This window comes from Nothobranchius furzeri, chromosome 17, assembly GCF_043380555.1.
Source record: "Nothobranchius furzeri strain GRZ-AD chromosome 17, NfurGRZ-RIMD1, whole genome shotgun sequence".
NCBI lineage: Eukaryota > Metazoa > Chordata > Actinopteri > Cyprinodontiformes > Nothobranchiidae > Nothobranchius > Nothobranchius furzeri.
In genome coordinates this window covers 26,171,277-26,457,871 of record NC_091757.1, presented here as the reverse complement: position 1 = coordinate 26,457,871, position 286,595 = coordinate 26,171,277, and the positions used below count along the sequence as shown (strand labels likewise).

At 45.0% G+C, this 286,595-nt stretch overlaps 10 protein-coding genes and 1 long non-coding RNA gene across 29 annotated transcripts in view; 6 read left to right on the top strand and 5 right to left on the bottom strand.

Annotated features, from left to right (window-relative positions):
- The window catches only part of pnpla7b (patatin-like phospholipase domain containing 7b), an 82,807-nt gene extending 39,857 nt beyond the window's left edge, over nt 1-42,950 (bottom strand). The window contains exons 1-15 of the mRNA XM_015971837.3: nt 42,906-42,950; nt 42,285-42,382; nt 41,947-42,034; nt 34,209-34,288; nt 33,713-33,804; nt 33,440-33,580; nt 30,431-30,590; nt 26,466-26,546; nt 26,250-26,378; nt 25,740-25,820; nt 25,537-25,657; nt 25,384-25,467; nt 11,477-11,559; nt 3,380-3,529; nt 1,563-1,640 (exon numbers count right to left, since the gene is read on the bottom strand). Of these exons, the coding sequence (XP_015827323.3) occupies nt 1,563-1,640; nt 3,380-3,529; nt 11,477-11,559; nt 25,384-25,467; nt 25,537-25,657; nt 25,740-25,820; nt 26,250-26,378; nt 26,466-26,546; nt 30,431-30,590; nt 33,440-33,580; nt 33,713-33,804; nt 34,209-34,288; nt 41,947-42,034; nt 42,285-42,323 (1,407 nt within the window). The 5' untranslated portion in view covers nt 42,324-42,382; nt 42,906-42,950. The remainder of the gene's footprint in view (nt 1-1,562; nt 1,641-3,379; nt 3,530-11,476; nt 11,560-25,383; nt 25,468-25,536; nt 25,658-25,739; nt 25,821-26,249; nt 26,379-26,465; nt 26,547-30,430; nt 30,591-33,439; nt 33,581-33,712; nt 33,805-34,208; nt 34,289-41,946; nt 42,035-42,284; nt 42,383-42,905) is intronic.
- Nucleotides 42,951-54,854: 11,904 nt separating this feature from the next.
- Nucleotides 54,855-65,232, top strand: mrpl41 (mitochondrial ribosomal protein L41). 6 transcript variants are annotated; one of them, XR_011517069.1, is made up of 4 exons: nt 54,870-55,007; nt 56,721-56,811; nt 56,952-57,132; nt 57,466-57,689. XR_011517069.1 is itself a non-coding variant. In XM_070546338.1 (4 exons), exon 4 carries the CDS (start codon nt 64,517-64,519, stop codon nt 64,922-64,924), a length of 408 nt encoding a protein of 135 aa, XP_070402439.1. In that variant the 5' UTR covers nt 55,656-56,811; nt 56,952-57,132; nt 57,466-57,649; nt 64,499-64,516; the 3' UTR covers nt 64,925-65,232. The 6 variants fall into 6 exon arrangements, 2 of the variants coding, with proteins under 2 accessions (XP_015827321.2, XP_070402439.1); XR_011517068.1 differs by lacking the exon at nt 54,870-55,007 and adding an exon at nt 55,652-56,361; XR_011517070.1 differs by lacking the exon at nt 54,870-55,007 and adding an exon at nt 57,338-57,405 and having other exon boundaries at nt 55,652-56,811; nt 57,509-57,689.
- LOC139063700 (uncharacterized) lies at nt 57,889-63,448 on the bottom strand. Its single transcript, XR_011517072.1, has 2 exons — nt 58,367-63,448; nt 57,889-58,018 (listed from the first exon to the last, which is right to left on the bottom strand). It is a non-coding gene; the product is annotated as an uncharacterized lncRNA (long non-coding RNA).
- Nucleotides 65,233-65,395: 163 nt separating the features above from the next.
- dph7 (diphthamide biosynthesis 7) lies at nt 65,396-75,689 on the bottom strand. 4 transcript variants are annotated; one of them, XM_015971829.3, is made up of 11 exons: nt 75,566-75,689; nt 74,755-74,912; nt 74,347-74,513; nt 72,876-73,003; nt 72,722-72,809; nt 69,031-69,125; nt 68,798-68,958; nt 67,663-67,735; nt 67,527-67,592; nt 67,282-67,454; nt 65,396-66,011 (listed from the first exon to the last, which is right to left on the bottom strand). In XM_015971829.3, exons 3-11 carry the CDS (start codon nt 74,479-74,481, stop codon nt 65,542-65,544), a joined length of 1,389 nt encoding a protein of 462 aa, XP_015827315.3. In that variant the 5' UTR covers nt 74,482-74,513; nt 74,755-74,912; nt 75,566-75,689; the 3' UTR covers nt 65,396-65,541. The 4 variants fall into 4 exon arrangements, with proteins under 4 accessions (XP_015827315.3, XP_054587170.2, XP_054587169.2 ...); XM_054731195.2 differs by having other exon boundaries at nt 74,755-74,891; nt 75,566-75,583; XM_054731194.2 differs by lacking the exon at nt 75,566-75,689 and adding an exon at nt 75,126-75,264.
- Nucleotides 75,230-104,817, top strand: sh3glb2a (SH3-domain GRB2-like endophilin B2a). 4 transcript variants are annotated; one of them, XM_015971831.3, is made up of 13 exons: nt 75,230-75,370; nt 75,633-75,774; nt 76,278-76,289; nt 79,311-79,439; nt 80,736-80,869; nt 84,416-84,508; nt 84,619-84,630; nt 91,101-91,163; nt 93,058-93,081; nt 93,255-93,344; nt 93,430-93,530; nt 99,746-99,947; nt 104,337-104,817. In XM_015971831.3, exons 1-13 carry the CDS (start codon nt 75,308-75,310, stop codon nt 104,442-104,444), a joined length of 1,173 nt encoding a protein of 390 aa, XP_015827317.1. In that variant the 5' UTR covers nt 75,230-75,307; the 3' UTR covers nt 104,445-104,817. The 4 variants fall into 4 exon arrangements, with proteins under 4 accessions (XP_015827317.1, XP_015827319.1, XP_015827318.1 ...); XM_015971833.3 differs by lacking the exon at nt 76,278-76,289; XM_015971832.3 differs by lacking the exon at nt 84,619-84,630.
- Nucleotides 104,818-115,009: 10,192 nt separating this feature from the next.
- LOC107393463 (lymphotoxin-alpha) lies at nt 115,010-126,407 on the bottom strand. Its single transcript, XM_015971828.3, has 4 exons — nt 125,592-126,407; nt 117,816-117,846; nt 117,666-117,731; nt 115,010-117,296 (listed from the first exon to the last, which is right to left on the bottom strand). The coding sequence occupies exons 1-4, from the start codon at nt 125,832-125,834 to the stop codon at nt 116,860-116,862; spliced, it is 777 nt and encodes a 258-aa protein (XP_015827314.3). The 5' UTR covers nt 125,835-126,407; the 3' UTR covers nt 115,010-116,859.
- A 4,314-nt stretch (nt 126,408-130,721) lies between these two features.
- LOC107393461 (multiple epidermal growth factor-like domains protein 9) lies at nt 130,722-167,982 on the bottom strand. 2 transcript variants are annotated; one of them, XM_015971825.3, is made up of 6 exons: nt 167,502-167,982; nt 165,574-165,778; nt 145,922-146,061; nt 142,175-142,324; nt 139,618-139,887; nt 130,722-132,386 (listed from the first exon to the last, which is right to left on the bottom strand). In XM_015971825.3, the coding sequence occupies exons 1-6, from the start codon at nt 167,980-167,982 to the stop codon at nt 131,896-131,898; spliced, it is 1,737 nt and encodes a 578-aa protein (XP_015827311.3). In that variant the 3' UTR covers nt 130,722-131,895. The 2 variants fall into 2 exon arrangements, with proteins under 2 accessions (XP_015827311.3, XP_054587160.2); XM_054731185.2 differs by having other exon boundaries at nt 167,508-167,982.
- Nucleotides 167,983-168,068: 86 nt separating this feature from the next.
- LOC107393462 (serine/threonine-protein phosphatase 6 catalytic subunit) lies at nt 168,069-176,372 on the top strand. Of its 4 annotated transcripts, none has more exons than XM_054731187.2 (7): nt 168,069-168,207; nt 171,116-171,211; nt 171,307-171,372; nt 171,445-171,586; nt 171,663-171,742; nt 173,275-173,484; nt 175,753-176,372. In XM_054731187.2, exons 3-7 carry the CDS (start codon nt 171,370-171,372, stop codon nt 175,999-176,001), a joined length of 684 nt encoding a protein of 227 aa, XP_054587162.1. In that variant the 5' UTR covers nt 168,069-168,207; nt 171,116-171,211; nt 171,307-171,369; the 3' UTR covers nt 176,002-176,372. The 4 variants fall into 4 exon arrangements, with proteins under 4 accessions (XP_054587162.1, XP_015827312.1, XP_070402438.1 ...); XM_015971826.3 differs by lacking the exon at nt 168,069-168,207 and adding an exon at nt 170,192-170,347; XM_070546337.1 differs by lacking the exon at nt 168,069-168,207 and adding an exon at nt 170,221-170,347 and having other exon boundaries at nt 171,018-171,211.
- A 6,391-nt stretch (nt 176,373-182,763) lies between these two features.
- Nucleotides 182,764-214,380, top strand: golga1 (golgin A1). 4 transcript variants are annotated; one of them, XM_054731180.2, is made up of 24 exons: nt 182,764-182,921; nt 183,316-183,601; nt 186,587-186,677; nt 187,194-187,268; nt 189,850-189,947; nt 190,026-190,058; nt 193,535-193,651; nt 193,756-193,925; nt 194,087-194,198; nt 196,635-196,718; nt 196,825-196,950; nt 197,080-197,175; nt 197,391-197,486; nt 203,019-203,114; nt 204,703-204,843; nt 204,983-205,057; nt 205,377-205,466; nt 210,627-210,729; nt 210,912-211,072; nt 212,770-212,928; nt 213,006-213,065; nt 213,143-213,343; nt 213,418-213,504; nt 213,712-214,380. In XM_054731180.2, the coding sequence occupies exons 2-24, from the start codon at nt 183,473-183,475 to the stop codon at nt 213,790-213,792; spliced, it is 2,481 nt and encodes an 826-aa protein (XP_054587155.2). In that variant the 5' UTR covers nt 182,764-182,921; nt 183,316-183,472; the 3' UTR covers nt 213,793-214,380. The 4 variants fall into 4 exon arrangements, with proteins under 4 accessions (XP_054587155.2, XP_015827308.3, XP_015827310.3 ...); XM_015971822.3 differs by having other exon boundaries at nt 193,535-193,663; XM_015971824.3 differs by lacking the exon at nt 187,194-187,268 and having other exon boundaries at nt 193,535-193,663.
- Nucleotides 214,381-215,497: 1,117 nt separating this feature from the next.
- Nucleotides 215,498-219,636, top strand: rpl35 (ribosomal protein L35). Its single transcript, XM_015971821.3, has 4 exons — nt 215,498-215,609; nt 216,091-216,227; nt 219,146-219,227; nt 219,450-219,636. The coding sequence occupies exons 1-4, from the start codon at nt 215,607-215,609 to the stop codon at nt 219,597-219,599; spliced, it is 372 nt and encodes a 123-aa protein (XP_015827307.2). The 5' UTR covers nt 215,498-215,606; the 3' UTR covers nt 219,600-219,636.
- A 1,116-nt stretch (nt 219,637-220,752) lies between these two features.
- On the top strand, nt 220,753-245,719 carry LOC139063697 (uncharacterized). The gene is made up of 4 exons (XM_070546336.1): nt 220,753-221,195; nt 242,572-242,681; nt 242,750-242,968; nt 245,476-245,719. Exons 1-4 carry the CDS (start codon nt 220,903-220,905, stop codon nt 245,610-245,612), a joined length of 759 nt encoding a protein of 252 aa, XP_070402437.1. The 5' UTR covers nt 220,753-220,902; the 3' UTR covers nt 245,613-245,719.
- The last annotated feature ends 40,876 nt before the right edge of the window (nt 245,720-286,595 follow it).

The window sequence follows — 286,595 nt, the reverse complement described above, 5'->3', positions numbered from 1 at the left end:
CCTCTGTTGTTGCTTAACTTCCTGGGGCTGGAGGCTAGGAGGGAGATCTGGCCGTCTGGCTGGGGTCTGGGTGGTAGGTCGCTTTACTCGGCGCTGGGTGGGGGAGCCTGCTCATCAGCACCCCAGCAGAAAGGGTCGAACTCTGGTAACCGGTGATGGGTGTACCCCATGTGCAGCAATACCGGGACCAGAGTGAATAGGGTGTGTATGTGTGAGCATGAGGGAGGGAGTGTGTGACTGTGTTTGTGTATGACTGTATATGTCAGGTGGGGCCTTTGACTCCTCCCCTCTCCTGGGACTTCTTTTGCTGCTACACATATTCGTCTCCCCTCCCCCCGTCACACCTGGTGTGGAGTGCGGTGCCTTGGTCTGCCTGAGTAATCCCGGCTCCCGGGTCAGGGGGTTTAAGATTTTTAGCTTCTGCCTGAGTAATCCCGGTGGCTGCCTGGTGAGGTCTGGGTCCCTGGGATCTGTTGGGTCCCCGGGGGGGCTGGTCGCCCCTGGGTCCTAGGTCGCGTGGGAGGCTGCGGGCGGGCCTGTGGGCTTGTCGCTGATATCCACCGGGACTCTGCCGGCTGCTGGTTGTGGCCGCCTGGGGCAATCCTCTGTGCCTCTCGAGGGGGGCGGGGGCTTTTCTGGTCGCAGTCTCCCTGGGGTCCCTGCGCTCTGGGGCAGCTCCTGGATCTCTGAGACTTGGAGCTCCTTCCATCTCCTATACATCTTTGGGGTGCAGATCTGTGGCCCCTCACACTGTAATGGACGCTCTTGTAGAGAAACCTTAGATATACAAGAAGTATGGACTTGGGCACGTTCAACACATGTCGGCTGTGGTTGGCACTTAATGTGGTTGGCACTGTGATTTATTATCGTGATTGTACAGTAAAACAATGTTTTTATATTTCCTCATCAGGCCGATGCAGTGATAGTTTGCTCCTGTTGTATTGCTGTGTGTCTTTTCTGCAGGTCTATAAGCAGACCCTTGTTCATCATTAATTGTTTGTTTTTGTGGGGACCCCTCCCCCTTTTGTTCACCTCTGACTCCGTGTCTGGTCGGAATTACAAGCATTCAAAAAACAATAACAATAAAGTTTTAAATGTCAGGAATAAGCAGAAGCTTTGATGCTCCACCTGAGAGTAAACCTGTAAGGCTTGTCACCAGCATTCAGACATCAATTCTGTTTGCTTCACAGAAGCTAAGAACAACTAAGAAACAGCTTTGACATGCTGTCAAGGTTGTTGCAAGCTGATACAGCAAAAAGGTTCCTGCAGAACAAGCTGATTTTGTTCCGGCTCTTTAAGGGTCTAGACGCAAACGGTTCCATCCAGCCTGTGTGCCTGGCGACATCTCTGGATGGGAGAAGTCAGCGCTGTGGTCAATCTACTGGACCCGGGTGCTAAGAGGTCATCCGACCTCAATGACCTCCTGATTCGTGAAGAGGGACAAGCTTACTTAAACACAATTACACCCCCCCCCCCCCCCCCCCCACACACACACACACACTTAAAGCATCACTGAAAAGCACCACAGGAAAGGGGGGGGGGGGGGGTGCAGTTGGACTGACCTGGTCTCCCTGGTGACCTACAACAGAACCGGCTTTAATCTGGCGAAGTGTCACCCTTCCTTCCAGCAGACTGGGATCCTGGTGAAGTAAATTCAAACAGAAGAACTCCATTACACCACAATATGGAAACACAATAATTAATATCAATATTTAATTATCATTAAGTCACATGTTTCTGTAGCTGCGCACCGTGTTTAGATTGACTGGATTTCAGTTTTACCTGCAGCTTCCTCCTGCTGGTAACAGCATCAAAAAGCAGGAAACATGTTTTTAAGTTAGATAAAGGAAAACATGTCACCAGTTATTATAATCAGTGTCTAAACAGGAAGTAGGATGCTTTTAGGAGTGTTTAAACATAATCATTAGTAAAAACAGATATTAGCCGACAGCTTGCTGGTTGCATTTAACAGAAACATTATAAAAGTGATGTGGACATCAGAAACAGGACTTTGCTGTGCTGAATCAATAGGTTGTCATCAGAACTGCAGGACTGAGAACTGATCCCAGAGGAGGTCATTTTTGATTACTGAAAGTTCACCACACTGCCTTAAAGGGACATTCCACCCCAAAGTCAAAATGTGTCTATGGCCATATCCCCCATAGTTAGATAAGTGGGAAACAACTATCTGTAAGCAGCTTAGTCCTTCCCCTGATCTGGCAGTACTCTTTGAGCTTTAGCTTAGCATAAAACTACGTAAGAAAATGGTACCAACTAGCTTTGTGAGTGAAAAAGTCACTAAAATGACTCAACTGTGATCCCAATTCTGCTTGGTGACTGACTGCAAGTGAAAATAATAGGAAGAAATAAAAGAAATCACATTTTAGACTCGGGACTACTTCATGACAAAACACAGCTGTAAGCTTCCCCTGAAAGGTGCAATGACCCAAAGACACCTGCTTCCATAAACACTAATGCACTTGTTAGTGAACCGCCACAAAACACACACACAGTGACAACGTGGGGGGGGAGAAAGGCACATGGCATTTACGCTGGAGCGCATGGTGCTCCACTGATTGTGTGTGTGTGTGTGTGTGTGTGTGAGTGTGTGTGTGTGTGTGTGTGTGTGTGTGTGTGTGTGTTGCATGAAGGTTTTTAAGCTGACAGAGACGCTGTCACACACAGGAGATGCTGTTTGAAGCCATTTTTAATTTTATTTATGGTAAAAATCCTGCTTCAGTATCGCTGCGCTGAGCTGCACCCACGAGCAGCCTGCTGCAGGAATGGAAACCTGCTGACTCTGATCATTAAAAACAAAGCTTCGCCTTCACCTATGCACCGAGTGAACAGTCCAAGGCCTGCTCCTCCTCTATTCATGTTTATCATCCAGGCTTTTCTGAATTTGCTTTGAATGACCCGTGTTCCGCTTGCAGCCGTGAAACACGGAAATCGTTCCATCTGCATGCAGACGACAGGAATTAGGCCTAATTAAATGTGTCCTTGCACCCGGAGGCTTACAGCTGCGCTTTGTCTAAAATGGCGTCTACGATTCTTTTGTGTTACTAATTGTTTTCAATATGATTATTGAGGTCACCAAGCAAAATTAAGATCACTAATGAGTGAAATTTAATGACTTTATCACACTCAAGGCTAGCTGGTACCATTCACTTACACTGTTTTATGCTAAGCTAAAGCTAAAGGTGTACTGCTGGACCAGGAGAATGACCAGGCTGGTTACAAAATGCTTTTTCCACCTTATCTAACTATGGGGAATTTGTCAACAGACACATTTTTACTTTGGGGTGGAATATCATGTTCCTGCACTCTGGAGCTACTGGGGCAGAGATGGAGCTGACATCTGATGTTTGCCATGTGCTACCTGCAGCTGGATGACTTGCAGCAAATCTTTTTTAGCAGCTTGAAAAATGGCGTGGACTTTATTATGGTGAATGCTTCCTCCTCCAGCGTCGTCGTAATGGTAAACAGCTGATGGAGCATGCTGCATCGTCACACTCTTCTTTAGAATGGACTGAAGAGAGAGAACACACAGGATCTGTATTAAATACACAAAACGTGTGTGACGACCCTTCAGTCAGTGAGATGTGAAGAGTCTGTTTTTATTACTTTTTTTTAAAAATGCACCATTTTATTATTTATCTCAGGTGACATGAATTAAACTAAAGTTTATACAGACATGGATAAAATTGTTGTTACCCTTCACTCCTTCAGTGCCCTTTAGCACTTCAATTGTTACACTTCAGTCAAAGAGAACCACACAATGGTCACAGAAATAACATGAATCTAACAAAAGTAACAAGAAACAAAAATTATTTGAAATTTCCATCCATTTGCTCATCCCAAGTCAGGTCACTGGGGCAACAGCCTAAGTCGAGAAGCCCAGAATTCCCTCTCCCCAGCCACTTGAGCCAGCTCTTCCGGGGGAATCCCAAGTTGTTCCCTGGCCAGGCGAGAGACCGAGTCCCTCCAGTGTGTCCTGGGTCTACCTTTAGGTCTCCACCCGGATGGACGTGCCCGGAAAACCTCACCAGGAAAGCGTCCAGAAGGCATCCTAATCAGATGCCCGAGTCACCTCAACTGCTCCTCTCGATGTGGAGGAGCAGCAAATCTACTTCGAGCCCCTCCCGGATGACCGAGCTTCTCACCCTATCTCCAAAGGAGAGCCCAGCCACTCAGCGGAGGAAACTCATTTTGATCAGTAAATCAAGAGCTTCGCCTTCTGGCTCAGCTCTTGCTTCACCACAACAGACCGGTACAACGCCCGCATCACAGTACACGCAGCACCAATCCACCTGACAATCTCGTGCTCCATTTTCCCCCTCACTCATGAACAAGACCCTGAGATGCTTAAACTCCTCCACTTGAGGCAGGACCTCATTTCTGACCCGGAGAAGGCATGCTGCCGGCAATGCGGACCAAGCCTTGACACCTGTCATACAGGGATCTACCAGCCCTTATCAGAGGCCCTGGTATCCTGAGGGACGCAGTCGAAAGCTTTCTCCAAATCCACAAAACAAATGTAGATTGGTTGGGTGAACTCCCACGCAACTTACAGGACCCCCCTAAGGGTATAGAGTGTTCCACGACCAGGACGAAAACCACATTACTCCACCTGAATCCGAGGTTCGGCAATCCGACGGACCCTCCTCTCCAGAACCTCTTAACAGACTTTAGCTGGGAGGCTCACAAGTGTGATCCCCATGTAGTTGGAACACACCCTGCAATCCTCCTTACACCCCCAGCTGGTCCCTGAGGTCCAGTGATCAAAGCCTACTGGTTGTGCAGCACCAGGCTAAAGACCAAAGGTGACAGATCATCTGTTGCTGTGGCCCCCAGACTCTGGACCTATCTCCCCCTGAGCCTGAGATCAGAGGACTCCTTTAAAAAGCAGCTGAAGACTCACGTGATCCGGCTGGTTTTGCATGACCTTCATCCCCACCCTCTCCTTATTCTGCTCTTATTCCACCTTTCCCGGGATCCACTGATTTCCCTCGTTCCTACTCATTTTCTCTCTCCCTTTCCTTACATTATTATTGTTTTATCACACTTTCTTTCTCTCATTTTGTGAAGCTCCTCGTGATTTTTACCTTGAGAGGCGCTATATAAAAGATCATTTTATTTCTTTCTTTTTCCTTTTTAAATAGGGGAACCACCACCCCAGACTGCCAGTCCTGTGTAACTGCTCCCGATTTCCATATGATATTGCAGAGCCGCGGCAGCCAACACAGCCCCACAATATCCAGAGCCTTAAGGAACTGCGGGCGGACCTCATCCACCCCCGGAGCCTTGCCACCGAGGGCCTTTTTGATAACCTCAGTGGCCTCAGCCTCAGAGATTGGAGAGTCCAACCTTAAGTCCCCAGGGTCTGCTTCCTCACTGAAAGACGTACCAATGAGATCTTCGAAGTATTCTGCTCACCGATCCACAATGTCCCGAATAGAGGTGAGCAGCACATCATCCCCAGTATAAGCAGTGTTGGTAGCGCACTGCTTTCCCCTCCTGAGGCGACGGATGGTAGACGAGAATCTTCTCAAAGCCGTGTGGAAGGCTTGCTTCATGGTCTCACTGAACTCCTCCCATGCCCGGGTTTTTGCTTCCGCAATTACCCGAGTTGCATTCTGCTTGGATTTCTGATACCCATCAGCTGCCTCTGGAGTCCCACAGGCCATAAAGACCCGATAGGGCTCTTTCTTGCTTGACAGCATCCCTAACTGCCGGTGTCCACCAGGGGGTTCAGGGGTTGTTGCTACGACAGACACCGACGACCCTGTAGCCACAGCTCCGGTCAGCTGCCTCAACAATGGAGGCATGGAACAGGGCCTATTTGGACTCAATGTCCCCCGCCTCCCCCGAAAAATGAAATTGAACCAATAAAAGTCAGACATTGCTTTTTAACCATGCTTCAACAGAATTTTTTTTTTAAAAATTAACTCATGGAACAGGCGTGGACAAATATGATGGTACCCCTAGAAAAGATTGAAAATAATGTGAACAAGGGACATGTTAATTCAAAATGTATCAACTAATTAGCATCACAGGTGCCTACAATCTTAGGCCTATATGTAGGGCTCCAGGTAGTCATTGTGCTGTTTGGTGACATGGTGTGTACCACACTCAACATGGACCACAGGAAGTGAAGGAAAGAGTTGTCTCAAATCAAATCAAATCAAATCAAATCAAATCGCTTTTATTGTCACGTCACATGTGCAGGTACACTGGTACAGTACATGCGAGTGAAATTCTTGTGTGCGAGCTTCACAGCAACAGAGTTGTGCAAAATACAATAACGTAAAAACAAGCAAAATATAAAAATGGCAAATCTAAGTAATAATATGTATAGTATGTAAGGTATATACATTCCTAAATGTGTGTGCTAAGTATTTTATTTTTTATTTTCTACGTGTGTGCATGTGAGTGTGTGTATAATGCGTATATACATATTTCACAAATGAATAAAGTATACAATGAAATAAGAGATATAAATGTACAGAGGTTGGTATGTGCAAAACAGTGGCATTAATGTACAGTATGGAGTGTGTAATGTTGGAGTTTCAGTAGTGAGGGTGAGGTGTCTGCGCCGTGTTCAGCAGTCTGGTGGCCTGATGGAAAAAGCTGTCTCTCAGTCTGCTGGTTCTGGACCGGATGCTGCAGAACCTCCTTCCTGATGGAAGTAGTCTGAACAGTTTATGGCTGGGGTGACTAGAGTCCTTGATGATCCTCCCCGCTTTCCTCAGGCACCGCTTCCTGTAGATGTCCTGGAGGGAGGGAAGCTCACCTCCAATAATCCTTTCAGCACACTGCACTACTCTCTGGAGAGCTTTGCGGTTGTAAGCGGCGCTGTTGCCATACCAGGCGGAGATGCATCCAGTGAGGATGCTCTCAATGGCACAGCGATAGAAGGTCCTGAGGATGCGGCGGCTCATGCCAAATCTTTCCAGTCTCCTGAGAAAGAAGAGGCGCTGCTGTGCCTTCTTCACTGTATTGTTCGTGTGCACTGACCACGTAAGATCCTCAGCTAGATGAACTCCAAGGAAACGGAAGCTGCTCACCCTCTCCACAGCGTCGCCGTTGATGGTGATGGGGGTGTGTATTCCTCTGCTCCTCCGGAATTCCACTATCATCTCCTTTATCTTTGTGATGTTGAGGGTGAGACGGTTGTCCTGACACCAGTGGGTCAGGGCGCTGATCTCCTCCCTGTAGGCCGTCTCATCATCGTTGGTGATGAGACCCACCACTGTGGTGTCGTCCGCATACTTCACAATGATGTTGGAGTTTCTCGTGGCCGTGCAGTCGTAGGTGTAGAGTGAGTACAGGAGAGGGCTCAGCACACACCCCTGCGGAGCACCAGTGTTTAGTGTGACGGGGGATGAGGTGGTGCTGCCCAGTCTGACCAACTGGCGTCTGTCAGACAGAAAGTTCAGGATCCAGCTGCAGAGGGAGCTGCTCAGTCCTAGATCCTGCAGTTTCCTGTCCAGCTTCGAGGGAACAATGGTGTTGAATGCTGAGATGTAATCTACAAACAGCATTCTCACATACGTGTCTCTCTTCTCCAGGTGTGACAGGGCAGCATGGAGTGTCAGGGCTATGGCATCATCAGTAGACCTGTTGAGGCGGTATGCAAACTGTAGAGGGTCCAGTGAATCGGGCAGTGCAGAGCAGATGAAGCCCCTGACCAACTTCTCGAAGCATGTGCTCACGATGGGGGTCAGGGCTACAGGTCGCCAGTCATTCAATGAGGAGATGGTGGAGGATTTGGGTACAGGGACAATGGTGGCCATTTTGAAGCAGGCTGGGACTACAGACAGAGAGAGGGAAAAGTTGAAGATGTGTGTAAACACTCCAGCCAGCTGAGCCGCGTCTGACCTGAGGACGCGGCCGGGAATCCCGTCCGGACCAGTAGCTTTGCGTGCGTTCACCCTCCTGAAGCACCTCCGCACATCCTCTTCAGACACAGTGTGCGCACTGACGTCATCCGCGGTGCGCTCACTGTCCGGTCTCATGGTGTTCGCTGTGTCGAATCTGGTATAGAATGCGTTTAGATCCTCACACAGAGAGGCCGTGGTCTGCGGTGTTCTGGTTCTCCCTCTAAAGTCTGTGATTGTGTTTAGTCCCTGCCACATACTCCGGGGGTTGTCAAACTGTTGCTCCACCCTGTCTCTGTACTCACGTTTGGCTGCTTTGATCGTCTTCCGGAGTTGGTAATGTGCGTGTTTGTAGTCTGATGTGTTCGCGGAGGCAAAGGCGGTGCTCCGCGCCGCCAGCGCCGTTCGCACACCTCCATTAATCCAAGGTTTTTGATTCAGGAAGGATTTAACTGTTCTAGATGGGACAACATCTTCCATGCATTTCCTGATAAATCCGCAGACTGAGTCTGTGTACTCATCAATGTCTCTAGCAGCCACGTTAAACATTTCCCAGTCCGCGTTATCAAAACAATCCTGCAGCGCAGACTCCGATTGGTCTGACCAACGATGCACCGCCCTCAGGGTTAGAGCTTCCCATTTCAGCTTCTGCCTGTAGGCAGGTATAAGCAGGATGAAGCGGTGATCTGATTGGCCGAATGGGGCGCGGGGGAGGGCTTTGTACGCATCTCGGAAAGAGGTGTAGCAGTGGTCGAGTAGCCGGTCTCCGCGTGTATTGAAATGGATGTGTTGGTGTAGTTTTGGTGAGACTTTCTTCAGGTTACCCTTATTAAAGTCCCCGATCGTAATAAACGCCGCCTCGACCTGTCCGCGCGGTGCACGGAGAACCACGGTAGTTGTATTGCGGTGTCCGGTACTTTTTCCGATAGCCAGGTTTCTATGAGACAGATCGCGCAGCAGTCCCGCATCTCTCGCTGGAATGAGATCGGAGCCCGAAGCTCGCACAGCTTGTTCCCCAGGGACTGCACATTAGCCACCAGTAGTAAACTGGGTAATGGTGGTCTGTTAGTGCGCCGTCTCAGTCGAACCAGAACGCCAGATCTTCTCCCTCTGCGTCGGCGCTTGCGGCCTCCACGGGCCCATAACAAAGGCGTCTCAGGTGAGATGAATGGGGGATCTGCAAACGGCGGGTCCGTGATGAAAACCCTGGACTCTGGAAAGTAATGAGAAAATCCATCTTTTATGTCCAGTAAGGTTTGTCGGTCGTACACAAGGATACATGTGCTACTCGTGAAAAAATAAAGAAAAAGAAAAAGTAGTAAACACAAAAAACAGCTGTTGCTGGGTGGAGCTCGCGATGAGGCAGCCATACTCGGCGCCATCTTGTCCCCCTGGTCTCAGGATATTAGAAAGAAAATTATAGACAAGCATAAGACTATAAGACCATCTCCAATAGCTAGAAGTTCCTGTGACTATAGTTGCACATATTATTCTGAAATTTAAGATCCATGGGACTGTAGTCCATGGTAGAAAAATGTCTAACGAGATCCAAGGTGAACTTCTCAAGGAACATCAGTGTCATATCACACCATCTGTTGATTGAGCCAAAGTGGACTACATTGGAGCTGACCAAGGAGGATACCATTGTTGAAAACAAATCATAAAAAAAAGCTTGACTGGAATATGCCAAGCTACATGATGACAAGCCGCAAAGCTTCTGGGAGAATATCCTATAGACAGATAGGCTGTTCCTACTGTGAAACACGGAGGAGGCGCTGTTATGTTCTGGGGCTGTTTTGCTGCATCTGGTACAGGATTTTTTGATCACAGTTCATGGGTCTTCTGCAACATGACAATGACCCAAAACACTCAGCTGAAAACACAAACAAGAACGGCTAAGAGGAAAACATCAGACTATTCTAAAGTGGCCTTCTATGAGTCCTGACATCAATCCTATTGAGCATCTTTGTAAAGAATTGAAACGTGCTGTCTGGACAAGACATCCTTCCAACCCGAGATAACTGGAGAAGTGTGCTCGTGAGGAGCGGGCCAAAATACCTGCTGAGAAGTGCAGAAGTCTCATTGACAGTTACAGGAACCGGTTGATTGCAGTAATTGCCTCAAAAGGTTGTGCAACAAAATATTAAGTTGGGGTATCATCATTTTAGCCCAGGCCTGTTCCATGAGTTTATTTATTTAATTAATTCCATAGAAGCATGGTTGACAAGCCATGTCTGTCTTTCATTGGTTATATTTCATATAATTTTTATTTATTATTACTTTTGTGAGGTTGAAGTTATTTCTGTGAACATTGTGGGTTTTTCTTTCACTGACCGAAGGGTGCCAACAACTTTGTCCACGTCTGTAGCTCAAAAACGTTTTTTATTTGTTTTGTAAGCAAACCCTTCCTGTGTAGTTCTGCATGTTCTCTCTAATCCCTACTCCACACTGGAAGCATCAGCGTTGTGGACCGGCAGCAAAACGGTTTACTCGCTACTTTCGCTGCGTGCCAGTACACACCGGGAGAATCTCAGCCGCAGAGTGCCTTCCATGCCGTGCTCCTCGCTGGATTCGCAAGATCACAAAATCCCTAGAGACTTAAAAGGTTACGGTTTGTTTCTGCCATCTGTCATTAAACCAAAAGGAAGGAAATCATGTTTAATATCACTGTTTGATGTCATATATGATGCTCTTCCCCTCCACTGCCAGGATTAAAGCCATGAAAAACACACCGCAGCACTTCTGGCACAATGCAGAGTAAATATCTACATAGATTTGAAAATTACTGGGGGGTTTTTCACTGAAACTGAATGTGATTTCCTGTCTAGCTCCGTGTTAAGTGCAGAAACTGAAGTGTCCCAAAGACGACTCAGGGCAAAAATATCTTTCATTTTCAGGCTCGTTCCAGAAGCGCTGCGCCGTTTCTGGGACACGCCTGGTTTGAATCTCCTCTATGGACTAGAATGGATTCTAATTTGAAGGAGTGATGTTCCACTGCCGTTTCGCACCGCTGATGCGTTCAGTGTGAACTAGGGGTTAAGTGTAGCTTCTCCACTGAATTCTGCTGCAGGTCAGCTGATCAGAAATATATGCAGGATAAACGTCCCCAGTCAGCCTTTCTGGTCCTTTCATTCCGCAGACCTGATCTTTTATGCCTTTTGGAGCAAAACAAAGCAGATTTTTTTTATCTGACCCAAACCTGAGGTTTTACAAAGTGATCAAAGTCTGAATAGACATGGTTCTTATCGTGATTTTCACATCAGCACTGTGACAGATAGAGCCACTCTGGCCCGGAAGAGGCAAGAAGCAACATGGTCAAGGGTAAACGGGGTTCACTTCTCATCTCGTTTTGAGCAGAATTAACTCGAACTCTGACAAGTGTAGCGTCCAGATGCCCTTCCAACACATCATGTGGGCCACACCGGAGTCTGATGGAGTCAACATTTTAAAACCACACAGAAAAATAACATCTCAGCTAAAAATGCACGCTGAGCCTGCAGAGTGCACATCATGTCAGAGAGTACCTGCTGCTTCATCACACCCATCCATCTGAACATTCTGATTTATGCTAATAGAACCAAAGTTCAAACAGAAACCTTTACTGGACCAGGAGGCCCCGACTCCTCTCTGGAGGGCTGGACCTGCTCAAACACTCTGGTAACATCCAGCACGGCTTCACCTACAAACACACACAGGTCGGTCTGGTTAACACCTGCAGCAACTTTATTACTGTTATTATTAAAATACCAGACAGCACTTAACATTTTTTCTTTTAAATCGCAATTGCTTATTCTTGCTCATTTGAAATATATTTTTAATAATTTTCTAAGTGCTTTTTTTATATTTTTACAATTTTTTATATTTTTTGTTTTTGTGAAGCGTCTCGTGATTTTTATCTTGAGAGGTGGTACAGAAATGATATTTTCTTCTTCTTCTTCTTCGACAACCCGCAGCTCTTCCATCCATCTGATGCGGCTCTCTGTGCTTGTAAAATAATGAATGGATATTTAAATAAAATGCTTTATATTTCACTGAATTAATTTTATATCTGTAAGTCAATTCTAAATGTAAAGATTGTCTGTGTAAACCTGAACAGGTCCAACCCGGTCTTACTGTGAGACCGGGTTGACGGGCCACGCTTGTGCGTAATCATATCGGCGCTTTGTGAGCTGAAGAGGATGTGAGATTCTGGGCTTCTCCTCAGACGGCTCCTGGATGTGTCGCCACATTGGAGACAGGAACAAGCACTATTCAGCCAAAGTTTCATAATCAGGGAACATTTTCTAAGTGACAAGTCTCTCTGAGAGACCGAATTTGGAAAACAATGGCTTCAGTGGGAGGAAGCTTCCCGCATGCGCTCTGGTTCTGCGACGCGCTCCAAGCCCCTCTCCACATCTTCAGCTCGCTGTGCACCGTACGTACGCGCTGACAGCGAGCTGCGCTGAGCAGTGTCCAGCTCAGATGTTCAAATGGGAATCTTTTCTTGAGTGATTTAGCTACCTCTGCGATGTGCGTAACGAATAAAATGTCAGTTCGTCTGCATGCGTCGGGGTAATTCTTTCTATTCTTTCTCCATCAAAATAAACGGTCAAATACAGGAACTATCCGGTCAACACAACACAAGCCCTGCTTTTAACTGTTTTGTTTTCTTGTGAAAATTGTTGCAAAGAGATGAAATTTAACTTGATTACCACCAGAGCTGCACACTGCGCCGTTATCTGTAGGGAAAAACAAATTGATCGGATCCTGCACGTCTTTTAACACATTGGTCAGGATTGACGCACTTTGTTTTCATTTAGTTTTTAACCCTTTAACGCCGATGCGTCACCAGGGTCACCGGTGATGCATAGGCGCATGTGATTTCAAATAACTCCTCGCTACTTCAACTATAAAATTCTTTAAAAAAACATAAAGAAGCTACTGTGTGGTGCTTAAAGGGTTAATGAAATCAAGGCTGCTTCATATTTTATTCTCCTCTGTAATCAGGCCGTGATGGAGGTCGCTTTTCTAAGAGAGACCTGAATGAGAAATATTAACACAATCGGAGAAACTCCTCCAAATGTCTGACTTGCCTTGCTTTGGTTTTTGTGTCATAAAGACCTTGTTTCAGCTTCTTTTCAACATCAGTTGCCGACTCCATCATACTCATCCCGATCCCGCACTGTTTCTTCTGACCATTCCCGCCCGCAGCAAAATTCACACCGCCCGCCCCCGCAAGATTTGTGTTGGGTCCCTCGGGACCCAATCCCGATGCAGCCCTCTAACGCAGATATCTACTGAATTGAAAACGTAGTTTAACTGAATGCAACTGAACTGATCAGTATCAAACAAAACAGAAAAGTTATTGATTAGTTTATTCATCATCCTCCTACTCTCTTCCATCTCCTCCCATCTGGCAGACGCTATCGATCGCTGTACACAAAAACTACCAGACACAAGAACTCCTTCAGCCATTTCTCTCCTGAATCTGTAGATTATTTTACCATCCTTTTACTATAGTTTTTTTTATACTTATTCAGTATGCTTATGGATATGAGTGTGTGTGTGTGTGTGTGTGTGTGTGTGTGTGTGTGTGGGTATACATGTTCTTATGTATTTTCATTCTCATTTATTGTAGTTGTATGTTTTAGAGAGTGAACATCTACCGAAGCTAAATTCTTTGTAAATGTAATTTTACTTGGCCAATAAACCTGAAATCTGAAAAATACAATGTGAAACATCATTACACAACTAAACATGCTGAGGAGTATGCAAAATACCAAGGAGATGAGAGAGCCTAACGGACTGCCAATCTTAAAACATCTGTTCTGGGGCAACAAGATTTCTTCAAGAAAGCAACCAAGGAGAGTAACGCAGCAGTTGAAGCTAGCAACATGGTCAGTGAGATGACTGCTAAAGAAGGAAAGCCATTCAGTGATGGTGAATTTGTCAAAAAGTGCATATTACAGGCTGCAAATATAGTCTGTCCAGAAAAGAAAAATCAATTTAGTAACATCAGCCTTTCTGCCAACACAGTAGCAGATCACATTTCTGATCTGTCAAGTGACATTTATGTCCAACTGTGTGAGAAAGCCAAATCTTTCAGTGTATACTCAGTTGCTCTTGATGAGACCACAGACATCACCAACGCTGCCCAGCTCGCAATGTTTGTCCGCGGTGTTGATGACAATTTTGAAGTGTTGGAGGAGTTGCTCACGGTAACTCCAATGCGTGGCCAGACCACCGCTCAGGAGTTACTTCGGCAGCTCTGTGATGCCATTGAGAATGTGGGTCTGCCATGGAAGACGTTTGATGGAGTAACAACTGATGGAGCCCCATCAATGACGGGGAGGAAAAATGGACTGGCGGCACTTGTTCAAAAAACACTGGAAGACGAGGATGTGGAGGAGGCCATTGCTCTACACTGCATTATCCATCAGCAGGTCCTTTGCAGCAAATGCCTGAAGTTTGAAAACGTGATGTCTGTCGTTGTGAAATGCATCAACCAAGTCAGATCCAGGGGCTCTAAGCACCAACAGTTCTGTGCCTTTTTAGAAGGAACAGAGTCAGAATACGGGGATGTGCTCTACTTTACCGAGGTACGTTGGCTCAGCAGGGGAAACGTACAGAAGAGATTTCTTAGTTGAGAGCAGAGGTGAAAGCCTTCATGGAGAAGGATGGAGTGGCTGTTCCTGTGCTAAGTGATCCCAAAAGGCTCATGGACTTAGCTTTTCTTGTTCATATCACACATGAGCTGAATTTACTGAACAAAACGTTACAAGGCCCGGGGCAACTTGTTAGTTCTGCCCATGACAACGTGAGAGCATTCTCCACAAAACGTGTGTGATGGAAAGCCCAGCTCTCTCAGACAAACCTTTGCCATTTCCCAGCATGCAAGACACTCGTGGATGCGGGCACACCACTCAGTGCCGAGAAGTATGTTGATGTCATTTTGAGGCTGCATGAAGAATTAGAGCACAGATATGCAGACTTCAAGAATCACAGAGCTACTTTCCACATTTTTGTTGATCCCTTCTCATCTGATGTGCAGGATGCTCCTCCTGTGCTTCAAATGGAGCTGACTGAGCTGCAGTGCAACTCTGAACTCAAAGCGAAGTTCAGGGAGGTGAATGGAGAAGCAGACAAGCTTGGGCTCTCAGAGAGTTGACCCCTAGCTTCCCTGAACTTTCCCGAATGTTCAAGCGGACGATGTGCCTTTTTGAGAGCACATACTGGTGCGAAAAGCTCTTCTCCACCTTGAACTTCAACAAGTCCAGGTACAGATCCAGACTTACTGATGATCACCTTCAAGCCATACTGAGGGTCTCAACTGCTTCCTCCCTCAGGCCAAATGTTGCTCAGCTATGTGAGAGGAGGCGCTGCCAGGTCTCGAGCAGCAAGGATGAGGCAAGAGAAACTATGTTCAGAAGAACAGTTCATGTTCCACTAATGTTCAGAAGAACAGTTCATGTTCCACTAATGTTCAGAAGAACAGTTCATGTTCCACTAATGTTCAGAAGAACAGTTCATGTTCCACTAATGTTCAGAAGAACAGTTCATGTTCCACTAATGTTCAGAAGAACAGTTCATGTTCCACTGATGTTCAGAAGAACAGTTCATGTTCCACTGATGTTCAGAAGAACAGTTCATGTTCCACTAATGTTCAGAAGAACAGTTCATGTTCCACTAATGTTCAGAAGAACAGTTCATGTTCCACTAATGTTCAGAAGAACAGTTCATGTTCCACTAATGTTCAGAAGAACAGTTCATGTTCCACCTTTGTTCAGAAGAACAGTTCATGTTCCACTGATGTTCAGAAGAACAGTTCATGTTCCACTAATGTTCAGAAGAACAGTTCATGTTCCACTAATGTTCAGAAGAACAGTTCATGTTCCACTGATGTTCAGAAGAACAGTTCATGTTCCACTAATGTTCAGAAGAACAGTTCATGTTCCACTAATGTTCAGAAGAACAGTTCATGTTCCACTAATGTTCAGAAGAACAGTTCATGTTCCACTGATGTTCAGAAGAACAGTTCATGTTCCACTAATGTTCAGAAGAACAGTTCATGTTCCACTGATGTTCAGAAGAACAGTTGTAAGGTTATGAAGTTCATTGTTTTCAACTCCATACAGCTGCCCCCTGGGCACAATAACACCGTGTAGAAAAACCAAGGTCGGGTGTTCCTCAGACTGTTTACATTCCAGGAGAAGAGTCCGAAGGAGAAGAAGAAGCTTTACTTAATCAAAGTACTTTATTTGTGATTAAAATTATTAAGCAAAACAGATGTTGATCAACAATAATCAAGTGAATGATCTGTGAAATAGATATGTCATGAATTATGTTTAATGAAACCAGGACTACGGCACAGACATACTGATCCTCATCTCCATAGAAACGCATGACACATTGTTCCAACCAATCAGAGCTTTCGGCTGCCGCAGGAGAATCTGGTGTTGACTTCAAGTGTCCAATCCACTTTACTCCAATTTATCAACAATTCAGAGATATAAAACAAGGCAACGCCATTTTAAGCTTAGTTCCATTTTGACTTCAGTTCTATTCAACATCATCCTAAAGAAAAGCACAGCCTGTCCAGATGTGTTTTCTTCTCTAAACTAACAACTGTGAAACGGGAGATTTTCGTCGTTTAACAACCAGACGACGTCCTTTCAAAATAAGAGCACCTGCTGACGCCGACGAACGGTACCGGGGTCGACCCTCCAGACGGGCTTTGAAACGTCGCGACCGCTGCACCGACAGCTCCAGCGTACATCCGAGGTTCTTGGACCTGGCATTTCCTGATCTACCTGGGAGACCCCCACTGGGTACGTACACGGCAAAATAGCGGCTCATGTCATCACTTTATAAGCCTCGTGATATCTAGTCATAACAAAGACGACCAGATTCCTTTACGTCAGCCTAGAGAATCTGAACCAAACACACACACACACACACACACCAACACAACATCCGAATCCATTCTCATCCATCACAGAGTAGTCCTGGTAGATTGTTTAGAATTTATAATTCAGAAATTAAAGATTCTCAAATGATCCCATATCTCTCTCTCTTTTCTTGTCTCAAAGTCAATACAGAGTGTTTAATTAAACTCCCTGATGATAAAAACAGCCTATTCTTCTGTTTATAAAAAGTGAACTACTAACAGTGTATTAAACTACAACTTTAGATAGTTACATCACTTCAATTCCGTTACAATATGGCGAGCCAAGCTTGATATCTGCACAGTTTATTACACTTTGTGCCGACTCTGAGACATTTTATTTGGGATTTTTGGGTTCAGTGTCTGTGTGTTAGTGAAAGAGAAAAAGCGAGCGCTTCCTCATCCAGCTCTCAGAAAGGGGGGTGCACATTCATCACCCTCCAACAGGAGGCGCTGTTTCATCAAAACACCTTAAGTGCTGACGTGTGCTGGTGGCCATTTTGGGGCCTACATCTAAGGGTAAACATTTCTCCTGTTTTATTGCATTGGAACCGTCTGTTAATTGTTTGTCGCTGTGTTTGTGACACTGTGTGCATCCATTTGTGTAATCGGAGTCAGAAGACTCCGTCGGAAATTTATTTCCATTCGATGAGCGCAGGGATCCGCGCTGTTCTTAGTCGGAATTCTCGTTAGCACCTGCCGTAGCTTGACTTGCTCGGTAAACGCTGTCAGCCGAGAACAACCGCAGAGCGATACTGCATCCAGATTGCGTACGCTATTGAGACCCTTTCAATCACGGCGCGAGATGCCCGTTGGTTGATCGAGGCAATTTTGAGACCCTGGTCGCGACAGGGCGTTCGCTAGCATTAGCCGACGAGCTAACTAGCCACTCTTCTCGGTGAGAAGGCTCGGGAACGCGTCCCGCGGAGCTTTCTAGCTGTTCCGACGCAGGGGTACTGCGTCCTTTAATCCGCTAAACCTTCCGGTACGGAGTACTTTAAGGTAACGTTAGCGGCGGTTCAGAAACACGCAGCGGTGTTTAGAATCGTGTGATTGCTACGGGGATCAAAGCCGGGTGTCGGACGACGCATGCGCGGCGGTCCGCCATCTTAGGTGCCCGACACGTAGCTCGACCCGCCATCTTGGGCAGGTCAAATGACAATGATATTTTTGGCATTATTGAACAATTTTGCCCAAAATAATCATTCACCAGCCAAGCTTCCCTGTAACTAATTCTTTTAAAAAAAAAGTCTACAGGTAAGGTTGTTTCTAAATAAACATCTAATTAGAAGGCAAATTCGAAGAGTAAATTAGTAGATAAAACAAGAAAAGACTATTTACTATTTTGGAAAATGGACTCAGAGGTAACAATGCAATTATCATCTCAACTTCAGGCGATGCAAAACACTTTCCTTCCAATGATGACTAACATGATGAACATGATCTGCAATCTTCAGAAAGACGTCAAGGGCATCAAACAATTTGTGCGTGATTCTCAGGAGACCCGGTCAGAGACTCCGTGTTTGCCTGAGAAGCCGCAAAGTGAGACTGAAATGCTGCAGGTTGATGTTTTCTCAGGTTCTGGTTCACAGGAAAACAACAACACCTCAAAGGAATGCGACAACACCTCACCGGTCGTTCCATCCATGGCGATGTTAGGCGATGAACCCGCAGATGCCGACCGCAGTACCACTACTACCACCGCCGTCACTGAGAAAATTTTGCTTGCACCTCTGGTCGGGAGAAAGGGATCTAATAGGCCCGCAGTGGAGGTCACTGTAAATCAGAGACATCGCTGTGTCGCATTATTAGACACAGGAGCGGACATCTCGCTCATCAGCGGAGCTCTTTACAGCAGCATGTGCGAACAAAGGGGGGAGGACATCTCACCCCCCACACTCATTTCGGGCCCAAAGGATTTTTACGAGTTCTATGGCGCTCCCTCGCCCGCGGCTGCGACGGCTGAGGTCAACATCTCGATAGGAGGCATGTCCTTTAAACACCTCGTGTACATCACCGAGGATATGCCGATGCCCATGCTCTTAGGGTTGGACTGTCTCCAACGCCTTGACGCTAGAATCAGCGGTACGTCCGGACAACTGTTTGCACGTGTGCGGAAGCCAAAGCCGTACAAACCGTGGCCTGACACAGGCGGACGCCCTTCGGTGGCATGTCTTTCGCGGGGGGACGCGATTTCGAACTCACCACCACTCTCGAAGCCACCGGGTAGACCCCCGTAACTTCTGTTACAGATTGAGAAGGTCATAGACCAAGCGGATGCTCTCACCAACGATGTCGAGCGCGACCAGCTAAGACAACTTTTGCTAAAGTGCCAGGATTTTCTTTCACTTGACTCCTTGGACTGTGGTCTGACCACTATCCATGAAGTCCGGATTCCTACCAGGCCCGATGCACCGCCGTCCTTTGTGCGGCAATACAAGATTCCCCTGGCGTCCATAGAACCGGTCCAGGAAATCATTGACAGCCTCTTGGCTAACGGGGTCATTCGACCCTGCAACAGCACCTACTCGGCTCCGTTGTGGCCGGTACTGAAGCCTAATGGTAAGTGGCGACTTACCATTGACTACCGGCAACTCAACAAACAGGTCCCCTTGTCTAGGTGGCCTATGGCACGCCTGGAGCAGGAGCTTCCAAAAGTGAAAGATGCTAAGTACTTTTCCACCCTTGACATTGCGTCTGGATTCTGGACGATTCCCGTCCACGAATCGGACCAACACAAACTTGCTTTCTCCTTTGCCAACCGGCAGTACACCTTCACCCGGTGTCCTTTTGGTTATTCCAACTCGCCAGCTGAGTTCAACATCTTCTTGAACAAGGCCTGCCCCGATGCTCGAGAGCGTGGGACACTCATCTATGTCGACGACATTCTTATTCGTCGGCGTACGTTGGATGACCACCTGGCCGAGCTGGACCATGTCATGGGTCAGCTCGCGGCGGCGGGTGCTAAGATCTCTCTCGCCAAGGGACAGTGGTGCAGGTCGCAAGTTCAGTACGTTGGCCTCCTTGTGGGACCACAGGGAGTGCAGCCTCAGCTTGGCAGGATTCAGGGTGTTGCCACCATCACACCTCCGACGAACGTCTCTGAACTTCGCAGCTTCTTGGGGGTCTGCAACTACTCGCGTCAGTTCGTGGAACATTACGCTGAGTTGGCACGACCTCTGACTAATCTGTTGAAAAAGGATGTGGCGTTTGAGTGGGCGGAGCAGCACCAGCAGGCCATGGACGACCTGAAGGCCGCCATGTGCTCGGCTCCGTGCTTGGCGCTCCCCGACTGTGACAAGGAGTTCTATCTTGAGGTTGGTTTCTCAGCTCACTGTTTGAGTGCTGGTCTCTACCAGATTCATGACTGCGACAGGCGTGTCGTGGCCTATGCTAGTAAGCTCTTGACTGGACCTGAGTTGAAATACTCGGACTGTGAAAAGGCTTTGCTTTCCACCATGTGGGCAGTTAAGTACTTTGCGAACTACATTGGCGGACAGAAAATCATCATTGAGACACAGCACCAGCCGGTGACCTTCCTTAACAGTCAGCGCATCAGAGATGGTGTGGTGACCAATTCACGAATCGCTTCGTGGCTGCTGGCTCGTCAAAGTTTCGAAATCGAGGTGCGCTACGCCCAGAACCGACGTAGCCCTCTTGGCATGGGTTTGGCTGCGTGCCAACATTGCTCGGACGACGCCATCGCGTCAGTCCCGCCAGCCAGGCCCCCTCAGGCTCTTCTAAACCGCAACCACCACTACTACGACCAGTCGTACTGTGCGGGTTTACCGACCGTATACGTGGATGGCAGTGCTTTTCGGCATGGTTCTGCGCCTAGTGCGGGCGTGGGTGTCGTCTGGGTAGACGGTGACCGCAGGGAGTCCCGATGTTACTCGCTGGGTGAGAAGACCTCACAGTATGCTGAAGTAGCGGGGATCGTGATAGCGCTACGTAGCGCTAGGGACCATGGCTTCCGTGAACTGGTGGTTTGCACTGACTCGGACTACGCGCGTCTCAGTTTCTTGTGTCACCTACCAACGTGGAAGAGTAGCAGGTTCCAGACCGCTAGCCGGAAGCCCGTCAAAAACCAGGCCCTCTTCAGGGCGTGTGACATTCTGGTGACTGCACTTGACATGCACAATTACTGGCGTAAAGTCAAAGGTCACTCTCGCGCACCCGATCCTGAAAAGGAGTTGAACGATCTTGCAGACTCTTTGGCCAAACAGGGCGCGACCGATGGTCCCTTGTGGGTTTTCGAACCCGGGTGGCTTGATGGACATGTGTGGTCTTTCCCTGATGAAAACCAGGTGTGTGTAGTTACTCGAGCTCGGGCTGCTAAAGCGTCCGACTCGGGACAACCCAAAGGTGCGGTGGCCGTTCAACCTGCCTATTCGGATACCGATCTCGTCAGTCTTCAATCCCGGGACCCTGCTATCAGCAGGATGATCAAGTACATTTCTGATCCTAAAACCCAGCTACCGACTTCCGTCGAGCTTGATTCCGTTCCAGAGCTTCGCTCTCTCTTTCGTGTGCGGTCTACGCTGAGGGTCGTCGAAGGGCTGCTGATGCACGCCGCCAAGCCTCCTTCGCCGCCTGTCCTTGTTACTACAAAACCGCTGAGGAGGGACATGATCTCGCAGGCTCATGACTCTCCATCCGCCGGTCACAAAGGCGTCAAGGCCACGTTCGGTGCCCTGTGCCGGGTTGCTTATTGGCCGGGGATGCGTCGTGATATCTCGGACCACGTCGAGCGTTGCTTGGTTTGTTGTCAGTTTCAGCCGTCCAACCCTACGCACAGAGCTCCCCTACAGGAAAAAGGGCCAACCACTCCGTGGTCGGACTTGCAATTCGATTGGGTGGGGCCTCTGACCAAATCCACCAGAGGGAGTAAGTACACACTGACTGTCACCTGCGCATTCACCAAATGGGTTGAATGTTTGCCAGCTCCTGATGACACGGCTAAGACTACAGCGGTCCTCTTGCTGAATCACGTTTTTGCCCGCTTCGGTTTGCCCACGAGGGTCGACTCGGACAGGGGTACCCATTTCACCTCTGACGTGATGAAACATCTTTGGGAACTGTTGGGTGTCAAGGCTAAGTTCCACATTAGCCACCGGCCCCAGTCCTCTGGACAGGTCGAAAGGGTGAACCGCACGGTTATCGGCATGTTAAAAAAGTACGTGAAAGCTAACCACCGAGATTGGGATGTGAAGCTTCCGTTGGTCCTCATGGCCATACGCGCTACCCCTCACGAGTCTACAGGTGTCTCCCCGTTTGAAATGATGACGGGCAGACAGATGACCCTACCGCTTCACCTACTGTATCAACGACAGGTTCAGTCCGACACAGCCCCGGCGTGTACGAGCAGCCAATACTTGCAGGACCTGAGAAATCACCTGCTTGCAGCATTCTCGTTCGCACAGGCATCTCTGGGAAAGTCAGCTGAAGGCAGAAAAACTTATTACGATAAGAAAGCCTCACATTCCGAACTCGATGTAGGTGACCAGGCCTGGTACTACATTTTCGCTCCCAAAACGGGTAACAACAATGCGACCTCGGGGAAGCTGGCTAAGAAACTTTTGCCCAGATGGTCGGGTCAACAACAATCCACCGACTTCAAAAGGGGGGTGATAAATACGTCCCGTTGGTTCCACAGATTTCTATCTCTGATTACACAAATTTGTTTGTTTGTGAGTGTACATGTTTGTCTTTCCTGTTATACGTCACGTGCAGACTTAAGGTGTGTTGAGATGGACGTGCTGTGGGCTCCTGGAGTCAGGTAACAGTGAGTGGGTTAGGTCACATAGTACTGTTGTCCAAAATTTTGTTTTTTTAATCTTTACTAATCACAATTGCTTAGGGGTACATTGACATGAACATGATTACTAACCACTGATTTACATTTTAGTGCTGATTTACATTTCTGTTTTTTATAGTACCTTTGACCAGTTGATTTTATCATGAGAAAAATTATGTTTGTGATTATCAATTCTTTGATTTATCCTGCGGGGCTACAACCAATTTTGCCTCTGTCCTGACAGCGTGTATTTACAGTGAGGATGCACTGATACCAGTTAGGGTTTCTTTCATTTTTCTGCTTCTCGCATCATCCCTTTTTGCATCTTACACAGTCAGGGCTGCATCCATTTCTTCACTTAATGGGTAATTACACTTAAAACTAACACATAGTACAAAAGGCACTCATAGAGTTAGGTTTTTATTATTTTTATTTCTTTGATGACATGAAATGCACTTTTGTCGTGTCTACATTGAAGTGCCTACACTGTGCTCTCTCTCCTCTGCTGAGCTTGTGAGGATCCTGCGTCCTGGGGGTGGATCCGTGACTCGTCATCTGCATCGACTACTCCTGAGGGTGCTCCGGCTCGTTGGCCTTGGACGACTGTGGTTCCGGCATGGCTGCTGGGACACCTCATTCGTTGGGATTACTGTCACCCGCTCTTCCCTTTTTGTGGATTACGATAAGTACTCTTTCAAAGTTCAATTTTTATTTGGAATATTACCCTGCCTGCGGATACAACAATCGATTTTTAATTGGAATACTACCCTGTTCGTGGATACGTTCAAGATTTGCTCCTGCTTTGCTTTATTGCCCGTGAGGATATGAAGTTGCTGTTGCTTCGTTTATGGCTTCCATGGGGAATAATTAATAACCTGCTGACTTGTGTTCTTCCTGAGGAGTATGCGAGACTGTTCTCCGGCGTGGGGTTCATGCCTCACCACAGATGGCTGTTCCCTTGGGATCGCATCCTGTTCTGTTGTCAAGATTCTTCATAACTTGGGTTTGTTCAATGACCAAGTGGTCTCTTGAAGGACCACATTGACCTTGAAAATGGGGGATATGTAAGGTTATGAAGTTCATTGTTTTCAGCTCCATACAGCTGCCCCCTGGGCACAATAACACCGTGTAGAAAAACCAAGGTCGGGTGTTCCTCAGACTGTTTACATTCCAGGAGAAGAGTCCGAAGGAGAAGAAGAAGCTTTACTTAATCAAAGTACTTTATTTGTGATTAAAATTATTAAGCAAAACAGATGTTGATCAACAATAATCAAGTGAATGATCTGTGAAATAGATATGTCATGAATTATGTTTAATGAAACCAGGACTACGGCACAGACATACTGATCCTCATCTCCATAGAAACGCATGACACATTGTTCCAACCAATCAGAGCTTTCGGCTGCCGCAGGAGAATCTGGTGTTGACTTCAAGTGTCCAATCCACTTTACTCCAATTTATCAACAATTCAGAGATATAAAACAAGGCAACGTCATTTTAAGCTTAGTTCCATTTTGACTTCAGTTCTATTCAACATCATCCTAAAGAAAAGCACAGCCTGTCCAGATGTGTTTTCTTCTCTAAACTAAGAACTGTGAAACGGGAGATTTTCGTCGTTTAACAACCAGACGACGTCCTTTCAAAATAAGAGCACCTGCTGACGCCGACGAACGGTACCGGGGTCGACCCTCCAGACGGGCTTTGAAACGTTGCGACCGCTGCACCGACAGCTCCAGCGTACATCCGAGGTTCTTGTACCTGGCATTTCCTGATCTACCTGGGAGACCCCCACTGGGTACGTACACGGCAAAATAGCGGCTCATGTCATCACTTTATAAGCCTCGTGATATCTAGTCATAACAAAGACGACCAGATTCCTTTACGTCAGCCTAGAGAATCTGAACCAAACACACACACACACACACGCACCAACACAACATCCGAATCCATTCTCATCCATCACAGAGTAGTCCTGGTAGATTGTTTAGAATTTATAATTCAGAAATTAAAGATTCTCAAACGATCCCATATCTCTCTCTCTTTTCTTGTCTCAAAGTCAATACAGAGTGTTTAATTAAACTCCCTGATGATAAAAACAGCCTATTCTTCTGTTTATAAAAAGTGAACTACTAACAGTGTATTAAACTACAACTTTAGATAGTTACATCACTTCAATTCCGTTACACAGTTTATGTTCCACTAATGTTCAGAAGAACAGTTCATGTTCCACTAATGTTCAGAAGAACAGTTCATGTTCCACTAATGTTCAGAAGAAGGTTAAAGAACTGTTAATCCAGACATTTAAATCTGAATACAGCCATTATAGGTTTCTAAAGAAACCAAATAGTCGCTGAGAAATCAAATTACTTTTTTTATTCATTACTGATTTGTTGTATATTTTTCCATCTTATTTCATGTTAAATGAAAACAAAGAGATTTGAGAAGATGGTTTTTTTGACATTGCTTTTCTTGTGGAAAACCTAATGTGGCCCAGCCTCACCTAGAATCTGCCTTCAGCGGCCCTCAGCTGAACTGAGTCTGAGACCCCTGCTGTAAACTACAGTCATCCTGTTTCTCTTTATAGTTTTTTTTTTTACTAAAATCAGGAATATCCTGAGCTGTAAGAGAAGTAAAAGGAGAAAAATATTGGTTGGTCTGTGTGTGTGTGTGTGTGTGTGTGTGTGCGTGCGTGCGTGCGTGCGTGCGTGCGTGCGTGTGTGTGTGTGTGTGTGTGTGTGTGTGTGTTGGAGGGTTCTTGAGGACTGTGTGATGATGTCCCATACCTGCAGCAGCATTGGGGCTGGGCTGGGAGTGGGCTTTCCTGGCTCTAGCTGTGGGTGCATCACACGAGCTGCACCGTTCTGGTCCTGTCACAACAAACGGGTGGATCAGTGCAGAATAAAACAGAAGGTGAGCTGATCGCTGGGAGTCGGTACCTGTATTAGTCTTTTCAGGACCGACGTCGTCAGAGTGAGACAACTGCTTTCGGAAACCTTTGTGCTGATGACTTTCAACCAGAATGTTAGCCACCGACACTAGAGAGATGGCCTGACTCTCCTGTTACACACACATGGATAAAAGAGACATCATCCCCATTCACACATGTTGGCTCAGTCTGTGTGTGTCCTACCAAACTTACTGGGTTAAAGAGCTCAGTGGTCAGACCGAGGTAGTTGTGTAAGGCCAGGAAGGTAACTCTCTGCAGACGCACCATGATTATCTACAGGAAACACAACAGCATGATGGTAGGGGTCGTATATTCATGTAGTTCAGACTAAAATCATTCAGAGCTTCACCAAAACCACTAAGTTAAAACATGACCAAATGACAGACTTTGTAGTCGTGTTGCTAAACCTGTGGTCATGGGTTTTGGAAACCTGGTGGTTCAGATGGCAGGAGATGATGCCACACATAGACTAGTGAGGTTCTGCTGGGAACACCTGGCAGAAGAATCTGTCAAAAAGGTCTTCATGCCACCGCCCAGCAGAGCACTGACCAGGTCCTGAGAGCAGCTGCCCAACAGAAGGTATTTACTAGAGAAGTTCTACCTAAAGGTCCCTGGATGTGAGAGGCAGGCTCGGACGTAATGCTTGGCATCGACCACCGACGTGTGTGGCTGGGGGGATTTTAAACCTCAGCTCAGATTTACCTGAATGACGCGGACCAAGGTCTCAGGATATTTCTCAAAGACAGCCTGAAATGCAACCGCTGGAAGACGGAGGACTGCAGAGGGGACGGCGGCCCGGGCTGAGACGGTCTTGTATGGAGCCGGGTAGCCCTGAAGACACAAGAGTTCACTTAAACCAGAGCAGCTGTTACAAAGCAGTGAGGACGACGGGCGGAACACATAGTAGTTCAAACATACGGTGATGACGTCGAGGATACTGAGCAGACTATGGACACTGTCTCCAGGGAGTACATCCTTCACAACAGCATCGGTACCATCCTGCAGGGACACACAAGCCAGACATCAGGAACACAGCCAACCAGCTGGGGGTCAGGCTGCTACAGAGGGGATTTTAGTTCACCCGCACCACCATCAGAGTTCCTTACCACTCAGGATATTCCTGATGTTAGTCAAAAACAGAGTTTTTATGAATTCAACATATCTTCACTCACATTATTATAAAAAAGTCTGAAAGATGCTCACCACACCACTATATGGTGATACAGCACGCATTACAGAGGCAGATCAAGAAGTCTACACTTTGGGATGGGATGGGCAGCAGCTATTAATTATTCTACCAGGCTACGTTCACACTGCAGAGAGAGGTCACCCACAAAGTTTTTATTTCATTTTTGAGAGTCAGAAAGACACAAAACAGCTTTCCCATCCTGTCCTGGGTCAGAACTGATGGAGAGAGTGGTGGGGTGCAACAGTTCTAGCTCCAAACCCATGGGAGTAGATTAGTACAAGATTAGGAGCTCTCAGAGCACAAGCGAGAGGCGCACCAGTTAGATGGAGAACATTTTAACACTCGAGAGAAAAGGAAAGGGTTCGGAATGACACCTGATGATGGCCCCAGATCCTTAGGCGCTTTGGACGCGATCTCTTCTTGACCGGTTAAGTGGACCAATTTGTCTCGGAGCTTCAACATTTTAGTAATAAAGATCTGCACACGACAACAACACAACACAACGCAACAATGGAGGCCAAGATGAACACTGTGCTTGGCGGGTGGTTTCTGGTCAGACTCTGACTCGCTGAGAACAGTGAGACGAAACGCTCTGGCTCAACCAGTCATTCCACCTCCTAGCCAGTCAGTGACATCACGTTCCCAACCTGGTTTGGTACGCTATGCTATGCCTGGAACTAGGGCAGCAGCTGCTGAATATTCTACCAAATCATGTGTCCATTAATCAGATAATCTATTTGACAAACCTGTAAGTGGAGAAAATTTTCTGATAAGTTTGTATTTTGAATTGAATTTTTTCATTCAGTTTATTTATAAAGCACCAAATCAGGTGAAGGGTCGTCTCAAGGCACATCACACAGTAAACATCCCGGTACAGGTCAGTTCATTAAGTCACTCAGTGAAACGTTTCCTACATAAGGAACGCAGCAGACTGCATTTTAGAATCCACTCATATAATTCCTTTTCAATAAATGCCAATTACTGTCATGTCCCACAGGGAAGTGTGTATCCGGTGTTGAAGGCAAAAATCTTCTTGTGGAAGGCATCATCTTCTACCACTGAAGGAGCGCGCACGTCAGTCAGCTCAGATGAACACAGCTCAGTCTGTCGCTGTCGTTGTGTCCTTGGGCAAGACACTTAACCCACCTTGCCTGCTGGTGGTGGTCGGAGGGACCGGTGGCGCCAGTGCTCGGCAGCCTCGCCTCTGTCAGTGCGCCTCAGGTCAGCTGTGGCTAAAGTGTAGCTCATCACCATCAGGGTGTGAATGTGTGTGTGAATGGGTGAATGACTGTGTTGTAATGCTCCTTGGGGGGTTCCAGGACTCTAGAAGGCGCTATATCAAATACAGGCCATTTACCATTTACCATTTGTTTATTTGAAAACTATTTACAGAGCAGCCTCAGAATTGAGATTAAATATTTTTGATCACAATAGTAAAGGAAGTATTACAGAACAAGTTTTTCACTAAAATCAGAACATTAATATTTAAGTGGATGAATTAATGCATCTGAACTCATGCAGCAGGAACTAGGAATATTATAAATACTAGAACCAGACACAACTTTTTTTAATTTGATTAAACTGATTTTTTCCTAACATTGTTGGCATTTTTCCCCACACACAGTTAAACAAAACAATGTTGATTAAGGTGTGTGTGTGTGTGTGTGTGTGTGTGTGTGTGTGTGTGTGTGTGTGTGCGTGCGTGCGTGCGTGCGTGTGTGTGTGTGCGTGCGTGCGTGCGTGCGTGCGTGTGTGTGTGTGTGTGTGTGCGTGCGTGCGTGCGTATGTGTGTGTGTGTGTGTGTGAGAGAGATAGAGAGGGAGAGAGAGTTAAAATAATTTTTAAAAACCCCGACTGGAGCGGAGGCGGTGACCAACGCATGCACGAGCCGTTTTCAGCTCTGTCTTGTCAAATGCACCACGTATGTTACGAAAAAAGTAACTTTAAATATTCAACCCAAAAAGAGGCGAGCTGAAGAAAACCTAGGGAGTAGTGAAGAAACGTCAGCAACAGTGAAGCAAGCACTGAGAGATGTGTTACTGTGTGTGTGCATGGACGCATGGGACGGACAGAGCTCCCGGCTGCGGAGTTTTGTGTGTAGGGAGGGGCGGCCGCTCTGTGACTGGCCAATCACAGAGCGTGAAGGCAGTCAGTTACCCAATGAGGATTTTTCTTCAGCATGATTACAGATATTTACTCGTTTCATGCTTGTATTCGTCAAAAATGCTTTATCTGTACCAGATACTCGTCTGAAACGAGTACCCGGCTCATCCCTAGCTGTGACCACCCTGCCCTGCCTCCTCCACCTTGCTGCCTGCCGGCTGTGATCACAAGCAACAACAGAGTAGTTCCTGCTGCTTCTTCGGGAAACAGAGCAAAAAAATAGAATAAATCTATAAAACGGGATCTTGAAGGCGTGGCGCAGGGATTTCAGCCGTGGCGGGCTGCCACGGCTACGTCTATGTAAGGGAAACACTGAGCTGAGAGGCTGTGAGGGTAGGGGGAGATGATCAAACTTTAAGCCAAAGTAGCTACGAGCTAACTGAAGCCAACAGAGAACGGTGGGGACTTTAAGGCAGGAGACCACGACTGAGTGACCCTCTGCCTTCTAGGCTGTTAATGTGAGGCCAAGGGCTTCCCTGGAGCAAGTCGCTAGCAATAGCACGTACATTCATGCTGCCTGTCAATCAAAAGGGAGTGCCCCTAAACATTCATAATTTCAAGCTTTAATTACATCTAAATGGATGAGTTACAAAAATACTCACCCCTCAGTTGTCATGACTGTAGACTACTAGACTGTAGACTACTAGACCTATTAAACCTAAACTGGTTTTTGAACCAGGTTGTAAACATGTTTATTTCTGCTGGAAAGTTAGCATTTTTAACACAGGAGTCAATGGGAGTTGCTCCTTTCTGGAGCCAGCCCCAAGTGGAAGAGGGGGGAACTTCTGTGTTGGCTTCACATTGGAAACAGGAGTTTGTCTCCTCGGTCTGCAGCCATCCTGCTGCAGCGATCCACAAACAGGGTGGTGGGGAGTTTTTTTCTACTGTAGTTCATTCATTCTTAGTTTAATAAGATTAACGTGTTTCTGCTGCAGTCCGTTCGTTTTACACAGCCTCCGACCAGTAAGAGAATGACTGCAGGAACGTTATGAACTGAAGCGTTAGTTAGTTAAAATACTGGACCAACCCACATTGATGTCACCTGAAGGTTGTTAGACCCCAATGGGTGGTTCCAATCGACGCCATCTTGGGCCTGTCACACATCTCGTCACTCCCAAACAATAAAAAATGGACAAAGAGGTGGAGCGGAGAGTGGGGATCCACAGGCAGCCAGCTCTACTACAGCCTCACTCAGCAGCAATGGGAGCCAGGCTGCTCCCCCGGGGGACGGGAGCAGCAGCTTCACGGATCTCTGAGCTGCTGCTGCTGAAGGGAGGGAGGTGGTCACACACAGCAAGTGTATAGCCTTCCAGGGCAAATGTAGGTCACTTCAGAGTTACAGACTGTTCCCCCTGCCGTCTGATGGTGGTCACACTTAAACTATAGCGTACACAACCAATTAGAAATATTGGGCTGAGCATTAAGGCCTGTGAACGTATCTTTTTTTGAGTCTGCAGCAAGTAATTTTCCCTTCAAAATAAAAGCTCAACTGCCCTGTTTTACCCTCAGAAGCTGAGTTATTCAGTCTTACACTCTCATGGATGCAAAGCTCCAGACGGCCATCTTGGACCACATAAATGCTGTCATCTGTGTCACCGGGTCGGAACAGTCCCTCCCCCTGGTGCAGCTGGATCAGAACCATGTGACGACACAGCTCGAGGAAGACCGGCTTCTCAAAGTGACCCAGAACCCTGAATGTGATAATGAAAAGTGACAACATCAAAATTCACAAGGATTTAAATGGTTTTCTGTAGGGATGCACGATATATCTAGCCTGGCCTGCCAGACTCCTCCTCTGTTTAATTCTGCACAGAGAAAGGGTCTGGGACCTCTCCTATTTCAATAACCCCACCCCCTGAGAATTCTAACAGAGCCAATCAGCGCTGAGTAGAATAACGTCACATAACGCCGAGTTTGTCATAAACATGGCGACTGAAGTGGAGTTCGCTGCGGCTCTTTCCTTTGTTCTAGATGACTTGAATGTCTTTAAAACAACAAGTAGAAGCACTAAAAGCCGTTCTTCTAAAGAAATATGTTTGCGCTGTCGCAAGACTATTTTTGACTAGAGCTAAAAAACTACGGCGTCGCGCGGTACAGTCGGCATTTCCATCTTTTTTCTGATTGGTTATTTTTGAGCTGCCTAGTCCCGCCCCTCAAGTGCCTCTCTGCCTGTGAGTTACCAGACTCTCTCTCTGTGCAGAATCAAACAGGACGAGTCTGGCAGGCCAGGCTAGATAAATCAGCATCGATATTGGTCTTGGCCGATGTTAGTCATTTTTTTAATATATCGGTATCGGTCTGAGAAGTAAAACTGGGCCATTATTAACAACCTATGTTTTCCACCTTGTTTCTGCTTTGTATCTGTCAGAGGGTGATGATGTGTAATTGTTTGTCATGTGACAGTGACGATAATAATTTCAGAGGTGTAAATGTGTGTGTGTACAGTGCTCAGCATAAATGAGTACACCCCGCTACATTTGTCAGAAATCCTTTAGTTTTCTTTCAGAATCAACATTTTCTTTGAGATACCAAACTACAAATGTGGGCCATTGATTGCAAACTAGATTTGTTAATTTGAACTCAAAAAAGTGATTTCCTAAATATATCCATTAAAGCCCACAATGCAAAACTGAGTACACCCCAATTTTAATCTTAGGAGAAAAGCCACACGTTCAAATGAACAGACTTCAACCACAGGTGAGTCTAGGTTCATTAGGTGTCCAGCAGACAGATGACTATAAAAGGACATTACGTAACAAAGAAAAGCACTTCCTGTTTCATGCTGTCAGCAACGGCTCCACATGGAAGAGAAATCTGAGAAAGGAATTCATTTCTTTACACAAAAAGGTGAGGGCTACAAGAAGATCAGCAGAGCTTACATATCAATCAGAATACTGAAGCTAAAGTGATCCAATCATTTAAGAAAGATGGAAGCGAGACATCCAGGCCGTCCACAGAAGTTAACATCTCTACAGGAGCATCTTCTGATGAGAAGGGCTGAAGAAAATCACCATGCAAGTTCACTGCAGTTAGCTAAAGCAGTAGAAAGCCAAACTGGAGAGACCGTTCCCGTGACACCATACGGAGCACCCTGCAGAGGAATGGCGTGCATGGGTATCGTCCATGAAGGAAGCCTCTCCTAAAGCCCATGCACATAAAAGCACACCTAGGATTAGCCAGGGTCCATGCTGGAAGAGAAGAAGACTACTGGGGCTCTAGACTCTGGAGTGACGAGACAAAGATCACGGTTTCTGGAACTAATGGTTTCAGAACTGTATGGGGTCGTAAAGGTGAGGATCTCAAAGAGAAATGCATGGTGCCTACAGTGAAACACGGTGGTGGCGGTGTCCTTATGTGCGCTGCATGAGTGCTGCTTGTGTTGGGGAGCTGCATTTCATTGATGTTGTCATGAACTCAACAATGTACTGCTCTATACTGGAGGAGAAGATGCTGCCATCACTCCGTGCACGTGGTAGTCGTGCACTTTTCCAACACGACAATGATCCAAAACACACATCTAAAGCTACTGTTGTATTTCTGAAGAAGAACAGGGTGAAGGTGACTGAATGACCAAGTATGTCTCCTGATCGGAACCCAATCCAACACCTGTGGGGAATTCTGAAGCAGCAAGTTGAGCATCAGTCTCCATCCAGCATGCAGGCTCTAAAAGACGTTCTTGAAGAATGGAGGAAGATAGATGTTGCATCATGTCGCCAACTTGTTCGTTCCATGCCTAGAAGACTTGGTGCTGTCCTTGAAAATCACAGTTGTCATACAAAACACTAGATGTAGTAGTTTCTGTTGTGGGGTGTTTTCATTTTTGCTTCAACCAGTTTTAGGATTTTGTGATCTAAGTTCTATTATTAACCTCAATTTCATGTTATTGAGTTAAAATTGGGAGACGGTGGCACAGGAGTTAAGTGCACGCCTCGCAATCGGAAGGTTGCAGGTTCGAGCCCCGCTCAGTCTGTTGCTGTCGTTGTGTCCTTGGGCAAGACACTTAACCCACCTTGCCTGCTGGTGGTGGTCGGAGGGACCGGTGGCGCTGGTGTACAGCAGACTCGCCTGCCCCAGGGCAGCTGTGGCTACAATGTAGCTCATCACCACCAGAGTGTGAATGGGTGAATGACTGTGTTGTAAAGCACCTTGGGGGGTTCCAGGACTCTAGAAGGCGCTATATCAAATACAGGCCATTTAAACAAGTGTTCAATAAAACCCAGCTGTGTGAAAAGTCTGGAAATTGTTCTTTTGTTCATAGAGTCAATGATTAAATTTGTACTTTTTAAAAGGGGTGTACTCATTTATGCTGAGCACTGTATTTATACGCATTAGATAGATGGATGGATGGATGGATGGATGGATGGATGAATGGATGGATGGATGGATGGATAGATGGATAGATGGATATAGATGATATCTGCCATAACAGCGATATGAATTTCTGATATCTGCCCAAATTTCCTATCGGTGTATCCCTAGGTTCCTGTCCTTTAAGTCAGTCACCACACCTGATTTCATCTGGACTGACATTTGTACCAACCTGACGTTTTTTAGCATGTACAGAACCTCGGAGGGCAGGTGGGAGTTCTGCACATCGAACTGGGTCAGGTCAGCCTCCAGCAGGCAGGGTGGAGGCTCTTTGGGCTGCAGGGTGGGTGGCTCCCTTCGGATGCGCAGGATCCTGACACAAAAAGATAAAATACTTCCTTTGCTACTTGGACTCTTGTTATTCTGTGAATTTCCTGTGACAAAGCCAGACTAAGATCCTGAGATCAGGACTCAAGTCGTCTAAAAGCTCCTGAGCCAGTCTCACTTGCGAGCTAAGGACAGGACTTTGGTCCTCTTCCTCCCTCGTTGCCGTGAGGAGTTCAAGTTGGAAGCAGGCGCGGTGGACAACGTCTGGACCTGAGGGACAGGAGACACTCTGAATGTTACTTAGCAGATGAATAACTGCTGTATACATTGGGTCCTAAAACAGCTTTTTTCTCTGAAAAGATGAATACTATCCTGTTTGCTCTAAATTAAGGATGCTAAAGTGTTTTTTATTTGCCACGGCATCATAAAATGTGGAGGACCGCTGTAACTTTTTTCTGATTGGCTTAATGAACTGACCTGTATTGGAATGTTTACTGTGTGAAGTGCCTTGAGACGACTCTTGTCGTGATTTGGCGCTACATAAATAAACTTGAATTGAATAAACAAAATGATGCCTAATTTTGTTGAACTACAGTGAGAGAACATCAGGACTGCTGGGTGTAAACAACATGATGAAATCAATCAGCTGATGAGTGCGTTCGCACCCCACTAACCTTTCTCATGATCTTTCGGCCGTAGAACATCACCTTGTCCCTCTTTCTGAAGCGGTAGTGAGGAACACCAGCCTCTTCCTCTGAGACAAACAAGTTGTCAGTGAGACCACCCAGCTGCTCTTTATGTGTCATAAATATTGTTTGATGTATTAAAATTGTGAAGTGGTCTTTTGATTTGATGGTTTGTGTTGCTGGAAATCATGAATTATTTTATCTGCCAACCTACCCACCCCTGGGAGGGGTTACCATAACGACACCATGGCAGCTCTTGGAATGAAGGTTTCTAACAGGTTGGTGACAGATATTTTAAACCCAAAAGATATAACAGGATCACCGTTTGCTGATCCAGAATCTGTGGTAAAAGGGAGGAATGTATTGAAGAATTCCTCCACTGTTTGATCTAGCTATTGACTGTAAAATAAAGACTTCAGCACTCCATTAGCACAGGGTGTTTGATAGAGATTTGTCACCCTCTAAAAACTGCTGGGTTTTTCTTTAGACTCTGTAGTTTTAGATTTACTGGCTTTTAATGGCTGAAAGACTACATCCTGGTCTTTTTTGTCCACTATACCAGAAGAAGATACTGATGACTCACTTAGTCTCGCCTGTGTTCATTAGGAAAATATCATCAAGCCTCTTCAAAATAAGTACAACTTACTTGTTACTTTTTGGAGTACACATGGAGGTTTTTATATTGTTATTATTATTATTATTATTGGCCTATTATTATTATTTGGCCTGTCATCCAAAAGTGAAGATATACGTAATCAAAAACGATATTTTTTTTCAAAAAACAATGACCCAAGTGTAGACATGCAACTTCTCCGCTGTCAGCATTTGCTTGTGGACGCTGCTCTGTGTTGGCATGATCGATTTTCATGTAGTCTGGCCACGACCCATTGACAAAGCTCAGTAGTCGGGCGGGATCTACGGTTGTGTTCACTGCTGGACTGACCATAGGGCATAGCGGGCAATTGCCCGCTGGGCCGACCCATTCATCTTTTATGGGCCGGTGTCTGTTTTTTTTTTTTTTTTTTTTTTTCCTGGCCTCTAGTTGTTGCGGACAACTTGCCCGCGCCGCCCCACGCGACGCCTCGTAAAAGTTGGTGGATTGGCCAATTGGTAATAATACACTCTGGGCTGGACCAATAGCCAGAGGTCTGATGCACCCGCCAGTTGTTTGTGAATCTCAGTAAACAGACAGACGAGCTTAACAAAATGGAGAACAAAAAACGGAAAGGAGGAGCGGAGAAAATTCGACTAAAAAAGAGACTGGCCCTTCAGGCTGATGCTGGCACATGTTTTAAAATCTCACAGTTGTTTGGTAGTGAAGGTTCAAGTAAAATCAATTTAGGAAGTGATGGAGCCTCAGCCCAGCGACAGGTTGGAGAAGAAAAGAGGGAGGAGGAGGAGAAACCCGAGCCGGTGTTGTGCCATTAATCGACTCGCTGCCAAAAAATGATTAGCCACCGCGGGATCGCGCACGGTGAGGTAATTGCATTTCTAGACAAAATTCCCCAGGATTTCGCCCTAAAACTCGGCATATCTAGCAATATGGACATTCAGAAAGCAAAGATAACCTCTTCCGGTACTTAAACAGATGTTTATCGCGGATATTAGTGTGGCAGTGTTGGTGGCACCCTGCGCGGGAGCACGAGGACGTGCTTGTGGAAAGAGGGAGGAAGATGTGACAGTGTGAGCATCCTGTCACAATGTCCCGATTGATGATGCGCCCTGGCTATTTGGCCAAGGGGATGTCCCTTTGGCTGACTGGTTAGAGCGTATGACTCTCACCCCAAAGGTCTGGGGATCGAATCCCCCTCGGGCATTGTTTCTTCACCTTGCCACATAAGTTTTTCCAGTTCGGAAGTTGTTTTAAGTGTTGCTATTTGTCTTAAACGTTCACAATGAGGATATATTAATCCTTTTTGCAATATTTGCGATTGAAAGATGGTTTGTGGTAAGAACTGGCTTTCTTTATGTTACAGCCTTGATACTAAAAAAATAAATAAACAATGTAAAATGGCACCATGTATTGAATGTAAACGTTGTATAAATGTAAATAAACAATTCTCCAGCGATTTAATTTTTTTCCCCTTCCTTTCTTTAGTCCACTTGACATGGAGCCACGGTTAACTAGTTTGGGGCACATTTTTACTTGGAAAAAAAGTATTTAAACTGATCAAGCTTTGGCTTTAATGACACTGTGTAGGTTACTATCTATACATTATGTTGCTCTATTTAAAAGTAACAAGATAAAAGCACTTCAGCACATAAAATTAAGATTGTCACTTGCCAAATAGACTACACCCTCCCGTTTACCTATAAGAAACGCCTCAAAATGTCTTTAAATTCTTTATTGATGATTTAATTGTAGATAACTAAAATGGCATTTTACTTGCCAAAAAGTGATTGAATCGCTCAGATTTTCATGGAGGCTAAAATTGACCAAATAAGGGTTTTATGTATTATCTGTTGATGTTACTGTACTCATACTGCCTACTGTATCATCAAAAACACCCCAAAAATGGCACAAAAAAAAAAAAAAAAAAAAGATAATTTCCCTTGCCAAAAATTGATTACAGTGTCCTGGTCACCTGTAAAGGGTTACATTTATTATCTCTTGATGTTATTAGTGCCATCACAGGATGCTGGGTGTCTTCCACATTCATAAACACCTCAAAAATGGCAACAAATGATAATTTCCCTTGCCAAAAATTGATCACAGTGTCCTGGTCACCCATAAAGGCTTAAATTGGCATAAATATGACTTCATTTATTATGATGCTGGGTGTGTTCCACAATCATATTCGAATAAACATGAAAATATTCCGTCCGAATATCTGTTTCTTGTTATAAATATAACAGCTAGAAGGATTTACAGTTAAAATAGGAGAAACATTTCAGGAAACTATTGTCAATTAACCACAGAAATAGGGACGAATAACATCAAGAGATAATAAATAAGGAAATATTTAGGTAAATTTAACCCTTTACACGTGACTCCCCAGCAAGGGTCGTAACACCACTTGCCTCATGCACATAAGTGACCAAAACAAAGCAGCATGGAGACACTCCGTCTCCAACCACCTCTCAGGCAGCAGCCTGCATGATCTACACGTCACCAGAATATAAACAACCGCAACACAATAAAAGCAGTGTTATACAAAATGGAAGGCCTGTAGTGTTTATTCTCTTACAGTAACAACTTATCAATTTTTTGGAGGAATTTATTTGAGATTTTTTGGTTTTTATTAATTGTGCAATAGAAAAATAATCGCTAAATTAATGATCTAAATAGTCATTAGAATAGTTGACTATTCGATAAAATAATCGTCAGAATAATCATTTTAAAAATAATAATTTGCCCCCAACCCTACTTTTTTAGAATACCAGGATAGTAAGGATGGTGTAGGTTTACGTTTATTAGATTGATACATAAATACTACCAATAAGAAAGTGTACGTTGGTGTGTGTCAGAAACAGCGTAAGGCTTAATGTCTTTTCCAAAAAAACCAGGTGATGGGCCGGTCTCCAATCAAAATGCCCGGGCTGAATTTTTGTCCCAGTCCAGCCCTGGTTGTTTTTCAAACTGCCTCCACATGCTATTGGACAACAAACAACGTGACGTACTCGCCGCTACAGACGTCAGTCCACGAGGCAGTCCGCCCTACTCCATCGAAGAAAACACGAACATTTCCCTTTTTTAAATAAAACACTTAAAGAGCAAGTCACCCCCTACCAGAGTCTAACCCCACTCTCATTTTCTGTTTGAAAAATGCACCACAAGGAGGCGTTGCCTGGCACACCGAGAGGGCGGGGCCCCTAACAAACACACACAGGCTCACAGCAGCATTGTGACATTATATGGTACCAGCTAACGTCATAGGGTACCTATCAGCCAATAGCGATGGCAGATTTAAATTCAATTATAGTGCAGTTTTTACCTGAAGAGGGTGCAACACTGACAGTTTTAGGAAGAATATTTAAATTTTAACTAAGATGCACTAAAGTACTAAATTATTGACTGTATTTGTCTACAGCATGATTAGACACTCATTTATATAGTTTATCAGCAAAAAAAGTTGATTTGTGGGTGACTTGTTTTTCAAGTACCTATCTGCTCATGACTCAAAGAAAAGCCCAAGTCTATACAGGGAGCACAGAATTATTAGGCAAATGACTATTTTGTCCACATCATCCTCTTCATTCAAGCTGTATAGGCTCGAAAGCCTACTACCAATCAAGCATATTAGGTGATGTGCATCTCTGTAATGAGAAGGGGTGTGGTCTAATGACATCAACACCCTATATCAGGTGTGCATAATTATTAGGCAACTTCCTTTCCTTTGGCAAAATGGGTCAAAAGAAGGACTTGACAGGCTCAGAAAGGTCAAAAATAGTGAGATATCTTGCAGAGGGATGGAGCGGTCTTAAAATTGCAAAGCTTCTGAAGCGTGATCATCGAACAATCAAGCGTTTCATTCAAAATAGTCAACAGGGTCGCAAGAAGCGTGTGGACAAACCAAGGTGCAAAATAACTGCCCATGAACTGAGAAAAGTCAAGCGTGCAGCTGCCAAGATGCCACTTGCCACCAGTTAGGCCATATTTCAGAGCTGCAACATCACTGGAGTGCCCAAAAGCACAAGGTGTGCCATACTCAGAGACATGGCCAAGGTAAGAAAGGCTGAAAGACGACCACCACTGAACAAGACACACAAGCTGAAACGTCAAGACTGGGCCAAGAAATATCTCCAGACTGATTTTTCTAAGGTTTTATGGACTGATGAAATGAGAGTGAGTCTTGATGGGCCCGTGGCTGGATTGGTAAAGGGCAGAGAGCTCCAGTCCGACTCAGACGCCAGCAAGGTGGAGGTGGAGTACTGGTTTGGGTTGGCATCATCAAAGATGAGCTTGTGGGGCCTTTTCGGGTTGAGGATGGAGTCAAGCTCAACTCCCAGTCCTACTGCCAGTTTCTGGAAGACACCTTCTTCAAGCAGTGGTACAGGAAGAAGTCTGCATCCTTCAAGAAAAACATGATTTTCATGCAGGACAATGCTCCATCACACGCGTCCAAGTACTCCACAGCGTGGCTGGCAAGAAAGGGTATAAAAGAAGAAAAACTAATGACATGGCCTCCTTGTTCACCTGATCTGAACCCCATTGAGAACCTGTGGTCCATCATCAAATGTGAGATTTACAAGGAGGGAAAACAGTACACCTCTCTGAACAGTGTCTGGGAGGCTGTGGTTGCTGCTGCACGCAATGTTGAGGGTGAACTGATAAAAACACCGACAGAATCCATGGATGGCAGGCTTTTGAGTGTCCTTGCAAAGAAAGGTGGCTATATTGGTCGCTGATTTGTTTTTGTATTGTTTTTGAATGTCAGAAATGTATATTTGGGAATGTGGAGATGTTATATTTGTTTCACTGGTAAAAATAAATAATTGAAATGGGTATATATTTGTTTTTTGTTAAGTTGCCTAATAATTATGCACAATAATAGTCACCTGCACACACAGGTATCCCCCTAAAATAGCTAAAACTAAAAACTACTTCCAAAAACATTCAGCTTTGATATTAATGAGTTTTTTGGGTTCATTGAGAACATGGTTGTTGTTCAATAATAAAATTATTCCTCAAAAATACAACTTGCCTAATAATTCTGCACACCCTGTATAGTCCAAAGTTGATGCAAACGCTGTTTCAAACGAGTCGTCACCATCTTTGATGTTTCGCTCAGTCGCAGTAACAATCCGCCCACCAAACCAATCAAGTGCTGTGATTGAATATCACATCTTATTGATCACTTAACAAATATGTAGTCAATCCTCGCCGCTACACAAGACAGTAAACACAGCACTGTTCGGGCCTGCTGAGTATGGGGAGAAGAAAAAGTCTAAAAAGATCTGTGTGTGTGTGTGTGTGTGTGTGTGTGTGTGTGTGTGTGTGTGTGTGTGTGTGTGTGTGTATCTAGATTTGTGTGTGCGTAACCAAAGAACTGTGTGTGTGTGTTGATAGATCTATGCATGTATAACTCTTGATTTGTAACTTGTGTTTACATTTTAGTGTGTAACTTCGGCTTCTACACATACGAATCAATCACTGATTACACACACACAAATCACCTGGTACACACGGACAAAACTACAATACACACAGATAAGTTTACAAGTACAAACACATTTTTGAGGCTCTGTCTTTTCTCACCCGACTGATTTGTGTGTACATGGTGCATTTGAATGCTGGGTGGAAGCTGGGAAATTTTAACTTCCTTTGGATTTAGTCTAAACTTGTGTTTAAAGGACAAATGTGTTTTCTGTGGAAAAATTGAGTATCTCGGGATTCTGTAGTTATAAAAGATACACCTAAATTTACTTTTTAATAATCTAAATTTGTTTATTTAGACATATATGTGTTTATGAGCCATGGAAACGTAGTCAAAGAGTTATAAGACATTACCACTAGATGACAGAGTGGTTCTCTGTCCGGAAAAAGCAGGCTTCAAGCAGGGACAAGGCACCAGAATATTGTGCAATGTCCTGGTGATCTTTCCTCTGAAGCAAGTAAAAGTTAAACCTGCTTGCTTTGCAGTCCGGTTATAATGAGACAGCTTTTATTTTAAACCATTTTGGACGTTTATAGGTCTGGTTTGTCCTAAAGTTCAAGCGGTAGCAGCCGGCTGTTTCTCCTTCTCTGGTGTTATTGAGAAGAGAACCTCTCACACCAGTGGTTCTGTTGCTAAATACATGAGTGTGTGATGAGGGGAGGACCCAGGGAAGTGTAGCGGTTCGGTGAGATCGACAACCTGGTCCGATAGTTGCTTTGAGTCCGAAACGTGTTATTGGTGGTTTTTAGACAAATTCGAGAGAACCTCTTTATTAGTTTTGGAAAAATGTGAGACTACTTTGTTTTGAGCATAATGAGAAAGTAGCAAAGCGGTTCTCACGGGATCGTTTTAGACCAATCCCGTGCACGCATTTAATAAACATGAAAGAGCGGGGTACTCGAAGTCAGAAAATAGTAGCAATTATGATTTTAAGGTGCATTGTGTAGAAATTAAGTAAAAATGACATCCTGTGGTAACATTTGGTTACTGCAACCACTTTAAACAACTCTGGAGCTTTTGCCAGCTGTCGTCAAATTACAATTGTTGTCGCTGCGGTATTAGCTCACAGGAGACACGGCAACCCCACACTCATGGATGGTCTACAGTCGTTACGTCCCTTCTTCCTTTGTTTGTGAAGGAGGAAAACTGACAATCCCTGCGCCAGCTGGATGTGAAATATGTTTCAGTATGACCTTCCTTCCAACGGGACTGAAACATTAGACTCTTTTGGGATTTTCTCACTGTAAAAGTCTTACTATATTATTACATACTGCACCTTTAAAATCAGGAGCAGAGAAACTAAAGCATGTTGAATGATGGACCTCCAGGACCAGGATTGCTTATCCCTGACTTAGACATTAGTTTTTATTCATGTTTGGATAAAAACAAACATTATCTTGTCCCACCAAGTCATCAGGAATCAGCTATAGAGAGAGCTGCCATGTTTGAAAATATTTCATTCAGACCAGATTAATCGATGTAATCTGTGGTCCTCCCACTGACTTAGTTAGCGCTGGCTGGATTATGTGAGATTTACACTGATACTAGAAGTGGACTGCTGATTCTGGTGTGACTTTTACACTAAATTGTGTGGCACTGTAGGACATGCAGAATGTGAAGGAACTGACTTGATGTTCTGTATCTTCTGTAAAGAAGAAATACAAAAGCTCCAATAACGGAAACAGCGGTCCCAACTCCAGCCAGCATGAAAATCCACTGGAAGAGAAACAGAACATCGTTCAGCCAGCAGGAGCTCGTTACATAAACCACCTCAGAAGAAACATCTGGATCATCTGATTGGATCAGGATGGATCACATTGAAAAAAACACATTGACTCAAAAGTGAATTACATTATGTTGTAACTCGTTTAAAAGCAACAAATGATAAAAACGTTATGTGAGGATAGTGTGGTAGGGGGTCGGGGATCCAGCAGATCTTCGCAGAACCACAGTGGCTTCAACTCACCAAACTGGGCTCAGTGCTTTCCTCCATAACCGGATCCATCTCTGCTGAGCAGAACCGGGTCCTGATAGGTCCAGCACAAAACCCAGACTTCAGCCGGACTGAGGAGAGAAAGACATTTCAGGAGAACGGGGTGTGTTTTTAACGACACAGACTCAGTAATCTGGTCAACTCATTAGATCCGCTGTCATGATGACTTCAGACTCTGGCGGGCTGAGATTAGACCAGAACACAGAACAACACGTCTGCTTCTGTAAAGCGATCGGCCTGAACTCAGAGGGCTCCCGGCCGACCCACACCACGAATATCTGGGTCAAAGGTCACCCACTCCAATCCCAGTAGGTTTACTGAGCCAGACCCTAACAGAACAAATGTAACTACGACCGAAGAGAATCTAAAGATTCATAGATGTCGAGATTCTGTCCAGTGACGTTTTTTTGGGTCTAAACGCGGGAAAATAAACTTCTTAACTAGCTAAAACAAAGTTGGAACACGGAGCTAAAAGTTTGGCTGCAGAGTGGGTTCCGTCTCCATAGCACGAGTCAGACAACAACAAAGAAACCCTCATTAACCCGCCCTCTGTACACACCTGCACCAAAGACAACGGAGGAAACTATTTCCTACCTGCCTGGAGTCCGTTACTGTTTACCAGCTCACTGTAGGAAGAATAAGAGTGGCTTCCTGTTAGCTTTTCACAATAAATCACTTAGTGCAACAACAACAACAACAAAAAACTTCATCATCACTTCTCTTTAATATTTAAAGAAAAGGTTTCTCCTAAATACTCCTCACTATGTAGTTAACTGGCATTTTCAGTCGTGATAAACACAACTTGTTACCATTTATTTTGAAAAACATCTCGTCTTAATCTTTAAAGGTGCAGTATGTAAAAATATAGTGAGAATTTTACAGTGAAACAAAAAAAAACAAAATAGTTTAATGTTTCAGTCATTTGGAAGGAAGGTTATACTGAAACCAGTGTTTCCCTTACATAGACGTAGCCGTAGCGGCCCGCCACAGCTGAAATCCCAGTGCCACGCCTACAAGATCCCAAGTTTTATTGAATTTTTTTTTTGCGCTGTTTCCCAAAGAAGCATCAGGAACTAGTTTGTTGTTGCTTGTGATCACAGCCGGCAGGCAGCAAGGAGGAGGAGGCAGGGCAGGGTGGTTACAGCTAGGGATGTGTCACGTTGAGGGGATGGTTAGGACCCAATATGCAGATTACCCAGACGACAAGAGGCAGGAGTTGGTAAAAAGTAAAATCCTTTAATTGGCCGGATGAAACAAAATAAATCCACAAGGCAGCGAGCCAAAATCCAAAAGTCCTGGAACACAGGACACCTAAAGCTCACTTAGAGCACCAAAGTCAGGCATCAAAAGTCCTGGAACACAGGACACCAAAAGCTCACTTAGAGCACCAAAGTCAGGAATCAAAAGTCCTGGAACACAGGACACCTAAAGCTCACTTAGAGCACCAAAGTCAGGCATCAAAAGTCCTGGAAAACAGGAAACCGAAAGCTCTCTTAGAGCACCAAAGTCTGGAGACATAAAGCTCACATAGAGCACGAAACAACGCTGACAACAATAACAAACAATGGACCGGCAAGACAATGAGACACAGAGAGGGCTTTATACACTGGGGCATGATGGGAGGCAGATGAGCTGCAGGTGTGAGGGGAGAGAACAGGTGAAAGTAATAACTAATCAGGGAGGAGGAGCAGGAGAGGACACCAGACCTAACCGGGAAAGGACACACACACACACCTAACTGGAGGAGGACATAAACACACACACACACACACACACACACACACACACACACACACACACACACAACTGAAATAATAGACCTATGGAAACTATGGTGGGGAGACTGAAGGAACACAGGTCCTGAGAGGGAATATCTGGAGGGCTGAAGACCAGGGGACACAAGAGGAACACAAAGAGACACAGACACAGACCATGACAAGATGAGCCGGATACTAATTTCAGACGAGTATCCAGTACAGATAAAGCATTTTTGACGAATATGAGCATGAGACGAGTAAAACTCGTAAATATCTGTAATCGTGCTGAAGGAAAATCCTCATTGGGTAACTGACTGTCTTAACACTCTGTGATTGGCCAGTCACATAGAGCACCTGCCCCTCCCTACACACAAAACTCTGCAGCCAGGAGCTCAGTCCGTCCGGCCCATCCACGCACACACACACACAGTAACGGATCTCTCAGTGCTTGCTTCAATGTTGCTGATGTTTCTTCAGTAGTCCCTAGGTTTTCTTCAGCTGGCCTCTTTTTCGGTTTAATATTTAAAGTAACTTTTTCGTAACGTACGTGGTGCATTTGACAAGACAGAGCTGAAAACGGCCCGTGCATGCGTCGTCACTGCCTGCGCTCCGGTCGGGTTTTGTTTTTTTAATTATTTTAACTCTCTCTCCTTCTCTCTCTCACACACACCTCAATCAACATTGTTTTGTTTAACTGTGTGAGAGAAAAATGCCAACAACGTTAGGAAAAAATCAGTCGTCGTCGTCTTCCTCTGCTTATCCGGGTCCGGGTCGCGGGGGCAGCATCCCAACTAGGGAGCTCCAGACCGTCCTATCCCCGGCCACCTCCACCAGCTTCTCCGGCAGGACCCCAAGGCGTTCCCGGACCAGATTGGAGATGTGACCTCTCCAACGTGTCCTGGGTCGACCCGGGGGCCTCCTGCTGGCAGGACATGCCCGAAACACCTCCCCAGGGAGGCGTCCAGGAGGCATCCTGACCAGATGCCCAAACCACCTCAACTGACTCCTTTCGATCCGGAGGAGCAGCGGTTCTACTCTGAGTCCCTCCCGAATGTCCGAGCTCCTCACCCTATCTCTAAGGCTGAGCCCGGCCACCCTACGGAGGAATCTCATTTCGGCCGCTTGTATCCGCAATCTCGTTCTTTCGGTCATTACCCAAAGCTCATGACCATAGGTGAGGACGTAGATCGACCGGTAAATCGAGAGCCTGGCTTTCTGGCTCAGCTCCCTCTTCACCACGACAGATCGGCTCAGCGTCCGCATCACTGCAGACGCCGAACCAATCCGCCTGTTGATCTCCCGATCCCTCCTACCCTTGCTCGTGAACAAGACCCCGAGATACCTAAACTCCTCCACTTGAGGTAGGGCCTCTGTCCTGACCCGGAGTTGGCAAGCCACCCTTTTCCGGTCGAGAACCATGGTCTCAGATTTGGAGGTGCGTTAGGAAAAAATCAGTTTAACCAAATTAAAATAAAATGGTTCTAGTATTTCATATTTCCTAGTTCCTACTGCATGAGTTCAGATGCATTAATTCATGCACTTAAATATTAATGTTCTGATTTTACTAAAAAACTTGTTCTGTAATAGTTCCTTTACTATTGTAATCAAAACAATTTAATCTCAATTCTGAGGCTGCTCTGTAAATAGTTTTCTAATAAACACACATAGCAACTTCTGATCAACCCATATCAATTTCAGATTTAAAATAATGCATTGATGTAAACCACACCCACTAATTTCCAAATAATAAATAATTAGGTGCATTCATCTGTGTATCTCCTTTGATCTGCATTAATGATGTTTTTAGCACCAGAACAATGAAACAAAGAAACAGATTCCTGAGTTTATGTTAGTAATTTTATTTATTAGGTGCATCTGACCTGTTCTATTTTTCTCTGAAATGAGATCAAATCAGTGCTTCTATGGGTGTCACAATGGTCGACTGGGTACGGGAGTTGAGCTTGGTAAGAATGTTTGATGTCTGGATTATTCGGTAGAGAACTCTGATCAGGGGTTTCAATGAAACGATGACTGAGTGAAGAGCCGTTGCGGCGTCTTCCATATATAGGCTTGGGTGTGACTGGGAGAATGCCGGGAGTTCCCGCGAGGAGCATGCTGGGAAATGTGGTCCAAGATGGAGGCCGGTTAGCTGGGAGAGGCCAGTCTGGGGGCTGGGTTCTGACAGGACCCCCTGGTCCAGGGACGGCTCCAGAAGTCCCAGGGTGACCTCGGCGGTCCCAGAAGTCAGAGACAAGGGCAGTGTCCAAGATGGAGTGGGCCGGCTCCCAGGAGCGTTCCTCAGGACCGTAGTCCGCCCAATCGACCAGATACTGCCAGCCCCGTCCCCTGCGGCGAGCGTCCAGGATGCGCCGGACGGTGTAGATGGGATCACCGTCGAGGAAGCGGGCAGGCGGAGGCGCCGGAGCTGGAGGCGGAAGGAGGGAGGATTCCACGTAGGGCTTGAGCCGGGAGATATGGAAGGTGGGATGGATGCGGAGACTCGCAGGCAGCCGCAGCCGGTACGTGACCGGGTTGATGACCCTTTGCACGGGGTAAGGCCCAAGGAACCGGGGAGCGAGCTTCCTGGACCCGGCACGGACACGGAGGTCTGCCGTGGACACCCAGACCTTATCCCCTGGAGCATATGAGGGACCAGGACGGTGTCGGCGGAGGTGTTGGTGAGAGTAACGGGCGTTAGCTCGGGTTATGGAGGCCCGCGCCTTTATCCAGGCGTTCCTGCAGCGCCTCACCAGGGATTGAGCGGCCGGCACTGCAACTTCGGGTTCCTGGTGGGCAAAGACCAGGGGCTGGTAGCCATAGCAGACTTTGAACGGGGACATCAGAGTGGCCGAGGAGGTGTGGAGATTGTGGGATAACTCAGCCCAGAGGAGGTACTTAGGCTACTGCGAGGGTTGGGCCGAGACAAAGCAGCGGAGGTACCGACCCAGTTGTTGGTTTGCCCGCTCCGTTTGGCCGTTGGTCTGCGGGTGATAGCCCGAAGATAGGCTGACTGATGCTCCCAACAGATGACAAAACGCCCTCCAGAACCGGGCCGTGAACTGGGGACCACGGTCCGAGACCACGTGACAGGAAACCCATGGAGACGCACCACATTCTCCAGGAACAACTCAGCTGTGCGTCGGGCCGAGGGGAGGCCCGGAAGGGCGATGAAGTGAACAGCCTTAGAAAACCGGTCAGTGACCGTCATGATGGTATTAAGGTCATTGACTGGTGGGAGCCCTGTGACGAAGTCCAACCCCACATGGGACCAGGGGCGGCTGGGTACCGGAAGAGGTCTGAGGGTACCAACCGAGGCCTGGTTGGATGTCTTGGAGCGGGCGCAGACGTCACAGGCGCTCGTATAGTCCTTTACATCCCTCTCCATACGTGGCCACCAGAGAGCTCGTTTGAGGAACCTAAGAGTCCGTGAGAAGCCCGCGTGGCCAGACAGGCGTGATGAGTGGGCCCAGGACAATGCCTCGCTGCGACAGGCCGTGGGGACGTAGAGCCGACCCGCGGGGGTCTCTGGAGGCGCGGGATCGTCTCGGAGGGCGTTTTGGATAGCCTCCTCCAGTGGCCACCTCAGGTGGGCCAAGAAACGGTGCTCGGGGAGGATAGGTACCGGCTCGGACGTGGGCGTTGGGTGTGTGAACTGGCGGGAAAGGGCATCCGCCTTCTGGTTCTTTGTCCCTGGGCGGTAGGCGAGATGGAATTCATAGGGCTCAAAGAAGAGGGCCCAGCGGGCCTGGCGACGATTGAGCTGCTTGGCTGATCTGATGTGAGTCAGGTTCTGGTGGTCCGTCCAGATGGTGAACGGCTGAGTGGTGCCCAGAAGCCACTGCCTCCATTCCTCCAATGCCCATTTTATGGCCAGCAGCTCGTGATCCCCTACACCGTACTTCTGCTGGGTGGTGGAAAACTTCCTGGAGAAGTAGGCGCAGGGATGAAGCCTGTCGTTGGGCCCGGCTTGGGACAAGACGGCACCGGCGCCAACATCCGAGGCGTCGACCTCGACCACAAAGGGGACTGCATGATCCGGATGGCGGAGGATAGGAGCCGACGTGAAACGGGCGACTAGGTATTGGAAGGCCCGAACGGCGTCTGGAGTCAGCCGGAACGGTTGGCTGGGAGGGCTTGGTCGGGTGAGAGAAGTGAGAGGTGCCACAATGGTGCTAAAGTCCTTAATAAAACGGTGGTAAAAGTTGCAGAAACCCAGAAAACTCTGCAGTTGTTTCAGGCTTGTCGGGAGGGGCCAGTCTCTCACCGCCTGGACTTTCTGAGGGTCCATGGTTAGTCCTTTATCCGAAATCATGTAGCCCAGGAATGATACGGACCGCTGGCGGAAGGAGCACTTCTCGGGCTTACAGAACAGGTTATTGTCCAGGAGCCGGGTTAGAACAGCGCGAACATGGTGGAGGTGTTCGGCCTCGGACTTGGAGTAGATCAGGATGTCATCCAGGTAGGCAAACACCCACCGTCCCAACATGTCGCGGAGGACATCGTTTATGAGGCGTTGAAAAACGGCGGGGCTATTGCACAGCCCGAAGGGCATGACCTGATACTCCCAGTGACTGGTGGATGTGATGAAAGCGGTCTTCCACTCATCTCCAGCTTTAATACTTACCAGATTGTAGGTGCTCCGGAGGTCCAGCTTGGTGAAGATCCGCGCCTGGGAGATGGCGTCCAGGGCAGATGTGAGGAACGGGCAGAGGATGACGGTCTTTGACTGTGATTTTGTTCAGACCTCGGTAATCGATACAGGGGCGGAGATCACCCTCCTTTTTCCTGACAAAGAAGAAGCCTGCGGCACCCGGGGAGGAGGAAGGTCGAATGAAACCCTGCTGGAGGGCCTGGTCAATATATTCCTCCATGGCTCTGGACTCGGCAGGAGAGAGAGAAAAAAGGCGCCCCCGGGGTGGGCTGGTTCCTGGTTGCAGCTTGATTTTCATGTCGTATGGACGGTGAGGCGGCAGTGTGGTGGCGCGCCGCTTGTCGAACACCGCAGCCAGGTCCCGGTAGGGCAGTGGCAGATTGGGCGGTGTTTGGCCAGTGTCACCGTCCGGGCGGTCTGGCATGGATGGAGGAGGAGAGAGGTGGGCCTGGCACTGGGTCCCCCATTCCAAAATGCGGCCCTGGGACCAGGAAATCCGGGGGTCGTGGAGACGGAGCCAGGGAAATCCCAGGATTAGAGGAGAGGAGGGAGCACATATGATCAGGAACTGGAGGGTCTCTCGGTGGCCTTGGACAATCATCTGGAGTGGCTGGGTTCGGTTTTGGATCGGATAGGGTTGGAGTGGCCTACCGTCCACCGAGGTCACAGGCACAACTCTCTCCAAGGGGGTCATGGGGATCCGTAGGCGCTTAGCCAGATCCATGTCCATAAAATTGTCAGCGGCCCCCGAGTCCAACAGCGCGTGCATCTGAAGTGAGGTCTCACCATGAAGGAGGGTAACATGAAGGAGGAGTCGATTTGAAGAGGCGGGGACTGAAGGTGACCCAGGCTGAGCGACCCGATACTCAGTGGGTTCCTTCGTTTCCCAAACGTAATGGACAGTTCAGGCGTCTGTGGTGGGAGGAGCCACAATAGGCACAGAGACCCTCGCGCCACCGTCGCTGTCTCTCCTCTGGAGGAAGGTGGCCTAATTGCACGGGCTCATCAGTAGAAGCGGGTCCGGGAGCAGGCGTGGGGGAACGAGGAAGAGGTCCAGGCGCCCTGGATGGGCGAGTGAAGGGCTTGGTCCGAACCAGAACCCGCTGATCCATGCGCAGCGCCAGATCGACCACTTCATCCAGGGTCTGGGGCAGTTCCTTTCCCGCCATCTCATCACGGATGTAGATCGCCAGTCCCTCCAAGAAGACGGCTCGGAGGGCAGAGTCATCCCACCGCAGCTTGGCGGCGATGGTGCGGAACTCCGGCGCATAAGCACACACCGTGCGCTCCCTTTAGGAGTTGTGTTTCTGCTCCCACTTCGCTGCTGGGTGGAACAAAAGTCTTTCTGAGGGCGGACACAAAAGCAGCATAGTCATTGCAAGCCGGTGATTTGGAATTATAAAGCGCAGCAGCCCACTCAGCCGCGCGTCCGGAGAGCAGGGAGGTGAGATGCGCCACCCGAGAGCGCGCAGTGGGAAAGCGTCCTGGCTTGCACTCAATCTGCATGTCAAGGGTGGCGAGCAGACCGTCTGGGCTCCCCGTCTCTCCGTTCCACCTCTCTGGGAGACTAAAGTGCGGCCCCTCTATTGGTGGAGCGAGGACTTGCTGCTGGAGAGCATGGAGGGCTGTGGATAATTGTAGGATGAGATCGGTCTGGGAGTTTTGTTTGGTGTGGAGCCGATCGATCAGGGCGTGGAGCTGAATGAGTTCATTTTCCATTTGCTCCATCTTTCTTTTCATGCGCTCGAACTCCGCTGGATCTATGGACTCAGTCATCCTGTCACGATGGTCGACTGGGTACGGGAGTTGAGCTTGGTAAGAATGTTTGATGTCTGGATTATTCGGTAGAGAACTCTGATCAGGGGTTTCAATGAAACGATGACTGAGTGAAGAGCCGTTGCGGCGTCTTCCATATATAGGCTTGGGTGTGACTGGGAGAATGCCGGGAGTTCCCGCGAGGAGCATGCTGGGAAATGTGGTCCAAGATGGAGGCCGGTTAGCTGGGAGAGGCCAGTCTGGGGGCTTGGGTTCTGACAATGGGTTGTCTCCTCTCTGCACTAGAAACATGTACTTTATTATAATGTTCACTGTAAGCATCTTGATGTTCTTAACAAATAAATTAAATTTAAGATATTGGTCAATAATGCCAAATATGTAAATTTGTGTTTCGGTCATTTTTATACTGGCTTAAAAATACTTCATTAAGTCTACTAAGCAGGGGTGTAGAACGTGTTTAATAGGGCCAGCCCAGTAATGGTCTTGGACCAAAATAAAGGGGACAGAACGTCAAATAAAGGGGGCAGAAGGAGATGTTTTTCCAGACGCCAAGAAATATTAAATACCAAATCCACCCTGCAAAGTGTGTCACTGAGAGTTTAAAACAAAAATTATTCTTGTGCAAATATTGGTGTATTCACCTTTAATACTAGTCATTAAAATGCAGCAGTTGCTGGACTGGTGCAGTTCAAAGTGGAGTGCATCAAATAAAACAATATTAACATAAAGGTGAGACGTGTCATACCCCCCCCCCACCCCCCACCCACACCCACACACACACCCGCCCACCACCACCACCACAGCTGGAAAAATTCCTAGGGGAAACACTGTGAAACATATTTCATATTCAGCTGGTTGCTGGATTGTCATTTTTTCTTCTTTCAAAACAAAAGGAAGAAAAAGAAGAAGAAAAAAAGAAGAAAAAAAGAAGAAAAAAAGAAAAAGAAGCAGAAGAAGAAGAAGAAAAGATCTTTTCTATAGCGCCTCTCAAGATAAAAATCACGAGTCGCTTCACAAAAACAAAAACATGTAAAAATATAAAACATTTGGAAAATGATTAAAAATGATAATTTAAAATGAGCAAAAAACAGACAATTGTGATTAAAAATGTAAAGAAAGAGAGAGAGTGAATAGATAAGAGGGAAATCAGTGGATCCTGAGGAAGGTGGAATAGGTAGGAGAACAGAACAAGGAGAGGGTGATGAAGGTAACACAAAAGCCAGCTTGAACAAGTGAGTCTTCAGCTGCTTTTTAAAGGAGACCACTGAGTCCACTGATCTCAGGCTCAGGGGGAGAGAGTTCCAGAGTCTGGGGGCCACAGCAGCACATGATCTGTCACCTTTGGTCTTTAGCCTGGTGCTGCACAACCAGTAGGCTTTGGTCACTGGACCTCAGGGACCTGCTGGGGGTGTAGGGACTAAGAAGATTACCAATGTAAGATGGTGCTTGTCCATGTAAGGCCCTTTACAGGAACATTGCATAAAGAGGGACATAAATACTGTTTACCATCAGTGAGTGTGGGGTTGCCGTGTCTCCTGCGAGCTAATACAGCGCAGACAATTGTAATTTGATGACGTCCAGCAAAAAGCTCCAGAGTTGTTTAAAGTTTATCACAGGACATCATTTCACTTAATTTTTACATAATGCACCTATAAATCTGTGGCTGTAAATGGGGCACAAAATGAATGGATTGGATCTTTTCTTACCTTTTCAACATTGTTTATTGTAAAGTTTTGTTGAGTACAAAGTTTAATGCCAGCAATCTAATTAGAAAGAGCCTGAATGTTTTCTGAACCATTTAAACGTGTTCCAAACAGTCACGCGCATCAAAAAGCCACTCATGCTCTTATGAAAAGTAAAACTCTAACAGGGTGAATAATATCAAATTATTCTATGTCATTATCAAGTTGTTGCTTCTTGAGCAAGAGACAAGGACGTAAACTCAACTCGTTTTTTCTTTTTAACTTTGATGGAGACTGAGGACGGAGATGAACTGCAGCGATCACTCAATCAAGCAGACTTGCAGGCCTCAGATCAGTGGCGGCTCCAGAAATTCTTTTCTGCAGGTGCTATGAAGGAGCTAGTCTTGTGTGACCTGCATGGCAGCCCTTCACACAACACGAATGTACCATTTTATGCAGGTTGATAAGCTCACAACACACAAAGGTGACCAATTAAGTTGTTTACACCCAGCTTTCCCATCATGCAACACGCTACAGTACCCAATTGACCCTTTGCACATGACGTCACGCCACTCATGTGACCGCCCCCTTCGCCACGATGGATGGCAAAAAGACTGTTTACACCCGTAGAAACTCCAGTGAAGCTAGTCAAAACAAGCCAGTTTGTAGCATTTTATCGCTTTTATTTAGTTGATTTGACAGTAAAATGGTTTTAGCTTGCTGCGTGGTCGGCTGCACTAAGAGACAAGGACGTAAACTCAACTCGTTTTTTCTTTTTAATAACTTTGATGGAGACTGAGGACGGAGATGAACTGCAGCGATCACTCAATCAAGCGGACTTGCAGGCCTCAGATGAGTGGCGGCTCGCAAAATTTTTTTCTGTAGGTGCTATGAAGGAGCTAGTCTTTTTATTGAGGGTGCTATGAAGGAAGTGGTCAGGCGTACCTATTGTTCTCTAAAACAACTTCAACACTAGCAGATACACATGCGTGCACAAAACCTCAACAACACCTGAAACAATCATTAATATACATCATAAACATGTGAACAATCGCTGACTTTTCCATGAAATCATAAACACATACAGCCACACAGAAAACCATCTATAGTGTTGCAAGGTTAGCTAACATTAGTGTTAGCATTTCCAGCGGCAAATCCCTGGACTGCTGCGGCAGTTGAGGGTTGACTCTCTTCATCCAGATCCGTAGGTTTTTGTGGGTCTGAGATCACTTCCAAACATTCTTTCCTTTCTGACTGAACCCGTGGAAATGTGGGCAACAAAAACCGATCCATTTCACCACTAGCTCTACCTTTCACTCGTTCACAGGTGGAAAATGAGGTCAAAGGTTAACATCAATTTCCTTTTTTGATTTAAGTTTTTACTATCTATATGATAATTTACTGATTATTTTTGTTTTGTATGTTAAATATTATCACATCCACACGTTAGATTAAAATTAAATTGTAAACAAAAAAAATCTAATATTTACTTGGGGGTGCTATGACTAATCCAGGGTAGCTATAGCGCCCCCTAACGCACTCAGTCCAATGTAGTGTAAAGCGAGACAATTATTAACAATATTAAAGCTCCGATGTATGATTACGTGTGTTAAAATTACGTTATTTATTTATATGAGCGTCTGTGTTCAGAGATCTTCTCATTCTGGTGTGAGAGCAGCAGCTGAACCCGGTAACACCACCAGCAACAGAAGCTGGTAGGGATCCAGACTTTTTAAACAATCAGCTTTGGTGTAAAGTGAAACGCTGTTTACAACATAAAGTTATAAATCCAGAGGGGTGAATTTAGGCAAAGTCAGCAACATGTTTACATCGGTGCTCTCTACGAGGCCCCGCTAGATGCGCTACCTCTTCTGATAACTGAACTGGCCATGAACTAGTGGAAGGAATGCTGGAGTATTGTTTTTGTTTTAATCGAAAAAACAATTTCAGGCTCTACTTTTCCCTTTGTTTATTAAATGTATTGCAGGCTGAAAGAGGAAATAAATATAAATTATTATAATAACTTGCCAAAGCAAGTATTTATTAGGTTCATATTACTTGCAAATATTAAAGTCAAAGTAAACAAAATTCTGTATATCTTCATTTGTCTTTTTATAAAATATTTTCTCAGTCATGGAGCTTCTAGAGTTGTTTTGGTTTTTGGACTGGGTGTTTTCACTGTCAATTTTGTTTCATGCTTCTGTGTATTTATTTTTATTTATTTGTTTTACTATTTTCTGTAAATGAAATCAGGTATTTGAGTTTTTATTTATAAGTTGATAAAGTTAGTTAATGGTAAGTTATAAGGTATCTTAAAACTTATATTTATAAGTTGACCTCAGTTTACAAATTACAGCTAGTTAATCAGAAGCAGATCTTGTTGACATTAAAACGGTAAGTCTATGGAAATTGACAGGATAGGGGGAAACAGCTGGAAAGTGGAGTGAAAAAAAGGGGAGTTTCCTGCTAAAACTGATATTTCATAGCCACGTCTCTAATGTTTTTAAAAAATCAAACCTGATGAAAATCGGTTGAAAATTGAGAAAGTTAAGAGGTGTTTAAATAGTGCATGCACCACTAAACACCAGTGTTAGAGGAGGGCAGCTGTCCGAAGTAAGATGGCCGCCGCGTACGAACGTCAGGGTCGAACAGCGCGGGTGAGGGATCTAGCGAATATATATCTATGGTCGCAACTCCTTCTACAGCTCTGGAGGTAACGTCATCGACGGTCATGTTGCGTTTCTATTGGATAAAAGATCTAAGTTTTGGCCAATCACCGTGCTTTTTCTTCGTAAGCGGAACATCATTTTGGACCAGCAGTGTGGTGAAGGTGAGTGGGGATTTCACCTCATATTTGTTTTAATGTAACAGCTTTAAACTCCATCTATGTATGAATTAAACTGTTCCCTTTACCAGTCGGCGCGGATCAACTCTAAACCAGTAAATGAGTCAAACAAGATGGCGGAGTGAGCAGTTGGTCCCCCGCAGGCTGCAAAGGGAAAACAGTTTTTTTTTTCAAGTCCAAACTTTGCTTACAGGTTTAAAAAAATCATAACGTATCAGAAGCGATTTTTATTCGTTTTTGACATACTGAGGAACCTTTTGAAGAGCTAATTACTGTGAGAGCGAGTGAAAGCTGAACAACGTGGCGAAGCTAGCATCGCTGAATTACGGCATTGCTGTGATGGATGCTATGAGTGAGAATGAACCGCAAAATATAGAGCAAGCTGATGATAATCTCGAGGACAGTGAAACTAATGTGAACGGTCCGCAACCCAAAAAGCTGAGGAAGAGGAGTGGTTATGTCTATCCTATTGTGGTGCTTTTTATTGGTTGTTCAGCGCTTTGTTTGTCCATTTTGGCCATGTGAAAGCGCTTTATAAATAACGTTGATTTGATTTGAAGGCAAGAGAGGAGAGTACAAATAGCCGTGTGCAAATGATGGATATGTTAGAAACCGTCAGCAAGGTAAAGAAAAACCTTATGTGTTTAAAGAGCAAGTAACGTCTAAATTAACTTTTTTTTTGCTGATGAACTGTATAAATGAGTGTCTAATAGTGTTTTAAATGTGTGCATTCTTTATTTTAGCATTTTGGTGCATTTTCTTTAAAAATTAAAAATTCTGTCTAAAAACCACAGTAATGCGCCACCTTCAGCTGAAAACATAGAATTTGAGTCATTTTGAATAAATTTTAGCCAATGGCTAAAGAGTAAAGTACTACGTAAACCAGTAGAGTACTACGTAGCAGCTCCGTGCCAAAGTTATAAAAGCAACGAGCGTCTCGGCCACGCCCTGTGGCGAGTGGGAGTTGGATTTGCAAGCGAGTGTAGGAGGTCAGCGGTAGTTCAGCATTAGCGTATAGCATTAGCATATCCTAGTCTTTAGCATATCTTTTAGTGTTATAAATACTTATTTAGTGTTAGCTTGGCTGTTGTATATTATAGTTTAGTTAGTGTTTGGCTGTTAGTGTAATTGGGAAAGTAGTTCGGGTTTAGTGTTCCATATCGTCTTAGTATTGGTGAGTAGGTGTAGTGTAGTATGGTTGCGGTGACTCTGTGGGCATTTTACCCGCGATTCTGCACGCCTCCGTTTGAAGAGGGAGGCTGTGCCCACCGTGGCTCTTCCGCGATTTAGATGCAGCCCACCGACTCTGCTCCCCCACCACGGCGGGCTCCAGTCTGAGGTGAGTCAGCTAAATAAACGTTTTAACATCTTCTAAAGACAATTCCCTACCTAAATGCAAAGTCTGAGAGACGTGGTTCACTTCCTTTAGCTAGTCAGTCGGCAATTCTGCAACAGTGACTAACTGACGCAGCACTTGTTGACAGCATTACAGCGTGAAATCCAGCTTGTGACCCGGTTCTGTGAGGAATTCTGTTCAGGAGGTCGCATTTCAGGCTCTCCACATCATATGTGACTGACTTTTACGTTATAACAACGATCACACACTAGGAATGTTATAAAGCGCCTATATAGGAGATTCTTTTGTATATTATCTGACTATAAACTCCAACAACAATGTGCTTCTATTTTTTTTTTCAGGCTAAATCTACCCAAGACACTGGCTGTCAGACTGATTTAGCTGCATGAATGTACTTGTCCAGGCTGATGTGAAACCTTCCCTGTAGCAAAGGTGAATTATTTTTAATAATCTTCTATGTAAACATTTTATTATCACCTTCTAGTTTTAATTTGTTTTACAGATTATTTTTACACGTGATTTTATGCTCTTTTAAACATTTATAAATGTGCTGCTTCTTTGTTTTTACATAGCCAGCCAGAATGGAGTTCACAGCCGCAGTGTGTCTGGTGACCCACGGGGACCATGATGAAAATTCATCTTCCAGAAGGTCCCAGAGCGTCCAGACCCCCTGAAAAGACCAAGGTGTGAGGTGTCTGCTGTTGATTCCAGCTTCCACCTCAGTGACAGTGCAAGCTCAGTGAACTGTTCAAGGTAAAAAAAAAATTAAAACATTTCAGAATTTTTAAGATATTAACAATTAAATAAGTATGTGATTACATCATGACGGAGGCTACTGATTCTGCCCGTGACACTTGGTGGTGACGTGTAAGCTGATTCTCCTGGAAAATAACTTTTACATTAAATATTTTGTTTTTGCTATCAAAAGTAAATTAACTAATAACCTGCATTATTGCAGGACATTCAGCAAAATATGGACTACACCATGAGGCATGCACACATTAATATTCTATAAGAGCACATAAGGTGAGCAACACCACATATTGTACACTGTCCTGAATTTGTTTTCTTTCTGCATCTCATTAGCCTGGCTGATCACCTGATAACTCCTGTCATCTGGTTATGACAGCATGAGGATGTCCTCACACACCTGTAACCTATCAGCTCATCTGGCAGAATAGAGAGAGAAGAGACAACACCACATCTCCTGTTCCTGGAAAGCCTTCAGCCTTCCTTCGATGACTGAGAACCTCCATCAGCTCTGTCTCCTGTCTGCCTACAATTATTATAATAAATATTGTGTTTGACAAGTTTTTTGTGCTGCCAAATATCTCATTTAGATTCCAGTTTTGATATTTTAATGGATATTTATAAATTACATTGAATATCACATTTTTGTTGCATGTTTAACTAGCTATTGTGATTAATTAAACTAGCACCTCACTGTTAAAAGCTCGTTCTAATTTCAAGCATGTTTAAGTATTTATGGACATGAACAAAAACAGGAAATATATAAATTGAGATTTATTTAATTAATATAACAAATAAGGGGGAAAGAGTCATTGAAAGGCACATTCTTCTGGAAGTTCCTGATCCTGAGGACACCAGCAGAGGAGACCAGCTGCAGACACCAGAGGACCTAGAACCGAGAGAGCAGCTGTTATTAGTAAATAAATAAAGAAATCAGGGCAGTTTTAGTGGGCTGAACACATTACAGAATAATTTTCTCATGGGGTATTTTCATAACTTTATATGCAGCAGACTGTACCTTGAGCCCAGGGCTACCGGAGAGCTATCCAGCATGTTTCAGTGGATTTTCCTGCTTTAACAGGTTAGATTAGCTGTTAAGCAGCTCAGCTATTTGTTGCTGATTAAAACCAGGTGTGCTGAAGCAGATAAACCTCTAAAACATGCTGAATACTAGCTTTTTGGGGCCGTGGAGACAAACCCTGCAGCTAATCCAATGCTATGGCTAACGGCTACTTACCTTTCAGAGGTGATTCTGTTGGGTCGGTTCTGGGAGTTTCAGGCAACTCACAAGCTCAAAACAATAAGACTCAGGTCCGCTTGTCTCCTCCAAATAGACTTGGTCCCTTTCTTCTCGAGTGTCTGTAAGGAGGGGGAGAAACGTCCTCCACTTCTATCAACTGCTCAGAGTGAAGGGAGCTAGCTTCGTCTAGTTAGCCATCGTCTTCGTCACTGCCGCGGCTCCGCCCTCTCGGTCCTCCAGGCAACGCCTACTAATGTTGCATTTTTTAAAATTGATACGTGGGTGGAGAAGGACTCCGAGGCTCAATTGACCCGCTCTTTAAAAAAGAACCAAAAATGGAATTGGCAGACAAACACAGCAAGAAAGTACAAAAGATGGATATTTTGATGAAAATATTTGACGGGCCGGACGGGAAGTTGGAGATCATTGAAGTGAGAATGAACAATGTTCAAGAAGTCCTAAAAAAGTTGTATGCTTTAGAAATCAAACTACAAATCATCGAAAACGGCGCTGAAGACACGAAGAAAGAAACAAATGTAAACAAAGAAAACATCACTAAACTACAAAAACAAGTTGAGTTTCTGGGTGTCGAAAACAAAGCTCTGAAAGAGAAGGTACTGGAAGCTGAGAGGTACAAGAGGATATGAACCTCAGGCTTTTGGGGTTAGCTGAAAAAGACAAAGAGAAAATCAGAGAGGAAGTTATCGGCATAATCACAAGAGTGATCCCCGTGTCTGCCGACGAGCTCCGCAGGAATGTGGACACCGTTCACCGTTTGGGGAAAAAAGATGCAATGAATAATGGGCCAAGACCCATCATCATTCAGTTTGTTTCACGTACGATGAAGGAAGAAGTGTGGAAGATGTCGAAAGAGGCCAGAGTATGCAAGGAGAAGAAGATCATCTTTAAAATGGACTTCTCCAAAGAGGATCAGGAGGCGAGGGAGAAGCTGTGGCCCCAGGTGGAGGAAGCCAGACGACGTGGAAAGAAGGCCATCTTGAAGGAAGGATACGCCATCATCAATGGGAGGAAGGTCTATATATGTTAGAAATATGATACATTTCAATATTCAGGAAAGGACCAACACTCTTTTTTTCTAATATACTGTTCCTCTGTTAAGATGGGCTGCTATTTTGAGGAGGAGATCTCACCTGACCAAACAGCCCAATGTTTTTAATCTTCTGATTGTTAAAGGCGGAGGGTTTGCATGAGATGTAATACAGTTGGACAATATTGCTCGTTCCTGCTGTTTGGATAAATCAAGAGTAGATCAACTAGGTAACATTTCTAGCCATTGTTTTGTTTGGTATGTCAGTTTTGTTTTCTTTGAATGTTAGAGGGTTGAAAAACACCATGAAGTGCAAGGCACTTTATTTTGTAAAGAGCTTAAGGCCAACTTCATTTTGTTACAGGAAACACATTCAGGCATAGAGGAGGAACATTTTTGGGAAACAGTGGGGGGATAATATTTTATACAGCCATGGTACCGGCTATTCGGCAGGGTTATGATACTATTTAACAAATTTACAGGGAAAGTAATTAATCAAGAGGAGACAAAGATGGCCACTTGTTAATAGCAGCTATAGAAATATATGATCGGAAATATATTGTGCTTTATATATATGGCTATAACAACATTAAAAACAGAGAGATGTTAGAGAAATTGGGTAGAATAGTTCACATGACAGAAAAAGTGGTTATGGGAGATTTTAATATCTCACTAAACTCTTGGTTAGATAGGTTACCACCTAGAGGTCAACAACCTGAAAACAATGATATCGGCAGGTGTCTGGTGAGTTAACCATGTTAGCTTAAACTGGTGTGCTAGCATCACAATAGTGTACAGATTACTATCGTGTACCAGACAGTTAAAATAGTATCGGTCAGTTAACATATTAATACTAATGAGCGTCTGTCAGCGGTCTCATACTCGTTAATATCCGTTCACCTAACCTAGTTTAGTGCTTTAGAGAGAGACGCCTGTGATCCGGTTCTGGAGCTCATCCAGGCTTCTGTGAGCTGAATGCGACCCAGACACCAGCGAGCCAGTAGAGCTAATATTTTTAAAAGCTGCATACGATCCTTCCCTGGAGGTCCGCGGCAGTTCTGATCTGGTTCCGACCCAAAAGGCTTGCTCGGCTGGTCCGCTGAGCTGAGAGATAGACACCTGTCGTTCGGTTCTGGAGCTCATGCGGGCTTCTGTGAGCTGGATCCAACCCAAACACTAGAGAGCCAGTCGAGTTGGTATTTTTAAAAGCTGCACATCCTCTCCTGGTGGTCCAGGCAGCGGTTCTGATCCGGTTCCAACCCATGAACCAGCTCGACTGGCCCACTGAGCCACACGTCTCTTCTGGTGGTCGGTTCTGACCTGGTTCTGACCGTGATCTGAGCTCCAGAAGTCCGCATTTAATTTTTTAAACCTCGCCACGGGTCTCCGGAGCCCATCGCGGACCTCCCTGTTCCGGTACCGACCGATGTGGGCTACAGAAGCCCGTCTTTTCAGCTGCACAAAACGCCCTCAGACACGGAGATAGAGGCGTTGTTTCTCTTGTCTTGAAACCCGTGGACTTGATGTCCAGATGGGCTGGAGTCGGTACAACTTTCACACCCTCGTTTATCAACATGAACACAACCCAACACCAGTAAACACACACACTGACTCAATAACACGACCTCTCCACCCTAAAACTAGCCACTCTCCACACTGAGCTGAGGCAGCCTAGCTTCTAACTCCCTTTGGTTACGTCAGAGGTTCAGATATAGAAACAAGCCTTTTTAGAAGCTTTGCTGAGAAAGGCCACTTTTTACTAGAAAGCTGCTATTTTAAAACCAAATATCCACATTAAACATTTCAAATAGTATTTGTGGACAGCATTTTATATGAATTAGAAAAAATCTTTTACCTGCAATTTGCTCTTTAAAGCAGAAAGAACTGCTAAAAAGAATCAGCCTACTCTGTGATAAACTTAAAAACATGGAGGATGAACTAACAGAGCTACACTTGCTCCAAAAACAGCTTGATGAAATTTTATATAGAAAAGTCAAATGGAGCCTTCGTAAGATCCGGGGCTAAAGGGATTGAAGAAGGCGAAAATAACTCAACATATTTTTACGGTTTAGAAAAGTCTAGACAATCCAAAAAGAAAATATGCAAATTAAGAATAAATGACACAGTAACAGTAGACCAAAATCAAATAAAGGAAGAAGTTCAACTCTTACTCAGACCTATATAGGTCAAATTTCTGTGAAGGAGTGTAAATCCTTCTTCACTCAGATAAAGAACAATATTAAAACGATTGAAGAGGGTGACAAAAAATAAATAAAAACTGGTGGATGATTTAAATACTAAAGAAATAGAAAACTCCCTGAAAAAAATGAAAAATGGGAAATCACCCAGAATTGATGGATTGACCTCGGAATTTCTTTTTTTTTTTTGGGAAGATGTTCAGGAATTGTTGGGAAGATGTTCAGGAATTGTTATCAAATACATTTAATGAGTATAAATGAAGGATGTTGGGATTACCCCAACAATGAAAACTGGAATAATAACCCTTCTTCCCAAACCAAAAAAGATACAACACATTTAGACAACTGGAGGCCAGTTACTCTGTTGTGCAGTGATGATAAATTATTGGTGCTATTATATGCAGAAAGACTGAAAACGGTAATTGATATAATAGATGAAAATCAGTCTGCGTTTATAAAAGGAAGAAGCATACATAATAATGTGAGATTAGTACTGGATATGCTGGATTATAGGTCTATTTTAGAAACAGACAGCCTCATTTTATTTATTTACTATTTCAAAGCTTTTGACTCTATAGAACATAATTTATTTTCCACCCTAGAATATTTAGGTTTTAGAAAAAAAATGTGTTCAGTGATAAAAATGTTCTATACTGATATTTACAGTTATGTTTCCTTAAACCCAGGACCAACAAAAAGAATAAATATAACTTGTGGAATAAGACAAGGATGTCCAATCAGCCCCAAGCTGTTTATCTTCTGTACACAACTATTAGCATATCTGGTAATGAATCATCCAGAATTTCAGGGTATTTTTGATTATGAATTTCACTTAAGTCAGTTTGCAGATTATACTGTTTTTTTTTTCCTAAAGGATTAATCTGTGGTTAACAAAGCATCACAAATTATTTCAATTTTTTCCAAAGCATCAGGTCTTAACCAGTGTTTCCCAACCCTGGTCCTCAGGGACCACTGTTCTAAATGTTTTCTATGTCTCTGCTTCAGCACACATGATTTACATTGGCTCCTCAGGAGGACATCAAGTGCTGCACCTGCCTGTTAATCACTCATTCATTTAAGTCAGGTGTGTGGCAGCAGAGACACTGGTGTTTGAAAGGGCAACATGGAAAACATGCATGACAGTGGTCCCTGAGGACCGGGGTTGGGAAACACTGGTCTAAACACAAAAAACTGTGAGTTACTGTCACTGTATGAATGCACAGATAATGAGATGATGTCAATTCCTGTTTAAAAAAGAAATAAAATATCTAGGAGTTAAGATAGTTGCAGATGAAAAACAAAGAGAAGAAATCAATATGAAAGAAAAAAACTGATCAAATACAAAAAACTCTGAACCTAGGTCTCTATTTTTGGGCGAAACTTATTGTCCAAGTCTGAGGGTATTTCCCAACTGATCTATCCATGTCAATCCCTTTATATCGCTCCAAAAACAGTGAAAAATATTAACGCTATTATATTCAAATTTATATGGAGAAATAGAACCCACTATATAAAAAGATCCCAGTTAGTCAAAGAACATAAAAATGGAGGTATGAAATCTGTGGATTTTGAAGCAATGCTGGGAACATTTAAAACAAAGTGGCTGAAAGAGTTTCTAGTAAAGATGGATTCAATTTGGTTTCATATTCCAAAAAATGTCTTCAAGATGTTCGCTGGGCCAAACTTTCTTTTGAAATGTGACTTTGAAATCACTAAATTGCCTTTTAAATTATCTGAATTTCATAAACAAGTATTGCATTATTGGAAGATGGTATTTACCAATAATTTTACCCCACATTGTGGAATAGTCGAGTAATTGTTTCAAACAGAAGGTCTTTGTTTAACCAGCAGTGGTTTGACCAAGGAATTCTCTTTGTACATGATATTATGGATAAAGATGGTGAAATATTACAGCTACAGAATTTTAAATACAAATTTAATAACATTCAATGTTCTCTTCAGAAATATAAGAAAGTATGTAAGGCTCTACCAGTGACTGTGATACAGCTGATAAATAACACAATCCTCTTCTCTAATATTCAAACAAAACTTCCTAATTTATTGAATATTAAACATCACAGACAGAAAATGTGAAAATATTTTTTAAATGGAGCCTTTAAAAGATATATCTATCATGATTATGATAGAAAGATTAAACTAAAAATATTAGGAAATCCAATAATTGAAGGAAAACAATTAAAATTTCTAAAATGGCCAATAATACCCAAGTAAAAGAAATGCAATTTAAAATTGGTAACGAGTACTATCCATCAGCAGAGACGCTGAGGAAGAGATTTGGTTTTGAAGTTGGCCCTTGTGAATTCTGTCAGGGAAGCCCTGAAGGAATAAAACACTTATTTCTCAGCTGTCCTGTCAGTAAGAAGTTTTGGGAAGAAGTTCATTGTTGGTTAAGAAATAAAATAAGAGAACTTGAACATTTTACAAATGAAGATATTCTTATTTACAATTAAATGGGAATAATTCATCGTTAATTAACATTATTATTATTATTATGGGTAAATATCCACAAAAACAAATGAACTGTTTAATAAATGAATCCCGTATGTTCTTATTCACTTTGATTCGTATAAAGATTCCAGTGCAACTGCTGAAGCCATTTGTCAAACTGCTAAAAAGTGATCTTGTAACTCATTTTTTACTTGGTGACATAAATGCCTCTTTTTAAGTTTATTTTTGTTTTATTGTTGCTAAGGATGCCTTGCATGTTGATTGTGTGTTGTCTCCACGAGAAATTGTAATAAGCATATACTGTTAATAAAAAAATTAAAATAAAACTCTAAACCAGTAAGAAACGACACTAAACCAGCCTGGTGTTTGTTTGTGCTGCTAGCATTCTAACGCATTTTTTGTTATTCGTCGTAGAAGAAACCCGGAAGCAGTATGGGAGTGTTATCCACGCTGATGAGGGGGCTGGTTCGAGGCGCCGACAGGATGTCCGAGTTCACCAGCAAACGCGGATCCAGAACCCATAACAAGGGTCGAGGAGCCCGACCCGCAGGACTCCGGCTGTCTAGCAGGAAGTTCGTCTCCATCCGAGCCATGATTCCGGAATTTGTCGTTCCTCACTTGGAGGGATTTAAACTCAAACCCTACGTCTCATACCGCTCACCGAGGGGAACGGAACCTCCGCTCACTGCCCAGAGTCTGTTTGACGAGGTTGTCGCTCCCCAGATTACGAAGGATTTTAATGAAGGTACTTTCAACCGAGAAGCTCTGGAGAAGTATGGACTAGAACCGAGTCAAGACGGGAAACTCTTCCGGCTCTTTCCTAAGAACTTTGTGCGTTAGAAGCGGAGGTATTTGAAGGCCAACCAAGCAGAACAGCTCAGGAAGGTCCTAGCCGAGCCCGAGGCTCAGTCAGCTGGATTGCGATGTCTGGTTACGGGTACCACTTTGGTTACTGCTGTGTATGTCTACGTGGACCGTGATGTAAACGCCGAACATTACAGTTGGGATGATGTAAATTAGCTGGTTTATTTGTTAAATGATGTGACAGAAAATTACATCTTTGGAAAACAAAACAGCTGCTGGAGTTGATTTAAGAGCACTGGAATATTTTAGCATTCAAACCAAATAAATGATGTCATTAAGACCAAGTTGCCTGCAGATGTTTTTACTGTCTGAATCTGTTTGGATCCTCCTGAGTGTTTAATTCCCATCTCTAGTGTGTATGTTTACATACTTTGCTGCCATCAAACAGTGTTCCATTGCTCATGCATCCATTACAAACAACTACAGGGTTAAAGAAAATCAAAGAGAAGAGGTCAAATCTGGTCTTTAATGAAGTTGTTTGTTCATAAAACTCTTAAGTGGAAGTGAAGGGTTGTAAGAGACTCAGGTGAGTGAAAGACTTGCAAATATTTATAAAAATATTGAGCAGAAGTGTCTTTAGGAGGATAACATTTCTAACATCTCGTGTTTAAAGAACGTTCTGCATATTTCTCAGACGAAGCGGCAAGTGAATCGGGACGGGTTGTCTCCTGAGCGTCACTGGGGGGGGTCCAGTCCCAGCGCCACACATGGAGCATGTGGTCATAGAATGAACAGCTGGCCAGCAGAGAGGACAGCAAGGGCGTGACTTCCTCAGAGTCCGAGGTTGCAGCAGGATAGTTTGAAGAGGAGGGAGCTGTGATTCCCTCTGGGATGTACCGTCCTGCGTCATCCTCCAGCGAGGTGTCAAAGCTGGCTGTGGGGGACTCGTACTGAATCTGAAAATGTCCAGTTGTCTCCGCGAGGCTTTCTTCTGGTTCAGCGGTGGAGGACGAGTGAGGCGAGGGGTCCTCCAGGGACAGGCTGGACCAGTCTGCTCCATATGCCAAGGAGTTGTGAAGGATGTACGAGGCCACAACAGGACAGGAGCCGCCACCGCCACCCTCTGAACAGGGACAACAGTGATTAGGGACGGGGTTCCTGAGAAAGGACGTCCAGTTCAGGGCTTCATAACACTTTTACCTTCCTAAACCACACAGAGTCTGATCTAATTACCAAATCTGAGCTGCATATCAGACCCGACTGAGCTCTCAGAGGGCCACGTACAAACGGAACTAAGCCTTAAAGACCAAGTTCACTGAGAACCGTTTTTACTTATTCTCGTACTTTTATGTTTGTAACGTGCAGCTGCATCAGCCACCAACAGAAAATAGACGTGGATTAGAAGAGCCTGAGCTCTACGTCACACTGTCACTTGACATTTATGGACTCATCCATTTTGACTCACAACGGGGAGGGCTGTTGTTGGTTTAGTGTCCAGGAAATGGCAGAGAACACCTCTGCTAGCGGAAGCTAACTGTTAGCATTAGCAACTCCACCACACAGCAGAACTCCTCCAGGCTTGTGTTATTTGTAGAGATCTAACATCAACATTGCGGAGCAAACTGAGTCAGTGGTAGTCATGTTCCAGTTAGCCAATCAGGGACAAGCTGTGTGAATATTTTTGTCAGCATAATTTGTGAAGCATCTGAGTGACCTAAAAAGCGTTTGATGTATTATTATTACTATTATTTAATATTAGAAAATGAAACCCCAACATCTTGACCACTAGAGCTCATCTGGCTAAATTCTGCTTCCTGAAACAGGAGCGCCAGAGCTTTTTCCCACAGAGATCAACTCACAAGGTATTCATTTATACTAGAGACCAGAGCAGACGTGTTAAACATGGGTGAACTTGGTGTGGTTTGGACTGCATGTCTCTGGCTGTAGGTATTGATTTGTTTATTGTAACACTTAAAGCACCTGTAGCTCATACGCACAATCCCTTATTTCACCTCTACATCTTTCAGACTAGATACAGCTGACCAGTCCAAGAAGTCAGAATTTACCTTCCTGTTCAATAAAGTTCTGATAAATTAACAAAATGCAAACAGAAGACTTGTCAGCATTTAAAATACAAACATTCCAACACTCCCATGGGGACTGGGTCCTCACCACTTTACCAAAATGCCACTGTCCCACCAGCATCCAGCTGAAAATCATCATTTCACCTGATCTTATAAAATAAATGTTATTGTGATTTGACCTATCTCAGTTACCAGGATGTAAGCACCTGCAGGAACCCCACCAGGGACAGACTGGGACAGAAACCCATTCAAGTCTGTCTCTAAAGCCAAGTCTACCCCCCTACCCACTGGTGCTGGGCCCATACCCACCTAGGACCTGCTGGCAGTGCAGGATATGGAAGCCATTATGCATGCAGGCCGCCAGCAGCAGGTGCTGCTGGGTTGGGTGCCACTTCAGCCTCCACACCCCGCCCCCCACTTGGCTCTCGCTGAGGGGCTGCTGCATGTTCCTGCTGTCCCACAGCAGAACCCGCTCATCATAGCTGCAGAAGAAAAAGAAGAGAGATTGATCACACGAGCTTATGAGTGAGAACAGGTGTGAGGAGGAGACTCACCTGCCGGTGGCCAGAATGTGTTCCCGATGGGGGTTACTATGGATGCTGCAAACTCCCATAGTGTGCCTTTGGGAGAAAACAGAAGGCTACATCAGCCGGATGGAGGCCAGTGGAGATCAGAGCAGACTCTCACTACCTTCTACTGATGAACACAGGACTTGAAGGACTCATTCTGAGATCCCAGCCTTTCAGTTTGCTGTCATCTCCACCTGGTAGGGGGTTGGGAGACACACACACACACACACACACCTGCTTTCAGTTCCACAGGGTCAGAACAACATCCTAAAAACAAATTCCATCTTCAGCTGCAGCAGAAGTTGTGTTTGGGCGCATCAATCTGTGAAGGCTCAAAGGTCATTTCCAAATGATCTGCAGTCTCTTCTGCAGAGAGAAGAGCCTGCTCATCTTCTTCCAGGTGTGGATGCCTCGGCAGGTTCACCCAGAGGTCAACACTCAGAAAAAACATGACTGAAAGTTCCTGGTGGGACCTTCAAAGAGCTGAGAAAAACCAAAGAGTAGGTCAGAACTCCTCCAGAACTACTGGCAGTTTCACATCTGGGCCAGCACGGACCGGGTCCTGCACCAGTAGGGTTTGTTCAGGTTCACTCACTCACACTCTCACACACTCACTCACACTCTCACACACTCACTCACACTCTCACACACACACACACACACTCTTCTCAGGAACGGAGAAATCCTTGAGTACGGGGGCGAGGAAAAAGACGTGTGGAAAGGGCCATGGTGTCCCCCTTGAACGACAGCCGTGCAGCTGAAGGCTTTGTGTGTGTGTGTGTGTGTGTGTGTGTGTGTGTGTGTGTGTGTGTGTGTGTGTGTGTGTGTGCGCACTCTCACAGCAGTGAGAAGGAGAGCTGCCACACCTTCAGTCAGAGCCGAAATTTACTTCTCAGTAACCAGAATGATAATGAATTGCACATGTGGGATGCTCCCACTGGCTGATTCTATCTGCCAATTGAAAGCTCCCTCTAATGGTAGGCGTGCACTTGAGCCGGCCAATCAGTTAGCAGTGGGTGTGATGGACCTGTTCAGCCTGAAGCAGACCTCCTTGATATGTGGGCCAAATCGACCAGTTCAGCACAGAAAAATACAAGACCACCTAGATGTGAACACTTTAAAAGCTACCAAGTCTGGTTCGTGCTGGCCCAGATGTGAAAGCACCATATGTGAGGGCCTGATGAGTCCAAGCTGAAGGTTTTGTTTTTGATCTCAGGTTTACGTCCAGGACATCTACAGACTCGTGACACAGTTACCTGAATAAAGCAGCTGAGTGTCCCAGTAGGAGAAGGCTGAGATCCAAGCCTCAAAGTCGTGAGCCTTCCACTGAGACAGAACCGTCACAACTCCTTCATCCATGGACAACACGCTGACGCAGCCCTCCGAGTCGCTGCACACCACCCGCACGTCGCTGCTGCTGACAACACATCAGTTCCTTACTCCTGCTGTTAATCCCAACAAACAGCTGGAGCTCTGGAGCATACAGTACCTGTCAAGTCTTCCAGTTGACCAGTCCAACGACAACGCTAGGCGCTCCACTCCAACCGGACTGCTGCACAGAACCTTCAGACTGCGCCCACCCTCCTACTGGAGACACACATCAGCTGTTGCATCATACACTCAAACAGACGCCCGGGCAAGGCAGCTTTATTTATGTAGCACATTTCTCACACGAGCAATTCAACATGCTTCCCATTAGCAAGAATAGCAAGAACCCTATAATCACAGTGGCACCACAATTAAAATCCATAATGGTTCTGTGGTATCAGGTAGGTGTGTGTGTGTGTGTGTGTGTGTGTGTGCATGCGTGCGTGTGTGTGTGTCCGTCTTCTCGATCCCCAGTGACTCGTGGAGGATGGCTGCTTATACTGAGCCAGGATTCTCTGGAGTTTCTTCCTGTTAAAAGGGAGTTTTCCTCTCCACTGTCGCTTTATGCTTGCTTAGTATGAGGATTGCATCAAGTCACTGAAACTAGTCAGTGACTTGATGCAATTTGCTGGGTTCCTTATATAGGAAACATTATTTCTGATTGGCTTAATGACCTGACCTGTATTGGAATGTTTATTATGTGAGTGCCTTGAGACCACTCTTGTCGTGATTTGGTGCTTTATAAATAAACTTGAATTGAATTGGAGTTAATATGAAGTGTTGCTCAATCCCTGCAATAAAAAGATCCAATCTTCTGGTTAAATTTACTCCAAGATCCATTAAGGTGATATCTCATATTTCATGATATTTCACATTCTATGGTTTCTAATTAAATGTAAGAACATCTTATCTACAATAATAACAGTAGTAACAACAATAATAACAGTAATAATAACAACAATAATAATTGATTTAAAGCAACAAATTAGTTTCTTTCCACACTAGAAAATGCCTGTAATCTAAAAATGTATCCTCAGTGTTTTTCAGACAAGTCCACCTTTCTTGGTCTCCCAGAAGGAAACAAACAGGGCTGTCTGGGATGCTGTCTGACCTTCTGCTTGGTGTATCTAGTAGGACATGTGTAGACTCTTCATGCTTTTCTCTCAGCACCTTTGCTCTGCTTACCTCAACACTGCTGAAGACAGATGAGGAACCTTGATCTGGTTCTTTATTAAGAGGAATGGTCACCCCATCATGCACATACATATAAACCCACACAATTCTGTTAAACAATGATCCTTTTTTAACTGGAGCGTGCCTGTTTGGCAAAAAGACCCAGCCACCACATGGCTATGGCTTAAACAGCAAGTCTCTCCAGTCCCAGAGTCTTACTCAGCCCACACTTCCGGTTTGATAAATACACCAAAAAGAGGGATTGCCTGGCGAACCGAGAGGGCAGCAGAGACTGACAGCCCCGATCTACGGTCCAACCCTCACCTACGGTCCCGAGCTTTGGGTAATGACTGGAAGAACGAGATCGTGGACACACACATCTGAAAAGAGTTTTCTCCGCAGCGTGTCTGGGCTCTCCCTTATGGGCTGAGAAGCTCGGTCATCCAGGAGTAGCATTGCTCGATTATTCGAAGTTAAATCTCAGTTACTATTTGGGATTTGAACGATGATAAAAACAAAATGAGCTGATTATTTGTTCCTCCCTCAAAAGTTACTCTCATGATGCTCCAAGATGCAAATGGAGTGCACCTCCCTTACAGCGCTGCCAACTTAGCAACATTATCACTGTTTCTAACCCAAAGCACCCAGAAAACAACCTGGCAACATTTTTGGTAACCTGTGACAGCAGTGTCTGCCACCTCAGGGACACGGTCTTCTGGTAATGTTTGTTTGTGTTCTGTGTTCTGTCCAGGATGACTGGTTGATGTGCACACTATCAGTCTTCTAATGTTTATGAATGCACGTGTTAATTTTGTATTTTATTTGAGCTACCAGTGGCTTGGAGTTGCCCATGGAGTCGCATGCCTGCATCTCATCTCCTCAGGAAGCCTAATCAGCACTTCTGGGATCTACCTACTCCCAAGGGAGGGGAGATTCATGTTTATGCGTATGTTTAATTTAATGTAGATATTTTCTGTTATGGAGAGGGAGGTTGTAATTATGATTTAGTTATTAGAGTTACCTGAATTGATTAAGCTGGTTCGTTTGTGTGTGTGGGGATGTGTGTGTTAATTGTATGTTAACTGTTTCCCCTCTTGTTTGTGGAGTGGTCTGATCAGCCACTATTGACTACGTTTACGTGCAGCCAGTATCCGGGTTATGATCGGGTTAAGGTCGGCATTCGGGTTTCTGAGTTGATCAGAATAACCCGTTTACAAGCATAAATACAAAGAGTTACCTCTAACTTGCATAACCCGATTTAAATGCGGACGTTGGGGTAGCGTCAGGACGTATGGACTACGTCAAGACGCAATATGCGGTTACCTTCTTGTATATTTCGCTGTCTCTGTACTTTCGGCCGTCAACAAAAGACATAATGTTCATACTTTTCACCAGACCGATGAAGACAGATGTTTGTTTCCTCGTCATTCCAAAAGTGTGGTGCTGTGCCGCGACTCACCATGTTGCTCCCAACTTGTTGTTTACTTCCGGTGTTCTGGCGCATACAAGACGTCTCGCTACTCAAAAGACCAAGATTCCATGCGAACAGAGCATGCGCAGAACACACGCTTTGATGGGGATATCCCGATATGCGTTTACACGACCAAACATTCGGGTTAGAAAAGGGTTACCCCAGGTGTAGTAACCGGGTTTTAAAAACCATATCCGGGTTTTTGGCGGTGTTTACATGGACCTGCGGAACCGGGTTATTGTGAATATTCGGGTTTTAAAAGGGTTCCTGGCTGCATGTAAATGCACTGATTGAAGTTGAACCTGGTGTGTCTGAAATGTCTTCTTGATGATGTGTGTCTTGTGCTGGTGTCATTCTGACTAGTTCACATTGATATATTTATTAGCTTAAGTTCATGTTATTTTTGAAGCTTCTCCAAAATAAAACGGGAGCTTTCAGAACCATCAGCAGTGCTTCTCTGGCTGGTTTGTGCAAGTCCCTGACTTAGAACTTTGTATTCTCTGCAGGTTAGCTAAACACCCAGCCTGCGCTCTGGACCGTCCTTCCTGACATTAGCAAAGGGAATGATGCACACATGATCACAATACACCGACTGACTAATCAGAAGCCTTTCTCAGTGGAGCTCGTTCGCTCACAAAAAAGTTGCTCTGCAAGCAAAGTTTATCCTGGCCACAGCGAGCTATACCTGACGTGGACATTTATTTTATCAGGGCTGCAAACTCTCACACGATGAGCGTGGGACGCACATTTGACTGTCTTCACGCCACACCTGATAAATAAGAGTTCATCTATCTGAGCGTCGCGCTGTTGTACACGCTCCCCTACGGCACCACTGGACTGGACTAAATAAGCACTAAGCAGCAGGTTGTGCACTTCCATCACAGAAGTTTAGCTCTTTGCAGTATTTGTATGAAATAGGTCTGTGTTGGGTAAACTTAAACTTCAGCCTTTTGTTCATAAACTATGAGAAAGTGTCTCGGCTCTTTCACACGAGGAATCTGAAGTTGTGTTTGTGATCATCTCGTTTCCTTCATTTACTTTTCTTCAGATAAGTGGACAAGACTGGATGGTTGGAAATCCTCATAATCAGCTTTGGCTCACTTTCTACTGCAGTGTGAACGTAGCTGGAGCTACGTCTCCATGGTTCTTCTGAAGCCGCAGTTCTCACCTGACGGTCTGACAGCGTGTACACCTGCACTTCCCCTGTCGCAGCCGCTAATGCCAACACAGGCCTCTCTGCCAGCGGCACATGGCACCTGGACAGGTGAAAAATCATCAGCTAGAGAAGACGGGGTCAGAGAACAACAAATCTGACTTCTTACCATTTCAGGTCCAAGATGGCCGCCATGTCGATGTGCTGCAGCTCTGTGAGAGGAGGTCTACTTGGTCCCTCCTGATGAAACTCAAACAGGTAGAGACGTCCGGTCCGACTGGGGTTATCATCCTCATCCTGCCCCCACACAGAACAGCCACACAACAGAGACAAAGAAACACAACCGGCCTTTAGACATGGAGACGACCTTGTCCACTGAGCACCCTGCACCCTGCTTTAGTAAACTAGAACAAACACAAGGATATCAATAAACAGACATTTATTAAAAACCACAAGCTGTCCAACGCTGAGACCACGTGGGACAGAACCAATAGAACCCTGATCTGGATTCATTTGATACCAGTTCAACAACCATAGGGTTCTAGCTGGGGCCACAACCCAGTACCATGTTTCCTCTTCCTTCTTCCATCTCAGGAACATTGCCGAGTCTCGCTCTGAACTTGAGACTGTTCACACCTTCATCTCCTCACGCGTAGACTACTGTAACTCTCTTTTCACGTGTCTGAGCAGAACCTCCCTGAACCGTCTACAGGTGGTTCAGAGTGCCTGTGCTCGGCTTCTGACCAAGTCCTCCAAACACACCCACATCACCCCGCTTCTCCTCCAGCTTCACTGGCTGCCAGTCAACTTCAGGGTTCATTTCAAGATCCTGGTTCTGGTCTATTGGGCCTTACATGGACAAGCACCATCTTACATTGGTGATCTTCTTAGTCCCTACACCCCCAGCAGGTCCCTGAGGTCCAGTGATCAAAGCCTACTGGTTGTGCAGCACCAGGCTAAAGACCAAAGGTGACAGATCATCTGCTGCTGTGGCACCCAGACTCTGGAACTCTCTCCCCCTGAGCCTGAGATCAGTGGACTCAGTGGTCTCCTTTAAAAAGCAGCTGGAAACTCACCTGTTCAAGCTGGATTTGGTGTGACCTTCATCACCTTCTCCTTGTTCTGATCTTTCTACTTATTCCACCTTTTCCCACAATCCACTGATTTCCCTCTTTCCTTTTAATTTTCTCTCTCCTTTTTCTTACATTATTATTGTGTTTATCACAAGTTGTATTTTTTCTCTCATTTTAAACATATTGTTAATCTTTTTAGAAATAATTTTACACGTTCATTTTTCTGTGTGTGAAGCGCCTCGTGATTTTTATCTTGAGAGGCGCTATTTGAAAGATTGTTTTCGTTCTTTCAAGGAGAGCCAAAGACCACACAGCTGCAGTCAGACCTGGACCTGTCAAGCCCCAGCCCTCAGGTTTAATGGTCTGTAGCTCATAGATGTTTAGATGTTTGTCTGATGTGAATCAGCTGGCTATTAGAAACACCTGAACCCTGCAGTGGCCCTGGAAACCCTGGACTAGACCAACACCAAAGAACAAACTTCACTAGAGCTGACGTTACACACAGGGTGAAGTCGGTCTGTTGGGTGATTTTTGGCGAGACCGGACACAGACCCAGTGAGATCTCACCTCTCTGCGAAGCTGATAGGTCCCGCAGCACAAAACATCCGAGTCAGAGAGAATCGGACACCACTCCACTGAGTCCGCACTCAACTCGGTATCAAACACCTGGAGACTGCGGGTCCTGGATCTCCTGGAAGCCATGATCCTCACCTGGTCTGCATTACCTGCCAAAACTACAAACACTTCCCGTCACGTTTAATCCAAACACACCCGAACGGTCCGCAAGGACCTGCAGCTAGTTGTTAGCTAACTAGGCTAACTAGTACTTTGCTTATTAACAAGCAGGCTGAGATTAACTGAATGTAATCTGGAGCCAGTCGGTCTATTTAATCACCAGATGCTTTAGTTTGATTCAAAATTTGTTTCATTTATCAAAAATTAATCCAAAAAACTGCCACTATCAACAAAACTCACACGTTCAGGTCAGTCTGGACATTGTGCGTCCTTGCGTCATCGATGGGCGTGTTGGTGCGTTCAAGGCCGTTGACTGGTGCTGCGGTGATCCGCCACCTTGGATGGGTCCCCATTCACTCCCATTGCATTTATTTCTACTGAGGAAGATATTTACCCAGCTAAAAACAAATTTTATTATGCGTTAATTATTTATTTATAAAATCAGACATATGGCATGGCATGATGATTAAAATTGAGATGTAATAAAAATTAATTCAAACATTAAAATATATGTAATAAATAAATTAAAATAAATAGAAAAGTCTCCCATTGATATGTTTACAATAGTACACCGGTTGTTGCAACCTGCACAAAAACGGGCCCAACCATACCCTGCGTTGACTCCAGTTGGGTTTGGAGAGTGAAGAACCTCCCCAATATGGCGGCGACGCTGCGCGTTTCCGCGTCTGTCCACAGACGTAAAACCTTTATCACGCGACATTGTCAACATTAGCAGCTGTCGCTAGCTTACCTGAGCGTTTCATCGGTTTGTTGCGTTTTAACTATTAGTGATATGGATTTTAACGTGAAAAAGCTAGCCTCCGGTGCTGGACTGTTTTTCACCAGAGCTGTTCAGGTAAGAATGAAACAAATGTTTGCTAATGCTAACGCTTCTCTTCTTCGGGATTCGGGTTTGGTTCTTCTGACTGCGGTTCGGTCCGCCAGATGCTGAGCTGCTAACACACTCAAGTTATTCCTATTACTGAAGAACCGGACACTGGGCCAGTTCTGTCAAAGATGTTAACGCTTAATAAATAAAGCTTGATAGTACCTGTTCGGGTGAGCAGCTCGAGAACCACCGGAAGCAGATTTATTAACCGTTTGATGTCCTGCTGCAGTACACCGAGGAGAAGCTGGGCCAGGCCGAGAAGACCGAACTAGATGCCCACCTCGAGAACCTGATGAGCCGCGCAGACTGCACCAAAAATTGGACGGAGAAGATTTATAGGCAGACTGAGGTCCTGCTGCAGCCCAACCCAAGTATGGTCCCCCCCAGAGCCCCCCAACGAATAAACTATAGCAGGATTCAGGGTTCGTGCTTTAGGGCTCAGAGACCTTTGGAGAGCAGATCTGGCATTAGGCTGGAACAGAAATTCCTGGTTTAGTATTTGTGGTCATGGAGAGTATCAGGCATGGAGAAACTGGTTTACGAACATCAGAACAGATGAAGTCAGAAGAAGCTTAGGACCTTAATGGTTACACCTATCTGTTTATAAGAAGAGCTCAGATGATAAATCACCCCCGAGGAGGATTTGTGTATTTGATGTGTGGTTTGAGCAAACTGAGAATGCTATTTAAATAAATGTTGGCTACATGATTGTAGCTGATATGGGTCAAAACAAAAGCTAATACAGAGCCAGTGAGTGTTTTCTGTGTGAAGGCACCAATCACCATCTGCTGTTAGCATCATGTACTTGTTGTATGGGCTGATTGGGCTTGGGAAGTGCTAACGTGGATTTATGTTTTGACTCTTCATGCCTCAGTTGATCACACTGGTGAGTATCTACCTCCTTCCATCCTTAAGTGCTCAATTATAAAAGCTGTCAACATCAAGAGTCTTTACCACCATCTAGGGGCAGCTGGTTTCACACCAGTACTAATCACTAACACGGCAGATAAACAACACACATGCTACATGACATCATTAAAAAATGTCAACCCTGCAGTGACGAAAGACCTCCAGTCTGTTGGTCCTGCACCTGAGCAACAGATCTCTGCATCTGGACAGTAGTTACCTGAACTCACCAGGAAGAAGATGATCAGTCTGAACTGATTCACTCATTCATGAAGGTAGAATCGTTATTGAAACCACTGAGCTTCCCTAACAGAGTTTGCAGATTAGTCCTCTTACAAAGTGAATCCATTTGGGGGTCATAGGTCAGCTTGTCATCCATGGGTGTTTCTATTGTTTGCCAATATAAACCTCTTTCCCAGAGATGAGTAACAGGCTGGTCAGCGGATGTTTTTTTTTTTCTAAAATCTAAAACTCTCCACCTGGTGTTTGATCACCTGGATTTTAGGGCCCCCTGGGTTTCCCTGATCAGTGAAAACTGGGAAATCTGAACCTCAGTCTGCTGCAGGGCCCCTTCCTGCCCTTGAACACACAGGCCTTGTTGGCCTGAACACGATTAATTCAGTATTTTCAGTCAAAACTGACTAGTCAGATTGAGACTCAGTGGATAACTGAATACATTTTTATTTTTAAACAACCACAGTGCTTTAACACAACCCAAAATGTTGATGCACAAACCTGAACATGTGAAAGAAAGTCAGGTTTCATCTGAGGAGAACACCTCCGTGTGAACCATTAGTAGGCAACTAAGGGCTTTGACATCTGGGTCGGCCCCGCCCAGCCCTGGTAGGTTAATTTTGTTCACATCTGGGTAATCTGTATGTTTTTCATCCTCATGCAACTGGATTATTTGGATCTGCTCCCCAGTGGTCAGCTTCATGCTCAGCTTACCCAACACACCCACAACAAGCTGATTAGCCAGCTGTTCACATCCACCTAGTAGATGGAGCCTATTATTGGTGGTAATCAGCCAGCGGTGGCTTTCTACATGTGATTCATTATCATTCTGGATGCAGTGTAGTCAACATCTGCTCTGACTGCAGATCGGACCTGCTGCTCCAGCCGCGGCAGCGCCAGGACAGACTGCTATGAGGAGCACTCGGCAGCCTAAGTAGGAGACCATAGGAAGCAGAGTGTTTCATAACAGAGTCTCCGAAAGCAACACTGCTCATGGCCATTTTTGTTTACTGATTTAAGGAGAACACCACGGACTTCTTCGCACGTTTTTCCCCCACCCACGTGTTCAGAGTCATCCGCATACTCATGAAGGCAATATGAACAAAACCTGGCGGGCTGACCCGACCAAGACCGGATGTATAAATGTCATAAGTGAACAAAGAAAATTTCCCAAATCGTCTGTTATCTATTAAAGGTACAATAATGAACAATAGACTCAACATTTGTAAATAAAAGTCCAAACATCTCCACCAAAACCAGTGATCAATGTAATTACTTTTTTCAATAACATAATCCTTCCATCCTTGGAGTTCCTTAGTTTCCTTATCTGATCAATGCTTTGTGCAGCAACAACTGCAGCCTCCCAGACACTTACTGGTGTGTCTTCAAGGTACATCGTCCATATAAGATGGGTGGATGGAGTCCCTGGGATGGATGTCCATCTCTCTTACTCACTGTGGGCAACAGTGGCAGAGAAGTGCTCCCCCGACACACACACACACCTTCCTTGCTGGTGGTGGTCGAAGGGACTGGTGGCACCAGTCAAGTGTGCCCCAGGGCAGCTGTGGCTACAATATAGCTCATCACTCTTTGTTATATTGCAGTCATTTGTTAAAATCAATTCAATTAATTTTTTTCCTCATCAATGTACACACAGCACCCCACTTAGACAGAAAAACACAGGATTTTATAAATTTCTGCAGTTATTAAAAAGAAAATCTGAAATATCACATGGTCCTTAGTCAGGGATTTTTAATTCCGGGCTGGTATCCAGCACATTTTAGTGTTTATCCTGTTTCAACACACCTGGTTTCAATCAGCAGGCAATTAACAGGCTTCTGCAGAGCCTGATGAGCTGCTGCACAGGTGATTCAACCACTGAATCAAGTGTGTTGGAGCAGAGGAGTCACCAAAATGTGCTGGATACCAGGTGGCTTTGTAACATTTAATCATAAAAATCTGTTTTAATATGCATGGGAGCTGGTCTAAGGGTGTTTCTCAAAGTCAAGCAGCCTGGCCTTGCGAGGCGATGTCTTGGGAGGCCAGGCACCTTGCTTACGAGGACACTGTCCTTCCTTGGTCAAAGAAAACTGTTACATTTTAAATAAATGGACATACTTTTAAACTTGAAATTTGCCCCAGAAGTAGCTGCTTGCTTCTGATCTGCCATCCTTTAGAATTTACCGCAGTGTGTTCTGGGTAATTTTTGACCAAGGCTAGGCTACAAGACACCTCCCGTGTATCCTTGCTCAGCTAGCTAAATGGCTAACAAACGGAGAGCACACGCCTCGGTAGAACATGAGCATTGGAACACGTCTTGGTGCTTCCAGATGACGTATCTCCTAGGCAACCGGGGCGGGGCCAGGACATCAAGGCGAGGTTCCTTGGTTTAATTGTAAATCACCCAACAGCACTACTTCTCGTCACCTGTTTCTTGCTTTCCTTTGTACGATGTTTAAGAGTGACCCCTGTTGGGTTTTGTGTTTGTTTGTTTTATTTTGGTCACAAGTTGGCTGCAAAATATCAGAGTACACATTTACTCAGCGTCACCTGAGATGTAGGTAGCTTTTGTTTCTGATCTGCTTTAGTTTCAACTCCTAGCCAACAGTTATCAAATGAAGCTTGAAGCCATTGTTATGTGTCTGACTCTTGCTAACTTCCTGACATGCTGTTGGGCGGAGCTGATGGTTGTTCCGGCGTTTCGGTTTGTAAAGAAGCAGCTAGAGCTGATTTTCTGCTGCTGTAGATTAAACGGATGTCTCTGCAGGTGCCAGAATTGAAGAATTTCTGTATGAGAAGTTTGACATGAAGGCGCCATCCAGAGTCACAAACGCAGAGCTGCTGGGCCTGTACATGGAGGGTGCAGCTCAGGAGTTTGGTGCTGCAACTCCATATGGTAAGCATCCAGAATAGAGCCGCCGCCTTCTCTTCAGTCCTGTCTTCTGCATGCTCTTCCCTCACACCGACTTAAAGGCGTCTCCTATCTCCTCTTCTCCATCGACCAAGTATTCCAATGTCCACCAGCACCCTGTAGATCAACAGCACTGTTAGTTAGTCCTGGCCTCGACCAATCCAGTATGAAATCCCCGTTTATGATTCACATATTTGATTTATCTTAGATCAGACGCCCATCCCTCTGCATTCATCAGTACATGGCACCTGCCCAATGGATTAATGGCTGCAGAATCAAGCCTCCAAGGGTCAAACACGTAGATTATAAAGAGTTTTTACCATTTTAAAGCACATTTACTTTGTTATCGTTGATTATAGGCAACGTGGGGCGTCTAATGTAGCATACCAGAAAGCCTGTCCCATCTCCGTTTTGCTTTCCTCTGCAAATTGGTAATGTTGTGATGGCCGTGGAGAAACGGTTCATCCTGAGAAACGCTGCTTTACCAGGTCATTAGCTCAGACACACCTCCTCACATTTGCATGTCTCAACCCACTTCAACGACGGTAATATAGAAGTGTTGGTTATGGTAATGCTAAACACAGAATGACGTTAGAGGTGGTCAAAATAGTAGTAAAGGTAGTGAATTCAACTCTAGGATTCCTGTTTAGACCTCAAACAAAGAAGATTGTTGGAGCAACTCATCTTTCAGGATGTGCTGATAACATCCAGACCATGAAGGAATGCCAGGTGGATCCGTAGCTTGTGGCCCTTGTCGCGTCCTTCCTGGTTCGTCCACACTGTCAACACTCCTACACCGCACCTCCCAAACCACGGACATCAGGCGTTCATCCCCCTCCTTTTGTGCCATCAACACAACTTCATGGTTTCTACAAAAACCAGAACAGACACACAGACTCTAAGTTTTAATCTGGTCAGAGAAACCTTCTACCTGAATTTGACTCATCATGCAATCATGTCTTTAACCACAGAAAGGATTTCACCTTGAACTATTCCATGATTTAAACTAAAATATATTTAAATTATATTTAAATTAAAGTTTGGTAGTAATGGGAAAAAATTAAGTCAGAATAACTCAAATAATAATCGCAGCAATCTTTTATGGAGGAGACTGAAGACAAAGTCTCGGGATCACCCAAGGTGTGAGAGACTAGAGCTGAAAATGCAGACTTCTGTTGTGATCCAGCACTTTAAATGCACGTTCAGTTGAATGGAAATGAAACATGATGATGTAGAAGTATTCCACAAATGAAACTTCCTCTAATGCTCCTCTTCTTGCAGGTAGCACTTTGTTGAAGGTGGGGGAGTGTGAGAAAAGATTGGGGGCAGTAGAGAAAGAATTCATCCAGACGTCAGCCATCAGCCTTCTCACTCCCCTCAGGAACTTTCTAGAAGGAGACTGGAGGACGATTTCAGTGAGTCTAGAACAACCTTTCAACAGTTTCTACTGTCAGAAGATTGATCTGACTGCCCGTCACACTGAAGATCTTTATTTTCCTTTTTTATGCCTCTGAACACGTCCGATGGAGCAGGAAATGGGACTGAATTTCAGGCGTTCAGATTAGGTTTTACCCGACACGCACGCTTGACACCCTATAGAGAATCTGGCTCGCACAAAGGCACCTCATACCCGTTACTAGTGGAAAGCCTCAGAACCGTGTAGAGCCGAGCCATGTGTGGTAGAAACTTGGTGGAAAAGAGCTCTACAGTTTATTACGTTTGAGATCAGCTTCCGTGAAAGAGTTAATGAAATGTAACTTACATTTGTTTATTTGTTTACTTAAGGATCCCCATTAGTCTTCACAATAGTGAAAACTATTCTTCCCGGGGTCCACTTGATAAAAGAAACAAAAACAAAAAGAAAACGCACAATATCACATAGACAGTGTAGGATTAAAAGTACAATATTTCATGTACAATGTATGAAAACACGAGAAACTCCTATAATCAACCTCATAAAACAAAATCATAAAAAACCACAAAAAAGTCCATTTAAAAACGGATCAATTAATCAATTAAACGATAATAACAAAGTGTTAATGTCAGGGTGTTAATTCTATAAATCTAATTGAAGTCTATAAATCTCAAATCTATTAATCTAATTGAAATAGCTGTAACTGTTGTCTGATATAAGCTTATGTTTTACAAATTTCTTGAGATTCTCTTTAAACGCAACATGAACATGTATTATTAGCTCAGGAGGCAGGATATTCCAGCGTGTGACTGCTCTGGCAATGACTGTTCCTTTAAGTGCATTGGTTGTTGGCGATGGAAGAGTAAAGATAGAATGAGAGGCATTCCTTGTGTTAAAAGCGTGCCGCTCACAGGTTGGTAACAGCTTGGTTTATGTCAAACCCAGGCTTTGTGTACCGACACAACCAGGCTGCAGGCTAGTCTGTCATTCACACTCATCCATGACAGATTCAAATGCATCCAGTGGATATTAGCTTTAAAAGGGCAACCAAGAACCAACCTCGCAGCTCTGTTGTGAGCTCTCTGAAGTTTGTCAAGGTCTGTCTTCGCTGCACTGGACCAAACAACCGAACAGTAATCCAGATGACACAAAACCAGAGACGGTACAACAAGTTGTCTGGTCTCCAGTAACATATAATGAGCATCGCTCCTAATTACATAGATGCTCCTACTCATTCTCTTTACAATATTATCACTATGTGTAGTCCAGTGGTTCCCAAACTTATTTAGCCGCGCACCCCCTTCTATGTCCCGACTATGTAGAGCCCCCCCCCCAGCCCCCACATCGGGGCATGGCTATATATATATATATATATATATATATATATATAATCAGATGTCAAGCTAAACAGACAGGGTTAAAAAAAATCCCCATCACTTTCATTTTTTAAATAGTAATTAATAAACATTTGATACCATTACAATTTCCTTTGATTTCATTTTAAATAAATATTTAGAGTGCCCAGGTAGCACATAAACAATGCAATTTAACGGTTTTCTTAAAGTAGGAACGTTTAACCTGTGCGGCCAGAGCGCTCTCCTTCCGTCTGCTCTGCGTAAACCTGAGCTGATCACCTGCTTGTGCGTAATCAAATGTCAATAGGGGACAAGATATAGCCATGATGTTCACTTTTACCTCAGACCGACTTATTGCTGTTTTATGGTGTGGCTGAATCTGCGATCCGCTGCCACGCGGACTGGAATGACAAATGCTGCAGTAACATGAGATGTGGTCAGGTTCATGAGGAGTCACTGGCTGGAGCGGACCCGACTCATCCCAGAAGCTAATATCTTAATTTGACCTTGAATGAAAAATAACCTCTTAAAAGTTTTTATCACGGTGGAGGCAGCTCTCATTTCTGCCTTCAGTCTGACGGCGCGCCGGAGTTAAAGCAGCGTGCGCGCTTATTGAATCTGTGTGTGTGTGTGTGTGTGTGTGTGTGTGTGTGTGTGTGTGTGTGTGCGCGCGCGCGGCACAGCCGCTCAAGTCACCGCGTCTGGCGCTATTTAAACCAATGTTGTAAAATGACTTCTGCCCAGCCCAGATGTGCTCACTTGTGCACCCGTGAGCCGTGATTCCGCCGGAACGCGTCTGACCTCTGACAGACGCACTCTGAACTTCAGATCGTCAGCGCACTGTTAATAGCCTGAATGGGAATCATTTCTTGTTATTTAGTTACATCCACAATGTTCTGTGTGTGAGGTTTACAATGTCAGAACACCTGCATGAGACAGGGTGTTAATTACTATCTGCCAGAATGACTCACCACCTTCAGATTTCTCCAACACCGTTAAAAATGATCAAATACGGAACATATCAGCGTGCGCAGGCCAGAGTGCTGAAGCTCGGCGCATTGTTATTATGAAGCTAGGGCACATGCGGAGGACACGCGCGCAAAAATATACTTGTTTTCAATTACATTTATTGTGCCCACTTACTTTTTCTTTGGCCCACCCACAAATGAGTTTCTACGCTAATGGTGACATATGACAGACTTCTCTGAGCTCCGCAGCCATTACACTTTTCACCTCGCGCACCCCCTAGCGGCAGCTCGCGCACCCCCAGGGGTGCCCGCACCACACTTTGGGAATCCCTGGTGTAGTCAATGACATTGATTGATCCAGTGTTATGCCCAGTAGTTTGGTCTCTTTTGCTTGTCCCCCGTAAATAAATGTCTAACTGGCGGTTTTTTTCTTACCAAATTCCTAGAGCCCAATAGCATACACTTGGTTTTTAATACATTCAGTTTTAGCTTATTTCCCTCTACCCACTCAGAGATGGACTTTAACTCCTGTTGAAGCGTAACATTGATCTGAACTAAACTTGACAAAATGGAACTCACCAATCTTATTTTTCACACTACAGATGTTCAAATGAGCAAAATTTAGTCCCTTCATCCCTGAACTACCCACCGTACATTTTAACAGCCATACGTCAGAAACTACTTATGCAGCACAAATACGTAACAATAAGAAACTTAGCTTAGCTTTTCCAGATCCTCCACACTCCGAATACAATACGGACTTTAGCTTCCTCTGGCCTACCATTCATCTTGACATGAACCCTGCAGTTGGACGTCCATGTAGCCTGAATCTTCCCTTGCTTTTATAAATACCTCGCCTTCCTTGCCAAGTCTGCATTCATTTTTGAAAGGTGTTCGTTCACATAAACCTGTGTCCCTTTCAGATTCTTGCCTTGTCTGAGTAAATCAGTTTTCTTCTTCCTGTTGTAGAAGCGCAGAACGATCACTCGTCCAACCTTCTGATTCGTAGACTGTATTGTATGACAAGCTTCAGTACTATTTAATACTCTATCTGGATGTTCTTACTTTGTAGATATCCCACAACTTGGGCCTCGGCCGTATTGTCCAGCTCAGTATTCCTAGCTGAACCTTTCCTAGCCAGTGGTTGTTCTACAGACAAGCTACAGTGTTGTTCTCTGTCCCATACCGCCGGTTACTGCAACAATGACCACATTTGTTGTTTAGAAAGAGCGTCGCCTGTTGGAGAACCTGCGGCTGGACCTGGATGCATGTAAAGCGCGTCTGAAGAAGGCAAAGTTGGCTGAGGCGAAGACTGCGGTGAGTGTCTCTGTGAGCCACATCCCCTCAGCTTCTGGTTAGTTAAATGGATGATGTTTGTGTGTGCTCACTAACCACGACTAATTCTCTGTGCTTGGAAACCTTTGCAGTGTGAGGGCGACGTAAGTATGTAAACTGAAAGGCTTTAATTACGATGCACACTCAGGGCTGTCCGTTGACTCCTGCTGACTTTGGTCTCATTTTCATCTTTAATGCTAGAGGCTAGATATAATCTCATTTAAAAATGCAAAGCAGTGGAATGAAAACAATCATCTTCTACCAGAAAGAGCGTTGGCTAAACTCCATCACATGTTGGTCTGTGACTGGCAACATATTCGGGTGTTGGCCATAAAATTAGAATATCATAAGAAAGTAGATTTATTTCAGTAATTCCATTTAAAAGTGAAACTTATGCATTGAGTTGCCTTTGTGTAGGGAATGCTATATAAATAAAGCTGTCTTGTCCAGATTCATTCATCACACAGACTGATATATTTCAAAAGTTTATTTTTTTTTATTTTGATGATTTTAACTGAAAACTTATGAAAATCCCAAATTCAGTATCTCAAAATATTAGAATATCAATTAAGACCAATCTAAAAAATTGTTTTTTTTTTTTTTAGAAATGTTGGCCAAGTGAAAAGAATGCGCATGTACAGCTCTCAGTATTTATCTGGGGCTCCTTTGGCCTGGTTTATGCAGCAATGTGGCGTGGCATGGAGTCCCATCAGTCTGTGGTGCTGCTCAGGTGTAATGAGAGCCCACGGTGCTCTGATCGGGGCCTTCAGCTCTTCTGAATTGTTGGGTCTGGTGTATTGCATCTTCCTCTTTACAATACCACATATTGTGAAGGGGACAATGAGCTTAAGGTCAGGCCAGTTTACTGGCCAATCAAGAACAGGGATACCATGGTCCTTTAACTAGGTACTGGTAGCTTTGGCACTGTGTGGAGGAGCCAAGTCCGGTTGGAAAATGAGATCTGCTTCTCCATAAAGTTGGTCAGCAGCAGGAAGCATGAAGTGCTCTAAAACTTCCTGGTAGACGGCTACGTTGACCTTGGACTTCAGAAAACACAATGGACCAACAGCAGCAGATGACACGGCACCCCAAACCATCACTGACTGTGGAAACATTACACTGGACCTCAAGCAACGTGGATTCTGTTCCTCTCCTCTCTTCCTCCAGACTCTGGGACCTTTATTTCCAAAAGAAATGTAAAATTTACCTTAATCAGAGATCATATCTTTGGAACAGTCACCAGCAGTCCAGTCCTTTTTGTCTTTAGCCCAGGTGAGATGCTTCTGACTCTGTCTCTTGTTCAATAATGACTTGACAGAAGGAAGGCCACAGCTGGAACTCATGTCTTCCATACGTCTGTGTGTGATGGTTCATGAAGCACTGACTCTAGCTGCAGTCCACTCTATGAATCTCCCCCACATTGCTGAATGGGTTTTGTTTCACAATCCTCTCCAGAGTGGAGTTATTCCTATTGCTGGTACACTTTAGTCTACCCCATCTTGTCCTTTCCTTCACCTCTCTACTAATGTGCTTGGACACAGAGCTCTGTGAACAGCCAGCCTCTTTAGAAATGGTGTCTTGCCCTCCTTGTGCAAGGTGTCAGTGGTCGTCTTTTGGACAACTGTCAAGTCAGCAGTCTTCTCCATGATTGTGTAGCCTACAGAACTAGACTGAGAGACCATGTAAAGGCTTTTGCCGGCATTCTGAGTTAATTAGCTGTGGCACCAGGGGTCTTCAATATTGAACCTTTTCACAATATTCTAATATTCAGAGATGACTTTGGGATTTTCATTAGTTGTCCATTATAATCATCAAATTAAAAAAATAAATATTTGAAATATATCAGTCTGTGTTTAATGAATGAATCTAATATACAAGTTTCACTGTCTGAATGGAATAACTGAAATAAACCAACTTTGTCCTGATATTCTAATTGTATGACTAGCCCCTGTAAATGAATTCTACCAAGAGTTCTTCAATTCAATTCAGTTTATTTATGTAGCGCCAATTCTTCTTTGCAATTATTTTCTCTAACATAATAAAACTTTTTTCTATGCCTGTTGTTAAGCAGTCATAGAAAATATCTGGATTTTATTGCTCTTGCTGTTGCATGCAGGCATCTGCTTTGGTTCACACACAAATGCACACAGGTAAGACTTCCTGTCCAAAAGAAACATGGTGCAAACATCAGCTGCTTGAAAACCTCAAGACAGCTTTAAGCCCACTGCTGCTCGTCTTGTTAAGCTCCGGTGAGGTGGCTAATTAATTATTCAGATCATTTTCCCACTTAATTTGTCATAAAGATGCAATCATTTGTTGACCATCATAATGTGCACGTCTAAAGTTTACTCCAAAAACAAACAGTGGGCATTGGAGTGCAAAACATGCATAATACACTGACCTCTACAGAATAAAGAAGAAAGTCCCATTAGTTGTCACACACTGGTGAACTTACATCTGTGCATTTGACCCATCCCTGTGGGGAGCGGTGAGCTGCAGGAACCATCTGGTGGTTTAACCCCTCAATCCAACCCCTTAAAGCTGAGTGTCAGGCAGGGAGATGTTGGGTCATTTTGTTAAGGTCTTTGGTGTGACCCGACCAGGATTTGAACCTCGATCTCCCACTCTCAAAGTGGACACTCTACCACTGAGAAGGGTCACCAAAAATAGGAGAAAAGCTAGATAACAATGTAATTGGTTTGTGAAGAGGTCAAATTTAGGTAGCATTAAATAGAGTTGCATCATTTTCTAACAACTTCTTTGATAACATTTTCTCTCAGACTCTCTAAACTAGAGTTGGGGGATTTGTGTCATTTTTCCTATCGCCAACCATCAGTTTAATAAATTAGAAAGGGCGATTAATTCATGCATGTGGCGTCATGATGCTCGGACTGATTTGGGAACACAGAAGTCCAGAGATTTTTTATTGGAAGTGCAGCGCACATGTTTACTGGAAGAGAGTTTAGGATTTTTCTTTTTGTTTAATTTTGTAATTGTTGTAGGGTAGAGTGACGTATAAACACAGTCACAGTGTTAAAAACACTCCTCGTCTTTGTGTCCCTGTGGTGTCCACCATGTGGTATTTTACTTAAACAAAATGTTTTTTCTCAACTCAGGCTACTGGGTTTATTTCTCGAGTTTGAGTAGGAAATGAAATGAATTGCTGCTGCGATTGGCAGCCAGAGGTCACATGATCCAGTTATCCCCGTCACTTAAAATAATCATTCAATATCGTAAAATTTCCTTTCATTTTCAATGAATATTAAGTTCAATCAGAGTGTCCCAGTAACATAAACAATGCAATTAAACAATTAAATTAGGAGCGTTTCGCCTGCCGCAGTCTGGTCGCACATCCCTTCTGCTCCGTGTAAACCTGAGCGGGTCACCTGCAGCTTGTGTGTGAACAAATGTCTCAGGGAGGTTCGGGACTTTTGCCTCAGACAGACTCGTAGCTGATTAAATGTTGTTCTGGATGGATCCACTCAAAGCAGGCGCTCCCATTTTGTTATGATCTTTTTTGATCCCTTATTTTATTTTAATTGTTTTTGTAAAGCACTTTGTGATTTTCATCATGAGACAACGCATAAAAAAAATCCCTTCTCCTTTTTCTGCATAGTTTTCATATTTGTAGGAGGAATTCTGACAGTTTTCCTCATCACATATGAATCCTGTAGTTTATGGGATACCAGTTAGACGACCAGCGGTAGAGCGTTGTCATGCAGCCTGTCTCGTCATGGCATGTCATCAGTAATCAGCAGAGCGATGTGCTCTACAGGCTTATGTTACGTGCCGTGCCCCTTTTGGGCCACAAGATGGCCTCCGTAATAATAATAACGCATTGAACTTATATAGCGCTTTTCTAGACACCCAAAGATGCTTTCACACACTCACATTCACACACTGCTAGTGATGGTAAGCTACTTGTAGCCACAGCCGCCCTGGGGAGGTCTGACAGAGGCGAGGCTGTCATTTGGCGCCGTCGGCCCCTCTGACCACCACTAACACAGGCAAGTTGGGTGAAGTGTCTTGCCCAAGCACACAACAGCAGGATGCCCCTGGCGGGAGCTGGAATCGAACCCATGACCCTCCGATCATGAGGCAACCCGCTCTACCACCTGAGCTACTGCTGCCCCAGTGGCCAGCTGCTCAAAATCAGTGATAGTCACTGGACAGCTGTTAAAAGCTGCCCCTCAGCCATCAGTTCTTTGAGAAGGTCCAAGGGTAGAGTAGACTGGCAACCGTTTATTCTGCTCTCTTCTCCTCGGTCGCCTCCTTTGATAAAATTCGGTTTGCTCGCTAGTTGATGACTCGTTTTGGAATTGGGATTTAGGATTAAGACGATTTGGTATTTTGACTTTGGACCGGCTATTTGACCTCAATTTAGGATCTCCCCTTTTGTATTTAGATATGAATATCAATATTATCGGTTGTTCATCCCCATCTGGGTTGGCGCTTTTCGTTTCTCCTCTTGAATATCTGCGTTTGTTTTGTATATAGCATTGCTTTTTAGTTCCTTGTAAATATCCCGTTTTTGTCATAAAAGTCTTGGTTTTAAGCGACACTGCACTTTATTATTATTTAATCCACACACCACTTTTATCACTCCCCTCCTCATCTCTCCTAGAGAGCCGGGGACATAACAGCGTAATAACGGTGAACCTGTAAAGCAGCTACTCACGATGCAAATATAAAAACTGTTTCACTATAAGAAGAGAAAGGTTTCCTTTAGATTCTGTTTATAAAAGTGAATATTTAGACATAATTTGGATATTTGTAGAAGCTTCCGCATCTTTGTACTCAAGAGCTTTTTGTTGTGCATCATGTTTGGCCAGCAGGTGGCAGTATGGCCCCAGTATTTCATTTTCAGAGCTGTCTGCTGAGACGTTAATTGACTGTATCTGTTCGATATAAACACTTAATCATGACCCGAAGTCCTAATGGACCACATACTGCCGGCATTTTCTAATAACCCTAAGTGTGTACGCCCACCTCTCAGAAGAATCAGCTGTCGTGACTCATCAGTGATGTTATTCAGCTCAACAAATCATCCTAACTAACAAACTGAATTAGTCATTTAGCTGCTGAACATTCTGGGTTTGGAAAACTCGCCGCAATTAACTAGAGTAAGATACGAGGTCTGGACTTCTTTGTTTTAACAATCTGTCAAACATAAAAAATGCGGATCAGTTTGTTGGTAGAAACATTTTGCAGCTGACTGAATGAAACGGACCACTTCCCAAACGAGGCAGAGCAGAAACCAAGGAGACATTCCTTCATAAAGGTCATTCAGCATGGCGGCAAAACATGTTTGTCTGGATCTAATCTCTTCCAGAAGTTTCATGTAAATCTGAAATGCAAAGAAGTGTTTGGATAGGATCCCGCTGTGCAGCATCGCGGTCCGCACTCGACCCGGATCCGGACTGATGGGGCCGAGCTTTTAGTCTGAAAGGGAAGTTCCTCAGAAGCGAAGCGAGTCTGAGGTCAAAAAACGGGACCAGCCTGAGTCTCAGCTGTTGTGCGATGGGAAGCTCTGGTGAAAGTGCTGCGTGACCATGATGAGGTTTACGTTTGGCTTTACAAACCCGGAACGCAGCGTAACAGCACAAAGATCAGCTGCAGCGACCTTTTCCACAGGCTTGCTCACATTTTTCCAGTTGCTATTTTCTTCTTTTAAACTATATTTATTTTGTTCAAAACAGAAAACAAATGAAAGGTCAGACTTTTCCCACAACAGGTTCTGGCAGTGAAACTTGGCTGCAGCGAGTGAGCATGTGCATGAGCAAAGTTTGGCTTTGTTGTCTCGAGCTGTACCTACAGCAGCAGGTGTACTGATTAGTCATTGGTTTCACACGGTATGGTGATGCAACAACTTACACACCTGTTGCATCACCTAGTGGATCACATCTGTTTGATGATTCCTTTCTCTGCAGCTGATATGAATCAGTGTGGGACTAATGCTGGGCCCCAGGGATGTGTATTTTTTTTTATTCTGGCGATACGATACATATCACGATACAGGGGAGACGATACGATATATCACGATATCTTGAGATACATTCAGTCCGATGTTACAAGCAATTTTTTTTTTACTGAATTTATTGTAAGAATGTTCAATAAACAGTCCAAACTGATACGTAACATGTTTAACATGAGGTATCTGAACCATGATGGAGGGATTTACAGTTCAATGGTGGAAACAAAACCTGTTGCACACTGCTGCCAACTAGCGGGTGGCGATTGAATTGCACAAAACGAAAAGAAAATACACAAAAGTTTGCATGTAAATTCTTTCAAGAATTAGAAACACGGTTTTTGAATATCGATATAATATTGCTGGAAAAAATATAACGATATATTGCCATATCGATATTTTCTTACATCCCTACTGGGCCCTGTTCAGTAAGGCCTGTTTAGTGACCTCGGCACATTTAGATGAGGATGGCCGTAAACATTCCTTCTAGCCTGAATGTTTCTGTGCAGTGTGTGCCTGTTTCTGCTGATTCTTTCTGATGCATTATGTTTTTGTTTCCATGTGTACACCGTGCACACTTTTACACCATCGCTGTTTCTGCAGGTAGCTCCAGATCTGAACGAAACCAGACCTCGTAACTACGTGCTTTCTGCCAGCGCCTCAGCGGTAAGATCACTCGTTTCAACTGATAAGGTGTTGTGAGAGGGGAATCGGCGTACTAGGTTTAAGGCTCAGGGGTTAAGAGTTCAGTGGGTTGCTGGTTCGAACCCAGACTCCATCAGCGTCAGCTGTTATGTCCTTGAGCAAGACACTTCACCCTTCTTCCTGCTGGTGGTGGTCAGAGGAAGTGGTGGTGCTCGTGCGGCAGTCTTGCTTCTGTCAGTGTGCCCCAGGGCAGCTGTGGCTACATTGTAGCTCGCCTGTGTGTGTGTGTGTGTGTGTGTGTGTGTGTGTGTGTGTGTGTGTGTGTGTGTGTGTGTGTGTGTAAAGCACTTTGGAGTCCATACCTGAAAAGTGCTGTACAGGTCATTCTCCACATGCTTGGTGACTAAATGCGGTTCTTTAAAACCACGGGTAAGGTTCTCATGACACAGCAGTGGTGGGAATTGTTTCTCCTTTCTGAGAAAATGGCTCACGTGAGGGATGCCATTCCAGTCATTTGTTTTGAACTTTGCTGTGCTGACGTAGAAATACGAGAGCGTTTGCATGTTGCAGCAGACAAGGGCACGGCGCTTGCTCTCTTTTTAGAAGCAACTGCCTGAGGACTATGTTTGCAACGATCAACAGGTTTGACAACCAGAACCTCTCCGTTCCCACCATTAAGTCTTCTCCGAAGACGGTGGGAAACAAAGACGGTAGCGCACAACCCACATGGACAACAACTAAACGGAAACTGGAACACAGAGCCAGAACCAGAACCAGCAACAACCCCCACCTGGACCGCTCCGTTTCCACCTGGTGCTCCCAGTCTCCTGTGTGGGAACGTTTTAGACTCCCAGAGATTTGAAAGGAGAAGTCCAGGAAGATGGCTCGCCCCCCTGCAGAGCTGGCCGACAAAAGTTGCAACACCCTCATCATCAGCTCTGACATCATCACGCAGACTAATAAACTACATCTGAGTCAGATTACATTAGTGACTCAAGGCATTTAACAGTAATAGTAGAACAATCAGTGGACGAGGGTTCATTCAGTAGTGTTCTCTCTATTTTTGTGTATAAGTGCTACGGCAAGCCATTTTAACATTTAATCAACAGCACTTCTCTGTAATTCCTGTTCTACACAGCAATAATATAATTGGACTCATTAGTGTTGAGTTAAATAAGCGTGGTCTTTAAAAAGCAGCTGAACATTCATGTTCAGGCTGGCTTTGGTGGGACTTGTTCATCCTCGTCTTCCTCACTAGCTTCTTTTAATGCTGCAGTTTCTGTCTATGCTATTTTTGGATTTCTGTGTTCGTTCCATAGTCTTCATGATGATTCATCACACTGACAGTTGTGATGGACAGCTGGGCCTTCTGCTTGTGCAGTGGACGTCTGACAACCAAGCAGCTGGAGATTCATACCCAACAAACCCAGGATCAGGATCCAACTTAAGCTAACAGAGATCTGAAGAGCGCCTAAACTCATCGTTCACCAAATCAGAGCTGACTTTAAACTTGTGATGGTGTAGTATGAAGATGGTGATCAGTGATGGAGGTCAGTGGAACCAGTTTCTACTGGTTTTCAGAGCTCTTTTGTGTTTAAGGAGGCTCAAAGTACACATGGATGACTTATTCTTTAAGGTTTTATCTGATATTTGGACGCAACCCAAAGAGCCGGCACGCTTTCAGTTCTGACCCTGGGTAGCGTCAGCTGCACCCCAGGTTCCAGCTGCAGGACTGAAGGATGGAGACAGTTTTCATGTTCAAAGCATCCAGACTCAGCCAACCCCGGAGAGAAGTCCTGGTGATGGAGCAGTGCAGTGACCAGTTGATTCAGTGATGAGTGTAAAACTCTTGGTCTGTCCAGTTTCATGATGGCTCACGGTTTTGTCTTCTCTCTTTTGTGTGTTGGCATCTCAGCTCTGGACGGAGGAAGTGGAGAAGGTGAGTAAAGCCGTGTTTTTTTGTTTGCTCTCGTTTGTTGTCAGGGTGATAGGAGCTTTGAACTCTAGGTCGACCACGGTGGTGGTTTACAGGAAGTGTGATGTATGTTTGTAGAAATGTGTGATGTTGTATCATCGGGTCAAACAACAGCCACTTTGGTCCTGCTGTTTCAGGCTGAACAGGATCTGAGACTGGCCCAGACCGAGTTTGACCGGCAAGCAGAGGTTACACGACTACTGTTGGAAGGGATCAGCAGTACACACGTATAACACACACACTGTTGTTGTTTTTTATCTGCACACATCTAGCTGATGGCTCTGTGACACTTGCTCTGATGTTGTTTCTCAGATAAACCACCTGCGGTGCCTGCATGAGTTCGTGGAGGCTCAGGCTGCCTATTACAAACATTGTCATCTCCATATGCAGGAGCTGCAGAGGGATCTGGGCAGGTGAGACGTCATCTGATTCAGCTGTTATATTTGCTGCCATGGTAACCGAGTATTTACACAGATATAGATCAATCTGAGCTGGTGACTCAAGATCATTAATCATTAAACCGAAGATGGAAGTGGGAGTGTCTGTTTGGTTTGGTGGAGACTTGAGTCATGTGACTTCCTGGTGTGTGTGTGTGTGTGTGTGTGTGTGTGTGTGTGTGTGTGTGTGTGTGTGTGTGTGTGTGTGTGTGTGTGTGTGTGTGTGTGTGTGTGTGTGTGTGTGTGTGTGTGTGTGTGTGTGTGTGTGTGTGTGTGTGTGTGTGTGTGTGTGTGTGTTCTTGCATACTGAGGACCATTTTCCCTACAAAGTGAGGACATTTTTTTTGGTCCTCACTTTTTTTAGAAGTTTACTTCACCAGTTAGAGGTATGGTGTGAGTGACGTTTGAGTTAAGGTCAGGGTTAGGACTAGATCAGCGTTGGTTATGGTTAGGGTTAAGGTATGGGTTAGGCATAGTGGAGTCACAAAAATGAAAGGAAGTCAATGGAGGGTCCTCACTATGATAGACAGATGTGTGTGTGTGTGTGTGTGTGTGTGTGTGCGTGCAGCATAACTGTCTCACATGTGGCTCTCACTGGTGACCCACACTGATACCTTCTCCTCTGAAGTCAGGCTGAACTGCATTGGAGACTTGAACCCATTTCTATCTGAACAGGTCACAGACGGAACGATGTGATTGAAAACAAATCCGGACTGTCCTGTTGTAGTTGGTGGTCTCCGTTATTTCTCAGCCTAGTGTCCAACTCTAAAGGCGCCTCTTGATTCTCCACTTTCACCTGAATCCAGTAGAAGTTAGAAAAAGAGTTGAGAATGATGCGGTGCTACTTCTGAGGCTGCATTTGGAGATGACTACTAATGAAGCTCGTCTACGTAGTGTTTCCACTGTCAGAACTTCAGGGTTAATTCTGTGACATGGAAATCAGGAGATACGATGTCCCTGCCTTCTCAGCTGTTGTGCCATTCCGAGTACCAACCCCTGATCAGGTACTCAGAAAGTTCCGGAAAACGGCCCGTTTGGCCGGCCCAGTCGAGTGGAGACGTGCATGTCGAGACGTTTCCGCAAATTTACCCTGCAGTTCCAGCACTGGAAACACACCTATAGTCAGTTTTAGAAACGTTACTTTAGAAAAGTAATTAGTTATAGTTACTAATTACTTTATCAAAAAAGTAACTGATTTACAGAGTTACTAAATTATCAAAGTAACAACTTGCAGGAAAAATAACTTTTGTAACTTTTTCATAAAAATATGCAAGAAAAGTGGGTTTCCCTCTTAATAGAGCCCAGTTATTTTAATGTAAATGACTACAATACTAAAATAGACTGGAACATAAAAATAACTGAAATAAGTGGGCACAATAATCTAAACTTTTCAAATGTCACTGTGTGATATGAAACGAGACCTCATACACTATAATTTATAATTAATCTGTGAATAAACATCTTTAAAAATGACACTAGAAGAGGCACAAATCTGATGGAGGACCTACATTTACCAACTTGGGTCAGACCCAAAGACAGAAGTGCTGAAGCTGGGCGGTAAAGCTGTGAGCTGAATGCTCATTCCACTCTGAGCCTCTTGTTTGCTGTCGTCTCGACGGCATTCACGGAAATCAGGTTTTATGAACCCTGAATTTGCAGATGGAAGGAGATGCAGAAGGAAAACATCACCAAAGCCCGATCGTCGTCATGTTGGGAGGAGCCAAACAAAGCAGCTCAATGAGGCCAGGCATGCTGGTAAAAAGAAGAGAACCATGTAGACTGATTTGCTGACTCGGCTAAAGGCAAACACCAGACCAGCTCTTTCAACCTCCTATGGCAGAAGAATGATCACTGGACAAATCTGTAGACGTGATTTGGTTCTGACTAAACGCTACAGAAAGATGCAGAGCGTCTGTGTGTTTGTCCAGACTGAGTTGTGAGAGCTGTTTTTCAGGCTTAGCTCCCTCCTCCCCACAGCAGATCTGGTAAAGATGTAGCCCTGGTCTGCCTGTGGACCTCCTGCTCCCCCCTCCCCTCACTTATGAACCAAACCCAGGGATACTTCACCTCCTACACTGGGGGTAGGACCCCTACCTGGACCAGTAGTTAGCAGTCCTTTTCCAGTCAAGAACTGTGGTGTTGGATTTGGAGGTGCTGATCCTCGTCCCAGCTGCACTCAGCATGCTGTAGGTGAAGTGAAGTGTCTTCCCCAAGGACACAATGACTGCAACAGGCTACAACTGCAAACCTGCAACCTTCTGGTTAGGGGTGAGCACTTTACTCCTCTGCCACAGTCACCCTGTGACCAAATGCCACTTACACATTAGCGTCTGCGTGGTCGGGGTTTGGTCGGGCTGGATGGCGTGAGTTTGACCTGGTACAGGCGGTGTAGTGTTCACATATAAATCCGAGGGACTTCTCAGGAATGTGGAAATCCCCGAGCCTGTGGGCGGTGCTTAATACGCGCGGGAAAGTCGGCTCCATAAGGTAAACAAAAGGCGGACATGAGCTGTGTTGCTTTTGGAGACTCTGAACCACATTATTTTACTAATTTGCTGTGTGTGTCCTCATTATCTTGTGCCACACACACACACTGATTCCTCCCCTGAGAAGTTGTCTGTTCGCCACGGCAAGAGCTCCAATGCGGAGAATAGGAGCACACACACACACACACACGCACACGCACGCACACACACACACACACACACACACACACACACACACACACACACACACAAAGCTATTCTCTTCTCCCGTTCCCACACTGATCAGCAGCTCTGTGCTACAGACAGAAGTTTACTCAACAGCATCCAGCATGAAAATGAATCACGCATGCGGGACCCCCCCGCTGGCTCATTCTTCTCACAGATCGGAGGCGGTAGGCATAAGTTCAGTCGGCCAATCAGTCAATAGTGTCGCCTCGGTCCCAGTCTGACAGCTGGGGAGAAGGTCTGAGAAAAAGAGTCGCCTCGGCACCGAAAACGCAAATCTGACCTTTGTGCGAAACCAAATTCCGGTACCATACGGGCCCGTGCCGACGCTAATGTGTAAGTGCCAAAAGTTAGCGCTAATGGAGTCCAACCCTTACCTGGAACAGGTCTGACTTGTTGCTAACATGGACCAGATCTATGAGGGGTCTTCTCCTGCCTGCTGACCAATGTATCACCAGGTGGGGAGCAGTTAACAGTTCTGCACCTTTCTTCTCCCTGGTATCCAAAATATAGGACTGCAGGTCCCCATATAACAAAACAGCCATTGACCTGCAACCTAGGCTGCCCTGGTACCACATGTAGTCACCCTGACTCTCTGCCTCTCACTCAGAACAAATCCAACTAAATCTATCCCCTTCTAAGGACTTGGGGTGGTTGGTGGTTGCCTTGGTGACCCCATTTATATTGATAAAAAGTGAATATTGTTGTAAATTTATTCCTCGTTTGCAGATAAAAACTTTAGTTCAAACATTAGTACTGTCTCATTTAGATTATGCACCAGTTATTTAGTCTCAATACAAGTGAAATGAATTTAAATAAGTTGTAAGTGGCACAAAATAAAGCTGCACGAATTGTTCAGGGTTGTAATTATAGAACAAATGTAAGTATAATGCACGATAGGTTGGCCTGGTTAACAGTGAAATGTAGATTAAAGTATTCACTGATCACATTTATAAAAAATATAATAACTACAAAAATACCTAAAATAATTTATGACAAATTATCATTTTTTTCAGACAATCCTGATTACACGACGAGACAGACAAGTGACATAAGGTGCGCACTACCGCGCTGCAGAACTAATCAAAGGCAAAGAGCGGTTTATTACAGAGCCATGGTTGCATGGAATGCCATACCGAGATTTTTGTTATTAGAGAACAACAGAAGATGTTTTCAAAAGAAGTTAAAGCTTTTCTTGTTCACACAACAGTAAATTTTGCACAGTGAATTGTAAATGTGACTAATATGACAGCTTCTATAATTTTTGTTTGTTATGGATGTGATGAGATATGATTTTTGATTCTTGGATATAGTTATTTATTGCTCTGTGTAAACTCTCCGTTTTCACCTACAGGTGCTGGCCAGTAAATTAGAATATCATCAAAAGGTTGAAAATATTTCAGTAATTCCATTCAAAACGTGAAACATGTACATTATATTCATGCAATGCACACAGACCAATGTATTTCCAATGTTCATTACATTTAAATTTGATATTCATAAGTGACAACTAATGAAAACTCCAAATTTGGTATCTCAAAAAATTAGAATATTCTGAAAAGGCTGAATATAGAAGACACCTGCTGCCACTCTAATCAGCTGATTTACTCAAAACACCTGCAAAGGCCTTTAAAAGGTCCCTCAGTCTTGTTTTGAAGGCACCACAATCATGGGGAAGACTTCTGACTTAACAGCTGTCCAAAAGACAATCATTGACACCTTGCACAAGGAGGGCAAGACACAAAAGGTGATTGCTAAAGAAGCTGGCTGTTCGCAGAGCTCTGTGTCCAAGCACATTAACAGACAGGCGAAGGGACGGAAAAAATGTGGTAGAAAAAAGTGTACAAGCTCTAGGGATAACCGCACCCTGCAGAGAATTGTGACGACAAACCCATTCAAAAATGTGGGGGAGATCCACAAAGAGTGGACTGCAGCTGGAGTCAGCGCTTCAAGAACCACCACGAGGAGACCCATGAAAGACATGGGATTCAGGTGTCGCATTCCGTGTGTCAAGCCACTCTTGAACAAGAAACAGCGCAAGAAGCGTCTCGCCTGGGCCAAGGACAAAAAGGACTGGACTGATGCTGAGTTGTCCAAAGTTATGTTTTCTGATGAAAGCAAGTTCTGCATTTCCTTTGGAAATCAAGGACCCAGAGTCTGGAGGAAGAGCGGAGAAGCACAGAATCCACGTTGCATGAGGTCCAGTGTAAAGTTTCCACCGTCAGTGATGGTGTGGGGTGCCATGTCATCTGCCGGTGTTGGCCCACTCTGTTTCCTGAGGTCCAGGGTCAATGCAGCCGTCTACCAGGAAGTTTTAGAGCACTTCATGCTTCCTGCTGCTGACCAACTTTATGGGGATGCAGACTTCACCTTTCAACAGGACTTGGCACCTGCACACAGTGCCAAAACCACCAGCACCTGGTTCAAGGACCATGGTATCCCTGTCCTTGATTGGCCAGCAAACTCGCCTGACCTTAACCCCATAGAAAATCTATGGGGTATTGTGAAGCGGAGGATGCAATACGCTAGACCCAACAATGCAGAGGAGCTGAAGACGACTATCAGAGCAGCCTGGGCTCTCATAACACCTGAGCAGTGCCACAGACTGATCGAGTCCATGCCACGCCGCATTACTGCAGTTATTGAGGCAAAAGGAGCCCCGACTAAGTATTGAGTGCTATACATGCACATTCTTTTCATGTTCATTCTTTTCAGTTGGCCAACATTAGAGAAACAAACATTTTTTCATTGGCCTTTAGAATATTCTAATTTTCTGAGATACCAGATTTGATGTTTTCATTGGTTGTCACCTATAAATATCAAAATTAAATGTAATAAACATCGGAAATACATTGGTCTGTGTGCATTGCATGAATATAATGTACAAGTTTCACGCTTTGAATGGAATTACTGAAATATTTTCAACCTTTTGATGATATTCTAATTTACTGGCCAGCACCTGTATTTAGATTTTTCATGAACGCTGAAGTGTGTGGTAACTTACTGGTATATCATTATAGCAATTGAGCTGGTATGATTATAATGAGCTCCTGGAGTTTGTTGTTGTTGGGTGTGTGTGTGTGTGGGGGGGGGGGGGGGGGGGGGGGTGTTTTGTAAAATATTTGTAATGAAATTGAAAGAGACCTCAGGAAGAATAGCTCCACACTGGTGTGAGCTAATGAGGTTCTCAATAAATAAAATAAAAATAAAAATAAAAAATCTACTGGTGGCATTTATGCTAGTTTGGTTATCTTTGTCGTACACAGTTTATAAATCAGACATACACGTTTTATGACGGATTTCATGAGTGTGAGACAGCAGCTGTGTTTCCACCCTTTTAGTTGTGAACTTCTACCCCACTAGTGAGAGATTAGACTGTTGTGTCCTTTCATTCTTGACGGTGTGTTGATAGATTTTCCTCCCGCTGGGTTTCAGTGTTGTGTTTAATGTTGGGCATCCTGTCTGGCCTCTGTCCTTTAGACTTCCCGATGCATTTGCACTGAACTCCCTTCACTCCGTGGTGACACCAGGCTCTGCAGCAGAAGACATCGGCAGCCCGCTGGAGGCAGAACCACTGAAGATTGAAGAAGTTCAGGCACCGGCGACAGGAACCCGCAAAGCCAAGGTTCTATATGACTACGATGCAGCTGATTCGAGTGAGCTCTCCCTGCTGGCTGACGAGGTGAGATCCTGTCATCTGCATACAGGAAAGAACGAGTGGACCAGAAACCTGTTGCTGTACACTAAAGTATGAACCGTGTGATGTTTGCTGGTTGAAGTCTGGTTTCTGTGTGGAAATGTGTAATTTGTCATGTAGGCGATGAAACTTTAGCAATAGGAATCTCTAAAAGGTTTTTCCTCCATAAACATATGAGATACATGATGATGATGTAAACCCAATAGCATCTGTTGCTGTATGCCGAAACAATCATGTAGCTGGAATAGAGCCACACGGTAGCAGCCAGACATGCTAACAGCTAATGTTTCTGCAGCTGTAGCCTCTTACTGCAGGTCACACGTTAAGACATTATTGGAAAAAATAAAAAGAAATGAGCTCCCTGAAAAGGAGGGAAAATATGGAGGACTCTGTGAAGGACGTAGTTGGGTAGGGATGTTGCCATCACATTTTTTTAGCTCCTGGGCTGTTTAAGCATTGGACAAAAACGAAGTAGAGGTGTTGTGGAGACTAGATTTAAAACGAGCAGATCCTCCTGGAATGTTTCTCCGGTGGTTTACTCCAGGGTAAAGGTGGACAGAGCACACTTTCACTTATATTTCAGTAATGACTGATTCAGTGGATGCAGTTAACTCAATTTTATGTTTAAAAAAGCGGGACGGGACGCCTATTAAGTACCGCTGGATTGTTCTATTGCAGGGTATCCGCGGGTCCTTAAAAAGTCTTAAATTGGCTTTTCCAAATTTAAGGCCTTAAAAATCCTTAAAAATGACAAATAATCCTTAAATACAGTTTACAAAGGTCTTAAATGACCAAAGACCCAATAAACAAGATTATTTTATTACTATAAAATTTTCGTGAATTTCTAGTTAGTGTTCAGCTTTTTTTTGTGTACGATGTTGGCGTAAGCGGAACCGTACACATTCAGTTGGTTGTGAAAGGGGGCTATTTTTAGATGAGCACATTAGCTGGTTAAGCTAGTGGGAGCTTGTGCCATGGGAAGGGGCGAGTTTAATGGCTACTGGATGGCTAATCCCACGTTCGCGACGTGGTTAGCACCGGTTCCGGGCAATAGCCGGAAATTATAGCTTAAATTTGGTCAAAGTGGCCTTAAAAAAGGTCTTAAAAAGTCTTAAATTTGGCTCCCTTAAACCTGCAGATACCCTGTATTGGGTTTTTATACATGTAATTTTTACAAACATAATTTTGGTAACCTCACAACCTCAGCACAGACAAACTGAGGCGACCCTGGTTCGGTAGCCACTGTTCTAGTCTAGAGGACGGGGAGATTCGGTTTCAGACTGGCGCGACATGTTACAGGGTCTGTACGGGTGTTTGAAGGCCTTGAAAATGTTTGAATTTCCATTACGTGTTTTCAAGGTATGGAAAGGGCTTGATTTGTGTATTAGGTCCTTGAAAAAGCTTGATAACCAAACTGCACAGTTTTGTATATAAGCTCCACCTGGATAATTTGATGAAAAAACAATTTGTTATTTTTATTAACATAAACTAGACAGCGATCATTTAGCTTTTAACGGACATGGTTGCTGCCACTCTGAGCGGGTCAGCGCTGTTACGTCCCCGACAGGTGTTGTTAAAAAGTGAAGGATGGGGGTAAGATAAGACTGGACAGTGGATATTAAAAGGTTTTATTGTAACAAAAAGGTTTTAAAACGTGCAGACAGATGACGACGGTGCATTATAAAAATAATGCAAAACAAACAGAACTCTAAAACTCTGAAAAAGATTAACAGTACACAGCAAATTATAAAAATCTTGGTTAAACCTTGTATTAAAAGCTGAACCGAACAAAAGGTGTTATAAAATCCTGAAGTTGATAAAAGTTCCAAAACAATCCACTGACTAAAACACCTGGTAAAGCTTATTTTAAAAGCTTCACCACAACGAAAGGTGTTTAAAACCGAGGTCAGTAAAATTGCCACAAACAGTTAAAACCAAACAGCAAAAAGATCCCACTGGATCATCCAAAACTTCTCACCTAAGAGTTAAAAACTAAACAAGTTTAAAACTCATCCACATAAATCTAAACGAAAGGGGTTGAAACCAAACCAAACCAGGAGGACAGCAGAACCCCTGCTCTGCTGAAGGCACAGCCTTTTTATGCAGGTGTTGGCGATCAAGGAAGATTCTGCTCAGCTGCTCCTCAGCAGCCCGGAGAGAGGTGGAGGAGGGGCGGTGTCGGGCTGTTTCACCAGAGCTGGGTGATCCTGGCTACTGCTCTTCCCTGGCCAGACTGGCAACCGTAACAAGCTCCTTTCTGTGACACTGGTGTGAGCAGCTGACTCCACCTAATTTAGAGACCAGCCGCTGTACCAGCAGTGTCCTCCGGCTTTGCTATGGAGCAGCCCCACTTAAGCGCGAGGCTGGTAAGCTAGTGGCGTCTGTGAGAGCCAGAGCCCTGCTGTGGGACTGGGATCCAGCAGGTCCTTCTGTAAGATAATTAAGACAGACGTAGGGCCAAGAAAACAGCAAGAAATATCTTTTGTATCTTAATTTTGGTACTTCTTTACAAAGTCCCCGTTATGGGCAGAAAAGCCCATTTCTTCCTGCTACTGAGACACACGGGAGACAAAGCCTCTTTTATTAAACAATGCTGCCTGTTTGCTGCAAAGCTGAGCCGGCATCGTGAAGCCTTAGGTCACTAGAAGTGATCAGACTGTGGCGGTAATGTGGCACAAACACGTCCCTCTTGCAAAATAAAGTAATGGGTGTAAAAGGGTGTGGGCGTGGTCTCTGCACTGTCACAGACTTCCCTTTAGTTTAAATATAACTTGCTTTTTATCGCGATTAAGCTCCTTAGAATTTTTGACAAGCCACCCCTAAAGGTGTCAGTCCACCACAGTCCGTGTGAACTGTGTGGTGATCTGAGCTCCAGCTCTAACGGAGAGAAGCTCCTGGAGCTCTGCATCGCTCCAGTCTGCCATCTCAGCTGGTTCTGTTAACAAAAGCCAACGTATGCCCCTGTTTACTTTCGTTTTCACTATAGTTGGAGGTCTTGTGAAAAAGCGTATAGGCCACTCACTCACTCACTCACTCACTCACTCACTCACTCACTCACTCACTCACTCACTCCTCACAAGCTTTCTTTACAGGACTAAGTAAATACCCATTATTGAACATTTGGCTGCATCTTGTGAAAGTAAACCGCAGCAGAGCTAAATGTGACATCTGTGTTCTAAACATGGACACACCAGCAATTTAAGGAAGCCCCTCGTGGTTCCTGGTGCGCCCAAGCATGACCTGAGTCTTCGATGGCAAACCATTTACCATTTAATCAACAACCAAACCTGCTTGTGATTCCTATTTCACCTAACGGCAATTTAATTGATCCTTGTCCAGATCGTATTCTCATCAGGCATAATTGAAAATAAAGGTGTCGGCTATTTTTTTCTAGCAGAAACACAAAGTCCAAAAAGTATTTGTCCATCAGGTATTAATATTATTTATTTTTGTTAATTAAAGGGTTTGCAGGTTGATATCTAATAGTTAAAAGCCATAAATTCAGCGGGAGCTGGATGTTTAAAGTAGCCTTGGAAGAGCAGGAACAAAACTCATCCTTAGGCACATTTCAAATGTTTTTGTTTACTTTGTCCCTGCTTTAGGGAATTTTGCAAGATAACATTTTTGATTGTGTTCTGATCAGAGATGCACGATATATCGGCATCAATATCGGTCCAGTAAATAAAGCTAGGCCGATATTAACAACCAATATTTTTCTTGTTTCCATTTATCGGTTTCAGAGGGTGAGGGGGTGATGTCTATTTGTTTAGTCGTGACAGTGATTGTAATCACCTCAGAAGTGTAAATGTGTGTGTGTGTGTGTGTGTGTGTGTGTGTGTGTGTGTGTGTAATTAATAACGTAAATTCAGCTTTAATAATTTTCATTCTATATAAAATCTTCTGATTTTACAAGCATTAATGTCGGTGTATCGGTTATCGGCCACAACAGTGATATTAATATCGGTACTGGCCCAAAGATTTCATATCGGTGCATCACTAGTTCTGATCACATTTTTTGCATCCCAATCCAATTCTTCAACAAGTCGTCAAATTAATAAGAAAGTAGAAGACCGTTGTCTTTGTAGGTCCTTTTAGGAAGTTGGTTTGGCGTTTCTTCTGAGCAGGTGGTGAGCTACCAGGGGTTGCTCTACTATAAGTATGGAGAACATTTAGAAGCTAAATCCTGTCATCAGTGACCCTCCACACCCTCTGGCCTCTTAATTCACACTCAAGCCATGGAGACATCACTTCTGCCTGAACAGCAGCGATAACACACACACACACACACACACACACACACACACACACACACACAGTTTCCCTTCTGAACTTGAACCATTTGCACCTACATTAAATGTGTTTTGTGTGTTCCAGCTGATCACCGTTTACACCGTACCGGGAATGGACTCAGACTGGCTGGTTGGAGAGAGAGGAAACCAGAAGGGGAAAGTGCCTGTGACGTACCTGGAGCTTCTCAGTTAGAGACAACCAACTGCATGTGCATGAGCTGACACCAGCTGGAGAACTTTCTCTGAAACACTAACAGGAACCATTATCAGCAGCTGGATTTTCCACATTTGTTTCCGGCAAACAGGGAGAGGAGCAGTGACAGGAAGACCAGGATCACATTCCTTTTACACCACTTAAGTTATTTCTGCTCATGTTGTCACATATGTTGCCTTTTGTCTCAGATGTTAGGGTTCATTCATTTATTTATTTATTTTCATGTTTTTATTATTTGGAATTTGTCTCCAAAACTATGTTGCCAGAACAGAACCATGTCTCTGATTTTAATCCTGCTGCAAATGTGAGCTTGTATTTTTGTGTCTGAATAAAGGGACATCTGGAGAGCTTAGCTCATGAAACTCTTTCATGTTCCTCGGGTTTAGAGGAAAGGTGACTGCAAAAACAAAAAGTTCAAAAACTAGAATGGGTTGAACCGATTTTTCAGCACATGACATCATTTTGACACATCAGTTAGAAAAATTCTAGTCCGTAACATCCAACACTAAAAGGTCAACAAAGGGGGAGAAATGAACAGATTTTAGCTGCATTCTCAATTATCACTGGATGAAAAGCTGATTGGTCAACCTTAAACCAAGATGGCTGCCACATCTCCTCAGCATTAATAACTATTAAACACGTTCAATCAAAATAAAATGGTGAGCAAATAAAAAAATAAATTATGCAAATGAAAAAGACAGTACTGAATAAAACAGTATGGCTTCTAAATGTGGCAAGGTGGAGAAACGAGGGCACGGGCGGGATTGGATCCCCAGACTCCCGGGTGAGAGTCACGCGTGTTAACCAGTCAGCCAAAAGGACATCCCCTTGGCCAGGTAGCCAGGGTGCATTATCAATCGGGATACTGTGACAGGACGCTCACACTGCCACATAAACAATAAAATGAAGTAGAGTCAGTAATGAGATAAAATGACTATTAAGCTACAGATGAAGAGAGAGCATTAAGAACTCGTACAACTGGGTGAATGAATGATTCTTGAGCTTCACTAAAACCTCAGTAGAACAGATGTCTTGTAATCCATTCCATAAGAATGGGGCATGGAAAGTAAACTTACGTTCCACGGTAGTTTTTCTGTTGGTCTTCGAGATTCTAAACAGACCAACACCCTGAGATCACAGAGCCATAGAAGGTTGATGGTATGCAGGATGCCAGAAAGGTATGTGGGACCTAGACCACGTAGAGCCTCGTTGGTTAAAAGCAGACGTTTAAAGGAACAATATGTAAGGATTTTACTATCAAAACAGTCTGTCTCAGTCATGTTGGAAGGAATGTTACATTGAAACAGGTTTCAATGCCGGCTGGGGGGTGGTCAGTTTTTCTTCTTTAAAACAAATGCTACAAAGAAGGATATAATTGCTGTTTGCAATCAGTGAGCCAGTGAGGTTGCCAGTCTCTGCCGAGTTAGCACCGCAGCGCCAGTTTTTGTAATTTGACACTGGCAAGCGTGAAACTACAGAGTTGTTTAAAGAACCAAAGTCGGTAAACAGGAGCGACCCAGAAGTTGTTTCTTGCACTGACATCTTTTTGTTTTACTCTGTCGGGTGAAGCAGGCTAGAGGCTAACGTTGAGCTAACTATGCTAACTGTGAATTAAAAGCAAATATTCAGCTCTAAAAATATCTCAATCTACTTTTTCAATTACCAACAACTTGGTATTACAGTATAATGTATATGTGAAGTAAATAATGAGTCAATCTTGGCGTTTTACTTCCTTTAATGAGTCGTTCTGAATTATAACAAACAGTGTATTATATGACACTTGTGTGTGAATTCTATCTCCACCCTCCATGTGGTTTTTCCAGGAAGGAGAAAGAGAGGTGACACACGTCTGGCTACTGTGTAGGAAATGATTGGGTCAGAGGCTGAGCAGGAGGCAGAGAGATACGTGTGGGGGGACGGGTTCTGACTGTGGTCTGTGCTTATGCACCAAACTGCAGTTCAGGCTACCCAGCCTTTTTGGAGACCTTGGAGGGGGTGCTGGAAAGCGATCCTTCCGGTGACTCCCTCGTTCTGCTGGGAGACTTTAACACTCACATGGGCAACGACAGTGAGACCTGGAGAGGTGTGGTTGGGAGCAATGGCCTCCGATCTGAATTTGAGCTGTGTTTTTTATTGGACTTCTGTGCCAGTCATGGATTGTCCATAATGAACACACCATGTTCAGACATAAAAGTGTCCATTTGTGCTCTTGGCACCAGGATACCTTAGACCGCAGCTCGATGATTGACTTTGTTGTTGTTTCATCTGACCTGCGGCTGCATGTCTTGGTCACTCGGGTGAAGAGAGGGGCGGAGCTGTCACCTGGTGGTGAGTTGGCTCAGACGGTGGGGGAGGATGCCGGTCAGACCAGGCAGGCCCAATTGTGTTGTGAGGGTCTGCTGGGAACGTCTGGCAGAGTCTCCTGTCAGACGGAGCTTCAATTCCCACCTACGACAGAACTTCCAAAATGTTCCAGGGGAGGCGGGGGACATTGAGTCTGAATGGACCCTGTTCCGTGCCTCCATTGTTGAGGTAGCCGACCGGAGCTGTGGTCGCAGGATCGTCGGTGCCTGTCGTGGTGGCAACCCCCGAACCTGCTGGTGGACACCGGTGGTTAGGGATGCTGTCAAGCTGAAGAAAGAGTCCTATCAGGTCTTTTTGACCTGTGGGACTCCAGAGGCAGCTGACGGAAACCGGCAGTCCAAGCGGAACGCGGCTCGGGTGGTTGCCAAGGCAAAAACCCAGGCATGGGAGGAGTTCGGTGAGACCATGAAGCAAGTGTTCCGTACGGCTTCGAAGAGATTCTGGTCCACCATCTTGCACCTCAGGGGGGAAAGCAGTGCACTACCAACACTATCTATAATGGGGACGGTGTGCTGCTGACCTCTACTCAGGACGTTGTGGATCGGTGGGCAGAATACTTCGAAGACCTCCTCAATCCCACCGACACGTCTTCCAGTGAGGAAGCAGAGTCTGGGGACTTTGAGTTGGCCTCTCAAATCGCTGGTGCTGAGGTCACTGAGGTGGTTAAAAAGCTCCTTTGTGGCAAGGCTCCAGGGGTGGATGAGATCCGCCCGGAGTTCCTTTAGGCTCTGGATGTTGTGGGCCTGTGTTGGCTGACGCGGCTCTGCAATATCGCGTGGACAGCGGGGGCAGTCCCACTGGACTGGCAGACCGGGGTGGTGGTCCCCTTATTTAAAGGGGGGGACCGCAGGGTGTGTTCCAACTACAGGGTGATCACTCTCTTGAGCCTTCCTGGTAAGGTCTATTCAGGGGTTCTGGAGAGGAGGGTCCGTCGGATTGTTGAACCTCAGATTCAGGAGGAGCAATGTGGTTTTCGTCCTGGCCGTGGAACACTGGACCAGCTGTATACCCTTAGGGGGGTCCTGGAGGGTGAGTGGGAATTTGCCCAACCAGTCTACATGTGTTTTGTGGATTTGGAGAAGGCGTTTGACCGCGTCCCTCGGGGGGCCCTGTGGGGGGTCCTCCGGGAGTATGGGGTACCAGGCCCTCTGATACGGGCTGTTAGGTCCCTGTATGACTGGTGTCAGAGCTTGGTCCGCATTGCCGGCAGTAAGTCGGGCTCATTCCCAGTGAGAGTTGGACTCTGCCAAGGCTGCCTTTTGTTACGATTCTGTTCATAACCTTTATGGACAGGATTTCTAGGCGCAGCCAAGGTGTGGAGGGCATCCGTTTTGGTGGCCTGAGGATCAGGCCACTGCTTTTTGCGGATGATGTGGTCCTGTTGGCTTCATCAGAACATGATCTTCAGCTTTCGCTGGAGCGGTTCGCAGCTGAGTGTGAAGCAGCTGGGATGAGAATCAGCTCCTCTAAATCTGAGACCATGGTCTTCATTCGGAAAAGGGTAGAATGCCTTCTCCGGGTCAAGGGATGAGGTCCTGCCCCAAGTGGAGGAGTTTAAGTATCTCAGGGTCTTGTTCATGAGTGAGGGAAAACTGGAGCGTGAGATCGATAGGCGGATTGGTGCTGCATCTGCAGTGCTGCGGGCGTTGTACAGGTCTGTCGTGGTAAAGAGAGAGCTGAGTCAGAAGGCGAAGCTCTCGATTTACCGGTCGATCTACTTTCCTAGCCTCACCAGTGGTCATGAGCTTTGAGTAGTGGACCGAAAGAACGAGATTGCGGATACAAGTGGCCAAAATGAGTTTTCTCCGAAGAGTGGCTGGGCTCTCCCTTAGAGATAGGGTTAGAAGCTCGGTCATTCGGGAGGGGCTCAGAGTAAACCCGCTGCTCCTCCGCATCGAGAGGAGCCAGTTGTGGTGGCTCGGGCATCTGGTCAGGATGCCTCCTGGACGCCTCCCTGGTGAGGTTTTCCAGGCACGTCCAACCGGGAGGAGGCCTAAAGGTCACGGTGGAGGGACTATGTCTCTCACCTGGCCAGGGAACGCCTTGGGATTCCCCCGGAGGAGGTAGCCCAAGTGGCTGGGGAGAGGGAAGTCTGGGCCTCTCGCCTTAGGCTACTGCCCCCGTGACCCGACTCCGGATAAGCGGATGAAAATGGATGGATGGGTTAAAATAAAGTTTTTACAGATCTGGGCCTCCAGTTGGGGGGAAGCACAAGCACTTTGTGTGTGTGTTTGGGGGGGGGGGGGGGGGGCATGCTGCCATGGCGACGGGTCTGAGCCCTTCCCACACGTAATATTCAACCCATTTTTATCCAGCAGTTTAATGTTAAATACAGCATTTTATTAAACTGATATTTCATTCAACCAGCAAATAAAAGTACAAGAATGTAATTTACTGTTTAAAATAGCACAGTGACTTCTTGGATGGTCTGTTAATTCAGTCAGTAACACAGCTAGCCTTCTTTGTCCAATAATTGCACGATTAACATCAGAACATGGACACACGGAGGACGCAACTGATGGTCAAGTTCAGAGAGTCGAAATGGCCGAACATCTATTAATGTGAGACTGAGGCTGAGGCCTTCCCTGGAACTAGCTGCTAGCGTTAGCTCTGACTCTCATTCTACCTGTCCATCAAAATCTAATTAGTCATAATTTCAAACAGAAGAGTTACAAAAAACTTCACTCCCCTCAGAGTTGTCAAGACTGTAAACTAGATAAACCTAAAATGTGTTCCTGTATCAGGCTATAAACTTGTTTTTTATGCTGTTAAACTGGCATTTTAAACATGGAATTTTTCTCTTTTTTGAAGCCAGCCCCTAGTGGATGAGTAGGGAACTGCAATGTTTGTCACTTCTGTGTTGGGTTTAATTTTTGAGGATGGGAATGGCCCCTCGCTCATTATTCACCCCACACATATATACTGTATCATGGAGTTGTTGGTAAATCTATCTAAAATGTAGACTGACATATTTTTAAAGCCGATTGGCTTATAACTAACCATTGATGTTGCTAGTTCGCAGTAGCCTCAAGCCGGCTTCACCTGACATTAACGCAAAACAAAAAAGACGTTGAGGCTTCTTAGAGTAGAAGACACAACTTCTTAATAATAATAATGCATTGAACTTATATAGCACTTTTCTAGACACCCAAAGACACTTTCACACACTCTCACATTCACACACTGCTAGTGATGGTAAGCTACTTGTAGCCACAGCCGCCCTGGGGAGGTCTGACAGAGGCGAGGCTGCCATTTGGTGCCGTTGGCCCCTCTGACCACCACTAACACAGGCAAGTTGGGTGAAGTGTCTTGCCCAAGGACACAACAGCAGGATACCCCTGGCGGGAGCTGGAATCGAACCCATGACCATGAGGCAACCCGCTTCACCACCTGAGCTACTGCGGCCCCCAACTTCTTGGTTGCTCCTGTTTACTGGCTTTGGTTCTTTAAACAACTTAGCAGCTTTTTGCTGGTGTCGTATCACAAATGCTGGTGCTGCAGCGTTGGCTCTGCACAGACGTGATCTCGAAGGCTCACGGATTGAAAACGGCAACTATGTCCGTCTTTGACCATTTTGAGCAGAAAAAACTGACAACTCTCCAGCGGGCTCAAGGAAAACTGTTTCAATGTATCCAAAACGATTTCAACATTAGATTGTTTTGTGATTATTTTACTGTCAAATTCTTATGCACAAGAGGTTTAATGATTTTAGTTTAGTGATTTAATCCAAGTTGTTATTGTTTTTAGTGTATCTGGAATAAAAATTCTTTTGTCGTAGGACTCTGACTCACGCAGGGCGTCTTCAGCCAGAAGCAGCTCCAGTCTCCAACTTCCAGTTAGTTATTGTTTTCCTCTTGACTTTCACCTTTGGAGGTGTACAGAAGGAGGTGAAACTACACCCCTAGGTGATCCTGGACCAGTACCAAGACCATTAGTCCAGATGGAATGAGTGATTATGAAAGCCTGTTATGTTGTGAATGTTGCGGTGCATTTTAGCAAAACGTGGGCATAAACTCTCACAGTGACACTTCTATACTTCTATACAGCTTCAAACTGGTAAGTCAGCATCTTTAAAATACTTATGATTCAGTCATAAATAGTTTCCTGTTCAGAATGATGAAACTGGCGCCAGCCATGTTAACACACCTTGCAGTGTCCAATGGTTAGAATTATTATAACACTGTTAGGACTGGATTAAAATGATTGTGTTGTAACAATTAGGGAAGAATTTTATCCAATTTTCTATTTTATCTCTAATAAAAAATATGAAGTGTGTGTGTGTGTGTGTGTGTGTGTGTGTGTGTGTGTGTGTGTGTGTGTGTGTGTGTGTGTGTGTAAACAGAGGTTTAATCATTCTAACACAGATGCAGCACCATACTTTTAGAGTAGATTTTGATGCCATGATATCTGGAGGCAGATACCATAGGTGTCTCACATTGGACCCATCAGGCACCCGTAGAAGGTGAAATATCCTGATTGGCCACACACTCCTTAAAAAAGTGTCTAAAACTACAGACATCAAAGAGGAGCAGACTCCATGTTGGTTTTGTGGGCATAGTGCTGAAGACATAGGCCCAGTCTCAGTACTCGCACTGGCTCCGTTCAATTGCGCGTTCCTGGTGTAGAGTTAAATCTGCACACTGAAATCGCCTCTGTTGTTATTCAGTGGAGATTCCGAAAAATGACCAATCAGATTAACCTATGAGGCTAAGGCCTAGTCCACACGTAGCCGGTTTTTAAAAAAACGAATATCCGCCCCTCCAAATACTTGCATCCACACCACCTCATTTAAAAAAAAAACTCTGTCCACACGTACCCGGATAAATACGTTGTTAAGGACATGCCAGACCTGTAGGCGGCAGTACTTCCCCCGTTCTTAACCTCGTCCTTCGTCTGTGGTCTTCTGCAAGGAGCAGTAATTCCGCTTGCAAAAACAAACAAGCAAAAAGCGCTTGGACAATTGATAAAGCGAGCGCAGCTCTGAGGGCATCCATGCTGTCGGCTAGTGCAAACACAGGTCGCACACGTGATGTCAGCATTTTTTTTGTCGCGGAAAGTGACGTTGCAGACCTTAAAACTCCGGTTTTGTCTGTCCACACGCAGACACCCAAAACGGAGAAAACGCAGGTCTTCACTTTGGCCGGAGTTTTTAAAAAGATCCGTTTTCATGTGAAAAAACTCAATTTTCGTGTGGATGACAGGCCAAAACGTAGAAAAATATCTAAGTTTTGGCAGATCCCCGGCTACGTGTGGACAGGGCCTTAGATCATATATAAATATCCCGGATACTTGTATCGATCTAAGTTCATACATCAACCTGTTTGATCTAATTTTAATCCAGAGATTAATGTTTAATTTAGATAATTAAATTTAATAGCAAAAGTTATTTTACATCAGAAACTAGGATCTTTACTTTCAAATAACCAGAAATGTTATACCTTTTCTGTGTTCCGTTTCAATAAGGAGGCAAGTTTAAAAATGAAGAAATTTTATTACTAACAATTTCAAACTTAGAGATTTGAAATGACAATTTAATGACAATTTTCAACAGCTTTGATATTAAACTTGTTTTAAAAGCAAACCTGTGCCTGAATGGAAGCTAAATGGAAAATACGAGTTTGGATGCGTGGATGAAGTTATGAGAAGGTTTCTTTCCCCAGAGAGTTGGAAGCGGTCTGGATGAAGATGATGTTTTGAGGCTAACTGAGTTATTTAGAGAGAAAACAGCATCAGACGCAATCTGTCCAAGTCTACCTCACCCATATAGAAGACCCTCCTTCGGATCTGAAGTGTCCAGGTGGAGATGGTTTCCTCCAGGCACGAGGTTGGTAGAAGAACCTTTATGCGACCAAATCAGTCCTGAGATGTCTCCTTGGGTCACTCGACTGGTGTAACGATTTGCGTCTCAAGATCCGTAACTCTGAAGGAGTTTTTCGTCTTTTAACTCAACTCAGAAATCAATGACTCTGGGTAGAGTCTTCATTAGCTGGTTACAGTCGTTTATTCTTTGGCTATTCCAGTCGGCGTGACTGAACAGCAGGTGGAGATTCAGGGACGGCCGTTCCCCTTTCTCCGTGGCGTTGGTTCAATAACTGGTTCTGAAGCTGGGGATGGTTAGTTTTACCAAGCTCCAGGACACTCCCACTCTCTCAGGAAGAAAGCTTTGATCCTGCGTCAAAAACATGTGTGAAGTTATGTTTATCTGGACTCTGTGTTAGCTGGATAAGGTGAACATACCTTCTGCTGAACACATCTTTTACTGTCATCATAATCATTATTATAATTATTATTAATCATTATTATACCCAAAGCATAATAGTCCATTTCATGTAATCAAAATACCTTTATACTGAACCAAGTGATCACTTATGAGATTATGTTAAACAGTAATAAAATCAATGAGTTTCATTAATTATTATTTAATTATTATCATGTGACTTGAAGTGTCCTCTTCCTGGGATGGAACAGCAGCAGATATGGTGATATGATCTTGCAGACATCGTGGCTCCTTGGGTTAATCTGTGGATATAAAAGTGCTGTTTGACCCAGCCTGACCCAGCTGGGTAGATGTGACCTTTGCCACAAATCAGAGGACCTTCCATGATGCTACACCGGCCAGGGGTGCGAGTGCGTAGGTTGTCCCGATTCTCAAGTGCAGAAATTGACCACGCCCCCATTGCACCCTTAATCTGCACTTCACCCAAGGCTGCAGCGATGTGGACCTCAAGCAAGGGAATTACCCACAAGTCATTGCTGCAGGAGAAAAGAATCAAGTTCTTTTTCTGAAAATATGTCATTTCTAATGAAATTAGATCATTTTAGGACGATTAGTTTGTGCTCTGAATGTTTTCGACAAAGCATTAAATTTATTTCAAATAATTGCTTTATTGTTTGTTTTAAAGTTGTTAATAGAGGTTTTTGAAAAAAGTTTCACAGCGACCAGCATCCCGACATGCGTTGCGATCGATGATGCAATGCTCCCTGTCGCAATTCTACAACTATTTGCAACTTGTGTACTACGCACTCGAACCCCACTGCGCACTTTCTCCAAGTGCACTTTGCTGAAGTCCGCAGGGCGCAGTGCGAGTATTTAGATTGGGCCTTAAACAGGAAGCAGTTTTCTGAATGGAGGAAGTTCAACCATCTTTGGTGAATTGGTTTATGTGTGACATTGGAGTTTAGGCGAGTTTTACTAATTGTGACTACAGACACCAAACAAACAACATGTAGACATATAAATAAGACTTACAACATCTAAATAATAATTGAAGCTAGAATAACAGAATCAAGTTTTATTTTTATGTTTTTTGTTTCATAAATAACTTTGGAGGTGTAAGTTTTTAACGTTGTTTTCATTAAAAAATCAAGTGTGTTGTTTACAAAGGAGTTAAGCTGCTAACAGAACCGGGTCAGACTATAACAGAACCAGATTCACAATAGGGCTTGTGATTGTGAAGTCATCACCAACGCAGCCGTCCCATTGGAGGCATGTGAGTCCTTACTTGATGCATATTACTACTGTAAAAAACATGCTCAGGCTCGTTCTTGCGGCTTAAATCAATTTACTATTCAGTTGATTACACAACTCTAGTAAATGGTTGCTGTGCTTTGCAACACTCCTAGGTGACGGAGAAGTCTGAAGGCAAAATGTCTCCGTCAATGCGCGTGCGCCTCTCCCTCGTGGAGCTAACGGAGAGGCATAAATTAGGCTAACCTGAAACCGGACCCCATCTGTTGTGAATGAGGCTTTAAACAGGACATTAGTCTAGTTGGGGTTCTCCTTCACCTTTCCTCTTCAGACATGATCTATTATGACTGTAGTAAGTATTCTGTAGATGAATGTGCACCGTGTGGTACTGTCTAAATCCTACCATGACCTGAATTTGAACCTGTTGATGATAGTTTAGTTAAACATGTTCTCAACAAGTTTAGCCTTCAGTACTGAATTAGCTCTGTGGTTGTTACTGTCGCCCTTGTATCACCTCCAACCCGTGTGTGTGTGTGTGTGTGTGTGTGTGTGTGTGTGTCTACAAGTCTGTAAATGTCTCTTCACCACGTCACTGGCTGCACTGGCAGGCTCCCTGTCTCCAAAACATGCTTACTCATTTCCAGTTTGCTAAATGTTGCCACATTTTCCTGACACGTTTTTATTATGAATCACAAAGTTTATGAAGCACTCACAATTTTAGACCAGTTTTATTTATTTGCACAAGCAAGTTTATAAATAAGGCCCCTCGTTTAAAAAGACTTAAAGATGTTTTACAAGAATAAATATTAAAGCTAATATTGGCTGAAAAGACAGCTGCAGGAACAAAGTAAGACCATCCTAGTTTTGAAACACTTGGCATAGCAATCCAAGTGTGCAGGGCCGGATTATCATTGCAGGGGCCCCTGTCTCCTGTCTCCTGTTGTTGGTCTCCTCTCTTGCTTTCAGAAAAACTGCTTTCTGGCCTTTCTATTAGTAAATTAATTTACAATGTCATCAAAGTCCAGATTCCTGACAAGCTGAGATTCAATGGCCACCAGTGACAGTGCACTGAGGCGCTGTTGAGTTAGTCTTGTTCTCAGTTCATTTTTTATTCTTGCCATTTGTGAAAATGATCGTTCCCCTTCACAATTTGTAACTGGTAGAGTTAGAAAAATCCGCAGGGCCACAAACACATTAGGGAAGATGGACCGTAGATTATTTTTTAGCCCGAAAACGATCCTGGTACTGCTTGTATTAAATTATCTATGTGGACTCTCTAGGGATTATTTTGAGCGGAGAGGTGCAAAGCTCTGATCGTTGATGCGCTCCAGACAGATGCGTCCTGAGCACGGCCGCAGTAACATTATCAAAGTGTCGCCACCTCAAAAACAAATTTAACACACAATCGTTTATGTCGGCTCATATCCTTTCATGTTTTCTGTCTTTTATTTGTGCCTGATGCGTTTCGCTGCTGCGGAGCGACCGCATCACCTGTTTCATCCTCCGGTGACTTCACCGCACCGGTGTGGCCGGCGCGCAGCGCGCACTCTGCCAGTTTTGCGGTTGGTAGATCTTTTAGAACTGCAGTTCAAAGGTAACTCATATATATATATATATATATAAAGCCAGGTAGCAGTTTTTCTTTAGGATTGAGAGGAGATGCAGGAAGATAATAAACAGACAGGACAGAAAAATAGTCAAATAAAAAACAAGTTAGTTTTTGTACCTGGTAGCAACAAACAGACACCATTGAAGGTAATCAGAAGTGAGGAACAGAAAATGAAATAATTCTTTCAATATTTAGAGCAGCAGGAACTCTGAGAGGCTGCAGGCGCATCGGTGAGTTTGCCGCCACTGCGCAGGGGAGGGGGGAGAGGGCTGAAGCAGGCAGTAAAGATGCAAAAACTACCGTTGTTAAGAGAAATGTGTGTTAACTTGGAAAATGCAGGCACAGGTTTAATTGTTAACTTTTTTCTCTAACGTTAAGACTGCTGCACACACACAAAAAAAAAAGACTGCTGCTCGCGTGGGCCCCCTTGGGGCTGTGGGCCCCTGGGCCTGTGCCCAGTTTGCCCATATTATAATTGGGCCTTGCAGCTGTGTAGATCCCATCACCCACCCCTGGTGTTACTCTGAAGCATGAGATCATTTTCAGAGAAAAGCTGACATCCTACATGAATAAGCACGCCGTTGGTGTTTCACTTTCATCCATGAGCTGCTTGGTTTGGACCACAGCCGTCCAGTCCTCGTTCTTGAGGGTCACTGCCTGCACAGATTCTACATTTCCCTGCAACCACACCTGGTTTGAGCAAATGGGTGTTTAATATGTCTGAAGATGTTGAGGACTTTCCGAGAAGGTGATTCTTCTATTGAAAAAGGGGTGTTGGAGTAGGGAAACAGCTGAAACATGCTGGGGGGTGGCCCTCAAGGACCAGGATGAAACAGACTTGGTGTAGATGGTCCTCTGACATCTACACCAAGTCTGTTGGAGTTGAACTCAAAAAATGTCCATTCAACTATACAGTATATGACCCATGTGATGAGGATCATCCTGAGTCAACCTCAACGTGAATCAGGAAGAAGTTCAGCTCCAAAGAACACCTCATGTTCATTTCTCACGATGCGTTTTGGCTGTTCCGATTCTACCTTCAGTACGCTGTCCTTATCCAGGTGGAACAAGCCGCTTGTAAACAGAGACTTCCTCCAGCCCTGGGCGCAAATCACTGTGTCAACTGCTGACAGGAGCGGTTGGTAATCCGGGTAGCTGTCGTGGAAGTAGGAAACAGAGTGGGAGAGTTTTAACGTCTCTCTGTTTTTACAGTGTGTATCCGCGTCACCACCCTGATCCCCGTAGGTGATCTGCAGAAAGACTCTGTAATAGCCGGCTCTGGGCACCACCAGGTGTCCATCGGTGTAGTTGAAGCCTCCTTTGCAGAAAGCGTTTCCCATGTTGCTCTCCCACTGCAGCTGTTTATTAGAAATGTCTGGAATCTCTGGGGCTGAGAGAAAGAAGACAATAATAGGATCAACGTTGGAAACTTCAACGTCACAAAACATTTCCTACAAAACTCTGAACCAACTGTTCTCTAACGGTCGGACTCAGCTGCTCTGGTTGATTCAGTTTGAGCAAACGCAGCGCGTGGTCGCTCACCTCCTAACGAGCACCTTTAGACATGATTATTCATTTGACACTAAAGGTTTTGTCCCTGGCGTAATCAGACCAAACCAGATATGGCCAAACATAACGCTGCAGGAAGTGAAATCACCATCATGCTATAACATCTGACAAATAATCCTGAGTTCAGAAGAAAACAAGAGTGAGTGATCCTTTCAGCTTGTTTCTGATCAGGAGTAAGCAGTCCTACTACCTGTCAGCATGGCTCGTGGGGTCTCTTTGACTCCTCCAGGAGCAGAACTCACTTGTTGCAGTTTTCCTACAAGAGTGAAACAAGATGTCAGCGTTTAGCTGGTGATTTCAGAAAACCATCACCGTTTGATCCTGATCAACAAACACTCACCCAGAGAGATGCTGTCAGGCTGAACAACAGTCTGCAATGAAACAAGACAGTCAGAAACAGAACCAAACCCCGAAAAAAGGTCCAGGCTCTGGAGGAAGATCTCACAACTAGATAGCTGACAGTAGCACCGTTGCTGCTCAGATGGATCGTGTCCACACTACAGGGCTGTCCCGGCCATCCGGCAAAGACCTATCAGGTATGTTTAATAATGAGCTGAACACAGGCCCGTGGAAACGGTCTCGCTTTTATACTGACATCATTTAAAACACGGCTTTTCTATCGCACCTTAGGCTTAAGGTTATCAGACAACTCCATCGCTTTCAGTCAAGGTGCAGCCTTGCAGCAAACTGCAGATGGTTTATAAACGCCGTCCTTTCATTTGATTTAGTATTTGCAATTCAGTAATGATAATGTAACGTGTGTGTGTGTGTGTGTGTGTGTGTGTGTGTGTGTGTGTGTGTGTGTGTGTGTGTGTGTGTGTGTGTAAGCCCATCACCTGTGTTGTTTGCTTTTTGATCAGGGCATTGTTTTACTTCTTTCCTGGTGAAAATACAAGTGAAACTGAAAGATGGAAACAGTCGATTCGAAGGGTGAATCTAATCTCTGAGACGGACTCATTCCTTGCAAAGTCACATATTTCAGGCTTTTATTTGTTATAACTGTGATGATTGTGGCTTACAGCGTATGAAACTCCCGTTGGGAGTATTAGAGCATTACATGAAACCGATGAAACATGTCATCCAAGCCAAAGGAGCCCAAACTAATTACAGAGTGCTGTTCATGCTCATACTTTTCAGTTGGTCAACATTTATAAATTCCTTTTTCTTGCATTGGTCTTAGTTGATATTCTATTTTACTGAGATACTGAATTTGGGATTTTCATTAGTTGTCAGTTAAACTGTGTAAATGACCTTCAACTGATTTCAGCAGTTTTTCTTGACCTGTTGATGAGTTGTTGTGTTAAGTCGCAAAATGTATGGTAATTGGCCTGTAGCTGATATAGTGACTTTTAGAGTCCTAGAACCCCCCAAGATGCTTTACAGCAGTGTTTCCCAACTCTGGTCATCGGGCCACACTGACCTGCATGTTTTCCATGTCTCTGCTTCAGAATGCCTGATTTACATTACCTCCTCAGGAGGACATTAAGTGCTGCAGAAGCCCATTAATCACTCTTTCATTTAACCCTCTGGACGCAGGCGTTGCAGATTTGCTATGTTAAAACCCACCTACCTGGTAGGTACACACACACACACACACACACACACACACACACACACACACACACACACACACACACACACACACACACACACACACACGTCATGAGCATTTTTTTACTCAGAAGTACCCCTGAAGGACTTAGTTGTTCGTCCTTTTATCAAAACTTATTTTGAGCCTGAGAGGGTTAAGTCAGGTGTGTGGCAGCAGGGCAACACTTGTGTTTAAAATGGCAGCATGGAAAACATGCAGGACAGTGCCCTGAGGACCAAGGTTGGGAAACACAAGCCCTTTTTAATTTTTTCCCCTGTCCTGTCTGGCTGTGAAGCAAGCAGAATTGATGTCTGAATGCTGGTGACAAGCCTTACAGATTAACGCTCAGGTGGAGCATCAAAGCGTCTGCTTTTAATGTCACGCCTGATACTTAAAACTTTATTGTTATTGTCTTTGAATGCTTTGTAATTCTGTCCAGACACGGAGACAGAGGTGAAAGAGAAAGGAAGAGATGGGGGTGGGGGGAGGGGGTATCCACAAAAATAAACAATAATGAACAAGAGTCTGCTTCTAGACCTGCAGAAAGAGAAAAAAAAAAAGAAAAAAAATGGGACACACAATACAAGATCAAGCTATCACTGCGTCAACTTGATGAAGGATATGTAACGGAACGGAAGACTGTGTTTTTTCCCTTATTTGCTCAAGACTAGTCTGCATGAGATATAACTCAAGGTCTCATGCATTACTTCTAACCTGCTTATTTTCAGCTCAACAGAAGAACGAAGAATGAACTCTTTTCTTTTAATTAATCAAATAACTCTATTTTAATAAAGCTAATCCATCAAAGTGTTAGTCAATAAGATGTGACCAACCTGTGAAATCAAAATATTAATTACCTTATTATAATCCTATAGAATATAAAGGTAATGTGACTTTAAGTGTTCCAACAGGACTCATTTCACGTAGTGTTAAAAAGACATGACACATTACGTTCACTGATCCAATCAGAATCTTACAGATCTGACGGAGGCATGGTTCTGATGGTGTTTGGTAATTTTTCATTTGACAATAAACTATAACATCCAAAGTATAAAACTATGCCACGTCAGCTCAAACGCCAGTTCAAAGCGTTCCAGAGAAAGTGACGGAGAGGCCAATCCTGATCTAAACTCTTTAACCGAAAGAACGACGACAAGCTGAAAAATCCAGTCGCTATACCAACCAGCGACAACAGTTCCTTTCAGAACAAAAGCTCAACCTTCCGGACCCAGGCTTGGTCTCACCAGACGCCAATAACTTGTGTGCCCGGAAGTAACTCAAGACGGGTTTGATCGGAACCGCGGCTTTTCCTACCGGCTCGGTTCCAGAGAGGGTCCACTGGACCTCGATATTCCTGATCTACAGAGGACTTCCCGAAGGGTAGGTAGACCGGCAAATGGTGTCTCATGTGTTTTTGAACTTCCTAACCAAAGCTTAATGCAAAAACAACATCTTCAGTTCCCATCAGAACAATCGCTACTTCGGATTTGTTGGTTCTGATTTAAAATTGCACGTCATCCATTCACCGTCCCATCCATGTACACTATATATTTAGTTTTAAAGTCAGTCTAGTTTAATTTGTTAGTAATAAATTTCTTAACTTTTAAACTTGACTCTCTCTATTCTCTGAGTGAATACATAACAGTTATCTAATCCCTGCAATAAAAAGATCCAATCTTCTGGTTTAAATAACCCTGCGATCTGTAAGGTGGATTTCATATTTCCTATGGAATCCCACGCCTTATTGCTCATTAAATAACTGTAATCTATTTCATTACAAAATATATAATCAACATTGTTTAACTGAACAATCACACGATAATAAATCACAGTGCATTTGGTGCCAACCATAGCCTTGAGACATGTGTTGAACGTGCCCAAGTCCATTCTTATGAGAGCACCATGTGAGCACCTGTGTGTGTACACGCGCTTGTATATGTAAGGTTTATCTATAGGAGCATCCAATAGAGAGTGTGAGGGGCCACAGAAGAAGAAGAAGAATCATTTCTATAGCACCTCTGCCCCCTAAAGATGTGTAGGAGACGGAGGGAGCTCCAAGTCCCAGAGATCCAGGAGCTGCCCCAGAGCACAGGAACCCCAGGGAGACTGCGACCAGAAAAGCCCCCGACCCCTCGAGAGGCGCAGAGGATCGCCCCGGGGGGCCACAACCAGCAGCCGGCAGAGTCCCGGGAGATATCGGCGGCAAGCCCACAGGCCTGTCCGCAGCCTCCCACCCCTTAGCCGGCCGAGCCCGGGACCCAGTGACCAAGGACCCAGGACCCAGCGACCCGGGACCCAGGGGTGACCACCCCCGCCGGGGACCCAGCAGAGCCCAGAGACCCAGACTCCACCAGGCAGCCACAGGGATTGGTCAGGCAGACGCCAAAAATCTTAAACTCCCTGACCCGGGAGCCACGACCCAGGCAGACCAAGGCACCGCACTCCACACCAGGTGTGGCAGGGAGAGGGAAGACGAAGATCTATATCATCAAAAGAAGTCCCAGGAGAAGGGAAGAGTCAAAGGCCCCACCTGACATATACAGTCATACACAAACACAGTCACACACTCCCTCCCTCATGCTCACACATACAAATACAACCAAAGACTTACAAAAATGCATGCCGGACACCCACTCATGCTCCCCATACACACCCTATTCACTCTGGTCCCGGTACTGCTGCACATGGGGTACAACCATTACTGGTTCCCAGAGTTCGACCCTTTCTGCTGGGGTGCTGATGAGCAGGCTCCTCCGCCCAACCCCGAGCACAGCAACCCACCACCCCATACCCCAACCGGACGGCCGGATCTCCCTCCTAGCCCCCAGTCCCAGGACGCCAAGCAACAACAGAGGTGTGCTAAGACCCCTAGTCTCCCTCCGCCTGCTCCAATATGGTGTTAGTGAGTGCTGATGAGGTGTATTCCATGGCTGTAGTGAGCGGGCTGTGCGAGCATCGTCTAGCCTATTCCAGCTGATGCCACCAAACCTCCCCACTTGCACCCACAGCCCTCGGTGTCTAAGTGCAGTTTAAAATTGGAAGTGGGCACCGAAACTTGGGATGAGGCTGAAATATCCCCCTGCCAACTGCCGTTGAATGTGCTCACTCCCAAGGCCCTAAGTGTGTGTTTGCGTGGAATGTCACTGGTGGAAGTGTTTAAGGTGCAAATAAAATTGGGGGCAGGTTGCCATAGGAATGCGGAAATGGGGTCCATACCCGCACTCCCTGACTTGCCCACCCCCCAAGGTCCTATGTGCATGTTTGTGTGATGATGTGAGGGAGCAGGAGGAGAGAAATGTGTGGGGATGGGGAGGAATGGCTGGTTGGGCTTAGTCCTCCAGGGAGCCAGCTCCCCCACTGGCCCCAATAGGCACCTCTGTTGTCAAAATGCCACCCAGGGTATGGAGACCCCAGCCCATCCTGCCAGGGCCCAAAGAAGCAGCATCACAGAGCCTCACGGAGTCCAAGGGCACCAACCCAGCCCCACCCCAGCAGAATATCTACACCCATCCCTGCATTTGCACAACTTCCAGATTATATAAGACATGGCATCCTGGTAAGGTTGGATCCTCCCCCTCCTGGACTTCCCCCTCCCCTGTGATGGAACAGCAGAGGAGCCAAGGTCTACCTGAGGCCCCTGAACCTGAACCAGGCACTGCTGCATGTTCCTGCCTTCTTCCCGGCAGCATACATGTCAGGACCCGACCCCCAAGGCCCCGCCCAGATCCCCACACGGGGCAGGCCACCCCCACACCCCGAGCCCCCAGGCCCCCACTCAGACCCACCCAGGGGCAATGCAGCTGCTGGGCAGTGACCCATGGCTGCCGCCAAGACCTCCAAGGGGCCCCACTCACAACCGCCAGTAGTCCACCCCCCGAGGCAACCCAAGCACCTCCAGAGGGGGGCGACAGCTGACAAATGGAGCCGGAGTTCGACTCTCTGCTGCTGAGTGAGAACTGCCTATCGCACTGCCTAAACACAGCATGACATCTTATGCCGTCTCTTTCTTGTTTACGCTGCAGCGTCTTCTATTCAGGCATCACGCAGCAGCACATTTACTGAGCTACAATCTCAGCATCTAGAACCAGGTGAGTAAGTTACTTGTTAGGCTATTTGTAATCAGCAGTAGAAACGGACTTTTTCAAATTAAACGGCTTATCACATATGATATGCAAAATTAATTTATTTAAATCCACACCAGACACTTGTTTTTGGCACAATGAGTGCAGCATTGATTTAGCATTGAGAATATTAAATAATCTGAGCATACACATCTGATTGTCTCCTTAAGATGTTATTGTCAATTAGGCTGTAATTTTGTAAAAAAGCATGGACATTAGTTTTTGTGACATAGTGAGTCATCTTCAGGGCATAAAGGTTTATGCCCTGAAGAAGGTGGTACCAAAACGCGTCGGTGTTTCCTTGTTTAATAAATGAAATCCTCAGAGTGCCTCAGATCACCGGTTCTTCTTCCTCATATTCTACGATTTATTTGATGCTGAAGAGCACCTGAGAGTGAGACATAAGTCTTTTCAAATATTCCCTATGGATGCGCTCACTTCCACCTATTTTTGATCATTTTATTCATGTTTTCATAGAACAGATTAAAAAAGATCAATAAAATAAAAAGTCCAGTAACATTAAAAATAATGAAAAGCATCACTGCACATGACCGAGGAATATTGAACGTGAAAGTGGCGCTGTTCTTAATGCATGCATCAGAGGGTTAAGTTGCTATGTGTGTGTGTGTCTCTCTCTCTCTCTTTCTCTGTGTGTGTGTGTGTGTGTGTGTGTGTGTGTTTATTTTCTCACAGAAGAACCCAACACCAGCAGACTCAGTGCTCAATCCAACAGCCTGAGGAGACATCATCATCAGCTTCAACAGATGTCTGTGAACATGTAGCTGCTGGCCCCATGGATCCTGCTGACTGGCCACAGCAGTTGAACAAAATGGAAAGTAGAACTTTCTTTATGATGACACTGATATTTGAGTTTTGCTTTTGATTCCCCCCCCCCCCCCCCCCCCACACACACACACACACACTGACATTTGCACAACATTTTGAGTTGTTGGTTATTGTAATATTCTCAGGTTACTTATCTTTCAAGCTTACATTTATTCTTCAGGCTGTTGACTTCAAAGAGTTGCTGTGTGAATATTTAAAATAAAAAATTAGTAACTAAGGAATAACTGTGGAGTTGCTTTTTCCAATGTGTGGTGGGTGGGTGGACTTGGGTTTGGGTGAGAGGCATGCAGGCACGGGGGGGGGGGGGGGGGGGCAAATGGGCACCCTCACCTTGGGCACCAAATTACCTAGAGCCGGCCCTGCTTTGATGCTCCACCTGAGAGTAAATCAGTAAGGCTTGTTAACAGCATTCGGACATCAATTCTGTTTGCTTCACAGCCAGACAGGACATGGTTAAAATAAATAAATAAACACGTTGTGACAACGTTGTTGCAACGGACCTGTGTTACCCCAAAATTCCACTATCTCCGCTCCGCTCCGGCAAGAACTCCACAGCAAAATCGGTCCCGTTGTAGTCAATCAGAGCTGTTCCACTACTGCGGCCGTGCAGCGCAGTGCGCCGCCCGCCGTTCTGCCATCCGGCAAAAATAGGATCGATTGCCGGATGCTGGAGCACCTCCGCAGTCAATGGACAGAAATCACAACCGCCCAACAGGAAAAGGAGCAAGCACAACTTCCGTTATTTCACAATAAATCGATAAACAAAAAGCATTTTTTGTTTCACAGGTTTAACAACTTTTAACAACTATCAATGGCGGCTGAACTTTAAATGCACAAAAATAAGCCATAAATACAGTTTCCACTATCAAAGTAGTCACCCTTTGTTGATCCAAACACTGCTGATCTCTCTACACAAATGATGGGCAGATTAAACAGTTCAATTCGATGCTTCTCCCACACAACGGGTGTTGGGATCTAACTTCCACGTTTATTGCTCGGACTGTATCGCAAGATCTCGAAAATCCCGCGCATGCCTGTTTACCCACCTCAGGTCTCCACACCGGAGGGGAGCCGTTGTAGAGCGGGTACCAGTAAAAATTGAGTTCGGAAGCGAGCGGCTGCGGAAGGCAGGGGCGGAGCGGAGGTAGAGGAATTTTGGGGTAAGTAGGGATGCTTGGTTATTCTGAACTATTTAGCTAACATGATTAAAAACCAGACTGCTGTAAAAGAGATGCAGTCTCTCCTCTCCTGCAGATGTGATTTGGAGGGTTCTTCCTGTTAAAAGGGAGTTTTCCTCTCCACTGTTGCTGCATGCTTGCTTAGTATGACTGCTGTAAAGACTCTGGCACCAGTCAGTGGAAGGAAACTTTTAACTAACTGGCATAATGAACTCCATTGGAATGTTTACTTTGATTTCGCGCCATAAACCAACGGAACTGAGTTAACTGTGACTAAACGCTGCGGTCGCGGTGCAAACAGCATATTTTTCAATCGCAGAAGGACGTGAGCTTTGACCAGGGTCGGGTTCGGACCCTGCACCTGTGTTAAGAACACTCACCTGGCTGTCTGGTGAAGTCCGGCAGGAACGTCCGTAAGAAACAACGAGCAGAACCACCGGAACTTCAACGATCAGCACAAGCAGGCAGGCCACAACGAAGTGCTTCGTCCTTCGGCCCTGAGTCCGGTGGGTCCGGAGCTGGTCCGGTACCCAGTACTCCGGTCTATAGACGTTGTCTAGCTCCATCTCAACTCCAGCCTCCCAGTCACAGATCAGCAGCAGAGAGTCGGACTCCGGCTCCATTTATCAGCCGTCGCCCACGTTGAGAACCGCAGCTCCCAGTCTCGGTTCACACCAGTTTCTGTCAATCCAGGAAATACCGCCAGAACTTCCTCTTTATGGAGGTTTCTGCACCAAACGGTTCTGGTCCTGCGTCAGCTTCACTCCTCAGCATTAATATCAATGATGATGATTAAAAGGAGAGGAACCAGACTCAGATGTGTTGGTCCAGGTCCAGACCTCTCATGCCTCCAGCTGCAGCAGAGTCACGTGATCACGTTTGTCTCAGACCAGAGTTAACTTCAACTTGACTTTTTTTTAATAAATCGAAAAGCAGTTTTCTTCTTTTATGGCTCATTAGGAAGGAAAGGGAAAAGTTGTATCAGCTGTTTGGACGACCTGCTGTTGGACAGGGACCAGGAGAAAAAGAGACTATCTATCCTCCAAACTGACGGCAGGGGCCATTTGTGGCCCTCTGATTGGTTTGTTCAGCTCCCATGAAGTGGCGTGTCCAGATCTTTTAAAATGGGGTGGCCCAGGTGAGGCACAGCTTTGTGCATGGGTGGCACCAGTGGTTATGCTTTTTTGTTTTTCCCCCAAGCCTTTTGTGGACAATGAAAAGCCTATTCAAAGGTAAATTAGTGTGGTGGCACCTGGGGTGGCCAGTCAGATTCCAAGGGTGGCATGTGCTACCCCAGGCCACTCCCTGGACACGCCCCTGCTCCCATGAGCATTTCTGTCTCCAGCAGGCTGAATTCATGCCTCTTAACAACCTTCTATCACACACTGCCCAGCCAAAAAACAGTCACCACTGAGAAAAGGCCACACACTAATATTTAATTGGACAACCTTTAACTTTGATTACATCACACATTCACTGTGGTGTTGTTTCGATAAGCTTCTGCAGCGTCACCAGCTTTATCTCCATCCAGTGTTGCATTGATGTCTCACCAAGATCTTGCACTGATGATGGTAGAGTCTGACCGCTGCACAAAGCCTTCTCCAGTGGGGTTAAGGTCTGGACTCTGCGGTGGCCGATTCATCCATCCATTTTCTGAACCCGCTTTGTCCATGCAGGGTCGGGGGGGGGGGGGGGGGGGGGGGGGGCTGGTGCCTATCTTCAGCGGTCAATGGGCAATCAGGCGGGGTACACCCTGGACAGAGAGCCAGTCCATCGCAGGGCAACACAGAAACACACAGGACAAACAATCACACACACACACACACACTCACACACACACACACACACACACACACACACACCTAAGGACAATTTAGACAGACCAATCAACCTAACAGTCATGTTTTTTGGACTGTGGGAGGAGAGAACCCACGCATGCACAGGGAGAAAATGCAAACTCCATGCAGAAAGATCCCAGGCCGGGAAGCGAACCCAGGACCTTCTCTCTACAAGACAACAGCTCTAACCACTGCGCAGCCCTGGTGGCCGATCCATGTGTGAAAATGATGTCTCATTCTCCCTGAACCACTCTTTCACTGCCTGAGCCCGATGAATCCTGGCTTTGTCATCGTGGAATATGGCCGTGTCATCAGGGAAGATGGAATAACCTGGTCATTCAGGATATTCAGGTAGTCAGCTGACCTCATTCTTGGAGCACATCCTGTTGCTGAACCTAGACCTGCAGCAACCCCAGATCATAGCACTGCCCCCACAGGCTTGTACAGCAGGCACTAGGCATGATGGGTGCATCACTTCATCTGCCTCTCTTCTTACCCTGATGCAACATCACTGGAACAGGTCCATCTGGACTCATCAGAACAGGTTTTAATGCGTTGGACCGTTCTTAACCCAGTTTTAGTCGTTTCTGCATCTCCTTAGATGTTTTCTCTGTATAAAAACCTCAGTCAATAACACATTTCAGATCGAAAGCAACTATTGGTGAAACTGACCTCCATCTTGGATAACTTCTCCCACCCACTGTATCCCACTAAAGACCATGGACAGCTCCTTTAGCAGTAGACCGAGACACACAAGATGTAAAACAGAACACTTCTGTAGGTTATTCATTCCCTCTGCAGTAATACTGTATAACTCTGCAGTTTAGCTGGTACTGGCACTACACGCTAACATCAGAGCTATATTTACTACGAGTGACACACCCAGATGCACGAACGTATATCTGTGTCTTTTGCCGTTTCTTCTTGGAAACTCAATTTTCTATTTGTACTCTATTTTCATTATTTTTGAGTGCTGAAGGTAGGGCTGGGCGATATGGCCTAAAATCAACATAACTATGCATCGAGGATTTCACCTCCATAACGATAAATGGACACCAACTACAGATATGCGTGGAAACTAAAGTTGTCCACTAGATGGGGCTGTCACATGTATCACACTGAGTCACATTGTAACGTGACTCAAGATGGTACCGCTTCTTAAACCCTACACACATCTTTTCATTTTTTTATTAAATGTATTGGGAAAATTAGCTCGATAAAAGTCAGAAATGTCGATAACGATAATTTTTTTATTTATTGCCCAGCCCTAGCTGAAGGTTACAGTAATAATAATGGCCATGTGTATTTACCTGTATTATTTTTTCTTGTTCTCTAAGTGTATGTGCTGCCTTAACAAGTGAATGTCCCCCCTGAGGGATCAACAAAGTGATCAATAAAGTCTGGTCTATTCTACCGGACCATCCAGGTGTCTGCCCCACTTCCCTGGGTCCTCCACGCATCACACATTCATGTATTCTAGCAACAGAACACCACTGGTGTGAGAGGTTCTCCGCTCAATAATAACAGAGAAGGAGAAACAGCCGGCTGCTACCACTTCAGTCCCAAAAAGAAAAGCACCATTTCAAGTCAAGGACAACTAAACACATCTGAACCTAGAAACTGACTGGAGTTGTGCGCCATCTTGTTTCTTCTGGCAATGCGGGATTCTGGTGCAGGCGGACACAGCCCAGGCATGATATCCGATGGCAGGAGAGTGTTCTGTGACCGTGCTTGCATTTAAAAGCTAGCTTGGTTGCAGATTCGCTGAAGCAGCTTGAAAGGAAGAACACCTTTTAACAATTTTATATTCAGACTTTTACCAACATACTAATATGTTAGGCCTTTCTTCAGCAGCACGAATAAAACGGGATCACTATAAAATAAAAACATGTGCATTAAAATAAATAAATTTATTAAATTAAAATAAGCATTTTTGTGGCCCGTGAGCACTTGGCTTGTTCATTCTGACCTCGTCTTGACACGCTCCTGTCCTCGAGTCACGGGACTCCAATGAGGAGTTACTGGAACAAGGCCAAAGCCTCTGATGTCAGCAATGTTACTCAGTGATGTGTGTGTGTCTGTGTTTATCAGTGGGTGTGTGAATGTGTGTGTGTGTGCAAGTATGTGTATGAGTGGATGTGTGTGTGTGTGTGAGAGAGAGAGAGAGAGAGAGAGAGAGAGAGAGAGAGAGAGAGAGAGAGAGAGAGAGAGAGAGAGAGAGAGCGAGCATATTATAGCACTCACAGCCAGGGGAAGTGGATGAAAGGTGGTTATTAAATGTGTATGAGTGTGTGAGTGGGAGTTTTTGTGAGTGGGTGTGTGTGTTTGTGAGTGGGGTGTGTGAGTATGTGCATGTGTGTTTGTGAGTGTGTGTGAGTATGTGTGTGTGTGTGGTTGTCTGTGTTTGTGGGTGTGAGTGAATGTGTGTGTGTGCAAGTATGTGTATGAGTGTGTGAGTGGATGTGTTAGTGTGTGTGTGTGTTTGTGTGTGTGAGTATGTGCATGTGTGTGTGTTTGTGTGTGTGTGTTTGTATGTGCGTGTGTGTGTGTGTGTGTGAGTATGTGCATGTGTGTGTGTGTGTGTTTGTGAGTATGTGCATGTGTGTGTGTTTGTATGTGCGTGTGTGTGTGAGTATGTGCATGTATGTGTGTTTGTGAGTATGTGCGTGTGTGTGTGTGTGTGAGTATGTGCATGTGTGTGTGTGTTTGTGAGTATGTGCATGTGTGTGTGTTTGTATGTGCGTGTGTGTGTGAGTATGTGCATGTATGTGTGTTTGTGAGTATGTGCGTGTGTGTGTGTGTGAGTATGTGCATGTATGTGTGTTTGTATGTGCGTGTGTGTGTGTGAGTATGTGCATGTGTGTGTGTTTGTGAGTATGTGCGTGTGTGTGTGTTTGTATGTGCGTGTGTGTGTGTGAGTATGTGCATGTGTGTGTGTGTGTGAGTATGTGCATGTGTGTGTGTGTGTTTGTGAGTATGTGCATGTGTGTGTGTTTGTGAGTATGTGCATGTATGTGTGTTTGTGAGTATGTGCGTGTGTGTGTGTGTGTGAGTATGTGCATGTGTGTGTGTGTTTGTGAGTATGTGCATGTGTGTGTGTGAGTATGTGCATGTATGTGTGTTTGTGTTTGTGAGTATGTGCGTGTGTGTGTGTGTGTGAGTATGTGCATGTGTGTGTGTGTTTGTGAGTATGTGCATGTGTGTGTGTTTGTATGTGCGTGTGTGTGTGTGTGTGTGTGTGTGTGTGTGTGTGTGTGTGTGTGTGTGTGTGTGTGTGTGTGTGTTGGAGAAAGGTTTGTGAGGAATGTTGAGATGAAATATGGTTACAGTACAAAACATCTTCCAACTGGCCTGTTGGTTTAGGCGACAGTGGCAGAGGAGTTAAGAGCCCACCTCATAACCGTAGGGTTGCAGGTTCAAGTTCCGTCTGTTGGACGCCTCAGGGCAGCTGTGGCGACATTGTAGCTCATCACCAGGTGTGTGTGAAGGACTGTTGTGTGGTAAAGTGCCTTGGGCGGTTCCAGAACCCTAGAAGGTACATTATAAATGCAGGCGATTTCCCACTGCTACAAAGTCTGGATCAACAAGAGAAACTGGAATCAGCAGCTGGTTCACAAGAACCCGATGAGCTGGTTCTGTCTCGTGCAACAGAACAGACAACAATCGGACGCATTTTTATTTGAGTTCTGGTTCTGAATTTTATTTACAAAGTCTGGAGTCCAGCAGCAGAGTCTGTTTATAAAAGGAAACGATAGAAACAGTGTGAGGAGAGGGCAGCACCAGCCTGGTCCTGGATCAGGTGGGCTGGTGTTGGGTTAGGGAACGGGTCCGGTCCTGTTGGGTCGGGTTGTGTTACGGTGCCACACACATGTCTGTACAGTACCAGTGCTACTATTTACATTCACCTGTACATGGAGAGTATCTACAGAAAACCCATGAAGAGCTCCAGAACCAGGTACCTGAATACCAGAACCTGGTACTGGAGCTCAGCTATCAGCCATCGGGAAGTGGAACCCGATACTAGATGCCTGGGCCCGGTACCAGACACCTGGGCTGGGCACCAGATGCCTGGGCCCGGTACCAGATGCCTGGGCCCGGTACCAGATGCCTGGGCCCGGTACCAGATGGCTGAACACCTGAGGAGTTTCTTCCATCACTAGCTTTACTGGTTCAGCTCAGCTGGTCTACGTTTCAGACGAGGAGATGACGAGCCCCCCAGCCAGCTTGGTCCATGGGTTTTTGCTGAGGTAGGCAGCAAACAGCAGATTAGATTAGATTGTTACAGATTAACACACAGGAATGTGTCACTTTCCTGCAGCCAGGCCGGATGGTGAATGATTACAGGTAAACACACACTCCTCTCACACCTCAGCTAGCTGACACACCTGAACCAAACACAGGAAGTTATAAAGGTCATGTGAGGTCATCCGCGCTCCTTCAAAACGCCTCCTACAGCCCCACCCCCCCACCCCCCAATAAATAAATAAAAACAACACAAAATAAATATCAGTCACTTAGTTTGGATCACTGTGAGTGATCTGGCTTAAAAACACAGGAAAGGCTCCAGGAAGTCCTCTCTGGTGCTGGGATCTGCTTCAGCCCACCTGCCTGTCTCACACCCAGTTAACCAGGGCAGCAGCGCCCTCTGCTGGCTCCAAAAGGGTTAGTGGAGCTTCTTTGGATCCTTTTTCATCCATTTCACAAATGAATTCTATAAAAAGGGAAAATATTCCTACATCTCTTTGCATATGGTGAAGCAGAGTGTTCTGGATTTGGAGGACAAGCAGGAAACAGCAGCTGTGTGGTGTCTGACGACGCAGGACTCTGGTCTGGGATCGGGTGGACGCTAAGCCTTGTAGCAGTTTCCCTGAGTGGTGAGGGCTAGCTGGCCGTTCGGCACAACCTCGCTGGCCTCGTCCTCCAGAAGGCCCGACACGTCGGCGTTGGGGATGCTGTCATGGTAGCTGCTGAAGCTGATATTGTCTTCTTTCAATTCGATGGTCCAGAAGGGGGCATTGAGCTTGCGGTTCTGGTACTCTCGATAAGTGTACACGCCCCCCACAAAGCCAAGCAGCAGCAGCACCACCAGGATGATGACGGCAAGGATGATGATGTTGAACTGGGTCCACGAGACCTCCGTCAGGGCAGATGTGGTGTTGTCAGTTGGGCTGCTGAGGCTGCTCAGCACAGCCTGGGTGCTGTTGGGCTCTGGGAAGCCTCTGCTGGTGGTGATGTAAGTCAAAGTGACACTGGTGAAAGACGACGTGGGCGAGGATCTGCTGGGTGCGGGGGCCTTGGGTGGAGATGGATCTGCTGGTCCTGAAAGGAGGCGGGTCGCTGGAGATAAAAAAAACACACACACACCATGAGTCCAGAACCTAAAGCACCAGGGGTCTCATTTATCAAACATGGCGTAGAATCCGTACTAAAACCGTACTTTAGCTCAGCAAAACAAAAGTACTTACGCCAAGCAGGTTGTGATCTATCAAACATGGAGTACGCACAGCTGCACGCAATCTCCGCTTCATAAATGAGACTAACGAGAATGTTGAAAGACTATTTGAACACAAGTTCCAAGGTGTAATTATAGATGATAAATTAAATAGGAAGTCACATATAAATAATATCCATAATAACATTTCAAGAAGTATATCAATATTATAAAATGGGTTTAATGAAGAACAATTTATGCTGGAAATGTAAAAGGCAGGAAGGTACTTTTATTCATTCTATGTGGTCGTGCTATGTTGTTCAACCTTTTTGGAAAAAAATACTGAATACAATGCAAGAGTGGTTGGGTATACCGCTCCCGGAAACTGCTCTACTTTGTTTACTAGGAGACTTGTCGTGTGTACCAAATATATCTACAACGGCAGAGGCCCGCTCTTACAGGTTTTATTTCAGCAGCTAGTTATACTGCGTGAATGGAAAAGTTCTGAGGCACCTGTTTACAGAGACTGGATAATAACGATGACGGAGGTTGCATCTTATGAACTATTAATTGCTAAAATGAAGGGAAAAAAAGACCCATATTTTGAAACTTGGAATGAATTTTTGTTTTTTATTGGTAAAAAGATGTAAAAGTTGCTGGACAGCATGTTTTGAAATTATTATGAATGGTGGTTGGGAGTGGTTTTGAGTTAACCAGTGCTGTAGGGGGGGGGGGGGGGTGGTATTTGGGTATTTTGTTTTTGTTTGTATGTAAAAAATTTGGAAAACTTAATAAAAAACTTGAATAACAAAAAGAAGTATATCAATACTGAGTAAAGTAAAACACATTCTGGACCACAAATCCCTCCACATTCTATATTGCTCCATGGTTGCACCGTATTTGTGCTACTGTGCAGAGGTTTGGGGCGATACTTACAAATGTCCATTATCAACAATCTCTATATTACAGAAAAGGGCCTTTAGAATAATTCATAAAACTGGCTACAAAGATCATCCCAATCCACTGTTCTTAAAATCTAAAACTTTAAAATTTCCAGATCTGGTGCATTTTCTCACGGCACAGATTATGTATAAAGCAATAAATAAACTACTTCCTGACAACATTCTAAAATTATTTTCTAAAAGGGAAGGGGGATACAATTTGAGGGGTGAATTTAACTTAAAATGTTCTTGTATTCGTACGACATTAAAAGGTTTTTGCATTTCTGTGTGTGGAGTGAAGCTGTGGACGTTTCAGTGCAGATATGAAGCAATGCCCAAGCATGAGGCAATTTAAAAAGCAGTTTAAGGATTTGGTTTTTGCAGAGCACAAGGAGGTTGAGAACTGATGATCTTGTGCAATATTTCTGTTGACATAATTGTGCACGGGTTTGTTGTGGTGGGTATCTCAATGTTCTTAAAAATATACATGTCATTTATACCGAAACTAAAAGGAGGAATGTCTGTAGGCTATTGGTTGTTAGAGTGGAAAGGGGGTGGGATTAAATAAGCTTAAGCTTCTTCCTGCTCCTTTTTGAACGTTACTTGTAGTGTGTTTCTTCTTTTTTTATTTGTTTTTTTCGGTCTATTTTCTTCCTTTATTTTTATGTACAGTTTTTTTCAATATGTTCAAAAATAAAGATTCAATCAATGTTTCTCAGCTGCTTTTTAGTCACATCCCGCCCTCACCACGCCCACTTACTGCCATAAATGGTTAATGCAAAGTGCCTTGTGGACCTCATGCATAAACATAAGCCGGCTGTTGCAGCGCTCCGCCAATGACATGGCGACCGTAGATCAAGGCAGATCAAGGAAGCGCAATTTCACAAGCAGAAGTTGAGGTACTTGTGGGTGAGGTGGAGAAATGAAAGGAAGTGGTTTTGCAAAACAAATAAGAGAAAATCCATGGAGTGACACAGCGTTGCTGAAGCTGTCTATGTTGTGAATTCTTCAGAGAGATCTGTGGTGGATATAAAAAAATGGTCCAATTTTGACTCGATCCCCAGACTCCCGGGTAAAAGTCACACACGCTAACCAGTCAGCCAAACGGAGATCTCCCTTATACAACTAGCCAGGGTGCATGATCTATCGGGTCACAGATGCATGATGTTCTCTCTCAATCTGTCCCCCTGCTGATCTCCTGCATTCCGTATTCTGCGCTTCAGGCTGTGTGTGTGCACGCGCATGTGTGTGCGCGTGTGTGTGTGCATGTGGGGGGTCTTGTTCTGTGTAAAAACAAAGCAGTACAAGTGATAATGCTGCAGGATTTCATAATTGTATCTTCTCAGCAGCAGCACTGCAGGTGCTCTCCATGTCCAACATGTGTGTAAGCCAGGTCCTTAGTCAACTTAAAGTTGCGTACATATTTCTGCTAAGTTTTCTTTCATACATCCCAAAGTTTGTGTGGAAAGTTGCTTATGAAGTTTTCCAACCCCGTTTTATGCGTAAGCAAGCTTGAATGAGGCCCCAGATGATTAATGATCCAGTCAGAAACCACTCTGATTTACTGGAAAGGCTCAGCTAAACGTTAGTGAAGTGGTTTAATTCGTGTGAGACAACACAACCGTGTAGGCTGCATCACATCCCACAGAGGAAAAACTCTGTTGGGAGCGGAGCACACACATGAGCGATGGGGTGCGCACCCGCGACCCGAAAGCTCAAAATGGCGGCGTAGTGAGATGTGCATTCCCACTGGGCAGCTCAAACCACGGGGTAGGAGCGAGGAAGGCAGAGCCGCAGCCGGCGAACAACGGGGCTGTGGCAGGCAGAGACCCAAACAACCCATAATCATGCAGACTCACACCACATCCCGCCAGGAAGACCGCCGTCAGGAGCAGAGCATGCACATGAGCAATGGGGTACCAAGCCCCCATAATTGGGTCTGAAATTGAAGCCAATATGGAAGTACCAAACATTTGCAGTTCCACCCTCATCCACTAGGGGCTGGAGTCAGACGTGAGCAAATCCTCATTGACTCCCATGTTAAAAATACCAATTTCACAGCAGAAATAAACATGTTTACAGCCTGGTACCAAAACATGTTTTTTGTTTAAATGATCTAGTTTACACTCATGACAACTCTGAGGGGGGTGAATTTTTTCTCACTCTTCTGTTTAAGTGTATTAAAAGCCTAAAATTCTGTATAATTAATGAGCATCAGACCCACGTGACCACAGAGCTAGCTCCGGGGAAAGGCCTCAGTAGAGCCTCGGTCTGGCCTGGAAACTGCTCCGGGATTTTTTGTCTCTCAACTTAGACCATTAGTTGTAGCGTTTGTGCGTTATTTATTTTTGGATATTATTTGTGCAATTGTTGGACAAAATGACTTGCTGTGGCATTAATTGCACTAATAGAGCGTCCAAGGAGTCTCCACTTCATTTTTTTCGGTAAGTAAAATTATATGCATGTATTTTAGGTCACTGCCGAGCTGAGCTTAGATTTTAACATGTACTGTTTTACCATGAAATTTAAATGTAATAGGGTAAAACCCAGTGTGTTTAACATGATGCTGCACTTTAGAAAATGGGTTGAAATATAACATGTTGGTGGAGCTGGGTTCTGACTATCGGTACTTATAGTGGCAGCTCTGCACATCTCAGATCACAGCGGCGCTTGTCTGCTGTGCGGCTGCCGGCCTGTGGAGCTCTCGGTGACCTCTGTGTTCCACCCGGTTTTACCCAGCGGTCAGCCCGGCATATCTCTGACTCAGAAGCTCTGGTGTTGTGCACAGTTAACTCCGGTTGTAGCTAGGTTGCTACCTCCGTTAGCTTAGCTCCCACCTCCGCTTTGGGTTAGCTTGTAGCTACATCGCTTCAGTTCGACGGGTGTCGTCATTTGATCCCAGCCTCACAGTCCCACCCTCAGCTCCACCTCTTTTCCCTTTTATGGAATTGTCTGGGCTTGACGGAACCTGTGACACGGTCAAAATGGCGGTGGTGGCCACCTCCCATTTTGGCTTAAAAACTTATAATTGGAGCCTATGGACACGAATTGTCCAGTATATATGTCGATGTGGGGTATGCATCCGTGACTGAAAGCCCAAAATGGTGGCACGGTGAGATGTGCATTCCCGCTGTGAAGGAGGGGTGGTTGTGCTCGGCGAGGGAAATCATGTGTGAGAGGACAACAGAAGGATCATCCGAACCATCTGTAGCTGTGGACCGTGACAGTAATTCGATTTCAGGGAACGTTTATTTCAATAACACTCAAAACAGTCATAATCACACATATTTGCTGCATCGAGTTGCCAGAGCCTGAGTGTTGGTTCTGAGCACAACTCGGGTCAGCTAGACACCTGAATGGTGGATAGCTCTGCGGGTTACTGTGGTCTAGATATTGCTGCGATATTGAGGGTCACACAGCACGTCCGAGCCGACTGAACCGGTGTCCGCTAGGCGGGGGTCCGGGAAGCATAGACTAGGCAGCAGAGCACAGATTCAAGTCACATGCTTCAGCAGTCCTGCTATCAGCAGAGACAGCTGCAGAACAGTGGGCACAGCGAAAAGCTGCATTACAATCCGTGTTTGGAGGTGGGAGTAGCACACCAAACAACCAGCTTTAGTAAAAGGTGAAGCTAGGTAAGGCGGTAAGGAGGTAGCGCTCTCATGGCCGGAAACAGCGTAGGGGAAGAGCGCGGGAGCCCAGCTTCGGGTCCTGACAGGGAGCATGGAGGTCTGCCTCCACAATAAGTACATTAACAGTACCTGTCCAGTGTAGAAGATGAATGGCTTTGCTGGACATGACACTTTCCAGTAGGTTGTTCCTGTCGTGTAAATCCTGGGGAGCACAAACTGACCGGATTGTCAGACATGTGCTTGAAGAATAGTTTAGTTTAAGCTCATTCAAATGATTTAGTTGTTTGAAGATGAGAAAGGAGACGAGCTATGCTCGCTGTGCCCTTTTATGGAGCCAGGACCCGCATAGGAGGCGGGCGCACACAAAAGCTCTTCAATGATTGGTTAAGGGGATGTATTAATCCAATAGGCAATGGCTTAAAGGGCGGAGCTATACAAAATAGAACCTGTCATCCACAAATCAGTTACCAGGCTGATCCGACATAGAAACACTTGTGATGCATTAAAAACCGACCCGGATCTGGTTCCTTATGATGCTGGGTAGAGATATGAAACAAGAACCAGGACATATTTAGAACCTCTGGTTATATCCATGTGAGGACCATGTTGGGTCCAGATCGGTCCTGTGCTGTAGAGCCCTGCACTGAAGCCATAGGCCCTCGGGTCGGCCCGGCTCTAGGCCCTCGGGCCGGGCTTCGGGCCAATGACTGTGTAATTACCTCGGACACGGGCCGGGCGCCTTCGAATTCATAAAAAAAAATTGAAACACTAAATCACTCAAGAAAAGATTCCCATCTGAACATCTGAGCTGGACACTGCTCAGCGCAGCTCACTGTCAGCGTGTACATAAGGTGCACAGCGAGCTGAAGATGTGGAGAGGGGCTTGGAGCGCGTCGCAGAACCAGAGCGCATGCGGGAAGATTCCTCCCACTGAAGCGAGTGTTTTCCAAACCCTGTCGCTCAGAGAGACTTGTCACTTAGAAAATGTTCCCTGATTATGAAACTTTGGCTGAATAGTGCTTGTTCCTGTCTCCAATGTGGCGACACATCCAGGAGCCGTCTGAGGAGAAGCCCAGAATCTCTTCAGCTCAGAACGCGCCGATATGATTACGCACAAGCGTGACCCGTCAACCCGGTCTCACAGTAAGACCGGGTTGGGCCTGTTCAGGTTTACGCAGACAATCTTTACATAGAATTGGCATACAGATGTAAAATTTATGCAGTAAAATATAAAGCATTTTATTTAAATATCCATTCATTATTTTACAAGCACAGAGAGCCGCATCAGATGGATGGAAGAGCCGCGGGTTGCCGACCCCCGACTGAAACGCAGCAGTAGAGCCCTGCGCGCGCAGGACTGTTTTCTTCATCTCGCTCCCGCTGAATTTCTGACCATTACCGCCCGCACCTGCAGTGTGCATGTCTACCCCCGCCCGCAACCGCAAAACTCAGAGAAATTATTACCTCACAATAAAAGAGATGTATTGAGTTTGCGTCCTCTCTGGTCCTGGAGAAAACATGTCATTTTATAGGCTGCTATACCAGGGGTCGGCAACCCGCGGCTCTTCCATCCATCTGATGCGGCTCTCTGTGCTTGTAAAATAATGAATGGATATTTAAATAAAATGCTTTATATTTTACTGCATAAATTTTACATCTGTAAGCCAATTCTATGTAAAGATTGTCTGCGTAAACCTGAACAGGTCCAGCCGGTCTTACTGTGAGACCGGGTTGACGCGTCACGCTTGTGCGTAATCATAGGCGCTCTCTGAGCTGAAGACGATGTGAGATTCTGGGCTTCTCCTCAGACGGCTCCTGGATGCGTCGCCACATTGGAGACAGGAACAAGCGCTATTCAGCCAAAGTTTCGTAACCAGGGAACATTTTCTAAGTGACAAGTCTCTCTGAGAGACAGGGTTTGGAAAACACTCGCTTCAGTGGGAGGAACCTTCCCGCATGCGCTCTGGTTCTGCGACGCGCTCCAAGCCCCTCTCCACATCTTCAGCTCGCTGTGTACCTTATGTACACGCTTACAGTGAGCTGCGCTGAGCAGTGTCCAGCTCAGATTTTCAGAAGGAAATCTTTTCTTGAGTGATTTAGCTACATCTGCGATGTGCGAAACGAATAAAATGTCAGTTCGTCTGCATGCGTTGGGGTAATTCTTTCTATTCTTTCTCCGTCAAAATAAACGGTCAAATACAGGAACTGTCCGGTCAACACAAGCCCTGCTTTTAACTGTTCTGTTTTCTTGTGAAAATTGTTGGAAAGAGATAAAATTTAACTTGATTACCACCAGAGCCAGTGCGCCGTCATCTCCGTGACGGTAAACGAGGGAAAAACAAATTGATCGGATCCTGCACGTCTTTTAACACATCGGTCAGGATTGACGCACTTTGTTTTCATTTAGTTGGTTAAAAAAAAGTCTGGCTCGGGTTCGTGTCGGGCCAGAGAATCCTGAAAACCTTTTCGGACCGGCTCGGGCTGGGGCTCCACCCCCTCGGGCCGGGCCGGACAAGGGCTCAGATTTTAGGCCCGTGCAGGGCTCTACTGTGCTGTACTCTCACCTGGACGGGTGCAGTTGTGTGTTAGTGCATCCCCGATGAATCCTGGAGCACAGAGCTGGCACCGAGGCCCAGTGGTGTTGTTGATGCAGCGGAGGCAGGATCCGGTGTCAGGGTGACAAAGCGGGTCCAGGCCTCGGGGGTCCGCGTTCCCGCTGCAGTCACACGGAACACACACCCCTGACTCCCTGTAGAAACCAGCAATGCACTGATCACAGAGCGGACCGCTGTAGGGAGGACGGCACTGCTCACACACCAGAGAGCCACTCCCACCTGAAAACACACACACACACGCATACACGCACGCACACACACACACACACACACACAGAGAGAGAAACAGTTTTAATGCAATCATAATACATAAAAATATTGTTTAATTCAAAGAAGCTTAAACCCAGAACTACAAAAGTGTGTCTTCTGTGTGTGTGTAATGGGAACACACCCCAAATCACACAGACTATCTGACAAACCAGAATCAGAAGCTTTAACACAAAGGTTAAAGGTCACTGCAGCCGGGGCCATGGAGACCCACACAGATGCTGAAACTAATCTGTGAGTATTTAGCAGCCACACACTGTTCCAGTTGTCCCACTTAAAAAAGAGAGGTCTACAAATGTCGCCTGTGAGAGACTAAATGTACGCAGGGGGATTAAATTCCAGGCCCGGAGCGCTGGTTTCCAGCAGGTTTTAGTTTAACCCTGCTTCAGCACACCTGATTTCAGTCAGCAGTTGATTAACAGGCTTCTGCAGAGCCTGATGAGCTGCTGCACAGGTGATTCACCCACTGAATCAACTGTTTTGAGCAGTGATGCTTTGGGGCTGTTGCTGGGCCACACAGAGTTCTGACCCCATCCACAGATTCTATGTTAGATTGAGGTCTGGCGACAGGCTAGGCCACTCCAGAACCTAGAAATGCTTTTTCATGTAGCCACTCCTTTGTTGCCAGAGCGGTGTGTTTGCTGAGTCATGCTGGAAGATCCTGCAGCCAGGCTCGTCATGGAAGGAGATATTTTACCCAAAAGCTCACAATACATGGCGCCTACAGTAGTGGCCCTACTATATATCAGTCGTCCTGTCCCCTTTGCAGAAAACAGCCCCAAAGCCTGATGCTTCCACCTCCATGCTTCAGAGTGCTTCAGAGCAACTCAGCATTCTTCCCCCTCCAAACATCACAAGTGGCGTTACTACCTGAACTCTATCTTAATCTTGTGTGACATTTTTCCAGTCCTCCTCTGGATCATCCAGACAGTCTCCGACAAACTTTAGACGGGCCTGGACATGTGCTGGCTTTAGGAGGGGGACCTTCGGAGCAGGATTCTAATCCAGGATGATGGAGTGTAGAGACGTTATTGTAGGGAGAGTCGAGTCTGACCGTTTGAAGGTGTGGACATGTGTCTTCTATACACACAACAAGTTCAAACAGGTGCTGTTAATACAGCTAACGAGTGGAGGACAGGTCCGTGAGGGACACAATTCTTGCTTGTTTGTAGAAGCTAAATAATTAATTTCTGCATCAATATGCTAATAAACTCTTTTAATGGTTTTTCACATTTCGTTTCTCACAGGTGAAATGATGAAATTTACAGACCTCTCTCTTCTTTTTAAGAGGGACCACTTGCACAGTTGGTAGTGTAACCTGGTCAGCTGATCAAACACCTCCAGAACCACCAGTAGAACAAACCCAAGCACAAGATTGTTCTGGAAGCTTCTGCTCTGATAAACTTTTATTTTATCATGACTTAGTGTCAGTGGACTCTTCCGACCAAAGATGAACCCTGACTGAATCCGACACTGATGTCCCTCCACACGCAGCAGGTGGATCTGGTTTCCAGGTGTCAGCTTTCTCCTGAAACCAGAGGCTCTCAGTAACTTAACACTACACAGTCCGGCTCACCCGACAGGAACCGCAGCGCTAAAGGGTTCTGCCACGAGCTGGACCGGACCCCTGCCCTGAGGGCACGTCTGTCTGAATGAGTTGATCCATACTTTAAAGGTGTTTGATGGGGGCCATCTATGGAGAAATGACTCCCAACAGAATCCGTTGAAATAAAAGCAGAAATGAAGCGAACATCTAGCAGCTCTTGTGTTTGGTACAGGTACCTCAGACATGCTCCACATGTTTCCAGCTGCTGGCTGGGTGAACCTGCTAGGACGTGGACACATGTCCCACGGGAACACAACCAAAGGCCAAAATAATGAGTTCTAATTATTTCAGAGAGAAGTGAACGCGTGTTTGATGATATGATTTTAAACCAGTGACCATGAAAAGCATCTAAAGTCTTTCATCAGATCACGTTCAACTTCTGATCTGCTGCTGTTCCTCCGCTGGTCTGCAGGTGACCTCACACCAGGTGACCCTAAACATACAGGGCGCTTGACACCAGGCTACTCTCCTACTAAAGGTTAATCTTGTCCACCTGAGCTGGACAAGCTGAGGAAACTTTAGTTCCACTCAGCTGCTCCACAGAACCACAGAACCTGGCTCAGAGGTCTATAGAACCTCAGACTGGCTGATGAAGTTAATCTGAGAACAGCGGGAAGATAAACAGGTACTGACCGGTGCGACAGGTGCCAGTGGAGGTGGAGTTGGAGCAGGGACATGGTGCACAGGCATGGTCCAGGGTAGAACCGGGCCTACGGTAGAACCCGGGCTTACACTCCTCACAGTTGGATCCCTGGGTGTTCCCCTCACAGTCCAGGCACACTCCTACAGAACACAGCAGACCTGTAAAAACTCTAAATCTGAAAACAGGTCATTATAGAAAATGAGCTGAATCTAGTTCTACACAGAACCCACAACAAAACGGTGCAAATGGACCGGTACCCTCTGTAGCGGTCAGAGGTGTGTTAGTGTGAGTTAGACAGAAGCAGACTAAACCTGTCTGGACCACAGAGACAGACTGGACACAGGTCCTCATCAGAATCTCAGTCCTCTCGCCAAACTGGGTCTAGAGTTCTTCCCGGTAACATTTATTAAAACAGACTAATGTCCCTCTGCTTTGGGTTCAGCTCAGTCCCTGTCCTGGGTGAGGCTGTCCTGCACCTTTACTGAGGCCAGGCTCCATCCACGCCTCGTTACAACAAAGAGCAGATGGAGCCTCAAGGACCAGACACCAATAACAGTCTGCTCTGTTTTCATCCCAGAAACGGATAAGTCCAGATTTGATCGACAAGCTAATGGCTAGTTCAGATGGGCTAGGAGCAAAATGGATCGCATTCATCATATGACACCATTAAAACAACATTTCGCAGCAGTTCATCAGATAATTATTTAGAACATTTGTCGTTATTGCATCATGGAGATGTTGAAGCAGGAAGAGCCAAAGCTAGCTGCCGGTGTGACACATTTCCGGTTTATGAAGTCAGTTCACTATGAAAGTTCTTAGATTCAAATTCCAGTGTAGTGTTATGAGATAGGAGTGTTAAATTATGACCAATAAGATGTGATGATTCTATATAAATATAGAATATCAACCTGGTTGATCTTTGAATGTTTACCAGAAGAATTTAAGATTATTTGCTTATTCATATTCAATTCAAATTCAAAGATACTTTATTAATCCCAGAGGGAAATTAGAGTTTCAGTACACACAATTCTGAGATCAGACAGACAGGCAAAGACACATGACATGAACTGGTGACTGTGGTCATTCACAACCCGAGTCGCGCTACCTTAACAGAGATCAGCAGGGTTTACATGAGGACTGGGCCAGGTGGAGGAAAAAAAAGGCACTTCAGAGTTACCCTCCACAGGGAGGGCAGCTTTGCTCTGCAAGGGCTGCATGGCTGCATGGTGGCGCAGTGGTTAGCACTGTTGCCTCGCAGCACGAAGGTCGCAGGTTCAAAACTCAGCTGCGGCCTTTCTGCGTGGAGTTGCGTGTTCTCCCCATGCATGCGTGGGTTTCCTCTGGATACTCCGGTTTCCCCCACAGATCACAACATGCCCTATAGGTTATAAATTGTAAGTCGCTTTGGATAAAAGCGTCTGCCAAATAAATAAACATAAAAATAAACATAAAAACACCTCAGACAGAAATGCAACAGACTTCAGACATTACACAAGTGTCCACTAGGTGGGGAGGTAGGGTAGAGGACTCTGCACACATCAGTGCATGCAGCCACGATAAGCAGCGCTAGTCACCTCCTTCCGGACAGGGGGGGTGGGGGTGGGGGGGGGGTGGGGGGGGGGAAGTAGTTGGGTTTAGAGAGCACAGTGACTCCTGGAACGATTCAGCAGCCTTCACCGGTGTCAGTCCCACCCAGGCTGGGATAGGGAGACAGAGTTGCCATGGCGATGGCAGCATTCCACATTTCTTCTGAGGGGAAGTATTCACTTCAGCCTCACAGGCTCAAGGGCTCCAGATTCAGATAATAACTTGTTTTGGGGCCAGACAGAGATAATTTCCTCTGTCTTAAAGTTCCGTTGGTCCTCAACCCCTCTCAATCCAATAATGGCGTAGTTAATCAATCCCAATCCGTGCTGACCCGTCAACTCTTTACTTGATCGAATCCACCTTCTGTGCCAGTCTGAATCTCAGCCAAAGTTCCAAGCTTACGACTCATCTCGACAATTATATGAGTCTACGTTCACAGCACAGCGCAATCCATCCCTGAGCTCCGGGATTAAGCCAATATTCCTCGACAGCTCATTAATTTTCCGGTAAGCCAGGTAACCACTCAGGCCAAAAAGCAAAAAACCTGACACCAACACCACGAATATCCAATCTTCAGAATCCTCTACAGACAGTTGAGAGAAGCAGATCAGGTTCCACTGTTTCCAGGAGTCCATGATATACCCCAACTGGCTCTGTCCCAGAGGGGCATCCAGGAGCCCCTTCTCCTGTTCTCATCGTTGAAAAAATTTTGTCAATCGCGTTGAGAGACCAGCTGACCAGGTCCATTTTTAATAATTTCCAGTTTACAGAAAAAAATGTAGAAGCGCCGTCCACCCAAAGACAGACAAAGAGCCTTGGGATAAGATAGGGAGGAGAGGAGGAAAAAAGTGTCTGTACTCTCCAAGAGCCGGACGATTGACCATAAACACACTTGTATTAATTCAGACAGAGTCAAGTATATAATTAAAATAAAATTTATTTTCTAGACTAATTATAATACATGACAACTATGAACAATGATATGTGATGGATGTATGATGTGTGATGTTCATCAGAACCTTTGACCTGAGTTCTGGGTGTAAAAGAATCTGTTGTCTGCTATAAACCAGAGAGTTGATGATTCATAGAACGGCATCAGACGCAATCTTGTTGTGTCTACGTACCCTTAGGAGACCCTCTTTTAGATCCAAGATGTCGTCGGGTGACCCCAAGGCATTGAGGGTCGTAGATGAACCGCAAAACAGCACGAAGGTTGGTTGAGTCTAAGGATGGGCTCTTAAGGAGTCTTGCTGTGTCAGCTTTGCAGCGTGTAAACAGGTTTTGACTGTATGTCAAAGAGATGTTTCGAAAGAGGCTGGTTCCGGATTGTCAGCTGAGCAGGAAACAAAACTTACTCAACTGAACTGAATAACTCGGGAAGTAATCTGAGTTTTATTAATTCCTATGTTATGATTTTCTGGCAAATCACAACGTGCCATGTTAAGGAGGTTTTACCAAACAAACCTCAGAAACACTCCTTCAGACAGAAGATGCTCTGATTTTGTGTATAAGAAAATCTCTATGTGTCATGGATTAACTGTAGCCTTGTGTCATAGAGATATGCACGTGTGTGAGAGCTTGTCAAGTAGGCTGATTATAAAACAAATGGATCATTGCAAGGACACATTCATTTCAACCTTATTAATTTAGGCACAGATTAATCAAAACATTTCATTTAACTCCTTGTTCATACTTATATGATTATTTACATATTTAATTTCATCATTCAGTATTTATTATTATAAAAGTTTATCCTTCATTATAACGGTTGGATCCTTTATTCTTTGCAGGACAGTCTGTGTTGACAATCTCAGTGTCAACAACACCGTAGAACCCTTCTTGCAGCTTGGAGTATTAGAGGGCACACAAAGGCAGAATTATGTCTGTAGATGACCGGATACTGAAGAGGTCAAACTGTAGATGAAAAGTGACCTTTCCTGGATGCTACACCAGTAATCCTGTTTGGTGTTGGTCCTGCTGTGCCTAGCTGTTAGCTTATTAATAGTCAGATTTATGTCTACTTTCTCTAAACTTTTCCAGTTAAAGCTTCTGTGGCTCATTCACACAGAACAGCTCACCAAACCTTCTGATTACAGGTGATCAGAAGAAACCGGGTCCTGACCGACCCAGTTACATTCTGAACAACTCACCGGACTGAGGGTGGCAGGAGCTGGTGTGGTTGTTGCACCGGCAAGGCCGACAGCCGGTGTTGCTGAAGTGGAAGAAGCCCGGGTGGCACTCGTCACACTTGGGCCCGTAAACGCCTGGCTTACACACACAGCTTCCTGAGCTGGAGGAGGAAAACACATCAGTGGTCAGAATCAGAACACCAGAATTCAAACGCACACTGGAATAGAATAAATAAATGCTTGAAGTGTAATAAACCATTTTCTAGGCTGTACTTAAAAAATGACTCATTTTTGTATTACCCCTGTGGATTTATTCCACTGTGTCTCCTGGGGGGCTGGGGCCCGCTCCACAACCACATGTTAGGGTCACCCAGAAGTTAAATAACAGCAAGAAATTGCTGAGAGGAAGTGGAAATTTTGATTTCAAGAAAAAAAAACAGGATTTGGAGTCTTACTTCCTGATTTTTGGACATCTGTCCTCTGACTGGCTAACAGCAACATGAATCTACCACTGACTCCGTTTCCTCTGTAACGTTGAGGTTTCACCTCCACATATAACATAAGCCTGGAGGAGTTCTGCTGTGTGGTGGAGCTGCTAATGCTAACAGTTAGCTTCTACTAGTTGAGACCAAGCCCCCACAATGCAGCTCTAAAATTGAGTCAAACCCAGAAATGAAATAAATTGCAGTTCCACCCTAATCCACTAGGGGCTGGTGTCAGAAGCGAGCAAATCCTCATTGACTCCCATGTTAAAAATACCAATTTCACAGCAGAAATAAACATGTTTACAGCCTGGTACCAAAACACGTTTTTTGTTTAAATGATCTAGTTTACACTCATGACAACTCTGAGGGGGGTGAATTTTTGTCTCACTCTTCTGTTTAAGTGTATTAAGCCTAAAATTCTGTATAATTAATGAGCCTCAAACCCACGTGACCGCAGAGCTAGCTCCGTGGAAAGGCCTCAGTAGAGCCTCGGTCTGGCCTGGAAACTGCTCCGGGATTTTGAGTCTCTGTGTTTGTGTATTCTGTTTTGGATATTATTTGTGCAATTGTTGGACAAAATGACTTGCTGTCGCATTAATTGCACTAATAGAGCGTCCAGGGAGTCTCCACTTCATTGTTTTCGGTAAGTAAAATTATATTTATGTATTTTAGGTCACTGCCGAGCTGAGCTTAGATGTTAACATGTACTGTTTAACCATGAAATTTAAATGTAATAGGGTAAAACCCAGTGCATTTAACATAATGCTGCACTTTAGAAAATGGGTTGAAATATAACATGTTGGTGGAGCTGGGTTCTGGGTGGAGCTTGTGGAGCTCTCGGGAGACCGATGTTTTCCACCCGTTTCTCCCCTCTCCGCAGCTCGGCGCATCTCTGTCTGATCGCGGCTCCTGACTGCTGCGCGGGCTGCCAGCTTGTGGAGCTCTCGGTGACCTCTGTGTTCCACCCGGTTTTACCCAGCGGTCAGCCCGGCGTATCTCTGACTCAGAAGCTCTGGTGTTGTGCACAGTTAACTCCGGTTGTAGCTAGGTTGCTACCTCCGTTAGCTTGGCTCCCACCTCCGTGTTAGCTTTGGGTTAGCTTCAGGTTAGCTTGTAGCTAGTTCAACTGGGTGTCGTCAGTTGATCCCAGCCTTACAGCCCCACCCTCAGCTCCACCTCTCTTCCCTTTTGTGGAATTGTCTGGGCTTGACGGAACCTGTGACACGGTCAAAATGGCGGTGGTAGCCACCTCCCATTTTTCTTCAAAAACGTGATATTGGAGCCTATGGAAAGGAGATGTCCAGTATATTTATATGAGACGATAAATCAACAGCAGCCTTCCTCGTTGTGAGCCAAGATGGCTCACAACGTCCATGAATGTTAAGTGGCAGTGTGACCGTCTGTTTTCTATCAGAAGCTAATGCAGGAGATACGTGTAGACTATTTCATGTTCACTCAGAGTGACTGGTCATGCATTTTCAAAAATAATATTGGAGAAAAAACACTAGACTTTTAAAAAAAAGTTTCCATGTTTGAGACTCTTATTGTGAAAAAATAAAGGAAGTCCTTTGATATCCACTGTGGATGCTGCAGTTGAAGTAGCCTAACGACCACATCTTTATTCAGTAAAACACCTTTTTTCTTATGGTTTAGTCATTAAAGATACCCTCAGAGCCCTCGACTACCATAACAATAGAAACAGTTGGTTCAGGAAACAACAGGGTTCTCTTCCTCTTCTGGAAATAGCCCACTTTTAGTCATTTTTCTGAAATTTAGACTTTAAACTGAAAATAATAATTCAACTTTTGAACTTTCATTTCAAATTTATTCTGAACATATAATTTTGACTTTTTTCCTCAATATTCCATCTGAAATGCTTCTGGGTGGCTCTCATAGGCTGTCATACCTTTATTACTCTTTATTAGTTCATGAAAGGAATAAATATGAGATGCATTTTTTTCATGATCAGATCCTTCTTTCTATTGGGCATCAAACTGGACTTAACTGCACCAACACTAGGGGGATACAATAATCAGACTTGGCGTCATAAATCATTCATTATGGAAGCAGAAATCTTACCCCACCCCCATTTGAGGTCATTTCCTCAGAAAGAAAGTCTGTAGAAACCCAGACAAAGGCCTTTGGACCATAATCACAGGACAAAGACCTCAGAACAACTGAAGTAAATCCAGATTGACTGGAGCCGAGCGTGGGTCTTCACACAAACACGCTTTTGTTACAGAACCTCGTGCTAATGAAGAGGCTTGAGGCTAGGCCTGATTCAGCGTGGGTAGATGAGGACAAGGCCCTCATTCCCCTTGCAACACACACACACACACACACACACACACACACACACACACACACTCACACACACACACACACACACACACACACACACACACACACAGTATCCACATGCTGACCATGGTCGGGAGTCAGAACTGTCACAGGGAGGATGGAACCAGGAAAAACGACGACATTTGGTTTCATTAGTAGATAAAAGAATAAAACCGGTTTCTGGGACCGGGGATCAGCTCCACCTGGTTTTGTTGCCCCTGACCTCGACTCCTAAATCTGCAGGCAGTGGGCCTACGTGAATGTAGCATCTTATGTGCTGCAGCTGTGACAAGCGGAGCTGGGCCTAGCTTCTGAGACCAACGCTTGATCACCAGGTGCCAAAAAGCCACGCCACCTCCGGCCAGGCTCAAGGAGGGCAACCAGCAGTCCCCATTCTAGATGTGGTGGATCTAGATGGATCACCACTTTCATACATTGCAACAATAAGATTAAAACTTTCTTGTATCAGTCAGGGTTTGATTGATTTGAATTAATTTCTGGGATCATCTCAAGATTTCTACATGGAGTTTTGGGTCTAGCTGAGTGCAGCTGGTATCTAGAGGACCCGCTGCTCTAATCCACCAGTTTGACTGCTTATCCAGGTCAGTTTACACCCTGGTCTCCGTAGGAAGGTCCGATGCACGTACGTACTGGCAGAGTCCAGAAGGTCACATGAGGACACGGTCATGGGGACCTTTACAGACCTACATAAGGAACTAGTCTGATAAGACAGCATAGCAACAGAAGGAGTTTTTATATGTAGCACCTTCCAAGATAAAAATCACAAGTTGCTTCAAAAACACAACAACATTTTTAAAAAATAATTTATAAAGATAATAAACAGATAAAAAGGGTTAAAAACAGGGGGCCCAAAAATGACAGAAAACAGAAAAAGACCAGCATTAAAAGGAAAAGGAGGATGAGCAGCTCCCAAAAACCTCAGCAAACAGAAACATCCCCTGAAATGTCCATTTCTGCACAGGTCATTACGGCTGTGAGAGGCAAGTTCTCCTCATCCATTCCTACCATAAAACCACACAACAAATGGGTTTTAGGGATTGTGTAAAAAAACTCAACTGACTGAACAACTATGGGATGGCCTGACTGTCTGGCGCTCCGTCACACACTGACCTCCAACAGCACGAAGTTGGTCGGTAACGTTCCATCCTGTTGCATAAGCAGCTCTCACTCAGGAGGATTTCTGTGAGGCTGCAGGAGACTCCCAAAGGCAAACAAAGCCTGTGGGCTGGAAAAAGCCCCGTCCCTGAAGGCCTGGTAATCCCTCTGATAATTCCTGCCCTCTGATCCTGGTGAGGGTGGGGGAGGGGAACGGCTTTGTTATTGTCCTGAATGATTTTAATAGTCTGGTTGCTTTACACGAGACCTCCATCCTAAATAGGTCAGTGATACAGAAGGGAACCTCCAACCTCTGATGATGGTTAATAACTTTTGACGCCATCTATTAGCTGCTATGATGTTAGCCAGCAACCACTCTGCTGTTGGCTAGTAGCTGCTCAGTGTGTGTCCATCACCATCTATGGTTTAATCTCATTGAGGTGAACAGCTGATAGAAACCAAGGGCTGAGGTAAGCCCATTCAGGTCGCTGATTTGCAGCATTGCTCCGTTGTGTTTGTGTCTTTACAGCAATCCTCATACTAAGCATGCATGTAGCGACAGTGGAGAGGAAAACTCCCTCTTAACGAAGAAGCCTGCAGAAAGGCATCACGGCCAGACTGTGACATATTTAGACCCTGATATCTGTTTCATGGAATGCTTTGAAAAAATTATGAGTATCTCAGTAATCCAAATTAAACGATGAAACTAATCTGAGATAGATTCATTTCATGCAAATCCAGTTATTTCAGCCTTTATGTTACAATTGTGATCAGCAAATGAAAACTATCCATCAACTGTCGACTGCTTATCTGGGGTCGGGTCACAGGCGCAGGAGCCTAAGCTTAATGGCTTAATGAACTGTCCTGAATTGGAATGTTTATTATGTGAAGTGCCTTGAGACGACTCTTGTCGTGATTTGGCGCTAGATGAATAAACTTGAATTGAATTGAATTGAATTCATGCACAGAGGCCTAGACTTCCCTCTCCCCAGCCACTTGAGCCAGCTCCTACGGGGGAATCCTACGGCGTTCCCTGGCCAGCTGAGAGACACAGTCCCTCCAGCGTGTCCTGGGTCTTCCTTTAGGTATTTTCCCGGTTGGACGTGCCCAGAAACATCACATTGAAACTGCTTACGAAATCCCCACATTGAAAAGTTCAATAATCTAAAACAGGGGTGTCAAACTCAAACTCACACGGGGCCGAAATGAAACTCTGGGACGGAGTCGAGGGCCGAACTTAATATTTTTTGAAAAAGTGATGGCAAAATTGCACATTTTCTTTATCAACATATATGCAATTTTGAACCTTTAAATTTGGAAACAAACATATTTCTGCATTAACACTGAATGTGGAATAACCAAATTACACACGAGCAAGTCAGTTTTAAATAAAAGGCATCAGTGGTATTCATTACTTGTGGTATAATCAGCATTTTAAAAATCTATTCAGGATTTGTTTTCTTGTTTATTCATTTTTCTTATTTTTATTCTCCTTTTTTTCTCCTGTAATACGTGTCATCGCTGCGGTGACATCTAGCTTTCCCCACTGAGGAACAAAAAAGGGATTTTCTATTCTATTCATCTATCTGCAGCCTTTCCACTTCCTGTTTACTGTAGGTTAAATCTTTTCTCACGGGCCAACACCAAAATAAAAATATAATTTTATCTTAAATGAAAATGCAACATCTCACCTGTTAACTTTCATGTTTTGGAGCAGAAAAAGAGCATAAAACCAACATATTTAAAGCTCAGTTTGCTCCACTGGTTTACTGTGATGCTCACCTGTTCCAGCCAGATACCTGCATCATGGGGTTGATCTGAGCTGAGGAGGAGACTCCTGTTGTTTTGTTCATCTTCATCATAATAATGACAACATTAGATGACAACAGGTGCTTACATAGGTTTGTGCTGATGAACATGTCTGAGCAGCACAGAGTCGTGCTGATTTGAGCGTGTCGCTGTTCGCTGGAGTTATATCAGCTCAATCTGGAAGTTAGTTGGAAAACGTTCTCTTTCAGTCGTGAACACATTACTGAGCGGCTAGAATCTCCGTTTCTGGGCTTCAATGTCAGAAAATAGCTGAGTGAACTCGGCGCTGAGTGAGAGAAGTGTTTAGTTTGTCTGAGACAGTGGAGCTGCAGACACCGGCAGCAGACGCTGGAAAAAACACAAAGGAGGGGGCGCGTCGGCTCTGCGCCAACGCCGCAAAGCATCATGGGAGTTGAAGTCTTTGCGGTAAAATCGGCCAGCGGGCCAGTTTTAATATATTTTTTATATTTATCTTGCGGGCCACATAAAAATGCTCTGCGGGCCAAATGCGGCCCGCGGGCCTTGTGTCTGACACATGTGATCTAGATTCAAAGTATCATACTCTAGTCAGCTAATTAATCCAGAACACCTGTAAAGGGTTCATGAGCCTTTAGATGGTCTCTCAGTCAGAGTTTGATTACTGACATACATTAACTTTTGCACCAGATTCTAATTTTCCCAGTTTCACTTGTATTCTTATTTCCTCATTTGTGATGTCTCTCAAACTAGTTTGTCTTGAATGGCTTTTTTTGCACAAATAATTCCTAAAATCAAAGAGACAGAAAACATATGGACGTTATTTTTTTTCCAAGTTTGGAGCATTTTTACAGGCAGTGGAGACACATGAAAGCACAAAAGAATGCAAAAGGCTAGTTTTGCATAACATGTCCCCTTTATAAATGACTCCTGGGCACGTCCAACCAGGAGGAGACCTAAAGGAAGACTCAGGACATGACTGAATGGGACTGTGTCTCTCAGCGGGCTAGGGAATGCTTTGGGATTCCCCCGGAGAAGCCGGCCCAAGTTAGCCCAGTGAACTAGACCAAATCAAATTCTTGCTTTGCAAAGTTTGGCCTAGAAACACTCCACTGGAACCTCTGCAGCTCCTAGCAGCATTCTGGCTGGCCATCACAGCTCTCTAGAGGGGTTTTAAACACATAGAGAGCTGTGATTGGTCCATAATGGTGGGCCAATCACAGTGCTCTATCTGCTGTGTGAACCAATCACTGCACTTAATCCGCATTGTGGGCCAATCAGGGCCCTGTATTCGTCTGGTGGGCGGGATGATGCAGCAGGGTGAAACAAGATGGCGACAGCTCGTTTGAAACGGCTTTTACATCAACTTTGGACTATTTGGACTTGGGCTTCATTAGAATCAGGTGCAGATAGATGTGTTTAAGTCCTTTTTTTAGAAAAAGGATGTATTTTCTCCTTCAACAGCGGACCGCCTCGTTTACCGACATCTGTTGCGGTGAGTATGTCACGTTGTTCTTTGTAGAGTAGCATGCGGAGATCGTTTGAAAGACAACGGTAGAACCCGCCCACCACCGAGGGCCGTCAATGGAGCGTTGCCAGACTAGGCCCAAGTGGCTAGGAAGAGGGAAGTTTGGGCCTCTCTGCTTAAGCTACTGCCACTGCTACCCGACCCCGGATAAGTGGCCGCAAATGGATGAATGGATGTCAAGGTGATTCCTAATTGTCAGTTGTACAACAAATGAATCATCAAATGTTCCCTTTGACCGGTTTTGGAAGGTCAGTTTTGTTTGGATGGACCACAAAGACTTGAGGAAGATGATATTTTACAGTAAAACATTAAACCTGAACAAACGGCCATGACCTTTAGGCGTTTAAATTTCAGTGACCACTGGACTTGATACCAAACTCTCACAACTAAAAGGCCTCAACAGTCCTAACCCATGTTGACTACACAACCAGAGAGTTGTATGTTTTGTCAACGTGTTTTTGTGTTGGTTTGTTTTTTCTCACAACACAGTTTAAAGCTGAAATCCTAATAACACAGTAACAGTGGAGCACCTTTTCAAATTCAGACTCTCCTGGTTTCCCATCACTGGGTTAAGTAGACGAATCAAGTTACCTGGTTATTAGATAACAGACTGAACTGACCAGCAAAGGCTTTACTTCCTGAAAAAGCTGGTTTTATTTGATGTTAACAACTTAACAGTAAAATGCTGAAGCAGTTGTACACACCTTATGTAGAGTGTTTTAACTACATGCTGCTTTGTTCCAAAAGAACACTCAGGAAAATAGTGCCTGTGAGCTGTTGAGCACCAGTTAAGTGTGCTTTAAAGGGGACCTATTATATCTCTTTTTAATCAAGTTATAGATTCTCTATGGTCAGTAAAACATGTTAATGAAGTTCTTTCATCAGTTTTATTTTTGACATTTTCTTTACCCTCCAGATCGGGCCGTTTCAGGGCTCAGTCACTTTAAGGGCCAATTCACTCGTTTTTCCTACCAATTTGAAGTGGTTTCTAGTGTAAATGGATGCCTTGTGAGTCGCTCTCTGTGGGAAAAGGTTCTTGTGATTATGTTTCAGGAGGCAGAAGTTAGCCAGAGCAGAGGTGCATGAAGCAAAAGCATCTGGAGTCTTACTTCCTGATTTTCAGACATCTCTCCTCTGATTGGATAACACTAATGTCACTCTACCACTTGCTCCGTTTGCTCTGCACTGTTGATGTTTTATCTTCACAAATAACACAAGCCTGAAGGAGTTCTGCTGTGTGGTGAAGTTGCTAGTGCCAATGGTTAGCTTCTACCAGTTGAGACCTTCTCTGCGGTTTCCTGGATGCAAAGATAACAACAGCCTTCCCCGTCGTGAGCCAAGATGAGTAAGTCCATGAATTCTACACTGAACAAAAAATAAACGCAACACTTTGGTTTTTGCTCCCCTTTTCCATGAGCTGAACTTAAATATTTGAAAATTTGTCTACATGCACAAAACATACATGACTGTCAAATATTGTTCTGAAATCTGTCTACATGTGTGACTATCTTGGTACAGGGAAAGTGCTCACTAACACATGTAGACAGCTTTAGAAACAATGTTTGAGAGTCATGGGTGTTTTGTGCATGTAGAAAATGTTTCAGATGTTTGAGTTCAGCTCATGAAAAATGGGAGCAAAACAAAAGTGTTGCATTTATATTTTTGTTCTGTATAATTTTCAGTGTGACATAGATCTGTGTGGATATTCTAATCCAAGCATTTCCTCATCTATTTTCTATCAGCAGCTAAGGCAGGAAGTAGGGGTAGTATAATATTTTTACCTTCAGCCTGCATGCGAAACAAGCGACCAATCATATTTCAAAAATAATAAGTCAAAAATGGTTTCTTAGTGAACTTGGTCTTCAATAAAAACAAGCCGTGGCCTGGCCATGCCCACCCATTACTTGAATGGCTGGTGAGGTGAGGAGATTAGATTTCCCAAAGAGACTTAGAGTAGAGCCCAGTAAACAGGAGAGTGGGGTCTCAGTGCCAATTTCCCTTATTGTGAAGTCACAATAAGGGACTTTTTCTGACCACATCAGGGCCACCATGATAAAAGAAAATGTGAAGTGTTCAAACTGGAATCATAATTAGGAGGATATGCTGGGAAGTTCATATAAAACTGCTGCTAGCTAGAGCTAAATAAACAGAAAGACAATAAGGTACAATAAAAAAAGTCTAAGATGAACAGAAATAAATCAAACTTCAGAAATATTCAATACCATTTTACATCAACTGCTTCTTTGTTTTGTTATAATAGTATAACCCACAAGTCAGTTTTTACATTTAAAATGTATTTAATTGATTTAAATTTATGTTACTGTTGAGTGATTTTAAATGTCTCATGAATTGGGCATGCTGTGACTTAGTCACCATAAAAATGATGCACTAACTTTCTACAGCAGGGGTGTCAAAGATGCGGCCCGCGGGCCGGATCCAGCCCGCAAACGGGTTAACTCCGGCCCGCGAGATGGTTGTGAAAACTTTATTTTCATACTTTACAATGTAGAGTGAAAATAAACTTATCTTTGTGAGCAAGTTTCCTCTGTAATGAGATAAATAAAACAAAGCTGCGCTCAAGGCTCACACAAGAACTTGAATCACATCCTGAAGTTGGCCGCCACTCAGGATGTGACTTCTGATGTTGATGTGCTGGTGAAAGCTAAAAGATGTAAAGTAAAATGAGTCAAATATACTTTAAGTGCTGCATGGAACTGATCTAGCCTTGTGATCTGTAAGCTCTTTGAATCACTAAGGAATGTTTTATTTATTTATTGATTTTTTATTTTTTTCAAATTTTCAAGTACACTTCAGGTGTTGTACTTGTACTATTTTGGATACACTGTCTTCAGGCTCCAGCCTTGTTTTATATTGATTGTATTAAAACAAAGAAAACAATCTGAAGTTTGTTTTTTTAATTTACCGGTCCGGCCCACTTGGGACTAGATTTCCCTCAATGTGGCCCCTGAGCTAAAATGAGTTTGACACCCCTGGTCTACAGGTTTGTGAGGTCTTCTTAAATTTAACATGGAATTTTTTGTCTTGTGTCAGCTGACTTCAGATCATCAATGTGGACTAGTTCCTGAAATGGTTTGAACTCAAAACTCATCTTTATCTCCATCGCAGTAAAATGATAAATCGCCTGGACTTGTATAGTTCTTTATCAAGTCAGAGCACCCCATAATAAGGTACAATTTAGCTACAGCTACTCTGGGGCACCCTGACGGAAGCAAGGCTGCCACACAACTGATGTCACCAGCCTCTCCGACCACCACCAACAGGACAGGAGGGCGAAGTGTCTTGTCCAAGGACACAATGGAGATGGGTTTTGAACCGGCAAACCACAAATTTCCAGATATCCTCCCATTATAATATTATAAAACAGCAAGAGACAGTTCAGCAGGTAGCCTGAAAGTCACCTAAGAGTTTAAAGTTGTAGTAGTTATATGAGTTATAAAAGAAAAATACTTGCTGTCTAAAGCTAACAGACATCAGTCAATACTGGATTACAGATCTGGGTCTGTCAGAGAAAACAATCGACTGACCTACATAGACTAGCCTTACTACTACCAAAATATCAGCGTGACGCATAGCTCTAGAAGAAGAAAATATCATTTCTATAGCGCCTCTCAAGATAAAAATCACGAGATGCTTCACAAAAACAAAAAATGTAAAAATATAAAAAAGATTTTAGAAAATGTTTAAAAATATATTAAAATGAGCAAAAATAGGTAATTGTGATTTAAAAAATGTAAATAAAGAGAGAGAGTGAATAGGAAAGAGGGAAATCAGTGGATCCTGAGGAAGGTGGAATAGGTGGGGAGAGCAGAATAAAGAGAGAGTGGTGAAGAAGGTCATACAAAAGCCAGCTTGAACAAGTGAGTCTTCAGCTGCTTTTTGAAGGAGACCACTGAGTCCACCGATCTCAGGCTCAGGGAGAGAGAGGTCCAGAGTCTGGGGGCCACAGCAGCAGATGATCTGTCTGACATCTACAGCTGTAGAGAGACATCTACACCTCTACAGAAGAAACAAGAGAAGGAGAAAGTAATCATAGCCTGGAAGAAATGCTCCACAGGGGAACAGATATGGCTGAGAACGCTGAACGAGTGTGTGTTTTTGTCGCAACCATCTTCTGCAACCATCAGATTCTAGGGAGGAGCCTCATAAATGGTATCAGACCTCAGAATCATTCATGTTTTCTTCAAAATGTAACTTGCTTGAACGGCTTTCACATACTGCACCTTTAAATCCATATAACCTTGGTAACAGAGGTTAACTCTATTTAATTAGGGTAACAGAGATGTCGCTCAACATAGCCATGATAACTGATACGTGATGAGTTTCCCGCTTATCCTCCCTACTGGCTGAAAGCAGAATTACCCATGTTGAAACCATCGGTTGAAACCAATGAGTGTGGGCCGCGCCGATGTTCACCAAGGTTTTATGGCTCTTTGCTCTTTCTTAGCTTGACAAAGCAAACCTGGAAAGCAGGTAGAGATCTTTCACTGGTGCCGACCCAAATCACTAAAGTTGTTTAGTGCAGTTTCTGGCCAAAAGAGGGCAGCAGAGTGCTGTACCATGTGAAGCTCTTCAAGTAGTTATCTCAAGAACCACTGAAACCACTAGAAGATTAAACTAACACTAGCTGATAGAACACCAGCAACATACATTTCGAAATAACTTTTCCTCTACAGACATCTCCATTCTCGCGCTGCTCTGGGTGGCTGCATGTTGGAGTAGCTTTGTTAACTACATGTAAGTATAGCCTTTTTTGGACATTTTTTCTTCTAGCATCTTAAGAAAAACTGTATTTTTTTGGACCTTTTACTTTTCTGTTTCTGGTGCTGTGAAGTTTAGAGGATTTTTACTGCTATTTTTTCACTTTTTGAGCATTTGTTATGATGTGTAACCATGGCAACAAGTTGGTTTACAATCGGGAGCAGCTGATTAACATTGGAAAGGCTGAAATAATACCTCAACTGAAGCCACAAATCCCAAATGAGCTAAAACGCAAGAAGCGTGGATGCAGAGCGGGAGCAAAACGGAGAAAAAGGAAATTCAAACCATCTCTTCCATCCATCATAATGGGCAATATGAGATCACTGGCCAACAAGATGGATGAACTCCAAGCCCTTTCAAGGACTCAGCCAGAGTATCAGCAGTGCAGTGTTATGTGTTTCACTGAGACGTGGCTGCAGGACCACATCCCCAATTCCAGCGTCTCTCTGCCAGGATCCCTGACTGTACGAGCAGACAGAGATCTGAAGAGGAGCGGGAAAAGAAAAGGAGGTGGAGCGGCAGTGCTTGTCAACAACAGATGGTGCCATCCATGTCATGTTTCAGTGAAATGTCGTCATTGCAGCCCAGATGTTGAACTCTTGGCAGTAAGTTGTCGCAAATATTATTTGCCAAGAGAGATCACCAGTGTTGTCTTGGCAATCGTTTATATTCCACCTTCAGCCATTGCTGAAAATGCATGTGATTCAATTCAATTCAATTCAATTCAAAAATACTCTATTAATCCCAGAGGGAAATGATTGATGCCATCAGCTCCGTTGTCGCTAAGCTACTAACCCAGCACCCCAATGCATTTGTGGCTATATCTGGTGATTTTAATCATGCCTCGCTCTCTGCTACACTTCCAACATTTCAACAGTTTGTCAGCTGCTCCACCAGAGAAAACAAGACATTGGATTTGTGTTATGCAAATGTAAATAATGCATACATGTCCAAAACAAGACATCCTCTGGGACAATCAGATCACAATCTTGTTTTTCTCTGCTCTGAATACAAACCACTTGTTCAGAGGCAACCTGTGACAAGAAGAACTGTGAGAAAATGGTCACAGGATGCTGAAGAAGACCTGCAGGGTTGTTTTGAGAGCACAGATTGGATGACTCTCTGCCAAGGATTTGAAGAGGACATCAATGCCATGACTGGATGTGTCACTGACTATATAAACTTCAGTGTGGACAACGTCATACCCACCAGAACAGTGAGATGCTTCGCTAATAACAAACCCTGGATCACCAGTGAACTGAAGAATCTGCTAAATGAGAAAAAAGAGCCTTCAAGAAGGGAGACAGGGAATTATTGAGGAGTATACAGAAGCAACTGAAGATCAAGATCAGCGACAGCAAGGAGGCATACAGGAAGAAGCTGGAGAACAGACTACAGAGGAACAATATCAGAAATGTCTGGTCAGGGATGAAGAAGAACACAGGGTACAAGCAGAGGAAGGATTGCACAGATGGCAGCCTGGACACAGCCAATGACTGAACAAGTTCTTCAATAGGTTCAGTTCAGGAACAAACCCAGCATCATCCTTGCCTGTCCCCAGCCAATCAGACATTCCATCCTCCTCTAATCCAACATTTTCTTGTCACACGCCAGCTCTTTTGTCCTCTAACGCAGTCATGGACTCTTCTGGTTCTATAAATCTGTCTTCAACCAAGTCAGGAGATGCTGCTGCCCCAGTTACCTCCCCCTCCCACCTATCTGTCTCTAGAAATCAGGTGAAGCGGCAGCTGGAGAGACTGAACAGGAACAAGGCTGCAGGTCCAGATGGTTTCAGCCCCTGAGTACTGAAGGCCTGTGCAGAGCAGCTCTGTGGGATTCTGCAGCACCTCTTCAACCTCAGCCTGGCCCAGGAGAAGGTTCCAGTCCTGTGGAAGACATCCTGCCTTGTTCCAGTTCCAAAGAAAACTTGCCTATCAGTCAATGACGACTACAGACCGGTTGCCCTGACATCCCACATCATGAAGGTCATGGAGAGACTCCTGTTGGTCCACCTGAATAAGCAAACTAGAACATATCAGGAACTGCTGCAGTTTGCTTATCGCCATGGAGTTTGAGTTGAAGATGCCATCATCCAGCTGCTTCAACCAATCCACTGTCATCTGGACAAAGCAGGCAGCACTGTCAGGGTCATGTTCTTTGATTTCTCCAGTGCATTTAACACAATCTAGCCTGATACCATACCATACCATATTTATTTATAAAGCACCATTTCAAAATAGCATGGCAGCTAACCAAAGTGCTGTACATAAAAAAGCCAAATGCTTGACCAAGAAACACAATAAGAACAGGCAAAATACATAAGAACAAAGCATAAATAGCCGGAGATAAAAATTCCTACTAAAAACAATAAAATAGGAGAACAGCACTATAAAAATAAAATAATGCGACGAATGATAAAACATTTGAAATGGCATAAAAAAAGGAAATAAAATACCAGTTGGTGCGAGGTGGCAAAAGTGAGCAACTGAATCATAAAAACGGAATTAAAAACTCAAATCCGGTGCTAGATTGTCATGAAAAGTGTCACGGAGGGAAGGCAATGCTAAAGAAGTGCATTTTCAGGTACGACTTGAAACTGCTAACAGAGGGAGCCAGACACACACGGAGGGGCAGAGAGTTCCAGAGTTTTGGGGCTGCATAAGAGAAGGCACGCTCCCCCCGTGATTTGTACCGAACCTTCGGAACAACAAGCAGCAGATGATCTGCTGACCGAAGGGCACGGGTGGGAACATATGGGGTCAGCAGGTCTGTCAGATAGGATGGGGATGGGCAGTACAAAGCCTTGTAAACATATAACAATACCTTGAAGTTAATCCTAAATTTGACTGGGAGCCAGTGTAAATCTGCGAGGATGGGTGTGATGTGCATGCGTCTGTCGGTGTTGGTTAAAAATCTGGCCGCGACATTTTGAACCTTCTGCAGTTTGCTTAAGGCTGAAGCATTAATCCCAATCAGGACAGACTTTGCGTAATCCAGATGTGAAGTAATAAAAGCATGAATGACTGACTCAAGATCCGGGCGTTTGAGGATTGACTTAAGACGAGTGATGCGGCGGAGTTGGAAAAAGCAGGACTTGACAGTAGCGTTGACTTGTGAAGACATTGAAAGGTCAGAGTCCAGTTTCACACCTAGGCTAGCAGCACATGATTTGAGATTGAGTGGGAGAGTTGAGACATCTAAAGCACCATTCATGTTAGTGGGGCTAAAAAGTATGGCATCTGATTTGCTGTCATTTAACCGTAGGCAGTTTTGAGAAAGCCAGGATCTGACCTGGGAGAGGCATTCTGACATTATAGAAAATGGGTGCTGTTGGTTGATTTGAAGGTAGATCTAGCAATCATCTGCATAAAAGTGATAGTTAACCCCGAGACTTGCTAAAATCTTACAAAGTGGTAGCATGTAAATTGAAAAGAGGAGAGGACCCAGGATGGAGCCCTGGGGTACTCCCCATGGAAGTGGGACATTGGGAGAAGAGCAGTCTCCAACATGAACACTAAAACACCGACCATTAAGGTACGACTTAAACCATTCGAGGGCAGTACCGGTCACACCCACCCAAAATTCAAGTCTGTGAAGTAGGATGGTGTGGTCTACAGTGTTGAATGCTGCAGTCAAGTCGAGTAAAAGTAACAGCACCTGGGAGCCAGAGTCAGTCAGAATCAAGATGTCATTGAGTACCCTAATGTGTGCAGATTCTGTGCTGTAATTACGTCTAAACCTGACTGGAATGGGTCAAGAAGCCCATTGTCATCTAGGTGAGAAGTAAGCTGCTTGAGAGCCAGTTTCTCAACTGCTTTTGAGATGTTTTCCTGTTATGTGTTTCGTGTGCTGTATGTTTGATCTTGGAATAGTTATGTTGAAACTATATTTTGTTGTACCGAGATGCTGGTTCAATGACAAATACAGCTATCCACGTGGACGTACCTGCGAAGCTAATGATGAGTGCAGGTTCTGACAAAGTCAGAGGAAACCACCTCTCTGTCTGAGCTCATGAACCAGCTTCACCCGCTGAAGCAGCAGGATGTAAAACGTTAGGATCCCAGATGAGAGCGAGTTTGAAGAGATTGCCTTTAGGCAGCATGCACCATGCAAACGTTTAGTTTTCTGAGCATAGAGCTGCTTCATAATAGCAGTCACCGAGCTGCTTACATTTTCACAGATATAAAACATTGTCTTTTTGTCTCTTTGTATTTACTTTCTATTGCTTATACTTAAAGAAGCTATATTTAAAACAGGAGAAACTTTGAGAATTTACATTTCAATGCCTGTTTGAGTTATTAATTTTGCGAGTTTAAAATAAACCTTTTATTAATCCAAAACAGTTATATGTTTGATGACATGTTATTTTTTTATTTTAGCACATTCATTGAGCAGTTACATTTGTTGTATTCTTTCAAATTTCACAACATTGCAACAACAATGCTCAAATGGAGTAGGCTGAAGCAAAGAAGCTTTGTGCACCTACCCCACATTACAATATTAGACTATTTACAATATTAGACTTTTAGACAGTAAATGTTTTGTTAATGAACCTTTCATGCATATTTTGTTATTCAATTTTATATTTTGTACTGTTCTTTTATATAACAACACATAGTCAGAATAAAACCAAGAAGCTTTTCCATCACATATTCTCAACATATTTCTCAATAACAGCCATCTTATATTGTCTTGTAAACAGTAGTAGACTAGCAGGACTCTGTAAGTTGTCATCTAAGCCGTTCCAAATCATGTTCAAAATGAATCTAAATTTAAAATATTTTTACAAACCTCTCTAGCCTGTTGATCTAAAGTAAAAACCATCCCGTTTCATCAGAACTCTGTTAATCTTACATCATTATGGCTTCAGAAATGTGAATATTATGAAACATGAAAATTCTGTTTGGAAGTTTAACACCACTCATAAACCCTGGATTACAGCAGGAGTCTAATAAAAAGAGTTTCAGAGATTTATTCTCTCTGTTCTGTAACTGTTCATCTGTGACTTTTGAGCAGTAAAAACATTAATATTAAAGCAGCATCCTGGTGTTTTCCCTTTTCATGAATGATGTATAATTACTCTTAAATCCATAAATGTGATGGTCTAACCTGCACTATGATATTATGTAGGCAGTAAATAATTTTGTTTTCTTAGCCCCCCCCCCCCCACCTGTTCCATAGAGACCCATGTAATTAGAGTTGAGTGCTGTTTAGCATTAGCCAATAGCGTTAGACGTACGCGTACGTACAGCTGTCAATCACAGAGTGTGCTCGAGTTTGAGCACAAACCTAGACTGGTCCAGAGTCTGCGTTGGTCTTGAAACAAATAAATGAATAAACAGCATAACACGTGCGTTCACCAATGAGAGGCGCTGCTTTGGTATTAATCACGGAAGTAGGGAGAGGGGCTTATGGTGCGATACATGTTTTCCGCCTGTAGATGGTGTCCTCTGAAAGAAAACATCCAGATATCTGCATTAAACTTGTTTTTTTGTATGGGAATCATGGTGGAGGGAACAAGAAGAAGAAAGTTTGCATGTTTTGAATTGGCTTCTTAGAAAAAGCCCTCTGGTCTCAGGCAAGAGTAGACGGGGCAAAACAAGTCCCGACAAAACCTGCTGCCTCCTCAGAGCTCTAAAAAGCTTACACAACATTAACCACCGTTATCGCGTTTTAGGATGGTGATCTTCACTGTGTCACAAAAATAGGAAGAGTCAGAATCTGGTGCTAAAGTTCATTTATGTCAGTAATCCAACCTAAAAGGTGAAACTAATCTATGAGACGGACTCATTCCATGCTAATCCAGATGTCTCAGCCTTTATTTGTTATAACTGTGATGGTTCAGGCTTACAGCTGATGAAAACCCCACATTCTAAACCTCAGATCAGAATATTGTGAAAAGGGTCAATAATCTAGACTCAAAGTGTCACACTCTGATCAGCTGATGAATCCAGAACACCTGCAGAGGGTTCCTGAGCCTTTAGATGGTCTCTCAGTCTGAGCTGGATTACTGACATAACTGGACTTTTACACCAGATTCACCTGTATGATCAAAGGAGTCAAAGGCTAATTTAATGATATAGCATTAGCTGCCTAATAGAGCTGCTCAATTCATCAAAAATGTATTGTTCTCAGTACGTCTGACTCTAACCAATATCGTTTCCCCATGTCAATAAATTTGATAACAAAAACATGAAAGGATGTGTGAAGGGTTGGCGACGTTCATGTCTGTTAAAGAAGCTTTACCACCTCGAGTCATGTGACGTCACTCAACGTAATACATGTGACAGCCCCATCTAGTGGACAACTTCTGCTTCTGCGCATACCCGTAGTCACCGTCCATTTACCGTTATCGAGGTGAAATCCTCAATATATGGTGATATTGATTTTAGGCCGTATCGCCCAGCCCTACTGCATACTAATAACAGGCGCTATCTAATGCTAGCCATGGACAAGCCTCATGAATTCACAGCGAAGACATATTCACAGAGCAAAGCCACAGATCATAATCAATGAAATGGTTCAGCTTCACTTCCTTTCCTGCACAAATTCACACAGCAGTGATCAGGCTGAGAGTCGCATCTAAACCGGTTTGGGCAGAAACGGTCCCTCAACATCCGCTGTTCTCAGCCTTCCTGTCAGAACATTGTAACAGGTTCACTCTGGGTGACTGGGCTTTTCATGTCCTGATAGTCAGAAGCTACATGGCATCGCCTCATGACTGGTGTTCCACCAGGATGTGTCCTGAGCCAAGCACCCTTCTTTCCACTTCATTGTTCTACAGGATAGCCTGGTATGGAAACGGGTCTGAGGCTGACAAGAAGGTGCTTCAGAGAAGTTAGATTTGCATAGAACATAATGACAGATCTAGCACAAGAGCTAATCCTCCTCCTTCCTTCAGGTGGAAACCAGGCTGAGGAACGGCTCCTTCCTTGAGGCCATGAGGCTCATGACCTCTGACCTTCAAGCCCGATTTTAGATATTTTTACAATTGTTATGTAATTAGTTCATTTGCTAGTCTGAGTGTCACATCTGTTTCTATGATGTTTAAATATGCAAGAGAACAGCAACTAAACTACTGAGTTCCATGATCTCTTAATTTGATATCCTTCTTTTGTGAAGAAGGCATCAAGGCACTCTAGAAACACCAGCAGCCCCAGGACCACGTCCTAAAGCCGATCCAGCAGAGGGATCGGTGCTCTCAGGACCGATCCCTGATTAGCAGCAGGCAGGTGTGGGTGCGACAGCTGCACAGGGAGGAGAAGAGTTTTGGTGGATGGTCTGATGTCGAGACTCACAGTCTAGCCTCAGATACCTAAACATCCCCCCAGAGGAACTCCTCCAGCCACCCAACGACAGGTTGAACAATGCCTTCTCCAGCATGACGGAGCTCTGGACCACCAACCGGGAAGAGGGAGCCATGCACTCGCCACATGGTCAGTGACGCATATTACGGCCAGGCTGGTGTTAGAACATTTTGGAGATGGGAAACTGGCGGCAGAGCTGGTGAGATGGTGACATTTTGAAGATGCGCGCACACACACACACACACACACACACACACACACACACACACACACTACAGCAGATTTTACTGGTTAGCAGCATGAATGTGTAAAAGTGAGGGAAAGCAGCCTGACCTGTCACAGAGGAGGTTCATGGCACCGAAGGAGTCACAGGAGCAGGGCAGGCAGCCGCTGGTGCCATTGGTGAAGAACTCCCCCTCACACTCGTCACACTGCAGACCGCTGTAGCCCGACACACACAAACACTGACCGGTCCTCGGGTCACACTCCTCTGGGTTCTGAATCCCCTCGCTGCCGCTGCTGCAGTTGCACGAGGGCTCTGAGGTGTGTGTGTGGGGGGGAGAAACAGGTCACACACAAATAAAATAATCAGATCCTCAGCCGAAGCAGAACCTTGAGAAGGGTTCAGATTACAGCTGCACCATATGTCAAGAGATTATCAGGGGGTCAAATGGGCCCACCGCAGTATACACCAGGTGGGGAAATGGGCGGGGCCATGGATTGGTCCCTGTGGAACACCTTTAAGTTACAAAAAGAGGAGTGAAAATGCTCTGATTGAATACTCTGTGCTGTTTAGTGAGATTATTTAGAAACCACGAGAGAGAGAATTACCCAATCTGCTACATTGGTCGATGAGACAAATGGGATTAACTCTATAAAAACTGCACCTGAGTCTGAAATGATGTGATTTAAGGCTCTGAGAGTTGAAATTGTAGGCTGTAAGCCCGCTCTGACACCTGACTCAATCAGTGTTCAGAGGGCTGATCATCAGCACGACTGGAAAGCTAAAAATCTGGTTTTTATTCCGTCTGTGAACTCACCATCACTAGTTTACACTAAAAACAGACAGCCATTTTTACTTTTAGAGTCAGAACGTTCAGGTTCTGCCCCCAGAACCAGAACCTCTGGTCTGACATCACAAAATGAAGTTCTGCTTCTAGCTCAGTTAAAAATCATTCAATCCTGTTTCTGATCAAAGTAAACAAATAAGAACACTGTGATGTTCTAGTGCGGTTCTGATGGAATCTCAGACCTCTACAGCTAGACGCTGGAACTCTGCTATAAAACTTTGAGCCTTGGGTCTGGATTTGACATCACTGCAGACGGGTTAGGCACCAGAACCCCAAGACCCACACAGACACACACCTCAAAAACGGGTTCTTCTGACACCGGCACCGGCATTCTAGCAAGATTTTATTGGTGAAAATGACATTTATTAAATCGCACCAACACCCCCAGCTGTATGATGGAAACTCTGTATAAAAGTTATAAATCTGGATGCGTGTAGGAGCTGGGGTTCGGGGTCCGGCCTAGGCAAGGGGGGTCCTAGAGGAAAAGGGTTTGGGAGCCACTGCCGTGAGGGTTCGGCCTGACCTGAAACCAGTCCTGGACTGGAGTTCTCTGGTTCTGGTGTAGGTCCAGACACTTCTGGGAAAAGCTCCGTGAACAGCCTCAGTTAGGAGAATAAGAGATTTGTTCGCCTCGGTGAGACGGGCTGACCCTTCTGTTTACATGACATCATCATGCGAGTTCTGTTTACATCAGAACCACGGTTTTCTCCTCATTTAATTCCCCTTTAACCTCAGAACCAAGTGGTTCTGGACCAGGATTTAGTGGGAAGACGTCCGGTTGGCTCTGGTTCAGTAAGGTGTGAATCCGGGTCAGAAACCTGATCCTGCAGCACCAGATCATCAGAACCCTGAGGTGTGAGTGAGGAGTAAACAACTAGGTCCTGGTTCTGGCCTACTGGTCAGACGGCCTGGTTCTGAGCCCCTCCACCCCACCCCAATAACACTGAGGCCTGGTCCAGAAGGCCCAGATGAATCTGCACATAACATGTCTTGTTAAATGAGTCCAGATTTCTGAACCGAGCCACATTTACTTTCTGTTGGTTTGTTTAGGTCTCTGCGGTAGAACCCACACCAGGACCTCCAGGAACCCGGCACCAACCATGAGACCAGCCATGAGCAACATCATAAGCAGATTTTCTGCGGATCGGTTCTGACCTCTCACACTGACCGAGCCCGGTTCTGATCACTCACCCGGACCTATTTCCGCTGAGGTGACAGCAGGGTTCGGTTCTGAAGCCCAGGCGTCGTTGTCTGAGCGCTGGGAGGAGACCATGGACATCAGCGTCTGCAGCATCTTCTCAGGAGCCAGAACCGTCTGGGCCTCAGTGGACCGTTTCCGAGTGCTGCTTAGTCCGGAACCCGGACCAGCCACTGGTTCCCTTATGGCTGAGATTAACCCGGTTTCAGGGGAAACGGTTCCGGTTCTGATCGCGGGGCTTCTAGAGGCCTTCGGGTCGGATGAAACAACAGCAGCCGTCAGATGGAGTCCGGGTCCGGGATCGAGGGAGGACCTGGTTCCGGGTGGAGGGGTCTGGATGCCTCCCCGGGAGTCTGAGCCGAACCAGGCATCGGGGCTGACGGGGGGCGCAGCGTCCGAACGTCCGATGATGTATCCGAACAGAACACAGAACAGAACCGATGACCTGCGCATCATTAAGGATGTTGTGCTCATGTTCGGTTTCAGGTCTCCATGTAGGCCCCGGTACCGGTCTCTGTCAGACCTCCTCCGCCATCGGTCGGTTAACGCTACAGCTCGGTTCCTCCTGATCCAGATGGAGACTCAACCTACCGTCCGACCGGAGACTGGCAGGTCCAGCAGCCTATCAGATGCCGCGCGCATCGCCTAAATGCTCTCTGATTGGACATAACTCAACATGTTGACAACAATCCTGCTCAGGTAGAACCTCAGCGCTTGTTCTGCTTTCATCTTACTGGTTCTTTACGCATTTCATGTTGAAAAGGGTTTGATTAAAAAAAAAAGGTCAGAAAGCCTAACGCTGTAAGTGTTGGGTTCATGTGGAATAAATGCATGAACCGTTCTGTGTTTTAAGCTGTTTGATGTGAGTCTGTGTGCAGGTGTTTAGTGTGATTATATGTGCAGGTGTTTAGTGTGATTATGTGTGCAGGTGTTTAGTGTGATTGTGTGTGCAGGTGTTTAGTGTGACTATGTGTACAGGTGTTTAGTGTGACTATGTGTACAGTTGTTTAGTGTGATTGTGTGTGCAGGTGTTTAGTGTGACTATGTGTACAGGTGTTTAGTGTGACTATGTGTGCAGGTGTTTAGTGTGATTGTGTGTGCAGGTGTTTAGTGTGACTATGTGTACAGGTGTTTAGTGTGATTGTGTGTGCAGGTGTTTAGTGTGACTATGTGTGCAGGTGTTTAGTGTGATTGTGTGTGCAGGTGTTCAGTGTGACTATGTGTGCAGGTGTTTAGTGTGATTGTGTGTGCAGGTGTTCAGTGTGACTATGTGTGCAGGTGTTTAGTGTGATTATGTGTACAGGTGTTTAGTGTGACTATGTGTGCAGGTGTTTAGTGTGATTGTGTGTGCAGGTGTTTAGTGTGACTGTGTGTGCAGGTGTTTAGTGTGACTATGTGTGCAGGTGTTTAGTGTGACTATGTGTGCAGGTGTTTAAGAGTGAGTCTGTGTGCAGGTGTTTAGTGTGATTCTGTGTGCAGGTGTTTAGTGTGACTATGTGTGCAGGTGTTTAGTGTGATTCTGTGCACAGGTGTTTAGTGTGACTATGTGTGCAGGTGTTTAATGTGATTCTTTAAGCAGGTGTTTGGTGTGATTCTGTGTCACTGGTGTGTGTTAGATGATGAGCTGTTCACTCTGCAGGGTAGGAGTCCTCATCTGTACCTCCTCCATGTGCAAACTTGTCCCAGTTATTCATTCCTGAAGGCTGTTGGTCTGGTTTCCTGTTACGACTCATTCAGTAACACAACTCTAAAGGTTTCAGGCTGGTTTAATCCAAATCAGCTCTAAAATTCAGCTCTTCCTTATTTTTTCTGTCATGAAGCAAAAGATTTGTTGACAGATTTAATGGGTTGCTCCTCCCACTGTCTTAGGATCTCTATAAAATACTCCTGGGTCTTGCTGGCTGGCTGGCTTCTTGGACACCCATGGGCTCACAGATTATAAACAAAGACTATGTCCTCTTCAGCTTTATTCAAAGGAAAAACACTAACAATCCCCTAGTTGGCTTAGGAGGAGCTCTGTTTCAGTGTGACCGTGTTTGTCACACATTAGACATTAGACTGTTTGGGATTATCTCACTGTAAATTGTTGTACCTTTAAGGTAATCCCCAAACCAGACTTGGAGTGTAGGAGTTTATTAAAATAGCTTGATTAGAGACCTTAAATACACACCAACACACTCATCCAGGTACAAGGCACTGCATAACCAGTACTACTGTTACTCCATCATAATGATGGTTCTTTTTATGAAATACTCGATAAGACTAAAAGGTACAAGCAATTCATTTAAAAGTGTTCATGTGGAAGGGGAGGAGGGTTCTGAGTTTAGTTTATGTTATTGCAGTTGGGCCAAAGTAGCATTCCTTCCTCTGAATTCCTCATCTCAGACAGTGTAATGGGAGCCACTCAAACGCAGAGTCTAGGATGTAAGAGCTATAGAGCTTTAAAGCAACACAATTTTGTTTTCTACACATACAAATATGATTAAAGATTAAGTATGTGAATTATGTATTGATTTTATGAATAATTATAAACACATTTAAGTGTATAAATTATCATACTGAGCAGAAACGCAATTTATTTAATTACATTATATTTTATTTTATTGTTCCTCTTTTACCATGTACCTCTTGTTCTCTTCTGTTTTTGTCTGTTTTCATCTTTTGTCATCTTGTTGCAGTCCCATACACAGCCACTAGGGGCGGTAAAGAAGAGTAAACGTGATGCGGCGCCGGAAGTCGAACATAAACAACCATTAACGGCATAATGGCGCCGCTGGATTTAGATAAATATGCGGAGATTGCTAAGCAGTGCAAATATCTCCCAGAAAATGATCTCAAGGTAAATGTGACGTTTGCAAACTTTGTTTCGTTGGAACCTCATCATCACTGGACTGTTTCTGTGTGTCGTTTCCTACTGGAGCACACTGAGTAGGTAGCGTTAGCATCTGCTAGCTGTTGTGTTGGACCGTAAGTTAGAGCTGTGAAGTTTCTGCGTCTGTTCTTCCTGAAAGAGAATAAACCCGAACAGTGTCAGTAGGACGTGTTCTAAGCCACTAAAAGCTGTGATGATTATATTTTATGATCAGTTTGCAGTTTTGAGGGAAACGAACGCTACGGATTTATATCTGGACCAAATTAATCAGATTTCTGGTCCTACTTCAACTCTGGTGACGCAGTTATGTGGATCGGAAGGGTTTAGAGCACACAAAAACAAGAATGGGTTTGTAGGTAAGCTGTTGCTGAAGAACCGACTTCACCCAGCTCATGTTCGTTGTAGCCACCTTTGGTCAGCCCAGCTTCACACCTGAGTTAATGAACCTGTAATACAAACAAACCCTTTTAAACACAATTTGTGGTTTTTGGAGGATTAAAACGGAAATAATTAGAATCTCATCCAATCAGTTTCTAGCTGTGTACTGACACCAGAGCAGCTATACACTAAAGGCTTTAGTGTAAGGTTTTTATAACTTAACTATAACCTCTAATAGTTTTTCAGTTTGTATTTTCAGTTTTGGCGTAGCGTGTGTGTCGTGGGGCTATAACAAGGTGCTGAGAGCGACTTCTGGTCCCAGCGTTAACCCTAAACTCTGTCTGTTGTCGCGTCCAGAGGTTGTGTGATTATGTGTGTGATCTTCTGCTGGAGGAGTCCAACGTTCAGCCCGTTTCCACCCCTGTGACGGTGTGTGGAGACATTCATGGACAGGTACCTCAAATGTTCTCGCTAGTTAATTTTGTTATTGTGAAGGTTAATGTTTTTCTTTTGTTCTGCACTAAATATTTAATCTGCTTCTGTTTTAGTTTTATGATCTTTGTGAGCTGTTCCGAACCGGCGGCCAGGTCCCAGACACAAACTACATCTTCATGGTTTGTGTCTCTCTCTGTCTAAGTAGGAGGTTTCTTCTGTGACCGTCTGTAACAAACATCCGTCCTCTACAGGGTGACTTTGTGGACCGAGGGTATTACAGTTTGGAGACATTCACATATTTGCTGGTGCTGAAAGCCAAATGGCCAGACCGCATCACACTGCTGCGTGGAAACCACGAGAGCAGGCAGATCACACAAGTGTATGGTTTTTATGGTAAGATGAGATGGAAGATGTTGAGCAGCTGCTGCAGATGTTTGGGTCCCAGCTGTAATATGACCATGTCTTATAGATGAATGCCAGACCAAATATGGGAACGCCAACGCCTGGCGGTACTGCACCAAAGTTTTTGATATGTTAACAGTTGCAGCTGTAAGTAGAGATGTTTTCTTCTACATTGCTGGTGTTTTGTGTTTTACTGAAATAGGGTTGTCATGGTAACCGGTGTAGCGGTAAACCCCGGTAAAAAAGTTGACAATAATAATAACTGTCTTGTTTTTAAAAAAAAATAGTATCTCGGTGGGTTTACCGTGGCAGCGGTGTAGGCGCGGTGACCCTTACCAGCCACCGTATCATGTGGTGAAGTTGCCAGGGCACGTGCGCACTTACAACCAAAACTTTCTTGAAGCTAAAGCTGAAATAATGGCCAAAGGAGGAGATGGCAGCGCTCAGGACATTTATTATCCCTCAAATAAGACAACGTTGGAAGTATGGGCATCTTTTGGATATTTGAAGAATGCAGAGGGACAGTTGATAGAAGACGGCTATCCTGTTTGCAGCACGTGCAGAAAAAGTGTCTGTGAAAGGCAGCAACGCTTCAAATCTCATGACACATCTGCGTGACCATCACCCACAACTCTACAGTCAACGCAAGGCAAGTTAGCGTTTTAGCTTAAATGTGTGATTCGAGGATTTGGGTTGAGGGAGAATGCAACGAGTCGCTATATAAAGCAGCCGCAGCGCAGCTACCTGCATATAAACCGTGTCGCGGACACCCCCATGTTGAAATGACGCTATGCATTACGGGGCTCCCAGGGGCAGATGAGAGTTGGTCTCTCTCAGAGAATAATTATGAATTTAACAATGATTACTGCCTGATGACATTTTCCCACATCTGCAAAGCTCACTGGAAGGACACAAACCGAGGACAATATTTTCCTGATATAGGCTTTATTACCCAAGTAAGGGTAAAAAAGTATCTGATTAGAAGGCTACTTGAGTACTGAGTATCATCTGGTCTAATATTTTTAAAATGATGACATCAAACAGACATAAAATAAGAAGTTATGGGCAAATATTGGTATTTTAAAGACTAAAGGGGAAAAATGTAAACAAATAAACAACATAATTACAAAATAACACATTTTAGACAAAATTTAGACACAAACTGAGGACAATATTTCCTGGCATACAGGGTTTATTTAATTATGTGAAAATGTAGCATGTTTAAAAAAAAAATACCGCGATAATACTGAAAACCGTGGTAATTTTGGTCACAATAACCGTGAGATTAAATTTTCACACCGTGACAACCCTACTCTGAAATAAAAAATGGCCCATGATGAGATCGTGTTGTTGTGGCGGTGCCGGCCACTTCTTGTTGCCATGTCTAAGTGATGCCAGGTATCAGAGTGTAGATTGTGTCTGTCAAGGCAAAGTTTACCTGAAAGGCAACACTTTGAACTTACTGGTTGATTTAATCCCTGACTACGACATGAGCCGTGTGTGAGTGTGTGTGTGTGTGTGTGTGTGTGTGTGTGTGTGTGTGTGTGTGTGTGTGTGTGTGTGTGTGTGTGTGTGTGTGTGTGTGTGTGTGTGTGTGTGTGTGTGTGTGTGTGTGTGTGTGTGTGTGTGTGTGTGTGTGTGTGTGTGTGTGTGTGTGTGTGTGTGTGTGTGTGTGTCAGCTAATGGACGAACAGATCCTGTGCGTCCATGGTGGCCTGTCTCCAGACATCAAGACTCTGGACCAGATTAGAACTATTGAGCGGAACCAGGAGATTCCCCACAAAGGAGCGTTCTGTGACCTGGTGTGGTCGGACCCTGAGGATGTGGACACCTGGGCCATCAGTCCCAGAGGAGCCGGGTGGCTTTTTGGTGCAAAGGTCACAAACGAGGTAGGTGGGCGGTTTCAGGGTGCTGAGGTGACCTGCTTTCTGTCTGAACACAACAGTAAAAATGATCTAACCGGTGGAGACCTGCGCATCGGAACAAATAACTGATGTAAACTACTGATGAAGTCAAAACCCAAGAATTACAAACACAAGTTCGATGAACAGGTCCGCCTCCAACCAGTGAACAAACGTTATTCACATCAACCTGAGACCCAAATTCATATTTTTGGTGTCATTTAAAAGAACAAAACTATTCTAGCCATTACAGATTAGTCGACTCAGAAACGTGAATAAAACAAATAGAATTACATTTTGACACACTTCAAATAAAAAAGAAAGATTTTAAAAATTTAGGTCAATATCAAGTGTCTCTAAATATTAAACAAAGGTCTGAGTTGAAGAGGATAAAGTATTATTGTGCAAGAAGTGAATGTGCACCCATGTGGACGGTGGCTCGTAGGAGGCTAAAGATGCTGTTGATGCTGATGGGAGTCATCATGAAACCCCTGAAAATGTTCAATCCTAGTTATCCTAACTAGCCTAGCACTCTTCATGCTTCCAGTGTCTAGACCAATCAAAAAGCTTGAATCTCAATGATATTCATGACCTGCGAGCATCTCACCTCTGATTGGCTAACAGCAACACAACTCTCCTGCTGCCTCTCTTCTTTTTGGGGTAATCAATACAATGTTGATGTTTTACCTCCACAAATAACACGAACCTGAATAAGTTTGCTACGTTGTGGAGTTGCTAATGCTAATGGTTAGCTTCTGCTAGCTGAGATGTGGGCTGTGTCTAAATTCAGGTGTTGCATGCTCATGAGTACCCATCCTCATTGGTCTCAGGAGAACGTGTTCTTCCCTGACCGGTTAGACCGAATGGTAACGGCTGTGAATTTGGACAGTCTGGCCTTAAATAATAGTCCCGCCCCTACTTCAGCAGATGTTGTCCTGTCGCCTAGCAACGGCTACCGCACTAAGAAGCTGCAGAAATGGACCTCGCACATGTTTTAAAATTTTTCCTTGTTTTGTTACTGTTTGAAGAGCGACAGCAGATGTACCACCGGTGTGCTGAGAAATTCTGTCCCCCTAGAATATTATGTTTCCCTTAATAACTTAATAACTATAAAAACAATTATTTCCTAATTCACAGGACTTAATTTCCATTATGGGAGGACTAAACAACCTCAGATGAAAGATGTTTAAACTGAGCGAGATTACATCCTTTTACTTTTAAAAATGACAAACTTGCTGGAAAAGAGTGAACAACAATGTTTTTATTGTACTTTTTTATTGTTTTTAGGAGGAAATTTAAATAAAAACACATCACAAGCATGACATTATTACATTACATAATTTTCCCATGAAAGTATCACAAATGGTGTGAAGATAGCCTGAAGTGCAGCCTGCTGACATGGGGGAATAGATTTCAGGGGAACAGAATTTCTCACAACATTGGTCCTGCAGTGCATCTCAGGATTTATAGAGGTGGGGAGACTACACCGCACCTGTTCTTAAAATCAGAGAAACAAGAACAGATTTCAAGACCGCATTCTGACCACTCTTTGAATTTGGACAGTCTTCGTCACGGCGCTGTGATGTCACTGGTCCTAAAATCCAACCTCATGAGTCCAGGATTTGGACACAGCTGTGCTCTACTCTCTCTTTCCCGTGGGCAGCCTCAAGACAGGTGGGCGGAGTCATGAATACAGATATCCCCTGTGACGTAAAAGAGACAGTCTTTAATCTTTCTGTAGCTAATGCAGGCACCAGGGGCTCATGGGGCTGAAGACTATTTCACGTTCAGCATGCGTGTGCAGCTCAGAGTGACGATGGTATTTCAGAAGGAACGAGTGTTACACGGTTTCCATGGGAACGGGACCTTCAAAAGAAATGAGATGTAACTTTTCTGACTGACACAATGGCCACCCAAGAGTGCCTCCACATGGTTGCACCATTCTCCTCTGATTCCTGTCACTGTGCATAGACACTGGTAAGCAACGTAAGACCAGTGGCTGGGTCCAGTTCCAGAACTGCAGAGTTCTGGTCCTGAGACCCAGCAAGCTTCCAGCCTAGAGCGGCAACACTTCAGATAATTCTGTTATCAAAAGGCTGTGTGAGGTTCTGCTCATTGATCATGTGATCCACAGGAACAGCCCAACATCAGTACATTCTTCTGGCTGTCTCAGATCAGAACTGGGTTCTTGCAGAGCCAGTCGGTGGGTAACACGATGAGCTCCTGGTTCTGATCCTTTTGTGTGTTTCTGTGCAGTTTGTTCACATCAACAACCTGAAACTGATCTGCCGGGCTCATCAGCTGGTCCACGAAGGCTACAAGTTCATGTTCGATGAGAAGCTTGTCACGGTGTGGTCGGCTCCTAACTACTGCTACCGCTGTGGCAACATTGCCTCCATCATGGTCTTTAAAGATGCTAGCACACGGGAGCCGAAGCTCTTCAGGGCGGTGCCGGACTCTGAAAGAGTCATACCTCCCCGAACTACAACACCTTACTTCCTGTGAACCTCCACGGCTACAGACGCTTTGACACGTCTGACTTCTTGTAAATTACATTTAGTGTCTTTATGGTGGATTTCTTGGTGCCAGCTGTCTGTTTTAACTCTCGCCCGTGTATTTGGCGCCATCATTCAGCAGCTTAAATCCGGCTGAGATGTTACAGCGAAGGAAGGAGCGCTCCGCTGGACTCAGATCCTCTGATCCTTGTAAAGTGTTCATATTTATAAACCTCCATCCTCCTTCAGGGTAAAGATCACTGCTAAGCAGGTTGCACTTGCAGTATTGTATAGATTGTTCCTTTTTATTTTGTTATGGTGATATAGTCAGCTGAATGTAAGATAAATGCACTGCACAAATAAAAATGTATATTGTCCTCAGCTCTCTGCGACAGTCTCCTTCTGTCATCTTCTCCAGGAACAGTGACGTTCTACCTGACTACATGTTAACCGCTCTTATGAATGAAGTTTAAGTTGTCATTTAGACATTTAGAAAAGCTAAAGTAAACGGGACTTCAGGGCTAAAATTACCTTTAAAACTCATCTTTAGACTGCTGATGGCGGAACACCAGAAAAGACTTGTTTATAGTTACCTGGTCAGTTTGAAAACCTCTTCGAGGCGGTGTGTGGAAGTGATTAAACTAATGGATTTATTCTAAATTGAGTCTTCAGAGTTTATCAATGGCCTACTGAAAGTAAATGCTAAAAGCTCTTAGATCCAAGCTAAAAGCACTGAACTAAGTTATATTAAGTATGTTGGAATTTCATGTAAGTATCAAAGTAGGTTTATAACAACCAAACTAACTCCAACTGTGGCCAGAGGTCCTGAAACCAATCCAAGAGATGAGCTCTGGACCTCAGGGACCTGCTGGGGGTGTAGGGACTAAGAAGATCACCAGTGTAAGATGGTGCTTGTCCATGTAAGGCCCTATAGACCAGAACCAGGATCTTGAAATGAACCCTGAAGGTGACTGGCAGCCAGTGAAGCTGGAGGAGAAGCGGGGTGATGTGGGTGTGTTTGGAGGACTTGGTCAGAAGCCGAGCACAGGCATTCTGAATCACCTGTAGACGGTTCAGGGAGGTTCTGCTCAGACACGTGAAAAGAGACTTACAGTAGTCTAAGCGTGAGGAGATGAAGGAGTGGAGAACTGTCTCAAGTTCAGAGCGGGACAGAATGGGACTCAGCTTAGCAATGTTCCTGAGATGGAAGAAGGAAGAGCGAAGAGAACTGACATGAGAATCCAGGGTGAGAGCTGGGTCAAAGGTCACACCAAGATTCCTGACAGAAGGTTTGGTGTGAGAAGCAAGCTGACCAAGAGAGTCTCTGACTTTGGGAACCAGCTTGTCTGGGACACAGATGAGGATCTCAGTCTTATCTTCAGTCAGCTGAAGAAAGCTCCCACCATCCAGGTTTTGATAGAGTCTAAGCAGGTGTGTAACAGCTGCAGCTTAGACATCTCATGGGGCTTAAAGGAGATGTACAGTTGGATGTCATCTGCATAAAGATGGTATGATATTCCTTTGAAGGAGCTCAGGATGTGCTGAAGAGGAAGCAGATAGTCCTCTATGGAATTCTGGTCTATCGCCCACCTGGATCTACTTCATCTTTCCTGTCTGACTTTCAGGATCTCCTATCTTCAACTATTAAACTAGACAGGATGATCATTGTTGGAGACTTCAACATCCATGCTGAGGATCTATCTAACTGCTCTACCAGGGAGTTCCTAAACATGATGAACTCTTTTAACTTCTCTCAACACGTGTCTGGTCCCACTCACAGAGCAGGCCACACCCTGGATCTGGTCTTTTCCTACGGACTTCTTGTTGATAAGCTGCAGATACATGATGTTGTGTTCAGTGACCATAAGTCAGTTTCTTTTCATATTAACCTAAATTCTGAATCTCTTTTACCAGACTCTGCCAAGCAACGACGTATTATCAACAGTTCTACCATTTTAAATTTCTCCTCCCTCTTTGACTTTGTACCTCCTTCCTCTGATGACGTAGAGCTCCTTACCAACTCATTTAATGATCACTGCCTCGAAATTCTAGATCAGGTCGCCCCTTACAAAACCAGCCGCAGTTCCAGTGCCTCCAGCTCACCCTGGCTGAACAACCAGATTCTTGAACTTAGACGCTCCTATAGAAAAGCAGAACAACGGTGGAAGAGGACAGGTCTGGTTGTTCATCGCGAATATTTTAAAGAACTTCTTGAGTCATATAACGAAGCTGTAGAAAATGCCAGGTCTTCTTTCTTCAGCAACCTCATATGCCAAAATAAGAACAATCCTAAGGTCTTGTTTGATACCATCTCCAGCATCGTGTCTTCTCCTCCGCAGCAGGCTCGGCTATCTTCAGCTGATGACTGTAACACCTTTCTCCACCTTTTTGCAAACAAGGTGTTGAATCTGAGAACCAGCATTCCACCAGCTCCCCCCCCCCTCCCCCCCAAGGAGGGGAGGCCCCTCAGTGCTCCGAGTCTTTCACCTCCTTCTCCCCAATTACACTAAATGACTTAGCCTCAATAATCAGTCAGATGAAACTCTCATCATGCTCATCAGATATCTTAACTCCCTCTGTTTTAGTCGGGTCCCTTGGCGCTATCAGTCCATCTCTGTTGACTATGGTCAACAGCTCACTGAGCTAAGGCTGCGTTCCATCTTACTTTAAAAATGCAGTAGTGACTCCTCTCTTAAAGAAACCCAACTTTGACGCCAGCTCCGCCAGTAACTTTAGGCCCATTTCTAAGCTACCTTTCATCAGCAAAGTACTTGAGAAGGTTGTTGAAACCCAACTCAGATCCTGGTTTTCTAAGTCAAAGATCTCTGACCCCTTCCAATCTGGCTTTCTGAAGCAGCACTCAACTGAGACTGCTCTAGTAAGGGTGCATAATGACCTCCTAATGGCTGCTGATGCAGGGAAATGCTCTGTCATGGTCCTGCTTGACCTCAGTGCAGCTTTTGACACTGTAGACCACAACGTTCTACTAAACAGGTTAAATGCCCTGGCTGGGATTTCAGGTTCAGCTCTAGACTGGCTCTCTTCCTATCTCACTAACAGAACATTCAGAGAGAAGTCCGAAACCTTCTCCTCAGACACTGCCTCTCTAACAAGCGGGGTTCCACAAGATTCAGTTCTAGGGCCTCTACTATTCGCATTCTATTTTCTTCCTCTAGCTGGCATCATTCAGTCTTTCCCAGACATCTCCTACCACATCTACGCTGACAATATACAGCTCTATATGTCTTTTATGCCACACCAGTTGGACAGGCTGGCCACACTTGTACTCTGCCTGACCCAGATCAGTAACTGGCTGTCCAGCAACTTTCTTGTTCTCAACACCAACAAGACAGAGACCCTGATCGCTGCACCCCCGGAAATTCAGCCAAAAATCGAGCAAGAAATTGCCTCTTTTTGCCCATCAGCCAAGGCCAACATTAGAAACCTGGGAGGTAATTTTGATCCGGTTTTAAGTTTAGACTCACACATCAAAACCATCTCCCGCTCTTGTTTCTTCCAACTGAGAAACATTTCAAAAGTCCGTAAACTGCAGATCTGGAAAAAATCATCCATGCCTTTGTGTCATCACGCTTAGACTACTGTAACGCTCTTTTTACTGGTCTCAGCAAAACCTCCCTCTCACGCCTTCAAGCCATCCAAAATGCAGCAGCCAGACTCCTAACCAAATCCAGCAGACGAGCTCACATCACCCCAGTTTTACAGTCCCTCCACTGACTCCCGGCAGAATATAGAATACAGTTTAAAGTTTTAGTGCTGACCTATAGAGCTCTTAACAACCAGGCTCCAAGCTACTTACTGTATCTGAGCTTTTATCCCCACACACCACTTCACGGAACCTCCGATCCACATCTGAAAACCTCCTGGCTGTTCCTCGAACCAGACTAAAAACCAAAGGGGACAGGGCCTTTCAGTCTATTGCCCCCAGACTTTGGAACAGTCTGCCTTCAAATCTCCATCTCTTGACATCAGTAGAGGTCTTCAAAAACATCTTAAAACTCACCTTTTCATCCAGGCTTTCCCCCGCTAAATATTCTAAAAGATGGCTTTGTTCTTGTTCACACCTTGACTTTGTTTTTACTCCTGATTTTGGTTACTATTGTTGTCACTGCTATTGTTTTTATGATGTTTTTATTGGTTTGCGGTATTTGCCCTGATTTTACTCATGTTGTACAGTGCTTTGCGATTTATATCTGTGAAAGGCGCTATATAAATTAACTTTACTTACTTACTTACTTACAATAAACCATCTAACATCCATCCAACAATCCATCCGTCATTTCATTCATCCAACCATTCATCCATCCCATATCAAGTCTGAACATATGTTAATTTATCAGTTTCAGATATCAGCAAATGTTTCTAAATTCACATTTCAGCCAATTGTAAAAATGTACCCGTTAAACTATTCTCATTCAAATGCCAGCTGTTTAACATTTCAAAATTTGAGTTTTTAATCAATGTTCAAAGATTAAAGTTGTCTGCTGTTTAGCATTTTTTATCCATTCTTCACCTATATTCTGAGCTTTATTACACTTGTTGGTTATTTTTGCTTCTAAATCGATAAATACATTCAGCTCATTTTGACAGTTTAGCTTAGTTTCAGCTTCACTTCAGCCACTCAGCAGCTTCAGCAATCAGTTTCTGACATCAGCATATGATGCTAATTTTACAGTTCAGCTAAATGTAAAAATTGAACTGTTAAACTTGTCCTACTGAAATAACAGTTGTTTAGACATTTTAGCTGTCCAGCTTTTTAAACAATGTTCACAGATTTCAGTTTTCCGCTGTTTTGGATTAGTTTTCTTGATTCTTCCCTTACTTTTTGTGCTTTTTTTGCTTGTTGGTGCTTTTTGCATTCACATTTTTCACTACATTCAGCTCATTTGCCGATTTAGCTTAGTTTCAGGTTCTTTTCAGCTATTCAGCAGCTTCAGTAATCAGTTACCAAATTTAGCATGAGCTGCTAATTTCACTGTTCAGCTAAATGTAAAAATTAAACTGTTAAACTAGTCCTACTGAAATAACATGTGTTTAGACATTTTAGCTGTCCAGATTTTTATACAATGTTCACAGATTTCAGTTTTTTGCTTTTTAGGATTATTTTTCTCCATTCTTCACTTACTTTTTGTGCTTTATTGGCTCATTAGTGATTTTTGCTTCTACATCTTTCTACACATTCATCTCATTTTGACAGTTTTGTGTACTTTCAGCTTCAGTTCAGCTATTAAGCTGAGCATTGAAACAGCATTTCTGCAAGAAATGCAATTTATCTAGTTTGGACAGTGTTTTATAAACTTTAGACAGTAGTTTGGGGGGTTTGAGATTATAGAAGTCTAATATCCTTGATGGTGTATGTAATTCTACTTTATTGAGCTTAAAGTTTTTGTTTAACTACAGATTTAATTTGGTGGTATTCTAAAAAGTTATTCTTATCTATCCCATATTGGGAGACTATTCTGTTAAATGGGATAAATTCCAATCCTTCATATATGTGTTCCAGGTATAGGATTCCTTTATTTTTCCAGTCCGGAAGGTTCATCATTTTGTTATTTTGCAAAATAGCAGGATTATTACAGTGTCATCAGAGTTTACAGTGTTGGACCTATTGAAATTTAAAAAAAAACTTTTAAAATCCTAAAAAAAATCAGAGAAGTCTCTCTCTCTCTCTCTCTCTCTCTCTCTCTCTCTCTCTCTCTCTCTCTCTCTCTCTCTCTCTCTCTCTCTCTCTCTCTATATATATATATATATATATATATATATATATATATATATATAATTTTATTTTTTAAGTAAAGGCTGTAGTATGTAGAATAGCTAATAATTGACCAGCAGGAATGATTTTGTGTCAACAGAGTTTACAGTGTAGGAGCTATTGAAATATATTACTTTTAAAGAAATCACCCAACTCAGAGAAGTACAAAAATAAATAAAGAAAAGGTGCAGATTGTAGATAAGGTAATGTAATTAGGTGCCGTCCTTTTGGTGTCACTAACATTTTCAATGTAGGAAATATAGATAATTATAAGGTATAAAAAACAACAAGCAAACAAGTCATTTTTCTTCATCCAGTGATAATGTGGTGTGTGATGTTGGTGTCACTACATTTTAAAATGGAGCAGATAAATATCAAAGTTGACATCTTCGAAAATAAAATAAAAAACAAAAACATTATGTGTTACTGGAATAAAATAATCACTGTAATGTGAACAGCATGTGTGTAGTGTTAAATTTAATGAATTAGGGGACACTGCAGTGTACAGGGGTGGTGCTGATTCTGGTTAGTCTTTTTTCTGACTGTCCCTGAGCGCTCGCGACAGGTTCGGTCGTAGTCTCATAGAGCACACTTTAGCTCGTCGGGAGTTGAGCACGTTCATTTATTTTAATTTTAATACGAGGTTGTAGCTTGTTCACTACCTTGCCACGAGTCCAGAGAGGTATTTTATGTTTTGAAGTATTATTCTGTTCAGAAGGTGTTGAGCCGCAAAAGTCGAATCTGTGAATATCTTGCTAACTTTAGTTAGTGAGTTAGTAGAGTCCACTATGGATTTCTAGCATAAAAGTGGCTTCTTTGCGGACCTTCTGGACATCAGATCACCCTCAAAATACAATTAGTGATTTCTAACCCAGGTACAGCTAGAAACATTCTCTTTGTTGCTGTCGTTCCTTTTTCTGCCAGGAGGGGGCAGATGTTTCCACGTCTCTCAGGTCTCCTGCCCAATGAGCAGACGTTACGTCCTTACGTAATCGATCATCTGTGTTGAGTTGGTGACGTGTAGTTGTTAGCTTGGCAGACGGTACGGAATCATTGAGTTCTAATTCTCTACACCGACTCCAGACAACGAGCTTTTGAATGTGGACGGAACCGTTCAGTCTCCCATGAAGTTAGACGTTAACTGACTAACGTTCACGGTAAGGAGACGCCGAGTCCAGCGAAGCGAGCTAACGGCCGCTGACCTGACTCATTGTTATGACTACCAGAGCTAGCTAGCTGGTCAAACTGTTTTATCAGCTTTTATTTACCACTCGGTTAACAATCTTTAGCGGTCCTACTAATGAAAGTTATATGTGTCAGAAATGAGTTTTACACACATACATATATTTGTTTCTTCACATTGGATCAACGGTAGTTTCTGGGTTTGGAGGACATAAACACGTCTTTCTGCTGCTGGTGGTGCTGCTGGTGAGGAGACAACCAGGGGACCGACCTGCTCGGTCCAGCCGTTCAACGCGGAGCCGTACTGTTTACTGTGGGATAATTTATGGTAATGTTGTGAGCCTTTCTTTTGTTGTCTTCTTTTCCCAGATGTAGCAGAATGCAAACAACCAAACCGGACCCTCTGAAGACCCTTTACAGAACCGGACGGTTCTGCGTCAGTCCTCAGAATCTGGATCCGTGAGATCCATGCGTCACCTGCAGAATCTGCCCATTGCACCCAGAAAGACACGCTGAGACGAGCATCATGTTCGCCAAGTTAAAGAAGAAGATAGCAGAAGAGGCGGCCACGGCACCTCGGAGCGGCGTGAGGATCCCCAGGACCATCAGCAAGGAGTCCATCACCTCCGTAGGCGCAGACTCAGGGGATGACTTCGTAAGTGCTCTGATTTCACCCGACTGGGAACGCCTCATTACTGTGGAAAATAAAATCAGAGTATGAATGAGTAATCTGGGAGCAAAACCACGTTTTTAACATCTCTACATACAGTTAAATAATTGTGTTGTGAACCACGATAAACAAACCGATTAGAGACTGTTTCCAAGAAGAAAGACAACTTTTATTTACATCACAGCCAACTCTGAACAGGCTGTTGAATGCAGAGATCCTAAAGGGGAAAAAAAGCAATAAAAACACGACTATGCAAAAATAAGGTAAATAAAACCTGTTAAAGACACAAAAATCAGATTTTATATTTCATGCTGGTTTCAGAAGCCAACGCAGACGGGCTTTAAATATGATCTAAAATTGTTCCAGTGAGGATGTCTTTCTGATCATGCCGACTAACACTTTCACACCTTGGGACCTGTCCCCCCTGAGCTTACACACTGAGTCCTTGGTTCATCCAGGACTGGTCAGACAGCTGAGATGGGGAACGTGCATGCATAAATCAAAGAGGTAGCGCGGAGGAGGATTGTTTAAAATTGAAATACAAAATTGAAATACAGATAAAAGAAGCCTACAAGGATTTGTAACAGGCAGCCAGTGCAGTGAGGCCATAACAGAAGGGATGTGCTCTCTCCTCTTGCTGCCAGTTCAAAGCTCTGCAGCTGCAGTTTGCAGCAGTTGAAGCCAGGACGGAGATAACTGGATCCTTCTTTTGTATCGGACAACAAAGGAGTGGTGGTGGTTTGTTTAGGGAAAAGCAGAGCAACATACAGCAGTGGATGGGTTAAAGAGACGGCACCGTGGCACTGGGGTGTGGAGCTAAAGGATGCTACGAGACAGGGTCAGGTGTTGATGGCCAGATCTATTAGCGTTTTCTCCACGTCTGATGCTCCTTCTTTCATCATGGAAGAAGGAAGTGAAGCTTGTTAAACTCGCAGCCATTCTCCTTCTCTTCTTCTTCGTGTCTGGTTCGATGATTTCAGTACGGTGAGATCAGCAGTTGTAGTCTTCTACGTCTTTTCACACAAAACCTAAAATAACTTTTGCCACCTGTTGAGAATGAGCACTTTCTAGGCCTCAAATGTGTCTTTTGAATTCACCGGCATCATACGTGAAATCCACGGCACATATCCAGCTGATCAGAAACTAACTTTTATCAGCTCATTGACTCCCACCCATGGTCCACAAGTAGATGGGCGTGGCTTTCCTTTCTGGTTTTGTTGGTCTTTGTTTCAGCCTGCGACATCTGGGTCACAAGACGTTGCTGCTATTATTTTGTGGGCTAGGTGTTACCTTTAGTTCATGACTGAAGATGGTAAAATACTAAAGGGAATGAAAAACAGGCTAAATGAACCAGGCACCAGGGGGAAATTTGACTTGTGTCCCAGATTTGCCGAGGCAAACTGATGTGTGTCGTCTTGGATGTACCGTGTTTAATAATTTAGTGAGTAAGCTACGTGGGTCACATGTGACTGTCTTTATGGTTCCTGGTCCAGCAGCCTGTTCAGGTTGTTCAGGTCAAGACGGCCCGGCAGCAGGAGTAGGTGTGACTGACAGCTGTCTGGTTACTGTTGTGTTGTCTGTGAGGAAAGTTCCCCACATTAATTAGCCACCCAGCTGTAAAACAATAAACTTGATTTCCACTTTGATATTTTTACTCGCCGAGTCACTGACTCGGCTATCATTAAAACATGTGCTGGTCCCATCTTGTGCCTATAGTGCTGAAACACTGGAGGACACAGTAAGACCTTAAACTTGTCTACCTACTATCTGAATTTGGGATTTTCAATAGTTGTCAGTTATAATACAAGTCAATCATCAACGTTAAGAAAAGAAACATTTGAAAAATATCAGTCAGTCTGTGTGAAAAATGATTTTATTATACAAGTTTCACTTTTTGGATGGAATTCCTGAAATGTGGCCATCACCTGTATGTGTTCAGTTTTATTCATGCACCTGGAAAGCACGTTGAATTTCCTCTGTGCATCAAATCTGCATCGTAAGGAACGCTGCCTTGTTTAAAACAAACGCTGCTCCTGTGTGTGTGTGTGTGTCTGTGCGTGTGTGTGTGTGTCTATGTGCACGTGTGTGTGTGTGTGCCTGTTTGTGTGTGTGTGTGTGTGTTTTTGTGTCTGTGTCTATGTGCACGTATGTGCGTGTGTGTGTTTTTGTGTGTGTGTGTGTGTCTATGTGCACGTATGTGTGTGTGTGTGTGTCTGTGTGTCTATGTGCACGTATGTGTGTGTGTGTGTCTGTGTGTCTATGTGCACGTGTGTGTGTGTGTCTGTGTGTCTGTGTGCACGTATGTGTGTGTGTCTGTGTGTCTATGTGCACGTATGTGTGTGTGTCTGTGTGTCTATGTGCACGTATGTGTGTGTGTCTGTGTGTCTATGTGCACGTATGTGTGTGTGTGTCTGTGTGTCTATGTGCATGTATGTGTGTGTGTGTCTGTGTGTCTATGTGCACGTATGTGTGTGTCTCTGTGTCTATGTGCACGTATGTGTGTGTTTTTGTGTGTGTGTGTCTATGTGCACGTATGTGTGTGTGTGTGTGTGTGTCTATGTGCACGTATGTGTGTGTGTGTGTCTGTGTGCACGTGTTTGTGTGTGTGTGTGTCTGTGCACGTGTTTGTGTGTCTATGTGCACGTGTGTGTGTGTCTATGTGCACGTGTTTGTGTGTCTATGTGCACGTGTTTGTGTGTCTATGTGCACGTGTGTGTGCGTGTATGTGTCGTGTCTGTGTGTGTGTGTGCACGTGTTTGTGTGTGTGTGTGCGTCTGTCTGTGTGCGTGTGTGTGTGTGTGCGTCTGCGTGTGTGTGTGCCTGCGTGTGTGTGTGTGTCTGTCTGTGTGCATGTGTGTGTGTGTGTGTGCGCGCGCGTCTGTGCGTGTGTGTGTGCCTGCGTGTGTGTGTGCACGTGTGTGTGTGTGTGTGCACGTGTGTGTGTGTGTGTGCCTGCGTGTGTGTGTGCAGGCGTCCGATGGCAGCAGCTCTAGAGACGACCTGTCAGCCCAGCTGCTCAGAAGAAACCATCAGATTAGGAAGCTGGAGGCCAAGCTGTCAGGTAGGACACCTGAGACTCAAAACCCTTCACACATGAAGACCATGCTGTGGTGTGATCCATCAACCAGAACCTGGATGGTCTCTGGAGGCTCCTGGTGAGGCGTTCAGGTGCAAATGAAGAACTCTCCACTACAGCTGGCAGCAATGTGTTTCCACAGGCTGTGGTGGTGTATCACTGTGGCAGCAGCCTGGCCATGAGGTGATGGCCCGCTGACTAAAACTGGCTGCTTAGAATAGAGCAGCTGACTACCTGAGAAGGACAGGGCTTTATTATGGGATGTTTTAGTGAGCTGCCAAGTGTCTGTGAAGGAGCTGGGCCTCCTCTTCCTGCTTCCGCTTAACTTGGAGATTCTTCACTCTCAGATTCGCCCATGTAGCCTTCAGACCAGGATGGTTTGTTCTTTAAAAATCATCAGTGACTTCCATTTTTTCTCAACCATGTTTTCCCTTTTGTTTGTGTGTGTGTGTGCGCGTGTGTGTATTCTGTCTATCCCTTCACCCTACTTCCCAACACTAGACTACGCTGAGCAGCTACGAATAATGCAGAAGACCAAGGAGAAGCTTGAAATTGCCTTAGAAAGGCATCAGGATTGTACGTACCACTCCTTGTCCCCACCTCTTCCTCACCTGTCTGTCCTCTCACCTGTCTGTCCTCTCACCTAGCACATCCTCACTTCCTTTTTGTGGCTGATAACGGGGGCTTCGGAGGTTTGCTTTAGGGTGCAGGTGCCTTCTGTTTCCTTTAGTCCTAATGGTGCACCTGCCGTGGTTCTGGTGAAGCTGTTCATCATGTGGACTTCTGCTTTATTCCTTACCAAGTAAAGCAACAATAACCCATCTAAATGTGTACTTGTGTGCATTTGAGCAACAAGTATGAGTGGAAGCAATTAGGATAAATATCAGGACCACACACACACACACGCACACGCACACGCACACACACACACACACACACACACACACACACACACACACACACACACACACTCACGAACGAATCAGTTCCTTCTGCTAAAGACTGAAAATGGGCGTGGCAACAAAACACGAGACCAGAGATCAGATTTAGTTCCTGGTGCTTACGTCTGGTTCTGATGAGCAGAACACCTAATCATAGGTGAGTGTTGGACCTGCTGACCAGCTGTATCCCATCACATTGGTCACTGAAACCATATTTAGGCTAAACGTTTCTGCCTGTCGGACCACATTTAGGTGGAAGCAACGCTGTCTAGAGAAGAAGGAAACCAAATTCACCAGGAAAGTCAAACCACTCCTTAGGAAGAAGACGGGAAGACCAGGCTGGGATTCACCAGACATTACCAGCATAAAACGTTGAGACAAGGCTTGATGGACCGACGAGACAAAGATGAACCTTCACCAGTGTGATGGAAGGATAAGGAGGATCTGCTCATGATCCCAGATCACCTTTGAAACACCGTTTAGATGAGCTTGTTCTCCAGGACTACTTGGTGTTACTCAGACTGGTGCAGTTTGGCCTGACCTCTGTTCCCAAGGGCACGGTTTGGTGTTTTCCCTCTGCTTTTAGTCCCTGCTCATTTGAGGTACCTGGAAAGGCTGAGTGGGGCCACCATCTTCACTCTGCCCTCTGATTGGCTAGGGGCAGAGTCACTGGTGTCTCCAAAGTTGTCTAACTTCTGTTTCTCTGCATGCTGCCATTTCCTGGTTCAGAGTCTGACAAAAAGTCATAAAACTGAGCAAAATGCGTCCCAAATGCAGCAGCGTGACTTCTAACGTTTAGAGAAACATTTGTCAGCCAGTGTAAATGGACCAAGCTGAGAGGGATAGCCACCTAAAAAACACACCAGAACCTTTCTGATCATTTGTTCCAGCTCGGGTATGCCTGGAATTCCTGGAAATAAAAGCTGGTCTCCTGTTTTGATGTTTTCAGTCTTCAGCACTTGAGCTTTTTTGTCCCCTGAGTATGACTTGCAAGGCTTTCATTCCTACTAGAGACCACTGCAGTTGTATTAAAATATGAGTGAAGGACCTCTTAAAACGTTGTTTTAGGACCAAAATGATGAAACATGACCTGTAAGCCGAAGTAAAACACAAGCGTTTGTCGCCAGAACTGAAGACTAACCCCGGCTTTCCACGGGAGCCGTCAGCAGCACGTTACTGCAGCAGCACGTCATAGCTGCTGATAGGAACGGCTGTGGTCAACAGAACCTTTTCCACAGGAGCCGTCAGCAGCGCGAGTCGGCCGCGTCTCACCCCGGGTTTCCACGGGAGCCGTCAGCAGCACGTTACTGCAGCAGCACGTCTAGCTGCTGCTTGGCCCTTCCCACGAGACGCGAATCAGCAGGGGAGCAGCTGTCACCGACAGAGCACGAAGTCACACGAGTGACTTCGTCAGTAAACACAACAACAAGCAGGAGAAAACTACAACATGGCTCCAAAATGTTTGTGTTTTTATGTTCTGTCCGTTTTATAATCGCCAATACGGACCTGAAAAACAAAGGAGACCGCTAGCTAGGTGATAACTTCTCACGGGGACGCACAGTTAGTAACCTTTTTAAAGTAAAGCGACCGGAAGGCAATACGTTCTTTATTCTGAAAAACTCGGGAGCTTCTCTCCATTTCCGCGTCCGATTTCCTGTCTTTCCTTCCCCAAAAATGTCGAACTTGACCCGTTTCAGAGGCGTCGCGCGTAGGAAATAGAACCGGCGCGTAAAGGCCGCGACATGCTGCTCCTGAGACGCGGCCGACTCGCGCTGCTGACGGCTGCCGACGGCTCCAGTGTAAAAGGTTCTGTTGACCACAGCCGTTCCTATCAGCAGCTATGACGTGCTGCTGTGGAAAGCCGGGGTTAGTTTGTAAAATCAGTGTAGTGGATAGTGATCTAGCCACACATCTGTTTACTTTATTACCCGCAATTCTTCCCTCTGAGGAGGGTGAGAGTGACCCTGGGTGACCCAGGTTGATCCATGAAGGCCTGGATAATTCCTGACCTTGGCTGGATTTTCTCTCACTGATTGTGTCAAACCAGCAGTGCTGCATCTGCCTCTAGTCGCCGCGCATCGCTTGTCTTCTCCTTTTTTGCTCTCAGGGCAAAACCCCCATTTTCACAGCTACTAACAACTTCCTATGTTGAATAAATCTGGTATTCTCTGTTTGAGCACAAACGTTTGTGTGTGGTGTCCCTCCTCCTGTTGCAGCCTCTATAAAGAAGCTGCAGGAGCAGAGTGAGTCTCACCAGGCCAACAGAACCAAGATGGCTGAGGGGATGGCTGTAGCTCTGGAGAAGAAGGACCAGGTATGTTCCTGTTGTCTCACCTGGTCTACAAAGCCGAGGCACAGCGTGTGGGATGACTAGTCTGTTTCTCTCTTGCAGGAATGGATGGAGAAGTTGGCTGCTTTGGAAAGGGCAAGTACCTAATTATCTCTGTCATTCACTGGAAAACTCCATGATTCCAAACAGGCAGACGGACGATGGGTTAGGGACAGAACCACACATACTAGAGAAAACAGAGAGCCCAGGTCTGCAAGGCTATGGTGTTTTCTGCACGTGGAGCCAAAGTGGCTGGGGTGGAACCTGTTGGTCCCTGAGCTGCAGGTCACACTCCTGAGCCACCAGGAGGGGACCCAACAAACACTCCCATCCCACTGGTGGGCTAATGGTTCCTGAGCCTCAGGAACTGGGACAGCTGGGCGTCCTGGTAAATCTGCATTACCTGATAAGTGCTGGTGGTGCAAGGGTCTGGATATGTAGCTGTGGTACAGGCTGAATCTGGGATGGACAAAATATACTCAAAATAATTACTAATGTAACAGTACATCATGTTTAAAAGAATACTTGGGTTTTGATTGACAGGAGAGAGAGAGAGAATACATGTTTAATCCCAGGTGTTTGATCAACTCATAACTTTGGTTTAAGTGTTTCAGCTGTTCATCAGGTTCAGATTCTCATTTAATCCCAAACTCTAAAAACTCATTTTAATTTCAGCTCAAACACCAGATAAATAAAGGGTTAGGGTTCTGGCTCTACATAAAGCTAGTGCTCTGTATAGATGCGTGGAGCCTGACAGGCTGCAGCAGGCGGTTCATTCCACACACATGGATACGTAGATCAGCGTTGCCAACTGTTTTTGACTGAAAGTAGCTGAAGTTCCTCCAAAAGTCACTAGATGTCGCTAGATGACGACACTTGCTAATTTACGTATTGATGACGTCATCACACCACATGGGCGTTCATTTTCCCCATAGCATCTAAAAGAGATATACATATATAGGAAAATAAAAACTATGTTATATGTTAAAGTTATTAATTAGTATGATTAAAATGGCCCAAATTGCTTTGATATGTACAATAAATTCCAAAAGTATCAATAAAGTGGCATTAAGACAGATATGGTGTGGTGATCCAAACAGTTCTGTTGTAGGATATAACTCAGACCTCCTGCTCTCCTCATTCTCACATTTTCCTAAAAAGCTGTTTTTTTACACCTCATAGTTTCTCAACTTCTCTGTTTTGTATTCTCTCCATCGTGATAATAACGGCGCACCGAGCAACAGGGAGCGGGTGTCTCATAGTATAACCATCCCTGTGTCACGGAAGGAAATTCAGATGAGCCACGGAGCTGCGTGTGTAAACGGGACGGTAGTTGAAACTCCCGATGACTGTATTTGCCAAATGCAGGAAAAGCCAAAGTGTCTGGCGGCTGCAGGTTGACGCCTGCGCCGTCTCTAGTAGAAGCGTGAGCCTGCAGCAGACGTAAATCGGCGGTCTCCAGCTCTGCAACTGTACCTTTGTCTTCGGCGAATCGGCCCGGGCAAAAACGGTTTATGATTGGTCAGTCCTCGTGCACATGTGCAGATTATCGTTCTTTCCTTACTCCCGGAAGAACGGTTCAGAGTGCAAATGGTTTCCTCCTTCCTCTGAACATATGCTAATCTATCAGTTTCAGATATCAGTAAATGTTTCTAAATTCATAGTTCAGCCAATTGTAAAAATGTACACGTTAAAATATTCTCATTCAAATGCCAGCTGTTTAACATTTCAACTTTTGAGTTTTTAATCAATGTTTAAAGATTAAAGTTTTCTACTGTTTAGCATTTTTTGGTCATTCTCCACCTATATTCTGAGCTTTATTACACTTGTTGGTGGTTTTTGCTTCTAAATCTTTAAATACAGTTTAGCTTAGTCTCAGCTTCACTTCAGCTATTCAGCAGCTTCAGCAATCAGTTTCCAAATTTAGCATATGCTGCTAATTTCACAGTTCAGCTAAATGTAAATAATAAACTGTTAAACTTGTCCTACTGAAATAACGTGTTTAGACATTTTAGCTGTCCAGATTTTTATACAATATTCACTGATTTCAGTTTTCTGTTAAGGATTATTTTTCTCTATTATTCACTTACTTTTTGTGCTTTATTTGGTTGTAGGTGTTTTTTGCTTCTACATCTGTTAATACATTCAGCTCATTTTGACAGTTTTGCTTAGTTTCAGCTTGAGTTCAGCTGTTCAGCTAGCCTAGTGAACTAGACCAAATTCTTGCTTTGCAAAGTTTGGTCTAGGAACGCTCCACTGGAACCTCCGCAGCTCCTACCAGGACTTTGGCTAGCCAATCACAGCTCTCTAGAGGGGTTTCAAACACGTAAAGAGCTGTGATATGTCCATAATGGTGGGCCAATCATAGTGCTCCATCTGCTTAGTGAACAAATCACAGAGCTTTATCCGCTTTGTGGGCCAATCAGGGCACTCTATATGCCTGGTGGGTGGGATGATGCAACAGAGTGAAACCAGAGTATGTCACATTCATTGTCCAGTGGAATGCGGAGATCATTTGAAAGACAACGGTAGAACCCGCCCCACAACCGAGAGCCATCAATGGAGCGTGGCCAGACTAAATTATATTATTTATTTAGTCTGGCTTGCCAGGCTACTGTTCATCAGCTTCAGCTTACAGTTTCAGCTATCCAGCTTTCAAACAGCATTTCTGCAAGAAATGCAAATTTTTCTAGTTAAACATGTTTTTTTTTTTTTTTGGTTAACACCTTCCTCAGTAGGAGTACTGGGGGTGAATGGAGACCCATCTAAAATGGCAGCTGGTCACTACAGCAGCTCCAATTGGCCATAGGCAGCCTAAGTCACGCCCACCTACTTCCGGACCACGGGTCCCCGGAAGAATGAAAAAATGAATGCAAGTCAACGGGGCTAAAAACGTTATTTTCTAATTCTGCTTGCTTTGTGCCATGGATTTCACATATAATGTCCGTGAGTTTGAAAGACTCATTTTGATACCAAGAAAGCGCTTATTTTCAAACGGGGGAAATGTTATTTTAGGTTTTATGTGGAAAAAAAAGTCCAGGACTACAAATGTGCTTCACAAAAGTGGCGTCATCCAACCAGAAACGGAGACAACTGAGGGAAAATGGCTGTAAGTTCAGTGAACTTCCTTCAGGAGGAAAGAACCATCATAAATCTGGCCATGTGGTAAGAAGCAGCTACGCTAGGGGAGAGGAGATTATGTGGTGACGTCTGATTTGTAGTCATGCTAATTTCAAACTTTTACAAGCTGAGAAATGTCAACGTACTTGACTGGCGTGGTCGAAACACCCATCATTACTTTTCATTTAAACTGCAGTACAACATGCGTGTGATCCAGGGCGTAAGGTAAAGCGGATTAGAAAATAACGTTTTAGCTCCGCTGACTTGCATTCATTTTTTCGTTCTTCTGGGAACCCATGAGCCGACCGGAAAAGGGAGGAGACTTGGGCTCTCGATACCAGTCCACTGGACGTCTGCATATATGCGTCTCTGGTTCATTCCACCGCAGACATGCTGAGTCTTTTTAACGTGTGTGTGTGTGTGTGTGCGTGTGTGTGTGCGTGCGTGTGTAGGAGAAGTCTGCTCTGTCCGCTCAGCTGGAGGAGATGATGAAGCAAAGCTTAACACTTTTCCAGAAGAGGGATGATCTGGATGAGCTGGACGGTTTTCAGCAGCAGGAACTGGCTAAAGTTAAGCACATGGTCTGCTGACATTCTCAGATGTTCTGTTTTCATAGATCTTGAGAGTTTATACACCTGTTAGCCCATATCTGAATGAGTTGTTGCTGCTTTAGTTGCTGAGGAAGGAGGAGCTGCTTGGCCAGCAGGAGCAGGAGCTCCAGCAGAAGGAGGTTGAGGTCGAGGGGGCTAAACAAGGTCTGTCTGAGGTTCGGGGTCAGGTCCAGGCTCTGCAGCGACAGCTTGAGAAGAGCTGCAGACTCAACTCTGAGCTCCAGAGTGAGAGGTGAGATGTTTGATGGTCATGTCACACAATCCCAGGCCTCTCAGTATTTATAAACCGTCATCTGCATAAAAATTACACAAATGACTAAATCAAACCTAAATCTATGGCTAAAAAGCTTTTACACTTGATAAAAATGAATAAATCTGCCTCTGACGGTGCAGAGAAGAACTCCTGCTGCTCCAAGAAGAAGATGAGCAGAAGGTCAGTGAGCTGGAAGCACGATGCCAAGAGCTGCAGTCGGTCATCCAGCAGGTTTCTGAAGACTTCCAGATGGTGAGCGCTAAACTCGAACATATCTGGCTCTGCTAAACTCTCCATGGAGGGATTATTTTTAAAGTCCCACTCTAATAATCGTTTGTAGCAGTTTTAAATACGGTACTTCTCCGTGGTCTTTAAGCTAAGATTATGCTGATTTTAGCCTAAATAACAAAGCTTGTGCTGTTTTCTAGTACTTAGTTTCTATATAGTGGCAGTAGCTCATTAAAAATTTGCCTCTGGGTTGTGGGCGGAGCGGAGGACAGGGACACTCTAGTAAGGCACCCGACTTACATGCAGGGGACCCGGGTTCAAATCCAGGCTGAGCCACATTTCTTCAGTTTACTTTAGAAAGTTGGACCAAGCCCGCTCGCTCTCGAGCCGATCAGAGAGGACAAAGCAGCACCGTGCAGCAGGTGGAGTGAAGGAGGAGCTCAGAGCAGGTGGTCTGAGGTAATCGTCAGGAAATGCATTTGTTCATCCTTGGTAAAACATATATTTTTTGTTGCTTAGAAGAAGTGATGGGAATAACGCCATTTAAAATTACGTCGTTACTAAAAAGAGTTTTTTCAGTAACTAGTAATCTAATTAGTTACGGTCTTCTTTTATCATAGCGCCGTTTCCGTTACTGATTAGAAAATGTGTGCATTACTAATTCAGCAGCGCGGTGCGTTTAGCTGATTGGGAGCTAACGAAGCGGATGTTTTCATCCAAACGCATCACGGCCCGTGAAGAACGAGGAAGACGTGATGAATAGTCCGCAGCTGCAGACCCGCAGAGTCGCTGCAGCAGGCGTGAATCTGCAGCAGCGCCCTTCTTGGCGTGACAGCGGGACGTCCCGAAGGTCCGCTCACCTGTTCACCACTCAGACATCCTGATCTTCTACCTTCCTAGATCACCCAGCTGTAACCTGTCTCTGATCATTCTTTAGTCCCGCTGTAACACTGATGCATCAGTCTCAGACAGCATGGAGCTCAGGTGTTACTAGAACTACCTGTGTGTGTTTACCACCCAGCTTCAGCTCTTCTGTGGTTGGGTCTGACCCACGTTAGTAAATGTAAGTCCTCCATCAGGTTTGTGCCTCTTCTAGTGTCATTTTAAAGGATTTTATTTATTTATTTAACCTTTACTAGATTACCAGCAACAGAAACGCTGCTAAAAACACACCAAACTGGAAAAATTAGAATATTGTGCAAAATGACATTTATTTCAGTAATTTAACTAGACTGAGAGACCATTTAAAGGCTCAGGAACCTTTACAGGTGTTTCTATTTGCAATTATTAATGTTAGCTGATTGGGGTCTTGTTAAATATCACACAGTGACCTTTTAATAGTCTAGATTAGTGTAATGTTCCTGTTTGTAGTTCATCCAGTTAGATGCCCATTTATTTCAATTATTCAGTTAATAATTACTTTATAAAAACATTTGGACATACATTTTATTATGTTCCAGTCATTAGTCATTTATATTTCACTATTGTAGTCATTTATAGTAAATGAAGTAAGTTTAATTAAGAGGGGAACCCATTTGTCTTACATTCTTTAATGAAAAAAGGGAAAAATTGTTATTTTTTTGGTAATTAGTTACTTTTATAATCTTGTAACTCGGTAAGTAACTGAGTTACTTTTTTGACAAAGTAATCAGTAACTATAACTAATTACTTTTTAAAAGTAACGTTCCCAACAGAAGTCATCCACCTGCTCTGTCTGCTGCTCTGAGCTCCTCCTTCACTCCACCTGCTGGCAGATGCACGGAGGTGAAGAGGTGAAATGGTCCCCCCCCACCCGCTCTAACAGGAGATGCACGAGCTCGGTTCAACTTTCTAAACTAATCCGAAGAAATCTGGCAGCTTTGTGTGCTGGCTGCCTGTATATAGCAGCAGCAGCAGAACCTTCCTGGATCTGCACCAGAGTTGTGTGGCGTAAAGCGAACTCGGGGTTCACGCCGCCATACACGTCCATCCAGAATATATATTTATAATATGAAATAATATTTATTACATATACGTCACGTCATGGTTGAAAAATAGTCCCAAAGGAAAGTTGAACCGGGAGACGCACGGAGGTGAAGAGGCAGGTCTTTTCTGGCTGTAAATTCAACGTCTTTCTGCGTGTCTCATTTGGACATTTAATGACCATCTGTGGACGTCTTATTACTGTATTACTGCACAATAATACAGTACACGCAGTAAAACTTAAAGCCTGGATTTGAACCCACGTCCCCTGAGTGTTAGTCAGGTGCCTTACCAGTTGAGCGAACCATTTAATATTTAAAAGTCATTAAATATTCATTTTCTTAACATCAGTTTGAATATAGAAATACTCAGAAATGCAATTTTCAGCTTACATTTCTTTAGATTTGTCCTGTAGCAGAACAAGAAATGCCTCAAGAATATGTTACAAATGGAAAAACATGATTTTCATAGGAGTGGGTCTTTAACTGGTTGTTTCAGTCACAGAATATGGTGGCAACATTGGAGAAGTCCCTCCGTGATTTACAGGCTGAGCATGATGCACTGAAGGTGCAGCAACAAAAGGTCTGAAAAAGATTGCAGAATGATGACTTAGGTTTACTTCATCCAAACGTAATTACTACCTGACAACGTGAAAGCCTACTGTCTGGTGTGGTGTTTGTCTCGTCAGGCTGCTGTGACGGAGGAGGACAAGGAGCGCTTGTTGGTGGAGTTTCAGAAGAAGGTGTCTTCTTTAGAGAGAAGACTGCAGGGGAACCTGAGTCAGGACGAGCATCTCCAGGAGCTGCTGCAGGAGGTCTGGTGGGCTTTTTCATGTGACTAGGGTTAATGCTGTTGTTTTACCAGGAGGACATACTGTTTTGGCATCAAGCTGATGTTTTAGAGAAAGATCAGCTGTTTATTGGTACTGTTGTTGGCTTTTCAGAAATCCAGTCTGGAGATGAGTCTAGAAAACACCAGAGCAGAGCTGTTATCTGTTCGGACAAATCATGCTGACACGGTCAGCTCCCTGGAGGCACAGGTGAAACATGTTGATGTTGCTACTGTTATTATTATGTAGTCTAAGGAAAGGATCATGATGCCTAATGAGGAAGCTGCAGAGCTCTGCTGGCAGTGTGAAGGAACAATGAAAGACTTTTTTACAAAGAATCAAAACGAGTACATAAAAGGGGTGAAGTATCTTTGAACTTCACTTTTCTGAACACATCTGAGGTCGTCTGTCCTGTCTGGCCTCAGGTATCCAGAATGAGCTGCAGCATTTCTGATCTGCAGAATCTTCTTCGCCATAAAGAGGACTCCTCCAGGGCTTACAGGGAGAGAACAGACACACAGGTGGGCCAAAACAGCACCAGGCACTTCTGTTTCTGATAGCTTCTATCCGATGCGATGGAACAACTCTGTGGTAGGGGTTCAATGCTTGCTTACAGTCTGGTTATAGCCCACTTACAGTCTGGTTATAGCCCACTTACAGCCTGGTTATAGCCCACTTACAGTCTGGTTATAGCCCACTTACAGTCTGGTTATAGCCCACTTACAGTCTGGTTATAGCCCACTTACAGCCTGGTTATAGCCCACTTACAGCCAGGTTATAGCCCACTTACAGCCTGGTTATAGCCCACTTACAGCCTGGTTATAGCCCACTTACAGTCTGGTTATAGCCCACTTACAGTCTGGTTATAGCCCACTTACAGTCTGGTTATAGCCCACTTACAGCCAGGTTATAGCCCACTTACAGCCTGGTTATAGCCCACTTACAGTCTGGTTATAGCCCACTTACAGCCAGGTTATAGCCCAGATACAGCCAGGTTATAGCCCACTTACAGTCTGGTTATAGCCCACTTACAGTCTGGTTATAGCCCACTTACAGCCAGGTTATAGCCCACTTACAGCCTGGTTATAGCCCACTTACAGTCTGGTTATAGCCCACTTACAGCCTGGTTATAGCCCACTTACAGCCAGGTTATAGCCCACTTACAGTCTGGTTATAGCCCACTTACAGCCTGGTTATAGCCCACTTACAGCCTGGTTATAGCCCACTTACAGCCTGGTTATAGCCCACTTACAGTCTGGTTATAGCCCACTTACAGCCTGGTTATAGCCCACTTACAGTCTGGTTATAGCCCACTTACAGTCTGGTTATAGCCCACTTACAGTCTGGTTATAGCCCACTTACAGCCAGGTTATAGCCCACTTACAGTCTGGTTATAGCCCACTTACAGCCTGGTTATAGCCCACTTACAGCCTGGTTATAGCCCACTTACAGCCTGGTTATAGCCCACTTACAGCCTGGTTATAGCCCACTTACAGCCTGGTTATAGCCCACTTACAGCCTGGTTATAGCCCACTTACAGTCTGGTTATAGCCCACTTACAGCCTGGTTATAGCCCACTTACAGCCTGGTTATAGCCCACTTACAGCCTGGTTATAGCCCACTTACAGCCTGGTTGTAGCCCACTTACAGTCTGGTTATAGCCCACTTACAGCCTGGTTATAGCCCACTTACAGCCTGGTTATAGCCCACTTACAGCCTGGTTATAGCCCACTTACAGCCTGGTTATAGCCCACTTACAGCCTGGTTATAGCCCACTTACAGCCTGGTTATAGCCCACTTACAGCCTGGTTATAGCCCACTTACAGTCTGGTTATAGCCCACTTACAGTCTGGTTATAGCCCACTTACAGCCTGGTTATAGCCCACTTACAGCCTGGTTATAGCCCACTTACAGTCTGGTTATAGCCCACTTACAGCCTGGTTATAGCCCACTTACAGCCTGGTTATAGCCCACTTACAGCCTGGTTATAGCCCACTTACAGCCTGGTTATAGCCCACTTACAGTCTGGTTATAGCCCACTTACAGTCTGGTTATAGCCCACTTACAGTCTGGTTATAGCCCACTTACAGCCAGGTTATAGCCCACTTACAGCCTGGTTATAGCCCACTTACAGTCTGGTTATAGCCCACTTACAGCCAGGTTATAGCCCAGATACAGCCAGGTTATAGCCCACTTACAGTCTGGTTATAGCCCACTTACAGTCTGGTTATAGCCCACTTACAGCCAGGTTATAGCCCACTTACAGCCTGGTTATAGCCCACTTACAGTCTGGTTATAGCCCACTTACAGCCTGGTTATAGCCCACTTACAGCCAGGTTATAGCCCACTTACAGTCTGGTTATAGCCCACTTACAGCCTGGTTATAGCCCACTTACAGCCTGGTTATAGCCCACTTACAGCCTGGTTATAGCCCACTTACAGTCTGGTTATAGCCCACTTACAGCCTGGTTATAGCCCACTTACAGTCTGGTTATAGCCCACTTACAGTCTGGTTATAGCCCACTTACAGTCTGGTTATAGCCCACTTACAGCCAGGTTATAGCCCACTTACAGTCTGGTTATAGCCCACTTACAGCCTGGTTATAGCCCACTTACAGCCTGGTTATAGCCCACTTACAGCCTGGTTATAGCCCACTTACAGCCTGGTTATAGCCCACTTACAGCCTGGTTATAGCCCACTTACAGCCTGGTTATAGCCCACTTACAGTCTGGTTATAGCCCACTTACAGCCTGGTTATAGCCCACTTACAGTCTGGTTATAGCCCACTTACAGCCTGGTTATAGCCCACTTACAGCCTGGTTATAGCCCACTTACAGCCTGGTTGTAGCCCACTTACAGCCTGGTTATAGCCCACTTACAGCCTGGTTATAGCCCACTTACAGCCTGGTTATAGCCCACTTACAGCCTGGTTATAGCCCACTTACAGTCTGGTTATAGCCCACTTACAGTCTGGTTATAGCCCACTTACAGCCTGGTTATAGCCCACTTACAGCCTGGTTATAGCCCACTTACAGTCTGGTTATAGCCCACTTACAGCCTGGTTATAGCCCACTTACAGCCTGGTTATAGCCCACTTACAGCCTGGTTATAGCCCACTTACAGCCTGGTTATAGCCCACTTACAGTCTGGTTATAGCCCAGATACAGTCTGGTTATTGAACATGTGTGTGATGAATGACACACTGTAGTGTAAAGCGCTTTGGAGTCCTCTGATTTGCTATAGGGAGCCTAAGTCACGCCCATCTATTTCCGGACCACGGGTCCCCCTGAAGAACAAAAAAATGAATGCAAGTCAGCGGGGCTAAAAATGTTATTTTCTAATTCCGCTTGTTTTGAGCCATGTATTTCACATATGATGTCCGTAAATTTTAAAGAAGATTTTTGATACCAAGAATGCGCTTATTTTCAAATTCCATTTTTGGTTCTTTTTTAAACTCAAATAAGGTTTTTCTTTACCTTGTTGACGTTTCTTTTGCAGCTGCAAACATCTTCAGAGCTGACGCTTATTTTCAAACGGGGGGAAACGCAGTTTTAGGTTTTGAGTGAAAATAAGTCCAGGACTACAGATGCGCTTCACGAATGTGACATCATCGAACCAGACACGGAGAAAACTGAGGGAGAAGGGCTGTAAGTTCAGCAAACTTCCCACAGGAGGAAAGAACCACCATAAATCTGGTCATGTGGTAAGAAGCAGCTACGCTAGGGGAGAGGAGGTTATGTGGTGACGTCACATATGTGACAAGCTGATTTGTAGTCATGCTAATTACAAACTTTTACAAGCTGATAAATTTTAACTTGCGTGACTGGAGTGGTGGAAACACCCATCATTAGTTTTCATTTAAATTGCAGCATACCTTATGTGTGATCCAGGGTCTAAGGCAAAGCGGCTTAGAAAATTACGTTTTTAGCCCCGTTGACTTGCTTTCATTTTTTTGTTTTTCCGGGGACCCATGAGCCGACCGGAAGGGGGGAGACTTAAGCCGGGCGTACACTGTGTGACTTTTTCACTTTTTTGAGCCGATTTTCCAGTCGTGCGAGAATCCACGAGATCGGGGCGAGTTTTGCGCCGAGCGGTCGTGTAGTGTACGGGGGTTACGAGAGGCGATTAACACCACGTGACCAGCTACCGATCGGCAGTCGTGAGCTCGCACGGACTTCTGGCGTGTTTAATATTTTGCTCGTCCCTCGTGAGGGTATCGCACTGTTGAAGCGGCGCTGCAAGCAGCTGCAACCCAAACAGTATCAGAACCACTCACGGCGCATGCGCAATCCTGCATCAACGCCGCTCGCCCGCTATTTCCCTAATAACACACGTTGTTCGTTTTTATTTCTACACGTTTTTTTACTCACAAAGATTGTCAAGAAAGCGTGTTTGTCGTGTTCATGTCAAATTAAACTGATCACAAAACACAGATTTACTTTCTTTATTTCGTTTTCCTCATCCAACCCCCATAAATCCCTGTGTGTCCTCCTGCAGCACTCCCGAAGGACAACAGGCAAAACAAGACAAAAAAGTCTGACGTGTTGAGTAAAAACTGCTATTTTTAGCATATTTTTAGGTCCGATGTGTTGCTACCAGACGTACAGTGTGAGCAGTCAGGTCGCATCCGAGAACTGGGTTGTACAGTGTGAGCACATGACTCGTGAGATCTGCTCTGCGAGGAAGTCGTACAGTTTGAGCTGAAGCTGAACGCTACGAGTGAAAAAGTTGCACAGTGTCCGCCCGGCTTTAGCCTCCCTATACAAGTGCAGATCACTTATCATCTATAACCCAGCTGCTAGAGTTGGGGCCCATTTGAGGTCATCTGAAGCTGACTCAAACTGTGTGCAGCATAGCAGCTAAAAGCATCTTCACCCTGTTTGGTTCTGACCCGAGGTTCTACCATCAGACCGCTTACTAAAGATCTCAGAGCCTGCAGTTGTTTCACAGCATTTTTGGGAAGACCAGTCAAAAGACCATTGCAGTAATCCAGCCTGCTGGAGATGAACACATGAATCTGTTTCTCTAGGTCTTGTCTGGACATGAGAGCCATTAGTCGTGCTATGTGCTTAACGTGATAAAACACTGATCTAGTTATGGCCTTAGCGACGGTGGCACAGGAGTTAAGAGCTCGCCCCGTAATCTGAAGGTTGCAGGTTCGAGCCCCGCTCAGTCTGTTGCTGTCGTTGTGTCCTTGGGCAAGACACTTAACCCACGTTGCCTGCTGGTGGTGGTCGGAGGGACCGGTGGCGCCAGTGCTCGGCAGCCTCGACTCTGTCAGTGCGCCTCAGGTCAGCTGTGGCTACAGTGTAGCTCATCACCACCAGGGTGTGAATGTGTGTGTGAATGAATGATTGTGTTGTAAAGCACCTTGGGGGGTTCCAGGACTCTAGAAGGCGCTATATCACACACAGGCCATTTACCTTAATGTAACCAGTGAAGCTCTGGTCTGAATCAATGATGAACCAAGATTTCTAACCTGGGTCTTTATTCCTCCTGAGCCAGACTGAGCAATAACCTCGATCCTATCCTTATTTCCAAAGACTATAACTTCTGTCTAGTCTTTGTTTAACTGGAGGACGTTTGACTGCATCCAGTCATGAACTTGCTCCAAACACTGACAGTCACTGAGAGTCTAAGGGACCACAGTCACTAGGTGACAGAGCTAGGTAGATCCGGGTGTCATCTGCATAGCTATGATGGGTAATGTTGTTACTGTGTATGACCCGTCACTGGGGGAGCATGTAGAGATTGAAGAGCAGTGGTCCAAGAGCTGAGTCAGCTATCAGCTCCACAAACCAGACCAACCCAATTAATCTACAAGCGCATGGTCGTGTTGAAACAGAACTCTGATTTAAATAGGCGATCCACTGAGAAACATATGAAACTTGTTCCTTTTGAAATGTGAGTTTCAGATGAACACTGAACAGGAAAATATTCTCTAACCCCCGTCACCTGCATTAGCTGCAGAAAGAGTAGAGAGTGGGTTAGAAAAAGCCTGACGAGGCTTTTTCATTCACAGGATGTTTATAGTATTTTTTTGGTATTTCAGATTGCTAACCTGGAGCAGCAGGTTCTGGAAAGCTCTGAGAAACTAAAGAGAACAGAACAGATGATCACAGAGGAGCAGCAGAGCAAGGAGAAACTGGTATCCGGCTCTTTTATTCAGTGTTTTACTAAAGTATTGGATGTTTTCCACAGTTGTTGGTGGCGTGAAGAACTTTCTTTCTACTCATCAAACACAAACTTGGGGTTCAGTATTCATTAAAAGGGGTTCTTGAATTAAAATAAATGTACCTTTCTTGTTGAATAAAGGCGGACCTGTGTCATCTCCTACCTGCTTTTCTGTGTTGGAATGCTGCTTAGACACGCCTCCTTACATTTCCATGTCCAGCCCACTTCAGCGTGGCGTTGTCCAGATACTCAACACGGCCACACACAGTTACTAGCTTCAGGCAGCCATCAGGTCATCGAGGCATGCTCCATATGGGCTGGTGGATGATGTCCTCCCAGATCCTGACCAGAGCATCACTGAGCTGTTGGACAGCCTGGGGTACAACCTGGTGGATTCTGGTTGACCCAAACATGATGTTCTAAAGATGTTCTGTTGGATTTAGGTCAGGAGATTATTGAGACCAATCAAAGGTATCAATTCCTTCATCCTCCTCCAGGAACCTGCATATTCTTACCAGTTACCACACGAGTCCAGGACCCACTAGAGAACATTCAGCCCTCAGGCTCCTCTCATGACATCTGTTTCTGACGGTTTGGCCAGAGACGTTTGCACCAGCGGCCACCGGAGTTCACTTTGGGAGCTTTCCTTCTGTTCCTAATCGGTCCTGAGTTTGACCCCACCTTTTCAGTACCTGCTTCCATGTGGTTCCAACCGTACCAGCCCAAGCCCATAAGCGGTGTCAGTGATGGGCTAGGGGACAGAGTCACGGCTAGTTCCAGAGTTTCCTGCCTGCAGCCGTTTCCAGGTTCAGAGCCTGAGAAACAGCCAGCGACTGAGCAGAAAGTTCAGCATCACACAAAAACACAACGTTGTGTTTTTGTGTGAAATCTAGATCCCCTTATGCTTGCGGGGTCATTAGCACTCTAACCTTGCCATGTAGATGTAACTGATGATGCTGAATAAGACAATATTGATTTAAATCAAGCCAGTTGATGTGGCTCGGGCATCTGGTCAGGATGCCTCCTGGACACCTCCCTGGTGAGGTTTTCTGGGCCCGTCCAACCAGGAGAAGGCCAAAGGACACGCCAGGACACGCTGGAGAGACATGTTTTATGGCTAGCTAGGGAACAGCTAGGATTCCCCTGGAGGAGCTAGCCCAATTGGCTGGGGTCTATCTGCTTAGGCTACTGCCCCCGCATCCTGACTCCAGATAAGCAGCAAAAATAGATGTCATGGATGGATGATTTAAATCATAAAATTACCTGTTAATGCTGTTAATTAAAAGCTCTCGTGTTGTTTTTTATCCAATAACACAAATGAAACAGGCCCACAGCCAGCAGCTGTTGTGAATTCATGTAGTCAGACTGTGCGATGAACCAGAGGGTTAATCAGTCTCGACTTGTCCTCTCTGTCATCATCAAATCGTGAACATTAGAAAGGATAGAACCCTGAATGTCTGAAGTGGTTGCAGTCTGGCATTTGTTGTAGGAGAAAACAATCCTGCAAGACCCACTCATTCAGGTCTGGTGATGATGTGAAGTCTCTGCTCTGTCTGATGCAGCGAGGCGAGTGGACCGCTGAAAAGGCTTTTCTGGACCAGCAGTTGTGTTTATTAGAGCAGCAAAGTCAGGAAAAGGTCAGCAGGTTGGAAGGAAGAGTCAGCTGTTTGCAGACGGACAAATGGATGCTTCAGGACCGGCTGGTAGGTTTACTGACCTCTCTCCGCGTTTCTTCTAGCTGATGATGTTCCAGCAGAAGGAGCTAATAGTTCTATGATTACATTATTTTAGCTTTAGGAAATATTTGTTCCTTGCTGACTAATGTTGTGTTTCGTGTGTCAGACTGATCTGGAGAAGCAGGTCGCTGAGACAAACGCACTTCTACAGCAGAGAACAGAGGAGCTGGAGCGGAGCGCGGTGGGTTCATTTTCATGTCCAGTTCACTTCTAATTGCTTCAGTCATTTAGGATGAGACTAGCTTTATTGGTGTTGGGTCACCTGTAATGTAAACATCAGTGTGTGTAGAAGGCTGGAGTTGTGCTACTCATACACCAACCGTCATGCTGGGAAGTCCCGATTCCAAGTTTCAAGTCCATGTGGTTAAAAACGACACAGTTACTCAGAGTTCAGCTGTAGAAGCAACTCAGGGTACCACACTGGTCTACCAGTAGGTAACCTGTTATCAGACAGAACTCCAGAATGGATCTGCATTAGAACTCTTGATTTCCTCCCTCAGGTGGAGCTGAACAGCCAGCTGATGGTAAGCGCTGACATCTCCAGATCTCTGGATGAAACTCGACGACAGAAGGAAGATCTACAGGCCCAGGTCTGTGAATGAAAACACACCTGGTAGTAGACAGGAGCAGGAGTGGGTCAGGGGTCACAAACTACCACTAACATATTAAACCACACACACAGAGTCCGCCTGATCTCCTGTTTGACCTCCTGGTTTCTCACACGGTGCTGCAGGAGTTCTGGTTCCGCCGTTACTTTGTTAACTGAGTTCTGCAGACATGCAGCTGTCTGAAGGTCCAACCACAGGGGTTGACTGGTCCACAGCAGCATCTCCATTCTGTGATGGAGCTGCTGCTGTGTCTGGGGTCAGGGTCTCCTACAGAGGCAGGAGGACAAACACAAGCACAACACTGATGATGAAGAATGAACTCGGTCAGGATCTAGACCAGAAGCTGGTTGGCAGCATGTCAGGGTGGACTACAGAGGCCTATGAGGACCAACTCTGGAGAAACTGACTGTGTGGAGCTAATTCATGTAAAGTTCAATTCAATTCAAGTTTACTTACATAGCGCCAAACGACAAGAGTCGCCTCAAGGCACTTCACATAGTAAACATCCCAATGCAGTTCAGGGATCTCATTTATCAAACATTGCATAGAATCCTTACTAAACCCGTACTTAAGCTCAGCAAAAAAAAGTACTTACGCCAAGCAGGTTTGTGATCTATCAAACATGGAGTACACACAGCTGCACGCAATCTCCGCTTCATGAATCAGAAACTATTTAGAAATGTTCTCAGCTGCATTCTAGTAACATCCCGCCCTCACCACGCCCACTTACTGCCATAAATGGTCAATGCAAAGTGCCTTGTGGATCTCATGCATAAACATAAGCCGGCTGTTGCAGCGCTCCGCCAATGACATGGTGACCGTAGATCAAGGCAGATCAAGGAAGCGCAATTTCACAAGCAGAAGTTGAGGTACCTGTGGGTGAGGTGGAGAAATGAAAGGAAGTGCTTTTGCAAAACAAATATGAGAAAATCCACAGAGTGACACAGCGTTGCTGAAGCCGTCTATGTTGTAAATTCTTCAGAGAGATCTGTGGTGGATATAAAAAATGGTCCAATCAGAATTCGATCCCCAGACTCCCGGGTAAAAGTCACGCACGCTAACCAGTCAGCCAAATGGAGATCTCCCCTGTACAACTAGCCAGGGCGTATGATCAATTGGGTCACAGACGCATGACGTTCTGTCTCAATCTGTCCCCCTGCTGATATTCTGCATTCCGTGTTCTGCGCTTCAGGCTGTGTGAGTGTGCGCGTGTGTGTATGAGTGTCTGTGTGTGTGTGTGTGTGGGGGGGGGGGGGGGTCTTGTTCTGTGTGAAAACGAAGCGGTACAAGTGATAATGCTGCAGGATTTCATAATTGTATCTTCTCAGCAGCAGCACTGCAGGTGCTCTCCATGTCCAACATGTGTGTAAGCCAGGTCCTTAGCCAACTTAAAGTTGTGCACATTTTTCCGCTAAGTTTTCTTTCATAAATCCCAACGTTTGTGTGGAAAGTGGCTTACGCAGTTTTCCGACCCCATTTTGTGCGTAAGCAAGCTTGATACATGAGGCCCCTTTTCTGGTCAGGTCATTAAGCCAATCAGAAAAAAGTTTCCTATTTAAGGAACCCAGCAGGTTTCTTCGAGTCACTGACTAGTGTCAGTGACTTTACAGTAATCCTCATACTAAGCAAGCATGCAGGGACAGTGGGGAGGAAAACTCCCTTTTAACAGGAAGAAACCTCCAGAGAATCCTGGCTCAGTATAAGCAGCCATCCTCCACGACTCACTGGGGATCGAGAAGACAGAGCAGACAGACAGGCAGGCGCATACACTGTGCTTGTAAAATAATGAATGGATATTTAAATAAAATGCTTTATATTTTACTGCATTAATTTTAAATCTGTAAGTCAATTCTATGTAAAGATTGTCTGTGTAAACCTGAACAGGCCCAACCCGGTCTTACTGTGAGACCGGGTTGACGCGTCACGCTTGTGCGTAATCATATCGGCGCTTTCTGAGCTGAAGAGGATGTGAGATTCTGGGATTCTCCTCAGACGGCTCCTGGATGTGTCGCCACATTGGAGACAGGAACAAGCACTATTCAGCCAAAGTTTCATCATCAGGGAACATTTTCTAAGTGACAAGTCTCTCTGAGAGACCGGGTTTGGAAAACACTCGCTTCAGTGGGAGGAATCTTCCCGCATTCGCTCTGGTTCTGCGACGCGCTCCAAGCCCCTCTCCACATCTTCAGCTCGCTGTGGACCTTATGTACACGCTGACAGTGAGCTGCGCTGAGCAGTGTCCAGCTCAGATGTTCAGATGGGAATCTTTTCTTGAGTGATTTAGTGTTTCAATTTTTTTAATGAATTCGATTAAAAATAAAGGCGCCCGGCCCGTGTCCGAGGTAATTACACGCCATTGGCCTGGCCCGAGGTCCGTCGGACCGGGCCGACCTGAGGACCTAGGGCTTCAGTGCAGGGCTCTGAGAGACTCCTCCAAGCACGCGTTATTATTTTCATAATTTAATTATTATTTCTCCTGGAAGCGCTCAGTCAGACTGCTTGTTGTAATGTAGGGAGATCCGGTCTTGGGGAGGGGGCGGAGTCAGTGACGGCGGCTGCAGCATAATCATCTTTTATTTAGGAACACGGAGAAGTTAAAAGGAGAGAGAGATAGAAGATAGAAGTTCTTGTTCCACTTTATTCTTTTGTTTCATGATGCTAAACTGATGTTAGAATCAGCTTAAAGAGAAACTGGGAGGAAGCGTTGGTTCATTTTAAGTTACAGGAGGTCTTGTCTCCTATCTGCTCCTCCAGAGACAGCATGGACATGAGGGTGTGGGTCCCAGGTTAGTGGAAAGGTTTGTAGTTAGCTGGTTAGTGAAGGAGATCCATCAACTGGGTAATTTAATCCTAATCCAGCCCACAGCCTTCTGCTGGTGTTATTATCAGAAAGAATAAAACACACATCTTAAATATATTTGGAAGTGTAGAATTCGTTTTATTATTTTCTGCATCAAACAGAACTTGATTCATTCTCCAACATTTCAGAAACGAACCACTGGGTTCAAATAAAATAAACTAAGTTAAACATTTCATTTGGTGTTATTTCTGACACCCTTCAACTGCGGCATAAATATTGGACTCTAGAGCTGCTCAGAGACATGAAACACTCAAATATGAACCCATTATGTATTTTATTATTACATTATAGGTTTTCAGTACTTTTTTAGATTTTGTGAGTTTTTGCAAAGCGTGTTTTTCTCAGCCTGAGGCGTGGTGTTGAACGAGCAAACAGATGTTTTACTTTGTTAAATCTTCTTAAATGTTTAAAATGTTTCGTCCTAACCTGTTGTGAATGGAGAGCTTTTGAGGGATGGCAGGTTGTGTCAATTACCTTTTTGATATATAAAAAAAAGCAATTATCTGATATCTTCTATTTATCGATGAAAACAGATCAATATGAAATAATCGTGATGCTTCGGGATATCGAATCGAATTGAATTGTTGACCCAATAATCGTAATCGAATCGGGAGACAAGTGAAGATTCACACCTCTAGTAAAAACCAGAATCTGGTGCAAAAGTCCATTTATGTCAATAATCCATCCAGCTCAGACTGAGAGACCATCTAAAGGCTCAGGAAGCCTCTGCAGGTGTTCTGGATTCATCAGCTGATCAGAGTCTAGAATATTGATCCTTTTCACGATATTGTGATTGTCTGAGATTTTGAACGTGTTTTTTCCCACTTTCACCACCAGATAGACACCATGTGTGGTAGCTGAGCAGCTGTCTGCAGCGAAACCTTTTAGTCTTTTTACAGGAATGTAAAACAGACTAATATGCTAATCTTATTGAGGGTATTTTAAAAGTTTTATACTGTAATTAAAGATTACACATTTACTTTGAGTTTAATAATTAAAATTTCTAAGCAGAATTTCTGAAAAGTAGCATTAAATACAGTGCTCAGCATAAATGAGTACACCTCCTTTAAAAAGTATGAATTTAGTCAGTAGCTCATGAACAAAAGAACAATTTCCAGAATTTTCCCAAGGCTGGCTTTTACTGAACGCTTGTTTAACTCCATAACATGAAATTGAGGTTAATAATAGAAGTTAGATCTCAAAATCCTAAAACTGGTTGAAGCAAAAATGAAAACACCCCACAACAGAAACTACTACATCTAGTGTTTTGTATGACAACTGTGATTTTCAAGGACAGCACCAAGTCTTCTAGGCATGGAACGAACAAGTTGGCGACATGATGCAACATCTATCTTCCTCCATTCTTCAAGAACGTCTTTTAGAGCCTGCATGCTGGATGGAGACTGATGCTCAACTTGCTGCTTCAGAATTCCCCACAGGTGTTGGATTGGGTTCCGATCAGGAGACATACTTGGTCATTCAGTCACCTTCACCCTGTTCTTCTTCAGAAATACAACAGTAGATTTAGTCCCAGAAACCGTGATCTTTGTCTCGTCACTCCAGAGTCTAGAGCCCCAGTAGTCTTCTTCTCTTCCAGCATGGACCCTGGCTAATCCTCGGTGTGCTTTTATGTGCATGGGCTTTAGGAGAGGCTTCCTTCATGGACGATACCCATGCACGCCATTCCTCTGCAGGGTGCTCCGTATGGTGTCACGGGAACGGTCTCTCCAGTTTGGCTTTCTACTGCTTTAGCTAACTGCAGTGAACTTGCATGGTGATTTTCTTCAGCCCTTCTCATCAGAACATGCTCCTGTAGAGATGTTAACTTCTGTGGACGGCCTGGATGTCTCGCTTCCATCTTTCTTAAATGATTGGATCACTTTAGCTTCAGTATTCTGATTGATATGAAAGCTCTGCTGATCTTCTTGTAGCCCTCACCTTTTTGTGTAAAGAAATGAATTCCTTTCTCAGATTTCTCTTCCATGTGGAGCCGTTGCTGACAGCATGAAACAGGAAGTGCTTTTCTTTGTTACATAATGTCCTTTTATAGTCACCTGTCTGCTGGACACCTCCTAATGAATCTTTAGACACTTGTGGTTGAAGTCTGTTCGTTTGAATTTAGCAGTCTTAAAACCTTTATAGAATGTGTTTGTGACTTACTTATACAGCATTCATGCAAAATAATGATGGTAATGGTGATTATTTCTCAGACTAATCATAGCACCAACGTTCCTAATCGTTGCAACCCCTAGTCCTTACACCATCCACTCTCTTGATCTCAGGTTGGAGAGCTGAATGATGCTCTGAGGAACTCAAACCAGGAAGTGTTTACCATCAGTAAGAAGCTATCACTGAGGGAGGAGGACGTCGGAACGCTTCAGGATGGTAAGCGTGCGCGCGCACGCACGCACACACTCACACACACACTCACACACACACGCTGCAGCTGGCTCCTTCCGATCTCAGTCTCAAATGTTTGAATCCTGCTCAAGCAGAACGACATTAAATAATGTAGCTCATCTGTTCAATTATGAAGTGTGTGTGTGTGTGTGTGTGTGTGTGTGTAGAGGTGCGGTGTCAGCAGGACCGTCTGCTGTCGCTGCAGGAGGAGACGCAGTGTGTGAGAGACCAGCTGCAGCAGATGGAGGTGCACAAAGACTCTCAGCTGAGGAGTGTGAGGGAGGAGCTGCTGGTCCAGACCCAACAGGTGGACAGCTGCCAGGCGCGGGTCAGCACACCTTGTAAACTCTCTAGAAGCAGATGTTTAAGTCAAGTCCAAGTTTGTTTGTATAGCACATATAAGTGCAACGGCCGTTGCCCCAGAGCACTGAACATTGGCAGAAAAAATAAAAATTAAAATCATAAAAGCTAACTAAATATTAGAAAGTTAAAATCACAAACAACCAAGACAAAATGCATAAATTACAAATTTCAAACATCAGTTATGCTCATGGAATAATTGAATAATTTAAAAGGATTAAAAACAACAAAAAAAAAAGGAAGAAGAAAGCCTGCAGCCTCGAGTCATCACTGAAATGCCGAAGCATACAGACGTGTTCTTAGACGTACTTTAAAAGAGAAAGAGTAATCAGCTGTCTGCACATCCAAGGGAAGACTATTCCACAGGACACGAGCAATTGCAGAGAAGGCTCTAGACCAGGGGTGTCAAACTCATTTTAGCTCAGGGGCCACATTGAGGGAAATCTAGTCCCAAGTGGGCCGGACCGGTAAATAAAAAACAACTTCAGATTGTTTTCTTTGTTTTAATACAATCAATATGAAACAAGGCTGGAGCCTGAGGACAGTGTATCCAAAATAGTACAAGTACAACACCTGAAGTGTACTTGAAAATTTGAAAAAAATAAAAAAAAAATCAATAAAAAACATTCCTTAGTGATTCAAAGAGCTTACAGATCACATGGCTAGATCAGTTTCATGCAGCACTTAAAATATATTTGACTCATTTTACTTTACATCTTTTAGCTTTCACCAGCACATCAACATCAGGAGTCACATCCTGAGTGGCGGCCAACTTCAGGATGGGATTCAAGTTCTTGTGTGAGCCTTGAGCGCAGCTTTGTTTTATTTATCTCATTACAGAGGAAACTTGCTCACCAAGATAAGTTTATTTTCACTCTACATTGTAAAGTATGAAAATAAAGTTCACACAACCATCTCGCGGGCCGGAGTTAACCCGTTTGCGGGCCGGATCTGGCCCGCGGGCCGTATGTTTGACATCCCTACTCTAGCACCATCTGCGTGTCATTGATAGGCGGAGATTTGCTGATCTAAGCCTCCTGGACGGGACAAACGGCTCGATCGGGTCACACAGAGAGGGAGCTAAACCATGCAAACGTTTAAAAACTAGCAGCAGCATCTTCTAGTCACTCCTAAAGTTAACCGGAAGCCAGTGAAGATCTGCCAGCACGGGGGGATATGATCATATTTTCCTGCCCCGGTGAGAAGGCCTGCTGCCACATTATAACACATTACAATAGTCCAGCCTCGAAGTAATCACGACACGGATAAAAGAAGCAAAAACATCCTCAATCCTACTGAGCAGCCTCAGCTGGAAGAAACAAGACTTCACCGCTGCACTGATCTCATCCACAAAGTTAGGTTTGAATCCCCCAGGTTCCTGACTGCAATGACAATAAGAGGGAAGGTCTCCGAAGCTACAGTTTTGGTTTGGTTAGTGCAGTAGAGGAGCCAAAAACCATGATCTCCCATTTCCTTTCGTTCAATTTAAGAAAGTTTGTGTCAAACCATGCCGGTAGATCTTTAGGTCTAATAAATCCTGAGAGAGACAGCCACCGTTAACAGGTATCGACATGCACACCTGCAGGTCATCTGCATATGAATGCACATTTAAAGCCATTTGAATGTGATGGAATAACAGAAATTCTGTTTGCGTTTGTGGTCCAGATCTCCTACCTGGAGGTGGAGGTGGAGACCTTGACCGAGCAGCTTCAGACCCCTGAGGTCTGTGAGGAGGATCAGAATGGCAGCGTGACTGTAGATGACCTGGATCATATTCAGAGGATCAACAGAGATCTGGAGCAGCAGCTCGGTGACAAGAACCGGGTCAGACAGTGTTCTGGTAGCTCAGAGTCCAGCCTGATGAAACGGCAGCAACCAATAGAACGTGTGTTGTGTTTCAGACCATCAAGCAGCTGCAGCAGAGACTAGCAGAGATGAGGAGAACGCTCCAGAAAGAACTGGTTAGAACCTTTACTCCTCAGGACGCACACACACAGTCCTTTGGACTTTGATGATGTCTCTGTCCTTTGTGTCGAAGAAACTAAAACCTGAGGTGGAAGCTGAAGGGAAGGAGAAGCCAGAGCCTGTTTGTCCAGAACCACCCTCAACACCTGCTCCAAGTCCCCCGACCTCCAGGACCACCGTGACCAACACTTCGGACCTCAACGACTCCAGAGAAATCAACTTTGAGTATCTCAAACACGTCGTCCTGAAGTTCATGTCCTCCAGAGATGCTGAGGTGGGTCAGCGGTGCTTTCAGACGTCAAGAGGTGGTCCAAACCCAAACTAAACCTGTGTGTTTGGTGTTCTCAGGCCTACCAGCTGATACGAGCCGTTTCTGTGCTGCTCAGCTTCACACGCGAGGAAGAAGAGATGCTGAAGCAGACTCTGGAGTACAAGGTTGGTGTTTCACATGCAGTAGGTCCAGACTGCAGCTCATTGGTCCAGATGATTCCCTCTCACCTCACCTGGTTCTGGATGCATCTGTTCCAAGCTGCTCATCGATGCTCTGAAGAAACATTCAAACAAACCATTCAGACCAGCACCCTGGTGGGTTGTGTGGTCACAGCAGGCTTGTTGTTTCATGCCCACCATGTTCTGTTTCAGATGTCCTGGTTTGGTTCCAAACCTTCTCCAAAAGGCATCATCAGACCTTCCATCTCAGGTGCTTCCACTCACTGGAGCTGATGTGCAGCAGAGCGCTCTGGTGGCGAGGGAGGAGACGAAGCTCCAGCTCCTTTTTCTGTGACTGGGATTTGATCAGGACAGAAGCTCTACTGGTTTCCTCTGGCTCTGTCTGTGGGAGGAATGGTGGATCTGTTCAGAGAAGGAAACTTCAGAATCACCTGATTTATTTATTTTTTAAACAAGTTTTGCGTCCGACGCGGAGCTGTGGTCTGACCTGCTTGTTGAAAACAGAGTAGAGTGACTGAGCATCAACATGACTGGATCCTGAGTTCTGACCCGGACCAGCGAGGGCTTCTTTAGGTGTTCGGGTCTGCAGAGGAGCTCGGGTCTGAGCGTCTTGACAGCAGCTGGGGCCAGCAGATCCGAACCGTCGTTTTAAGCAACAACAAATCCTGTCAGGTCTTTGTTTATGATCCAAATGTTTTTAACTTCTAACCTGAAAAGGAACTGGGGAAAGGATTTGCTGGAGATGTTCAGTCATTTAGGAACAAGGAACGCCTCTCTTACCAGATGGAAACTGATGAATCAGATCTTTGTGAGAGGGTTGGGTCTGTAACCGCTCTGTGTGACTCTTTAAGCGTGTCTAACGATGGAGAGACACTCCCACCTCTACCTGCCTTTACTAATGTAAATAAAACTGCATTCCTTATGTACCTATGTATAAATGTGTACAAAGTGAATTACATCTTTATGAACCGGCGGTTGTAAATGGTTTGATCAGTTTGCAGTATTTATCTGAACCAGAGATCCGCTGGTCCTCAGGCCTGACTGCTGTATTTAACACGGTTTCTTTCCTGGTGGTTTATATTTTTCCTACTTTTAGTTCTGGGTGTGGGAAAACACGATTGTATCATTATTCATCCATCAGCACACTGATGCAGTCGCCTGGAAGATGGTCTCCATGGAAACCACAGAACTGATGGAATCACCTTTTAACCTTCTTGAATTGACTGTTTTTAAGAGTTTCAATGAACAATCATGACTGCTTTTTTATGATGTCATAATTTCTGAAGTCATGGTCACTTCCTTTCCCACATAAATCTGAAGTCATTAAACTGTTTTCTGTCTCTAAACATGCCTTATATGTGGGGGAAGCTTGTTGTATAAACAGAAATTATTCTGAAAGAAAGAAAAGTTGAAATGCAGCATTCTCGGGAAACGAGTACATTATTGCTCCAATTCTAACTGCCGTCTTTTAACAATTGTAGCACAATTAACAATGGTAAATGGCCTGTATTTGATGTAGCACCTTCTAGGATATTGGAACCCCCAAGGCACTTTACAACACAATCAGTCATTCACCCATTCACACACCCATTCACACCCTGATGGTGATGAGCTACATTGTAGCCACAGCTCCCCTGAGGCACACTGACAGAGGAGAGGCAGCTGTACACAGGTGTCACCGGTCCCTCCGACCACCACGAGCAGGCATGGTGGGTTAGGTTTCTTGCCCAAGAACACAACGACAGCAACAGACTGAGCGGGGCTCAAACCTGCAAAAATTCTGATTACGAGGTGTCCACTTGACTCCGGTGCAACCGTTGCCTCCGCGACAAAAATAATTATGAGAAGAAAATAATCTGTGATGACGATAAAGGATCTCCACAAATCGGTCTTGGTTTTACGACACTTTAGTTAATGAACAGATGCCTTCATTCTGGATTGTTGATTCAGTCAGCCACCAGGGGGCGCTGTGTGTTCTAAACGCTTCCCGCCACTGGGGGCGCTCTAAAGCTTTTTTTCTTTCCGGAAGCTGCTTTTTGTGAGCACGCGGTGCGTCCGGCCTTTCCAGCAGGGCAGCGACGAGGAACATGGTGAGTGTTACACACTCTGCATCAAACCGTGAAGATTGATTGTTCAAACGCTACGAAACATCCTAGTTTGAGTTTCTCGTGCGCATAAGGTTGACGAGTACTTGTCCGTGTGAGTGTTCAAATGTTTGTTGAACCGGAAATTGAATAAAATACCAAATAGTGGAGCGCTACCTCCGAGCAGCTCGGTTAAGCCGTTATGCTAACAGCTAATTAGGCTAGCTAAAGCTTCTGTTCTTGTTTAAATTTAGGATCAGATAGTTGGACCCAACCAGCTGGTGCTTGTGTGATTCAGTGTCGGCCTGCAAACTCTGTGGAGTGTTACCTTCGTTCGTTTGGTCTTTTAGTTGATTACATTTAGGTGCAAACGGAAGCTGTATCCGTTTGTTGTATACTGTATCATGATAGTTACAAAGCTGCTTCATTCCTCGCTAGCTACGGCCCGTGAGCATTTAACCCAACATGTCTGATTGTGTGCGTCCAGGCTAAAATCAAGGCTAGAGACCTGCGGGGTAAGAAGAAGGAGGAGCTGCTGAAGCAGCTGGACGACCTGAAGAACGAGCTGTCTCAGCTCCGGGTGGCCAAAGTTACCGGAGGAGCCGCATCCAAGCTGTCCAAGATGTGAGTGTTCAAACGGGCTGCTGAAAGAGACCAGCTTTATGCAACCGGGAAAAGAACGGGGTTCAGCGGCTCTTCGGTTCTGTTCCGAGTCAAAACATGTGAGACCAGACTAAACGAGTATAGAAGAATGCATCAAACATCAAAACAACAAAGTTAACTACAAGCCAATCTTTAAGGGCCATGTGCCCTCAGTGTCGTAACAGTCCTTCAACCATGGTCAGGTTGTTGTAAATGACCATCGACTCACCTGGTTAGATGGGCAGGTAATCCCGTTTAGGACGTTCCTCTAACCTGGGATTAGAAAAGTTGCGTTTCTTGCAGTGTTTTAGTCAAAAGTAAAAACGACGACCACATGAGCCCCTTTCCCTGGGTGTGATTGTAAAACTGAATGTATCTTCAGTTGTTTTTCTTGATGTTCTAAAACACATTTTAGTCCTGTCACTTTGCTCCCCTTTGTCATTTTCTGATGTGGCTTCTTTGGGTTTTCGTGGATGTTCTGCTCCCTGATCACGTGATGCGTGACACACTCAGATGAAGATCAGCTTTAGAGCCATGATGTTTATTTTTACGGTAAAAAGTTCAGTTACCGACCTTCGTTGCCAATGGCTGTAACTGAGTTAACAAAGTGGTTTATATAATAAAGTCCAAACATAAATATATATTTTTAAAGTCAACAATATGATGATTTTAGAATTGTTGTCCACCATTAAACAGCTTGTTTGACTGATGGGTTTGTAGCTCATTGAGACCAAAGCTGTAACTGGTTAAATGATCTGAGACTCCACTGGTGGCTGTATCACTGAGCAGCCTCAGTTTGGAGACAAACTACATTCACACTAGAGGCCTTGATGCTGAATTCCAGTTTTTTGAGTGAATCTGAATTTTTTTGTGTGGCTGTTCACGCTATGGTGTCACATTTAAGTCAAACTCTCCACTGTGAGCGCTCCTCGGTACCAAAGCGACCCGCATGTGCAGAAGACAAGAAGCCACACTTGCCGAAACTGACATAATCCTGATCCTGTGGATAAACCATCAGTGAAAACTTTCTTCCGTTTTGGACTGGAAACCGTTAATCTCCTTGTTCCCGCCGTCTCCCTGAATTATTATTCATGGAAAATCCCCCTCTCACGGAGTTGGAGACCAGTGAGACGCTTCGCCCCAGCAGCACCTCCACCTCCCGTTAACATTATTTCCCCATTTTTAATTCCTAAACTTAAAACAGGAAGTCCAGACAGACTCCTGAACCATTCTGTCAGCGCTTCTCTCCAGGAACATCCACGCACAACGCTCACCTCCGCTGACTCGGTGACGTAGGAGACAGATTTAATGCGGCATGACCGTTCAGACTGCAGTCGCTTTAAAAAAACATCAGCTGTGTGTCAGAATTAGTACCACATATTCAAGTGACACGGATCGCATAAAAAATGGATCTGTGTGTTCAGACCATCATAGAAACATCAGATATGGCTCGCACGTGGGGAAAAGAGCGGATTTAACACGCTTTTGCCTGCAGTGTGAACGTAGCCTAAGGTTTGTTCTGATGGATGAGCTAACGGCTAGTCTGACATCACTTCGTGTTTCTGCTCTTTAAAAGACCTCAGCAGTTGGTTTAGACACCAGATGATTCAGAAAACCGATTATAAAACGTACTGGTTCCACACAACCACCGGTTTAACGTCAATAATGATATATTTCTGGGTGATTCTACTGATCTGAACAGAAAACAGGAATCGAACCGAGTACATCTAAAATCGTGAACCAAAGGGAGTGATCAGAGGGCGACAGTGGGTAGAAAACACCTTTAAAAAAGAAGAAACCTCCAGGATAGTCCGACCTGAGTTAGAGAGGGCTCAGGCAGGCGGCAATCTCGTTCCTAACTGTTGTTACAGAGAGAAGTGATGATCTAAAATCGTGTGTCCATAAACGTAAAGAGCAGGGGTCTCATTTATCAAACTTTGTGTAGAATCCTTACTAAAACCTACTTAAGCTCAGCAAAAAAAAAGTACTTACGCCAAGCAGGTTTATGATCTATCAAACATGGAGTACGCACAGCTGCACGCACTCCGCTTCATAAATCGTTGACTAACGAGAATGTTTCTCAGCTGCTTTTTAGTCACATCCCGCCCTCACCACGCCCACTTACTGCCATAAATGGTCAATACAAAGTGCCTCATGGACCTCATGCATAAACATAAGCCAGCTGTTGCAGCGCTCCGCCAATGACATGGCGACCATAGATCAAGGCAGATCAAGGAAGCGCAATTTCACAAGCAGAAGTTGATGTACCTGTGGGTGATGTGGAGAAATAAAAGGAAGTGCTTTTGCAAAAAAAAACAAGAGAAAATCCACCGAGTGGCACAGTGTTGCTGAAGCCGTCAATGCTGAGTTCTTCAGAGAGATCTGTGGCGGATATTAAAAAAAATGGTCCAATCAGGATTCGATTCCCAGACTCCCGGATGAAAGTCACGCGCGCTAACCAGCCATCCAAACGGAGATCTCCCCTGTCCAACTAGCCAGGGCGCATGATCTATTGGGTCACAGACGCATGACATTCTGTCTCAGTCTGTCCCCCTGCTGATTTTCTGTATTCTGCGCTTCAGGCTGTGTGTGTGTGTGTGTGGGGGTCTTGTTCTGTGTGAAAACGAAGCGGTACAAGTGATAATGCCGCAGGATTTCATAATTGTGTCTTCTCAGCAGCAGCACTGCAGGTGCGCTCCATGTCCAACATGTGTGTAAGCCAGGTCCTTAGTCAACTTAAAGTTGTGCACATTTTTCTGCTAAGTTTTCTTTCATAAATCCCATCGTTTGCGTGGAAAGTGGCTTACGCAGTTTTCCAACTCCGTTTTGTGCGTAAGCAAGCTTGATAAATGAGACCCCTGAGCTTGTTTCACTCAGCTGAACTCTTCTCTGTTCCACAGCCGCGTCGTTCGCAAGTCCATCGCCAGAGTCCTGACCGTCATCAACCAAACACAGAAGGAGAACCTGAGGAAGTTCTACAAGGTGAGACCCGTCTGTGAGGGTATGAAGTGAAGTCTGTTCACCAGAAGTTCTTCTGCAGAAGCTTGGGAGCCTCTGGTGTAGAGACTGGTTCACCTGTAGGCCGGGCCACTGCTGGTTAACCTCTGATGCCTTGGATTCTGTTGGTCTGAAGGGGTTAGGGCTAGAGGAGACTGTTCTGTGGATCTTGGTGGGACATTAACACACCTGTGGCTTCTCTTCCAGGGTAAGAAGTACAAGCCCTTGGATCTGAGACCCAAGAAGACCCGAGCGATGCGCCGTCGGCTCAACAAGCACGAGGAGAGTCTGCGCACCAAGAAGCAGCAGAGGAAAGACCTCCTCTACTCTGTTCGCAAATTTGCTGTAAAAGCCTGAATACTTTTTCTGTTGGCTTAATAAAATGTAAAACCCGCCTGCTGTCTTTTGTGTTGGACACAGCAACTAGAATGAAACTAGGATTAATCACGTTGTGTCCTAAACCTGCTAAAAAGTTCTTATAACAAGTTATCGGTTTGCTAAAATCCCTCCTGGAGTTATTGCTGCCGTATTAACGACATCAGTAATCATGGTATTTGGTTCTTTTTGGCACGCTAATAAAGATCTGTTTCTACCTTTACTGAGACTCGTCAGCAAAATGTAGAAAATACTACATTGCTATTACACTGTTGGCCAAAAAGAACCAAATGAGATTTGATAACCCGCACAGAACGAGCGTCAGTTTTCTGAGAACCAGTCAAGGGTTCTGAAATACGGGCTGGTCCTGGATTTGTTGGTTATAGTCATTTGTTTTAGTTCTAGGCTGCACTGTCTTGATGTGATTTTGGAAAACATTTCTGTATATAATCAGAATGTTAAAATGTCAAAAGAGGATTCTGACCAAGCGGCATGGCTAATCCAATAAAAACACTGGATTAGAAGGCCTGGGAGTATCGGGACTGCTCAACAGTCTGGGTTGGTGTTGAAGCCTTTTTCTACCTTGCATGATTACCCCTCAGAACTGTAAAGGTTGTTTCTAAACGTAGAATATTCAGGACATAGACTGAAGGTTGCTAGGGAACATGGATGTTATTGGAAGATTAACCATAATAGATTCCAGCATGGTCCTTCATCACAACTGGTTTTTCATTTGGAAAGTTGAGATGACTACATCATCAGGGAGTGGCGATGGTCATGGCTGATGGCATGAATGGTGTTTAACCGCCTTTCGTAACAAACCCACGGGTCAAACCCAGCTATGAGGCGAGTTTAATCCTACAAACCAGCAGCTTCTCCACTAGATGTTGGGTTTCTGATCAAACAGAAGCTGTTAGGCTCTGAGTTTTCACTCCTGCTCATTCTTCATTTCAGAAACTCAAACTTTAGATGATAAAACGGCCTCCTTGTTTCAGATGAACATCAGAGCAGAGCAAGAACACAGATTTAGTTTTTACTGGACTGGTCAAACGTTGCATCATTCCACGGCTGGTGGTTTGGTCTCTAATCACAACCCGTGGCTCAGGTTTACAGGTATTATTTCTGGTGTTTGTTCCCTGGAGGGGCGTGGCCTCCTGCTGTGAGATAATCTGAGCTCAGTGGAATGATCAGAATGATGCTAAGTGGTTTCTAACTGTCACTGTTCTGTCAGCTGCTGTTGGGATCCCTCAGAACCCTTCCATGGTCTCAGCAGCACCCGGTCACCATGACGATGGTCTTCCTCTCCATGTTGTTATGGTTCAGACTGTTGTCCTCTATGGTCTCTGCTCAAGAAGGCTGCTTCAAAGTCAACAGCTGCAAATGCATCATGAAGGACGGCAGCGGAGTGATCGACCTGAAGGCCATGGGAGATGCTGATGGTTTCATGGACCGCCTGAGACCCGTGGACACGGACAGCACCCCGATCCTCCTCACCTTCAGCCCCTGCCAGCAGTTCTCCCAACCAGCGGGATCAGCAGGAGGAGAATGTTCTGGTGTTGCTGTGTGCCTCGCTGTCAGGTAAACCGAGCAGAGACCACACGCCCAGGACTGGTGCTCTTCAGCTCGCTTAGAAACGGTTAGAGGTCGCATGTAACCATCTGTCTATTCAGTTTAGACAGCTTAAACATTTCTACTGGATCATTGTTCATGTTAAACATCCGTAAACCTCCCAGCCTGTTTCATAAAACAGACTAAAACACTGAGACAGACCGGATCTGCTGTTTTTGCTCCAGTCTGAACAGCACAGAGTCCTACAGGACAGAAGTCTCTGCCCCTTTCTGGGTTAGAAAATATGACGTCCAAAGCTGCTTCTGATCTGGATGTGATGTGAGGTTTGACTTGAAACAGCTGATGATCCTGTTTCTTCTGTAGCTGTTCGCTAAAAGGACCACATGTTTTGCATGTCTCTGCTTCAGCACACCTGATTTACATTGGCTCCTCAAGAGGTCATCAATTGCTGCAGATACAGGTTAATCACTCACTCATTCAGCAGGTGGTGAAACACTAAGCGAAACCAGTGTTTTCCAACCTTGGCTGACTTGTCGTTCTTGGGTGTTAGTAGCTGTGTGTTTTGGGTCATTGTCATGTTGCAGAAGACACATGAACTGTGACTGAGATCACGCTTTCTGACACTGGCCAGCACATTACTCTCTAGAATGCCTTGATAGTCTTGAGATGACATTGTACCCAGCACAGCTTCATGACATCCTGTGCCAGATGCAGCAAACAAGCCCCAGAACATAACAGCGCCTCCTCCGTGTTTCACAGTAGGAACAGTGTTCTTTTCTTGATATGCATCACTTTTCTGTCTGTGAACATCGAGCTGATGAGCCTCGGCAAAAAGTTCCATTTCTGTCTTATCTGTCCATGGGACCTTCTCCCAGAAGCTTTGTGGCTTGTCAACATGTAGTTTGCCATATTCCAGTCTTCTTATGATTTGTTTTCAGCAATGGTGTCATCCTTGGTCGTCTCTCATTGGATCAAACCACGACTGATCACGGTGCGATCTGACCCTGATGGTCCTTGAGCTTAAAGTTTATTTTGGATCTCTGTAGAAGTTTTTCTGGGCTCTTTTGTTACCATTTGGATTATCTGTCTCTTTGATTTGTCATCAGTTTTCCTCCTGCGACCAAATTCAGGGAGGTTGGCTAGTCCCGTGGATCTGAGATTTCTGAACAATATGTGCAACTATAGTCACAGGAACATCTAGCTGCTTGGAGATGGTCGTATAGTCTTTTGCTTGTCTAAAGTTTTCTTTCTTATATCCTGAGAAAACTATTCCTTTACTTCCTATGGTCCATGTTGAGTGTGGTACACACTGTTGGGTTATTTATTTATTAAAACCAGTTCACCTTAAGAGAAATCAAATGCACAGGAGGACAGAGAATTAAAGCAATATTATTGTTCAAATTTACTTTGCAAAGTGGAGAGATGAAATAATACACACCCAAGCATGGTTCACCAGACCTCTCAGCAAACGTATGCCCTCTGAGAGTATTTATTAGCTAACTACACACACACACACAAAGCATATCACACCACAGTCTTAACTGCTCCGTAGGTTCAGGTGGAAAGCTGTTTCACGTAAGGAGTAAAAACAATGTCATCTCTTCACCCACACAAACCCAGGTGCCTTCAGTCAACGTGCTATTTCTCATGGGAGTGTAACCATAACACAGAGCAGCACGATCTGAGGAAGGTCGTTCTCCTCCCTGTTGAGACGGGAAAGCTAGTAAAAACATAACACTAGCGTTTTAATGAAGCAACAGGTGTTTTCATTTGAAAAGGAGGCAGTTATGTTTTTAAGCAGTAATGACAACGAAATCCACTTTTTCCCTGTCACACACCATGACACCAAACAGCACAGCGACTACCTGGAGTCCTATATATAAGCCCGCTGACTCGTTACAGGATTGTGCACACCTAAAAATGTTTTTTTTAACAGAAATCCCATTTGTTCCTGCTTTCTCCATTTATTGAAGTTAGGCGTTGCTTCACCAATGTATAACTGCAGGTAAAATGATGCTTTGCTGCATATTTTTGTTGACGATATTAGAAGAAGGTTGGAGGTATATAATTTTTCTCTGCATTTTTGATTCTCCATCAGTGGATCTGAGGTCATTAGAGGTCACACCCACAGTGTACGCAGTCAGCACGGAGCAAGAGGGAGAGGGGCTGCACAAAACACCAGCATCATTACTCGGTGGGAGAAAGCTGAATCTGCAGAGGGTGAACAGTTGAAACTAAATCACAGGAGATGTGCAGAACGTATGGAAGTCTGTGTGTTCATAAACACATTGCATTTAAGGGAATTATTAGCGTTATGCGTTCCCGAACTCCACCGAAATGTGATGCTGCAGGAGGATTAAAAGACCACTTTATCCCCCGGGTCATTTTCCCTTTCGATCATTTTTTTGTTTAGAGTGCCTATGGCCTCCCTTAGCTCCCTTTCTGCTCCTACGAAGTTGGTGCCGTTGTCTGATCTGATGTGCAGTGCTTGTCTTCTCCACGCTATAAATCTTCAGAGTTTGTTAATGCAGAAAGCAGTGCTTAAAGAGCAAGTCACCCCCAAATCAACTTTTTGCTGATAAACTAAATAAACGAGTGTCTAATCGTGCTGCAGACACGTGTCGTCAATAATTTGGCACTTCGGTGCATCTTAGTTAAAATTTAAATATTCTGCCTAAAACTGTCAGTGTTGTGCTGTTGTCAGGTAAAAACTCTGCGCTGTATTTGAATTTAAATCTGCCACCGCTATTGGCTAAGTGGTATGCTATGATGTAAACTGGTACATTATGATGTCACAATGCTGTCGTGAGCCTGTGTGTGTGTGTATTTGTTAGCGGCTCCGCCCTCTCGGTCTGCCAGGCAACAGCATGTGTTGCATTTTTCAAACATGAAGTGGGAGTGGAGTTAGACTCTGGTAGGGGGTGACTTGCTCTTTAAGGAATAAGCCACTTCTAAGTGCACTGCTCTGCTTGTCATGCATGTAAATATGTAACCCCATAGCGTTTGATTACACTGCATCCTCTTTGCACCCCCACATTCGTAAATGGGGGTAGATCCGGTACTACCCTTTCTGTAGCTTGAGCTTCCCTCTATATTTCCTACAAAACAGACACTCAGCCAAGACTCTTCTAACAGCTGAAACACCATGTGCCAGCCAATACTTTCTCCTTTTGCTGATAGAACATGATTTCTACCACCACGCCCAAGCTGAAGGTGTACATGACGAATGATAAGGTCGGAAATGTGTTGGTCCTTTGACAGAATACAGGGATGTTTAGCATTTTCAGGCATGGCTGGCTTGGTTAACCGGCCTCCTACATGCAAAAACCCATCCTGCAGTTCTGAATCTAACTTGTATATGCTACTTCTTTTGTATACTACACATACCTTTGATCTACCAGACGTTAAAGTGACAATGTGTTGTTTATATGGTTAATCTATGGAAATATCCATCAAAATATTGTTGAAAATGAATCAAATGATGCAGTTGTTGAAAAATATTGGTGGCTTTGTAACATGTAACCATAAAAATCTGGTCTGAATTACATGGGAGCGGATCTAGTCTCTGGGCGTCACCATATTAGATGCCATGTTTCCTTCTACTGTAGCCCTTGAGGACAAAACACATTTACTGATTTTTGATAAATGATTACAAAACTTTCACCTTTTATAAATGTTGTTGTTTTACACATTTACCTCTTCACTCATTGCCAGTGATGAAAGGGGGTCTGATGTGCTTGTCATTTAGCTGAAGTTTGCACTCCCTGGGCCTTTTTAACCCTAATGGGCATCCGTTGGTAAGGTCTTACTCAAACACAAAAATCAGCTTGCTTGCAACAATTTAGGTATCTACTGCCCCCTATCGCCAGGAAAAATACACATGGTCACTTTAAGGTTGATTTACTTCAGGAAATCTTTCTTGTTGACAAAAGGCAATTATTGCATCTTCTGCCTCCTTAAGGTCTTCTAAGGATATATCCTAGTGATTTTTGAACTCTTCCTTTCTGTCACACTTACAGCCGGGACACCTGCCAGAGGTGCACTTTGAGTCTCCATTCGTTTTCTTTCTTTACTTAATTTTAGTAGGATCTCTTTCACGTTAAGAAACCTCTCAACAGCTGCTTTTAGTTTTTGCCAGTCTGAATAATAAGTTATTAGCCGAGATGTAGCATTACTGATGTTGTTAGTCGCGCATGCCGGGGCCGTTAGTTTTATTTCTAAATCATCTGCTGATAACTGAGAACTTGGAGGTTTTGGTGGCCAACTTCTTTCTGGTTCCCAAAGAAATTTGGGACCGTCTATCCACTTTTGTTTTAAGTCCTTACCTGACGATAAACCACGTGAGGCATGATCAGCGGGATTTAATCCTGAAGGTATATACCTCCATTGATCTTTTTCATAGTTCTCTCTACAACATCTGCTGCATAGCTTCATTGTCTTTGGCTGTCTTCCAAAGGGTGAAGCAGTCACAGCTCAGGGACGAAACAGCGCCAAATAAATGAACAGTCATGCTGTATTCCTCTGGAATCTGTTCTAAGTCTGAGTTTGGAGAATCCGGATGTTCCCTGGAGGTGGGTTCACTGGGGGTGTCTGGGACTGGGGGGCCGTTGCCCCCTCTGGAGGTGCTTGGGTTACCTCGGGGGTGGACTACTGGCGGTTGTGAGTGGGGCCCCTTGGAGGTCTTGGCGGCGGCCATGGGTCACTGCCTGGTAGCTGCATTGCCCCTGGGCGGGTCTGGGTGGGGGCCTGGGAGCTTGGGGTGTGGGGGTGGCCGGCCCCGTGTGAGGATCTGGGTGGGGCCTTGGGGGTCGAGTCCTGACATGTATGCTGCCGGGAAGAAGGCAGCAGTGCCTGGCCTGGGCTCAGGGGCCTCGGGTAGACCTTGGCTCCTCTGCTGTCCCATCACAGGGGAGGGGGAGGTCCAGGAGGGGGTGGACCCCATTTCCGCATTCCTGTGGCAACCTGCCCCCCAATTTTATTTGCACCTTAAACACTTCCACCGACGACATTCCACGCAAACACACACTTAGGGCCTTGGGACTGAGAACATTCAACGGCACTTGGCAGGGGAATTTCTCAGCCTCCTCCCAAGTGCCGGTGCCCACTTCCAATTTTAAACTGCACTTAGACACTGAGGGCTGTGGGTGCAAGTGGGGTGGTGCGGTGGCATTAGCGGGCATAGGCCAGACAATGCCCGCACTGCCCGCTCACCAGAGCCATGGAATACACCTCCTCAACACAACACTATATTGGAGCAGGTGGAGGGAGACTAGGGGTCTTAGCACACCTCTGTTGTTGCTTGGCTTCCTGGGGCTGGAGGCTAGGAGGGAGATCTGGCCGTCTGGTTTAGGTCTGGGGTGGTGGGTTGCTGTGCTCAGCGTTGGGTGGGGTAGCCTGCTCATCAGCACCCCAGCAGAAAGGGTCAAACTCTGGTAACCGGTGATGGTTGTACCCAATGTGTAGCAGTACCGGGACCAGAGTGAATAGGGTGTGTATGGGGAGCGTGAGTGGGTGTCCAGCATGCATTTTTGTAAGTCTTGGGTTGTATGTGCATGTGTGAGCATGAGGGAGGGAGTGTGTGACTGTGTTTGTGTATGACTGTATATGTCAGGTGGGGCCTTTGACTCCTCCCCTCTCCTGGGACTTCTTTTGATGATATAGATCTTTGTCCCCCCTCCCCCTGCCACACCTGGTGTGGGGTGTGGTGCCTTGGTCTGCCTGAATGTTAGTGGCTCCCGGGTCAGGGGGTTTAAGATTCATGGCGTCTACCTGATCAATCCCGGTGGCTGCCTGGTGGGGTCTGGGTCCCTAGGCTCTGCTGGGTCCCCGGCGGGGGTGGTCGCCCCTGGGTCCTGGGTCGCTGGGTCCCGGGCTCGGCTGGCTAGGGGGTGGGAGGCTGCGGGCGGGCCTTTGGGCATGCCGCTGATATCTCCCGGGACTCTGCCGGCTGCTGGTTGTGGCCCCCTGGGGCGATCCTCTGTGCCTGTCGAGGGGGGCGGGGGCCTTTCTGGTTGCAGTCTCCTTGGGGTTCCTGTGTTCTGGGGCAGCGCCTGGATCTCTAGGACTTGGAGCTACCCCTGTCTCCTACACATCTTTGGGGGGCAGATCTGTGGTCCCTCACACTCTCTATTGGACGCTCCTATAGATAAACCTTACATAAACAAGCGCGTGTACACACACAGGTGCTCACATGGTGCTCTCAAAAGTATGGGCTTGGGCACATTAAACACAGGTCTTAAGACTATGGTTGGCACTTAATGCGTCACCAAGCAGGTTCCCTGATTCCAGCATTAATGAGAGTTCCACTGTTAAAGGAAGACTAAAACCAAAGTGTGATCCAAAAGTTTTATTCTAAAACAGTCTGTTAATTTTTTTTTAAAAGGAACTCTCTTTAAAACAGTTTGTTAAAAAAATGTAAAAAGAACTGTCTTTGCTGTTCAGAAAAGAACAGTCGCTCCCACCAACTGGAGCTCTGGTGCATTCTCTTTAATCAATCAATCAAATTTTATTTCTAAAGTGCTTTTCAAACAAAGTGTGATTCAAAGTGCTTTACAAAATGACCCCAGATTCCCATAACAGGTTAAAAACATTAACAAACATATGCAATCACACGCACACACACACAGACTCACACACACACACGAGTAAAAATTATATTAGGCTGAGTCCAGATGAGCCAAGTATGGTAACGCAAGGAAACGCCATCAGAGGAGCCGTCTGTCCCGGCAGCATCAGGTCTTCCACACTAAGTCAGGGCGCTCAGTGGAGGGGGGGCATAGACCCCCACCTATAGAGCGCCCAGGAAGCTACAGTCGACCACCGCTCCCGGGGCAGAGGGCCCCCACAGAGGAAACACTGGATTAAAATGAGTAAAAATGTAATAAAAGAGCTAATATAAATGACAACAATTAGAAAATAAGTAATAAATCAAATCATAGACAGTAAAATAATAATTTAAATAATAAAACTGTGCTAAAATATAATCATATAGAACATGCAAAGCAAGTAATAAAATATAATCATGTGAAACGAGAAATAAAACTGTAGTAAATATTTAGATAAAAGCTAACCTAAAAAGATGGGTCTTGAGTCTTGACTTAAAAACATGAACGTTCTCTGCGGCCCTGAGGTCCTCTGGCAGCTCGTTCCAGAGGCGAGGGCCATAACACTGGAAGGACGCCTCGCTGTGAGTGTGTGTCCTGACTTTAGGGATGACCAGGAGACGCCTGCCAGAGGAGCACAGAGGTTGTGAGGGTTCATATTGTAAAAGCAGTTCTGATAGATAAGAAGGCCCAAGACCATTAAGACACTTAAAAACCATTAGAAGAACCTTAAAATTGATCCTGAAACATACGGGGAGCCAATGCAATGATTCTAAAACTGGTGTCATGTGCTCCCGCCTCCTGGTCTTCATCAGGACACGTGCTGCTGAATTTTGTAAAATTTGTAAGCCTGAGATGCTCTTTTTGGGAAGACCAGAAAGCAGGGCATTGCAGTAGTCTATCCTACTGGTGATAAAAGCATGCATCAGCATCTCCGTATTGGCCCGAGAGAGAATGGGGCGGACTCTGGCGACGTTCTTTAGATGATAAAAACCTATTTTTGTGATATTTTTAATGTGTGGGATAAAAGTCAGCTCAGAGTCAAAAATCACACCCAGGTTCTTCACTTGTTCAGATGGATTAAAAGACAGAGATTGTAATTTCGGTAAAAGCTTCTCTCTCTGGGCCTCAGGACCAATGACTAAAACTTCAGTTTTGTCCTGGTTGAGCTGGAGAAAGTTCTCTGCCATCCAGGATTCAATGTCTAAAATACAGTTAAAAAGTGCATCCATTGACCGAGAGTCATCCGGAGACACGGAGATGTACAACTGTGTATCATCAGCATAACTGTGAAAGTTGACCCCGTGTCTCCTGATGACACTGCCAAGAAGGAGCATATAAAGATTAAAAAGCACTGGGCCTAAAATTGAACCCTGGGGCACACCACATGTAATCCCATGGACCCTAGAGGAACAGGTATCCAAACTCACCATGAAAGTCCTGTCTGTGAGGTAGGATGTGAACCATCTATGTACAGCACCAGAGAGGCCAATCTGTTGTAAACGAGTTAAAAGAATAGTGTGGTCTACCGTATCGAAGGCAGCACTTAGATCCAGTAGGACCGACACTGTCAACTTCTGTTTATCATAATTTACTCTAAAATCATTTAAAATCTTCAGAAGGGCTGTCTCGGTGCTGTGGTTCACCTCAAAACCAGACTGAAATTTCTCTAGGACATTATTAGTGTTTATAAAATCATTTAGTTGATTTAAAACCAACTTTTCTAAAATCTTGCTTAAAAATGGTAAGTTGGATACCGGTCGATAATTGTTTAATTCATTAAAATCTAAATTGCTCTTCTTCAACAGGGGCCCCACCACCGCCCTTTTAAAGGCAGCAGGAAAGACTCCTGTCTGAAGGGAGCAATTCATCAGGGTTAAAATCTCATCACTAAAAGATCCATAAAATTGTTTAAAAAAAACGAAGTTGGAATTGGGTCCAGAACACATGTGGTGGGTCTCACTGAGGAGAAAACTTTATCAAGAGGCTCAGCTTCTACCAGGACAAAGCTGTCCAGTGTTTCCTCTGGTATAGACACACATTCAGATTTATCTAAGACCTTATTACTAATGGAGGGTAAAATATTCCGTCTGATGGTGTCTACCTTCCCTCTGAAGTGGGCTGCAAACTCCTCACAGAGTGCATTTGAGGGTGTTTTCTGAGGTGAATTGGATGTACGGTTTAAAATGTTGTTTATGGTGGAAAAAAGTATTCTGGGATTGTGTTTATTGTCTAGAATGAGTTTGGAAAGGTATGCGTGTCTTGAATTTCTCACTGCGTTATTATATGATTTAAGTAGCTCTGTATATATTTGATGCTTTATAGTTGTTTTGTTCTTTCTCCATCTCCGCTCTGCAACCCTGCAATTTCTCTTTAGTTTCTTTAGATTTTCATTTCTCCACGGTGAAGCACGTTTTGAATAAAAACTTTTGATTTTAAGTGGAGCGAGCAGGTCGAGAGCGGATTTCAGTCTACTGTTAAAATCATTGACAGTAAAATCACAAGAGGCAGTTACCGGAGTGGGAGGGATCTTTCTAAAAACTTCAAGAAAACCTGCAGCCACTTCAGGGGTAAGATGATGCTTCCTTACAGTTCTCACAGAGGGTTCCAGCTGGATGAAACTGGTGATGCTAAAAAATACACAGTAGTGATCAGAGACAGCCAAATCAATAAAAGAGGACACACTGGTGGACAGGCCATACGTGATGACCAAGTCCAGGGTGTGTCCTCTGCTGTGAGTTGGCTGTGTGACATGTTGACTAAAATCCATATAACTCAGAATGTTTAAAAACTCCTTTGAAAAAGAATCAGAAGGATTATCTATATGTAAATTAAAATCACCGGCTAAATTGATCCTTTCAAAGCAGTTGTGAAGGATTGATAAAAACTCTGAAAATTCTTGAATAGAAATGGCACTCTGCTTAGGAGGCCGATAAACTGTGACACATAAAATCTGGGGAGAGCTAAAAACTGCTGCTGTATATTCAAAAGTGGTAAAATTATCAAATAAAACTGGTTTGGCAGAAAGTATTGATGAACTAATAAAAGCAGTACCGCCTCCCCTTTTGCTACTCCTCGTTGAAAAATTTAAATTAAAATCTGGCGGAGAAGCCTCTGTGAGAACAACAGGTGCATCTGAACTCAGCCATGTTTCTGTTAAAAGAAGACAGTGAAGATTACGATCTAAAATCAGGTCATTTATTAAAAACGTTTTGTTCAGCAGAGAACAAACATTTAAAAGAGCCATATTAATAGTAACTGGTGAAGGAGTGACTGTATTAACTGAAGGTGGGACTTTTGGTAACTTTTAGATTATTGTGGTTGCTTTTGTTTGGTTTATGGTTGTTTGTCCGCTCTCTGCTGATAATAACAGGTATGAATGAGGTATGGCAATGTCCAAGTCTGATATGTGATTTACTGTTAAAATCAGGGCTGGGTTGGTAGGAGCAGGGACCAGCTACACATCAGGATGTAGGAGCAGATGAGGCCAGTGGAGTAGATGGGGGAGTCGTGGACAAGCCAGGCTCATGGTTAGAGTACGGGTCCCCTGTCTATTTAGGTGAAGCCCATCTGCTCCAAACAGGTGTCTCCTGCCCCAGAAAATGTTAAAAGTGTCTATAAAACCAACATTACGGGTCACGTTGGCAGAGGAAAGCCAGGTGTTTAATGATTAAAGTCTGCTAAAATGGCTGATTCCTCTGCCCATGGTGGGAGTGGGGCCAGAGATAAAAACAGACAGGTGCATAGTTCTTAAAAGATTAAAAAAGTGAATAAAATCACGCTTGAGGAGCTCTGACTGCTGCTTACGGATGTCATTGGTACCGGCGTGGATGATGATTCTACTCACTGTTGTGTGTTTCTGGATGAGGTCTGGGATGTGTCTTGCAATGTCCAACACTGTAGCTCCGGGGTAACAGAAGGTCAGGGCTCCTCTCATCCTGACGTTACGGATGATGGAGTCCCCAACGATGAGAGTGGTTGGTGGTGGTGGTGGTGGTGGTGGTGGCGGTGGTAGTGTGGGTGTGGTAGTTGGTTGAAGCTGGGCAGAGGACCCTTCCGGGACCTGCTGAGTGATGGGCTGAGCTCCCCCAGGACTGCAGCGATAAGAAGTCAGCGCTCCGTGGTGGGTCCCAGCTTCAGTCTGGGGGGTTGTGTGACGTGGATGGCCGCTGCCATTCAGCTGGTCCCGCAGCGGCCGGGAGGGTCCTTTGAAGTCACGGCCAGGGGCTGGCAGAGGAGGAAAATCCAACTCCAAGGCGCCGAAACGGTTGGACAAGGACAGGCTAGGTGGAGGAGATCGGCGGCCGCCGCCCCGCGTACCCCCACCTTTACCGGACCCAACCTTGACCCATGCACCCTGGAGCAAGGGAGTGGAGCTGAGGGGGGCTTTCGGCTTTGCCCCCAGCTGTAACCAGCGCTCCTCCTCCGCCGCGAATGCTGTGCAGGCCCCCGGCACTCCGAGCCTGCTTGGAGAACCGGAGATGGAATTTGCTCCGGGCTGGCATGAAACGGCATCCGCCAGCTGAGCCCCATCAGTGGTGGCGAAGGTCCGGGAGAAAATGGTGTCCACGTCGTGCTCATGGTCCTGGATTTGGTGGAGCGTGGAGATCCTCTTCTCCAGCTCTACAACTTTCTGGCTCAGCCTCACACAGCCGACACACCCAGGGCTGCAGGTGAGAGACATGAGGCAGGTGAAAGTGGACAGAAGGTAAAAACACACAGCAGTCGAGCTCCAAAAAGTTATTTAAAAAGTAGAAAATAAAATAAAATAAAAAGCTCACAGTGGTAGACAAAAATAAATAAATAAACGGTTAAAACCGAAAAAGGATTAAAACCAGGATTAAAACCAGTTAAAAACCAGTTAAAACTGCCAGACTTGACTTACTGTCCTGCCTGATGTCCTTCAGTCTCTGGTGCTTTTAGAAATCTCCAGGCTAGGGCCCAGCCCCCTCGTCTGGGCTCCGTCACGGATTGCGTCTGCTCCAGCTCGTCATCAGTCGGGGTGGGCCGCTGCCCCGCTCCTCTTCCCTCCCTGGCTCCGGTTCTGCCGCTGCGAGGAAAACACAAGACACACCTCAGGGGGGCGTTCACTTCCCTCCCAGAATCCACAGGCACGCAGGAAATAGCCACAATATTTCACGTCCCTTCACTTAGCTGTTTGGCGGGCGTTGAATGATTCTGATGTCACAGCTGGATCCTTCCGCGGCGTCCTCTGATCTCTCCCTGGAGATAGAAAGCGTCGGTACCGCAACCCAACGTGTTTCCAGGAACGCGCGTCCCGCTGCTGCCCGGTTACTCTGCGGCGGCTTTGCTCCGTGTCTCTCCCCTTCACACACACCTGTCAGTGTCTTTATATCCAGTCCCAATCCCCCAATTGTCCAATCCCAAGCCGTATCAGTCCGTGATTGTGAGCTGCGCAGCTGCTCTCAATCAGAAGTTCATTTTCCGTGCTCATAACAGGAAAACACAAATCCATGCAACTAAACAAGCAAACCCCTCAGAAAAGAAAAACATGCATTAATAATTGGATCAAAACGACATGCAATTGATAATTAAAGGAAAACCGACTTCTGCACAGTAAGGGAGCACTGCATAAACTGTCCCAACTTTGACATTTCCCCCCTTCTTAAATATAGGTTGCCCCGACCATCTATTAGTCACCAAACCTCACTGGTGGATGCCCAAAATTTGTTCGTCTGGACTGTCGTAAAGATGCCCTATTTTGGTCATCCCTAGGGGCTGCTGGATTCACTGGGGGGTCAGGTACGATACCATCAGTCTGTGCAGCTAAGGGTTGGGTATACTCCGCAACCAACCCTGGCAGCCACTATGTTGGAGGGGGCAATCCAGTTGGTGGTTCGGTCCGTGGAACCTCACGTCCTTGTGGCAGGTCTCCTGCATCACCTGGCGACACATTCAAAGGGCATAACCTGAGGTTATTACGATGTACCGTTCGTGTGGGTGTTTCCTTACCCTCAGGCCTCAGAACGTAAACTGGGAGACCCTCTCTTAGCTGTGTCACCACCACGTATGGTTCTGGAGTCCATCTTGGGCCCAATTTGCCCTTTGCTCTCCGACGGAAATTGCAAATCAGGACTCGTTCCCCTGGGAGAATTGGTAGCGTTTTAGTCCTTCGGTTATAATGGGTCTGATCTTGTGTTTGCCGCTGTTGGATGTAACCTTTCGCAGTCTGGTAGGCAAAATCCAAAGTTTTTTTGTGATGCCTCACCCAACCCTGCAAGGTACAGTGTTCTGTGGTAGGACCCAGGCCTGTAATCCAGTCGACTGGGAGTCTGGCATGCCTTCCGAAAACCACATAGTGCGGAGTCAACCTGGTGGCACTATGGACAGTGCTGTTGTAAGCCTGAAGAAGAGCAGGTAATCGGTCTGGCCATTGGGCTTGGTCTGTTTCTGTAAGGGAGTTCAACAGGTTCAACAATGTTTGATTGAATCTTTCACAAGCCCCATTGCCTTGTGGGTGGTACGCTGTGGTACGGCTTTTCTTACACCCATACAGCTGACAGAGTTCTTGGAGAAGCGCAGATTCAAAGGCAGCCCCCTGGTCTGTCAAGATGCGTTCTGGGCACCCAAATATCTGGATCAGGCTGCTGTACAGAGCTCGAGCTGTGGTATTAGCTGATTGGTCCCTGGTTGGAACTGCAACGGCATACTTTGAAAACAAATCTGTTATCACCAGGATGTAAGGGTATCGGTCCTCAGGCCGTCCCAAGCTTAAATAATCCATGCCCACTACCTTAAATGGATAAGAGGTCTGGATGGGTACCAAAGGGGCTCTCACCTCAGGTCTGGCTTTGGAACAGACGCACACTGGACAACTCTCTGTCCATTCCTTCACCTCCTCCATCATCCGGGGCCAATAGCAACGTTGTCGTAAAGCTGCCAGAGTCCGTGCGCTGCCAGGATGTCCCATTTCATTATGATACTGCCTCCACACCTCCTGAGCCTCTCCCTTTGGAATGAGCACTTGGAAAAGCTTTTGGTTGGGGTCGGTACCTGTCTGTGTCCGTCCAACCACGCCGTCCTTGATCACCAGGTCCTCCCACTCCCTTAACAGCTGTTTCATAAAAGGTGAGTCATCCTGAACCTCTGGTCGAGACAAGTGATGTTCCTTCCACAGACACACTTGAGCAAGGTCAGGATCACGGGCCTGACGTTCCATCCAGCTCTCCTCCTGGTCCCTCCTGACCTGAGCCACTCGAGCCACTTCGTGGTCCTGCAACCGGGAGAGAGCATCAGCATTTTTATTTTATACCCCTGGGCGATATTTGATGGTATCTTTGAAATTCGCCAGCTGGGCCACCCATTGTTGTTCCACGGCTCCAAGCCGTGCAGTTTCAAGGTGCACCAAAGGGTTATTGTCTGTAAAACTGTAAACTTAGCACCATACAGGTAGTCCTTGAATTTTTCAGTCACAGCCCATTTTAGGGCCAATAGTTCCAACTTAAAGGAACTATAATTCTGGTCGTTCCTCTCTGCTGGATGGAGACTACGACTGGCATACGCGATCACCCGTTCCTTGCCTCCTTGGACTTGGGCCAAAACTGCCCCTAGACCAGAAAAACTGGCAGTGTATAGCCTGAACGGTTGTGTAAAATCTGCATATGCCAGAACTGGTGCTTGGACTAAGGCCTTTTTCACTCCGTTGAATGCCCCTTGACATTCTGGGGACCAAATGATAGGATTAGTTCTCTTGTCATGACTAGTACCATGGGTTAATGCATACAGGGGTACTGTCAGTTTAGAGAAGGCTGGAATAAAACGCTGGTAGTACCCAGCGAAGCCCAGGAATGATTTCACCTGTTTTACTGTCTGAGGTATGGGCCAGTCTTCTACGGCTGCTGTCTTGGCTGGATCTGTGGCCACTCCTTCTTCACTAATCACATGTCCCAGATATGTTACCTTCCGTTGGAACAAGTGGCACTTGCTGGGCTGCAACTTCAATCCCTGTTGGTGGAGTTTGTTAAACACTTCGCTCAGGTGGCGCACGTGGCTGTCAAAATCAGCAGAAAACACAACCACATCATCCAAATAAATTAACAAAGACTCATTTACCATGTTTCCCAGACAACGCTGCATCAGCCTCTGGAATGTGGCAGGAGCATTGCACAAGCCAAAAGGCATCCGTTCAAACTTGTACAGGCCTACAGGTGTAGTAAAGGCAGTCTTCTCCCGATCAGTTGGGTCCATCTCCACTTGCCAGTAACCACTTGCAAGATCTAAAGTGGAGTACCATTTAGCAGCTTTTAGTCCAGTCAGGGATTCTTCAATACGGGGCAAGGGGTACGCATCCTTGTGGGTCAGGGCGTTCAGCCTCCTGTAGTCCACACAGAAGCCATCCATAACAAGAAAACACAAATCCATGCAACTAAACAAGCAAACCCCTCAGAAAAGAAAAACATGCATTAATAATTGGATCAAAACGACATGCAATTGATAATTAAAGGAAAACCGACTTCTGCACAGTAAGGGAGCACTGCATAAACTGTCCCAACTTTGACAAATGCACTGTGATTTATTATCGTGTGATTGTTCAGTTAAACAATGTTGATTATGTATTTCTTCATCAAGTTGACGCAGTGATAGCTTGATCTTGTATTGTTGTTGTGTCCCATTTTTTGTTTGTTTTCTTTTCTTTTTTTTTCTTGTCTCTTTTTACAGGTCTAGAAGCAGACTCTTGTTCATTATTGTTTATTTTTGTGGAACCCCCCACCCCCTTCCCCCTTCTCTCCCCACCTTTTCTTTTCCTTTCTCTTTCACCTCTGACTCCGTGTCTGGTCGGAATTACAAAGCATTCAAAAACAATAACAATAAAGTTTTAAGTATCAGGCGTGACATTAAAAGCAGACGCTTTGATGCTCCACCTGAGAGTAAATCTGTAAGGCTTGTTACCAGCATTCAGACATCAATTCTCTTTGCTTCACAGGCAGACAGGACAGGGTTAAAAAAAATAAAATAAAAAAAATTCTGACTATATAAAACTATTTCTTCGGTTTTAAAGTGTGAAGTAAACTCCGACAGAGTAAAATCCAAGCCGACCCCGTTCCTTTTGTTTACCTTTGTTGCCTGCCAACATGGCGTCTACTCTCTGAGAGTCACGTGACGTCCGGAGCTCTATTGGTTTGTTTTAATTAGATGTTGGGCGTCGGACGCCTGGTTGCCGGGGCAACCACCAGAATGCCCACAGGTTTAAAAACATTTATCTTTATTTAGTTTACTGTGTTTGTCTGTTTTCATTATCATTCTTTGTGTTTGGCGTGTTTAATTTTTGCATGTTTAACTTTATTTAGTATTTGTTTGCCCTAGACCAATGTGGCTAATTCTTGTGGGCTGACTGGTGATAACTGAACTCTGAGCGTTTAACTTAACTCCGTCTGTCTCCTTTTAGCTTAGATATTTTAATAAAGAATTGTTTTATTGGAAAGACACCATCAGTTCCCATCGTGATTTTTGAACATACGGGCCTTCTTCTACCCTTCTGGGGTTAACCCAGGGTGGCGTTGTTGCAACTTTTTTATCAATCAATCAATATATCAATCAATCAATCAATCAAAGCTTTTTTTTATAAAGCGCCTTCCGCGACCCTGTCGGGAAGCCCAAGGTGCTGAACATGGTAAATGCGAAATGTGAAACATGATCAATAAATAAAAAATAAAAGCAATTCAAATAGTGCGAAAAAGGTATAACATTAAAGCAGAAGACAAATGGGCAAAACAAGGGAAAAAGAGACCAATGAAAACAGGGAAATAAATTCAACATAAAAGAGGGCCAAATTCTAACACGTTCAGGGAACGCCAAGCGGAGGAGGTGTGTTTTTAGGCGACTCTTAAAGACTGGCAGAGATGGGGACAGCCTAACTGAGGGTGGCAACTGGTTCCAGAGTGGCGGCTAGGACTGAGAAAGCCCGGTCCCCGCGAGTATGACACTTAGAATGAGGGACAACGAGCAGGCCTTGGTCAGAGGAGCGCAGAGCGCGTGATGGGGAATGTCTGTTCAGGAGTGTGGCCAGATAGGGGGGAGCACCACCCTGGAAGAAATTGTAAACAATGACGAGTAGTTTAAAGTGTGAACGATAACAGACCAGAAGCCAGTGAAGGGAGGCCAGAACCGGACTGATGTGGTCCCTTTTCCTGGTCCCAGTCAGGAACCTGGCTGCACTGTTCTGCACAACCTGTAGGCGACGCAGTGTTGACTAACACAAGCCTGCATAGAGAGAGTTGCAGTAATCAAGCCTAGAAATAACAAAGGCATGCAGTACCCGCTTCAGGTGGGCTCTCGACAGCATATGCTTGATTTTTGCAAGGCGTCTCAGATGAAAGAAACAGGACCGGATCACAGAGTTGATATGAGCATCAAATTTAAGTCCAGCGTCAATCTTCACCCCCAGACTGGTGACAATTGGTTTTGAGTAGGGAGAAAGAGGGCCAAGGGCACATGATGACCCACTGCCCTGCAGTTGGGGTGAAAAGCAATGAGCTCTGTCCAGAGCCGGATCAAATAAATGGACTACACTAGGTAGGCTGCATTTTTAGCCCCCCCCCCCCCCCCCCCCAATCGATGTTATTTAATGAATGAATGATTTAATGAAATCTGAAACTTACCAAATTTACTTATAAAAGTTCATTCACATTTTACATAGCCTAGTCTTTGGTTACAAATTGGTTGTTTGTATGCCGAAATAAGTCACGTGTTGTATGTAAAACATTCTATCAGACAATTTTTTGATATTAATAATTTATACGTCATTACACAGCTGTATTAAATGCTAATAAATTATCCTCATCTTATCCATTGGGAGTGCCATTGTCAAGGTGGTACCAGTAAATAACCGCTAGGTGTCATTAAACTATGTAAACAGAGCAAATATGTGTCTCTTATTTGCTGTTTATATTTAATCACTACATTTAACTACAATTATTTTCTGCAAAATACAATAGCTTACAACATTTATAAATGTTGACAAATTAATCACATGATAGTGGAAAGACATTCAAGAATAAATAGATTAATTTGAATGGACTGAAGCATGCTTTAAAGGCGCAAAAACAAACTATAAACACGCAGCTTAAATCATTTCAGTATAAATTTAATACAATCTATAATCCTAAGAAAGTATTTTAATAAAATGAAAATGTTATCTTAAGTTTTGATCTTGCTTTATGCTCATTCAGGCTGTTGTTGCCTTTGCTGAATCAGAAATTCTGTGTCAATTTTCTGAGTGTGAACTTATTGTTTTGCTATTTGAACATTAATAAAAATATTTGAAAAATAATTAATAAAACCAGCAACACTTACCAAGGAAACCATTTAGCATGCTCCACTCCGGGATAATCTTCAGCCTTCTAGCATCACAGGCCTCAGTCGCAGCAGAAACACGTCTAAAGAAATGTTCCTTGGTTAAGCTTCGGTTTATGTCTCCAGATTTCCTCTGTGATGCTGAAGAATATCCAATATTTTGAGAGGGATGGTTTAGTGCAAAGTACTCACGCATCGTGTCATCAGTTTGGTACCACTTTGCAGGATCAGATGGGTAGCTAGTTGTTAACACCCTTTCTGGGTCTAGAGGCTCCTGTAAGACTATATTGGGCTCACTTCTGGCTGGCTGCTGTTCTTCCAGTTTGTCCTTCTGTGAGGACGTTGATGTTGACGGCGTTGGCGCTACAGCGTCTTCCGCCGCATTTCCTGCCGCATCTTCCACCGCGTCTTCGGGTTGTGTCTCCTCCGGGTCTGACTTGGGCCCAGCCTCTGGCTCTGCTGACTCGAGCGGGTTCACAGCTGTCGGACGGCTGCCCAAGCAGCCCGACAGAAACTTCTGTAAGGCCCTCCGCTGTCTTTTCTTTTGTTCCTCTTCATTAATTTATTTTTTTACGTTTTGCCGCACCCGAAAGCATCGTGAAAGTTAGCCTACTCAAAAACACCTGCTAGCTTTGATGTGTCCCGCTCTGACTCTGACCGCTTCTCTGACGTCCTTAATTGGGTGGCGCCTTAATGTGACGTAGCCAATGAAACGGTCTATGGTTAAGATAAACATTGTCACTATTTTTAGTTAATTAATTGAAACAAATTGATAGGAAATAGATAGGAGTCCTATCTACAAATTCTATCATAGGACATTTGTACATTTAATTTTTAATTTATTTGTTTTTAATTTTGTTTCTCTGTCTGGGCCCCATCCAGCCAATCAGGCCCTAGGCACGTGCCTACTTTGCCTTTGCGTTAATCCGGCTCTGGCTCTGTCTTTCCCTCATTCAGAGGCAGATGGCCTTTAGCCAAGACTTTGCCTCGTTAAGACAGGAAACAAAGGACTGGATAGAGTGACCTTTCTCCTGACACAATGGAGAGTAAATCTGGCAATCGTCAGCACAGAGATGGAACGCTAGACCATGTTTACGACAGACTGACCCCAGAAGAAGCAGATAAATTGCAAACAAAAGAGGACCAAGGATCGATCCCTGCGGGACTCTCCAGCGGAGCCCCTCCCAAGAAGAAAAAATATCACCCAGTTTAACACAGAATGTCCTGTTGTGGAGATACGATCTAAACCAATCAAGAGCAGACCCTTTGATCCCAACCCATCGTTCCAAACGATCGAGTAGAATCGCGTGGTCAACTGTGTCGAAGTCTGCTGTCAGGTCTAACAACAGAAGCACCACAGATGTTCCCTGATCTAGTGATAGATAGATGTCATTTAGGACCCTCAGTAGAGCCGACTCTGTGCTATGGCCAGACCTGAACCCTGATTGGAAAACCTCAAACAGATCAGAGTCAGCTAAATGTGAGACCAGCTGCTGATAAACGAATTTCTCAAGCAGTTTCGATGTAAAGGGCAGGGTAGAGATAGACCTGTAATTTGTGATCACAGAGGCATCAGCACCAGGTTTCTTCAGGGTTGGCCGAATAACTGCTGCTTTCAAAGCAGCTGGGACAACACCTGTGCTGAGGCTCCCATTGATAATCTGACCAAGTGAAGGGCCAAGACATGGAAAGGCAGCCTTCCAGAGACGAGGCGGCAGAACATCAAGTGGAGAGCCAGATGGCTTCTGCCTTGCAACAAGCTTATTCAGCTCAGAGTATGAAACAGTATTGAGGGAGCTCAGGGTGGGTGGTGATGGAGGAACTGGAACAGGGTCAATAGAGTTACCAGAAATGGCTGCTCTAATGTCCGATACTTTGTGAACAAAGAATTTGTGAATATCTTCAGAGTTTCCAGCAGCTGTAGGAGACATGAAGCTAGGCTCCTGTTACACCAGAACAGAGTTCAGTGTTTTGTAGAGAATCTTGGGATTCTTAGAGTGATTTAGAGTGATAGAGATGCTCCATTATTCTTATCCTTAATTTATTTATATTACGACTACCACTTACCACATTAGGGCGTATAACACAGTTTTTAGACGACTTTGGTATTGACCAAATACTTATTTTCCACTATAATTTGATAATTCTTTAAAATCGGACAGTGATAATCTGGATTTTTTTTCCTCGCTTTGTCTCTCATGGTTGAGGTACACCTATGATAAAATTTACACGCCTCTCTCATCCAGATTGACAAAATGGTGATGGCGAACCAACCGGATATTGTTGTGGTGGACAAACAACAGAGGACAGCCATTGTGGTTGATGTGGCAATACCAAGTGATGGTAACATCAGGTAAAAGGAACACGAGAAACTAAAGAAGTTCCAGGGCCTCAAAGAAGAACTTGAGAAAGCCTTGAGTGTGAAGACATCGGTGGTGCCCATGGTCATCAGGGCACTCGGGGCAGTAAGCCCTAGACTGGAGGAGAGGCTAAAGCAGATCCCAGGAAAAACATTGGGGACTAATGGGTTCTTCACGGCTGCTTTACCAGAAAAAAGGTCAGGAATGGACCAGGATGGTCAGCTTTTCTGTGCAGACCAGCTCAGGTGTGTGTTCCTGCACCTGCTTCAGTGTTTCATCCACACAGGTTTGGTCCCCCTGCTGAGGAGACACTCCAACATTATCTGTAGATCTTAGGCCAGGCTCGGGTTCTCCACAGGGATGTGTCTTATCACCCCGTCTTTTTATTTTATACACAAGAAATTCATCAATCAGAATCCCCTGGAATTTGGTAGTGTCAAAATTTTAACGCCTTCCTTTTATTTTAGGACAGATTCGTTTGTCTAGTTTACTTTGTTTTACTGCTATTTAGACTACGTTTGTAATAAACCGATTTTGATTCTGTCAGAAAAACCGAATCTGGCTAAAATGGTTTGGTGTGATGGGGTGGGACACCTGGACCAAATGAGACACTAAAAAGGGACAGATGTGTCTGATCAGTAATGGGACACTGCCGATGGACCTGTGGGTATGCTGAAGCATGTGCCCTCTCGTAGGGGTGGGGTTGGCTGCAGGAGGGAGAGGGAACGTCCTTTAAGGTTAGAGGTAATTAAGTTCAAGGTTTGCTGGTGATGACTCACCCCAGAGGTGCAGGACTTTAGTCTCACAGATAAATAATGATCATACAACAGTTTGTTGAGGGGTGAATGCAGAATGAGGTGAATATTTGCAGAGATGCATTTAAATCAGAATATACATTCATTTTTCATCCTTCAGGTGTTTTTAATACTTTTAGTTTTCTGTTGCTGTGCAGCTGTCCACTAGGGGGAGCCCTAACCCACCAATAGACGATTAAATGTTGGAACGTTGACTGCCGGCTGAAGTTTGATTTTCAAACATTAAAGAAATAATTTGTTTACTCTAGTCATTATGTTTGTCAGCAGTAAAATGTTTTATTGTGTTCTGGATCAGGTCTGGAGGTCCCGGTGGAGGTGTCCATCACTACATCAGCTACGGCAGACATGAGGGAAACCAGTTCCACTACAACCACACCCTGAAGACACTGTCCGTGTCCTACTTTGGTGAGCTGAAACGCTTTGGGGTCTACTGGGACTTGATGTAGACATCTCATCTTCTTCTCCTGTCCAAGCTGACAGGAATCAGCTGATGACCATCACACATTTCCACTGCAACCCAAACCAGTCCAGGTCCACCATCAGAGACCAGAATCTCAGCGCCCAGGGACCGCTGCAGATCTGGGTGGAAAGCCCCTGTGCTTGTCCAAATGCCTGCACCATGGGAGATCTGGGTCTGGGGACCATCTTCCTCATCATCTTCTCCCTCAGCGCAGCCATGTACTTCGTCCTCGGTGGGGTTGAGTTTGGACACACAATGAGTTTTAGCTCACAAGGACTCCACGTCTATGTGAGGTGGTTCAGTAGCGCCCTCCTTCAGTACAAACCTGAACCAGGAAGCCTGACTAACGTCTAACTGAAAATACTGCTGCGTCACACATAAACAGGAGAGTTTTATACAAAATACATGATTTAGACACACTCAACACCTGTACAGAGAGCCAGAGGTGCCACAGTAAATACAATGGGATGCAAAAGTTTGGGCAGCTTTGTTGATTTTCATGATTTTCCTGGATAAATTGTTGGTTAAGATAAAAATTTAAAGGTAAATGTATCATATCGGAAGACACACAGGGAAATTTGAGAAGTGAAACAAAGTTTATAGGACTTACAGAAAGTGTTCCATAATTGTTTAAACTAAATTAGGCAGGTGCGTAAATCCGGGCACCACAAAAAGAAACATATTGTAAATGAGCACAGTCAGTTGTCTTTATGTCTAATTGTTTCATCTTATTTTCATCTTGTACTTTTTATCTTACCTGTTTTCTTTGGTGTAAAGCTAACCATCTGGATGAATAAAGGTTAAATAAATAAAATAAATAGTTCATTCAGGTCTGATGCTTCTGAGCGTGCACAGCTCTTTCAACTCACACCACAGATAATGTTCAGGTCTGGGGACTGAGATGAACATTCCCAAACGTTCTACTTGTTCCTCTGCATGAATGAGTTAGTGGATAGTGAGCAGTGTTTAGGGTCCAATCCAATGCACCTTTATGTGTATAGCGCTTTATACACAACACTGTCGACCAAAGTGCTTCACACACGGATAAACACACCGACATAATTAAAAACAGTAAAAACATGGATAATATATTAAAACATACACAAACATTGTAAAAGAAATAAAACGCAACACTGCTCAAAGACAGGAGTGGATGAGAATAACCAGTCAGTGTTAAAAGCCAGTGAATAATAGTGAGTCTTATGCAGCGACTTAAAAATGACCAGAGAAGATGCCTGTCTAATATTGCCTGGAAGCAATAGCGTTGTTGTCTTGTTGACAGATCCAGCCCCGGTGCAGCTTCAGCTTTGTCACTGATTCCTGGACATTGGTCTCCAGAATCTGCTGATATAGAGTGGAGTCCATGCGTCCCTCAACTTTAACAAGATTCCCAGTCCCTGCACTGGCCTCACAGCCCACAGCATGATGGAACCACCACCGTGTTTTACTGTAGGTAGCAGGTGTTTTTCTAGGAACGCTGTGTTCTTATTCCTCCATGCATAACGTCCCTTGTTATACACAGATAACTCAGTTTTACTTTCATCAGTCCACAGCACCTTATTCCAGAATGAAGCTGGCTTGTCCAAATGTGCTTTAGCAGACCTCTAGCAGCTCTGGTTGTGCTGTGGGAGGAGAAGAGGCTTTCTCTGCATCACTCTCACATGCAGCATCTCCTTGTGTAAATTGCACCAATAGTTGAACACAGTGACTCCATCTGCAGCAAGATGATGTTGTAGGTCTATGATGCTGGTCTGTGGGCGACTGACTGTTCTCACCATTCTTCACTTCTGTTGATCTGAGATGTTTCTTGGTCTGCCACTTGGAGCCTTAACTTGAACTGTCCCTGTGGTCTTCCATTTTCTCAATATGTTCCTGACTGTGGTAACAGACAGCTGAAATCTCTGAGACAGCTTTCTGGATCCTTCCCCTAAACCATGATGAGCAATTTTTGTTTTCATGTTGTTCTGAGACCCCCATGTTGCTGCTCTTCAGAGAATACTCAAAAAGGGAAACTTACAATTGACCCCATAAATACTCTCTCATGATTGGATTCACCTGTGTATGGAGGTCAAGGGTCACTGAGCTTACCAAGCAAATTCTAAGTTCCAATAATTATTTCTAAAGGTTTTAGAATCAATAAAATGACAACAGTGCTCAAATTTATACACCTGCTTATTTTTGTTTAAACAATTATTTCACACTTTCTGTAAATCCTTTAAACTTTGTTTCACTTCTCAAATATCACTGTGTGTGTGTGTGTGTCTCCTATAGGATATATCTATCTGCATTTTTATTTTAACAACCAACTAGATTTTGTAAAAATACAGAATGATCAATTATTATTATTATTATTATTATTATTATTATTATTATTATTATTATAATTATTATTATTTTAACCTAAAGCGGCCCTCAGACCGTTCTTGGGAAGGAAAACGAGTCTGATTCAGAATTCAGATCAGAGACTGAAGAGGAAAAGGAACGATGTTTAGATCCAGACAGAACTCAGAAATCATGTATGTAATAAACCACTGAAGCCTGTTTTACAAGAACTCACTCTAGTTCTGTAGCTGTAGGTGAGATTTGTTAAACCTGATCCCAGTTCAAGACCATTTAGAACACAGAGACGAGCAGATTTAGCCTTTTCTTTTATAGTTTTGTCTAATTATTCTGTTTTCTGTTGTATTCTATTTTCATATTTGTTGTATCAAATGATGTTGATGTCCTCTCTGCTGACAGGATCTTGTGCACTTCGACCTTTCCGGACCAGCGGTGGCGTGCAGATCCATCCAGAGAGCAGCGTGTGGTGCATGATCTGCTACTTCTGTAGTGAGAGACAACCAACGCCAGGACATCCATACACAGACTTAAACTAAACACAACTGCAGCTCCATGGCCACATCTTTGGTTGCAGGAAGCAATCTGCATGAGCGGTTTGGGTCTTTTTAAAAAGAAGTTTCAAACCGTTATTTCTGAAACATGATAGAGCAGAAGTTTCAGCATGTAGTGAACGGTGATGAGGCACCACCTTTAAAACGTTTGTGGTTTCTTAGAACAGGACTGAGCTGATGTAGTGAAATCGTGAAACTGAAACAGTCTCTTTCTGTAAGTTCTACAAAATGTAAAATGTGCTTTTTTCAAAGGTGCCACCTGAGATGTTTGTCTGGATAATTTTTTTGCCGTATTGCTTCAAATGCTCTTCACATACTGATGAAAATAAATAAACCACATCCAATCATTGTGAATGTCCTGTTCTACGCAATTAGATCATAATCCATCCATCAAACAGCTCCTCTGAAAGTCCTTCCCCCTCCTGCACATATCCCCTCTCTGTGTGCACAAATCCCTTAGCTCGCAGTGATCAACTAGCTTAATTTGTAAATCAAACGTTCCCAGAACGCAAATACTGACGTCAACGTAAAGTTCACTAAAGGCAAAACAGATGCCGGAACATGAATTGGTTAGCTGGAGTTTTTGACAATTAAAATTGCGTCCACATTTTCTAAGTTAAACACATCTCTTTTAACAACGGTAGTTTCTGCATCTTTACTGTTCCCCTGCTTCAGCCAGGGCCGGATTTAGTCAGCCCTTCAAAGGGGTGCAGGTAGATTATCAGGGGGGGCAGGTCTCAGAAATAATTTTTCGGGTGTCACATACCCCCAAATCCCTAAAATGTATAGAAAACTATGCTATCATCATTACAGTTCTTCTATCCATATATCTATCTATTCCTTTGATCCATTCCTTACACTACCCTCTGCATTTGCCCGGGCTTGGGACCGGCACAAATGGGACACTGGCTTGTTCCCTATTGGGGCTGCATTAATTATCTATCTTTTATTTTTTTAAGGTTTTTATCTTTTTATGTCCTTAATCTATTTTATCTATCTTATCTGTCTATTCTTCCATTTTTTATTTTACTTATATATATATATATATATATATATATATATATATATATATATATATACATGTCACCAAGCAGGTTCCCGGATTCCAGCATTTGTGAAAGTTTCACTGCTAAAGGAAGACTAAAAACCAAAGTATGATCAAAAAGTTTTATTCTAAAACAGTCTGTTAAAAAAATATAAAAAAACTGTCTTTGCTGTTCAGAAATAAAACAGTTGCTCCCACCAACTGGAGCTCTGGTGCGTTCTCTTTACTGTCCTGCAGCCCAGCCAGCATACATTGGTGGGCCCCATGTGATATATAAATGTGCAAATTACTTGGGCCCCAAGTGGGCTTGTCCACGGTTTTTATGGTGGACCTATAAGGGTTTGCCCACATAGATTATAGTGGGCCCCAACTGGGTTTTCAGTGGAGCCCAGATGGTTGACCCATGAGATCCATGCATGCCCTACCTGTGTCCTTCAAGGGATGCTCAACTAGGTCTTAATGAGGTCTCAAGTGGGCTAGAATATGGGTAACATGTGGGTTTGTCCATGGTTTCCATGGTGGACCTACAGGGGTTTGCCCACATAGATTATAGTGGGCCCCAACTGGGTTTTCAGTGGAGCCCAGATGGTCGAATTACAGGACACCCATGCGTGCCCCATCTAAGTGCTTTGAGGGATGCTTAACTGGGCCTTACTGAGGTCTCAAGTGGGCTAGAATATGGGTAACATGTGGGTTTGTCCATGGTTTCCATGGTGGGCCTACAGGGGTTTGCCCACATAGATTGTAGTGGGCCCCAACTGGGTTTTCAGTGGGACCTAGATGGTTGACATACATCAGACCCATGCATACCTGAAGAGACAACTGGCCCTTAATAGGGTCTTAAGTGGGCCAAAATATGGGTAAAGAGTGGGGTTGTACTTGTTTCATTGGGGTTTTCAGTGGAACCCAGATGGTTTACTAACGCAAGACCCATGTATCCACCGCCTGGGTCCTAATGGGGTTTCATCTGGGGGAGGGTTGTTGTTGGCTGGGTCCAGTTAACCAGCTATTAATCGTTAAGGGCATCAATAGATGGTTAAGAAATTTTGGGAAACGTGCATCCCTACAGGCCAGGCATGGGATGTAATGACTATCCTAGTGGGTGCACTAACATTGTTCTCTCTGGAGGCTGTCTTGAGTGCGATAGCATTGTGCATGTCCCCTCATGTGTCCCGCCTCCTTTGTGGATGGTAGCTCTGCAGCCAGGGGCTGATGTGGGTACCCGTTAGCTGGGATGGCCATTATCCAGGGTGAACATGCACTAGGGGGTGTAGTGGTAAGGCTGGGGTGCTTTGTGTTCTGCTGCCCCTTGTGCCTGTTTCCTAGGAGATACTGCTTCGGCTTCTTGGGAAAATTACACTAAGGGAAATGCAATCTTAATTGACAAACAGAATTTCAAAATCTTATTTAAATGACACCTGTCTTTTCAGTTAAGGCTTTTAAGACACTGCTATGGCTGTTTACAGGCTAATGTTAAAAATTGGCAGTAATTTCTTTTGAATCCAGATGAGCAAAAAGCAATTGTTTCAAGAAAACATGTAAAATTATACAGTGAACAAACTAGACTAAAATGTCAATTGAAGGAAGAACAATTTAATGCATCTTCAACAGTACGGAATGAATAGAAAATATAATTTCCATTTCATTAAAGCACAAAACTAAATCAAATGTCCAAAGCATAACTTTTATTGGGCATCTACAAACACTCCACTTACATGTTGGTCACACTGTTCCAGTTTAAATTCTAACAAATGAGTTTCTGAAACCAAAATGATTTCAACTCCCAGACTTACATTCAAAGCTGCTGAACTAGGCATGTGTAAAAGGCTTGACTACAGAAAATGCTGTCCATCTTCAGAAAGCTGCCAACCTGCATTTGAATTTGCAGCCTCCCTATTTGATCTAACTTTTCTGTTACCACCTCTGTCACGAGCTCCGGTGAACCACTTTGAGAGGGCCTTCTCCGCATCTTTCTGGGTGATTCCCTGGATGCATCCATTTCTTTTAAGTGCCCCTATAAATCAAGCATAAGTAGAAATTGTATTAATGATTTTACAAGCAGATATTCATTCTGATGTCTTACAAGTTATTTTTGTTGGGTTTTTAACAAAAATAAATAAATAGAAAGGGAAAATGCTGACAGAGAAAAAGCATGCTCAATCTTTGTAGCTATTTTCTGGTTCAGATCTGATATAAAGCCATAAAACTGAGAAGAATGTTCAACATTACCATTAATTCTGTGCTGGGTTGTGTTTTTGTGTAGCACATAGGTCACTGCACACTGTTTACTAATCACCTCCTGCTATTCTTTTTGAGTAAAGATCTTCACCCCCGCTAGGATTGCGAGTCCCCTCCCCTTCTTCTGCGAGCATTTTAGTGCTCACCCACCTTTTTGTCACAAAATTGCCAGGGAAAAACAAACAATCAAAAGGTAAGCTGTGTTAACCCTGGCTGTACTGAGCCATTTTAGGCTGAGTAGTGCTGTTGGAAAAACGGCTTATGCCATTTGAATACATAAAACCCAAGGGGGAACCCTGACTTACAGAACCCTAAGCCAACATGGAAGTGACAAAAACTGCAGTAACCCTTTCATTCACTAGGTGATGGCTCCAAAACAGAAAATTCTCATTGCCTCCCATGTTAAAAGAATGCCAACTTTACAGCAGGAATACCCATGTTTACAGTCATGGCAACTCTGATGGGGTGAAGTTTAATGTAACACATCCAATTGGATGTAATTAAAGCTAGAAATTATGAAAAATTAAGACTTTGACAAGTATCATGAGCATCAGAGATCGCTTTAGTGGCTAGCTTCAGGGAAGGCCTCAGGTTATGGTTTGGCTATTGTGACACTGAATTTTAACAGTGTCCTCTGTGTATTTCATTTGGATATTAATTACAGTGTTTCCCATAGAAATGTCTCCAGCTGTGGTGTGCGAGGTGGGGGTGTTTACAATCACGGACTGTTTCGCTGCCGTGACAGCAGGAAAGGGGTAATAGCACCCAGAGGGGAGAAGCTTTCATGTCTGTGGCACTACAATTTCCTGCATGGCGCAGTGCCATGCCTGAGCCTATATAGGGAAAACACTAAACCATGAAATTGCTTTACATACAGGGCAAGCTGTGGTACTGATAGCCCTACCAGACTATCTGAGAAGTCTCTGCTCCATTTATTTCTGTAAATAAAATTATACTTCTGTACTTTAGTTTTGCTGGTTGGATAGGGCAGGGATTCCCGAACCCCTTGGGGTGAGAGAGATGAAAATTTTAATGGTAATAATTACACAATTACAGCGTTTTGTTCCCCACACAATAACAAAGTTTAAATAAACATTTCCTCTGTACAATTTAAAATAATGAAAATTACTAATCAAAATGCACATAATCTTAAAATGAGGATTTGAAAAGTCTCATAATTGAACACCTCAGCCAACTCGCCGAGCATCTACGGAAATACCTCCCACCCATCAACACAATTCAAGCGTGGATTCGCAAATCATTAGAAGTTTCCCTCCCGGACCAGAGGGAAGAAGATCATTGGAAAGCTTTGTACAAGATGCAGGCTCACCCATACAGTGATGACATTGAGGGGGAAAAAACTCTTCCTGAAAGGATCTTCTCTTAAAAGTCCTAAAATCATTAAATTGTTTTTTAATGATTGTTAATGGCTGCCATTGTTTTTCACCCCAACAGCAGGAATGAGGATCGTTATGTTGATCTTGGCCCTCTTTCTCCATACTCAAAACCAGTTGTTACATATATATATATGTATATATATATATATATATATATATATATATTTATATACGTATATATGTATATATATATATATATACACACACATATACGTACATATATATATATATATATATACACACATATACATATATATACACGTATATGTGTATATATATATATGTATATATATATATATATATATACAGTGGGGCAAAAAAGTATTTAGTAAGCCACTGATTGTGCAAGTTCTCCCACTTAAAATGAAGACAAAGGTCAGTAATTTTCATCATAGGTACACTTCAACTGTGAGAGACAGAATGTGAAAAAAATCCATGAATTCACATGACAGGATTTTTAAAGAATTTATTTGTAAATCAGGGTGGAAAATAAGTATTTGGTCAATAACAAAAATTCAACTCAATACTTTGTAACATAACCTGTGTTGGCAATAACAGAGGTCAAACGATTACTATAGGTCTTTACCAGGTTTGCACACACAGTAGCTGGTATTTTGTCCCATTCCTCCATGCAGATCTTCTCGAGAGCAGTGATGTTTTGGGGCTGTCGCCGAGCAACATGGACTTTCAACTCCCTCCACAGATTTTCTATGGGGTTGAGGTCTGGAGACTGGCTAGGCCACTCCAGGACTTTCAAATGCTTCTTACGGAGCCACTCCTTTGTTGCCCGGGCGGTGTGTTTGGGATCATTGTCGTGTTGGAAGACCCAGCCACGTTTCATCTTCAAAGCTCTCACTGATGGAAGGAGGTTTTGGCTCAAAATCTCATGATACATGGCCCCATTCATTCTGTCCTTAACACGGATCAGACGTCCTGTCCCCTTAGCAGAAAAACAGCCCCAAAGCATGATGTTCCCACCCCCATGCTTCACAGAAGGTATGGTGTTCTTGGGATGCAACTCAGTATTCTTCTTCCTCCAAACACGACGAGTTGAGATTATACCAAAAAGTTCTACTTTGGTTTCATCTGACCACATGCCATTCTCCCAATCCTCTGCTGTATCATCCATGTGCTCTCTGGCAAACTTCAGACGGGCCTGGACATGCACTGGCTTCAGCAGCAGAACACGTCTGGCACTGCAGGATTTGATTCCCTGCAGTTGTAGTGTGTTACTGATGGTGACCTTTGTTACTGTGGTCCCAGTTCTCTGCAGGTCATTCACCAGGTCCCCCGTGTGGTTCTGGGATTCTCGCTCACCGTTCTCATGATCATTTTGACCCCACGGGATGAGCGTGGAGCCCCAGATCGAGGGAGATTATCAGTGGTCTTGTATGTCTTCCATTTTCTGATAATTGCTCCCACAGTTGATTTTTTCACACCAAGCTGCTTGCCTATTGTAGATTCACTCTTCCCAGTCTGGTGCAGGTCTACAATTCTTTTCCTGGTGTCCTTCGAAAGCTCTTTGGTCTTGGCCATAGTGGAGTTTGGGGTCTGACTGAGGCTGTGGACAGGTGTCTTTTATACAGATAATGTGTTCAAACAGGTGCCATTAATACAGGTAACGAGTGGAGGACAGAAAAGCTTCTTAAAGAAGACGTTACAGGTCTGTGAGAGCCAGAGATTTTCCTTGTTTGAAGTGACCAAATACTTATTTTCCACCCTGATTTACAAATAAATTCTTTAAAAATCCTACCATGTGAATTCATGTTATTTTTTCACATTCTGTCTCTCACAGTTGAAGTGTACCTATGATGAAAATTACTGACCTCTGTCATCATTTTAAGTGGGAGAACTTGCACAATCGGTGGCTGACTAAATACTTTTTTGCCCCACTGTATATATATATATATATATATATATATATATATATATATATATATATATATATATATATATATATATATATATATATATATATACACACACATATACGTATATATATATGTACATATATATACACATATACATATATATATATATATATATATATATATATATATATATGTATATGTGTATATATATGTACATATATATATATATATATACGTATATATGTACATATATATATATATATATATACGTATATGTGTATATATATATATATATATACACACAAACATATACGTATATATATATATATATATATATGTACATATATATACACATATACATATATATATATATATATATATATAAATATATACATATATATATATATATATATATATATATATATATATATATATATATATATATATATATATATATATATATATATATGTATGTATATGTGTATATATATATTTATATATATACACACACACATATATATACCGCAAATCCTCTAATACAGGCCGGTATTCAATTAAAGGCCGGGTCTCCAATTTTGGCCGGTGTCGGAGTCGGCGGAGGTGAATAATGGTCGGTCTCTTATTGTGGCCGGGTGGAATGTGGTAACAAGCACGTACGGAGGCGGTTGTGTCATCGTCTCACTTTTGATTTGCCAGTGATAGACCGCGAGGGTAACTTTAACCGTGCGGAGACGAAGAGGAGGCGAAAATTTGAGATCAAGTTCAAAGAGAACGTGCTGATTATGCTGCAGAACACTCTGGGGAGCAGAAGCAGGGGTTGTATGAACTAGTCGACTTCACTATGACATTTTATGCCTGTCGTCGACTAGTCGCTGTCACGTGATAATGACCGGCAAGATGCAGACCTCGGAAAAGGCAGCAGCCTGCTGTCAGCAGGTGACAAGCTCCTGCGCTCGGGGGGGGGGGGGGGGGGGGGCAACGCGCAGTGCCAGAGCGTTGGTAATGACACGGGATCGTTCATGTCGGTTCATTTCCTTTAATGTTTTCTGTCTTTTATTTGCGCCTGATGCGTTTCGCTGCATGCTGTGGAGCGGGGCGCTGCACGCATCACCTTGTCCTCCGACGCACTGATCACTGATACGGCCGCCAAGCAGCGAGCACTCCACTGTTTTTGCGGTCGGTAGATCTTTTAGAACTGCAGCTCAAAGGTAACTCATAAGGTGAATATATATGAACCCAGGTAGCAGTTTTTCTTTAGGATTGAGAGGAGATGCAGGAAGATAATAAACAGACAGGACAGAAAAATAGTCAAATAAAAACAAGTTAGTTTTTGTACCTGGTGGTTGCAACAAACAGACACCACTGAAGGTAATCAGAAGTGAGGAACAGAAAATGAAATAATTATTTTAATGTTTAGAGCAGCAGGAACTCCGAGAGGCTGCAGGCGCATCAGTGAGTTTGCGGCCGCTGCGCTGGGGGAGGGGGGAGAGGGCTGAAGCAGAAACTACCGTTGTTAAAAGAAATGTGTTTAACTTTGAAAATGTGGGCGCAATTTTAATTGTCAAAAACTCCAGCGAAGCATTAGTTCATTTTGCTCAAATAGAAATAGAGGCCTGCCTCTAATACTGGCCCTCCTTCCAATAAAGGCCTGGAGCTTGATGAGCTTGAGTCAAATACAGGCCCGGGCCTGTATTAGAGGATTTACGGTATACGAAGTGCAGTGGCTGGCCACACCCTCCCTATGCATCTACCAATCAGCTGTCATGGTTCTGCTGTCTTCTGCTGTGGCTTGTCCTTCATTGTTTGCAGGTGAGTGTGTTGGGGAGCTGCAGCTGAAGCCATTTAACTCCAGCTTGGCCAGAGGATTTAAGGAACAGCGCTCCCACACCTCAATGACGGTTGATACTCAATTGTTGGGTAGATCCTGTCCAATCCTGTCCTAAATCAGAGATACCTGAAAATTAGTTTGTCTGTTCTAACCTGTTCTATTTCGTCTAGTCTTAGCCCTTAAGCTAGCTGCTATTGGAAGGATGATCTCCGCATCAGCCAATCATGAAGAGCTTAAATGTACGCCCACCAATAGTGGGCCCCCTCGTGGTATATAACCGCAGTGACCCCACTGCTCACCTCCTTTTTCTCTTCATGCCAAGCTTGAGAGCTTTATTAAAGAACAAATATTATCCCAAATGAGGAAAATTATCTGAAGACGACTTACCAGCCATGTCCAGTGACGCCAGACCCTGCCCGACCTGCCAGACGGGCTCCATTTCCAGCGGCGACCTGCACGCTAAGTGTGAGGTCTGTCTCGGGGCTCACCACGCTGGCCTGGCCTTGACCCCGCGGGCCTCGTGCCCGTTCTGTTCCGCTCTGCCCGTGGCGGAGAAGATTCGCCGGGTCGAGTACTTCACTCCCGCCGCCGACGAAGCTGGAAGCTCCCGAGGAGTCGAAAGCCGTCATAACTAAGACTGCTGATGCTATCCTCAATATGTGTGCTGCTGTGCTCACCGGTTCTGCTCGCATCGCTGCCTGGCAGACCCTCATCCAGCGAGCGATCTGGCTGAAGGCCCTGCCCTCCATTCCGGAACATCTGCAAAGGGAGATGCTGGATGGCCCCATCACCACCGATGTTCTGTTTGGTCCCCATCTTAGGGGCGTCATTGAGAGGGCTCAGAAGTCGGCCGAACTATCGGCTACGGTGCGAGACCTGGTCCACCCTCGGTCAGCCTCGCACTCCGGCCGTTCAGCCAGAGGATGGGACGAATGGCGCGGAAGCTTCAGACGTCCAGCTGCACCGCCCGCTCCACGGAGCCGGCCTCCCGCTTCAGCTCCACATCAGCGGGACCAGCGAGATGGCGGACGACGGTTCCGGCGGGGCCAGCAGACGCCGTCTTGGCAGTCCCAGGTGCAGGAGCCTCGCCGAAAGCAGCCACGGAAGTGACTCTTTGGGGGGAATGTGTGTGTTACTGATTGTTCTGATGTTGTTGGTTTTGAAATAAAACCCAAAAAACGTCACTCAAAGAGCACAATCCTACAGTCCTCCGCAGAATCCTCTGCCGAGTTTTCACACATGTTCCCCACACCAAGCACTGCTGCACGCACACATGTTCCTGCAGGTAGTCATAATACACGGCCAGCCATAAGGGTGAGCTCCATTTGCGCTCTGGCCCCAGCATCCGGCCCGGCCCAACTCTTCCCGCTCTCCCCACGCCGTTGGGTGGGGCGGGATGTCATGTCGCTGTCTCGACCACGCGCGGCGGCACAGTGCGCGGCTCCATCCGCTAGCACTCTGTCGCCCCCGTACACCGGCCCGGCTCCCACTCGTCCTTCACTCTCGGACTCCACGCTCCGCGGTGTGGACCAGTCTGTTCCAGCTGTTTCGCACTCGCCCTTTCGAGCGCAGCCCTCCATGGGTCGCCCCCAGTTCTCTGGTACGGGCGACGGCGGTAAGGGCGCATGCCCAACCCTCAGACGTTGTTCACGTGACCGCGCACACGCATCCACTGTCGGAACGCGCGCACGAGTGGCGCCGCCTTTGCATCATGAGCAAATGGATTTCGGACACCATTCAATGCGGTCACACACTTCATTTTCAGGCCACTCCACCTCCCTTCAACGGGATCGTGGAGACGACGTTCACATCGCAAGTACAGTCTCAGGCCCTAGAGCTGGAGCTGCGGGAACTTCTGTCCAAAGACGCTATTTCCCGAGTACCTCGCGGACAAGAACTCTCGGGTTTCTACTCCCGTTACTTCGTAGTATCGAAGAAGTCGGGAGGAATGAGGCCGATTCTCGACCTGTCCCTGTTCAACTGCTCCATAGCAGTAATGCATTTCCGCATGTTAACGATGAGACAAGTCCTGGAATATGTGCGCCCCGGGGATTGGTTCACGTCAATCGACCTGAAAGACGCATACTTCCACATACCAGTAGTTCCAAACCACCGGAAGTTTCTGCGTTTTTCGTTCAAGGGAGTTCAATATCAGTTCAATCGCCTCCCTTTCGGCTACTCGCTAGCCCCGCGCACCTTCTCCAAATGTCTGGAGACCGCGCTGCAGCCACTGCGCACGGAGGGAATGAGGGTCTTATTTTACCTGGACGATCTTCTCCTGTGCGCTCGGTCCAAGGACGAGGCGTCACAGCAAACCAGGAGGTTGACAGGGCATCTGTCAACCCTAGGGTTTTCTATAAACTGGGAAAAGAGCTCCATCCTTCCATCCCAGTCGATTGTGTATCTCGGGGTGGAGTTGGACGCCTCCCTAATGAGAGCACGTTTGTCGCCTGCAAGAGCGGCAGATCTCTCCACGGTGATCTCCCGTGTTCAACCCCGCAAGATCGTGAGAGCCCGGTTAGTCATGAAACTCCTGGGCATGATGTCCGCAGCCCACTTGGTGGTGCCGCTAGGCTTGCTGCGCACGAGGCGCTTGCAAAGCTGGTTCATCCGCCTCCGGGTGCACCCGATACGTCAGAAGAGACGTATGTTGAGGATTCCCCCTTCAGTGGGCGGGGACCTTGCTCACTGGGGGAACCCCTGCACCCTCTCACGCGGGGTTCCCATCGGACGTCCTGCGTCACACGTATCTGTGTTTACGGATGCGTCACTGTCGGGGTGGGGGGGCACGTGCTTGTCCCATACGGTGGCAGATCGCTGGCCCTCCCACACGCACGAGCACATAAATGTGTTGGAGCTTATGACAGTGAGGAATGTGATCAGACACTTCGCTGCCCTTCTAGAGGGCCGTCATGTCGAAGTTCACACAGACAACCGGGTAACGGCAGCCTACATAAATCGCCAAGGGGGAGTTCGATCCCTCCCACTGTTGCGTGTCGCCACAGATTTACTGTGTTGGACACATGTCCACCTGCTGTCCATCAGAGCCATCTACATTCCGGGGGTACTGAATGTAGCGGCAGACATCCTGTCGAGAGGGGGACCCCGCGACTCCGACTGGCGTCTACATCCTGCACTGATATCACAGATCTGGATCAGGTTCGGGGAACCGTCTGTGGATCTGTTCGCGGCTCGCGAAAACGCTCAGTGTCGCCTGTGGTTTTCCCTGAGTCCCCGGGACAAACCCCCGCTCGGGGCGGACGCCTTCTCACACCAGCCCTGGCCTCGAACGCTCCTTTATGCGTTTCCACCAGTCCCTCTGATTCCCCGTCTCCTGGACCGAATTCGGTCGGAACAGCTCTCGGTGATTCTGGTGGCTCCCAGACGCCTGTCCGCGTCATGGTTTCCGGACCTGCAAGCGCTAGTGTCCGGCTCCCCGTGGAGGCTCCCGTGGAGGGCGGACGCCCTTCTCCAGGCGGATGGGATAATCAAACATCCTCCGGAAATAGGCCAACGGCTGTGGGTCTGGCCGCTGAGCGGTCACACTTAGAGGCTTCTGGGCTGCCGCATGATGTGGTCGCCACGATTCAGAGTGCGCGGGCACCTTCTACCATTGCGTCTTACGCTGCTAAATGGGCAGCTTTCCAGAAATGGTGCACAGAACGGAATGTTCAAGCGCTCTCCTGCCAGCTGGCGGATGTCCTATCGTTTCTGCAGATACTGATGGACAGGGGCCTCGCATTCAGCACTATTAAGACATATGTTGGAGCTATCTCATCATGTCATCAGGGTTTTGGAGATAGATCTGTTTTCAATCATCCCCTCACAAAACGTTTTCTAAAAGGTGTCAGGAGGAACAGACCTGTGTCCCGCCCGCTTTTTCCCCAATGGGATCTAACGGTGGTTCTGCGTGGCTTATCTGAAGCTCCATTTGAACCCTTGGACCAGGTCTCACTCAAGTTCCTGTCGCTTAAAACTGCATTGCTGCTGGCGCTAGCATCAGTTAAGAGAGTGAGTGACCTAACCGCCCTCTCAGTGGCTCCCGCATGCCTCAGGATCCGGGAGGATGGCGGGTCTGCTGTTTTATGCCCCAACCCAGCCTTTGTGCCCAAAAGCATTAATGCTTCCTTCAAATCCAGGTCAATTTCATTGGCTGGACTTTTTCCTCCTTCCCATAATTCTGAGGAGGAGGCGGCTTCTCACCTTCTCTGCCCGGTGCGCGCGCTTGCACGATATGTGTCACGCACTTCAGGGATTCGTCGCTCACAAAACCTGTTTGTGCACTACAGGGAGTCTTCCCTTGGTCAGGCGCTGTCGGCCCAGCGCCTTTCACGCTGGCTGTGTGACACCATTTCCCTCGCTTACACATCATCAGGGCAGGATCCCCCTGAGGCACTCAGGGCTCACTCAGCCAGAGGGATTTCCTCTTCGATGGCGCTCCTCAGTGGTGTGTCAATGGAAGACATTTGTCAGGCTGCTTCATGGGCTTCACCCTGTTCCTTTACTCGTTATTATTTACGAGATGTGTCTTCAGGTTCCATCACTCGTTCAGTGCTTGGACCCCAGCAGGCTAAATGAATGCTTATGGTACCTCATTGGCCTTGCTGAGATGGATTTCATCCTCTTGTGGATGATGTTTTTTAGTGGGGGCCCCTCTCTTATCGTGCCTGCCTCAGTCTTTAAGCCTGGTCTGAGGCTGAACGTCCCCCACTAGAGGAGATTTGATTGGGTGTGTCCATTGGTTGTGTTAACCAGTGGGGCGTAAACCCATCCAGCTGCGCTTTATTCCAATAGCAGCTAGCTTAAGGGCTAAGACTAGACGAAATAGAACGTTGGTTACGTATTGTAACCCCAGATTCTATGAGTCTAGTCGCAGCCCTTAAGCCACTTGGCCCCACTGGTTATGATGGGAATAAGAGCCATTGGAGGTGAGCAGTGGGGTCACTGCGGTTATATACCACGAGGGGGCCCACTATTGGTGGGCGTACATTTAAGCTCTTCATGATTGGCTGATGCGGAGATCATCCTTCCAATAGCAGCTAGCTTAAGGGCTGCGACTAGACTCATAGAATCTGGGGTTACAATACGTAACCAACGATCTGCATTTTTGTCTGCCCCAGTCCTGGATACTCTCCGCCAGCCTGAGGTGTGTATTTTTTCATCTTGGCGTTGTTCAGTTCTCTGGCCTCCGCTCTCCACCGCTCACCTGCCTTCCTGGATCCAACCCTTCTCCTTCAACAACCTCCACCCTGCATCAGCCTGACTTGCCTCTCCCTCCAGCTCGTACCCTGCTCAACTCAGTAAGCCCGTTCCTCTTATCTTATACTTTCCTGGTTCTCGGTTTCTGCCACTCACACCATTGTGTTTTTTCTTATAGTCGGAGTCGTCCCGTTTTCCTGTCCCTTTGGATCAGCGCTCTTATTTATTATTCTTTGGTTTCTTTGTTTTCCTTCAATTTCATTTCAAAAGTTATTTTGAATCAGAAGCTAGGATCTTTGCTTGTCAATAACTAGAAATATTATACATTTTCTGTGTTTCGTTTCAATAATAAGGCAAGTTTAAAAATGAAGAAATTTATTACTAACAATTTTAAACTTAAAGATTTGAACGACAATTATAAACGACAATTCATGGATGACAATTTAATGACAATTTTTAACAGCTTTGATATTAAACTTGTTTTAAAAGGCAAACCTGTGGCTGGATGGAAACTAAATTGGAAATACGAGTTTGGATGCGTGAATGGAATTATCAGAAGACTTCTTTCAGGGAGAGAGGAAGCGTTCTGGATGGAAATGATGTTTTGCGGCTAACTGAGTTATTTAGAGAGAACAGCATCAAATGTCATATGTCGATTAGTGTCTACCTCACCCAGCTTCCGGAGACCCCCTTTCGGATCCGAGATGTCAAGTGGAGATGATTTCCTCCGGGTAGAAGTACCTCTATGCGACCAAATCAGTCCTGGGTTGTCTCCGTGGGTCACACGACTGATAAACTATTGGTGTCTCAAAGTCTGTAACTCTGAAGGAGTTTTTCGTCTTAACTTAACTCAGAAATCAACAACTCTGTAAGGAGTTTTCGTCATCTGGTTACAGTTCGTTTATTCTTAGCTATTCTTGTTGGCGTGACAGAACAGCAGGTGGAGGTTTAGGGACGGCCGTTCCCTTCCTCTGTGATGTTGGTTCAAGAACTGGACTGAAGCTGGTTAGTTTACCAAGCTCTCAGGACACTCCCACTCTCTCAGGAAGAAAGCTTGGTCATTCGTCAAAAACATGTGTTGCAGTTATCGTTTATCTGGACTCTGTGTTAGATGGATAAGGTGAAACTGACCTTCTTTGCTGAACACATCTTTTACTGTCATCAACCATAATCATAATTAATCATTATTATACCCAAAGCATAATAACTCATTTAATGTAATTAACATACCTTTATACTGAACCAAGTGATCATTTATGCTGATTATATTAAACAGTAATAAAATCAATTAGTTTTATTAATTATTATTATCTAATTATTATCATCGTGAACTTGAAGTGTCCTCCTCCTGGGACGGAACAGCAGCAGATAGGTGATATGTTCTTCCAGACATCATGGCTCCTTGGTTAATCTGTGGATTTAAAAGTACTGTTTGACCCAGCTTGACCCAGCTGGGTAAATGTGACCTACGCCACAAATTAGAGCACCTTCCATGATGCTACATACATGTCATCGCATTTGGGGGGCAGTCACTATTTTTAGGGGGGCATTGCCCCTACCTACATCCGGGCCCGGCTTCAGCCCTCTTCCCCCCTCCCCCTGCGCAGCGGCCGCAAACTCACTGATGCGCCTACAGCCTCTCGGAGTTCCTGCTGCTCTAAACATTAAAATAATTATTTCATTTTCTGTTCCTCACTTCTATTACCTTCAATGATGTCTGCTTGTTGCAACCACCAGGTACAAAAACTAACTTGTTTTTATTTGACTATTTTTCTGTCCTGCCTGTTTATTATCTTCCTGCATCTCCTCTCAATCCTAAAGAAAAACTGCTACCTGGCTTCATTTATATTCACCTTATGAGTTACCTTTGAACTGCAGTTCTAAAAGATCTACCGACCACAAAAACAGCAGAGTGCTCGCTGTACGCCGGCCACACCGGTGAGGTGAAGTCACTGGAGGACAAAACAGGTGATGCACTCCGCTCCACAGCAGCGAAACGCATCAGGTGTTATATTTGTTTTTGAGGTGGTGACACCTAATTTGATAATGTTACTGTGGCTGTGCTCAGGACGCAGATGTCTGGAGCGCGTCAACGATCAGAGCTCTGCAGCTCTCAGCTCAAAATAATCTCCGGAGAGTCCACATGAATAATGTAATATAAGTGGAACCAGGATCTTTTCCGGGCTCCGCCTGGGTGTGTAAGCTGAGGGCTTCCAGGGAAGCCTGCCCTCCTTTGGGGTGAGCCGGGATCCCTTTAGCCCACCTGTAATTTGGGCCCTGCGTTTCGCACAAGTTGGTCGCGTGAGTTGTCGGATCCTAGCAGACAGTTGCCGGAACGGTCCTTTCAAAATAAGACAGCTCCCAGCAAGACCCGGCTCAAATTAAGCCCTGGATGAAATGCTCCATTAAGTTTACAAATCTCTTTTAAAAGTAACCCAGAGCTAGGGTGACCAGGTTTAAAAAACTGAAAAGTGGGACACCAAAGTTTTACACTAAATTAAAGACTGACAAATCCTTGCTGGTGACGTATAACTGCTTTTTATTGTACAAAGTGCAACAACATTTGAACATCCTATTAAAAATAAGGACATTCTTTTTTTAGTGCAACGTCTTGTTATTTTCTTTTTCAAAATAAGACTGTATTTGTGAAACACATTGGGCAATATTAAATGTAGCCCTTTTGTGAAAAGATAAACAAAGAATTTAACTGACCTCAAAAACAGCTTTTGACTGTCAGAAACATTTGATCTATATTCAGAATAAGGACAGTTTTTCTAATATTTTTAGTGCAGTCGTTTTCCAAAACAGTACAGTATTTTTTTAAACACATTTGTTTGGGCAATATTAAATGTAGCCCTTTTGTGAACAAAAAAAAAAGTATTTCACTGACTTCAAGTTTTTTAGAAACAAAAATATTGCACTAAATGAACCCTTTAATGTCAGAGTAACTCTTTAAGAGTATTTCATGTTTGAGTGAATCTTTTTAAGCAGACTGTGGTTGTCAACAAGTCTGGCATGAAACTCAGAGCAGTCATCAAAGTTCACCCGAGTAATGAGCAGTGCCTTCAGAGTGTCCAGTCCCAAACGATTTCTCTCATTGGTCCAAGTGTTGTTCATGAGAGAAAAAATGCGTTCCACAGAGGCGTTCGTGCCAGGTAGGCACATGGCAAACTGGCAGATGACGGCTACATTTTTAAATGGGACATGCTGATGCTTAAAATGTGTAAAGATTTCAGCCCAGCGCTCATCTGCTGGTTTAATGTCTCGGTCCCACAGTCCAGTCTTGTCAGATGTGTAAGTTTTGACAGAAGTAACTTCGTCAAAGAGCTCCGTTTCATTGATGTGAACGTTTGGCAGCTTTGAGGAGACACACCTCAGGCAGCTCTCAACCTCATCCAAACCTGGTGGATCTTCGAGCAGGGTCCAAGAGAGACACTTCATGTCAGTAAATGAGGAGCTCCACTCCTGCAGATATGAGATGCAACCTTCATAGAAGGTGTGGACGCTTTGCTTAAACACCTCCACTTGAGGGCGCTCTTGGGTAGCCAGAATGCTCTTCACCTGAAAAAAACACCAGTAATAATTCAAGAAGCATTAATATCAGATTCTTGTTTTTACATTACTTTTAATTTGAAAATGTTTAAACTCACCTTTAATCCCATGAAGAGGGCGGCCTTCCTCTCCAAAAGTTTCTCCTGTAGATCACACAGGTGCTGTGCAGCGTGGACAGCTGTGCTCTTCTCTTTCTCCATCTTTTTGATGGTGTCATTGAACAGTGACAGTTGGTTATAATGTGTATAAACCACAACCAGGCCTCACACACTTGGTTTTCTAGGAACTTGATGATTGAATTTGGTGCTTTTTCCTGAGACCTGAAGTAGGACTGAAGTGCTGGATAAAGCTTCAGAACCCTCAACTGCAGGTCCCAGTGAGAGCCAATGGGTTCTGCTGGTCCCAAGGAGAGTGGCATGTTCAACATCAACAAATGAACAGAAGTCTTTCAGCTCCTCAGTTCGAACAGTGTAGATGTAAAAATATCCAAAAACCTTGAGAACAATGTTCTCAATGTCACAGGGGAGTGTGTCTGCTGCAGACTGAACTGCACTGTGCACTATGTGCGCTGCACATCCTACACCAACCAGACTGTTGGGGGTGGCCTGATCAAGTTTATGAAAAACATTGTTTTGTCCTCGTCTTGCTTTTCCTCCAAAGTTTGTATTGGTGATGTCTGCACAAAAGCTGACCGCTTTATCCACCAAACCGAATGCAGATAGGCACCTGTAAACCTCATCACACAGCAGGGTTGAGGTCTCACCTGGTAGCGATGTAAAGTCGAGTATCTTCACTCTGACCCCCTCGGTTATTTTGAAGTAGCGCACAACAACAGGAACAAGCTTCACTGCCTTGTGGTTTGATGTGTCAACTGTGGCAGAGACCAGGGTAGTATCCATAGTGTCTTCTTTTAGCAAATCTATAGCATGCGGGGCAATTACACTTGTCACCACTGCCTCAGCTTTGGTCCGAGCACTCGTAAAATGCTGGTCATAACATTTTCGAAGTAGTCCAGCAGTACAGTCCATTGAACGAAAGTTGTGATTGTGCTTAACAAGGTGGTAGGCAAATGTTGCTTCCTGAGCAGAGCGGTTAAGGTCTTAGGCCCTGTCCACACGTAGCCGGGGATCTGCCAAAACGTACATATTTTTCTACGTTTTGGCCTGTCATCCACACGAAAATGGAGTTTTTTCACACGAAAACGGATCTTTTTAAAAACTCCGGCCAAAGTGAAGATCTACGTTTTCTCCGTTTTGGGTGTCTGCGTGTGGACAGACAAAACCGCATTTTAAGGTCCGCAACGTCACTTTCCGCGACAAAAAATGCTGACATCATGTGTGCGACCTGTGTTTACACTAGCCGACAGAATGGATGCATGGATGTTACATTATTAAACTGACTTTAACGAATGGCAACAGACTCCCGGATCCCTGTGGCATTATGGAATGGGTGGAAGATGTAGGTGCGTGGCCAGATATCCAGTGGCCCGATATATATACATTTTTAGTGGAGAGGCCCAGTAAGTACACACGTGAGAAGCTACGGGCATACAAATCGTTAGATGCATACAACTATGTTGTCTGTGGACACGTACAGAAAGTAAAATATCACCACATAGACTCTGAGTTTTGCGTCTTGAAGGCAGAAGTCCTTCCTAGCCAAAGACAAGGACACAAGACTGCTACGTACGAGGCTTGGGTCATAGTAAACACACCAGAGAACTACGTCTTCACAGCCAACTGTACCTGCATGGCAGGGTGAGTATAGCATAGATTTCTTTTTTTAGCATGCTCAGAGTACAATCGTGTTAATTTTAGAGAAATACAGTTTATACTAATATGCAGTGGGAAAATACAGATGAATTACACTGTGTTTACACTAGCCGACAGCATGGATGCCCTCAGAGCTGCGCTCGCTTTATCAATTGTCCAAGCGCTTTTTGCTTGTTTGTTTTTGCAAGCGGAATTACTGCTCCTTGCGGAAGACCACAGACGAAGGACGAGGTTGAGAACGGCTATTGCCTGGCACCTGGCTTCTCCACGTCCAAGGCAGGTTTTTCGGCAAAGACACCGACGCAGGTTCTGGGTCAGACCGGGAAGGACTGCCAGTTGGTGGGAAAACTTCGAGCAGGAAATTATACTACCGGAGGAATGGCGAAAGACGTAGGTACGTGTGGACAGAGTTTTTTTTTAAACGAGGTGGTGAGGATGCAAGTTTTTGGAGGGGCAGATATTCGTTTATAAAAAACCCGGCTACGTGTGGACTAGGCCTGAGAGGCAGCAGTGCAGGGGTTCTGCTGTCCTCCACGCTTCGTTTTGTTTTAACCCCTTCGTTCTTTCATTTGGATGAGTTTTTACTTGAAGAGTTTAAACTCTTGTATGATCCAGAGGGATCTTTTGTGGGCAGTTTGTTTTAAAGGTTAACTTTGTTTGTGGAAATATGATTGACTTCGGTTTTAAACACCTTCGTTGCGGTTGAACTTTTAACTAAGTTTTAACCAGGTGTTTTTATAGTTGATCATTCATCTTTTAATGTTAACCTTTTTGGGAGTTTGTGTTTTGCATTATCTTTATAATGCTCGTCATCTGTTTGCTTGTGTTTTAGAACCTTTTTATAACAATTAAACCCTTTTAATATCCACCGTCCAGTTCTTATGTTATCCCCATCCTTCACATTTTAACAACACCTGTGTGATTGTTCAGTAAAACAATGTTAATTTTATATTTCCTCATCATGTTGACGCAGTGATAGCTTGCACCTCTTGTGTTGTTGTGTCCCTTTTTTTTTTGTTAATTTGGGGCAGACTCTTCTTCATTGAATGTTTATTTTTGTGGGGCTCCCCACAGAGCGCAGACAGGAGCTCAGCCTCCATGGAGCAGTCCGTTCCGGCAGACGACGTGTCAGATGATCTAGGCTAAAATGAGTTCTCACCATGAGGCAGGGATGCAGTTGAGGCAGCGGATCACGGGGTAGGTGGAGAAACATCAGCAGTTACCAGCTTTTATACGACATTGTTAATGTCCAAAGTAGAGTCAAACCCATCTCAGAAGCACAGACCACTCTAAACGAGAAAAAAAGGAGAAAAAATTACAAATGTGCACCTAAAATGGTCAAATAAATCAAATTAACTCTGGAGCAGCAAGACAAGATGCGCTCTAAACCATCTTGCACCAAACTAGAAGTCTGGAAATAAAGTTTAACTAAAATTCATGTATAAGAAACCTCATTTATTGTTTTTAAATAAATTGTAGTTTTTAAATCTATATTAATGCATTTTGGATTAAAAAGACGACAGCAGAATTGTTTATGTTTATTGTAGACTTGTGCTGTTTAGAGAAAATGCCTGTGGGCACCTTATATAGTTCATGGGGGCACCAGGTTGGTAGCCCCTGGTTTAGAGTTACTTTAAGGACTTGTTCTCCATGTTCTGCTTACACTCTTTGATTTTTTCTATTTAGCTTGCTTGGAAAAAAGCTTTTCCAAGGATGTCAACTGCTCCTTTGATGATGAACTAGTGGGGAGGTGATAGTGATCCATTTCCTATTGATGAGGCTCTGAACAAGGGGCTCACTATTGTAGTTCACAATTTAGTAGAGCCATTTTAAGTTGTTGTTGCTGTTACAGTTGGTGAACACTAGAGGAATCAAAAACAACTTTTGTAAGCACCTCTCACTTTCCACACACCCATCTTATCCTGGCCTAATCCTACCCAGGTGTGACGGATTGAGACAGGGATAAACAGTTTCTGGACCATGTTCAAGTGAGTGAATGTTACAGCAGAACTTTTGGATACTCTGCATGAATCTCCTGTTTTGTGAAACTAGCTAAAACAAATAAATACAAAAAAATAAAATACATTTTTATTGAACTTGAAGAAAATAAGTTTTTTATTTTAAAAAAAAGGATTAAAGAGAGCTCGTTTTGTATGAGTCAGCTGTTCATTGGTAGATGAGTTTCTATTGGCCCCATGGTCAGTCACCATTAGATCACCATAGGTTCACTACTACTTAAGTTCTTTTTTAATTCTCAATTAAAGGTGTTGAACTCATGTTTAATCAATACATTTGCAATCATGTAGCAATGTATGAGTGAATGTCTTGCAAGCCGTACTTGGGACAAAAAAAAAAAAGCCCAAAAGCGCTTAGATCAGCATGGACAAGTCTGCTGCTGCAGAGTGGCAGAACATGACAGAGTCTCCAGTCTTATTTCCTGATATCTCACCTCTGATTGGATAAAAGCAAAACAACTCTACCAAGGACTCTGTTTGTTCTGCAACGTTGATGATTTATCTCCACAAAACACACGTCTGAATGAGTTCTGCTGTGTGGTGGAGTTGTTAAGGCTAACGGTTAGCTTCTACTTGTAAAGATGTTCTCTGCTGTTTCCTGGACCCAACAACAACAGCCTTCCCCGTCAAGATGGGTGAGTCCATAAATTTTAAGTGACAATGTGACGTAGATCTGTCAGGACTTTCAGATCCTAGAGTTTCACCATCTATTATCTATCAGAAGCTAAAGCAGGAGCTAGGTGTAGGAGACTATGTCCATGTTCAGCCTGCATGAAAACGCCGAGTCACTCGTTATAACCAGGAATGATCGTTAAAATGTTTGTAACAGACACTGTCTGTTTTGGTGGCCACAAGGTGGCCTCGTAGGCACTGGTTGTTCTCCTGGCTCTAGCTGAGCCAGGTGTCGCTCATCAGCCCGTCAGGGAGCTTCCTATAAAAGGCAGCTCCCTCTGTCATTCAGGGAGGGAAGCTGAGCAGAGGTCTGTGCGTTAAAGCTAGTGATCCTCCTAGATCTGACTGAAATAGTCTCGTTGTGTAACCTGCGTGGTTTAGTTATTCTTCCTCGTTATAGAGCTCGATTTATGGTTGATTGGAAATACTCGTTAAAGAGTGCTGCTCACCCTTTTGGTGGGGCGTTTTGTGTTCATCCTGGTTCTTTCCTTTTCCCGGTTTAGTCCCGGCGTTTTGTGTTTATTGTAATATACCTGGCTTAGATGATCTTTTGTTTATTAGTATTCGTTGTTTACCCAGTATTTGGAAGACCTTTGTGTTTCTTATTTGTTTCCTGCTCATTTCAGCAGCGCTTTTAGTTAATAAACCTCCTTCAAGAGCGTAATCCTTGGTTTGTCCTGTTTACACACTTCTTACTTTACGCCCTCACCTACCATCATCTCCTAGGCGAGCTGGGGGTCGTAAAAATGTTTTTTAAACTTTCACACCTTTGAAGAACCATCAGTTGATTAGTGATGAAGCGTATTTATGTGTCATGTCTTACAGATGATGTGAGGTGATTAACTGAAGGCTAAATAAGACCTGAGTGTTTGTTTTCTGAGCAGAGATAGTTCACCTGTGTGTGGACCAAAGAGAGACAGGAGAGCAGATCATTAAAGAGATCAACAGATAACACTAGACAGACCTTCTTCATTTCTAAAATGGCTTTCTTCTCTCTCACCTCCCTGAGGATGTCACATTCTTTCTGACTCATTAGTGCTTTACCGATAATTATCGTGTTTCTCCTTGTGTGGTCCTGTCTTGGTGCTGTAGCTGTCTTTCATTCTACTTATGCTTTGAAACAAATACACCATAGTTCACTAGGAGTGTCAATTTATTCTCCAGTGGACCTCATCATCACAGCCTGATGGAGCAGTTCTACAATGTGTGTGTGTGTAACAAATGCACACACACTAGGTGCCCATGTATGTCGGTATTTGTGTGTGTGCATGCATGCTGTGTGTGTGTGTGTGTGCGTGCGTGTGTGTGTGTGTGTGTAATGCCTTCATCTGTTATCCACTCTGTTGTTTCTGTTGTGATGTCATAGAGGAAGAGGGGCCCGTGGTGTTAAGCTGACCTTACATTCTTCAGTATTGTCTCATCAGCTGATAATCTGCAGGCAGAGTGAAACACTCTACAGTGACTCGCAGTTACCGTGCCAACCCCACTAAGAACAGCTCAGCTAAATAAGCCATGAACCCCTGAGTATGTTACAGTAATGAAAACTGAAATATTTTAATGAGTCTTTCTGTTTAATCTACTGATGTAGAGGAGTGAACTCTCCAGCAGCAGGTCAACCCTCTCAGCTCTGATAGATGTTTCTGATATGAGGCTAAATTCAAATGTACTTCTTCCATTCATGTAACTATTTCAGTTACTTTACCTGTTTGTTCTCTACATTGTGACTAGATGCTGAATGTTTGACTTCAGATGTTTAAATCTGCAGACTGACAGCAGAACTCAGAAAACATTTAATGTCATAATAACATTACAGCGATGGTGTTTAACAAGGAAAACTCCCACCTGAGGTGTCACACTGAAACCAGAAAAAGGGTTGGAAGTCAGTGAACATGTTGTGAATATGTGTCCCTTGCTTACGCACAAAACGGGGTTGGAAAACTGCGTAAGCAACTTTCCACGTAAACTTTGGGATTTATGAAAGAACTTAGTGGAAAAATGTGCGCAACTTTAAGATGACTAAGGACCTGGCTTACACACATGTTGGACATGGAGAGCACCTGCAGTGCTGCTGCTGAGAAGATACAATTATGAAATCCTGCAGCGTTATCACTTGTACTGCTTTGTTTTCACACAGAACAAGACCCCCCCCCCCACCCCCCCCCAACCCCACACACACACACAAGGGACTGTCTCAGCTGTTATTTTCGTTAAGGAGTGTGCACGTACAGCATGCGTGCCTCGTGCACACGCCTACTATTGAAGCTGCCATTACGCTTTTGGCCTGAGGGGGCAATCGCGAGCATAAAAATTCAAAACTCTGTAAAGTCCCTTTAAAGTGGAGGGGATGTCGCGGAGTGGTAATGCTGTTCTTATTTGTTTGCATGTTTTACTTGTTCTTATTCTATTGTGCATGGTTTTATTGATGGCGTGCTTTTAGTTTGTTTGGTGCAACATTGCTTTCCATTCTGTGTTAATCACCCCAATCATCTACACCTGTGGCAGAGTGTGGCCTGGACTGCCAATCAATGAGCAGACGCAGGCAGGAGGCGAAGGTGGACAGGGTTTTATTTAAAGGGAGGAACGTGTAGAGAGCCAACTGAGAGACAGCTGGGATGGCAGAAAGGAGAGCCAGCTAAGAGGCAGAGATGCACACCGCATGGTGTGTTGAGGCCACATGTGCCTGAACCCCCCCCCCCCCCCCCCCCCTGTCGGAACAGAGGAGCACCCGGAGTACAGTCCTGGAGGATGGACGGCGGCCGAGTGCAGAGAAGCGTGTGTGTCCCTCTCTCTGCACGTGCGGTGTGCGTGCAGGTGCCACTGAGTCCGGTCGGGGTCTTGGACCGAGGAGGGGGTTCACCAGCAGCACGGGCAGCAGCAGCAGCAGCGGCGGAGGGAGGTCCGCTGGCAGAGAAGCCACTGCACAAAGCTCAACACGCAGGCGGGCACAGTTACTCTGCCCCCGTGTGTAAGTAATTGACCGGTGCCTGGCAGTGTTTGGAGTTGCTGTTGCTCGGTGCATGGTCTGGTGCTGAGGACCTTTAATTGCCGGAGTTTTTTGGGCCATTCCCATCTGTACCGGGTCGGCCCGGGCCGGGTAGCTTTGTTTACATATCTGGGTGGCCTGGTATTTTTCCGGGCCAACCAAGGCTCATTCTCAGCCCTCTTCTCGAGGGGGTCTGCTTCAGGCCGACCAGGGCCAACACACCCACTGCTGACAGCAAATTCACACCTTCATTTAGAGCAAGCCTCTGATTGGTGGGTAGAATCAGCCCACATGGGCTTAAGACAAGGATGTGTGGAATCAACCGGGCCAGGCTGGGGCCGACTGAGGCTACCCGGCCCGGGCTGACCCGGTACAGATGGGAATGGCCCATTAGTGTGCCCACAGTGGCCTGGCCGAGGAGGAGGATTGGAACATGAAGACGGCGTTTAACCACTTAGAGACTACAAGACGGAGGGGAAGATTATCTCTGTCTACCCTAAACAAAGTTATGTTTATCCTTATCTGACGCCATAGCAGCCTCTCAAGGCTGCCTCAACACACCCCCACAAAAGGAGGAATGCCGACAGATGCTGTGTCCCGACCTTCACCCTCTCCCTTCAGGCTATATCTGCAGGGACCTCAATGTGCTCTCTGTTCCTTATCTCTCCCTCCCACCTGTTGTTCTGCAGCTGGTCGATGCGCCGCAGTGGCAGCTCCCATTGGAGGCTTCAGGATCCCGCCCACCCCCACCTCCCCATTGGACTCTGATGTTGTACACGTGCTGTCTGTGCTTCCATGTTGGGTGTTTTTTTGCATTGGAGTGCTACACCCTGCTGGTGTAACCCTGTTAATGCCTTTTTTTCCCCTCCCTGAACTTTCCTCATGTAACACCCTTTTCATCTAACTATTAAGGTAGCGCGACTCATGTTGCGAATGACCGCAGTCACCAATTCTTGTTATGTGTCTTACCCACGTATGTCTGATCTTTGAATTGTGTGTGCTGAAACTGAATTTCATTTCTCTGTATGTCCTGCACATGTGGAGAATATGACAATAAATGACTCTTGACTCTTGACTCTTGACTAATACGGCGTTCTGAAGGGATTTCCGCTGCTTTTTTCAGCGTTTTAAGTTTAAAGACGGCGATTTAGATGCCGTCAAATATCCTAACGTGTTTAAAAGTGGGCGATTAGTGATCAGACCGGCTTGCCATCCTTCCCTGTCAAGAGCTCACTTAGGGACTGGACTGCTTTGTCTCCTGAGGCCCAGCACAGACTTATTTGAGAGTTCATTTTGGCATCATCAGCTGAGTTTTTGGAATAAATGTCCTTTTAATTAGATTTTGTGGTTGCACTGCTTACCTTGTTTTAGAACCTTTTTGATACTTAATATTTTAACGTTTATACCTTTTTTTAACTAGTTTGATCAGAGAACCACTCTTCTTAAACTTTGGCACTGTAGATTTTAATTTTCTTAGAGGTCCCACTCATGTCACAATTACATCTGGATCTGTGCCACAGTCGGTATGAGTTAGTGATGGGAATTCCGGCTCTTTTTAGAGAGCCGGTTCTTTTGGCTCAGCTCACCAAAAAGAGCCGGCTCTTTCGGCTCCCAAGTGGCTCCTCAGATTTTCTGTTGCGTAGAGTACATTTATAACCAAAATAATGCTAGACTATATGTAAAATAATTTACTAATGTAAAAAAATAATGCAATATATCAAATGTTTACCATTTCTATGGATTTAATAACTGAACACTTTAACAAATCTCCACTTTCCGACAGCTGGCGCTCATTTTCTCACCGTCTTCATCACACTCTCCTCTCTCTCGCTCACCTTTTTCCTCCTCCTCATTCCCTCTCGTCTCCCTCCACCCGCATGTGCTCTGCTGTGTGTCTGAGTCTGATCCTCCCTCTTCCCCGCCCCTGCTGCTCTGTGTGTGGACAGTCTGGACACACAGTTACACATGTTGACCAATCGCCTGTAGCTTTCACCAAGGCGGGGGGGAGGGGAGGGGCCGGGTCCCAATGACGAGCCAGCTCCCATCGTTCACTTCAAAGAGCTGGCTCTTAGAGCCGGTTCGTTCGCGACCGACACATCACTAGTGTGAATGCTCTGATTGGACTAAAGGATTTTAGATCTTTGAAAGCTGTACAGAAACCGGACCACATCAGGCTTGAGACAGGCTTAGCTACATTTTATGAAAAATGGGAAGAAACACATGGATTTACTCTGTAACGTTCTTTTTCTGTATGGACCTTGAGCACCTCTAAAGGGAGAAAGTGAGACTCAGACCTCCTCTTCTTTGACCTCCTCCCATCATCACACTCCGAAGAAAACGATGGGTTGTTGAAACCTTCATGGGATGATCTTCATAAACCTGCTTCTCCTAACAGAACTGGAGACTGAAGGAAGTTCTGGACAGAAGATGAGTTTGGTCACAGCCACCCGACAGATGTCATTAGGCTCCTGCCAGCCAGCAGGGACTGTATCTATTTATCACCAAAGGATATCCAGAAGGCTTTCATCCAAATCTGAGGCTAAAACACCCACAAATCCAAATGACCACAGAAATCTCAGCCGCTGACACTGCAGGCTGGTTCCAGCACGTTTTCTGCGTGTTTTAGATCATGAACACAGCTGATTAGTTTAATTTAGTGATGAGTCACTTCTGTAGACACAAATAAAAAGTGGAGAGACATTTCAGCCGTTAGACCAAGGTTATAAAAGATGTACCTCAGCAAGGAGATACGTTTTTCTTTTAGTTCTAGTACATGGACACTAGGGGGTGCTCAAAGCAAGCAAAACTGCCTAGTCTCCCTTTAAGAAGAAGAAGAAGAAAGTATTATTTCTATAGCACCTCTCAAGATAAAAATCCTGAGGTGCTTCACAAAAACAAAAAATGTAAAAACATAAAAAAAGAGTTTAGAAATTGATTAAAATATATTTAAAATGAGCAAAAAATAGACCGTTGTGAGTTAAAATGTAAAGAAAGAGAGAGAGTGAATAGGAAAGAGGGAAATCAGTGGATCCTGAGGAAGGTGGAATAGGTGGGGAGAGCAGAACAAGGAGAGAGTGAAGAAGGTCATCCAAAAGCCAGCTTGAACATGTGAGTCTTCAGCTGCTTTTTAAAGGAGACCACTGAGTCCACTGATCTCAGGCTCAGGGGGAGAGAGGTCCAGAGTCTGGGGGCCACAGCAGCAGATGATCTGTCACCTTTGGTCTTTAGCCTGGTGCTGCACAACCAGTAGGCTTTGATCACTGGACCTCAGGGACCTGCTGGGGGTGTAGGGACTGAGAAGATCACCAATAAAAGATGGTGCTTGTCCAAGCAGCGTGAACACTTCTTACTTTCTTTTCTTTCTATTTTGCTTCACCACCAACTCCCAACTTCACAAATGCTAAAACTAAAGTGAAAAAAGATACTGCATCAAAGGTTTTATTTTGAAACAAACTGGACGCACCTCACTGAAACACGTCTCAGTTTGTTTGGCTCATGTGATTTCTCTATAGTGACAGTCTGCATGCCGTGTTCACAAAAAATAGATGCAAAAATAGATGCAAAAAACACTTTTGATCTTTTTTATTTTGGTTGCTCCTGATGGGTGTGGGTCTCCAAAGGATGAGCGAGGACCCACTCATTTTAGAATGTTCCCACCAGGCTGTCGTGTTCATATTCATATGTCTGGAACTGCTGTGCCTCTTAATTATGAGAATGACGGATTTCATCACAAGATGTTTGTTGAGTTATCTCACGGGTTTTGTTCAGTCCACTTTAAGACATCTTAATCTATGAGTTGGGAAGTAGTTGTAAAAGTTGAGAGGTTCTAGACCTCCAGTCACGCTCCCTAAAGGCCAGAAGGAAAACACAAAGACCAGAGAAGTCATCAGCTAACACAACCCAACCTAACAACACGCTCAGAGGCATCGCTGTTCAGGAGCGGTGTTTCAGTCAGCTTCTAGGCTCGGACAGTCTCAGGGGTAAGAGGCTTGTCTCTTCAGCTCTCTGGTCTTGGTCTGAGCATGGGGACCCTGAGTCCTGTAGACCTAGGTTAGACTGACACGGCTCCCCCTCTCCTTCAGCACACTCAGGACTCGATTAGGAGTCACTTTTACACACTAGTGAACTGTAAAGCCTTCGATTGGCACAAGGATGCAAGGCAAACAAATATGTTTAATCCTCACTTGCAATGTGCATTTCATCATATTTGCTGTGCTTTAGTGGTGAAGCTGAAATGTTTGAAAAGTTCTGGGTCTAATTAGTAAACCCACTGGATCCATTGTGATGCAGCATAACGTGTGGACCATATGGAATATGGTCTGAATAAAAAGAACAGACTCTGGGCATCGCTACAACATTTCTCTGTGCCTTTGAACGGTGTCGTCCCATTGTTAGTCCCTTTTGTCTCCTCAGAGGACTTGGAAGGACCTCTGGAGGAAAATGGTCTCACTCCAGATAACTCAGATCAGATCAACATCCCTCCCAACTGAGGTAACTGGAGTTCATCGCTGCTGAATCAGAAATGCATGCAGGTAGCGACAGCGTTAACATAGTCAGTGTCATGGTCTGGGGTTCTCCTTCCACCTCACTAATGGGTTTTGAGTTTTTTCCTTCTGCAGGTGGGCGTGTCAGGAAGTGGGGAGGCTGCAATTCATCAGCTCATCAGCCGGCCAGGGATATTTAAGCAGCTGAGAGACGCCTTCACTTCACTGGATGATTAGCTCCACTTGGGTATCACCTATCAGCCACTTTTGAGAAATTAAGCTTTCGAGTATTTTTAGTCTTTGAGAATTTGTTTGAGTTTGTTTGGATTTTCGTGTGTTTGACCTCCTCTTAACCATCTCTGCAGACATCATCCCACTTCCACAACTCGCCGACCGCAGTCTGGATTCTGCAACTCCCTGCTCGTCTCTCAGCCTGTCCCTGGCCTCCCCACTTCCGACTGCCCACCTAAACCTCCCAGATGTTCAAGAACCACTAAGCTCAGCTCCCTCAAACCCAAGCCATCCAGAACCCTGCTTCAAGTAAGCTCTGTCCCAAACCAGACCCTCTCGAGTCCTCCACGCTTCTAGACCATCCCCACACCGGATTCCTGCCCCGAAGTATTCAGCTGGACTTTCCGCTGCCCTCTCAGTTCCCCCCTTTTATAATAAATGGTTGTTTGAACTCTGACCTGTCTCTGTGGACTGATTCTGTGTGTCGTGGGTCAGACTCTTGCCACACATCATGACAGCTGATTTGGGATAGAATACAGCAGAATAGTCCTTTATTATACAGGCAACTGTGGCAGAAGAACTAAGCGCCCCCTCTGTAGGGTTGCAGGTTCAAACCTTGTCTGCCACAGTTGTTGTGTCCTTGGGCAAGGCACTTCACCCTATTTGCCTGCTAAAAGTAATGAGAGGGATCAGCGGCACCTGTGCCCGGCAGACTCGCCTCCGTCGTTGAGCAAGGAGAAAGGAAGGGATGAAGTCCTGCCCCGAGTGGAGGAGTGTGAGCATCTCGGCGTCCTGTTCACAAGTGAGGATAAAGATGGAGCGTGAGATCGATAGATGGATTGGTGCTGCGTCTGTAGTGATGCGAGCATTGTACCGATCTGCCGTGGTGGAGAGAGCTGAGCTGCAAGGCGAAGCTGTAGATCTCTACGTTCCTCCCCTCACCAATGCTCACGAGCTTTGGGTAGTGATCAAAAGAACGAGATCGTGGATACAAGCGGCCAAAATGAGTTTTCTCCGCAGGGTGGCTGAGCTCTCCCTTAGAGATAGGGTGAGAAGCTCCGTCATCCGGAAGGGGCAGTAGATTCGCTCCTCCTTATCTAGAGGAGCCAGTTGAGATGGCTCGGGCATCTCATTAGGATGCCTCCTGGACGCCTTCCTGGTGAGGTTTTCCAGGCACGTCCACCCAGGAGGAGACCTAAAGAAAAGCCCAGGACACGCCTGAGGGACTATGTCTCTCGCCTGGCCAGGGAACGCCTTGGGTTCCCCTGGAAGAGCTGGGAGAGTCCAAGTGGCTGCGGAGAGGGAAGACTGGGCCTCTTGACTTAGGCTGTTGCCCCCGCGACCCTACTCTGGATAAGCGGAAGACGGATGGATAAGACAGTCATCGTTGTCATTAATGAAGTAAATATTTGATCTCCTATCAGTGAGCAAGTTGTCTGGCTCCCAGGTGTGTTTTAAACAGGTAACGAGCGGACACTGGGAGCCTTCTCAACTCATTGTTCTGTCTCTGTTCAAATAAACTTACTGTTGCAAATATGTAGGGGTCATTTCTATGTTAGTGGGCTAACTAACAGACTGAGCAGGGATGCAAATAATGTGTTCTCTCACTGTGAGAACAAACGCTCAATGCTGCCCGACCAGAAACTCTCTGGACTGGTAGGAACAGCTCTATGGGCAGTTGGACAGGAGTGTCTTCTCCTGATGCTCTCTAATTACGAGGTAACCTTCTACAGCTGAACGGCTGGCTGCTCTGTTGTCAGAAACACGGCACACTGCTCAACCGGAGCTGTTTTAGGTGTCAAATCTGATGAAAACGGTTTTGTAGGTCACTGGTTTAACGAGCGCAGTCGGCTGTGTTTCACAGACACCAGGAGGTGCTCCCTGCTGAAGGAGGTTCTGCCTTTTGAGTTCGGACAAACTGGTGTGAGGGTTAAAGTTCCAGTCCACAACACTTCCTTTCAGCATGCTTAAAGCTGTGTGACAGCTCCCACCTTCTCTCATCTCTCTCTCTCTCACCATGCCTCTCCCAGAGCTCCACAACTAAACACAGATTTTACCACCTCTGATCTTCTCTGGCTTATCTATGGTTGGTAGAGATGTTGGGGAGATTTGTCCTCTTACCGCTACAGCCAGGGCTCGAGTCCTGACAGACGCTAGCTCTCTGATGTGGTATTAACATGTTCAGATCCAGGTCAACAGTGAGCTAACAGTTTAATTACAGCAGGTCAGTTTTATTTTTGTCCTCGAGGCCTCTGGTGGAAACAGAGCCGCCATATTTAATATCATTATTATTATTATTATTATAACACACACACACACACACACACACACACACACACACACACACACACACACACACACACACACACACACACACACACACACACACACACACACACACACACACACACACACACACACACACACCAGGAGGAGCTCAGACTCAGTGGTAAAGTTGTTTTAATCCACAGCGTCACACCAGTGGACCTCCATACCAGGCAGGACACTTACATACTTCTATGAGGACGTTCAGCTATATTGACACCCTGCTTTGAACCCTTGCCCCTTCCTTGCCCCCTATGTAATGATGTTTGGATTCACCGCTGCCAGATAGGAACAGTTAAACACTCATAACTTATCACCTGCTTGAGTTAAAGCTCTGTAACAATGGTGATATCACTGATCCTTCTTCCTGATTCTGTAAAGTCCAGCCCAGGTGAACTAGTCTGAAACTGAAGGTTCTACAGAACAAACATACGGGAAACAGAACACATGTGAGCTACCTCACCCCTGAAAAATGACTAAATAAGAGAAAAGTGGAGAGTTATAAATAAATAATTCCTGTTCAGGTCATGAGGGGGGGTCGGTTCAGCTAAATGATCTAAACCTGAGACAAATTTGAGTTTCGTCGTGGTCCGGAGAGGAATAATCAGAATGTTTAGTATCTTTAACTCCAGGAGTTAGATTAGATTCTCTCTCCTGACTGGCTCCAGGTCCCTAATGTGGTTCTTTTAAATCCTTCTAAAATTACAAATGTTTATGTTTATGATCAACTGAAGTGTTCCATGTGAGATTTGAACAAGGTTGTGCTGCTATCAAGTTTCTGAGAACCAAATCTCCAGCAGACCCTCAGGCTCCTCTGTGGATCCAGCTGTTCCAGCCACATGTGTGAAACAAACGCAACGACTCCACGATGAGCTGTGTTCCTACAGCAGTGGGTCCACATGTGCTCAGTTGTTCTGAGAACAGGAACAGATCTGTCATCAACCCGACTCATTATCAACTAAACAATTTATGAGGTGACTTCAGTCTGAAGATCACATGGGAGCGCTCAGATTAACATTACTTAGAGGATTTAGTGCTTTTCTCACCACACCTCCTGAACCTAAAGGGGGACAGGTGCAGATCCTCATGGTCTGGACTTTCACCCTCAGCAAAGACTAGAATACTGACAGGACAGGGCTTGCTCCTTTATGATATCCAGGTGAGATCTGACAGCAGAACCAGTGAACTGGGTGTGTTCCCTGACCTTGATGAAGCAGTAACTAAACATAACATTTTTACTCTGTATTGCTCTTCCCATGGAATCACCACTCATGGAAGGGGTCAAGAAGTCAGATGCAGAGCGAGATGGGTGGTAGCCAAAGGCGGGGACCTTGGCGGTCTGACCCTCGGCTATAGAAGCTGGCTCTCGGCACATGGAATGTCACCTCTCTAGGGAAGGAGCCTGTGTTGGTGTGTGAGTTTGAGAGGTTCAGACTAGATATAGTCGGACTCACCTTGACGCATGTCTCGGGCTCAGGAACCCATTTCCTTGACAGGGGTTGGACACTTTACCACTCTGGAGTCTCCCCGACTGAGAGGCTTTTGTGAGTGTCTGCTGGGAACGTCTGGCGGACTCTCCCGTCAGAAATAGATCCTGAGTTAATTAGGAACATAGATGATAAATGTAAAGTATCAACGCTTTTATTAAAATTTGTTTTATTTTATATGACACAAACATTCTTGGCATAGGCGTCATTTTAACCGGGGACGCCGGGGACACGTCCCCGGCAAAATTTGTGATTGGCAGCTGTGTCCCCCCCACTTTCAAAAAAGCCAGCTGATGAGGATTTTTGTTTTACCAGCTCAGATCTCATACCAGGGGTCGGCAACCTATTCCCATCAAAGTGTCATGAACCGAGTTCAGAAGACCCACAAGACGCCAACACAGTAAAAATATATATTAAAAAGTCTTTATTGAAAGCAGAGGTACCTGGAGGGCAAGGCTGAGGCAGGTTCAGAGGCAGGCTAAGGTCAAAGTGGCAGGCAGAGAGCAAGGCAGGGGTCAGGCAAAAAACAAGGTCCAGAGGCAAAGATCAGGCAGGGTGGATGGCTGGAGAACTACTGGCAAGGCTGTAATAATCTGGCCTCTGTTGACTGGATGGCTGGTTCTTTTATAGCAGGGGAAGCAGGTGAATGGGATGAGGCTGATTACAGGAGCAGGTGGAATGAATGGAGCTGATTGAAGCTGACAGAGGTTGCTGGGGAAAGCAGGGCTTGGCTGGAGCTTGGTGAGAGGAACCAGGTGAGCTGAATGAAGGTATAATGAGGAAGTGGAGGAGGGTGAAGGATGGGAGTCATGACAGAACCCCCCCCTCAAGGGCGGATACCAGACGCCCACAGGAAACCAGAGCAGGGTGGGAGGAGGGGGACCAGGAAGGAGGGCCAGAGCAGGGCGGGAGGAGGGGGACCAGGAAGGAGGGCCGGAAGGGTCTGGGGGGCCGGCGATGGGGAACCAGGAGCCGGGACTGTGGGAGTCTGGGGGGCCGGCGACGGGGAACCAGGAGCCGGGACTGTGGGAGTCTGGGGGGCCGGCGACGGGGAACCAGGAGCCGAGACTGTGGGAGTCTGGGGGGCCGGCGACGGGGAACCAGGAGCCGGGACTGTAGGAGTGTGGTGACAAAGGACACTGGCGGACGAGGACTAAGAGGGGACACTGGACCACGACTAAGAGGGGACTCTGGACCACGACTAAGAGGGGACTCTGGACTACGACTAAGAGGGGACTCTGGACTACGACTAAGAAGGGAAAGTGGACTACGACTAAGAGGGGAAAGTGGACTACGACTAAGAGGGGAAAGTGGACTACGACTAAGAGGGGAAAGTGGACTACGACTAAGAGGGGACACAGACACTAGAGACTGGGGAACTAGAGACTGGGGAACTAGAGACTGGGGAACTTGAGAGCAGGGGGGGTCCTCTTCAGAGCAGGGGCGGGAGAGGTCCTCTTCAGAGCAGGGGCGGGAGAGGTCCTCTTCAGAGCAGGGGCGGGAGAGGTCCTCTTCAGAGCAGGGGCGGGAGAGGTCCTCTTCAGTGCAGGGGCGGGAGAGGTCCTCTTCAGTGCAGGGGCGGGAGAGGTCCTCTTCAGAGCAGGGGCGGGAGAGGTCCTCTTCAGAGCAGGGGCAGGAGAGGTCCTCTTCAGAGCCTGGAGGCGTCGACCCTTGGACTGGAGCCCCTTGGACAGGCTGGGCCGGAACCGGGGCCTCTTGGACCCCCTCCGTCAAAGCAGGATGCGATGTGTCCTCCGAGACCACCGCCAGAGCAGGATGCGATGCGTCCTCCGAGACCACCGCCAGAGCAGGATGCGATGCGTCCTCCGAGACCACCGCCAGAGCAGGAAGCGATGCGTCCTCCGAGACCACCGCCAGAGCAGGAAGCGATGCGTCCCCCGGGACCACCGCCAGAGCAGGAAGCGATGCGTCCCCCGGGACCACCGCCAGAGCAGGATGCGATGCATCCCCCGGGACCACCGCCAGAGCAGGATGCGATGCGTCCCCCGGGACCACCGCTAGAGCAGGATGCGATGCGTCCCCCGGGACCACCGCCAGAGCAGGATGCGATGCGTCCCCCGAGACCACCGCCAGAGCAGGATGCGATGCGTCCTCCGAGACCACCGCCAGAGCAGGATGCGATGCGTCCTCCGAGACCACCGCCAGAGCAGGATGCGATGCGTCCCCGGGACCACCGCCAGAGCAGGATGCGATGCGTCCTCCGAGACCACCGCCAGAGCAGGATGCGGCGCGTCCTCCGAGACCACCGCCAGAGCAGGATGCGGCGCGACCTTCGGGACCACCGCTGGAGCAGGACAGATGGAGGTGGGACCCCTGCTGGACATTGATGTGGTGCGGACCCTGGGACCACCGCTGGACATGGATGCGATGGGACCCCGGGAACTACCGCTGGACCTGGACAGGTGGAGCCTCTCGGACAGGCGAAGGTGGAATCTCTGCTGGACGAGGATGTGGTGCGACCTCTGGGACCACCGCTGGACGTGGATGCGATGCTCCCCCTGGGACCACCGCTGGACGTGGATGCGATGCAACCCCTGGAACCACCGATGGACCGGGGCAGGTGGAGCCTCTTCAAAAGGCGGAAGTAGGAACCCCACTGAGCGTGGACGCTGTGAGACTCCTGGGACCACCGCTGGACGTGGACGCGGTGCGCCTCCTGGGACCACCGCTGGACGTGGACGGGATGGAGGGACTCGAGGCTTGAGCGGCGTAGCTGCAAAACCTTGCGTCTGTGAAGGCCACGAATTAGTAGAAGGTCTCCGGGACTGCCACTGTTGCATTGTCAGGTACCCGTTGCGCAAGACGGCCGCAGCAGGCCTGGATGGAGGAGTGGAACCTCTGCGTGGCTGTGGCCTGATGGCCAGCCGCGTTCCCCAGAACGGTGACGCCTGCTCCTTCTCTAGTTCCATGAAGTCCAGGAGCGTGAGATACTCCATGACAGGTATGAAGGGAAAAAAAAACACTCCCAAGTGCTGTGTCGGCGTAGGGTCAGAGTTAGGCCAGATTATTCTGTCATGAACCGAGTTCAGAAGACCCGTGAAGACGCCAACACAGTAAAAATATATATTAAAAAGTCTTTATTAAAAGCAGAGGTACCTGGAGGGCAAGGCTGAGGCAGGTTCAGAGGCAGGCTAAGGTCAAAGTGGCAGGCAGAAAGCAAGGCAGGGGTCAGGCAAAAAACAAGGTCCAGAGGCAAAGATCAGGCAGGGTGGATGGCTGGAGAACTACTGGCAAGGCTGTAATAATCTGGCCTCTGTTGACTGGATGGCTGGTTCTTTTATAGCAGGGGAAGCAGGTGAATGGGATGAGGCTGATTACAGGAGCAGGTGGAATGGATGGAGCTGATTGAAGCTGACAGAGGTTGCTGGGGAAAGCAGGGCTTGGCTGGAGCTTGGTGAGAGGAACCAGGTGAGCTGAATGAAGGTATAATGAGGAAGTGGAGGAGGGTGAAGGATGGGAGTCATGACACAAAGAGCCATTATTACCCGTTTCCCACGGTAATTTTGGACGGACCTTAATAAGCAGTGACTTAAGTGAAGCAGGCAGGTCGCGCTAGAAAATTTCGTTTAAAAAGACGTCATAAATGTGTTCCCCCGTCCTTTTTATTTATAAAATATGAAGTAAAAACTCACAATTTAATTTTCATTCATTTGTCATTAATATTTAGTCTACACCCGTGCGTTAAGTGGACCATCTTCCAGTAAACGCAAAGCATCAGCCCACCTCTACAAATGCGTAAAATGTGCATCAGCCGCTAGTTAGGCGCGCCGCGCGCACCGTCAGCTGATCAGCCCAGACAAGAGCAGAGCAAATAGAGAAAGAATAGAGGATAATTGTGTCTGGATGTGGATGGAGATTACATTTTACATCAGCCTGATCATCATTTAAATACGTAAACCATCACCTGTCTTCTAGTCCATGCTATCAGCATTATTTTAATTGGTCTGTGTGTGTGTGTGTGTGTGTGTGTGTGTGTGCGTGCGTGCGTGTGTGTGTGTGTGTGTGTGTGTGTGTGTTTTCCACTTCAAACACCGGTCTAACCAACCAGACCAGCGTGTCCAGTAACATATGTTACAATTAAACAGTTTCACTTCATGTGGGCTAGGAACATTTCACCTGCCGTGGCCCGACCGCTTCTGCTCCACATAAACTTTGTGCGTGATCAAATGTCTCTACGCGTCATGCGTCTCCATATTAGAGACGGGAACAAGCGCTGTTCAGCCAAAGTTTCATAATTTCATAAAAAGAACATTTTTCCAAGTGACACATCCCTCAGAGAGACCGGGTTTCCAGACTGTTTCAGTGGGAGGAAATCTTATCGCATGCGCCGTGGTTCTGCACTGCGCTGCGAACCCCAGATCTTCAGCTCACTGTCCACCGTGGGTGCTCCGAGCCACGCTGAACACAGTGTCCAGTATAAAGCTCTGATGTTCTGATGGGAATATTTTACCTCCGCGATGTGCGTTAACGATTAAAGTGTCAGCTCATCCATGCGCATCAGTGTGCGTCGGGGTAATTCTTTCAAACCAAGCAACATCCTTGAGTTCATCTGTCAAAATAAACAGTCAAATGGAAATATCTGTAACCTGCCGTTTAACTGTTTTGCCTTCCTGTGAAGATTGTTGCAAAGAGAAACAAACTTGATTAACCCCAGAGCCACCCAGAGAACCAGAGCGCATGTGGAAGGTTCCTCCCACTGAAGCGAGTGTTTTCCAAACCCTGTCTCTCAGAGAGACTTGTCACTTAGAAAATGTTCCCTGATTATGAAACATTGGCTGAATAGTGCTTGTTCCTGTCTCCAATGTGGCGACACATCCAGGAGCCGTCTGAGGAGAATCCCAGAATCTCACATCCTCTTCAGCTCATAAAGTGCCTATATGATTACGCACAATAAAGACAATAAAGGGGTAAAAAGGGTTAAATCTCAGGAACGCACAAATAGTTAATTATATTTTGTGAGGACTGAAGCGAAGGACAAAATTCATGTAAAAAAATTGGGAGTTATGCAATATTATATGAGAAAGTATTGTGTTAACATTTTGAGCAAAACATATTGTTGTGCCTATTTGTGAAACTCCAAGGCTGTGACAATTTAACCCCAAAACAGGTCATCTGAACATAAAACACAAAAAATTTATAGATTATTTTAATTGATTTTTTCCCCACAGTTCTGGTATTGATCACAAACCTGGTTTTAAAAGGGTTACATCTCAGAAACACACATATTTTTATTACATTTTGTTAGAGCTGAAGCCAAGGATGAAATTCTTGCAAAAAACTGGAACATATCAAATATTAAATAATATTTCTATAGGAAGTTTTGTATGTGCATTTTTTTGTGCTGAAACACCAGAAACATTAGAAAATTGAAAGGTAATTACTGCTTTTAAACATTTTAACCTCCTGGTGCCCGTTGTGGTTTGGAACAATTTTAGAATATAAAAAAGAAGCTGTTGGAGTTGACTTAATAAGGATGTTTATTTTTGCCAGATGAATCTTGGCTGCGAGCTTTCAACGGGGACAGGGTTTCCCACAGACCTTTGGGTACGAAAGTGCTCTGAATCTTTCTACATCGCTGACATCAGCATGAAGTTCAGCTGTTTTACCTGCTGAACTTCATGCTGTGTGGACCGAGTCCCATGTGACAGTTGTTATGATGAAAGTCAACACAAAGCTTTAGGGTTGATGTGATAGTGTAGTTTTAAGAGTCTTCCATGGAGACCATGAGCAGGGAAGTGTCCCTCCGACCTCCTCTGAATGTGGGGTGGGGCAACTGTTGACTGCTGTAGAGATGTTGATGTATAGATGCTGATAAATAGGCGCCCCCATGGGGGGCATGAAAATGGTTCGGATTCTTCTCATGAATTAAAGAGATGGTTCAGCTGTTCTAAAGTGTGTGTGTGTGTGTGTGTGTGTGTGTGTGTGTGTGTGTGTGTGTGTGTGTGTGTGTGTGTGTGTGTGAGCAGGGGTGGGGTATTGTGGGCACATCCAAAATCCAATCCTTTTTACAGTTATGTTAAAATGAAAAAAACACATCCTTTAAAAGGGTTTATGGGTTCATTCAGGTTTGTTTACAGGGATTTGGACTGTAGGGGACTATTTTAAAAGCTCAGACTTTAAGTGATATCAGATTACAACCATTTGTGTGAGAGCAGTTCTACCCGCTAGGACATATAAGCTGTCTCCTAAACATAGGTGTCAAAACCTAGACTCCCTTGGAATAAAAACAGAAAATTGCCAACCACATGGAAGATAAGCTCATTAAGAGAGAACTCTGAAGAGAAATCAAAAGACAAGTCAAGCTAACATGTCTCTAACTCTGAACAGGTGTGGTCTATCAGAACCATGACCAATGCTCAGCAGAAAGACACCCCCCCCCCCCACACACACACACACACACAAACAGGTTAGGTTAGTGGTAAGGGTAGGGATGTGGAAAGTCACTTACATGTATTCTTCTCTTGTTTTGATCAAGGTGATTTAATCAAAACTAAGCAACTATAATTTAACCCTTTTCTGATCAACGTTTTTCTGTTGAACCAAGTCTACGATATTTATTGTAGCTTTATTTTTGCCAGCTTTGTTTTATTACTCATGATTGAGATGTCCTTTCACAGTTTTTTTCACAGATATTGTTTCAAACATATTCTTTCGTATTTCTAATCATTTAGAAGATGAACAGTCCGAAACCGAACTGCACTCAGTGTGAAACAGGCTTAAGGCACAGCTCAGACACCCTGTGGGAAAAAAAACTCCTTATGGCCACTTGTATCCGTGTTTTTTGGTCAACACCCAAGGCTCGTCGTGACCATATAGGTGAGGGTAGAAACATAGATCTACTAGTGAACTGAGAGCGTTGCCTTCCTGCTAAGCTCTCTTCACCACGACGGACCAGTTCAACGCCTACTTCACTGCAGACGCAGCACCAATGTGCCAATTGATCTCAAGCTCCATCTTTCAGGACCCCGAGATACCTAAACTCCTTCTCTCGGGGCAGGACCTCATCCGTGAAGTGGCAGCACGGGGACCGCCCCCATACCCCCTTTACGCCGCCATCATGTCATCTTTTGTAAAAAGGACATGATTGTGCCACATTACCCCCACGGTCTGTCCACTTATAAACAATCTAAGGCCCCTTGATGCGCCACAGCATTGTAGAAAATTGACAGCATCGTTTTGTAAAAAGGCTTCAGATGCCTCCTGGATGCCTCACTAGTGAGGTTTTCCAGGCATGTCCAACCACGAAGATGCCTAAAAGAAGACCCAGGGGACGTTGGAGGTAGAGGGCTGCACTGGGATTGGGTCTTGCCGGGTCCTGCGGTACCCAACACAAATCTTGCAGGGGCGGGCGGTGTGAATTTTGCTGCGGGCGGGAACGGTCGGCTAAAAGAAACAGGGCGGGATCGGGATGAGTATGATGGAGTCGGCAACTGATGATGAAAAGAAGCTGAAACAAGGTCTTTATGACACAAAAACCAAAGCAAGGCAAGTCAGACATTTGGAGGAGTTTCTCCGATTGTGTTAATATTTCTCATTCAGGTCTCTCTTAGAAAAGCGACCTCCATCACTGCCTGATTACAGAGGAGAATAAAATATGAAACAGCCTTGATTTCATTAACCCTTTAAGCACCACACAGTAGCTCCTTTATGTTTTTTTTAAAGAATTTTATAGTTGAAGTAGCGAGGAGTTATTTGAAATCACATGCGCCGATGCGTCACCGGTGACCCTGGTGACGCATCGGCGTTAAAGGGTTAAAAACTAAATGAAAACAAAGTGCATCAATCCTGACCAATGTGTTCAAAGACGTGCAGGATCCGATCAATTTATTTTTCCCTACAGATAACGGC

Excerpts from the sequence above, each read along its gene's own strand:
- golga1 (XM_015971822.3), top strand. The coding sequence starts at position 183,473 with ATGTTCGCCAAGTTAAAGAAGAAGATAGCAGAAGAGGCGGCCACGGCA. Across the intron at positions 213,344-213,417 it reads TGTCCTCCAGAGATGCTGAG|GCCTACCAGCTGATACGAGC; the intron begins GTGGGTCAGCGG and ends TGGTGTTCTCAG. Across the intron at positions 213,505-213,711 it reads AGCAGACTCTGGAGTACAAG|ATGTCCTGGTTTGGTTCCAA; the intron begins GTTGGTGTTTCA and ends GTTCTGTTTCAG.
- LOC107393462 (XM_015971826.3), top strand. The coding sequence starts at position 170,273 with ATGGCGCCGCTGGATTTAGATAAATATGCGGAGATTGCTAAGCAGTGC. Across the intron at positions 171,587-171,662 it reads ACAAGTGTATGGTTTTTATG|ATGAATGCCAGACCAAATAT; the intron begins GTAAGATGAGAT and ends CATGTCTTATAG. Across the intron at positions 171,743-173,274 it reads ATATGTTAACAGTTGCAGCT|CTAATGGACGAACAGATCCT; the intron begins GTAAGTAGAGAT and ends TGTGTGTGTCAG.
- LOC107393463 (XM_015971828.3), bottom strand. The coding sequence starts at position 125,834 with ATGGAGCCGGAGTCCGACTCTCTGCTGCTGATCTGTGACTGGGAGGCT. Across the intron at positions 117,732-117,815 it reads GCCTGACAGCATCTCTCTGG|GAAAACTGCAACAAGTGAGT; the intron begins GTGAGTGTTTGT and ends TCACTCTTGTAG. Across the intron at positions 117,297-117,665 it reads CCCACGAGCCATGCTGACAG|CCCCAGAGATTCCAGACATT; the intron begins GTAGTAGGACTG and ends TCTTTCTCTCAG.
- rpl35 (XM_015971821.3), top strand. Across the intron at positions 216,228-219,145 it reads GCATCCAAGCTGTCCAAGAT|CCGCGTCGTTCGCAAGTCCA; the intron begins GTGAGTGTTCAA and ends TCTGTTCCACAG. Across the intron at positions 219,228-219,449 it reads ACCTGAGGAAGTTCTACAAG|GGTAAGAAGTACAAGCCCTT; the intron begins GTGAGACCCGTC and ends CTTCTCTTCCAG.
- sh3glb2a (XM_015971831.3), top strand. The coding sequence starts at position 75,308 with ATGGATTTTAACGTGAAAAAGCTAGCCTCCGGTGCTGGACTGTTTTTC. Across the intron at positions 75,371-75,632 it reads TTTTCACCAGAGCTGTTCAG|TACACCGAGGAGAAGCTGGG; the intron begins GTAAGAATGAAA and ends GTCCTGCTGCAG. Across the intron at positions 93,531-99,745 it reads CTGCAGAGGGATCTGGGCAG|ACTTCCCGATGCATTTGCAC; the intron begins GTGAGACGTCAT and ends TCTGTCCTTTAG.
- mrpl41 (XM_015971835.3), top strand. The coding sequence starts at position 54,861 with ATGGTCGCAACTCCTTCTACAGCTCTGGAGGTAACGTCATCGACGGTC. Across the intron at positions 55,008-64,498 it reads GGACCAGCAGTGTGGTGAAG|AAGAAACCCGGAAGCAGTAT; the intron begins GTGAGTGGGGAT and ends TATTCGTCGTAG.
- LOC139063697 (XM_070546336.1), top strand. The coding sequence starts at position 220,903 with ATGACGATGGTCTTCCTCTCCATGTTGTTATGGTTCAGACTGTTGTCC. Across the intron at positions 221,196-242,571 it reads GCTGTGTGCCTCGCTGTCAG|GTCTGGAGGTCCCGGTGGAG; the intron begins GTAAACCGAGCA and ends GTTCTGGATCAG. Across the intron at positions 242,969-245,475 it reads AGCCATGTACTTCGTCCTCG|GATCTTGTGCACTTCGACCT; the intron begins GTGGGGTTGAGT and ends CTCTGCTGACAG.
- LOC107393461 (XM_015971825.3), bottom strand. The coding sequence starts at position 167,982 with ATGAGCACAACATCCTTAATGATGCGCAGGTCATCGGTTCTGTTCTGT. Across the intron at positions 165,779-167,501 it reads CTCAGCGGAAATAGGTCCGG|AGCCCTCGTGCAACTGCAGC; the intron begins GTGAGTGATCAG and ends CACACACCTCAG. Across the intron at positions 132,387-139,617 it reads ACACAACTGCACCCGTCCAG|CGACCCGCCTCCTTTCAGGA; the intron begins GTGAGAGTACAG and ends TTTTATCTCCAG.
- dph7 (XM_015971829.3), bottom strand. The coding sequence starts at position 74,481 with ATGGCTTCCAGGAGATCCAGGACCCGCAGTCTCCAGGTGTTTGATACC. Across the intron at positions 69,126-72,721 it reads ACACGCTGTCAGACCGTCAG|GAGGGTGGGCGCAGTCTGAA; the intron begins GTGAGAACTGCG and ends TGTCTCCAGTAG. Across the intron at positions 67,736-68,797 it reads CACTCAGCTGCTTTATTCAG|GTGGAGATGACAGCAAACTG; the intron begins GTAACTGTGTCA and ends ACCCCCTACCAG.